The sequence below is a fragment of the Papio anubis genome, chromosome 11 (assembly GCF_008728515.1).
Source record: "Papio anubis isolate 15944 chromosome 11, Panubis1.0, whole genome shotgun sequence".
Taxonomy (NCBI): Eukaryota; Metazoa; Chordata; class Mammalia; order Primates; family Cercopithecidae; genus Papio; species Papio anubis.
Window position 1 is genome coordinate 37,315,757 of NC_044986.1, and position 269,938 is coordinate 37,585,694.

The following is a 269,938-nucleotide window of genomic DNA, read 5'->3' on the forward strand; positions in this document are numbered from 1 at the left end:
AATGCAGAAGATAACAAGTGTTGAGGATGTGGAGAAATTGGAACGCTTGAGCACTGTTGGTTAAGAATGTAATAGGGTGCAGTTGTTATAGAAAACAGTACAGTGGTTCCACAAAGAGTTAAACATGGTATAGAATAACCATTGAGTCCAGCAATTTTATTACTAGGTCCCTACCAAAAGGATTGAAAGCAGGGACTCAAACAGATACTTGTATGCCAAAGTTCATAGCAGCATTAGTCACAATAGCCAAAAGGTATTGTATCTCCCAACATTCTCTTCCCAGAGGGACTGGAAGGAAGGGAGAAGGGTCGTCATAGGCCTCCCAGCTCTTTAGCAGGCTGAAGACACGGAAGCAGCTGGAACAGATGGCCTGTTAATTCCCTTCAAGGCAAAGGGTCCATGCCTCCTGGAGGAGGCAGGAGGAAAGAACAGGTCTGGAGCCCGGGAATTCCAAAATTTCCCTGAGCCAGGGCTCCCTCCCTTCCCTTGGGTACCCCCAGATGAAGAAGCCAAGAGAGATTGACTTCCTGAGAGGGACTAAGCCATAAGGTGTAGACAGAAGCTCCAAGATGGAAAAAAGAGGGAGATATTTCTTTGGTGGTTGAGGACATTGTCTTTCCTTCAGCATGATGGCAGGGAGAATACATCCTTTACGTGGTGTTGTGCTGGGATGCTTAGGGATCCAGCTGTACACAGGCACTGAGCCGAGCTGAGCCAGTCCAGAGGCAGCACCCTTCCTCCACAAGCTCCAGAAGGGACCCAAATCCCCTCTGGAATCTCTGCATCTTCTAAGTAAGCCTGTTTGTCCCCTTAAGAGAAACTGTAAGCTCTTTATTCTTCCGCTTGGTTACACTTGTGTTTTAAAATAGTTTATAATATTTGAGTGAAGAAAAACAGATTCCATCATCTCGTTTCCTTCTGTTTTTATTAGAGATAGACAGTATTTCAGCTACACCGTGAACAACGTGGGCTTTGATGAGCTTCCCTGAATCAGCCACCAATGACAACATCGTTTCTCTTGAAAAATGCATTATGAATTCTACGCAACAGTCATAAACATGGCCTATTAGAACCTTACCCATTACCAGTGGCGCCTTCCCATGTTTCCAAAGCTATATATTTCTAGTAGCGATCTGCATTTCAGTAAGACCTAAATAACCCTGAACTTTCCTATGGCATCTTTTACTAATATGAAGCATAATTTATTTCACTTGAAAACAAAAGGGAAAAAAGGTTGACAACATTTTCCTAGGCATTTCTTTCCCATGGTTCAATATAATCCAATCCCAGATGCGCAAAAATTTCTTCTTCACTTTCTGCTTTGAGGAATATCCTCTGAAAACATAACAAGAAATATGTGCATTCAGATATTTTTCATAAGCACCATGGTGTGGACACAGTGAAAGTGCTACTTATAAAACTGCCTTGTCAGAATGAATTATAGCCCAAACAGGAGCCCTGCTTCTGAGTATAAAAAGTCATTTTAAATGACTTTCCAAAATATGGTACTAAATGAATTAAGGTAAAATCATAACAGCTTTAACATATTCAGCAAAAGCCATTTGTATATTTTTTCCTATGGGCTGTAGTTCTGAACCACAGCTGTTTATTAGAACAACCTGATGGAGTTTAAAAGATAAACATTGAAGCTTGAGCCATACCCCAGTCCAGCGAAATCAGAAGCTCAGGAGAGGTCTTGTAATCAATCTATTTGAACGCACTGGGTAATTCTAACATGCAGTCATAATTATGTACTGCTGGTAATTATAGGATACTTGTATGTGTTGGGTTTTCCTCTAGCTTTCCATCCTTGCCTCTAACCCCAGCAGGATCCCACCCTGTTATCTCTCTAAGATCAAGCAGCTCTTCTCCTCCGTCCCTTCTTGTACATAGCACAGTGCTAGGCACATAGAAGGTACTTGCTTACATTGAACTATTTAGAATGTATTAATTGGTAAGTGTTCCTTCATTGTACTATGTGAATCTGCCTTCACCCACATGCTTAGCATCCGAGGCTTTCCTGCCAGCATCCACAGCCCCCTCTTCTCTGAGCAGCACCTGGATTTTTCTATGGGAAACCGCTCCTCTTGACTCTCAGTCCAGGAGGGTTAGGTGGAGCTGCTCCCAATTCCAAGAAGAAGCACATGACCCAAGTCTGGCCAATCAGAGCCACAGTAATGGGTTCAGGGATCGGCGCATGACCCAGTCCTGGCCAATGAGCATCAGGTAGGATTCTTGGGGGAACTATTAGGAAACAGGCTCTTCTCTGTTGAAGTAACTGGAAGAGTGGGACTTATGGGAAAACCTGCCTGCAAATAAAGGCAATACTGAGGGAAGCCTGCCTGAGCACCCATATTCAGCTGCCCCTGAACCCTTAGATATTGTGGAATATAACCCAAGTTCCCTTTTTCGTTTATGTCACTTTAGATTTGATTTCTGACACTTGTAACTGAGACAACTCTGAGTACACCTCATTTAGTCTACAAGCTCCTAGAGGGAAAGGACATTACTTTTTTTTTTTTTTTCTGACACAGAGTCTCACTCTGTTGCCCAGGCTGGAGTGCAGTGGTGTGATCTCGGCTCACTGCAGCCTCCGCCTCCCGTGTTCAAATGATTCTCCTGCCTCAGCCTCCCAAGTAGCTGGGATTACTGGTGCGAGCCGCCACACTTGATTATTTTTTGTATTTTTAGTAGAGATGAGGTTTCACCATGTTGGCTGATCTTGAACTCCTGACCTCAAGTGATCCACCCTCCTCGGCCTCCCAAAGTGCTGGGATTACAGACGTGAGCCACCGTGCCTGGCCAGTACCATTACTTCTAGTTATTTTGAGTTTTCTTTCCCCTGGAGCCTATTTTGGTGTCCTTGATCACTGTAAGAAGAGTAGCCCTTAGTACTGTGTATTTAACAGTTGGATATTTAACTCTTCATAACTTCTCGAGCCATCTATCGTTTTGCTGAGAGCTGAATTGGATCATGACCACAGTAAGACTAACACGCCAAATGAGTGACATGGCTGGTGAGTGAGACTGGCTGGCTGCTCATTTATGTCTCAGGGCAGTTCCGTTGCTCTCTTTCTTGCAGCAGACTGTTGTTAATGGCCTACCTGGCCACTCAGAATGCCACTGCCCCCTGCATTTGAGGGGTACACAAGTAGTATTTGTGATTTCTGGGGATCCCTGGTTTACTTTGGAGTTACTCATTGCCAACACCAAGGATATACCAAACCCGTTAATATGCACTGCTGGACTGGTTCTGGAAGCCCAATTAGCTCATCATCTTTCAGCCAAAAGCTCTCGAAGTGCATTCTGGGCCAGGTGGAAACTGTGAGTCTGTGGAAATCTTTCCTGCTGCCCTCAACTCTGATCAACTGGAAATAGAACACGCATAACAAAGGAAACTGTACTTGGATACTAAAATCAGTTCCTGAAAAGAGCTCGGGGGCCAGCCTTGGGGATGAGGATCAAAGTAGCCCATTTTAGGAAGAGAACTGTACCTTGGTCTTGTCATATAAAGCATGGTTATCCAGAATCATCTTCCGTTCATGTGTGGCATAGCGCCGGAGGTCTCTCTCAAACTGCTGGACAGGAGATAGTTAAAATAAATTATTAACATGTCTAGAATGTCTTCAGTATTAGGTGGCTACATCCCTCTAGTGAAATATCTAACTCCACTAAACATTCTCAAAGTGATTTTCCTTCCCCAGGGCCAACTTCTCTGGTGACAGAGGTCTGTGCTCCCATGAGCACACTAGAATGTAAGCTCTGGTTTGTTCTGTCCATAACCATATTCCCTCAAATAGTGCCTCACATGTAGAAGATGTATAGCAAATGTTTTATTGAATGAATAAATGAATAGCGTGAGCATTGTACCGGAATAATGCCTGGTCCAGAGTGAATGCTGGATAAATACTAGTTTGGTGGATTTTAAATGATTTGGAATATTGTTATTGTAAAAGAGGATGGAGGAGTCAGGGAACCCATTCCAGCTTGGATGTTGTCCCTTCCTGGCTGTACATCTCCTGACAAGTCATCCAGACTCCCTGAATCTTGGTTGAGTGAATGAAAGGATGGAGGAAGGACATGATTAAGGCTCCCTCTGGCTTTAACATCCTTTCACACGGAGATGCCATGAAACTGATGTTCTAAGTCACCTGCTCTTGGATGACATCTCCCACATCAGGAATGGGCTCTGAGACTGAAGAGAGCAACACATGAAGCCTAAGACAGAGGACAGGAACACCTTGGCAAAAAGAGGGCAACAAATTGCCATGGAGACTAGTTTTCCTGAGAGAAACACAATCTAGAAATTTTGTCCTCATGTGGGATTAGGGAGCAAGCCTGGGATACTGGTGCCCTCTAGTGGTAAGGAACAATTTGCTATTTTAGGAAAGCTAACCTGGGATGGGTGAGGAGATGGACTTTGCAATCAGAAGTCCTTTATTCACCCAGCTAACAAGCAAAAGAGCTTAGTGCTCTGCCAGTGCCTTGCAGAAAGAACAGCAACAATTTCTGAGAACTCTGAGGAAAGAGACTAGAATGTGCTGAAAACATGTCCATATTAAAAATAAAATGGGCAAAGGTCAACCACTTCAGTCAGTGATGCTTAACTGGCATGACATTGCATAACCAAGCTGGAACTTTCCCCTTTCTCAATCAACTACGTGTTCCAAAAGATTTATGTCTATCACACAAATTGCTTTTATGGTATATTTTTTCTTTTCTTCCCCCTTTTTTAAGAATGAAAGGAGCATTTAGTTGTCAGTCAACATTTGTGATTAGAGTAAGAAATCCCACTGCTAAGATGCTGTGCTGAGTTAATTCCAGTCCAAAGCAAAGACACCTGACATTTAACCCAAGACTGAGAACAATTAATTTCTGTTGTGTCATTCATCTGTATAAAACCCTCTACGAACTCATTTCACTCAAAACAACAGCCAGCTACCTGGGAAAACAGGAGAAACAGTGTGAGGTATTTAGTTGGGAGGGTGGAACACATGCAAGTGGGACTCAGATCACAGGTGTCCTCTCCTGTGAGTGAGAGGAGATGGGAACTACTGCTTATCCAGTACTGGCCATGTGCTGGCTTAGTGCTGAGGCTTTGAGAACATCATGTCACCTAATGTCTCTGCAACCCAAGGAAGTAGCTAAGGTCATCGTCCTCATTTTCCTGATGGGAAAATTGAGTTTTACAGGATATAGGGCACTTGTCCAAGATCACCCAACAGTAAGAAGCAGAGCAGGAGCTTGCAACCAGGTCTGGGATCAACTGGTATTCTTTCAAAAAAATTTTATAGGTTGATTTTATTTTTAATTAACATATAATAATTGTATGCATTTGTGGGTTATAATATGATATTTTGATACGTGTATATACATTGCAGAATGATAAAATCAGACTAATTAGCATGACCATCACCTCAAACATCAACTATTTCTTTGTGGTAAGAACATTAAAAATCCTCTCTTTTAGCTACTTTGAAATATGCATTTTTATTAACTATAGTCACCATACTGTGCAATAGAACAGAGCTTCTTCCACCTACTGTGTACTTCTTGACCCTTTTCCCTGTCCATTTTCTGCCCTCAACCCCCAGCCTCTGCTAACCACCATTCTACATTCTATTCTCTACTTCTACGCATTTGACTGTTTTAGATTCTACATATACAGAAACGAGATCATACAGTATTTGTCTCTCTGTGCCTGACTTATTCCACTTAACATAATGTCCTCTAGGTTCAACCATCTTGTCTCAAATGACAGAATGTCCTGTTTTTGAAAGGCTGTGTCATACTCCACTGTGCATATACCATATTTTAAAAATCCATTCATCTGTTGTGGATGCTTAGGTTGTTTTCATATAATATCTTGGCTATTGTGTATCATGCTGCAGTGAACACAGGAGTGCAGACCTCTCTTTGACACACTGAGTTCGTTTCCTTTGGATATATACCCAGAAGTAAGATTGCTGGGTCATATGGTAGCCCTATTTTTAGTTTTTTGAGGAACTTCCATACTATTTTCCAAAATGTGTAATTTACAACACCACCAACAATATAAGAGGGTTCCCTTTTCTCCCCAGCCTCACCAACACTTGCTGTCTTTCATGTTTTTGGTAATAGCCAATCTGACAGATGTGAGATAACATCTTATTGTGGTTTTAATTTGCATTTCTCTGATGATTAGAGATGTTAAGCAAGATAGCAATATCTGCTTGCCATTTATATGTCTTCTTTCGAGAAATATCTATTCAAGTCCTTTGCCCATTTTACACAGGGCTATTTGTTTTCTTGTTATTGAGTCTTTTGGTTTCCTTGTATATTCTGGATAATGGCCCCTTGACCGATGTATGATATGCAGATATTTTTTCCCAATCTGTGAGTTGCCTCTTCACTTTATTAATTGCTTCCTATTTCAACCCCCTTGCTGGTTTCTGTACTTCAGTGGTTCTCCCACTTGAGCTGCATCAGAAACACCTGGAGGCCTTTTCCAAACACAAATTTCTGGGCTGAACTCTCCAGAGATGCTGATTGGATTCCATAGGTTTGGGGTAAAGAATTTCCATGTCTAACCTGTTCCTGGGGAAGGCTGCTGGTGCTGGTGTTGGGGACCACACACTGGGAATAACTGTTTTAAATTAATCTGTCATATTTGACCATGTGTGGACAGGATGCCTTGATTTAGAGGTTTCTGGGTACTGCCCCCTCCCCTGTCACCCGGCCCCTGTTGCCATCATCTCTCCCCTGGGCCCAGGTAGACTCGACCTACGTCTTTTGGAAAGCTGACATCGTATCATGGGTCCATGTAGCGCTTACCCGTGAGCCAGTCCATCCCAACAGGGCGAAGGCACGACGCTCGTAGGGGCACATGACTAAATCCACACGGATGGCCTTCCAGGTCTTTCCCTCCTGCCAGCTGGACTGGTGACTGTCCACTCTTTGAAGAGGCAATTTGAAAATCAAAAAGCACTTTTGAAAATGATCCAAAGCATCAACTTTCCTGCTAGGCAACCTGAGCTTTTCAAATGTTGACTCCACAAGGTCATAATATAAAAGTAATCCCTGAAAAGAAACAGAATGGCGTCAGGAAAAGGCCCTGACGAAGAGGAGCCATGATTTTATACTGGATTCTTAACGAAATCTTTACAGATCTGAGCAGAACATGAACTTGTGTTTGATCTTTCATTAAAGGTCTACCCGCAAACACTAGGAGAAAACACTAAGAAAGTGGTTGCATTATCTTCCCTTTACAGAAAAGGAATTTAGTGATGAGAGAGGCTGAGGCAAAGCCACTTAAGGGCAAAACTGCAAGAAAATCTCCATCTCCACTTCTGAACCTCAGCTAGTGCTCTGAGCTCTTCTTAGTCCTTTAAAAACAAACCAACCATAAACAAAAAGCCATGCTGCAGGAATTTCAGACCAGCCTGGGTGACATAATGAGACCTCATCTCTACATAAAATTTAAAAATTAGCCAGGTATGATGGCATGTGTCTGTAGTCCCAGCTACTCAGGAGGCTGAGGGGGAAGGATCCCTGGAGCCTGGAAGGTTGAGGCTTCAGTGAGCTATAATCACACCACTGCACACTAGCCTGGGAGACAGAGCAAAATCCTATCTCAAAAATAAATAAATAATAAAATAAAAATTCATATTGTTTCTGGGGAGGGCAGCTTTGAGTTAGTGTCTGCTATAGTTTGGATGTTTGTCCCTCTAAACCTTATGTAGAAATTTGATGCCTAGTGTTGGAGGTGGGGCCTAATGGGAGGTCTTTGGGTCATAGGGGAAGATCTCTCATGAATGACTCATCCTCATGGTAATGAGTGAGTTCTCACTTTGTCAGCTTCCATGAAAGCTGGGGGTTACAAAGAACCTGGCCCCTCCCCACTCTCTCTTGCTTTCTCATTCACCCTGTGACCTCTGCATCTGCCAGTTCCTCCTTGCCTTCTGCCATGACTTTAAGCCCCGTGAGGCCTCAGCAGAAGCAGATGCTTGGTGTCATGCTTCTTACACAGCCTGCAGAACCATAGGCCAAGTAAACGTCTTTTCTTTATAAATTACCCAGCCTCAGGTATTCCTTTATAGCAATGTAAATGGACAAAGACAGTGTCCCTTTATATTATACCAATGACTAGGTTTAACCCGCCCAAAGCGTTGTGGCTAGAGGCTGAGTCTAACTTTGGGGCAGGATGACTTGCTATTTCTAGGTAGCACTTCGGAGGCTCTTTCTCATGAGAGTGTTACTCCACCTGTCTTGGAGAAAGTGGGATAAAGTTAATGACACGTTTCATCTAAAGTTGCCTATCCAGAAAGTGGACAAGTGATTCTAAGATGTGACCAATCTAGTTGCCATTCTTGGTGGGAGCTCCTGATGGTACAGGGCAGATGTGGGAACAGGAGAGAGAAACATGCTGTCAAACGCTAAATCTGGCAACAAAAACAGCAAGTAACCCTCAAATAATGTCATCAAGTTACTGGGATGTGTGACTTGTTACCATGTACTCCTTAGGTTGGATATTTAAAAGCTCTATCATCAGAAGCATTTGGAAGGTTTGCTAAAGCGCAGTTTGCGGAGCTCTGTCCCCAGAGTGATGCAGGAGGGTGAGGGAGGCATTTCGGACAGATTCCCAGGCAATGCTGGTGTTCCCGGGCCGGGACTACACTTTGAGCATCATTGGTAAATTGATTATTGTTAGGAGTCATGCTTTGTCTTTCTTCTACAAACCTGCACAAGACATTATTTCAGTTCAAAAAGATACTTTTTATTTTGTTGACCTCAATAGAGGGAACTCTTCACCCTTCAATGCCTTGAAGAACAAACACCATTTGAAGGGGGAAGCACTAATGCTAGGGAGGCCCTCTGGAGGAGGTGGGAGATGTTGCCCTAGTTAACCTCTAATCACCAGCTCAGGAAAGCACATTTCTACTTTTTTAAGGAAACTTGCTAAAATTAGTACAGAAGAGCAGCCTTTTGTGTAAATTTCAATCATGTAAATTTGAAAAAGGAGATATAAAAAATATGAAGAAGTCTCACATGAAAGCCAAATTTGTAATAACACACCTTCCCTTAAAAAAAAAAAAAAAAAGGCCACAAAGCTGGATTCCTCACAGTAAACTGTGCTTGTCCTGTTGCCACATGGTGGAGTCATTTGGTGGGTGAGAGAAAAATGGGCCATTCTTTATTGGGCTTTTGTCTTGAATTTTGCAAGGTGTTTGAGAACGCATCCTTGAATGTAATGCTCCTGTCTGCGTGTTCAGAAGGTTGTCTGCAGCAGGCCACAGCTGTCAAACATGCACACAACCCCTGATGCCACCTCTAGAACTCCAGCCCCGGCTACCTACGGGGCAGCCCTCTGGGCTCTGGCTTCCCCATCAATACCCACTGGTTGACTGAATATTTACATCAGCATGTTCTTTTATTTTTCCTACCAGACACTGAGAAACTCCTGACTAGGAGGAGGCATTTCCCTGCCTCTCCGTCCCTCCCGTCCTCCCCAGGGAACAGAGCGGCCAGTTCTCAGGAAGAGAGCTGTAGGGCAGGACGGAGATGCACTCAGCTTGACCTCCCACAGGAAGGCTCCATCCAAATTTAGTCTCAGATGCCTTCCGAGGAGGGTCACAAGGCTGAGTGTGAGGCTCTCTAGCCAGGATCCCTTCCCTGCCCTTTGCTTCCAATTCCCTCCAACTCCTTCTGGGAAGGCTCAATGCCCAGTATTCAAACTCATGTCAGTTTCTCAAAGTGAACATATTCTTTACCCTCCAATGTCTGTCAATACCTTCCACCTCCCAGCAGTTCCATGAACTGGAGATGTGGCCACACGGAACAGTTACGGTCCCGTACACAAGGTCTCACCCACTGGGCAGGAACCAAAACCAAAGTCATTTAACCTCCCCTCTTTGGGTTGAACCACTGGTGCCATTGAGAACTCAGGCTAACGGAGTCTTTGGGGACTCCCCCCAAGATCAATATTTCCAAGATTTTTGCTTCCCTGTCTCCCACCTCTGACCAAGGGGTTTCCTACAAAGATCACATTTAGAGTCATCTGATGGGTGACTTGACCGGATACCATTGGTTATTCACTATGCTCCACAGGTGTTTTGAAACACTGGATGCGTATGTTGTGCATGTTGTGAGAGAATGTGCATGTGTATACCTGCACAGACTTTATAACCTGGAAAGCGCAGCTTTTGGTCGGCATGGCAGGGCATGGGAGTGAGGCAGAGGGGGAAATTAAATGTGAAGAAGTCATCTGCCGATTTCACAACCGAGGTGTTGTGGGCAGACCAGGAGCTGTAGGGGTCTAATCAGGGCTGAGACACCAAATTGCAAACTGCTCCACAGCTTCTCCCTGCTGTCAATGTTTGTCAGTGAGTGAAGGGGAAGAGTAAATCCCTACCCACTCCTGAGTCCCCTCGCCTGGCCCAGTGCCAGGCTTTAAGGCAGAGTTCAACAAATAATTGTGCATAAGAGATAATGATAACAGTCAGCACCATTTGTTAGGCTTTTACCATTCATCAGATACTGCACCAAGCGCTTTATCTAATTCTTTCATTTAATCTGCTCCTTTAATGAATGAGAGAAGCTTGTTACCCCTGTTTTATAGATGAGGAAAGTGAAACTTGGAAAGATTAAGTAACCGATCCCAAGTCATATAGCTAGTGAATGGCGGGGCTGTGCTTTTAAAATCCCAACTCTAAAACCCACATGCTTACATTAACATCAGCCTCTGCTGCAGCGCCTGCATATAAAATGCCCATCCCTGCTTGGGGACCAGCAGTAAGTGTGACTTCCTTGAAACTAAGGGAAGACCAATGGAAAGAGGACTCTCTGCTGCTATCTCCCTACTCCATTCCAGTCTTTAATAGTGTCGGCATGGGGAGGGGAGGGTGCCTGTAGGCCAAGGTCAGAGAGGTCCATTTTTGCAGGGCCTCCAGGTACGGAGCCACACAGCCCACTCTCCACCAGGCCTCAGCTAGCAGGGTCCACAAGCCATGCTCCCTTGTCTATCAATGAGAATCTTTCGTTGATAAGAAAGTTTATCAACAAAATCTTGAGCAGACCAGTGGGCCACTTCGCTGACTCTTCCTTGTGCTGCCATCCCCTGGCTTTGTCTATTATGTTCACTCTTAGGGCCACTGGCTGCCCTGTGTTCATTCCCCTGAGAGGGACAGAGGGGGTTGGGAACGGCTTCAGAGAAGAATTTGGATCTGGTTCTAAAGTTGAGTCTTCATTTCCAGTGCCCCTGGCCCTAGGGTTGTGTTTCTAGCTTTTATTTTCACTTTATCTGAGGTCTTCCTTTTCTGGGATATCAGTAAGCTTGGTCCACACCCAACAGAAGCAAACTACTCAGGAAGGATGAAGCTGTGAGGAGAAACACCAGCCCGTCCAGGCCTATCTACAAGTCCCAAGGGTAGGACCCTCTGGTCTCTCTAGGAAGTGAGGCCCTCACTAGCGTCAGACAGGAGTCAGGGCCTGCGTGTGGCTCTGGCTGCAGGGTTAGCTTAGCTTACTCCACCAGGCAATAGGCCTGTCACAAGTCTGATCTCTGCAATATATGGGGGCTTCTAGCCATGACCTCTGCAGGGCTCAGCTTGCCCTCATTAGTTTCCTTCATTCCATCTCAGTACAAAGTCAAGATGGTAATTGACCAGCATAGAATTCAAGGCACTATCAACACCTCTTAGACTGATTTTATCCCAGTCTTTGCAGTCCTGCCCCCTCACCCAAGCTTGCAGCTTTCTGGCTCACATTTCCCAGGTCTTTAGAGTGCATGCTTTTCACTTCGTTTGGATGCTTTAATGCCTCTGTGTGTCAAACACAAATGCATAGCCACCCTTGGCCCTGTTGGCAATAGGGTAAGTACAAATAAACAAGATACAGGACATATTCATAACATGTAATCTAGGACCCAAAACAGGAAAGTCTTATTGTAGGTCATATGGCTTTGTATAAGCTGCTGCAAATAAAAGGCAAGTAATGTGCAAAATTCAAGTGTTAACATAATGTAAGAGTGTGCATGTATTTTTCATCTTTCTTCTCACCTTCTTTTCCCATAAGTTCATCACTTTCTGTAAAAGTTGTTGCTCTTCATCCTCTGTTGATCCTGGGCTGGTAATTAAAAAATCTACATCATGCCCCATCTTCTTACCCCTAATTTTCAAAAGCAGTATAAAATGGAAATCAATTAGATTTTAGTCTTCATTTAAAAAAAAAAAATCACCTTTGTTTCTATGTCCTATGCTTAAGATTTGCAACATAGAAGGTTCTCGACATTTTTTTAAGAAACAAAATATCCTTGGTTACACCTCTCTATTCCTTACAAAATAAATTTATGACACAGAAAAAGTCATATGTAGCATGTATGTGATTATGTATATCTGGGCAAAAAATAACAAAAAATTATTTATTCTACACACTCACACAAACCTACATGCACCCACACATACACACATAGAGACAAGCATGACAACAAGCAAACCAATAATTGTGTTCACATACTACAAGGTAGAAGTCTTGGAATTATGACATGGAGTAAAGCCATTATCTTAGATTTGATCTTCTCTTACTTTCTCCCGTGCCCAAACCTATTTTGTTAGAATGGCCAGCAGCCACCAGGTAAGAGGGCTGGAGAAAGAGGTGGAGGAGGCTGTGGGAGGAAAGAAATCCCTTTCTGAAATGTAGGCCTCAATATCCAACAACCACATACATACCTGTGAAGTGTTTGCTCATTCATGAATTCATTCAGTCAGTCATTTATTGACTCAACCAAGATTTCTTGAGCACCTACTTTGTGCTAGGCATCATGCAATAGTCTTGCTGAGAACTAAGCTCTACAAACTTAGTGGAGAAACCACACACAGGAACAAATCACTGAAACTCTGTGGATCAAGGGCTTTGCAGGTATTCAGGGAGCATGGAAGAGGGGGCTCTAATCCAGCATGGAGAAGGAGGGAGTCAAGGAAGGCTTTCTGGAGGAGGTGCCATCTAAATTGAGTCTTAAAAAATGAGGGGAAGTCAGCCAAGTGACAATTTGAGGAACGGCCGTCAAAGCAGAAGTCTGAGTAAGCAAAGCAACAAGGCAAGAAACAGCTCTGAATGTGCAGGGGATGACAAGCCATTTGGGGTTGCTGAAATGAAATGTGAGGGGCACGAGACAAAGCTGCAGAAAGAAGCTGGCACTAGATAACAAAAGGCCTTTTGTGCCATTTCAGATGCCTGTCCGAGTCAGGGAGCCACTGAAGTATTAGGGCAGAGGAGGCAAAGCCACCCAAGTTATTTACCTCCGGAACCCTCCTGTCATGGTGACGAAAGCATCCGGAAGAAATGCCCGGACAGCCTCTTTAACCAGCACACTGACGGCCTCTGCTTCTGCCCTGGTCACACAGCTGACAAGGTCTTCATAATACAGAAATCCTGAGAGGCCATTTGACAGGTCAATGAAGAGAGTGATGCGCGTGTGAAACAACCAGCCCTCAGTGGAAGGGGATTCTGTCCCCACAATAGAGCTAACATGACTACAGGCATCAACACCAAACTCCATTTCCACAGAGACAGAACAATCTATGTGATTCTCCTGTTTGTGAATTTTGCAGGGTAACAATGGTTCTTTGCTTTCTAACCGAGAGGCTTACAATTTCCTAAGAAGGAGACAATATTTCACATCCCTCTGGAATCCAAATTGTTCAGACCTGACTTCCTACTGAAGAACCAGCCTTCTTGATCAATAAGCTGTGTCCTACTATTTTTTAAAAGGTAACGCATAAAGATTTGGGATGAGGAGATTTAGAGTTGGAAGGTGATGGATCCATTAAAAAATTAAAGTCAAGAATAGGAGCAGGGTAGATGTCTGTCTGAAGCAAGGCAGGAAATATCTTAGGTGGTTTAGCTTGTTGCTTCTTTGCCTGACCAACACGAATTAATGAAAGTTCAGAGTTGCTATGATGAAAAGCTGACAACTTGGTGGTTCCCACAGAGCGGTGTGGAGGGAGATTTGGAGGGGAAGAGCAAAGGAGAAGGGAGGCTTATCTCCAAGGATTGGGGTGAAGTATTGGTGAGATGAGCCCGGTGATTAGATCCATAGAGCCTGAGGGACATCAAATCATGCTTCCGTATCACTGCTCTCCTATCTAGGGTCTCCAAGAGGGGATCATTCAAACTCTGCTTGACTCTAATAATGGGGAACTCTGATACCTCCAGAGGAGCCCGTTTCCTAATTGTAAACTCTGTTGCGCCAGTTCTTTCTTTTGAAAAGCCTAAGTCTACTTCTTTGCAATTTCACCTACCACTGGCCCTCTGAAATGACAACAGTAAATCTATTGGTCCTTGTTTCTCACCCTGGGATTGTGGAAGGGAGGCAGCAACATGGCCATTTGGCTTGCACACCCTGCCAAACTTCCCATGTTATCTCTAATGGGGACAGTCACAGAAATATGCTGGCAAGACCAAGAGAAAATGGCATTCATATGAACACACCTGTAAACTGTGTCCAATACCAAACCACACCACTTGTGAAACACTACTTTCTTTATATCAATACTGATACTTCTTTTTTATTTTTTAAAAAAGCCACATTTCTAAAAATTATTGCAATATGGCCATTTTTATGAGCATGAGGAGTTTGATCTAAGAAGTAATGTTCTATTAGGCTCTAATACAGAAACTGTCATCATGACTAAGATTCAAAGCACAACTCACTGGGTAACCACAAACACCTGTGCTTATGCAGTGATATACATGATCCAAAAGTCATGATTCACAACTATTTCTTTAAGAAGATGTGCAGGTATCAGGAATGAACATGTAAGACTATGATGATTTGTTGACATCCATGAAAGTAATTGAATTGGCTTTCCTTTTTGGTATGGCAGGGTGACTAACTTATTACAGGAAACTTATCACACAGTACAAGGTTAAATATGTGCTGCTATAGTTCATAAATTGACTTTTCAAGGCAAATGTGGCATGTGCATGCTCAAGCCTCAGGGAACTGCAATCAAGTGCAAATATAAGTAAAACTTAATCAGGTTATCCATCTGACCCATGAATTGTCCTTTCAATGTGTTCAATTAGCTTACCCTTCACAGTATTCTAAGCTATTCCCATTGACAATTCCATTCAGTGTAGTGCTGCTCCAAGGGGTGCCTATAACCACTTGTGGGGGTATAAGTATAGTGGGAGGGCATTCCTTGATTTCTGCCTAGAACTGGTAGCATTAAACAGTTCGATGGAAATCACTGATTGACTAAATGAATAAAGCTGCTTCATTCAAAGGGTTGGAAAAGCTCAATAGGAAGAGCAAAAATCCAGTTTACAAAGCTGGGGAATTGGAAGCCCTTAGTTCCTGAGAACACTGGACGTCATTTGATAAGGGTTTCATCCAAGTGAAACACTGTATTGCCTCCCAATTTCTCTCTAAGCATTGAGAGTCTTTACTCATCATTCCAAACCACTTACTTGCTACTTATATTTAATACTTATTTAAATTTATTTTGAATGGCATCTTGAGAACTGGTGTAAATCATGCTTATTAAACGTGTGCTTTCAGGGTCCTAGAATATAAATACTGGATCTTTTTTTCTTAGACTCTTTTATTTCCTATGTGGCATTGTATTATCAGCAATCTTTCAAAGATGAGCAACTTTACAAAAAAATGAGCAGGGGTCTTCTGTAGTATCACTGATAGGACCCACCATGATTTGATTTGCTTCCTATACCATTGCTTGTTTTTGTTTATTTGTTTGTTTTTGTCGTTACTTAAACAGAAAATCTCTGTCTACCTTTTTCTCCTGGTCTTCTCTGGCAACAGATTTTCTTACTTTCACATCATTAAAAATCTGGGGCCAGGTGTGGTGGGTCACACCCGTAATCTGGGCACTTTGGGAGGCCAAGGCAGGTGGATGGCTTGAGCCCAGGAATTCAGGACCAGCCTGGGCAACATGGTGAAGCCCCATTTCTACAAAAAATTAGCTGGGTGTAGTGGTGCACACCTGTGGTCCTAGCTACTTGGGAGGCTGAGGTGGGAGGATCACTTGAGCCCAAGAGGCAGAGGTTGCAGTGAGCCTTGATAACACCACTGTACTTCAGCCTGGGCAAAAGAGTGGGAACCTGTCTCAAAAAAATAAAAATAAAAAAAAATTATGACTTTATTCTCTATAACTCTAGGAGCCATGGTGCTGGGGATTGTGGCTGTGACTCCTTTTGAATCACAACTGTGTTGTGTTTTTATTGCCTGTTAAAAGTAAACATTTTTTTTAAACACACAATTTTTTTGACACTGTATTGCCATCCCTTCATTTTTAAAAAACTCACTGGGAGCCTCATAAATGGAAGTGACCAGGCTACCTTCAACCTCTGAGAGGCCCTGCCAGGCTTTCAGGTGGGTGATGACAGCACTCATGTCCCACCATAGTCTTCTCTTAGGCTAAAGAGTCTTGGTTGGGTACATCAACCCTGTGCCTACATTTCCACCACTTCCCTTCTATTTTCCTGGTGTTTTACAGTCTCTAGAGCATCTTCACATTTGTGCCAGGCAACAGCTCTAGTTTGTTCAAGCAGCCAACCCTTCTGTCTTTGACTCTTCACCCACAACTCTTATCCAGGGAGACAGCCAGGACCCAATGTCCAGAAGAGTCAGTAAGGACCAGATCAGCAGCACAACCTGGCTTGACATTTGGATGAAGGACCACCAATAGCCACCGTGGAGGGTGCCTTTGCTCTGTGCCAGACACAGTGCTGAGGCATTGCCTGCATTATCTGATTGACTTCCCAGCTAAGTATCAATGTTATCTCCTTTTTATAGATTAGGTAACTAAGGTTCAAAGATTTTAACTAACTTGCTCAAGATCACACAACTGGAAACTGCTGGAGCTAGGATTTAGATCCAAGCATCAACAGACCTCAAAGAAGTGTCCCAGCTCTCCCAGATTGGAGTTGCAGTGTAACTGACTTAGAGCTCCACCACGACCCGACCAGCCCATAGCAACAATGACTTTTAGGAGAGAATTTACCTGCTCTCTGCATTCGTGTAAATTTCAGGCTTTCGTCCGACCTTACTTTACTCAGAGTTCTGAAACCCATCCTGAACCACTTCTCAGAAGTCTTCAACCCCACTCCAAATACAGAAGTAAAGAGCTAAAATGGAGGGAAAGGCATGCTATCAGTCTCTAAAATAATCATTATGACATCCGAGTCATGACCCTTTCTAGGTCTCAGGCAATGAAGAAAAAGTATAAGCAATATTTGACCTAGTTCCTCCTGAATATGACAAGCAGGTGGGTGATGGTCATTTTAAGGGCATTTTTGTTTCAGATGAGTCCTTTCTTGACATGTGGCATTACAAAATGAAACAAAAGTAACAGGCAGGTTCCGGCACTTGTGCAGAGCTTAGGTATAGTCTAATTGATGGCCTGCCTGTGCTGTCCATGAGTGATACAGTATCTCTATAGGGCTCTCCACTTTGCTGGGTCTCTTACCGACACTCATGCTCTGCATAGGTACCCTCACATTTTGAAAAGAGATGCTCCTATAGGTTATATAGTTTCTCCACCATCACACAGGTGAGAAGTGGCACAGCCCAAACTTAAACCCCGGTCTATTTACACTCCAAGCCTGTACTCCTGCTCATGGCCATATTTTAGGCCTGTACATCACTTTTGCAATGAAGGGACTGGTGGAAGTCCCTTCCACCTGCAGCTCTAAGGCAGGGAAAATTGAGAGGTAATAAACCCTGCTTCCAACTAAATGGAGAGGCAGTAAGGAGATTTTCAGACACAAATCTGCTCTTTAAGAGCAGTTCTGTCCTGTCCCCACCAACCCCCCGTGGTCCTCATGTCCCATGATGTTTGTACCCATGAGTAACAGACTCTTGGAGGGTAAGGCAATTTGTACATCACCATAGCATGGCAATTATCTCGGCACCTGAATTTATTTAGGCATTTTCTTCCTAGAGCAAAGCTATGGACTGAATTCCCCCTCCCAACTCAATTTGTAGGTTGAAGTCCTAATCCCCAGTATGATGGTATTTAAGACAGGGCCTTTGGGGTCATGAGAGTGGGGCTCTCATGATGGGATTAGTGTCTTTTTGTTTGTTTTGTTTTTGAGACAGTCTCACTCTTATCACACAGCCTGGAGTACAGTGGCGCGATCTCAGCTCTCTGCAACCTCTGCCTCCCAGACTCAAGTTTTTCTCATGTCTCAGTCTCCCAAGTAGCTGGAATTACAGGCATCCCCCACCACACCTGGCTAATTTTCATATTTTTTAGTAAAGATGGGGTTTCACCACGTTAGCCAAGCTGGTCTTAAATTCCTGGCTTCAAGTGCACCTGCCTGGGCCTCCCAAAATGCTTGGATTACAGGCATGAGCTATGGTGCCTGGCCCTGGATTAGTATCTTTATGACACCAGAAAGATTGCTTGTTCTTGCTCTCTCTCTTGCCATGTGAGCAGGGGAGCATGTGAGGACACAGGAAGAAGCCAGAAAGAGAACCCTCACCAGAAACTGACCCTGCTGACATCTTGATCCAGAACTTTCAGCCTCCAGAATGGTGAGAAAATAAATTCCTGTTGTTTAAGCCAACCCATCTCTGTACTTTGTTATTGTAGCCCAAGCTGACTAATACAACCAGCCAGAATAAGTAATAAGATTAACTGAAAAGCCATTTTCAATAAATATATGTAAAATCACTTACTTTGAAGGATTGATATCGTTCATCATTTAACACAGCTTTAACTTCAGAACTTTCTCCATCTTCAATAATCTCCTAGTGGACAGTTGAAAAATACTTTAAATTAGTGATGTTAGACAATTACTGTCTAAGACTCTCAAATTCATGGATCTAGTTGCTTGGTTTCTCATGAAATGTGCATGCATCGCATCCTGGGGTATTTCCTTAACTGATCTGGAGAAAACAAGACATTTCTCTATAATCTTGAAAATGCTAGCTCATCATATATCCAAGGACCCCTTTATGATCCTTAGGAACAAAGATACAAATGGTTAGGGTCCAGATCTACAGAATTCCAAACCAAAATCTTTGCTGAAAAATGTATGTCCAAATATTGGTGATAATTTTCTCTTCAATGAATATGACCACTGAAATAAGAAGACTTTTCCATTGAGAAGGTTAATTTTGGACCCACCAAAAAGCCAATCTACATTCAAGCCCTTGTGATATCTAGCTCAGAGCCCCCTCCTCTGAGTATAGTTGGGATAATTGTCCTTAAATAATATACCTTGCACTTGACTATATAGAAACTTACTACCAGATGACCGACTTGCTTTGCTGGGGAATCCCTAAACACCGTTCAATAAATAAGCACAACCTCCAGCACTCTCCCTGGAGAGATGTAGAACCAACTCCACTTGATGTCAAATGCACCGCTGCTCTAAGGTGGCGCCTCCAGGTGGAACTGAGGTCCTCCACGCAGCCACTGTTTGAAATCAGACCATTTCCCTGCTGTCAAGCTTGTAAGTCACTTGAGTCTTTCACTGTGATTAATAACAATATGGGAGAGTTCTGTTTCTACTAGCTGGCTCCATGTAACCCCAGCTATGATAATATTAGGGTATGGATTATACATAACATACCTCTATCTATATGTTATAGTAGGTAGCTAGTCGGGCATGAGCGGAGCAGGAGAGGGCTCCCCGCTCCCAACCAGGAATGTCAGGCGACCATCAGGTGATGGTCCAGCAGTTATCACGCTATGGCTCTAAAATGATAATTGGTTGCAGCTGGTGCTAGAGAGCGGTAATTCCCTGATAGTCTGGCAGTTATCACACTATAAAATGATAATTGGTCACAGCTGGTGCCAGGGAGAAGCAATTTCCCAATAGATAAAAACACTTGAAATTGGTAATCAGCAGCTTCCAGTAAAATCTCAGGAATTGGGTGAGTGGGCATGAGCATGCACATTAAGAGACAAAATGGCAGAGTATGATTTTCTGAGGCATTCCACTGGAAAAGGGAAGAATGCCTCAGGTGAGCATGCATACAACTCCGGCAGACACACTGTGCCTGCACCCCTCCCAAGCACGAGGAGGGCACTGTGCACGCGGGTGACTCACCCTAAGGGAAGAATCATGGGAAAAGGGATGCAGGACCCCGGAAGTATGCCAGTGTATAAAACCCCAAGTCAAAAGGTCAAATGCTGCACTTGCCCTCCAAGTTGCCTACTTGGGTCTCTTCCAAGTGTACTTTCCTTTCTTTCCTGCTCTAAAGCTTTTTAATGAACTTCCACTCCTGCTCTGAAACTTGCCTCAGTCTCTTTTTCTGCCTTATGCCCCTCAGTCGAATTCTTTCTTCTGCAGAAGCAATAACTGGGGTTGCTGCAGACCCGAACGGATTCACTATCAGTAACTCTGACACCTGCCACCACTAATGTATCTTGGTGCCATGTGACTAGGATATTCACTATATATATATATATATATATAAACACACACATACACACACACAGAAACAGGAGAGCGAGAGGAACGTGTATAAAGGAAAATTTGTGATGTACACCACATCTACATAGTTGACAGGAAAATCTGTTAGCTACATCTCTCTCCCCCCTCCCCACCTACCAATTGGGAAGTGGGACAAATCCCATTTCACCCTTACCTCTATGATACACTTCACCTTGGACCCCAGGCAGGGAATTCCTTCTGTGTCCTTCATACTGATGATTGTGAATGGCAGAGATTTCAATACAGAAGCTGCTCTCATAAATGTCACACAGGAGTCTTCATTTTCTCTAAACTCACAGTTTTCAGCCAGTATATCAAAGGCATCCTAAAGGATAAAACCAGATAAGCAAGAGATCTGCTTCCAAGCCCCTGAGTCAGTGGTCACTCACAAAGGCCTCTTGCTCTCCTTTAAATATTGGAATACCACTTGAGTGTTTCCTTCTAGGTCAGGATGGGGTTTCCCATACCCTTGTATTCCTCTATTGTGTCATGGAGTAAAGTTGAATTGAAAAGACAGGTACCAGAGTGCATTATACAGAAACTTGGAGTACACTGCCTTTAAACATTCACAGATGATTTAACTAAAGAGTGCTTTGGTGCTCACAGCATCTTGCTAGTCATGACTCAGCATAATCCCTCCTTCTGTACTATCTTCCCACTAGCCTGTGGCTAGAATTCTGCCTTGATCACTGAGCATCCCGGTAAAACACAGCGCTTAACACAGGCTTGTTGAATGAATGAGTTTAGTCATAGGCACACTGACCCAGAGCCAGGATTATTTAAGGTAGGGCATGTTTGCATTTCTAGCAGGGGAGGAAGCAGCTGCAGCTGTGTGATCTCATGCTCGGCATATCCATTAACTACAATTTCCTGGTCTTTCCAACACAGACATAGAGCTGGAAGTCTAGAAATGAAAAGCTCTGTATTGATCTACTACTACATGTTTCATCCAGCTAACCACTGACTCTAGGCTAACAGACAAGCAGTTGTGAGCTTTGAGGGCCAGGGCCGTTCAAAACACCATGACCAATCTGAGGGCTGAGTGGAGCTTTAGATATGATCTATCCAATTTCTTTTTGAATAGATGAGGAAACAGGCTCAGAGAGAGAAATTGACTTGCCCAAACTAGTGAATATCAGAAAGGCTGGAATCTAGGTTTGCTCAATTTTTTGGTTTCCCAGCAAAGGCTGTTGATGCATTGTTACCATTTCTATGTAATTTACTCTTACTATGTTTTGAACTAATTCCAATATTTGTTTTTTCAGAATATTTGCCTTTGACAAAGTGTTGTGCCCATTAATGACAACTCTCTGTAAATAGTGATCTGCTGTCTGTAAAGAATATAACCTAAATGTATTTGTCCATTTCCGGAAGGAAGGAGACCCATTCTTGATAGAAAGAAGGATAGAAGGATCAGAGATCAGGCTAGGGCTGTGGGTAGGTGGGAGGAAAACTTTCCCAAGTTTTCAGAAAAATTTATAATTTAATTTGTGGCTCCATGGAAAGAAGCTGCAAGCCCTTCGTTTGCCCTGGGTGTTGTTGTCAAGTCCTGTTACCGTGAATATCTGGTTACAGTTGTTTAAAGTGGTTCTTCTCTGACACGCATACTGGGAGATCTTTTGTACAGCAGTTGGTAGAGTCTTCGGGGGGCCTGGACTGGTGCTATCTGAATAGTCTCTTCTCACCTAAACAAATGCATAAGCATCCATTTTCAATAAAAATTAATAGTAATAATAGATATATATGGAAAAATTTGGAAGTAGTTGTCTGTGGTTGGAGGATAAAATTATAGGAGACTCAAAATTTATGTTATATACATCTCTAATATTTGAACTTGCTATTATCAACATGTATTTTTTTGAAATCTGAAAAAAAAACATGAAAAGACCTATCAAATATAACCTTCCTTTTCTATGAACTTATGTACTTATGGTCCAACCCCTCTTCCCAAAGATTCTAGCACAATTGCTCAAATATTTGGAATTGAGAGCTTAATTTTTTGTTTTGTTTTCTTTTGTTTTCTGAATGATCACAGTAAGAGAAAAAAAGGAATCTCCTGCTTTTCTGGCTGCCAGAATATCAAGGCTTAAATATTTTGAAATATTTGTGTATAAATGCGTTCAGGAAAATAGCTACCACTCATAAGGTGCCTACTATACTTAACACACTGTGTTAAGTGCTTTACATGTATATTATTCTAATCTTCATGACCATTTTGTGAGGCTGGCATTATTGTTATGTCATGTTATAAAGGAAGAAACTGAAGCTTTGTAAAGCTAAGTGACTTGCCCAAGGTCACACAGGAAGTAAGCAGAGAATCTAGGGTTTACCCCAACTCTGTTGATTCTAAGCTTATGTTCTTAACCATCAAGCAAAGAACAGTGAAAATCACACCCATGACACTTACAACAAGCTGGTGTTTTCCTGTCATCTCCACCGGTTTCCCTGCTCCTATACATTCTATCAGCCAGGAGACATCAAGGAGTTCTGGTTGTGAGCTAACTTGTATTTTCTGTACTTGAAGCCACTCCAGAACATCTGAACCCGAGTTGTTCTCTGCTACAATGTGGGTGACAGAATCACTGCAAAATGCAAGACAGAGTTACCAGTTGAAGCATCTTTCAAAAATCAGAAGCTCTCCTCTTTCCTCAAGGTTTCTGAGCATTCCATCTGCTGGAGAAAGACACATGCTAGACCTAACCATAGGTTGGAGAATTTAGGCCTGCATGCAGATGAATTCTTTCTACATTAATTAGTGTGGCAACAGTGGTCTGGATTACATGTCAGATGCATGAAAAATAAAGACAACATTAGCAGGACTGAGGTGTTGATGGAAAACCAAGGTCCAGAGAAGATGGAAGATGAAATTGCTCTTAAAGTAGCACCTATCATTCCACATGAGGTTTTGGCATGCTGCTCCGTTTTTACTAGTGGAGGACTTTAATAATCCAACGGCTTTCAAACTTGTTTGACTGTGACCCACAGTTAGAAATACGTTTTATATCATGATCCAAAGTAAACATAGAAATAGGTACAGATGTAGCTATTCTTACATGGATTAAGCAACTGTCTTAATCCACTTAGGCTGCTTTAACAAAATACCTTAGACTGAGTAATTTATAAACAACAGAAACTTATTGCTCACAGTTCTGGAGGCTGGGAAGTCCACGATCAAGGGGTCGGCAGATCTGGTGTCCAGTGAAGGGCCATTCTTCATAGATGGCACCTGCTATGTGTCCTCACATAGCAGAAGGGGAAGGCAGCTCTCTCGGGCCTCGTTTTTAAGGACATTAATCTCATCCACTAGGTGGAGCCCTCATAACCTACTCACCTCCCAAAGGCCCCACCTTCTAATATCATTGTCTTGGGGATTAGGCTTCAATTTATGAATTTTGGGGTGACACAAATATTGAGACCATAAAACACCCCATTAAATGTTCTCACAGTTTATTATTAATAATAAATTAATTATTTATAACCAGCCTTCAAGAAATTTTGCTTTACATGTTTTCAAAGCCTGGACAGGGATCTTCTTCTTAGCAGGTACTTAGCACTTACCATGTTTAAGGCATTGGCCAAGTGCTTTACCTACAGCATCTCATTTGGCTCCTCAATAAGCGTTACATCATTCACACTTCAAAAATGAGGAAACTGAGGAACAGAGAGGTCAAGTGACATTCTAAAGGTCACACAGCTGGCAAATGATGCTCATCTTTTTTATTGTTTTTTCTGGGCCAGATACGTTATTTCTAGTTTTTAATAAGTCTTCATGGTCACCCTTATATTATTGCACTCAGTGATTTTTAAGATCCTTTCAGTTCAAATAGTCTGTAAATCTGAGCAATAGCATGAGCACACAGCATACCCAGGCATCAAAGAGAAAACACAGCAATATTTTCTCTTTCTCCTCCTATTTTGTTTCCTTGATTTCCTCTTTCTCCATCTTCTTTTTTTGATAGAATCTGATTCATGAGGTATTTTTTTATTTACTATTATATGCACAACCCTAGATTCCTTGTGATAGTGGTGGTGGTGATGGTAGTAGGAGGAGGTTGGGTACCAAAGAAGACAAAGGAAGTTCCTGGACATTAGTATGTTATATGAAACAGACGGCTTATGGTGTGAATTATGACAGGACATGAGGCATGAAGATCTGCCATGTTCAGAGAAGGAAAAGAACATGGTGTGAGCTGGGAGAGGCAGCTGGTTGGTGGAAGAGCTGTTTTGTGTCTAGTCCTGAGTGACACACCTAACAGGCAGAACTTAGGGTTCTCCTGGAAGAAAAGGGTCAGGGGCCAGCCAGAAGGACAGGGAGGAGAATGGCCTGGGTTGGAGTGGAGAGTTTATATTGGGAAGTAATTGTAGATGCAGCTGAATTGGTAGGGACAACTACGTTCTAGAGGGTCTTAGAAGCCTGTTGAGGTTTGATCTTATTTTCTGGGGTTGTGGAGTCAGTGAAGGCTTTTGTGAGCAGAACATTGATGGCACTACAGTGTTATTTTAAAAGATCAGTCTGGTACATAACAGTGATTTGGAGGGGAGCATAATGGGGTAGGGAGGGTTGGGGAGCTACTTAGGAAGATGAAACGATAGTGTAAGTGTGAGATGATTTTAACCCAGTCTGGCACAGGGAGGCAGAGGAGAAATATGGTGGACATCTGCATCAGCTTACCTATGAAAGATGAAGTCGGGGAGGGAGTCAAATAGTACTCCAGCATATTCATCATAGTAAGGTAATGGCACTTTTGGTAGAAATCGAGATTTAGGAAGTTGCGTCTCTTTGGGGGAAGGGGTGGAGCAGTGGAATTGAGGTTTATTTCAGGCATGCTGCATTTGAAGGACAGCAGGAGATCCAAATTAAAATATCTGGTTGACAGTTGGGATCTGAGGTTGGTGCTCAGAGAGATGTGGGGGCTGGGGTCAGAGCTGAGACCATCTGGACGGCAGGATGTGCAGCAGGCCCAAGCAGAAATAAGTTGTGGCAAAGCAACGCTGTACAAGAATTAAAGGAAGATGGATAACTGCTTCCCTATTCTAGATCCACATTGTTCCAAAATTTATGTATAATAAAATTCCTGAAGGATTCTTTGGATCAAGGATTAATAGGAATTGTTATTCCATCTATATTTCTGCCCTTTGGAGGAAAACATTATTATTATATTATTATACTTATGATATATTCTTATTTATTATAATATTATTACAATAAATAGAGTTTTGCCTAACCCTGAGAGGGAGAAGTGTATGCCAAAGAGGACCCCTCACCGCCTACGCTCTTACCACTCCCCTCTACTGCATCTTCTTCTGGGATTCTCCGAGACAGTGTGGGAATGTCCGCGCTCACATTGTTGGGTGAGAACCACATGCATTTCTTAATTAATACAAGTAAATTTGCGGATGACAGGCTGTACATCATATGAAGGAAGACTCTGATTGAAACTCCCAATTCCTGTTCATTAAGCAACTAGCAAACAAAACAAAACGGCAACAATAATCTTAAGCACACACAAAAACCAAAAAGTCAGGCCAGGTGTGGTGGCTCACGCCTGTAATCCCAGCACTTTAGGAGGCCAAGGCGGGCGGATCATGAGGTCAGGAGATCAAGACCATGCTGGCTAACACAGTGAAACCCTGTCTCTACTAAAAATATAAAAAATTAGGCGGGTGTGCTGGAACATACCTGTAGTCCCAGCTACTCGGGAGGCTGAGGCAGAAGAATCACTTGAACCCGAGAGGCAGAGGTTGCAGTGAGCTGAGATCGTGCCACTGCACTCCAGCCTGGGTGACAGAGCAAAACTCCATCTCAGAAAAAAAAAAAAAAAAATGGGAAGAGATGAACTTGGAGACGTTAAAAATTTCTCCCAGTGAATAATTAGTTGGTGGAGCAGGGATTCGATCTTATAGCTGTTCTCATCAAAGTCTGTGCGTTTGGCCATCCATTGCTTTGTGTTATTTGGAAAAGGAGGGAGCTGCTCACTTCCTCCTGTTGCAGAGGCACAACATCTGGATGGGTATCATAATAATAAGAAAACTGATTTCCTCCCAAGGGCAGAAATACAGATGGAATAGCACCTCCTATATAACACCAGTAAATGTATCGCCTTGCTGCTGCCACATAGAATTTATGTTTTGCTATTTTATGTACAATATTATATGGACTAAACTAGACTACAGGACATGTAGCACTGCCCCAGAAAATCTGAAAGAACAGCTGCCATAGCCACACATCAAGACGGAGCAGCCACAGGGAAGCTGTCAGGCTCTCTGGGCTCTGGGTTTTCCCTAAACCTCCGAGGGAGTTGGATGAGCCAAGGGGGAGCCCTGGACTCATCGTCCAAATTCTGGCCTCTCATCATCCACTCCTACCCCCCTAGTCCATCGCCACCATCTCTTCACCTAGGATTCCTTTGGACACAGCCCTGCCTCTGATGGGGACATTAGAATGCTGGGGGGTACAGAGGGGAGGGGGCTCAAGGCACTATTAAGTAACCAACAATAAATACTGGCATATAAAGGGAATCAGACTAGAAAGAAATACTCCCCTGACTATTAGCAAAGATAATGGTAATGACATACACACGTGCAGATATTCCTACTTAATCCTCACAATAGCCTTGCACAGTAGGCAATATAGTCACAGAGGAGAAAACCAAGCCTGGGGGCGCTTACATTTAGCTGGGGTTCAAACCCAGGTGTGCCTGACTCAAGCAGCCTCTTAACGTTCTGCTAGACTGTGGTTAGATGCCTGAGGGGGGCTTTGTTTGCTTGTTTGAAATGCTTTTCTGTATTTTCTCATTTTCTGTAATGAACTATCTATGGTCACTTTTCTACTTGGGGGAAAATATACATGAATGTCATTTTCAAGGACAAATAAATCTGTGATTGGGGCTGACGTTGTTTCTACCTTGCCCATAGAGACCCTGTCTTCCTTCTTATAATAAAAGGTGACAGAAACCATCAGGTAGCCAACCTCAACCTCAGAGATCCCAAGGTTCTGCTGAGACGGCTATTCCTGAAATATCAGTGAATTCCATCTTCTCCTAATTTCTTGGCCATGACCAATTGTTAATGCATTGGACTGAGTTTGGGAGGTCTTGAACCAATTATAGCAGTTCTGAGGGAACTGGGATTGGTCCCTCAGCCTCCTACAGGGAAGAAGATTCAGGGTCTCCTCCTTCAACTAGTGCTTGACTGTCAGGTGCCCAGCTTGGTCCTTGGTGTCCCTGAGGGCAGAGAGAGTGGCATGGTCTCTGGGTTATCCCTGGAGCCCAGCACATGGCCAGATTTGTAGTAATGGTAAAAAGATGATGGTAGACTAGATAGATGAATGAATGAATTAATAGCTCTAAAGGAATGTCTCTCAAACTCTAGTGTCTACCAGAGACATCCAGGAAGCTAGGTTAAAATTGAGGTTACTGGGTCCCATTACCAGACTTCAGAATCCCTGGGGAATTGCACCTGGGGCCCAGGAATATGCATTTTGACAAGCTCCGTTGGTGATTCTGATAGAGTCAGTCTGTTTTCGTTATCTACTGTTGCATAACCAATGATCCCAAAATATAATGGCTTAAAAAGGCAACTATTTTATTATATCTCACAATTTTGTGGGTCAGGACTTCAGGCAGGCTTGGCTGGGTGAACCCTCTGTCCTGTATTGTTCTGCTGAGATGCTGATGTTCCCTGTGGTTCTACATTCTGCAACCTTGGTGAGGATGGCTGGAAAGGTGGGCTCAGTGCAACTAGGGACTGGGGATCCAAGCAACTTTATGCGGTCTAAGACGAGGCTCCAATGTCTTATATGAGGCTCTGGGGTCCCAGAGCTTGTGTTCCAGAGAAAGTCACGCAGTGTCACTTCCACTGTACCTTACTTTGAATCAGTCACCAGCCCTCTCAGATGCAAAGGACAGGGAAATCGCCCCTCTCTCTCCACGGGAGGACCTATGTTTTAAAACCAGCCTACAACTCCACTTTGAGAAATACCACTATAGAGAAAGATCTTTTCCATTGAACTGCCAGAGCCTAGATTTGATTCCCACTTGAGCCTTTGGCCTCAATGACAGCAATGTTTTCCAACATGGTACTCGTTTCTCTGCAGAGACATGACATAATTTTAGGAGGTACACAACTGAATATTTAAAAGGCCTATGTGTTCATTTATATCTATATTTTAAATTATGCATCTCAGATCATAGTTTTTATAGATATTATTCCTTAGAAAAAGGCTAATTTTATTTTAAATGAGTCAGTTTAGGAAACAATTAAAAGAAACACACTGGCCAGGCGTGGTGGCTTATGCCTGTAATCCTAGCACTCTGGGAGGCCCAACTGGGTGGATCACTTGAGGTCAAGAGTTCAAGACCAACCTGGCTAACATGGTGAAACCCCGTACCCACTAAAAATACAAAAATTAACTGGGTGTGGTGGCACGCGCCTGTAATCCTAGCTACTCGGGAGGCTGAGGCACGAGAATCGCTTGAACCCAGGAGGTGGAGGTTGTAGTGGGCTGAGATCGCACCATTGCACTCCAGCCTGAGTGACAGAGCAAGGCACTGTCTCCCCGCCAACAAAAAAAAACAAAGAAAAGAAACAGATTATGTATATATTATAATAATAGATGTGGTAAAAGATATTACAAGAATCGTGACTGTGGCACTCAGATGTCTGAAAGCCCTGGGTTATGGAATTGACTCACAGACTTCAGTTGTGCATTTTTTTCCTCAGGTAACCATTTTTCTGTTCTCCCCGTCTTTCTTTTCCTAGTTGGTCCTGCCTTTCACAAAGTATAATTAGAATAATCCTCCATGAGGAAAGTGGCAGCTATTTTTGTTTGCCTAGGCATAGACTCTTTCCCATCCTCTGTCTGACTTTCTGGATCCTCATGGATGGTCACCTGCTGTTTTCTTTCCAGGGAGAGGTCATTCCTGATTCTTCCCAAAGTAGGACTTACTTTGTAAACAATGACTTAAATAGTCATTTACAGTTAAACTGAACTGTTTACAGTTTAAAAACCCTTCTACCAATTTCACTTAGCAACTAATCTGTTTCAGGATCCTTGGAACAGAAAGATCAGGCAGTTATGTTTGGTTTTATGGCAAACTCTTACTAGCACCACAAAGGACAGGCTTCTGTTTCCAGTCCTGCTGTACTTATGACTGAGACGATCTTGCCTCGATTTTTTTTGGTCCACCTTAAATGGGATTAAGAAAATTTTTATTAATTTAAAGCCGCAAATTTTGAAATACAAAGTAATTTGGACTGGAGCAAGACTAAAGTTTACATCCCATGCTCATGCTCTTGAACTTATAAAAATAAAATATTTATTATGTTGCTGATTACAAAAGTAATACTCATGCATTGCAGAAAAAAAATTTCATTACAAAAATTACTCTTGGTAAACACAAGTTCCTTGGGCTGGTTTTATATTCACCAGATAAATCATTCTCTGAGCAAATATTTCTTGAGGCCTCCTATGTGAAAGAAAATTGTCTAAGTCTGTAGATGAAGTCTACACGTGGCCTCATGGAGTCAGAGAGGGGTAATTGGATGAGATTAAGAGCTTTTGCTCATCAAAAGGGAAAACTGGCAGCCCACCCTAGGCAGTGACTCCCACCAGCACTCTAGGGAGGAAATGTCAGGCCTTGAGCCCAAGCTAAGCCATCATATTCCCTGTGACCTGCATGTATACATCCAGATGGCCTGAGGCAACTGAAGATCCACAAAAGAAGTGAAAATAGCCTCAACCGATGACATTCCACCATTGTGATTTGTTCCCGCCCTACCCTAACTGATCAATTGACTTTGTGACAACACACCCTCCCCACCCTTAAGAAGATACTTTTTAATATTCTCCCCCACCATTAAGAAGGTACTTTGTAATATTCTCCCCACCCTCGAGAATGTACTTTGTAAGAAGATCTATGCTCTGCCCACAAAAAATTGCTCCTAACCCCACCGCCTATCCCAAACCTATAAGAACTAATGATAATCTTACCACCCTTTGCTGACTCCTTTTTCGGACTCAGCCTGCTTGCACCCTGGTGAAATAAACAGCCTTGTTGCTCATACAAAGCCTGTTAGTGGTGTCTTTGCACGGACACGCATGACAGGAAGGCTTCTCTCTGGGGGCTTTCAGGAGTCTAAGGTCTTGGAGGCAGAGAGGTAAAGGGAGAAGGCACTCAAGGTAGTGGGGAAAGAGCGAGAAAATCTGTAAAGAAAACCAGGTAAGCTGTGTTTGGATTCTGGACCTGGAAGAGGCCTGGAGAGTGGCCAGTTCAACTTTTATTTTCTAAAGCAGGTAACTGACCTCTTTCAACTGGTGTTCTGTTTATTTTGCAAACAATGACTTTGAATATTTTGATTTCAGACACCATAAATTTGAAGTGTAGAATAGAACATTGCTAAAGATAAACAAAGCTGGATACTAGTTAAAGTGGGAAGGATGGTTTTGTTCAGTTATAATGATGGCAATAGGAAAGAGGCTCCAGTGTGAAGTGAATTCAACTTTATGGGAACAAAAGGCATGAGACTTTTAAAAAACTGGGGTGTGCTGCTAGGGGAAAGCCCTGAGGGGTAGTAGGGGTGTTGGTCCCTGTGACTAGGCTATCTGGGTTTGTTCATTGGAGCTTATCTGGAGGAGAAGCTAACTTTTGTGGTGTAAATTAGAGCATGGTCCTCTGAAGTTAGGCCCTCACCCTCCCACAGGATCTGAAAGTCGGAGTTGTCTCTTTGAAGGGTTGCTTTTCTCAGATCCTTGGAAGACAGTTCTGGATGGTTAGAAGATTTACATCTCAAAGGGACAGAGAAAGGATTTATCATTGCAACTTTCTAAGTAACTGCTTTAAGAGAGGGTTCACGGGGCCAGCTGCCTATTGCCAGGGTTTGACTGGAATAAACAGGACATTGTCCTGGCAGTGATGAACCTTCTCAGGCAGGCATTTTAAAGGGGGCCATCCTGGGGACATGGATAACTGCTAGAAGCTGTGCTACAGTTTGGTCAAGGAGAGAGTCTTTACCAACACTGAGGTGGAAAAAAATCATGCATTTTACTACCATGAGATTGACAGGGACTTTTAGAGGCAATGGTTTTGGGATAATGAGTGAGACAGAATCCACACGTCAAACATTATATAGTGTCTGGATGGAAAGCGCAAGCAGCCAGTTTAGATAAAACTAGACCAAAATAATACTAGAAGACTAAAAGTAAAAAAATGAGTAGGCAAATGCTAGTTTTTTTTCCTAAAGAAAACTTGTTCAAACTTGGAATATGCTATGCTACTCTTCTAATTCCAGGTGGCAACAAAGGTACAATTCCTGACTTTCCTGTCTGACTGTAAGCTGCTTGTTTGCAGGACTCATGCCTTCCACTATTTTGTGTCTCCACAACCTGACAAATACTGCACAGAGTGGGCACTAACAAAGCCCTTTATTGGTGATGACATGATGCTGCATCTTGCTTTCATTGAAGACAATACCTTCCAGTGGCACTCTTGTAGATAAACTATGGAAGTCTACGAAGGATGACAGTATCTTCTGGTGGGTGTCAAGCTGCTTGAATAATGGAACTTGGCAAGTGTTAAACTGCTAGGTAGATGCAAAGATGGAGAACCAACCTTCCTGGCCGTGCATTTTCTTCCTCAACACCAATGATTTGGGTCAAGACACAGAGAGCTTAACTAATGTGTTTATGGAGGAGGATTGGTGACAGAATGAAATTTTAAAATAGCTCCATGTATTGGAACCCAGGATGAAATAAAGTGACAAGTAGTAGGTTCTGATCCTTCTCCAGCTTGACCAGGGTGACAAGTTGCTCTAAAATTTAGGAAGTTAGCCATGGAATAAAATTCAATATTCTTTTAATAAATATGCAAAAATATCTCAAGAGTTTTAATACTTTCCCTGATCTACGTTTTAAAACCAGCTTCCTATGGCACACTGAATGGCACATATTTTGCAATATAGCATAAATGTTAGCGAAACCCCAACCAAATATGTTGCATGCATGTTGGAGAATGAAATAGCTCCAGACAGTGCAACACTTTGAGGTACACCATTTCTGATTTGTGTGTTCAGGCCCAGGTAAAGCAGGAATCAGGTTTTTCCTCTAATTTAATCCTCCTGGCAGCAAAAAAAAAATGTGTTAGGAGCAATGAAATTGTTGCCTATCAGCTGAAAAAACAGCTTTCTTTGTTATTTTTATTTTTAAAATACATGCTTATTGTAGCCTGGGCATGGTGGCTCACACCTGTAATCCTTTGGGAGGCTAAGGCAAGAGGATCACTTGAGCCAGGAGTCCGAGACTAGCCTGGGCAACATGGCGGAACCCCATCTCTACAAAAATTAGCCGGGCACAGTGGCCTGCGTCTGTAGTCCCAGCTACTTGGGAGGCTGTGGTGGGAGGATCCCTTGAGCCTGGGAGATGGAGGTTGCAGTGAGCCGAGATGGCACCACTGCACTCCAGCCTGGGTGACAGAACAAGACCCTGTCTCAAAAATATATATATATGTGTGTATATATACACTTATAAATACATATGTTTATATATATGTGTATATATATACACTTATATATACATATGTTTATATATATGTATATGTGAACATATATATATATATGTGCATATATATATATGCTTATTGTAAAAAATATATTGGAGGCCAGGCACGGTGCTCCTGTAATCCCAGCATTTCGGGAGGCCAAGGTGGGAGGATCACGAGGTCAAGAGACCGAGACCATCCTGGCCAACATGGTGAAACCCCATCTCTATTAAATATAAAAAAAATTATCTGGGCATAGTGACGCATGCCTGTAGTCCCAGCTGTTTGGGAGGCTTAGGCAGGAGAATTGCTTGAACCTTGGGAGGCGGAGGTTACAGTGAGCTGAGATCGCGCCACTGTACTCCAGCCTGGGACAGAGCGAGACTCCATATCAAAAAAATAAATAAATATATCGGAAAACACAGAAAATAAAAACAGCCATAATCTCTCCGTACTAACCCCCACCCCCAAAAAACCACTTATAACATGTTGATGGGTTTCCTTCCTGTCTTTGTTCTATTTGTTTATATCATTTGACCTAGTTCATATTGTGGAGGGAGAGCCCTTTCCTTAGGGTTTTGCTGTAAAGGTCAATGGATCCAGCAATTCACAAGAAAATAATGACACTTTACATCTGTCTAACTGTTTTAGTTTATCAAAGCACATTGACATGCATTATCTTATTTGGTGATCACATCAGACAGGCCATTTATCAGGATACTAAGATCAATGGGGAGAGAGGGGACCATGACCCATACCCCATGGCTGGGGAGGCTCAGAGCCAGGATTTGAGGTTTCTAAATTTCTTATCTAGAGATTTTTACCCTATAATAATTTTTATTTTTCTATCCAATTAAAGTCTATATATCTATGTACAGAAATTCCGTTTGAGACCTAGAACTTCTACTTCCTGTGGTTTATTTTTGCGCCATAGAGCACATTTGTATTTAATGTGTCTTCTGGGCTACCAGCCTGGGAACTTTGCCATCATCACATGCACAGCAGCAGTTTGCTCACCATACACCAGTTAGCTTCCTCTGCCTCCTGAGCAGCTGGGCTTGGTCTCTGGCAGCAGGCATCTGGGGCATGTAGCTGCCTCTTCAGCTGTCCTGCCAACAGAAGAAACTTACCTCCCATCATCTTCCTGAGTGCCTGCCTCAGATGCCATGTATGTATTCATTGCCGTGTCTATAATAAATCAGTGGATTCTTGCTGGAAGCTTGGATGTTTCAATGGAGAGCTTTCCAGTAAGTGGCACTTCTGGCTCTTTCCTTCCTGCCTAACCCTTGCCAGATTTCTTTACCATGAAAAGCAGTTCCACATTTGCGAAGGCTTTTAATTTCTTTTTTAAAAAATCTATTTGTGGCCAGACATGGTGGCTCATGCCTGTAATCCCAGCACTTTGGGAGGCCAAGGCGGGCAGATCACGAAGTCAGGAGATAGAGACCATCCGGGTCAACATAGTGAAACCCCGCCTCTACTAAAAACACAAAAATTAGCCAGGTATGGTGGCACGTGCCTGTAGTCCCAGCTACTCGGGAGGCTGAGGCAGAAGAATTACTTGCACCTGGGAGGCGGAGGTTGCAGTGAGCCGAGATTGTGCCACTACACTCCAGCCTGGGCAACAGAGAGAGACTCCATCTCAAAAAAAAAAAAAAAGGAAATCTTTTTTTTTAGCTTCTTTACCTATATAATCTTCCTGTCTTCTCCAACTCTAACCTTCTATGTAAGTCTGTAAGATTAGGCAGGCTTAACAGTTAGATGAAATATAGGATTTTCTTGGAACGGATGTTAGAAAATGAGATTCACAGTGGCTGTAGGAGTTTAAAAAGAGGCAGCAAGAGAGAAAAGGAGACCTTGCAAAGAGAGAAATCAGGTGGAAGAAAGGCCATGGGAAACTCAGGAATTTCTGAATGGGGCATTTTAGCAAAAAATGAATGAAAAGTCAATGTCATATGAATCATGGTGTTGTGAACGTGAACATATCTAAAAATTGACTTTTGAAATATGTCTCCTCAACACTTGGAAGCTGACATTTCTTCTGCATGACATGGTTGTCAGTTTTATTTTCAAATATCAAAGACTATTTTTACAATCAAAATGTTTTTTCACATAAAATTTTTATAGTTTTTCTGAAAATTTGTGGTCAATTTATTCCCTGCACAGTCAAAGCAGTCAATTGCATAAACCATTATTCCTTCATTGCAAGCCCCTTAACGATTTAATCCAGAACCATCACTTACGTAAAGGTTCTAATACCATTTGTTTCTGGATTTTGTTTTGTTTTCTCTTCATCTATTTGAGACCAGTGAAAAGCTTATACAGCAGTTAGAAAAACAATAAGAATAATTGCTGTTCAAAGTGAGTGGATTAGTGAGTGAACCAATCTAGGTGGTCCAAATGCTTCCATTACCTCCTTGCCTGGGTTCTGATTACATCTAACTCAGTGTGCTGTCTGTCACCCCTGGACAGAGCTGTCTTAACAGTGAATACATCTTTACCCAGCATCTCTCTTTCTAAGAACCCCACTAGGACTGCTCTTTGGAAAAACATGATCAAGGCCACATCTGGGTGCCTGTGGTAAGCTGGCTAGTCATCCTAGCCCACCACAGATGCTAGTTGCCTTAGCACGCCCAGATGTGTAGGTAAGAGCCAAGCAACCAAATCATGCTTTCCGCATCAAAGTAGCCAAAACTTTTTTTATTGAACTCAGTGATACTTTGTTCAATTTGGTCAAGAATAAAATTGAGTAGTTCAGCATTCCATTTACCAATTAGTGTTCTGCTTATCATCCCTAAATAACGCATCGCATAGGAGTGAAGAGCAAAACATAAAAAATTTATCTCATTTTTCGGTGTCAACTAGTTTCAATATAATTGTATTCAGTCCCCACTTATCTCGTTTTCCTTAACTAGTTGTTCTTTGATTTCAAATCTGCTATTCTCCCAGTGGGAAGATCGCCTCTTCCACATGTGGAAGAAAAAACAGGTTCCTTGGGTTCCCAAGAAGCTGTTCACAAAGCCCCTGCTTATTTACAAAGCGAGATCGACGCTGTCCTACCTGAGCTCATTTTCAACCCTGAACCCTTTCCTGCGGGCCAGCTCCATGAGGAACGTTCTGCGGGTGGTTCCCATTTTCTTCTCCAAAATGAAGACGACCAAATCTTGAAATTTGATGTCTTGAGGAGAGGAGGCCATCAAGGCACCCGTCTGCCGCGGTCTCTTCTTCCGAGGGCTCAAGTGGGATGTTTGTGGTGGATCCATGGGAAGAGGCTGCTGCTGCCTCTGGCTGGCCCATCAGGTGGTGTCTCCAGAAGGGAGGGAGACTGCCACCCTCCTACATGAAGGGTTTTGATGTCATCTCACCAGCAGACTCTGAAGCCAGGGCAGGGCTTCACGGGTGCTGCCCTGGCAACAGCTTCCTGCCAAAGTATGATGGGGAATTTTTATCTCTGTTCAGTTCATTTGTCCAATATGGAGATCATAATGAAGACAGTCAATTAACCTTTGTTTTCATATGCACAATCTCATTAGCTCCTCAGAGTAACCTTGTGAGGAAGGCAGGGAAGCATCGTTTGCATGTTATTTGTTTCTAAATGTACTGAGGCCCCTCTGTGGTCTTTATTTATTGATCCCTTTTAAACCTCCCAACTCACTTGCATTCTCCTCCTTTTGTAGACAATCATGACACTGTACTAGATGTCTGTAATTTGCATGGGTGTTATATTCTGCTTGTGGTTGTTTTGATTTTACATAAATGACATTGTTACATTTCTCATTCTGCCAATCACCTTTTTATTTCACTTGGAACTATGTTTTCCAGGTCTGTGTTCTAATTGCTCTGTTGCTTCTAACTGCTCCATAGTATTTCATGGTGGGCATTTACCACCTGTTCACTTACATAGGTACATTTTATAAACAAGAGAACCAAGGCTCAGTTATTCAAGATCACAGAATAAGGGGCCAAACCAGATCCTGAATTCAGTTCTTTGGATTCCAAATGCTGTATACATTTATTAGTTTTTTTAAGTGGATTAAGTTTGTCCAGAGAGTAGTCTGTTATAAACCCTAACATAGGTCTTCTTCAGTGGGATGGTATGACTTTTAGATGAGAATCACTGCCATAAGGAGACATTTCGTAACTTTATGTGCAAAATTAAATTTGTCTTTCATTAATACACTCTATAGATCTCATTTCCTGAGCATCTGCTACATGGCCAAGGTAAGCACCTACCAGCCTTAGCTGACCGGATCCTCACAATACCACAGTCAGGTGGTCCTACCTTTCTCATTTGGCTAAACAATTTACCCAAGGTCACAGAGCTACTGAATTGTCACAACTGAGAAATGATTGAGCTAGGATGTGGACTCAGATCTGTCTGATTTTAAAGGCACACTCTTAACCACCAAGGAGCCTTCCTCTGTACTTGTCTTCTCCAATAACTAATCTTAACCACCAAGGAGCCTTCCTCTGTACTTGTCTTCTCCAATAACTAATCTGAGCTCTGCTCACCCTTTGTCCCTCTTTTTTTTTTTTTGAGATGGAGTTTCACTCTTGTTGCCCAGGCTAAAGTGCAGTGGCACAATCTCGGCTCACTGCAACCTTCGCCTCCTGGGTTCAAGCGATCCTCCTACTTCAGCCTCCTGAATAGCTGGGATTACAGGTGCATGCCACCACGCCTGGCTAATTTTTGTATTTTTAGTAGAGACAGGGTTTCACCATGTTGGTCAGGCTGGTCTCGAACTCCTGACCTCAGGTGATCATCCCACCTTGGCCTCCCAAAGTGCTGGGATTACAGGTGTGAGCCACCATGCCTGACTGTCTGTGCCATATTATTTGAGACTTTTGCTATCTCCAAAAGCATATGAGCACCTCACAACCCTACTAGGGGAAAAGTGACGTGACAGCTGCCTTAAGTCATGGGCAAAGCACTCTGTGTTGCTCAAGAAAGCAAAATCAGAAATCTTCAGGTGGAAATTGTAGAGTAATAGATTCCAGTTCTCCTCAAGTAAGGACTGTTTAGTAACTCAGCTGTCTAAAAATATACAGAGAGCAGCTTTATACAGTGGTATGTTACATGTCATGAAAAGTATTCAAACAGGTGCTGGATAACTGTTTATCGAGCTGTAACAGAAGGGAATTCAGACATCTGGTAAGGGCCTATAATGTAGCTCTGAAATTCCCAGATGCTATGACTCTTTGCTAGAGATCAACTGGGAGATGAGAGTCCATTTTGACCCTCACTATTAGGTGTTTGGTTACTGAAGAGCTGAATGCTTCATGTTAGAATGCAGTCGTAGCTGCCAAATGGTGCTGCAGCAGGGAGTATGTAAACCATTCTAGCAAGAATCTGGGATTGTTATGTTCATTCCCAAGGTATAGCCACCTAATGGTAAAGGCGCACCACCTAAGCAGTAAAGAGAATGGGGAGGTAGTACTGAGATGTGGCTAATAGCTCAGGCTTCGTCAGGCTGCCCATAGAAATTCTGTCTCTATTGCTTTGAAGCTTCAAAGCAAGTTGCTTAACTTCTTTAAGCCTCAGTTTTACCTCATCTGTAAAATGAGGACTGAGATAGCCCACATAACCTGCTGGGCAGAGTGCTTGACACAAAGGTAGCACTTTCAATAAATGTCAGTTCATAGTCATTTATGTTTTGTCTTCAGAGACATTCCAGTTCAATCTGAAATCAGATATATATGTTTTGTAAAACTATGAAATCATCCAATGTCATATTTAATTTGCTTTGGGTCGCTGGTATTGAATAGATTACCAACAAAAATTTCAAATGTACTGATGCCTGTCTGGTTATCAGGCTATCATCTCTCGGCTGCAAATCTACCTTTTTTTGTGGTGGATTCCATGAGGTTGAGGCCAGGACTTAGCAAATTCTCTTTCTCATTTGCCAGCTGACTTTATGTCAGGCTCTGCCAATGGCGATACCAGAGGGAGACCAAAAGTCTGGATAAGAGGAAAGAGTTGACCTTTTTTGTTTGCTTGCTGCTACTGTCAGGGTCTTCGCAGTAATGGTTCTCTACTCAGACAGCAGTGGTTGGTTCCAGTCTTTAGCTTTTTTCTTTTTCTTTTTGTCTTTTCTGCACAACAAGACCCAGCCTTACTGTACCCTTCAGAGGTATCAATACGAGCTAAGCGACATCTCCTCAAAGGTCTGAGTCCCAGCTCGGCAGAGGTTTCCCTATGAACTTCTATGGCACCAGGGCGACAAGCAGCACTTCCTTGTTAAAGATCTGTGTTCCAGCTCCATGGGAGCCCTGCTCCAAACTTCCAGTTTTCAGCAATCCCGGTTCCATCCCTTTGTTGCTCCAGCCCAGTGGTGTAGTGTGCTTCTTGCAGTTTCTTTTTCTGAGTTACCTCAGTGTCCTCTTTTTGCTTTTTCAGCCACCATTAACGTAGTGAAACCAATCCCCTGTGGTGAAGGGAGGTGTGAAATAAGGTCTGAGAACACAGATGTCTCATTGCCTTTTCAGGAACTCAGTTAAATCGTGCTCATGAAGTGCCTCGAAAATAACAAAACACTATACAGAGTTCCCTTATCCTCTTTGGCATTGCTGCCAATAGCAGGAATTGATTTCTTCTTACTATACAACAATTTTCCGAAGCTCTTTGCATCAGACGTTGAGCACTCTCCTTGATCTACTAGATTGGTCAGTAATCTCCAAATCTCAGTGTCTTAAGAAAAGTTTATTTGCTTATGCTACTTGGTGGAGAATTCTGCTCCATTCAAGACTCAGGCTGATGGAGGTTTCACATTTGTGTACCTGTACCACCTGAGCTATGAGCCCATCTCAGTCACCATGGCAGCGGGGAGAGCACTGAGATGAGGATGTCTTGCATCAGCAATTAAAAGCTTTGTCTCAGAAATGATAGACATTCTTGCTGGTCATAGCCCATAGGCCAGAACTAGTCACGCAGTCCCACCTAACTGCAGCAGGGCTTGGAAATGCAAGGGAGCACATGGGATTTGGAAGGAAGTATTCCTACTCTTGCCACACCCAGGATTACATGATGTGCTGGTTGATGGTTGTGGAGACTTCCAGTTAAAGGGTTGTTACTACATCTGCACAAAGCCTGAGACAGAGAACAGGGAGGCCCCAGAGCCCTGCACTTCCTGGAGAAGAACCTTCAAAAGGAGGACCACAGTGTACAGTGGTCAGGCCATTCTGGGGCCTTTCTACAATTCCAAGCTATTAGTGTGGATCTGTGGACAAGAAGGTGTGGTCCTTCTGAAACATCTCCATACCATCCATTCCTCCTTTGAGCAGCATCTAGAGTGAAAAATCCTTAATACAGCATCAAAGGGCTAACCTAAGTGTGAGTCAGGTGCCTTTCCTGATTCCACAGTCTTCTGTGCCTCTCTGCCCATGCAAGCATGTGCCATCCTATGTTGTAATGATTTAATCCCTTGTGTATACCCTACCCTGGACTATAAGTCTTGCTGTATTCACAGCTGAATCCCTAACACCATAGTACAGTACCTGGTAAGGTAGGCTGACTAGTAAGTGTTTGAAGAACAAATTCAAATTCAAATGTAGTTGATTTTGTTTATTTATTTATTTATTTATTTATTTATTTATTTTTGAGATGGAGTCTCACTCTTTCACCCAGGCTGAAGTGGCATGATCTTCGCTCACTGCAACCTCCACCCCCCAGGTTCAAGTGATTCTCCTGCCTCAGCCTCCTGAGTTGCTGGGATTACAGGTCCATGCCACCACACCTGACTAATTTTTGTATTTTTAGTAGAGACGGGGTTACTCCATGTTGGCCAGTCTGGTCTCGAACTCTCGACCTCAGGTGATCCACCTGCCTTGGCCTCTCAAAGTGCTAGGATTACAGACATGAGCCACTGCACCTGGCCGTTGATATTGTTATCAACTGTTTGGGCAACTGTGATATAAATCTTCTGCCATGACCACCTTTCTCCATCTTAAACATTCCCAATTAAATGTCCCTTCAATATGAGCAAGTAGAATATAGGTGTTAAGGAACCAGACGACCTGAAATCAAAACCCAGACATTTATGAGCTGTGTGACCTTGGACAAGTTACCAAACCTTTCTGTGCTTCATTTCCCTTATTTCTGCAATGGAGGTTAGAATGATTTCTATCTTACAGGTGCCTATGAAGACTAAAGCACTTCAAAGAGCACTGACATGCAAGTTCCCACAACTGTCCATTGCTATTGTAATAGCCCAGGTTTCTCCTTGTTCCCCCTTCCCTTCCCTGTGTTCCCATGTACTTTGTAGGTAACCCTGTCACAGTCCTTCCCAATGGCCTTTTGCTTTCCCTAGACTCTTCCAAAAGTGGTGCCAGGCCCGCTTAGGAACAGCTGACACAGGAGGATCACTTGAGCCCAGTAGGTCGAGGCTGTGGAGAGCCCTGTTCATGCCACTGAACTCCAGCGTGGGTAACAGAGTGAGACTCTGTCTCAAAAAAGAAAATAAAACAAGACAAAAAAATAAAACAGACCTAGGACTCTAATGAGACCAGAGGGGTGTCCTGCAATGATTCATGGGAACACTGGTCCCATGAAGTGTTCCAGGCAAAACAAAAATTCTGTAGTGAATTAAGTGTAGGGAAACCAGAGAAACTCTATACAATGTGTGTTAGAACATTAAAGGTTTGTAATAAACTGTGTTCACCCATTGTATTCTCAATGTGCTTACCTTTTGTTTGTTTGTTTTGTAGAACACCTATAGCACCCTTCTGAATGCAACTGGAAGTATTGGTGCCTAAGGAGCTACACAAGCCTGAACCTCCTGCTACTTGCCAGATGTGTGAGCTTGAGCCATTCCCTCACCCCGTGGGGGGATCACAGGTTCCACCATGTAAAATAGCAGTCATAGTGCCAACTTCTTCACATTATAAGTGATGAATAAGATAGCATGACAACTGCCTGCCTGGTCCACATGGGAGCTGGGCCACTGTTCTGTCCTCCCCTCCACGCTGCCAACACCATGATGCTGGCAGATGTGACCAGTGCTCCTGCCTATTCGGGTGATGATGGCTATAAGGAAACAAAGAACACAGCAGCTCAGTGGCCTCTGTGCTGATGCTGCCAGGTAGCCGCTGCTCCTCTTAGTTCAGGATTGTTTTTAAATTTTTTCCATTTTGGGTAATATTTAGTCTCCACATGATCATTCTTACAGATCTTTATTGAATACAAGTGTATGGGGCAAGAAACAATGGGGAGGATTTTAGGTTTTCTATGGTTCAGTGGAGAAGCAGTCCTCTCCCCATCAGCAAACATTATTTTTATTCTTAGGAGTCCTGTTGTTATTCTCTGTGCACAGTGGAGGAAGTCAGTTTGAGAGAGAAAACTTCTGTTTCCGGCACTTTGATTTTCTTTTATATCAAATATCTTGTATCGTCTATTCATTTCAAGGTGTAGATCTGGGACCTGTGCCATCCTCAAATGTGCGGGCAGGGTTTTGTTTTGGTTTGGTTTTTCACCGAGCACCAGCTTCCTCTGTTGCCTGAACAGCTGTGTTTGGTTCTTGGCAGCAAGTGTCTTCTGGAGCTTAGAACTTCCTTGCCAGGAACATGTGTAGAGTGTCTTGAATGAAAAATAAACCTTGGAAAATTTGTTTCTTGCCATTAAGAAGCATTTGGTAGCTATACATGTTGGGTGCCTAACAAGAACAAGAAATTTTAGTTATAACAGGGGTTCACCTTCATCTACAAGGTAAGAAGTGATAGTTAGAACAATGGAATTGATGTACAACAGCAGCTTATTTGTGACTTCTAGTCTTTATTCCAAAATGTTTATTAAACTTAGCTGTATACAAAATTATGGGTGACAGCATGAATATCAGGCATGGAGGGGAGAAAGTACAGGGATTTGCTTCAAGGACAAATTTGAATAGGAGAGTTGGGATTTTATTTGCAAAGAGTTAGGAGCTGTCGAAGGTGTTTAAGCAAACACTGAAGGTGACCAAAATGGTGCCTTAGGGAAATTAATCAGGCAATGATGAATGGGGTGAATTGGTGAGGGAGAAAGAAAGGAAGCAATCAGGAGACAATTATAATAAGATGTGACTTGGGGCCACTGCAGAGACTGAGACCAGAGCCTGGGCGAGATGATAGACCTTGTGCTGTGGATCAGTGGTTGGGGCCATGGCTCCTGGGTATCTGGGGGTAAAATCCTCTAGTCCTGCCAATATCCCATAACTTCCAAATCTTTATCTCTAGCCCATTTCTCTCTCTTGAGCACCAGACCCATTTACATTCCACTGAAAAATACTATTCAAAATTCCTAAACAGAACTACTCATCATCACTCCCCAAACTGCTCCTTCACTTCTCTCACCACATCCTTTTAATTCTTGTTCTTGACTGATAATGTCTCTAAGGTAAGCAGTTAAACACATCTTTCTCTCCTGGGGCTTATGAACTGAATGCGAAACAAGCATGGGTCTGTTGGCAGTGGGGTGCATGTGAATGTTTAGCAGCTGGCTCGCAAAGTTCCAGAACATTTGACCATGGGTTCTTGTGAGCTGGCATCAGCTGACTCCAGCACACCACTGTGACCAGAGTCACAAGATCAGCTTTATTACTGGTAAACTGGAGAATCTGGCTTGATGCTTTAGCTCCAACCTTCCAGACATATATAACTGAATTGAGAAGTTTATGATACAATAATATTATCATACATACTGGTAATAACAGTCATCTCTAAAGACGTTAGGCTTTGTGAAGTGCTTTACCATTTATCCTCACATTCCTCAGAAGGCCCTGGAAGATATTTAACTTGCCCCCTTATACTCATCTGCTGGAGGAATTCAGAGGAGGGCGGGAAAAGGTGGCAGGAAGGGCACTCACAGGGGAGGGAGCCTGTCACGGGCCAGGAGGGCTGGAAGGATTTGAGCAGATGGGGGAAACGGAGAGAAGCCAGGTTTGGAGCAGACCTCACAGACCGCCCAGAGCCTGAGTTGGCACTGAGAAGTCATGGGAGCTTCTGAGCAGGACAGTGGCAGGCCCGAGGCAGGGCCACAGAGGGGCAGCCCTGCAGTGATGTGTATGTACCATGGTCCAGAACGGGACTCCTTGAAGGTGCAGAGAGCTGAAGGTGCTACTCCAGCTGGGTCACTATTGCAAATGGCCAGAAGAGAACTGTGGAAGCCTCAACTGGTACCATTCATTCATTCAACGCATATTGACTACATGCCTACTATGTGCCAGGCACTTCTAGGCATTAGTAACACAGAGTGAATAAAACAACCCCTGCTTCATGAGATTTACATACTTGTCTGTTACTGGAAGGAAACAGACAATAAATAAAATTATTCAAGAATCTCAAGCAGGCCAGATGGTGACAAATGCTGTAGAGAGAAATAAAGGGGACAGAGCATGCCAGGATCGGGTTGGGGTGGCAGTCTAAGATTATCCAATTAGGCTTCATTGAGGATATGACATTTTAGCAAAGATCTGAAAGAAACCAATGATGGTAGTGATGGAAACAGGCATAAATGTGCCAGACCAAGGAGGCAGATCATAAAGAAATCATTTTAAAAGGAGAGAGGATGGGCACATCAAAATCTCAGAAATCACACTTAAAGAACTTATCTACATTACCAAACACCACTTGTTCCCCAAAAACTACTGGAAAAAAAAAAGTCTACCTTAAAAAAAAAATTGAGGCCAGGCTCATGCCTGTAATCCCAGCATTTTGGGAGGTTGAGGTAGGAGAATCATTTGAGACCAGGAGTTCAAGACCAACCTGGGCAACAAAGCAGGACCCTGTCTCTACAAAAATAAAAGTAAAAAAATTAGTTGAGTGTGGTGGTGCAGAAGGATTGCTTGAACCCAGAAGGTTGAGGCTATAGTGAGCCATGACTGTGCCACTGCACTCCAGCCTGGGCAACAGAGCCAGATCTTATTTCATAAATAAATAAATAAAGAGAGAGACAGAGAGAATCTCACAATTATTTAGGCAGTGAATTGGAAAACAATAGTTTTGGGTTATAAAACCAAAATTGTAAAATAGAATTAAACCAAACTTGAAATGTGTTTGACCTCTATGGTTTGAAAAGAGTCAGTTAAATATTTCAGTTATTGTTTACTGGATCTTACGGAGGGCATTTTATGCTATAGTAGTATTTGTAGTGTTTATAACACTAGGGGATTGAGACAGTCTTATCAGAGTGAAATGAATAGCAAATAGAGACTCATCAAAACAATATGCTTCAGATTCCCCAGTTACTCCCAGTGCCTTAGTAATGTACCTTTTTTACCTCTTGCTATAAACATTTATCCTTGGCCCAGGCACGGTGGCTCATGCCTGCAATCCCAGCACTTTGGGAGGCCGAGGAAGGAGGATCAGTTGAGGTCAGGAGTTTGAGACCAGCCTGGCCAAGATGATGAAACCCTGTCTCTACTAAAAATACAAAAATTAGCTGAGCATGGTGGCACACAACTGTAATCCCAGCTACTCAGGAGGCTGAGGCAGGAGAATCACTTGAACCCAGGAGGTGGAGTTGCACTGAGCCGAGATCACACTGCTGTACTCCAGCCTGAGCAACAGAGCAAGACTCCATCTTGTAACTGGTTTCTCTGGATGGAAGAGGAATGGTGTTCACAGTCTATAATTTGGGCCTGTCATCTATGTACAAAGACATGTGCCAAGTCCTCTAAGGCATACGAAGAAGGTTATACTCTAGAACAAAGAATAAAAAACAAAACGACAACAACAAAAAAAACCACATTTATCCTCAAGGTCACAGATCCCCCACTGTAGTGGGTGCTGTGGTGAGCTGCCCAGAGCCCCCTTCAGGAGGGAGGCACCATTCCTTCTGCCACTGACAATGGCAGAGCTGATGGCTTAGTGTTAGGAGGTGATAGCTCACTGACACAAAGAGACACCTGCCTAAGGACAGGCCCCTCCACTTAATGGTTAATGATCGGGGGAAGATTACAAAGGCCAGGTCATCTCGTTTCAAGGGGTGACAACTCTGAAAGACCAGCCTAACTCTAGAGCATCTTATTAGATTGGCTGAGATCTGTACTGTAACTAAATCGTGGTTCAACTCTTTCTCTGCCCAATCTACTCCTTCATGCCCCCATAGATGATGATCCCAAGGGCATCTCCAACAGACTTCTGCACACAAATTCCCATCTCAGGTCCGGTTTCCTGGGAACTCACCCTAAGAACACATTGTTGATACTTACCCTATTTTAGTTGCCTTCTGCCCCTGACCACCTTCCTTTATATACACAAGTATGGCTTGTCTTCCCATTTAGAGTGTAACCTTCTTTGTATGCCTTAGAGGGCTTAGCACATGTCTTTGTACATAGATGACAGGCCCAAATCATAGGCTGTGAACACCATTCCTCTTCCATCCAGAGAGACCAGTGACAATTCTGTCAATGACACACCCTTAATGCATAGAAGGGGAGAGCTCAGGCCCACAAGTATTTGTGCCAAACCATTTATCGAAAGCTGGTTTTGCTGGGGATGCAGCCAAAACCCTCTCTTATTCTTTGCCAGGAAGTGAAAGTCTTTCATCACCACCTGGGAGGAAAAAGGGGTTCAACGGCCCAGCAGAAACAATGTCACATTGTGAATTTGGTACCAAACTCAGCTCTCAATGCAACGAATTTGAGACATTTATTTTAAACATGTGTTTTTCAGTCAGAATAATTTGATGGGGGTAGGGGGAAGTGGGGACTCACTTTCAACATAGTAATCTTTTTTATAAAGGTCTGTGAGTAATTGTTTACCTTTTAAAAATAACAGAAAATCTCATATTCAATATTTTTAAGTTGTGGGGGTAATAGTTTATAATTAGGTGCTAAATGGTGTGATTATATTTAACCAAAATGTTTTAACTTGGTGAAAAAGAGCCTAGCTCCTTTCCAAAGCTTTCTGAGAGAGCAGGTTACTTAGTCTCAGAGGAAGTAAACCTATGTACTACTAGTAAATCTCAGCTCTATTAGAAAGGGCAGAAGAGTGTCCAACAGAAAAAACATCTACTGGAGGAAGAGGTTTGCCTCAGACAACTTAGGAAGGGGGGCATAGGGAGAGAAGGGGAAGAGTGCCAGGAAAATCCAAGAGGAGGCTGGCAGCTCTTACAGGAAAACTAGGTAAATTCCACACATTAGAACCTCCCAGATCACCAGGGTGTCTTAGTCACTTCGGGATGCTATAACAAAATTACCATAGAAACGTATTTCTCTCCATTGTAAAGTCTGGGAAATCCAATATCAAGGTGTCAGCTGATAAGTTTCCTGGTGAGGGCTCTCACTCTGGTTTGCAGATGGCCACCTTCTTGCTGTATCCTCACATGGTGGAGAAAGAGATCATCTCTCTTGTGTTTCTTCCTTTCAGGGCACTAATCCTGTTCAGGAGGGGTCCACACCCATGTCCTAATTACTCCCAAAGGCATAACTCCAAATACTCCTAATCTCACATGGGGGATTATGGCAACAACATGTGAATTTGTGGATGAAACAAACATTCAGTCCAGAGCAATGGATACAAAGCAAAAACAAACAAAAAACCAGTTTGCCTGTTACATGAATACACTGTTACATACATGTTTGTTCTCTACATAGAACTTTGGTTCACAACCCTGGCTACACAATAAACTACCTGAGTTTTTAAAATATCAGTAACCAGGCTCCACTGCACACTAATAGAATCTGAACCCCAAAGGGTGGGGGTGGGGGTGGGGGAGAGTATCCATGTTTTTTACAAACTCCAAAGTTATCCTCCTGTGCCATCAACCTTGAAAAACCACTGGTTTATAATATTTGTTGAGTATGGCTGAGATGGATAACTCCACTTGTCCTACTTCACGTAAAGCTAAAAAGATAGAGAGGCATAGACTCTTTCCCTACTCTCTACTGATATTTGGGTTTGTTAAATGAAATAACTACTTTTAATTGGTGGGGCATTTTCCTCTATAGTCTAGACAACTCAAACTTGTACCACTAAGCCCTTGCCAGGTGGCAGAAAGCAGGGCATTGGAAGGTATTGCCTTCCCATTGAGTACCAGCTCCACTTCACCAGCCAACCTACAAGACAGTGTTCCACAATGCCACAAGGACAAATAGCCACATGCTTCTCCCATATCCCGGGTACCATCTTGAAGGGAGGAGACAGAACTTTGAAAGATATTACATTTTCTGGAGTTATCCAAGCAGAGAAAACTGAGTTACCTGATGGGACAGTTACAATTATTGAATTGGACTGAAATGGCAAGATGGAACTAAGCTTTAGTTCTTTTCCCACATCCCAGCAAGAAGAAAGAAAATCAGCTCTTCTATAGACAAAATAACAAAGCTCACATTTTCTCTGTACACATAAGGAAAGGTAAGGGATTTTGGACCCTGAAACACGAGCTTATGAATATACACATGCATACATCCATTTGCCTGTGCATATGTGGATATGCACATCCACCCACTGTAGACCAAGGCAGAGAAAACTAGCACTTAGGGAGTGCAGCCAATAGTGGGCCGCACCTGGCATGTTCTGGGATTCTGGTGGCAGAGAAGGAATGCCGGCTTCTTGGGAGCAAATCCTGACATACACGTGTGGGAAATGTTGCAAAATGAAACTCGTTGGGCGCTGTTGACAAGACAATTTTTCTGGGAACAAGTGCAGCCATTCAGTGAGCTGGCCAGACACAGCAGTGTTCATTTCAGATGTTTCTATTGTCCCGGACATGGGAGTTCTACTTGCCACCATTTGGTGTCAGCATTTTCTATCCTAAAAGGCCTCTGGGTTCTAAAGCAAAGGCCCTGTTGGAGAAAGTCTGGAGTATTTTATTGTGAATAAATAACTTTATTTCAGAAGATTTTAATATTCCTTTTAGCCTTCACTGATTTCTTTTTTGCTTTGTAATTGTTTTTCTTTTTGCAGAAAGAAGGCAGCATTCTCTTCATCTGCAAAGGCGAACATCAGAATTACACCTTTCATTCATTGACCAACAAATCTTGAGGACCAGTATCTTGTAATGCAGGTCCCTCCTCCTACAGAGCTTTTCGGATTCTAGAGGGCAGCATGCACAGGGCAGAGGCAGCTGTTGGAGGCAGCAGTTCTGTAGAAAGAAAGGCTAACCCTGGCTTTGAGCCTGGTTTTACCACTTAGCAGCTATGTGGCTGTGGGCAATAAACTTAACCTCTCTGAGCTGCAGCCTCTTCACACATAAAACATACATAATAAACACTTTTCTTCCAATTTTAGCATGAAAATTAAAGATGTTGAGGGATGCATAGGCAGAGCGCAGAGGATGTTTAGGGCAGTGAAGCTATTCTGTATGACACTTATAATGGTCATTATATGTTTACCCAAACAGGTAGAGTATACAACACCAAAAGCGAACCCTCCTGCGTAAACTACGGACTTTGGGTGACAATGATGTATCAGTGTAGGTTCATCGATTGTAACAAATGTACCACTCTGGTGGGGGTGTTGAGAATAGAGGAGGCTATGCATTTGTGAGGGCACAAGGTGTATGAGATATCTCTTTACCTCTGCTAAATTTTGCTGTGAACCTAAAACTGCTCTAAAAAATAAATCTGTTTTAAAAAATTGAAGGTGTTACAATGGTATGTTTCTTGCAGAACTATTCACAATAGGAAAGATATGAAATCAACCTAAGTGTTCATCAATGGATGATTGGATAAAGAAAATGTGATATATATAATATATACAATGGAATACTACTCAGCCCTGAAAAAAAAGAATGAAATTATGTCTCTTGCAGCAACATGGATGGAACTGGAAGCCATTATCTTAAATGAATAACTCAGAAACAGAAAGTCAGATACTGCATGTTCTCACTTATATGTGGGAGTTGAATCATGTGTACACATGGACCTAAAGAATGGAATAATAGACACTGGAGACTAGGAGGGGTGTGGGACAGAGGGGGAGATATTATAAAATTACTGAATGAGTACAATGTGTACTATTCAGGTAAGGGCTACACTAAAAGCTTGGACTTTTTATAACTATGCATTAGACCCATGTAACAAAACAACACTTATACCCCCTAAGTCTATAAAAAATTTAAATATTAAAAATGGAAAATGTTACTTGCATTCATAGGTACAAATTAAATAGCTGTTTAATGTGTAGGTAGGGGCTGCTCTGGTTGTGTAGTCTTCCACCTCTGGGCTGTGCCAATAGCATGGGGTTTGGAGTCAAATCCAAGTTCCATCATTTACACTTAATGGCACTTTGCTGACAGATAATTTGCCTAAATCCTCTATATGTGCATTTAAATTTGAATAGCTATTGCCAATCTGCAAATTGTTCTCCATTGACAATATACCAGTTTGCACTCAGATTACACACCGGAGAGGTGATGGGCCCATTGTCTTATGTTCATCACACACGGTGTACTGTCAAACTTTGGGATGTTTGCAAATACGAAATGTAGAAGAAGCTATCCCAATGGAGTTTTCATTTGCTTTTTCTTCAATATGAGTGAGGTTGTGCATCTTTTTGTCTATTTAAGGGCTATGTGTATTTCTATAAATCATCCTTTCTGTCTTTTGCATATTTTTTATTGGGTGTATGGTGTTTCCTTATTGATTTGTGTGATTTGCTTATATATGACAAAATTAGTCTTCTTCCTGCGTATAAGTTTCAAATACTTCCCCCAGTTTGATTTCTGACTTCTGACTTGGTTAATGGTGGTGGCTTTTAAACGTGCAGATTTTTTAAGTGTAGTCAAATATATCAATCTTATTCTGTGTGGCTTCTCTGTTTGTGTCATACTTAGCCCTTTCCCACTCAGAGATTCTAAACCCTAGGCAGCAGCGGGTGGGATGGGGTGGAGTGGGATGGTGAGGGGTGGGAATAATGTTCTCTTCTAGGTTTTTTAGGGATTTATTTTCACATTTGAATCTTTAATCCACTGAAATTTATTTTTGTGTATCAAGTGAGGTATTGGATCCAAGTTTCTCTTCCCCCAAGTAGCTTCCTACTTGTCCTAGATTCTTTTATTAAATAATCCATATTTTCTCCACTTATTTAAAACCAAGTTCACTTTTGAAAGAATACACAAAGGCCCATGACTTCTAAATTTGGCAGCAGGAGGATGTCTAAGCTGCAGAATGTTAGACGAGGCTCTTAGCTCTTTCTGAATTGTATCTCTTGCTATTTGGAAAAAGAAGAAATAAAAGTGCATTGATCTGAAAATTTAATTCAACAAATAGCTGTGTGGGAGAGTGGAAAGAACACAGGCTCTTAAGTTAGAAAACCTGACTTCACTTCTCATATTGACTAATTGCAGGGAAGTTATGCAACTGCTGTGTGCCTCAGCTTTTGCCTTTGTAAAAATGGACCTAATAATGGCATCTATGCCATAATATGCTGTGCAGTTAAAGTGCATTAGTGCTTTATAAACTATACAGGACTACAGGCACATGAGTTGTTATTTGAATTTTTACAAGGTGGTACACCATTGCCAGTTAACTCATACAACACAATTCTAGATTTGTGAATGTTTCACCATTCTTGAAATCCTTTCACCTTCTTTGAAGATGGTTAGCTTATTTCTCCTTGCTGGAGAATATTCTGGATTTGCTATTTTTAGTTTGGTTAAATGTGTTTTCTGACAGCATCTGAGTGGCAGTCTGGGGTTGGTAGGAAAGAAAGAGGTGACTGGGAAGTTAGAATCATCCACTGGGTTGCCAGGGAGAGGGAGCTGAGGCCGCCCTTGGAATAATGATCTGGAAGGAGGTAGAAAACGGGAAACCACAGGGAGAATGAATGAGCTTATTTAGAATCTTGTATATATAATGATTACCTAGTTAAACTTTTGTTTTATGATTTACTTTATTGCAAAGTTTTGTGGACTGTACAGAACAATGGTGAGAGTCAGTTAATGCAGTGATCGAATCACAATCCCTCCTCTTATTAATAGTTATTTAACCTCTCCAAAGCCTTTTTCTCATCTGTGCCCAAGGCATTATAAAGACTGAATGAGACAACATTCATTTCTCATGCTCATGTGACTCTAGATAGGAGGTTGGAGTGGGCAATTGAGAACAAAGTGTAAATTCATGATGGTGACTTGTGTTTGCCCTTGGGAGATGCAGTAGAAACCATCTGCAATCAAGAGGTGCAACTGGAATCTGGACACTCGCTCTTCTCCATCCCATAGACAAATGCTCCAGCCCACTTTGAAGGCAACAGAAGCCTGGGAGGAAGAAGATGCCTCTAATACCCTGTCAAGTTTGCAAGAAAGGACATGGGATAATGACTCCATTATCACAGGGGAAGGAAAAATGTCCAGATAACAAGGGGTGGGGACAATGAGTAGGGGCTAAAGGGGGAGGGGGCATCCATGGGACCAGCAGAAGGTCCAGAAGAAAGTGAAAACAGATATGGGTCACTAATTGAAGAAAAATGTGACTGTGATTTAATTTGTTGGAACCAGAAAAACCTGCTCTTCAGAGTTCTCTTCTGCAAACCTGGCCTTATCAATCCATCAGTCTGGTCATCAGTCGATCACATGGTGGCTGCTGTCAATCATGTTTCCCAGCACTGGAACCCTCCACACACAGTATTACAAATGCTCACAGCCCTGAGGGAAAGGTGGCTCTAAAATTCCTTTTCTGTTCAGCACATTTTGCGTATGCTTGTTAAGTTTTAAAAATTTGTAAACAAGTTACCCAAAACACCCCACTCATCAGTTGGCCCAGGTGCTGTAACGAATTACAACAATATTTTCTCTCTGTCAGTGATGGTTAGTGAATTCTCAGGAAGTATACTGGAAACCAGCACAGGATACTTTGGCCTTTTTGGTGGGGGTCACGCGATTTAATTTTCACGGTGAATTTTGATTAATTCTATACTAGTCTAGAGAATTGTCTGTGTGTCCGTGTGTGTGTGCTCTCATGAATAAAAACCCACCCGCAGAGCTCACTCCATGGACCTGGACCTGTGCAGTCACACGGGACCCTACATTCAGAAGACTCTCACCTTGTCTCACAATTCGAAGAAGGGGACTCTCGTCTTCATTTTGCCCTGGATCTCACAACATATGTAGCCGGTCCTGCTCTCCATGAAATATTGGACATTGTTCAAAAGCACAAGCAGGTTTTTATGTTTTAATTAATCTAATTAATTAATTAATTTAGAGATGAAGTTTCACTGTGGAGTGAAGTGGCCTGATCTCGGCTCACTACAACCTCTGCCTCCCAGGTTTGAGTGATTCTCCTGCCTCAGCCTCCCGAGTAGCTGGGATTATAGGTGCCTGCCACCAGGCCCAGCTTATTTTTTGTATTTTTAGTAAAGATGGGGTTTCATCATGTTGGCCAGGCTGGTCTCAAACTCCTAACCTCAGGTGATCCACCCACCTTGGCCTCCCAAAGTGCTGGGATTACAGGCGTGAGCCACCACGCCTGGCCACAAGCAAGTTTTTAAAAGTTTGATAGTTATCAGTATGATTAAAATACCTACGATTCCAGGATATAGAAAAATCATATAACAGTGCATACAGGGAAAAACGCTTCATCACGCCAGTATACACAAAGGTCAAGAATCTTCAAAGAACAGCAGTAAAGAAGTGGTTTTGTTTTGAAAGGAAAAAAAACTATAGTTAATTTTTTTTTGGTTTGGGAGTACTAATCCTCACTATATCATACGCTGTTGTTAGAGGAAGTGAGAGAGAAATGAAAAGACTGAGAACAGAAGATCAGTCAAGGGTGTAGAAAAGAGATAGAGAGGAATCAAGGAGTGGGAGACTGAAATGAATCAAGCACTAAGCCCTGTCGTCTTCTTTCGATGCAAAAAGGCAATTTGCATGGTCACTCCTTCTGATGGGGTCACCCTGATACTGATTTATCAGGGACACAGTTCATGTACTATCTTCACTGCGCGCTTTTAAAATTTTTGTTCATCTGGGCTTGCTTTGAAAGGACTAGAAACTTCTTCGTGGAGATATATTTGGGTTGCTGGACTCAAAGTAAAACCAAGCTGTGCAAGAGGCTTTGATCTCTGAACTTTCCCTATGCTTGGAGGCTTGCCTTAATCTGTAATAATAAAGTTTTAAAAATAAGTTAACCTCTTTTCTTATATTGTGCAAATATATCTTTCAGTGTCGCTTTTCTTTTGTGGCCCCTGCCGTTTCTTTCACCTTTCCTTTTAAACAGATACATGTTCACTAAAAAAACGACTCTGTTGCTTTAAGAAGAAAAAAGTTAGACTCGGTCAGTCTGAAAATGCAACACCTGGCGCCCATATTTAGAAATGTTAAAACACACACACACACACATACACACACACATTAGCCTTTGGTACTGAACTGTGCAAAACATTACAGGAAGCTCATTGCTTAAGGGCAGTTGAGTTTAATCATTTATTTGTAAGTCAGTTGTTCGGTTGTTTGGTACTTAAAAGCACTTTTTCCCATAGAAGCAAAGCTATAAATGGTGCTTTGGTCCCCAGGCTCAAAAGACTGTTGGAGAAACGTCTGCCCTGGCGATGAAAATAGAAAATGATTCTGTGCTGATACAGTCATTGAGCCAAAAAGAAAAGCTAACAAAGCAAAGAATGGTTGGCCTTGAATGCTTATGCTCAAAGAGGAATGGATTTCACCTGATGTCGTGGTGGAGGCAGCTGGAGATTTCCAAGGTGCCTGTGGGTCTTTCCAATGGCCCAGGCTCTTTGTGTGTTCAATTTAAAGCCCGAGTGTGTTCTTCATCCTCCACGCCAGGCTGCATCCAGCGGTGCTTTTGTGTGACTCCCATGTTTGAGTTCTACTTTTGGCTCAGAGTGGTAAAGAGAGTGAGAGAGGAAGGGAAATCTTCCTGGGGTGTCTAGGGTGTTGGAAGAAAGGTGGCGTAAAGGAACGCAGGTGACCTTGTGGTACCTTAGCTCTCTGTGTTCCTTTGGAATGGAACATCTTTTCTAGCCGCACAGGAAACCTCCTATTTGGATGTAAAGGTCCAGTTCACACATGTCCTCTTCTCTAGGAGTCTGTCCTCAATTTTCTGAACTTCCCCACTAGCTGTCAGTGCAGCTTTTCCACATGTCTATGAAAGCACACTTTTCATCATGTGGTCATTATTTATTTGTATACGCCTCCTCCACTTGACTAGGAACCCCTCAAAAGGAAGAAATACATTTATTTTTCAAAAAATCTCAGGGCAGGAACCTACACAACCTATAAATGTATGCTCCATTCATCTAAGTTGGAGCCAAGCTGTGAGCATTAATAAAACAGGCCTGATCACACCTGTAATCCCTTTGGAAGGCCGAGGCGGGCGGATCACGAGGTCAGGAGATCGAGACCATCCTGGCAAACACGGTGAAACACCGTCTCTATTAAAAATACAAAAAATTAGCCGGGTGTGGTGGCGGGCGCCTGTAGTCCCAGCTACTCGGGAGGCTGAGGCAGGAGAAAGCCGTGAACTCGGGAGGCGGAGCTTACAGTGAGCCGAGATCGCGCCACTGCACTCCTGTCTGGGCGACAGAGCGAGACTCCGCCTCAAAAAAAAGAAGATGGAGCAAAGAAGAGAGGCCGGGCGCGGTGACTCAAGCCTGTAATCCCAGCACTTTGGGAGGCCGAGACGGGCAGATCACGAGGTCAGGAGATCGAGACCATCCTGGCTAACCTGGTGAAACTCCCTCTCTACTAAAAAATACAAAAAACTAGCCGGGCGAGGTGGCTGGCGCCTGTAGTCCCAGCTACTCGGGAGGCTGAGGCAGGAGAATGGCGTGAACCCGGGAGGCGGAGCTTGCAGCGAGCTGAGATCCAGCCACTGCACTCCAGCCTGGGCGACAGAGCGAGACTCCATCTCAAAAAAAAAAACCAAAAACAAAAAAAAAACAGGCCTGAGGGAGAAGAGAGTGGGGACATCATTCCACCAAAAAGAGAGGTTTGGGGGTTATCAAGAAGAGATCTTGCACCAGAACCTGCCCATCTCACCCCATTTACCAGAGCTTCATTGGTCCAGAACCATGTGCCTCTTATCAATGAGGAATGAAAGGAGGAGACATTGAAACCAGGTGTAAGCAACTGCTTGACAACTATGGCGGATATACTTTGACATTTCCCCAGCAGCCATTTTTCCCTTCTTCCAGTGACATCTCCTGATAGTCATGGAGTGATCACCCTAAATATATAGGCTTGGGTGTGTGCTAACCTAGCTCCAGGATGGGGGACAGGGTATCACTTTCCCTTTGGCTTTGGTCTTTGGCTCAGAGATGGAAAGACGGGCAAAATATCCAATCAGGGTGAATCTCATTACTTTTGAGGATGCCGTCTTTATCCTGCTGTACTTGAACCTGAGGGGCTGTGAGTCTGGGGCAGCTGGAATGGTGGTGTGGTGGTGAATGTTTAACAACTGGCTCTCAAAAAACGCTCTGATTTGTAGCATTTGCCAATTCCTGTGGTGGAAACACCTCCACCATGCTGATTTCAAGCTCTCACATAATGTTGCCGATGATTATAGTCTTTCCACCGTAGACATAAGTACAATAGATGAAACTCACCTCAAGAGCATAGACAATAGTAAAATGTAAAATAGGAAGACATGAATGTTAAGTACTTATTACATTTTGAAAATATAATTTATTGAATTGCAACCTTACATAATTTATTGTTTTCAAATAATGGCTGTGTTAGCAATAGATTCACAAAACTTCTGAAAATTTAACAATTTCCTCTGAATAGTTGATATGAGCTAGATCCAACAGCCCACTAGCCAGAGCCAGCTGGCCATCTTTAAGGAATAAATCTGCTAAGACTCACAGAGAGTGCAAAAAATGGTCCTAGCCATAGTGTTTGGTTCCTAGACTCTGCAGCCTGCTCAGATGCAGCATATTTGGATATACCAACAATTTCTTTTCTTTTTAAATCCAGCCTGAGTTGGGTTTTCTGTTACTTGCAGTTAAAAAAGTCTTAAATAAAACACAAATATTTTTTATGTATTTGACATTTGTAAGTAAAACCACCATCTTAGGGTATATAGTGGGTTTGATGCAAGACAGGCAAGCCCCCAAATTGGGACTTAGCCTGGGAGCCTTCTTGGCATCACCTAGGAAAGAATTCAAGGGTGAGCCAGTGGTGTTAAACTGCAACTTTTATTGAAGCAGTGGTGTACAGCAGCAGCAGAGGTTCTACCCCATGGGCAATGTGCCCAGAGCATCAGCTCAGAGAGAGTGAAGCATTCATATTTATGTCCACTTTTAGGGGTGGTTTATGCAGACATTTCTAAGATGAGGGAGGTAACTTCCAGGTTAGCAGGTCATTGCCATGGAAAGGGCAAGTAACCTCTGAGTGTTGCCATGGCAGTGATAAACTGACACAGCACACTGTTGGGCGTGCCTTAGGGGGAGGTGCTTCTGCCACAGACCTGTTTTTTGCTAGTCCCTCAATTTGGTCAGTGTCAGAGCCCCGCCTCCAGAGTCCAGTCCCACTTCCTACCCCAGGTTGAATGGTAGTCCTCCAAAAGATAAGTCTACTGCCTAACACTTAGAACCTGTGAATGTGACATTTTTTAGAAAGAGAGTCTTTGCAGATTTAATTATATTAAGGATGCCAATTTGAGATTATCCTGGATTAAGTGAGCGGGCCCTAGATTTAATAACAAGTGTCCCGATAAGCGACACAGAGGAGAGACTTGGAGAGAAGCGAGAAGACCATGGGAAGACAGAGGTGGGGATTTGAGGTATGCAGCCGCAAGCCAAGGACTGGCTGGAGTCACAAGGAGCTGGAAGAGACAAAGAAGGATTCTTCCTGAGAGCCTTTGGAGGAAGCATGGCCCTACTGGCACCTTGATTTCAGATTTCTGGTCTCCAGAACTTTGAGAAAATAAATTTCTGTTGTTTTAAGTCACCAAGTTTGTCGTCATTTGTTATGGCAGCTGTAAGGAACTTATACAAAGCAGTTATATTTTACCTGTACACAAAGTATGTTTCAAATTTTTACTGTAATTTAAAAATAAATCCAAAGATCTTAAGATTTTAAGATTCTTTAAATTTAGGAACATTTTTTAAGTGGATATGATAACCACTCAGAGAGAATCACACTTACACTTAATATATCAGTGTGTTTTTCTTTGTATTGGTGTGTGAGATTATAAAACCTGAATCAAACTATATGGACAGTTTCGGGCCCTGCCCTTTTTTTTTTTTGGTCCATTGTGAAGATTTTCCTATATAGTTATAGATTATTCGAAAACACTGTTTTTAATGGCTGCAGAGCATTCCACTCATGGCTATATCATAATTTATGAAGTTATATTATTGTTGAATGTTTACATCATTTCTAATTCTATATTGGTATAAATAATTCTACACTTAGGAAAAATTAATAAAATTTTATATTTTTCTTTTAAACATATGAACATTTTAAGAATCCTAATACCTAGAACCAAACTGCCTTCTAGGAAGTTTCTATCAATTTGTTGTCCTGTCAGTGGCAAGAGCACTCATTTAACAATGCCTTTGCCAAACCTGAATTTTATAACATTTTAAAGGCTTACTTTGGTAGGTTAAAAAATCAGTGGTATTTTATACTTGATTTAATTTGTGTTTCTTTGGTTTTGGGGATTGTGAGCTGGTTTATATTTTTATCAGCCATCTGGATGTCTTCTCTTGTGAATTAACCTTTTGTGTTCTTTGCACATTTTCCTATTGGAATATTAGCCAGTTATGTATTGATTTGAAAGACAGTAATGTTATAGAATATCTAAAAAAATTTCTTCCTAAAAAGTGGCTTTCTATAAATATTTGTTGCACTTTATATCCAGGGTCTTCTCATTTGTAAAAAAGTAGAATATTGAAATCACACAGATTGGCAGTCGTGGTCCGGAAGGATGGTAGTGACACATTCAGCTCCCTCAGTCCAGCTCCACACACATTCGTTGATATTTCCAGTCTGTCCAGTCTTTGGTTTGCCATTTGTTAAGGAGGAATTTGAATTATTCCACTCAGATAGTCTCAGGTTGGAGATCTAAGGATTTCCTTAAGCCATTTCACCCTAGGGGCCCAAATTATTTGGTTAAATAATTAATAGAAAAGCAAGTACAAATTTTTTTTTCATGAGAAATTTGCTTCCTTGTACTGATTCAACACATCTTGACCACAGACATTGTTGTTTTTATACACACACACACAAAAAAAACATTATACATGGGTCAGGAGTAAGGAGATCTTAGTTCTTTCTGCTCTTGTTTTTTTCTGGCTTGGAGTTTTTCTCTAAAATGGACTTTTGCAAGTCAGTTCACTCTCTAGGCCTCGGTTTCCTCATCTCCGATTTGCCAGATAAAAGACAGGACACCATGCAATATTTGGGATGTGCTCTTGCTGAAAAAGCATTGCTTATCTAAAGTGTAACTGGGCATCCTGTATTCTTATTTGCTAAATCTGGCAGCTTTCTCTCAAAGGCCTATTCCAGATCTGACAAATTATGACTAATGCAGGGCATAAAATGTAGTCCAATATCACAGCACTTTGAAGAAAAGGGAATCCAGGTCCCATACTGCAGGGGCTACCATCGTCCAGTGGAGACTGTTCCGAGGTTGATAGTAAAGGAAATGCTAATGAAGCCTGGAGAGTCCAGGGATTCCTTTAGACAGTTAGGGAACTAAAAGTAGAGTTGGGAGGTAGGTAAGACGTGCAGGTGGAATCAGAGAGACAATATGAAAGAGACTGTAGTACTGGCGTTAATGACAGATGGTGAATTCTAGGAGATGGAAGTTTGATTCCTTACTCTTCTCTTTGGACAGTCTGACATACACATTTCTACTGGACCGTCTGCTCTGAGTACTTAGCAGTGACTTCCTGAACACATTTTGAAAAGGACTCTTAGTTTATGACCAGGATCAGTTGAAAGAAATACTGTGACTGGAAAGCAGGGCTTCTATGGCCATGTAGTTTCCCATTTGGCATAGGTAAACAATTAGAATATCAATGACTTTCAACATCAATTCAGTTCCTGAGTTTGAAAAGTAGTTGCATCTCACAACCATTTTTTTGTCAATGTCTTTTAATAACTTCCACATTTAACTCAGAAAATATTTATTATGTACAAAGAATGTTCTAGTTTTTTGCTTGCCATAGAGAAAGGCCTAAGAAATAGAATATAGTCATTTTGCTGGGATGTTTATAATTTTATCATGGTAACAGGATATATACTTATGAAAAATAAGTCAAAACTATGGTCAAAAGACAGGAAGATAGAGGAGATCAGAGTAGAGGCCCAAGTGGACTAGAAGGAAATAGGACAAGCTTCCAAAAGAAAGTGGCCATTGATGGTGAGTGAGATTTGGACAGGCCCCCAGAAATAAGAAAATGGTCAAGATTGGAACAATATTTGGGAGATGAGATGACTATTCCAGGAGAGCCCCAGGTAGGATTTCTCCTTGATGGAGACAGTATTGATGAGGAGGCCTGGGACACCAGGCAGTTCCAATATCCCAGATGGCTCTCTAGAAAGGGTTGAGGGTTAGAGACATTTCAAGTCCTGCCATTTTAAAAATTCTTACATGAAATTTTCAAATATGTAGCAAAATTGAAAGACTGGTACAATGAATACCCATACACTCATCACCCAATTTTGATCATTGCTAACATTTTTTTGAACCAATTGAAAATAAGTTATAGACATCATGACATTTAAAACTTACATTCATCAGTGTACCTCCCAAAAATATCCGAATAAGGATCTTCCTCTACATTACCACAGTACCATTACCATACCTAAGAACATTAACAATTCCCTAACACCATCTAGCATCCTTTGTCTTCTAACATTAAGAAGACCAAGTGGTAGTCTTGTAGAATTTCTACATCTGGATTTTTAAATTATTATAATTGTTTTCTCTTAATGCTGTTCAGCCTGTTCCTGTATCCCCTTTATTTCCTCTAAACTTAGCAGGATCTCACATTCCAGTTTGCCTGGGAATGTCTTCCCTGATTACACCTGCAGTCCTGGCATAATTGTTAGTTGAGTCTTCTTTCCCTCCCAGAGATGCCCTACTTTGGATGATTCATTATGTGTTCACTCTGTATAAGCTGGAAGTTAGATTTAAAAGTTGATTAAATTGAGATATTTCATAGGTGAGATGTACTTCATCTTGCATCGGAAGCAAAATGGATAATGTTGAATTTGATCACGTGAGTAGCAGTCAGTTGTCAACTCTGTAAAGGTCAGCCTTGCAATCAGCCAGCAGCCTCGGGTGTGGGAATTTGATACCTTGTGATGTCATAGGGACATGACGCTCCCCAACAACATTTTACCTACCAGTTTTAGCATTAATTGATGACCCTTACCTAAATAAATTCTTCATTTGGGGTTGCAAAATGGTAGTTTTCTAATTCTACCATTCATTCTACATTTATTAGCTAGTATTCTGTGAAAATTGAGGATTTTGATTTCTCCTAAACACATCAGGGTAATTGCTTTATTCTTCTTTAATTTCCAACTGATTTAATTTTTTAAATTTTCAATTAAAAAGTTGATGGAATAGTTACCTTCAGTGTTGGCAAATGACTTTGTTTTTTGGTTATGTTTTTATGGACTGGTGGATTTTTATTTGTTTCATGTTTAAAATAAATTACAGTCATTTTTTTATAAATGCTCAAATTGTCCCAAAATTGTCTACTGGACCCTCTTTCAAGGATCTGCTCCTATGTGCCTCTTTCAATGATCTGTGCCACATTAGCTGGGCATGGTGGTGTGTGCCTGTGGTCCCAGCTACTCAGGTGCTGAGGTGGGAGGATTGCTTGAGCCTAGGAGATTGAGACTGAGGCTGCAGTGAGTCACGATGGCGCCACTGCACTCCAGCCAGAGTGACAAGTGAGAACTTGTCTTTAAAAAAAAAAAAAAAAAAATCCAGGGAATCTATCTAATCCCTATCACTTCTTCACCATTTTCAGCTCCCTTCTCCCTCCCATGAGTGTGTACTTTTATGGCACAAGGTAGTCCAGGTTCACCTTCTATTTTCCCTGAAATCAACCCTTTCTTCAAGGAGAACCTGGTTCCTTTTAGTGGAGGATTCTTTTCTTATTATATTTGTAATTGAGCATCTTTGATGTATGTAAAATTTGGACCATCATTGCTTCTAGGACTTTTCAGTGTCTACTGCTAGAAAAATCATGAGTTCAGATTGATATTTTCCATCAAATTTAAAATTATCAAGTTTTTTTCTTCTTTGATTTTATATCTTTACTTTTTTCTCCTATACTAAAAATCTTCATTCCTACTAATTTTTCATACAACATACAAAATTTCACTTCGAACAGCAAAACCCACAGTTTTACTACTAAAAATAAAAATACTGAGTAAAGTTCAAGATTTCTTTGCAATTATTTTTATTCTTAGAATAAGTTTCACAGAGAATGCTCAGAGGACTGTGTTAAAGAGTCACTTGAAATAATTCTCTCCTCTGTGATATGTTACCAGCTAAATTCATTTGTTTCTGTTTATTTTTGTCTTTAAGATTTGCCTTTTTTTGTTTGCCTTAATTTTGTTTTTTTGTTTTGTTTTGTTTTGTTTTGTTTTAGTTTATGTCAAATGGTTACCTAGTTTAAAAGTCAGAACTTCATAAAAAGATAGATCCAGGCCGGGCACGGTGGCTCACGCCTGTAATTACACCTTCGGGAGGCCAAGGCTGGCAGATCACTTGAGCTCAGGAATTTGAGACCAGCCTGGGCAGCATGGTGAGACCCAATCCCTACCAAAATCACAAACTATTAGCTGGGCATGGTGGTGTCTGCCTGTGGTCCCAGCTACTCAGGCACTGAGGTAGGAAGATCACTTAAACCCAGAAGGTTGAGGCTGCAGGGAGCCTGATGCACTGAGTGACAAATGGGACTCTATCTCAAAACAAACAAACAAAAAAAGATAGATCCAGATAGATCCAGAGAATCTATCTAATCCCTATCACTTTCCCACTATTTCCAGCTCCCTTCTGCCTCCCATGGGTGACTACTTTTATTAGCTTCTGATTTACCCTTCCAGTGTTTATTGTTGCAATTAACAAGTGCCTATGTATGTGTGTGTGTGAATACAGAAAATGTATTCAACCAGTTTCCCATTGATGGACATTTAGGTGTCTCTGATCTTTTGCTATTGCCAATAAAACTGCAATAAATGTGTGCAGATGTTGCATATGTACATATGTGAAGGTGTATCTTCAGGATAGGTTCCTAGAATTGAGGTTGCTTGGGTCATAAGGTAAATTCTAGTAATTTTATTAGGTACTGCTGATGTAGGATGGACAAGCCCCAAATTGGGGCTTAGCTCCAGAGGGTCCTTGGCTTTGTCCCGGAAAGAATTCAAGGGCCAGCAAGTGTTAAACAGCAACTTTTATTGTAGCGGCAGCCTACAGCAGCAGCAGAAGTACTGCTCCTTGCAGAGCAGGACTACTCATAGATGGAGTGCACAGAGTAGCAGCTGAGAGGCAGAGCTACACTCGTATTTATATCCACTTTTAATTATATGCAAATTAAGGGGGAGTTTATGCAGCAATTTCTAGGAAAAGGGTGGTAACTTACATGTTGTCAGGTCATTGCCACGGAAAAGGATGGTAACTTCTGGGTGTTGCCATGGCAATGGTAAACTGACATGGCACACTGGTGGGTGTGTCTTATGGGGAGGTGCTTCCAGCCTGACTTGTTTTAGATAGTCCTCAATTTGGTCTGGTGTCCAAGCCCCACCTCCTACCTCATTGCCATATCCCCTCCTAGGGGAGTATAACATTTTGCAAGCAAAGGATGTCTTTTCCTCAGAGCCTTAACAACAGACACCATCATCAGACTTTTAGGTTTTTGCTTATCTGAAATATTTCTTCAGCATGATTATAATAATCTTTCTCTTAATAGGAGTGTAGTTAAGCATACTTTTCATCCATTTAAAGGCCTCCTGCCTTTCATGTTCATGGTTTTGCCCACTTTTTATCTAGTTGGGTTTTTTTTTCAATCTCAAATTTTAGGATCTCTACCTATTAAGGAGATATTAGCCTTCGGTTCTGTGATATATGATGCAACTCTTGACTCCCAATTTATCTTTTATCTTTTGATACTGCTTATGGTGTTTTTTGCTATGAAAAATATTTTTATGTTTTTCCGGTTAAATTTATTAAGATTTTGTTTTATTAGTTCTAGATTTTAAATCGTGGATAAGGTTATAAAGAAATTTAACTCTGTTTTCTTCAGGTATATTATGGCTTCATGTCTTACATTTAGATTTTTGATCCATTGGGAGTTCACTCTGATTTGAGGTATGAATCTAAATTTTGTACTTTTCCCAATGGCTGTGCAATTGTATTGTTTATTGAAAAGCCTATTTTTCCCCATTAGATATGCCACATTCATAATATACTTAATTTGTTTACAATCTTCTATTTATCTACATGTTTTCTCATTACTTCCATTGGTCATGTAGCAATACCATGCTGTTTTTATTAGAGAGGCTTCATACTGTACTTTAATGTCTAGGAAGGCTAGTCCCTTTCCATTCCTTGATTTTCTTTTTCAAGGGTTTCTTGGCTATTCTTGCTTGTTTATTTTCATACAGAAATGTTAGAGTCAAGTTGTCTAGATCTGGCATGGGAGGAGGGAGAGGATTGTCTTGGTATTTTTATTGGGATCACATTAAATTTATACATTGAATTGGAGATAATGGAAATCTTTATGATATCTTTATGATGGGACTGGGATCACAAACATATATTGAATTGGAGACAAGGAAACCTTTAAGAACATAAAATATTTGCTCAAGTCTGCTCTGCTTTTGTTTGGGGACCCTTTGAATCCAGATGGACTGCCCAAGTAGAAAGACTGGGAGACTAGTCAAACTTCATCAGATAAAAGGTAACAGAAAATGATAATCAACAGCCACAGCATTTGCTACTGAGGACATAGGGCAGATAGAGTGTATTAGTCCATTTTTACACTGCTGACAAAGGCATACCCAGACTGGGAAGAAAAGAAAGTTTAATTTAACTTACAGTTCCACATGGCTGGGGAGGTCTCATAATAATGGTGGAGGGTGAAAGGCACTTCTTACATGGTAGCAGCAAGAGAAAATGAGGAAGAAGCAAAAGTGGAAACCCCTGATAAACCCATCAAATCTAATGAGACTTATTCCCTACCACAAGAATAGCATGGGAAAGACTAGCTCCCATGATTCAGTTACCTTCCCCTGGGTCCCACCCACAACACGTGGGAATTCTGGGAGATATAATTCAAGTTGAGATTTTGGTGGAGACACAGACAAACCGTATCGTAGACCCTCACCTCCTGGAGGTCATGAGTGTTATCTCAGCTTTCCACATCTCTGATACACCCATTCCTTGGATAGAAAACTGCCCCTCCACCCTTGCCTGCTCTTTGGCTCCATAATGGCCCTGACTGATGGAAACTACCTGGCCTCCTGATTTCCTAGGGCCTTGTGTATCTGCTTCTTCACTTCTGGGTGGTGGTTCTGACTAGTGGCTGGGCCATGTGACTGATGAGGAGAAAGGAGTGTTTGATGACCTGTCTGACTAAAAGGATGGTCACCTGCTGGGAATTAGTGAGGAATAAGATGCACCATTGAGGAGATTCAGTCACAGTGAGGCATGAATGACATTGGTACTTGGTTCTAGAAGAAAGGAAATTCCTCTGAGGTCCTTAAGAAGGGTCAGCAGCTGGAGGCATGGGGATGAGATTAGGGCTGGATCTTACTACCAAGAAATAGCAAGAGGCTGATCAGTGAACCAAGTGGGGGCCTGGGCTATAGTGAGAGCAGGGTAAATGTGGAAATACTTCCAAAGAGAATCTTGTTGGCAGATTGGCTCTGAGGACAGAAGGCAAAGGAGGAGATAAAGATGATGCACAGGCCAGGAGTTGTCCATCCCAATATTAGGCTATTGTAATGTTCTTGCCAATAGAGGCTTGGCTGGATGCAATGAGTAAATGGTGTTTTCATCTGAGCCATTCTCCTAATAAAACAGATACGCACTCCATGCCAATCTGATGTATAGAATGTTGAGTTTACTGAAAAGATAAAATAGGGAACCAATTTGTCTCACAGAAAGTAAAACCTTGAGCCTAAAAGGGCCTTTGCCCACTTGCTCAAGTCTCAGATGTCTTCTCTTCTTCCTTCTTTCTCCCTTCCTACCACTTGTCTCCACAAAAAAGAAGAACAGAAAAACCACTGCCAGCATCTGCCATGCTTCCTTGTCTGTCTTTGCCTTTCCCTAGTCTCTCCTGCTGTTTCCTCCACTGGTTTACCCAGGCTCCTTAGCTTCCTCCCAACCTTTTTCCCTCTGGCCCTTCACTGGCACCGGCTGAGAAAACCAGGCACGGGCCTGTCCATCCGCAAGCTCCTGCCACTTTGGCCCGCATGTATGAGAAAGCTACTGGGTCTGTGGTTGCTGCAGGATGCATCCCTGTCCCAACCCTGAGAAACGGTGCCAGCACAAGAAAGGAAAGGTGGGTGAATGGTTTGGGGGCTAAAGGCCCTAGCTCAGATGTCAAGAAGATGGGCGGCCTTGAGTAAGTTTTGTCACCCTTCTGAGGATCAGACTTCACATCATAAAATGGGAATGACCATAGTACCCTTTGCCCCCATGGAGTTGTTGTGAAGCTGAGCCTCTTGGAAATAGGTTATAGTTCTGCATAGAACCAGAGTGCATGGCACCAACATCACACCTTGCCAACTTCCTGCAGCAGTTTGCCTAAACTGGCCCTGGCAAGGGAAAAGCCATCAGTGAGTGGGGTAGCAGAGAAGATAGTGAACTGTGCCTGACTTTCCAGTTCCAGTGAGGACTTGGACTCCCTCCAAGGCACTGTAAACTGCCACAGCCACTAAGCCCTTCTTTGGGAAGCAGTCTAGTAAACAGAAGTCAAGACTCATCTTCTAAATATTCTGTGAATGTTTCCACTGGCACTAACCAGTTTCTATGCAGGTTGGCAGTGTCCAGATTCCAAGTCAGATGGAGCCCAAGCCCCTCTTTGAATCTCTTGCTCTAGAGGTAAGAAGCTGAGGTGAGGGAGACTAAAAGACTTGCCCAAGGTCATGGTTAAGTTGGTGCCTGATGCTAGAGCAGGGCTGTCTGCTGAATAACAGAAAATCTGTCTTGCAATGGCAGAGTCTATGATTAGTAGCTTAGACTATGGAAACAGACTGGGGTTTAAATCCCAGCTTTTCCGTTGATGAGTGGTGTAACTTTAGACTGGTTTACCTAGCCTCTCTCAGAATCAGTTTTTTCACATGTAAAATGAATGTTGTCATAGTACAGGAAACACAGAAAGCATTCAATAAACATGGTGTTGTAGTTGTCATCCACAGATGCAAGGCAAAGAGCCCAAGAAAAACCAGGGCTGGTTGGGTCTCAACCCCAAGAAGCAGTACAATCCGTCTTCTTGTTCTCAAGTCTCATCATCTCACAGAGATGGTGGATTATCACCATCTGACTTAGGTTTAGGCATGCTATCTTGCTTTTGCCCCATAATTCTAGACCAGATATTTTTCCTTTTTTTTCCTTTTTCTTTTTTTTTTTTTGTTATTACAACACAAGTTCAAAGATAGATCAGATCTTTTAAAATTTATTTGTGTTAAATATGTAATACCTACAATATTCATAAGCTATAAAGAATAACAATAAAATGAACGTTTATACCCACCATTCAACTTAAGAAATATACTACAATTGCTTGGAAACCCTGCATGTCCCTTCACTCCAATCCTGCTCCCTAGTGACTTATTCATTTTTCATTCCCTTCCTTCTTCGTTTTACCATAGATATATGTATCCTAAATAACATATTACTTAGTTTTACATGTCTTTAACCTTAATATAAATGGAATCATGCTGTATACACTTCTTTAGCTTGCCTTTATTGCTCAAGTTATTTTTGTTATTTATCCATACTGATGCAATTGGAGTTCACTCATTTTCATTGTTGAATACTATTCCATTATGAAAAGATGTCACAATTAATTTATTTGTTCTCCAGTTGATGGACAATTGGATTATTTCCAGGGCCTTTTTTTCCCCCTATTAGACACAGTGGCTGGGCACAGTGACTAGGCCGGACGCAGTGGCTCATGCCTATAATTCCAGCACTTTGGGAGGTTGAGGCGGGTGGATTACCTGAGGTCAGGAGTTCGAGACCAGCCTGACCAATATGGTGAAACCCCATTTCTACTAAAAATACAAAAAGTAGCCAGGCATGGTGGCATGCAACTGTATTCTCAGCTACTAGGGAGGCTGAGACAGGAGAATTGCTTGGACCTGGGAGGCAGAGGTTGCAGTGAGCCAAGATCACTCCATTGCACTCCAGCCTAGGCAACAGAGCGAGACTCCATCTTAAAAAAAAAAAAAAGAAGAAGAAGAAGAAAAGAAATGGTGCTTCAGTGAAAATTCTAGCACATGCCTTTGATATACACAGTTAGGAGTGCTCCGCAACATCTGTGATCCATGCTGGGTCATAGGTATATATGCCATCAAATTTATTGGAAAATACCAAACTGTTTCCAAAGTGATTGCACCTTATACTTTTAGCCACAGTGCATAGGCACTCCAAATTTTCTTTAAGGTTGGGATTGTCAATTTCTCATCTGTGAATCTAGTGATTCATTAATTTCTATGTCCGCTGTGCTATGTAGACCGATCTTGAAGGTTTATGATGGTATATTGTTCTGTGCGCGCTGTGGAACCACGTTGTGTGGTCTCATTCCTTTTATAAGTTACCAGCTAAGACTTGGTATCATCAGTTTCCATCTTTGCTTTAACCTTCTTGGTTATCCAGTTATGGGGGCCTGTCATTTGTATTTTAACTTTCATTTATGGTGCATTTGTCACATAAAAGCTTAAATTTATATATATCTAGATTTATCGCATTTTTCCTTTTTGTGTTTTGCTTAAAAAGGTTTTCCCTGGCCAGGCGCGGTGGCTCACGCCTGTAATCCCAGCACTTTGGGAGGCCGAGGCAGGTGGATCACGAAGTCAGGAGATTGAGACCATCCTGGCTAACACGGTGAAATCCCGTCTCTACTAAAAAATACAAAAAATTAGGCAGGCGTGGTAGTGGGTGTTTGTAGTCCCAGCTACTCGGGAGGCTGAGGCAGGAGAATGGCATGAACCAGGGAGGCGGAGCTTGCAGTGAGCCAAGATTGCACCATTGCACTCCAGCCTGGGTGACAGAGTGAGATTGCGTCTCAAAAAGAAAAAAAAAAGGTTTTCCCCACTTCAAAATTAGAGTCAAATAATCTAAAATTTTCATTTAGTCATGGAGCAACTTAGAAGCCAAAGCAGTTGTGGCAGGCCTGGAACATTAGGCTGTCACACTGCACTTCACATGGGGCAAAATGTCCAGTCTGGAAACACAGTCTCTCATTTTCATCATGTTAGACTAAATACAGTAAAAAGAAGAAAGACAAGTGGCTGTAAAAAGAAAAAGCAGAAGTGTAACCTTTGCCTCTGGTCTTTTTCTCTGGGGAAATATGAAGTTGTCAGCCAGGTGTTGAGCAAAGTTGTTGGTGGAGAGAAAAGTCAAGTGACTTATGGGGTGCATTTTACAATAATTCAGAAAGAACGAGCTGACTATTATCATCTTATTCAGTGAAGCCTGAATTTCCTGATCTTTGATGACATCGTCTGTGCCTCTACCATCCTAGTCTACTTGTTTCTTTCAGTTAGGAACTATGGGAGAGCAGGAGGCAGGGTCTAGAGCTCCTTCAGGATGCACTACAAGAAAATTGAGCAGCCAGATGGGGGAAAATGAATGATGGCAGGAGACAAACACTTGCATTTTTCTCATGCAACATTGTCTGCTCTCTTGCTGGCCTGGCCAAGTCAGTGGCCTGGCCAAGCAGAAGGGCCCCACCCTTCAACAGCTCTGAAGATTCTGCTCCTAAACATCTGGTCAAACCAGAAATTCATAGGCAGTGATGAATGTGAATAATCAAGGTTACCTGGAGAAAGACAGAACATCCATTTGTGCAAAGAAGAGGCACAGGAGGGAAGAAATCCATCCATGGTTTCCACCTCTGCCATTGCCACTGTTCCTTCTCCTCCTCCTCCTCTGTCTCCTCTTCCTCTGCTTCTTCCTCCTCCTCCTCTGTCTCCTCTTCCTCCACCTCCTTTCCCTTTTCTGTCTTCTCCTCTTTCCCCACTGTCTTCAGTCAGATCTTGGGTCTACAACAGGAGAGGTAACTGAGAGCCCTTTACTTTGTCCTGCTGTGTATTCTTCTGACCCAGGAGAAGACTGGTTCCCTTGATAAATGTTGGAAATGTGTACTTTATTCCACAAGAGTGAGCAGGGCATTCTCGATGGCTGCAAAAAAGTATGTCCAGGAACAAAAAGTTCCTCCCATTTTCTTCCTCCCTGACCCTAGACTGCGGGCTGCTCTTTAAACAACAGATAAATCAGCATGTTTCAGATTAGGCAGAAGGAAATGTCAAGTCTTCCAGGAGGGAAGTAGAGTTCTCTGAATACGTTCAGCCCCTACAGGTATGGTTCCCTCCTCCCAACCTCACCCCACCTGTCTGAGCTTGAGATGGCTTCGTGTCTGGCGTGTCACTGGCTGTGATGAGCAAGCGGTGGACAGGACAGGAAGAGGCAAATGCAAGGAGGGGAGTGGCATTCTGCTTTTAGGACTTCAGAATGGCCTGATGTAGGAATTGCACTGTTGTGAAACTGTTAGATTTGTTCTCATCTGACTTTTGGGTACATCCTGGTTTGTTTGAAAGCATCTGGCTATCGGCAAGGTAACTCCTGACTCTACCAGGCAATAAGGAGGCTGCACATCTTACGACAGAGTTCATCTCCCCTTTCCTGGGTCACCCATCCCTACCCGCAGATGAACAGAGAATTGCCCATCCCATTTTAAATAGAGCTCCAGAAAAAGAGAGACTCTAATTCTCTGAGTAAACTGTTACCACCATGTCACTGCCACCCTGACATTTATTTTTAAACATATTGCTCGCATCAGGGGCGGGGAGGGAAAAGCACAAAAATGCCATTTTTATATAATGGTTCTATAAGTAGAAAAAGCTTATCCATGACTTTATGCAAATAAGCAGAAAGTCTCCAAGAGAGGTTCAGATGGACTTGATTACTCTGCTTTTCCTTGAGCCCAGGAAGTTCCCAGTTATAGCATGCACCTGCTGGAAACAGACTAGATGTGTTTGGGACAAACAGGAAGTAGTGACCAGCCAGAAACTTGTCCCAACCTTGTTACAAATCTGATTGTAAAAGAAAGCAGCTGGAAAGAAATTTGCATGCCCAGTAGGTTTCACTATTAAAGTTTACAGAACGTGGAGTAATCATCAAGCTGGCTGGCTATCCAGATCACATGATTATGTAGAAACATGAAACTTGACTATGTGCTCGGGCAAGTTTTACTTCTCCCTAGAGCAGGGGTGTTTGCCAGCAGCCTGCACTCTCAGAAGTCAGACTTGAGTGGCCGGAACCCTTGAGACCAGAGGCTTACCATGCTGTTCCTTAGGAGGGCCAGGAACTGCTGACGTGACCACTGGACACTTATTCGTGTCTCTTACAATTACCAAACAGAATGGACAAGCTTAATAAAATAACCGTCCCCGCCAGTCAGAAGTTGAGGTAAGATTTTCCCCACCCAATACTTACCCTTCTTCATCTCCTTTTTTTTCCCCCAATGCTCTTATGGCATCTCAGAAATACTGAAATCCTGGAATGCTTTGCTAGTTTCCAGTGGGTGGCACTTACTATAGGGAAGTGGACTGAGCTTTTAGGGAAAGCATTGGGTGGCACTTGCTATAGGGAAGTGGACTGAGTTCTTAAAGAAATGTGTAGGAACAAGAGAGACTTGCTTTAGCTACCTCTTACAATAAAGTATGAAGCTCTGGAAAGATAATAAAACAGAAATACCAAGGGCTTAGATTCTACTGAAGGTCAACGTTCAGAGTCTGAGTGCAACCAACTTTTCTAAGGAAGGGTTTCTCTAAACTGAGTCCTCACCCATTTTATTGCAGGTTACTATTTAATTTTAAGGATAGCTGTAATCATTTGTTATTCATTGTTTTATTGTCTCATTTATTTTGTGGGTGTATATTACAAGTGTGTTTGGGGGGATTAGATCTGTCATTCCAACACCCTCATGTCAACGTAACAATGATCTATAACAAGCCTCTTAAAAAGGAATAAACCAGAAGCGGCCCCACGGGCATGAGTCAAGGAGCTATGGAAAAGACAACTTCCCCAAATTTTGCTTTTGAAGGTCGTCTTTTTGTCTCATTGTAATGGCATCATGGCTTTCAGAGACTGGAACTTTTAAAGTTCAGGGAGTGGGGTTTTTTCCCCACATTTTTTAACAGTTTTTTTTTAAAATTATTATTATACTTTTAAGTTCTGGGGTACATGTGCAGAAGGTGCAGGTTTATTACATAGGTATACATGTCCCATGGTGGTTTGCTGCACCCATCAACCCGTCATCTACATTCAGTATTTCTCAATACTCTCCCTCCCCTGGCCCCCAACTCCCTGACAGGCCCCGGTGTGTGATGTTCCCCTCCATTCAGGGAGTGTTTTCTATTCTGACTACATATCGGAACTTAGCCAAATGTTCAGGGGGTGATGTGACACGTGTAGCAGACAAGTAATCCCAGATAACAAGGAGCCAGAGAATTGAAGCTTTTGAGACAATATTTAAGAGAAAGTCTGGAATTGGCAGAGGGACAGCCCTTCACAGTAGAATACAGGTCTTATGCCTAGGAGGTGCTTGGTAAAAGGTAATGTGATATGCACCAATGATCTGGGATCAGTAGGCAGTATCAACTGCATTCAACCATTTCAAGAACATGCTGTTGAGTTCTGCTGTGTGATCAGCACTGACGGGACAGGAAGGCACCTCATTGTTGCCCTTGGTCTCAAATAGCTACACCCTCATGAGGGTCAGGGATGATACAATAGAAGCTGTAAGTGACTGAAGGAATGTAAGAAGAGAATTAGAGTAGCAGGAGGAGGTTTCATAGAGAAGATAATTTAAGAGGTAGGCTTTGAGAGGTGGGTAAAATTATAAAATACTGGAGAATTGGAGGAAACATGTATGTGCTGGGAGGGAGGAAATACAGAGGCTGTCACTCAAAGCTTAACACAAATACGGTCCATTTGTGGGATAGTGAGGAAAGTTTTCTGTCTAGCGGAAACTATAGAGTAGGGCATGTAGGACCTGAAGGTCCTGGTATAACTGGACACATAGGGCGGGTCCAGGTTGCAAAGGGTGGTGAGGGCCCTAACCATAGGGAGTGTTGGAGAACAGGTTATGCTGTTAGTGATGTCATGACAGCAGGCTTAAAGGAGTCTGGTAGGATGTGTTGGAGTGGGAAGGACATTGGAAGCAGGGATCTGGTGGGAGGGAGGAGCACTTAAGTAACCCAAGCATCCAGGGCTGTAGGCCTGGACTTGGGGCACAGCAGTGAGAAGGAAGAGGGAAAGAGAGGGAAGAAAGACGTGGCAAAGAAACTAACTAGGTACCCTCCTCTGAATGAACAGGAGGATTCCAAATGGGTTTTTCAGACATATAGCATAATGTAGAACTATACAGAGACATATTCTTTTCAGGGAATCCAGATGGGAATTTAAGTAAAGGTGCTAGAACTTAAATCATTTTATGATTCCTCCCTTTGGGACAAAGTCCAGCTTGATCACAGAGCAGTTGATGGGCAATATACAACCACAGATTATGAAATAGAAAACCAAAATTATACCACGGATAACCATATACTATACTCATCTGCTTACATAAAAGTAACTTTTTTCCCACTTGATTACTCAGTTGTCTTTATAGAATCATCACGTTGTGATAAAATGTACACTGTTGACGTGGAACTTTTCAAAGAAATGAAATTGTAGATTCAATGGGCTCGAAGCACCATCTTAACTCTTTTCCATAATTAGATAGCTGGGATGCTGAGCAGTTAATAGATGAAATACTTGTCTCCTGTGATTTGTGTCCTCTATCCTGACTGGTTGACATCAATTCTGGAGGTTGATTAATAACATAATTATTTGGCACCAGACGACAGCAAAAGTGTACAGTTATGTTTATACTCTTAGGCTTAGGTGAGAATTTGCTCAAATTCTTAGCCACAAAAATAGAAAGACAGTGAGTGTTCATCCAAGGAACTGAAAGGAATGACCTTGATCCAGGGAGTATATTGCCAGGACTGAAAAGAGAGTGGAGAAGAAGGAATTACTAGAAGGAGAGGGGAAGCAGAGTCATCCAAGGAAAGGAGGTCATGCAGGATTGGAAGGAGACAAGGAATTCTCAAAATGAAGGAGAAAGGGAATGTTCTGGATGAACCCATTTGGGGATGGGTCATCACCTTGAGAGTTTCTGCTGTATCGGAATAGAGATAGGCGAGATGGCTAAGTTGCTTGTGACCACAGAGAGGTGTGAACACAGATTCTCATGTTTTTGCTCCCACCGAGGCACTGCTAAAGTAGGCTTCTCTGTTAGCTGGAGTCCATAGACACTCAGAGTCTCTTAGTTGATTCCTAGCCATGATTTTCCCTTAATTGTATGAGGTAAAGATATCAGAAACCCGGCTAGACCTGGGTTCTCAATCGTTCCACAGTAAACATTCCTATGATCATAAAAATTTCACCTTTCTAGGGGAACATTTCAAAATTTACAATCCTGAATCACTTTGCAAATATCCCTTTTCAAATGAGTAAAACTAACTTGAAAATGAAATGTTTAGTTTTTAATAATCTCCCAATTGACTCATCATCTGTGCTTGTGTATTTTTCTTTGTAGCATAAACAAACACGTACCTGCCCATTTTTACAACTAGAAAAGGTCTTTGACACAAGTGTGGTCAAATCGGGTCTCCCCAGTTATCTTATTGGTTAAAGAGTATGGCAGTTTTCCGTTAGAAAAATCAAGGTTTATGTGATTTTAGGCAAGATTGCCTAATCTTCTTGGTTTCCTCACCTGTAAGATAAAGACAATAATAACAATACCAACGTCGTAGGGCTATTGTAAGGTTTAAACAAATTTTTCTGTGAAGCAACTGGCATATAGTGATTATTGGATTTTTAAAATAGTAGCTATTAATATCATTACTGTTGTTATTCTAATTCGATAGCTGTATAATTGATTTTCTGAAGATAAACAGGGACTTTCCATTGATCCCTGATAAGTTTCATGTTGGTTCCATTTCTTCTTTCTGGCTATGTTGACTATTTTGTCTATTGATTCTGACATCTGTGACACTTGGCTTTGCATGGACTGCAGATATGACAAACATTCCTCTCTGCCTTCATCTAAGTGACTAATAATGTTAAGCATGACAGAGCCCTACCGTGGGTGTCTGGGTCTTCCTGGTAGGGGTCTTACTGAGACCCTATTTGATGGATTCTGAGACATGCCTTCTCTTCTCAGGGCTTGGAGTTTTCAACTAGAATTTTTAGTTCTTTGATTTTTCTGGTTCAGTTCTTCAGAAACAAATTCACCTTCTTTTCACCTTTCCACAACTAGCTGCCTCTCAGATCCTCCCTGTTTTGGTCGATGGTATCCTCATCAGCACTCACACTGACTCACCCTTCCCTCTCCACTTCAACTGACACCCACTCACCTACCACACCCTGCAGGTTTTCTTTATGGCTCTTCCATATATGCCTTTTCTTTCCTTTTCTTCCACAACATCCAGGATAGGTTCTCAGCTCCCCCATGTACCCTACATTTGTTTGGTTCAAACTACAAAATGAGAACATTTCCCAAAGTCCCTCTCAGTTCTGATGCTATGATCCTTTAAGCACAGAGACCACGTTTGACATATGTTACATTCTCAAAGGCTACCATTTTATCTCAGGACTTTCAGGAAATATTTCTTGATATATTTAGAAGGACCATGTCATTGGGGCCCAACAGGGCTGATTCTAATGGCCAGTTACTAGCTATAAATCCTGAAGCCATTCAGTTTCTCTGCACCTCAGTTTTCCCAGCTGTCAAACGAAACTAGAGATGCCTTCCTCACAGGCTTGTGTGAAGACCAAGTGAGACAACATGGACTGAAGTTCCCAGAAGAGTATTTGCCACTTAGTCAGTACACCAAGTCAAGAAAAAGCAAACACAACCACCAGTACCTCAACCCACCCATGCTGAGTGGTCATCTGCTATCTCTCTTCTTCTTCATATATGTGGTTCCAACTCCTTTTAATTGGGGTGGCAAGTAGAGTGGGGAGCTGCAGTCAGGAGGCACAGCATCTAGTGGTGGAGATTAGATCCACTTCCTGGACAGTTCGGTTTCCCATCCTCCTCACACTGCCTACCTGCTTCCTGTTGGCTGAGAAGCCACTCAACTGGGCCATCTTGCACCATACCAATTGATGGACTACCCAGAGCAGCTGGAAAGGGTTCTTTCTTCCTGTGGGCAAGCCGCATGGGAGCCACGTTAGCAGAAACTGGCTTAGTGCAAGTGGACTTCAGAGTCATCAGTCAAGAAAATGCAAGGCAACTTCCTCACCCACTCCAGGCATGGCTATGTCAGGAAAACCCTAAACCAGAGTCCACATGTCCGAGGAACCTCTCTTCTGGACCCAATGATTGTGTACCATGGCTGAACAACACCTTTCTCTTCACATAACATGTTTCCAAATGGACTATGATACAATCAATTAGGTTTCCAAGGACCAAATCACAGTTATTTTCCAGCCCTGCCTCCTAGATTACTGGATTGAAGGGCACTGGGCTTGTGCCAAACTCTTCAGGCACATGTTTACAGATGAGCTCTTGTTTTCTCCCTACAGATGATTTAACCCCATCTGTTCTTTGGAGAATTTATCAGTTTGGTTCATTTTCAAATAAGGCCTTATATGAGTAAGAAAAAAAGGGAGACAGAAATTAAAGGATAGCTTGTTCTAGGGAAATGAAAACACTTGGCTTTCTTTGGCTTCTTAATAGACTCCACAGAAGCATTCTTCCCCAGCCTCCCGCAAGATACAGTTGGATCATTTCGATCTATGGTTCTCCATCAGGGACAATTTTGTCTCCTAGGGAACATTTGGTTGTCACAACTGGGGAGTGTTACAGACACTAATAGTTAGCCCCCAAGGATGCTGCTAAACATCCTACATTGTACAGGGCAGTCTCCACAACAAAGAATCAGCTGGCCCAAAATGTCCATAGTGCCACTGCTGAGAAACCCCGAGTCAGACTAAGTAGAATGTTCTCTTCAGAACAGTAAGCAAATATTAATTTCTATTTGCTTATAGTGACAATATGTATTTAAAGTTCAGAACAGGCAATACATATCTTTGCCATTGTTGTGGTCTTCGCTCACATCACACTGGGTTTCCTGTCTGGGATGGTTTGGGTGAGGGAATGCCTAGAGGAGGGGCAATAAATCCTTAGGCCTGCATTTCAATTTGTTGTTCCTTTTAAAAAGTTGTGTCAAACAAAACTAGATCCCATGAACTATATGCACCACTGAGGTATAAGTTGCTCTCTCCTGGGTAGAAAAGTGAGAGTAGGAAAAGATTTCCAGACATAAGATCATCTTGGAATAAATAGTCTGTTTCCACTTCTTCAAGTAGACTGAGCAAATCTTGAGTGGAAATTCTTAATGTTGAGGTAAAAAGCATATTATGTGATAACACAGCCATTAAGAAATTCAAGGGCTGGTGAGTCTGATCCAGTGGTCAAATTCTGGCTGGGTATAGTGAGTCATGCCTGTAATCCCAGCACCTTAGGAGGCTGAGGCAGGAGGATTGCTTGGAGCCAGAAGTTCAAGACCAGCCGGGTCAACATAACAAGACACCCATCTCTACCAAAAAAAAAAAAATTAACTTAGTCTGGTGTGGTGGCATGCGTCTGTAGTCCCAGCTACTTAGGAGGCTGAGATGGGAGGATGGCCCAAGAGGCTGAGGTTGCAATGAGCCAAGATCGTGCCACTGCACTACAGCCTGGTGAAAGAATGAGACCATGTCTCAATAACAATAATAATAATAAGGCCAAATTCTGGACAGAGGTGCACACACTGTGCTTGTCCTGTAGCAGAATACGTTGCCTGAAGACATTGGATAAAAGACAAAGCAGCTGGTGGAGGAGAGATGAAATCCGTTTGCTTGTCCATCCTTTAATCTTCCTGGTTATATATGAAAATTCGGTGGCAGTGTCCAAGAAGCATGTATTTGGAATAATTCTTCCATGAGCTGGGCGAGTTTCTGGAGCAGGATTCACCCTGTCTTGTCTGGTCTCCCTGTGGCCAGTGTGTATATATTTTTTTGAAACTGATGGGTAGGTTTTAAGGGTTCAGTCTTTTTCATTGAAGACTTTTTTTCCAGCTCTATTGAGCATTTCTATGTCTCCCCTGCCCCTCTCCAAAATAACTCTTTAAATTGGTTTTGATTGTATCTGGATCTCAGGAAATGCTTTGTGTGATTGTTCTGCATATTAGGAACGATGAGAGGAGGTCTATGTGAGGGACCCAGGGTCCTGTGCTCAGAAGAGCCTGTGCTCTCTGTTGTAATGTCAGATGCTCAAGGCTCTTGGGTAATCCTGCCTGCAGGCTTGCAGGGCTGCGGTGCTTTTGCCCACTGTAGATAGAGCCTCACTAAGGAAGCCTTTTAAGTCCACCTAACCAAGACTCCATCTCTGCAGAATGGAGGTCAGGGAGGTACCGCAACTGCCTCCCATTGGACACCCTGTGTCTCTGGATTGGTGATTACATTCCATCAGGTCCCCCTTAAATCTCATAGATTTGGGGACATTCTGCTTCTTTGGGGTGACCTTGCTTCTCTGTGTTTGCTCTGTCAGATGTTGAGGTTTAAACGCTCAAAGACAGCCTTAGGTTTTTCATTCCACGTTTATGCTGGGCTTCCTAGGCCCCTAGGAACCACGCACATTATTAGGAATTAAGAGTATGATTCACCTGTTGCTCCAGAAATGGGCCTCACCTGATGATGGGGTGGAATTCCAGCCTCCACCCAAGTCCCTGCTCCAGATCAAGGGAGCAGAGAACCCTGAAGTGTGACGCTGGCTGCCATCCTCTAGGTCCCACATGACCTCAGGGTTCCCCAGCACGGCTGTAGGGAAGCGGCTTTTATGTTGGGCTGACACTGGACACTGGGGTTGGCTGCTGCAGTGGAAACCCTCTCAGGAGGTTGCTCCTCTTGACTGTGTGTCGAGCCTCCTCATTACCGGCGTATTTGTCTCCATGTAGCAATGAGCAAGAAAGTCTGACTTCACCTCCTTCCTCCCTGTGCTTCGTTCCACAGCTGAGGGCTGTCTGTTCCTGCATAAAGAGCCCTCCCCACAAGCCCCTCCTCCTCCTTATCTCACCACCTTTTCCTACCTCTCCTGCCTTCACCTCCCTTCCGAAAGGGAGTCCACTGGAAGCTACACCTGCAGCCTTATTTTTTAACGTGATGTTTTCGTGACCCTTTTGCAGCACTATGGTTTAGGCCTCCAAACAGACCATTTCCCTCAGTCCAGCATGGCTATTTCAATGCTTATTTCAAAAGCAAGACGAAGAAGCCAGCCTGAGGGACATGTGGCGACTGCTTGCTGAGCTACACTTCTCTGTTGGCCAGTTTCCTAAGGAAGGCTCTCATTACCCCAGGAGCATCCCCACCTCCCACGCTGGCTGGGGGCCCCAGACCTACTCCAGATTCCCTTCCTTCACACATTGTAGGGAACACGCAGCACAGGCCCGCTAGGTTCCTAGGCGTGTGGCCGTACAGTTGCATAGGGTCCTGTGCTCAGAGCTTGTGCTTGGTTTAATGCTCTGCTGTTGCAGTCCTGAAATTCTTAACAATTTTGACCAAGGGGCCCTGCATTTTCATTTGACATTGGGCCCCAGAAATTATGTAGCCAGTGCTGGTCGGGGTTCCATGAGGACTCGGGCCTTGCCTGCTTCTACAATGTGCAGAGACACAGGCTTCCATGGAGAAGCACAGAGATTTGCCTTGCAAGGACTGAGAGGACACCTCTCCAGCCCCTTTATTCCACAGGTGAGAAACCTGAGGCCCAGAGAGGCCAGGTCACCTGTTCAAGCTCTAGAATGACCCCTCCATGTCTGCCTGTGTAATTTACTGGCCAATGTAACATTCAGGCTTTGTCTGTGTTCTTTGCTTTTCATAGACATTTGTTTTAAAATTAAAAAAAGCAGTCACTTACTAGTCAGAAAGCCTTCTGAGGATTCCTGCTGTCAGTATTTCAGGCAATTGTGTGTTTCAGGCCCAAACTTGAATTCCACACTGACTCAGGCATGTCTGATATCCTACTGCTATACATTTTGCAAAGAATGCTCATGTAATCTGAGAGTGAGTTATAATTATGAAGAGCAGAGCTGGTCTTATATGCAGACCAAGCACACAGCACCAACGTGGTATTTTAAGAGGTGCCCCTGGAAGCTGTTTTTGTCTTACTGAAAAGAAAGAATCAGGCAGACATGGATTTGAACATTTGCTCTGCACTTACCAGCTCGTGGTCTTTGAGAAGATCATTTAATCCCTTTTAGCCTCAGGTTTTTCATCTGAATAATGGGAATAATAATATCTCAATAATATATAACACAAAGCAGGATATTAGAACGGTACCTCTATATACTGGGGAGTAAGAGCTCAATGAATGCCCCCTCCCTCCTGGTCTGTGTTTCCCTGGTGCCCTGGATTGTGTTGTTAGAAAGGCATCTATGTGGGATACCGCAGTGTCTCAATGTTCTGTTCAAAATTAAACATCATTAAGTGCAATAGGCTCAGGCACTGAGTCATTATCTGTCACTAGCACTCACGCAGGACTCATTTATCTGATAACCAACTCAGACCAAGGGGGCAGAGAGCTCTCCTACCCACCCACAGAGGTGGTCCAATCAATAATCTAGTTGGATAAATGGAACGTTGTTCAGGAACATGGTGATAAGAAGCGGGGAAAGGCCAGAGGTGGGAGACCACACCTAAGTAAACGGGAGTTCCCCAGAGGGAGGCTATGACCAAGGGTGCTTGGAGTAGAAGACAAGAGAGTCTGAGCTCATACCTAGAGTGAAATGACCCCCAACCCCATTCTATTTTTTACCCCTTCATTTTACAACCTTACTTGGTTCAAAGTATAAAAAGCTTCAGTATGAAAAATAATTTTTTAAGCATAAAAAGTGTATTAATGTCCCTACTCAATATTGAACATACCAGGAGGGAAAGAGTATTTCATTTTAGTGTAAATAACTATGAGAATCACATACAAACATAAGAACTATAATTTCAAAAAAGAAAATGGCAAATGTAATATAAAATCATTGAAAAAAATGAACTCTCTACCTATATATATATATGATGATTTTGGCTTTTAGATGATCTTTACAGCATGTTCAGGGTCAAAGTTCCCTTTTCTACCGTGGCAGGACTTCTGATTTCACATCATCTTCACACTCAAAGATCGTCACAGTTGCCAAACCAATCTTAGATAACTGAGCTTAATATACCCAATGCTACCTATTAGGGTCAATTCTGTTAACAAGCTCTTAGCATAAGGAAAACAAATGCTTTCACGAAAATACCTCAAAAGTAAATTATTTCAAAAATCTGCTTTGAAATTGCTAATGACTGCTTCATGGGTCTGGGGTTTTATTTAGGGGTGATGAAAATATTCTGGAACTAGCTAGTGGTGGTGGTTGCACAATATTGTGAATTTACTAAATGCCACTGAGTTGTACACTTTGAAATGGGTGAAATGGTGAATTTTACATTATGTGTGTTTTACCACAATTTAAAATTTGATAATTAAACAATTTCCTATATTTACTATAAACGAGTGTATTTTGGGGATCTATGATTATATATTTTTTTGACCAATTAGATATTGTTGGCCGGGCATAGTAGCTCATGCCTGGAATCCCAGTACTCTGGGAGGCCGACGTGGGCAGAGCCCTTGAGCTCAGGAGTTTCAGACCAGTCTGGGCAACGTGGCAAAACCCTGTCTCTACAAAAAGTACAAAAAATTAGCCAGGCATGGTGGCACATGCCTGTAGTTCCAGCTACTCAGGAGGCTGAGGTGGGAGGATCACTTGAGCCAGGAAGGTTGAGGCTTTAGTGAGTCGAGATCATGCCACTGTACTCCAGCCTGGGTGACAGTGTGAGACCCTGTCTCAAAAAAAAAAAAAAGATATTGTTTCAAGGTTTTTATTTAAATGTATTATTGACAAACATTTTTAGATGCTTTTAATGAATTACAATGCTTCCTTTCACCCCTACCCTACATACAAGACATTTCCAATATCTTTGTTTTCTCAGAGCCAAGAAGAATTTAACTAGGTCAAACTTTTTCAGTGTATGAGAAATGCCATCCCTCAAAATCACTCTTTACTTCCTGAAAATAACTTTGCTTTTAGCTGCAGAAATGGATGCCAGGACAAGTAGATGACAATACTATATATATCATGCCATGTAGATATAGCCAAAGTTCCTTTTTCCCCCATTAAGTTAATTTTTAAAAGAACGTATTGAAATTCTTAAGACACTTTTATTTTTTGGAATTATGTAGAACTGCATTTTCAGAAACATGATTAGAACTACTTATCAGTCGCTTGGTTTTACAAACCTATTGGCAGCTGGTTTGATTTAAGAGACGTCAGTTTCACATTTTTATGTTGGTAGAGGAGAGACGGTGAACAGAGGCACAGTGCAGCTATCAGCACCTCGTCAGAACAATGAGCACATCAGAGTCAGACACAGTGAAGAGACTAAACGACATGACCTCTTGGCGTTCTTCCAAACCCAAGAGTCTGTGTCGTCTATGAACACAGGAGTCTCCCTTAACTTTTTGGTTTTTGCAGTCTGCTTTTATGTAGTTTTATGAGGAAGTTTCCCTTTACCCAAGACCTCGGCCAGGTGGGCGGTGAGGGCAGGGTTCAGCAAGCGTTCCAATGTGCTAAAGGAAAGGAAAGTGTTGTATCCCTGGAGGCCTCAAGGACCACTGGCCCCTAAAGTCAGAGAGAGGAAGAGCCATGCCAATTTCAGCTGTCACATCAAGTGACAAAGCTTCTAAGAACTTCTTAAGGCAGGTATAGCCTCATTTCCTTGCCACCTCATCAGTCTCAGGGTGGTGTGCCTGATGCCTAACTGCCTCCGATAGGGTAAATCCTACCGGAGTTTTTGAAGGACACAGGGTATTAGTGGAATCATCCCTACTCCTGCTTGTGCCAAGTCAGCCCAATTTCTGACTGCTTATAACCAAGCTCAGCTGTTCAGACATGTCAAAGACTACCACAAAATATTTGCAGATCTCAGTAGGAAAAAAAAAGAAACAAGAAAAAAAAAAAAAAAAAAAAAAAAAGGTAGGGTATGAACTGCCTGGGGAAACCTATAAATTACTTTATACAGTTAATAAGTAGATAGTAAGAAACAGCCCTGGCAGCAAGATACTGGTGTGTAAGGGAACGCAGCCCCTCCACTCCAGGACCCTCAGGTGGCCTTTCTGCCTCAGATGTTGAGAAAGGATGCATGGATTATGGTGGTGTCCTTCCAACTGCTCTGTTCAGCCACTCTACTTCTGAGCACATTCCAGACCCTAGAGGGCCGCTACCGCAGTCTCTCCTGCCTCCCACGTGCCCTACCCACTCTCCTTCCTGTTTCTCCTGCCATCTGTACCTTCCTCATTTTACTCTCCCTCTTCCTCCCAAAGTCTGAAACAGGCCCTTAAGAGCCAATGCTCCACTCTAGCAAAATGTCTAACCTTGGGGACCAATAGCCAGGGGTAGGGACACATGTGTCACAGTAAAGATTACTGGGCTGGTAGAGGGAATGGACGCTGTCTTCAGGGACGGAGAGGGAGGTATCCAGAGAGGCATGTAAGTGGTAAAGCCAGTCACCTGCCCTGGTGAGGGGCCAAGTTGAAACAAGTTAGCCTGTATCATCCAGAGTGGGTTGAGAGTATGGGCTCTGGAGTCAGACCTGATTTCGAATTCCAGCTCTGTCATTTATTTGCTGTAGGATCTGGGCAAATTATTTAACCTCTCTGAGTCTAATTTTCTCATCTAGAAAAATAGGGATAACCACAACTATGTGAATATATTAATGCTATTGAACTGGACACTTAAAAATAGTTAAGATGGTAAATTTTTTGTTATTATTATTTTTTCAGACGGAGTCTCGCTCTGTCACCCACGCTGGAGTGTAGTGGCGCTATCTCGGCTCACTGCAAGCTCTGCCACCCGGGTTCATGCCATTCTCTTGCCTCAGCCTCCTGAGTAGCTGGGACTACAGGTGCCTGCCACCACACCTGGCTAAGTTTTTGTATTTTTAGTAGAGACGCGATTTCATAGTGTTAGCCAGGATGGTCTTGATCTCCTGACCTCGTGATCCACCTGCCTCGGCCTCCCAAAGTGCTGGGATTACAGGCGTGAGCCACAGCGCCTGGCCAATGTGTTTTTTATCACAATATAAACATGGGACTAATAATAGAACCTCCCTCACAGGGTAGTTGTGAGGGTTAATGAGATAATGCACACAAAGTACCAAGAACATAGTACATGTTCAATAAATGCTGGCTTTTACCATTGTTGATTTTCCAAGTCTGATCACTGGCATGCATGACGCTTCTTTCAACAGTGGCTTACTGGGCTTGTACTATAATCACGGCTCTGAACTTTGGCATAAGAATGTAGGGGGTACCTCTGGCCATGGAAAAGTTTCTCCTCTAGCAGGGGGCTCAAGCCGTGTGTGGAAAGGGAAGGAAGAGTTATGACTAAAAGAGTTGGAGGAGTCCTCAACTACATTAACCTCGGGGCAATCACAAAATTTCCCTGGAATTTAATTTCCTCCCTTGGTATAAGAGGAGGTTGACCCAGGATATTCCCAAAGTCTCTCTCACTTACAAATTTCTGTGACTACCTTAATTATAGGGAAAATTCGGAGTCTGCTGTATAGTCTGAGACACTCATGATATCTGATCTCTCTGGGCTTCAGTATCTGCATATGTGAAATGGAGGAGAAGGGCACTAACTCGACCTTGAGGGGCTTGTTCACATTATCACACCATGGGACTGCCAAAGCTGTCAAAATTCTGCCAGCTCCACCATGAGCTCACTTTCCAGAAGGAAGCAGCCTCCAGTGCTGAATTCACAAATCTAAATATAATTGCTGTTATTTCATAGGAAGGCCAGGCTGGAGGAAGTGAGCATTAGGAAGCTGGGGCCAGAAATGGACAAGGCTTTAGAAAGAGTGGAGGGGGGGAAATTGTCATAGGAGTCCTGCTGCATGCAAATAACAGGATAGTCACTAAAAAGTATCATGCTGCTTCAAAACGATGGGTTGGTGGCCAAAGACTTCAGCTTTAAGACAGAAGTGACCTGAGAGGAGGATGTTTTTTGTGAATCAGAGAATTATCCAGTCTGCCTATATCTGTCCCCTGGCTTCACATAGGCCAGAAGGTTTCTGTCATGTTATAAGGTGGTGAAAGGGGCCCCTTTCCTGCATTACAAGAGGGAAGGGTTTGTGTTTAGGTTAGCTCTGTGGCCTGCATGTACCATGCCCAGTGTGCACACACTGAATATTTGTGGAATAAAACAAAATGAGTCTTGTATAAAACAGCAAATCATGACATTAAACTTTAAGGGGTAACCCCCATCAATAAATTGATACAAATAGTATTTAATATAATATTTTAAAAATCAAAATGAATGCCCACAAATCCATGATGAAGAAATTATTGGAATTTTAAACAAAGACAGAATCAGTCCTGCTGATTTATTTTGTCTCAGGCCCCAGTATGGCCAACATGGCACTCTGTCTCAGTAATGTCCTCTTGGAGAGTTGTTGGTCCTTTTGCACAGCTGAGGCCCACAGGGCACTCCTAGTGTTATTCCATTGCCTTTGGTACCACACTGTCATGAGCTTGAGGCTTGGGCCTGGCAGGGTTGCCTCTATACTGGTGTTCCAGCCACCACTGTTCCAGGCCAAGGTCCTCCTTCATTCTTCCACCCTCGTGATGACACACCCCGAGGAAAGGTCTCCAAGGGCTTCCAGGAGGAAGCCTGTAACCCCCATCTCCCTGGCCTAACAGATCCCTTGACTATCTGTCTCTGCTCCCTGCGGTCTCATCTTTGTCTTGTAAACATCCCCTCAACACCTACTTTCCTGCCACTCTCAGCTGCTCACTGAACCCCAAACATCTCAGACAGTTTCACCTCTGAGCCTTTGCACTTGCTGTTCCTGATACCTGGCTGCTGTTCCTCACCCTTTTGATGTGACTGGAGATGTGAGATGAAGAGTCAAAGACAGAGAGAAAGGGTTAAAGAACATTCAGAAGTTTCAAGCCTGAAGATCCAAGGATGCCAGCTTATAAACTCCATTTTCTTCTTCTTCTTCTTCTTCTTTTTTTTTTTTTTGAGATGGAGTCTCACTCTGTCACCCAGGCTGGAGTGCAGTGGTGTGATCTTGGCTCACTGCAATGTCTGCCTCCTGGGTTCAAGCAATTCTCAGGCCTCAGTCTCCCAAGTAGCTGGGATTAGAGGCACGCGCCATCATGCCCAGCTGATTTTTCTATTTTTAGTAGAGCCAGGGTTTCACTATGTTGGCCAGGCTGGTCTTGAACTCCTGACCTCAAGTGATCCACCCTCCTTGGCTTCCCAAAGTGCTGGGACTACAGGCATGAGCCACCATGCCTGGCCCTTTTTCTTTTTCTTATTGGCAATTTTCAATTTTTCTATCATAGAGCTGTTTTAAAATTTAGTCACAAAAATAAAATATACTATATGAGTAGCATCTTAAAAAGAAACCCAGAGTCAATTATATTAAACACCTAAAAAAGGAGGAAGTCAACTAGAGAATCAGCAGACCTAATGATGAACATTAATTTTTTTATTTTTAAATTAAATGCATTTAAATTTATTTGAATTTTAAGTTTAAAAAAGTGTTTTTAAAAATCCATTGATAGTAAAAAGTATTCATGGATACATTTTTGTTTCTATATATGCCAAGGAAAGCATTATAGAGATTTCTACTCCAAATTGATTTTAGAAACATATAAGTTGGAGATACCAGGTCAACTGTATTAGCACAGATGTTCTAAGGATATACCCAAGTTTATGTGGATAAAGCGAAGGGCTGAGCCAGCAGCCCCCAGGGGTGCTTGCAGTACTTGAACTCCTGACCTCAAGTGATCCACCCTCCTCAGCCTCCCAAAGTGTTGGGATTACAAGCATGAACCACCACGCCCGGCCCTTTTCCTTTTTCTTATTGGCAGTTTTCAATTTTCTATCATAGAGCTGTTTTAAAATTTAGTAACAAAAATAAAATTTCTATATGAGCATGGAGCTCAGGGTGAGACTGAGTGACTCTGAGCCATGACAAAAAGCTCAGGCTTGATTCAGTGGACACCAGGGAGCTGCTGCACTCTTGAGGAGGGAGTGATCTGTTGAAATCTGGGTTTTAGAAACACTTGCTCAAAGAGGCCCTAACAAGCCCTCACAGCATGGGTGGGAGGACCCCGCTGCCAGCTGCTGCATTTTCCTGTTGTAAAGGGGAAAGTGTAGGCTTAGATCTTGGCTCAGAGAGGAGGACCAGCCCTATGAACACTGAAAGGATGAAACTCAAGAACTGGACCTGAGGTTAAGATGTAGGGGATGAAGAAGGAAGGATTTATTTGTTCAGTTTGTTTACAAAGAGTCAGTTTCACCTGAGACACTCTTTAATCCATTCCTACATGCAGATTAAACAGGGATTTTCTCTGATTAGCAATGCTTTGCATTCCACCCTTTCTGAAAGACAAATGAAAAAAAAAAAAAAATCCTGAAACCTGCCTTTCATTGTCCTCTGTGACAGCACTAGAGTTACAAGGAAAACAAGATGTTTTCTGATCTTCTTATTTCTACTAAATTAAAAAAAAAAACTTCTTACAAATAATATCATCTGTTAAAGCATCTCCTGTATTTAATATAAATTATTGGAAAAGTGTTTTTGTAAAATACGTAATTTCTTGGACAACTTTGGTGATCTGGCCAAAATATCTGCGTGCAGCTGCCCTCCCCCTATGCCCTCTTGGCCGTGGAAGAGCTCGCTGTCCTTCAACTCCATCCTTCCTGAACTTGTTTATCCTTCTATGTGCCTGGGGCTGTTCTCAGCCTGCAGATACCTTTCTGTGGATTCTCTCTATGGATTCCTCTCCTTGTGCTCGCTCGGCCAGACGATCTTCCCTGGGGTATGTACAAAGTTCTCCTATCCTGATAACACTGCCAGTGGTTCTTAACCTTGGCTGCACATTGGATCCCCTGAGAGTCAATGATTCTGGTTTAAATGGTCAGGGGCAAGGCCTGGGTATCAGGATTATTTAAAGTCCCCTAAGTGATTCTAATGTACAGCCAAAGTCAAGACCATTTCTTTAACCTACCTTTTCATCCAAGAAGGAGATGTAGAAAGACTACCAGTTGATGTAAGGTCTAAACTTCGATTCATAAAAGACTCATTGAAGGGCTGGGTGAGTTGGCTCACGCCTGTGATCTCAGCACTTTGGTAGGCCGAGGCAGGCGGATTACCTGAGGTCAGAAGTTTGAGACCAGCCTGGACAACATGGTGAAACCCCGTCTCTACTAAAAATACAAAAATTAGCCAGGCGTGGTGGCATGCCCCTGTAATCCCAGCTACTCGAGAGGCTGAGGTAGGAGGCTCGCTTGAACTCAGGAGGCGGAGGTTGCAGTGAGCCGAGATCGCGCCATTGCATTCCAGCCTGAGGGACAACAGCGAGACTTTGTCTCAAAAAAAAAAAAAAAAAAAAAAAAAGACTCACTGAAGAAGGCTGGGCTGTATACATTCAGCTCCTGGGGTCAGAGTCCCTGCTCTGACACCAGGCTGCCTGGGAAGAGAAGGCAGGCAGGCTGGAAGCATCACTGTGCCCGACTTGTATTAATCTGAGTCCAGGTAAAGGTGAATGCCTGGCCATTGGCAACCACAGCCGATTCCTTCTGCTGTCTTCCCCTTGTTGAAAGCAGACATCATACCATTGACTAAGATTCCATTGCCAGTGTCTTTCCTTTCCTGGGGAGAATGCCTGGGTAAGCCTTTGGCCACTCATTATGGAGGAAACAGTAAGATTTGTTGTTAAAGCTATTCCAGGCTATGGTGGATGGGGGACGATACTCTGGAGGTTGGGAAGTCATCTCTTTTCCTCTTTCCATTTAAACCTAGCCTAGAAGAGGATAAACCTGGCCTAAGCCTTTTGTTGTTGTTGTTGTTGAGACGGTATCTCTCTCTGTCGCCCAGGCTGGAGTGCAGTGGCCAGATCTCGGCTCACTGCAAGCTCCCCCTCCTGGATTTACGCCATTCTCCTGCCTCAGCCTCCCGAGTAGCTGGGACTACAGGCGCCTGCCACCACGCCCAGCTAATTTTTTTTGTATTTTCAGTAGAGACGGGGTTTCACCGTGTTAGCCAGGATGGTCTCAATCTCCCGACCTCGTGATCCACCCACCTCGGCCTCCCAAAGTGCTGGGATTACAGGCGTGAGCCACCGCGCCTGGCCTGGCCTAATTCTTTTAAAAATGGCTCTCAACCTTCTGTGTGCATAAGAGTCACCAGGTCTAGGAAATTTGTCAAAATGTAGATTGCTGGGCCCTACCTGGAATTTTTATTCTATTGATACGGTTTAGGGTCCAGTAATCTGAATTTTTAATAAACAAATACAGGCAATCTTTAGACCTTACTCCAGAAAACACTGTTTCAGACGGTGATCTGGAAGAGAGGCTGGGTTTGAAGGCACAAAGGGGAACCAGAGATTGTTCCCTCCCTCTCTGCCCCTCAGGTCCAAGCCTCTTGATCCCAGGCTCCCAGAAACAAGACATTCGGCAATTATTCTCACACAGCCTTTGCTTCTCCTGGTCTCAGTTTGCCGTGTGGTCTGGTAATCTCTCTAATCCCTCAAGCTGAGGGGTCCTGATTCACTGCTTCTAGTCACACCTACTTAGATCAGAGTTTCAGCTATTTAAAAGCCTCTCAGTTTGCAGAGGAAGGAAAGATACAGATAAAGCCTAAGGATGCTGCTCACTTATGAAAATATTCACAATATATTAAGTGGAACATGCAGATTTCAAAATGTCAAGAGTGTCTTAGTTGTGTAAAATCTGTGCATCTTATGCATGGGTAGTAAAAATTGGAAGGCTATTCAATGGGAATCCTTCTAGAAGATTCCTCTATTCAACCTGCAGCACAGGGACCAACAACCAGGAGGGCCTGGGAAGACAGGAAACATCATAGTACCAAGCCTGAGGCCTGCCTGCTACATCCTCATTTTCTTATATCCTTTTTATAGGTTGGAGTTTTTGCAGGATGAGTGACAGCAAAGACAGTCCATCCCCCACCAACAGGGCAACAAGGGTGAGACCCTGTCTCATAATAATAATAATAATAATAATAATATGCAGATTTTCTGATGCACCACAGACAACCCAATGAGAATCTCCAGGCCCAGCCAGCTGTGGTTCAATAGCCCTCCTGAAGTCTATCGGATTCTAAAGCAAGGCACTTTAAAGGCAAAAAACTGCTGTAACTTTCAAATGGTGACTTTTCTACTCTCAGTGCATCCTGGAATTTAAATCTCTCGAGATTCAGACTTACCCAAGGTCACACTACTACAGTGTGACTCAGTTACGTGTCTTAATTCAAAAGCTTGAAAATGAAAAACAAAAGAGAGAACATAAAATTCGATTCAGTTTATACAAGTATTATAATTATTTTTATGACCTGCTCACCATTTTTAAATACCAAAATGCCCATACCACTTAAAATTACAATATTAATATATATTTTAAAACATGTATTAGATAAGCTTTGTTCTTCACTTTATTTTGTTACATGAGCATGGCTGTCTCTCTATGACTTTAGAAGATTAGGACATTGTGGCTGTATTATCCATCTTCCCACCATGGAAGGATATCTCTGAATGAGAGAATCAAAGGGAAGCTGTTTTATGCCTTACCTATCTTTACCTACACACAACTCATGTCAGCAAAAGGATTACTGTTTGAATCCAGAACAACCCCTCCTAGAATAGCCAGTTGTGCATTCTTTTGCTATGGCATGTGTTATAAGTTGTAATAAGGAGCAAAAAGCACTCCAAGATACAATGGCCAATACTAGAGAGCAGCAGAACTGTGCACCACCAGATGCATGCAGAGTTGACATAATGAGCTAAGAGCATCACAGCAAATCTTGGTTTGGGGTCACTATGTCTTCCCAGATCACAGAAGTTTGGCAGCTGTAACAAAGCAGTCTATAGACATCAGAATTTGTGTAAACGAGACACAGAGAGAGAAGAAAACTTTAAAATATAAAAAGTATAATTTATCTAGGGTGACTATAGTTAACAATAACTTATTGTATATTTCAAAATAGCTAGAAGAAAAGATTTGGAATGTGCTCAGCACAAAGAAATGATAAATGTTTGAGGTGATGGGTTTCCCAATTACCCTGATTTGATCATTACACATTGTATGCATGTATTGAAATATCACATGCATCCATAAATATCTACTGTTATTATGCATCCACTTTAAAAAGTATAGTTTATGTAACACTTCAGTAACTTACTATAATGATATAGTTACATAGTATAATTGTTATAGTTCTAATAATACACAATAAAAAGTAATTAGGAAATGCCAAGAAGCACCAAATGCCAAACTGAGCAAATAACAAAATTGCATCCAATTCTTTTGCAACATTTTGCATCTGTTTATTTACATCCACAGCAAAATCACTTATGCAAATTGGCCCCTGGTTCCCTATTACTCCGCCTGTGTCCCTACTGCTGGCTCATTTTGCTCCTCGACCTGGTTAAGCATTAACTTAGGTTAAAGATACTCTATTCAGTTATAGTCAGCTTACAACTAGAGCTGCCCTCTGCCCTCCATATAAAATTATTGAATTTCCTTGCAATCAATCCACTTCAACCTCCCTCTCTCTCTCTTTCTCTCCCCCCACCCCATCTGTCTCTCAATCTCTCTTTCTCCCCACTGCCAGACCCCTTATTTTCATTTCCTTCTTTCCTCTATCTCAAAGATTCTCTATAGTTCCTCAGGAAAAGGAGAAAGGGGTTTGGCATAGAGTATACATGAACAAATTCTAGAAAACTGTAGAGTTCTGAGGCAACTCAAGGGCCCATCTGAGGGACCCTCTGTGTGTCTCTCCACCATCCTTTCTCTCTGCTACTGAGCCCATAATATGTGCCTGGCTCTTCCCTGAGCTCTTACACTTGTATCATCAGTGTGCCTGGCCTCTGGCCTCCCTAGCTAGGGAGTATAAAATGTGGTCTCATTTCCTATGTGACCCAAATTACAATGACGTGGCACCAGACCCTGACACATACATTTGAACATGGGCCTCTCAGTGGGTCCCTCACTTATGCAGATAATTCTCCAAGATGCAGCCTTAAGGGTGTCCCCAAAGAAGTTTCTCTTAACCTTCTACTCCAACCTCCAGCCTGTCCTCCCTCCGCCCTTCCATGCCTGTGGAACACTCTCTTCCCCAAGGTCCAGCTGAGGCCGGGCTGAAGCTACTACAAGATCTTACTGAAGATTCAGGGACAGTGGAGAGGGATTATATGGTTGAAAAAGCTAGCGATGGCTCTGGCTGTGGCTTTTCTCAGAGCAGAGGCCCAGACCCAGCCTCAGATTCAGGACTACCACCCAACCCCGCCATCGCCCCAACCCCCACCACTGAAAATCCCTCAGGTTTGTCTGTGCTCTTCAGCACTCTAGTGCCTAACAGCCATTAGCCCTAGAAGGAGAGAGATCTCCCCAAAATCCGCACTCTAAGTTCCCATTTTACGTTTGAGCATCTCCCTTTTCCCAATTCCCTATCCAGTAAATCTCACTCCACTCCTTAAGTGCTAGAGGGCCTGCCCTCAGTAGAGCAGCCCTGGCAGACCACCAGCATCGCTGCAGTGTTTAGCCTTAAATTAACACTTGGTAGAGGACACCCACAGGCTTGCCCAGGCAGAGTTCTTCTGACAAGCTGTCCTCTTACCCTCTAAACTGCTCCACCACCACACCAAAAAGCAATTCTTCCACTGCATGGGCATTCTAAATTCACAAAGGGCCAAGGTAGTATTTCTCCCAGATGTCCTCAACCAACAGTTTCCTAGACCTACGCTAAATTATTTCTATTACCTATCCCAGGGCTTGGCTCCCAGAGTCAGAAAAATCTGCTTTCAGGATTATGGGGAAATCACCATTTCCTATAAGAACAATAGCTGTGTACAGCTCATTATCTAAAGGGTCCAGTCAAATAATTTTCTTGGAAGAAAGGAAGAGTTTACCTGAAAGGTGATTTACAACATCCTACTCTTTCAGGGAAGAGCCATGTGAAATTTTATTATACATTTTTTAAGTCATAAAATTATTATGAGGAAAACATAACATGGCCCTATCCTCTCATTATAACATTTTTCTCCATATTTTTATATAACACAGATAATATAAATGATATATACATATGCTATAAAAATTCAAATATTTTAAAACATCATAAAATAATAATCCCCTTTTTAGAAAGTAGAAGTTCCAGGCAGCAATATAGATGTATATTCCTCTTTTTTTTAGGGGTCTGTGGCATTCCATTGCATGGATCTATCAGAATTTCTTTAACTAGTTTCTTTTTAATGATTGATGAGCATTGGGTTGTTTTCAGAGTTATGGCTGTGGGGAGGGCAGGAGAAGCAGGGAGGATTAGAGAGTTCTTACACATCATGCTGCAATAAACATGCTTATATGTATATACTGACATCATGTTGTGACCATATTCTTAAGACAAATTCCTAGCAGTCCAATTGCTGAGTCAAAAGTCATGAACATTTTAAATCTTGACAGATATTTATTGTAACAATTTACCTTCTCAAAACTGGATATTATCATACTTGTTGTGTTTTGCCAGTCTGATAGGCGAAAAGACATCTCACTGTTGTTTTGATTTAGATTTGTTTAAATATAAGTGATGTTCAATATCTTTTCATTGGTCTATTGGCCACTTGTATTTGTTTTCTGTTAGCTGTGTGTTCATATCTTTCGCTCATTTTTTCTATTGAATTATTTCTCTTTTTCTTATTGAGTTGTAAGATTTCTTTGTAAATCAAGAAAGGCTGGTGCAAAAATAATCGTAGTTTTTGTCATTACTTTTAGTGGCAAAAACCGTGATTACTTTTGCAGCAACCTAATATGTAGTTCTTATTATTATTACTATATACTGCAAATATTTCTTCCAGCATGTCATTTATCTTTTGATTTTGTACATGTTGTTACCAGTGGAGGGTCTTGACTACCAGTCTTCCAAGTTCTTGGCATTTTGAACAAAGAATTGGACAAACTGCACAAACAAAGCAACAAAAGAATAAAGCAATGAAAGCAGAGATTTATGGAAATGAAAGTACACTCCACAGAGTGGGAACGGGCTTGACCAAGTGGCTCAAGAGCGCTGGTTACAGAATTTTCCAGGGTTTAAATACCTTTAGGGGTTTCCCATTAGTTACTTGGTTACATCCTATGTAAATGAAGGAGTGGTCCACGACCAGTCTGATTGGTTGCAGAAGGTGATCAATCAGAGGCTGAAGTGAAGGTATGAAGTTACACAGGAAGACTTGGCCTGGGACCAGTCTGATTGGTTACAGGAGAGGACCAATCAGAGGCACTTTCCATTTTTCATCTATAACACAGTGCAAAGGTAGTAGCCTCTGATCTTTTTGTTGCTTGGGCATGGAGAGGTGGGGTTTTCCTTTTGATTCAGTTCCAGGTAGTCAGTGCAAACTGGCCTTAGGTTTCCTGCCTCCAGACCCTATTCTCCTGCCTCAATATTACTTTTTGTTCTACAGAAGTTTCAAATATCAGCCAGATTTAATAGTCATTTTCTTTATGACTCCAGGTAGGAGTAACTTTTAAATGGAAGTTTTAATAGATGCTACCTACTAGCATTTAACAAAAAAGAATCTTGGGCCTGATTGAAGCCTCTCTGTGTCCACAGAGTAGCACCTATCTTCGTAATGTAGATGCTCTAAGACAATGAGCAAGGAATCAAAATATCTTTCTTCACAGCCTGAGACTGGCCCAGACATCCCAACGGAGGGGTACATAGCCCAGTGACCACAGTCCTTATAGAATCAGTCATGCTTCTCCTTTGCTAAAGTAGCAGATGGTCAATTTAATTAAATACAATATAATTCATCCTGGTTGGAGGTTGTTTTGGTAGAGTTCGTCCCCCTTCTTTTTTGTATTTGAGAAGAGTAGAAGACTTCTTTTAAAAAGTCAGGCTGGTTATTAGTATCTTATGTTTAATTTTGTTTTTTACAGGCAGCTTCAAAAGATGGTCCATGATATTAAAAACAATGAAGGTGGAATAATGAATAAAATCAAAAAGTAAGTTTGACTCTCTTTAAATACTTAGTTATATAAAATAAGTCAACATGTGCTACATGTAAGAAAACGAATTTCTCTGCTACCTGGATGAGAAGTTTCAACCTCTGTAGCACGTAACCCTTCTTTATTGTTGGCTGGAATCCATGGTGGCTGGGTCTACATTCTGGAACAGGACAAGTGAGTGCGGTGGTACTCAGTGGACTTTGATGTTCCTTCTCACTGCAGGGAAAGTGAGCTATGCCCATTCAAGGTGCCTAACAAATGTCAAAGCAGGAAAATCATTTCTATAACCATTTAGCTAAGGGCTATGAACACATGTATGGAGAAATCCAAATGAAAAGTTATAAAACACAGCCCTAGCTTCTTCAAGATGCCATGTGTTTTCCCTTTTTTTTTTTTCTTTTTTTTTGAGACGGAGTTTCACTCTTGTTGCCCAGGCTGAAGTGCAATGGCACAATATCAGCTCACCACAACCTCCACCTCTGGGTTCAAGAGATTCTCTTGCCTCGGCCTCCCAAGTAGCTGGGATTACAGGCACTCCCCACCATACCTGGCTAATTTGGTATCTTTAGTAGAGACAGGGTTTCTCCATGTTGGTCAGGCTGGTCTTGAACTCCCAACCTCAGGTGATTGGCTTGCCTCAGCCTCTCAAAGTGCTGGAATTACAGGCCTGAGCCGCAGCACTCAGCCAGTTTTCTATATTTTGATTTCTGCTTTTTGAATTATTACCTTAAAATGAACTTTTCAGTTGGCACTTGGAGAGGGAAAGCTAGCATCTCAAAACTCCTTGTACATCAAAAACTCTTAAGCTTTTTTCTTTAAAAAAGAATAAAAATTGTACATATCTGCATTTCCTACTCAAAATCTAAGGTAGACGTACGTACCTTAGTAGGTCTTATATGCCTTAGTAGATAAGTCTCTTTCAAGAGAAAATGGGAAATGGTATTCTGTTAAGTCTTTATATTTTTAAAATAAAACTAATACAGATTCACCAGGGAAAAATATTAAAGTGGCAAGAATTATATGAAGTCAAAATCTCCCATTTCCTTATATCTCCATCTTAACCCACTCCCCAGAAAGGGACATTGTCATGGTAAGTTCAATGTGTGTATATATATGTATGTATGTGTGTATAAGTATGTATATATGTATGTATGTGTGTGCTTAAACATACATACACTGCCATTGTACATAATATACACATACATTTTTGTCATAAATGGTATCATAGTGCATACGCCATTCTACCAACTTGCTTTGTTGGTTTTACTTAAGCTATTTCATGGACATTTTTATTTGTTAGTAAGTAAAAATTAACCACATTCTTTTCTGAACAGATGATTTAATAGTCTACCTTAAATGTATTACAATTCAATTAACTAGCTATATATTGGTGGTCATCTTTAAGGGGGGATTTGAATTTAAACTGGTATAACATTTATGGAGAGGAATTTGATAATAGCAATCAAAATTCTCTGGTTGTTTCTTCCAATTTAAAAGTCATGAATAATACTTTAATACATGTTCATTGCAGACCTTGAATATACCAGTAGGCTAAATTCCTAAAATGAAATTTCCAAATAGAAGGAGTTGTGTCCTTAAAGTTTTGATTGCTATTACCAAATTTTTCTCCCCAAATTTTGGACCAAAAAATAGTTTATAGAAGTTCATTTCTCTATACATTCAAAACAGCATCCTTATTCTTTTTAATCTATGCTGAAATTAAAAATAAGAAATGACTTTTGGTGGTATTTCCAGACTATGAAATGTAAATGAGTTTCTATGCAAAAGTGATCATCACAAAACATAAAACACAAGCCTTCTGCTTGTGAGGTGGTGGTCATCTTACAGAGGAGGAGAATTTGGCTTCATGTTCTGTCTGGTGACTGGGAGAGGTGTGTGATGATTTTCGCTTATTATTTCTGCTACAGATAGAATCTTATTCTTTTTGAGATAGTCCTTGTTACAATCACTAGCAATTCTGGTTGCCAGTTTTACAACACACCAGTTCTCAATAACATGAAGCCTCTACATAAAATGTTTCTCTATTCTGTGCCCCCAGTTGCCAGTTTTACAATACAGCAGTTCTCAATAACATGAAGCCTCTGCATAGAGTGTCTCTCTATTCCATGGCCAGTCATATTTATAGCAGCTGTGGAGCTCAAGTTTTTGCTAACAGCCTCTATTTCAAACATTCTGCCCATTGGATGACCAAAGCACTTTTATATATGACAAACCATGTTCTTCTCAGCCTAGAAATTATGGCCACCATAGTCATTACCCCGGGTGACATCAGGGGCCCTTTAGCTCAAAGTGACTTGCAGTTACACTTTTACTTGAAGCCAGGCCACAGGTGCTACCCTGAAAGGAGGAAGCATGCTTGAACACGCTGGTTCCCTAACACAAGACTGTGACAGAGTTTTCACTGGTCTATGGCCGCGTGAGAAAATAAGGACCATGAAGTGTTGGGGGGTGTGCGCAGCAGCCAGCTACAGAGTAAAGTTCAACTACGCCTTATTCCTAGTGTTGAGTGGCCAACAGTCCTTTAGTGAGTTTTTCCTTTATTCTGAGATGATTTGGGGGTGTTAAAATACCCTTCCTTTTCTTTTATGAAATGATAGTAATAACGGATAACAGGTGGTTTGTGCTTTTGGAAATTTTACTATTCCTTTTTTTTTTTTTTTTGAGACGGAGTCTTGCTCTGTCACCCAGGCTGGAGTGCAGTGGCACCCTCTAGGCTCACTGCAAGCTCCGCCTCCCGGGTTCACGCCATTCTTCCTCCTCAGCCTCCCGAGCAGCAGGGACCACAGACGCCCGCCAACGCAGCCGGCTAATTTTTTGTACTTTTAGTAAAGACGGGGTTTCACCATGGTCTCGATCTCTTGACCTTGTGATCCGCCCGCCTCGGCCTCCCAAAGTGCTGGGATTACAGGCATGAACCATCGCGCCGGGCCGTGAAATTTTACTATTCCTCGAACCAACCTGGGCACCAGACCCAGTTTTGTTTTTGTTTTTCTTCCTTGCAACATCTTGGACGATCGCTGTCTCTATACCTCATCATGGACTTCATGATAGTATCTTCCCAGCCCCCCCTGCTGGCTTGCGAGGAGAATTGAATGAAATAATAGATATTGAAAGCCTATGAAAAAAAGAAAACCAGAATTTCTATGTAAATATATGTACTGTTATTTTTGCAAATTACAATTTTGGTTCATAAATTCTTTTTGTGTGTGTGTTTTTAATCAAACACAAATTTCTATGCTCCTTTTTTTTCAAAACATGAAATGTTTGTATATAATAGCAGTTATACTGCTTCTATAGAAGATATGATATTTTAGTAAATAAAGGCTACTGGATATAAGTTTCATTTATGTATATTTTATATTTCATTAAACAAATAATTCTCAGTTAAAATAGGTAATAATTATTAAAAATAATTGACTGTAAACCTTACTCATTTCAAGTAGTGGAAAGGGAGGTATCAGAATTTACAAAACTTGGAATAGTTTTCTCAAATGTAATTTTAATTTTCTTCTTTTATTGAATGAGGAAGGATTGTGACTATTTAGCACATTTCATATGTGCATAAAGGTACTAAAGTAGTTTTGAGAGTGCTTAAAACAAGTTGAATACTAAATATGCTAAGTCTCATCATCTCCAATCCTGAGACACTCACGGTTCACTTGTTTGGCTTTTCTTCTTTTTAAAGACCGTCTCGCTCTGTCGCCCAAGCTGGAGTGCAGGGGAGTGATCATGGCTCACTACAGCTTTGACATCTGGGGCCCAAGTGATCCTCCCACCTTAGCCCCTCAAGTAGCTGGGAGCACAGGTGCATGCCACCATGCCTGGTTCATTTTGTTTGTTTTTTTTGTAGAGATGAAGTCTCACTATGTTACCCAGGCTGGTTTTGAACTCCTAGGTACAAGTGATCCTCCTGCCTTGGCCTCCCAAAGTGCTGGGATTACAGAAATGAGCCAGTGTGTCTGGCTTATCTGCGTTTTTTTAAACGGTGCAAAAATAATTTTAGCCCAACCTACAACCAAAATACTTATTGTAGCTGATTTTTTCCTGTTAAACATTTCTAAGTCATTAAAATATAGTTCATCTTATCTTACCTTCTTATCAACACTTAACTTACCAATCAATCAACACTTATCTTCCTTGAACCTCTGAACTCAGTGCTTACTATTATCATATTCTGACCTCTCTGAGCCCTTCTCCACCTGACTTCACCTTTGCCAAGTCATAGCCACATTGTGCATTCACTGGGGAGATTGGGAGAGGTGGAAAACCCCTGACTGATGGCTTCACTACATTTACAATACATCAAATCTGTCCATTGATGGGTCCAAGAGAAGCCATTATGCTATTAGTTGTCTATCTATTCTTTCTATATCAGCTTGTAGCATCGGCTTTGACCATCGTTGTTCTGCTCACTGACCTTTTGTCTCATGGTTGTTACCTCCAGGCTAAAAGTCAAAGCACCTCCAAGTGTTCCTCGAAGGGACTACGCTTCAGGTAAGGTATTTCTCAGATACTTTAACTGACTCTTGACTAATTTAATGTTCACATTTACGTTTACGCTTATGGAAAGGGAAATCTGCTATCCTCATTTGAAAACAAAAAGTATTATTTCCTAATTTCAAGAATGACTGAATCTATTAGGCATTTGACTACAGTGGAGATGTAGTTTTTTATCCATCCATCTACCCACCTATTTGTTGGTCACTTATTAAACATCTTCCATGTGCCAGGTACCCACACATCTGAGGCAGGAATACAGTGCTAAAAGTTAAAGATAGACTCTACATTTGAGGAATTTATAGTCTAGAAGGGAAGACAGATTATTGTTATTAGTCTGTTTTCACACTGCTGATAAAGACATACCTGAGACTGGGTAATTTATAAAGAAAAAGAGGTTTAATGGATTCACAGTTCCACATGGCTGGGGATGCCTCACAATCATAGTGGAAGGCAAAAGGCATGTCTTACATGGCGGCAGGCAAGGTAGAACGAGAGCCAAGAGAAAGGGAAACCCTGGATAAAATCATCAGATTTTGTGAGACTTATTCACTGCCACCAGAACGGTAGAGGGGAAACTGCACCCATGATTCAATTATCTCCTACAAGGTGCCTCCCACAACATGTGGGAATTATGGGAGCTACAACTCAAGATGAAATTTGGGGGGTACACAGCCAAACCATATCAATTATGTTAAAAGTAATTATAGGCCCAAGTGCAGTGGCTCACACCTGCAATCCTAGCATTTTGGGAGGCTGAGGAAGGCAGATTGCTTGAGCCCAGGAGTTTGAGATCAGCCTGGGCAACATGGCAAAACCCTGTCTCTACAAAAAATGAAAGTTATCCAGGTGTGGTGGCATATACTTGTAGTCCCAGCTACTCGGGAGGCTGAGGTAGGAGGATCACTGAGGTCAAGGCTGCAGTGCACTGTGATCATGCTACTGCAATCCAGCCAGGGTAACAGAGTGAGACCCTGTCTCAAATTAAAAAAAAAGAAAAGAAAAGAAAAGAAAAGTAATTACAATCCAGTGATATGGGAAGCACAAAGTTCTTTGGAATTCCACAGCAGCACTACTGAATCTAATCTGTGGCTGGGAGTGTGGGGGAAGTGGGGAAGAAACGACTTCCTCCATCAAAAGTTGTTTAAATTGATACTTGAGGATTGTTGAAGGGGTGAGTGTAATAAATTATTGCTGGCACATTGCTGACACTCAGTCCTCTCCAAGTTTATCCTGTAACCTCATTCCAGCCAAGATCAACTTTGGCAGGAAAGAAGGGTTAGTTTTGAGATTTGTAGTGTTTCTGGCAGTGGTGAGCCAAGTAAAATATTCAACACGCTTTTCTTTATTAGAACAAATACCTTGGAGGATAGTTTTAAAATATCTTTCTATAGCATTAAATATAAAGATTTCCTGAATATCCCTCAGTGAAAACCACAGAGCTACAGACATCATTGATGATTCTCAACAGGGAAACAGCCTAAAACCAAACCATAACCTTAAATGATGCTTACTATTTTATTTTTTTGCCACTGATCAAGATAGTAATAAGTTAGACAGTGCAGTTCCTCCAAAGCGAATCTTATCACACTGAAAAATGCTGACCAACCTGCCCAAGTCTGGTTACAGGCCTGTTGGACCACTCATTAATTCACAGAGTATTTATTGGCATCACCCTGCCAATCAGTCAGCAAGTTTACACAGTTGTTCAGGGGATGCCAGTACAGTTTGGCACTAAAAGAGGGACCCTGTTCTGGGCTTTAATATCTACCTAATCAATAAGTCAAGGAAGCTTCCTAGTTACATGAGAACAAACACATTCTTCTTTCCAAGTTCTAAATAAATAAAAGAAACCAAAACAGACTAAACCTGTTAAAGAACTAAAGAAGTTTGATGGGAAAATGATAAAATCATGGAGTCTTGGGTTTAAAAGGAACCTCAGAGGTCATGTACACCAATATCTGATCCAGGGCTTAACCCCTATCCCACCACCATGCTCCTCCATGCACAAGGCCCAGCTTCTGCTTGGACCCTTTCTGTGGTGGTTTCCCATGGTCTGGCAAGGGACAGATGGCCTTGGCTGGATATAAATACAATCCATTTCCTTGTGGCTGCCTATGTCTATCCTGATGGCCACACAGTTCAAGCCTTTAAATATTAAGAAAAGTAGAGCCAGGCACAGTGGCTCACACCTGTAATTCCAGCACTTTGGGAGGCCAAGATGGGAGGGTCGCTTGAGGTCAGGAGTTTAAGACCAGCTTGGTCAATATAGCGAGATCCCATTTCTTAAAATATGAGAAAAAAATTAAGAAAAATAGAAATAGAATTGTCTTGTGCAACTTCAAAGGACAGAATTAAGAAGTTAGGTCATTTGAGTGGTTTCTTCTCTGGGATAAACATCTCCAGGTGCTTCAGCTGTTTCACACATTTTCTGATTCATTCAACACGTGTTTCATGAGTGTGTCCTATGTGACTCTCACTGTGCTAGATCTGAAGTGGGGAACAAAATGCCATCCCTGACCTTACAGTACTGAATGACTAGTACGGAGTCAGATAAGAAACAAGAAAGCAAACAGGTAAATATAAATTAGCAAACATGGTACCTGATGTGAGGGAAAATGGAAGGGTGCAATGATGGGGAATCAGTCTGGGGTAGGAGAAGAGCTTAGGTGGTCTGGGAAGGTCTGTCTGAGAAGGTGACATTTAATTCGAGGATTCGGGGACAAATGTGCGGAATATTTGCCACTTTTAGATGAACCAACAGCATCAGAGATGCTGGACACAGATGCCAGGAGTTCCGAGTCAATTGTTGGAAACCTAAGTGGACTGACATATCTGATTTCAGGGTGGACATCTCTCCTGATTGTCCCCTCACACTCACCTGTCTGCCTGCTCATCTACTCACCCAGGCCCTCTCCTCTCCCTCTATTTCTGCTTGGGGAAAAGGGAGGTGGAATCCATCTATTATTCATCCTTTTGCCTAACCCACACACCTTGGGCTCAACCTTGATGCCTCCTTTTCCCTCACCCTCTACAAAAATTCATCTCCAAATCTCATGGATTTGCTCTTAAATGCCTCTTAAATATTTTTTCCCTCTCTATTCCCATTGCTACAGCTAAGGCCTTCAACATCTCTTGTTTGTCCTAGGGTAGAAGGCTCTAAGCAATCTGCTTAATTCCTGATTGCATGTGGTCTTCTCAACTTCCACCAGAAAATTGTTCTGAAATAAAATTCTCTTTAAATCTTTTCATGGCTCTACATCGCCAACAAGAGGAACTGCAAACCACTGAGCCCCCACACAAGGTCTTTCAGTGTCTAGCCACTAACTGGCTGTGTAACCTTGGGCAACTCATGCTCCTTTCCTCATCTATATTATGCAGGCCTGAACTAGAAGATCTGTCAGGTCCCCTCTAATACTAATTGTTCTGCACTCCTGCAGAAACACAGATCTCTGGGGCTCAGGGCCCAGTGATGAAGTGAGCCTCTCCTGACATTCCCTGGCTTTAGGAATTCACATCTTCCAATCTCCCTGATGCTCTGAAGTGTTCTCTTTTTTGTCCTCAGACACCTGCTCCCTTTCCTGGAACCCTTCCAAATAGTCTTGATGTCAGAACATTTAATCTCTCCTGGAATGCAGAAGGGTGGCCCAACATGGTCTTCTAAGCCTTTGCAACACAAAGTTTGATTCCCAGCCTGACAGCATCAACCTCATGTGGACCTTGTTAGAAATGCAGATTCTTGGCTCCAACCTAGAACTACTGCATCAGAATTTACATTTTAGCAAAATCTCCAGGGGATTTGAATGTAAATCACACTTAAGAAACCCTGCTATAAACCACCATCTCTGTCCCTATTGCCTTTCCTGAACTGAAAGACAAGTAGATTTTACTCCCTCAGCCCCTGACCCCTGCAAATCCATTGATTTCCAGGGTCTCAGAAATGCATCTTATTGCTTTGCCAGATGACTGGGGCCTTGCGCAGTTTCCCCTGCTCTTACACTCAATCCCCGGAAATGGTCCAAAACCACCATCACCACCTGCAGTTAGCATCCTCCCTTGCCGTTCTCTCCCCAACCCCAACTCATGTCCCAGGAGCATTTCCAGCTGCTTCCCCTGAGCCTTGAGGTTTCTGCACAGCTGCATGACCAGGGCCTCAGAAATCAGCCCTGAGAGCTCCTCCTGAACCTGGGGAATCTTCAGGACCTTGGAAACCCTAGTGTGTGGAGGCCAGAGCCTACCAGACCTCCTGAGCCTGGGAGGCTAATCATGTGCCCTTTGGAGCACTTGATCCACCACAGGCTCCTGAAATGCTCCAGCCATTTTCCCCCCACACGCTGGATTTATGTCCTCTTTCCGGTTCTGGAAACAAATGGCTCCCCCAAACCGTCTAAGCCAAGAGTGTGTTGATCTTGGTGATGCTGACCTTCAGAGAGCAGAGGATAGAAAGGACCAGCCACTGTCCCTGCAGGAGGTCAGTAGAAGAGTCACCATAGCCCCTTCCCTAGTTAAGAGTACAGAAGGACAAAGCTTGAATTACACAAAGAATGGAGACCTGGGTCTCCTCCAGGGATTCAGGTCACGCCGGTGTGGAGCCTGCTGCCTTCAGTTCAGACCCAGCAATCCCAATTCAGTCTTTCCCTGAGGAAGAAACATCGCCCTTAAGGAATTGCTGGCCCACTGGGCAGAGTGCATTGCTCCAAGCAGCTGGCATTGCTGTGGGAAAGGAAGATTCAAAATCTGTTGAGTATTGACTCTGTTCTGGGCATTAAGCTAAGCTCTTCACAGACATACCTCATTTAATCTTCTCATTAGCACCGTTACATAGAAATTACAATCTCTGTTTTGCAGATGAGGAAAACGTGTCTCAGGGACATTAAGTACCCTGTCCAAGGTGACTGCAGCCACTAAGAGGAAAACCCATCCCCGACTCCCATTTTGCCGCTCCTTGCTTTGACCCATGCTCAAGTGTTTACGTATTTGGGGGATACTTTTTCTTATTCTGAAGGCACTAGAGTTCCTGACATTAACATAAGAACTTGCTTCCCAGTTCCTGCGCTTTCACAGTTGAACAGCCTTCTGTATCTTTGAAGTCTGAGGTCTGGCTGGGGATGGAGATCAGAGGGAGACCAGTCGTGGTGCCCAAGAGTCTGCTGGGATCAGTGCAGATGCCTCATTGGTTATCCCACAAGGCCTTGAGGAGTCAGAACTGAACAGAGCCCCTCTCTTGCACTCTTGGGCTCTGATTGCCACTCTTGGGCTCTGATGGGGTGGCATCCCTGGGAGGTCCACCTGTGACTCTTCCTCTGGCTCTGCTATCATGCAGGGAGGAGATCAGAGCAAATATGGGGTGGAGGGGCGGCAAACTCACTTACGTGGAAAAAATTAAAATCCAGAGCAAAGAAGGTGCTTGGACAGGGATTCTTGGGTAAATGCCCACACAGAAGTATGGGGCATGCATAACGATCCTTTGTCCACTAAAGAAGTGAGATTTAACATTGCTTTTGTCATGGCCCTGGTGCTCCCAGTGGAGCCAGCATTTACCTGGTTTTCTGTCTCCCTGTTCACATTCCCCTGGAGGTACTGGTCTTACACTGACATGGGAGAGTTATATCCAACATCAGTCCTGCCACAGGGAACTAAGAATAGAGGGATGACACTTAGGCTCAAAGGTATTTTAAAGCTTAGAAAGTCCTGAAAGATTGCCCAATTCAAGCTTCTCATTTTAGGAATAGCTGGAGACCAGAGAGGCAAAGTGACTCCTGAGGTCATGTAGTGAGGTGATGGCTGAGCCAGGACTATAGCCCCCATTGCTGTACCCCCACCCCTCTGTTAACGGTCCTGTGAAGGAATGAATAGACATACAGATGAAGGGAGTTTCTATAATAAGTATTTCTTTTTTCTTTTTTTGAGATGGGGCCTCGCCCTGTCACCCAGGCTGGGGTGCAGGGGTGCAGTCATGGCTCACTGCAGCCTCAACCTCCTGGGCTCAAATGATTCTCCTGCCTCAGCCTCCTGAGTAGCTGGGACCACAGGCATGTGCCACCATGCCTGGCTAATTTTCTAAAATATTTTTTGTAGAGACAGTGTCTCACTATGTTGTCCAGGGTGTTCTCAAATTCCTGGGCTCAAACGATCCTCCTGCCCTGGCCTCCCAAAGTGATGGGATTACAGGTATGAGCTCACCATGACAAGCCTAAGATGTTAAGTATTTAGACTCAGAACACCTCTCCCAGCCAGTCTGAATCTGGGTCTTGTCCTCAGTTCCTCACATTAAATCATGTCCCTTTCTCCTCTTAGGGCAGCACTGGTGGGGCTGGCCACCCACCGCCTCCCCTGCAGCCTCTGTAGTTCTGCTTTCTGTTCCTTTTTGGTGTCTGTACCCACCACCACAACCGGCCCACCCTCCCTTTTTCCTTCCTTCTGTGTCCCGCTGCGGTCTTCCCGCTGGCTCCCTGCGTGCCACCACCTGCTCTGTCAGGGGAGCAATGGGCAGGGTCTGGCGGCCAGGTAGCCTCCAGAGCAGGATCAGGACTGCAGCTGAGGCAGAATGTCAGACATGCTGTGAAGCCCCCAGCATCTGCCCCAGGGGCTCTGGTGCTCCTATTGACTCAGAACTGAGAGGCTGGATTCACACTCCCTTTGCCCCAGCCACCACCACGGAGTTCTGTACTGTCCTTCCGGTCATCCCCTCCCATTCCCAAGACCCCCTGGTCTGGATCAGCTTTCATCTCTCTATGCCTGAGTTCCAAAATGCCATCCTCATCAGCTCCCCATCTCAGCTTGTCACTGGAGCCTGCAGTGTCCACTATGGCTGGAGCCCCCATTGGCTGGCAGCACATCAGGTTTGTGTGAGCGCTCAGCAGAATCTCCTGTCCCTCTCCAGCCCAGCGCAGTCATTCTGCACACATCTGCCTCTAAGCCCTGCTTCTGGGGCTGACACATAAGCCCCTCTCTCAGATGATGGAGGAGGACATACTCCTTTATCCTTACTCTCTCCTCCAAATCCTGCTCATCCTTCAAGGCCCCATTTGGCCCCACCTCGGGCACATGGCCTCATGCAAGTTTCTGGCTGTCACTGGGCACACTTTTCTCTGAACTTTCCCCGCTCCTGGTAATGATTCCAGGTGTGGAGACATTTCTCAGAAAACTACATGGCCCTGAGTTGTCCTCAGTCTCATGCGGTCATTCTTCTGGTCCTTAAATCTTTATTTGTATTACGCAGCGTGGCTTGGTGAGAAGACCCTGGACTTTGAGGTCCTTTAGGCCTGGGTTGGAATCCTGGCTTTGCTCCCTAAGCACTGTGTGAACTTGGAACAGTTTTGTAACTTGAGGAGCCTCCAATTTCTGACCTGGGGATAAGAATACCAATCCTTTAGATTGTTCTGAGAACTGCAGAGACTGTAAGTGCATTGAAATAGCTAATATTCATCGAGCCCTTTACTCTATGTCAGATACTCTTCTAAGCACGATGAATAATGTCCATTTTAGCAAAGGGGAAGCTGAGGCCCAGAGGTGAAGCAATTCAGCTAAGATCTCACTCCTAGAAGATGGCAGAATAAGGATTCTAAGTTAGGCAGTCGGACCGCAGAGCCTAAGCCCAAATGGGGGCTGCTGTGGCCATTCTCACATCTCCTCATGCCTGGTGCTGTACCCACAGGCCGGGGAGAGCTACATGAATCTTAAAACCTGGGTCAGGCAAAAGGAGGAGTCATTGTGTGGCATGGGATTATGACATGGTAAATGGAGTATAAGCCCCAAACCAGGTAAACCACACCAGAGGAAGGGCTTTCGCTGACAAGAGGGCCCTCTCAGGATCTCAGCTTCCTGGCAGAGACCATGGAATCACACACACAAAATCAAACCACCTGGCCCATGTGAAGCTCGAACTTCTCCTCCTTCAAATTTTACTCACTACAATAGAGGCTTTCTTGGATCCATTTCTTTGTGGTAGCCATAGTGTGTGATTGACATGGGAGTGAATTAAAATCAGTGGTGCTTTGAGTGTCAATTGAGGCATTCTTTGCAATGCTCAAGATGACGGTAACATTACTAAAGCATTACTGTGTGCCAGGCTTTGCTAAGAGCTTCACATGTATTCTGTTATTTGATTCTCACAAAAATAGGATGCAGGCACTGTTCTTATCCTTGCTTTACAGGTGAGGAAATGAAGCTTTAAACAATGTTAAATTATTGGTTCAAGACCAAGCAGCTTGTAAAGGGCAGAGCCAGGATTTGAACCTAGAAAGCCTGGCTCTAAAACCGACACCTGTGCACTTTGGGAAGCTCCCCGAGATACTGGAAAACTGACTACTGTTTTGGACCTAATACCCTGGACTCCCATGCTTTTTAGTCTTGGCAATTGCCTGCAAGGCTGTAACTTTATGAATACGATGCTGTGAGTTGCACTTGGGACCGGAAGTAGATAGGTCTCTCTAAGGATCGATGCGGCACCAACAAACAACCTCCATCCCATACCATATGATGCTTTTCTCTCTTTTCTGTCTCCATGTGCCGAGATGTCTGGATTGGGTCATTCTCGTTTCGCCAAGGTTTTATCTAAGTGCTCAGCAGAGGGCTAGGTGGCTCACATGAGATTTCAGCTGCAGAAGCCAACACAGCCTGGCTTCCAACCCAGCTCCCAGACTCACCAGCCATGTAGCCTCAGGCAGGTTTTACAACCTCTTTCAAAACCAAGTCTCCCCACTGTAAAATAAAGATAAAAATAACACCTACCACATAGTGCTGTTTTAAGAATATACTTTTAGAACACTTAGCCTGGCACCCAGCACATAGGAAGTGTTCAGTAAATGGAATCTATTGTTGCTGTCCTAATGCTCCTTTATTTAAGTCATGTATTAGTTCACACTTTTATTAATACACTAATTACAAATGCAAAATTCTGCCCAGATGCAAAGTTAAATTAGATAGGCCTTACTTTCCAGTACAGCGAGACATGAACAACTTAATCACAGCACAGGACAGAACGAAATACGTGTGACATCACGGTGCCACCAGCTTCCAAGAGGGCCCAGAAAAAGAAGCAATTGATTACGACAAGAGACTGGGGTAGACTTTGTGGAGGAGGAGTGATAGGGATTTCCATGGAAGAAGGAAGATGGGCTGGAGGAATGGCACGAGCAGAGCAGAGAATCAGCAAAGTGCACGACGGGAGGAGGAGGCTGTCTGGTGTTACTGTCAGTGAGCGTGGGAGCCTGCCACAAGAAGTCGGTGGTGGGACAGAAGGTGGAGGCATTGAAATGTGTTGACGCAGAACCTGGACTTGATTCCATAGGGAGTCACTGATGACTCTTTTTTTTTTTTTTTTTTTTTTTTTGAGACGGAGTCTCACTCTGTCACCCAGGCTGGAGTGTAGTGGCCGGATCTCAGCTCACTGCAAGCTCCGCCTCCCGGGTTTACGCCATTCTCCTTTCTCAGCCTCCCGAGTAGCTGGGACTACAGGCGCCCGCCACCTCGCCCGGCTAGTTTTTTGTATTTTTTAGTAGAGACGGGGTTTCACCATGTTAGCCAGGATGGTCTCGATCTCCTGACCTCGTGATCCGCCCGTCTCGGCCTCCCAAAGTGCTGGGATTACAGGGTTGAGCCACCGCGCCCGGCCCACTGATGACCCTTAAGGAAAGGAACAGTGTAATTCAACCTTTATTTTAATAAAACAACTACGAACAGTAGGATGGATGGATTGGAGAATAAAGACAATGGAGACAGGGACACTAGTTAGATGGCTAATGCAGCTACTTGCACCAGGGACTGATCATAAAGTAGACCCCCACTCACTGAGAAAGGGTGGATCAAATGCAGTTATCCAGGCAGGGAAGTCGGTTTCATAAAGGCATTTTATAAAGGTTTCTATTTAAATGGTTGTTACAAAAACTCTTGCCATCTTAAGTGTTGATCTTCAGTGATCCCCAGACTTAAGGTGTTAGAAACATATTGACCAGAGGTGGTGGCCTACGCCTGTAATCCCAGCACTTTTGGAGGCAGAGGCGGGCGAGTCATTTGAACCCACGAGTTCAAGACTAGCCTGGGCAACATGGCAAAACCCCATCTCTACAAAAAATACAGAAGTTAGCTGGGCATGGTGGCATGTGCCAGCTACTCAGGAGGCTGAGGAAGCAGGATTGCTTGCACCAAGGAGATTGAAGCTGCAGTGAGCCATGATCATGCCACTGCACTCCCACCTGGGCCACAGAGTGAGACTATCTCAAAAAAGAAAAAAGAAGTAAAAATAAACGTACTCCCCCATTGTGCCAGGTAATCATATTGAGAAGAGGATTTATTCACCCAGTCTTCTAGAGTTTCTTGCCCAACCCCAATGATTGCAGTACACTCTAATTCGGCATTAGTCAACCCAAAGAATAATGTGTTAAGAATTCTTTTCTGTTCACGTCAAAGTGTGACCCATGTTTGGCTTGTACAGTAAGGCTCCTTCTATCATGTTTTTCCCAAAAGAGGGTGCTGCTGCTGCTGCCATTGCTTAAAATGTGGCCACTCCGATCCCACAGTCTCCTTCCTGACCCCATTTCCCCTCTGCAATTCCTTTGCTGGTGCCTCTGGAGAACCCAAATGTTTGACTCTCTGGAGGCTGGTGGTCTGCTGTGGCAGGGGTAGAAATAGCAAAAACATAAAAATAAAACTAGAAAAGGTTCTGTTGAGGTTCTGGGGAATTTAGGAGCATCCCCTGGGTCCTCTGTGGCAGTGGCTGCTCAGCGGGGCAGGAGGGAGCTGGGACCCTCTGTGGTGCTGTCATGGAGCCACTTGCCACATGGCCTGTGTCTGGTTCATTCCTACACAGCAGAGTGAATCCCGTTTAACCTCGAAGGTCAGTTTATGTGATAGGCTAGATGCTAAGTTTCTCATACTCTAAATGTGTTTTGGAGGGAAAGGGGTCAAATATTCGCCTGGGCTGTCAAAATTCAGACTTATTTTATTCTACAAGCTGATAAACTACTTAAAGACCACAACCTGTCATATCCATTTCTATATGCCTGTGCAGAGCCCAGGACGGCACCTCCTGCCCCTGGAGCGAGGTAGCACTATGTAGGGGCTCAGCGCATGCCCGTGGAAGGCAACCTGTGGGGTTCAACTCCTGGTTCTGCCATTTATTATACTATCTGACCTTGGGCACGTGACTTATCTGCTCTAGGCCTCAGTTTCCTCACAAAGTTTAGGTGATTTTTTTTTTCTTTTGAGACAGGGTCTTACTCTGTCACCCCAGCTAGAGTGCAATGGCACAATCACAGTTCACTGCAGCCTCGACCCCCTGGCCTCAAGCAATCCTCCCGTCTCAGTCTGCCAAGTAGCTGGAACTACAGATGTGGACCACCACACCCAGCTAATCATTTTATTTTTTTGTAGAGATGGGGCCTTGCCACGTTGCCCAGACTGGTCTTGAACTCCTGGGCTTAAGCGACCCCCCTGCCTTGGCCTCTCAAAGTGCTGGGACTACAGTGCTGGGATTACAGGCATAAGTCCAATGCCCAGCCCCTCACAGGGTCTTTGAGAGGGTTAAAAGAGGACAGAGCTCTGATAACATTGCCTGGCACATAGTAAACCATTGGATAATTTTTTTTTTTTTTTTTGAGACGGAGTCTCGCTCTGTCGCCCAGGCTGGAGTGCAGTGGCCGGATCTCAGCTCACTGCAAGCTCCGCCTCCCGGGTTTACGCCATTCTCCTGCCTCAGCCTCCCGAGTAGCTGGGACTACAGGCGCCCGCCACCTTGCCCGGCTAGTTTTTTGTAGTTTTAGTAGAGACGGGGTTTCACTGTGTTCGCCAGGATGGTCTCGATCTCCTGACTTCGTGATCCACCCGTCTCGGCCTCCCAAAGTGCTGGGATTACAGGCTTGAGCCACCGCACCCGGCCTAATTTTTTTTTTTTTAACAAGAAAAGTCAAAGTTAGAGCCAGAGAGGATCATAGAAATGCTCCCCTCATTGTATGGATCTGGAAACAGGCTCAGAGATGTTAGAGGTCTTGCCCACACTCCAACACATTTGAAACAGAACCTGGATAAGAACTTAGGTCTGTCTGATTCCCTGTCCAGTGCTCTTCCTATGACACAATCCTCTGAAGTCCTTAGAAGCCATGTAGTATAAATTGTAAGTCTCTACTGGGGGACCCAGAAATGTCCCTTAATAAAGCCCGCACATGGATCAGATGCACACTGCTCTGCCCAGTGGGACGTCTCTCTATGCTTGGAGAATTAACATTTTTTAAAAAGTCAAAAGTAAGTGAACATATGATTGTAGTAATGAACCCAAGGTCAAGTATATGGCACCAGAAAGCCCAAAGGGAAGGGAAGGCAGGTGCAAAGTATGTGTGGATGGGCTGGGGCTGGCCAGCTGAGGCTCACGCTTGTGCCTTCTGCTTCTCCCCTGCTGTTGCAGAGAGCCCCGCTGACGAAGAGGAGCAGTGGTCCGATGACTTTGTAAGTATTTGCTCCTGGAATCAGGAGGGCATCAAGGTCCCATGGGAGGCCTTTTGAAGGTCTTATTTCTGAATTACATGCTGGTGGTCAGCCGCACGTCCCAAGAGGGCAGACTTGGGAAGGTCACCTACAGGCGAGGCATACTGCATACCAGCTGACTTGACTGGCACTCACTGTGTGCCTGGCTAAGAGTTTTCCACACATAACCCCATTTAAACCTCACCACAGCCCTTTGAGGCTTACGCCCACCTTCAGTGCTGGTGTTCAGAGTACTCACTAGCACAGCCAAAACAGGTGTAAAAATGTTTAAATGTTTCCATATCAGTTGGCAAATGCCTTTGCCCTAAACTCCCCAGTGCCCCATCACTGCCTGACCCCCGGCCAGGAGCCCTAAACGAACCAGCAACTAAAGAATAAGTGTCTGGCACATGAGGGAGCCTCCAGGACCAAGACAGAGAAAGTTTCAGTCACTTGCAGTTCCACAATTCAAACCCAGGCCCTCAGATCTCAGGACCAGGCTCTTTGCCACCAAGGTGCTTGCTGTGATCAAGAGAACATTAGCAGAGCTCGGGAGCCCACAGAGAGAGAGAGAGAGGGACCTAGTCATGATGACACTGGGGATGTTGTATTGGAATTACCTCTTTGAGGTAGCTCTGAAATCTGCAAGCCCCTGTACTCGCTTCTCTCTTGGGCTGAGTGTTATAGGGACAAGACATCCTAAAAACTTTTCTTCACAATAATTATTCCTCACTTATATCAAATTCATCCAGAATGTTAGCCTGCTCCAACCTGTGAGTTTTAGATCTGGAAGGGTCCAAGAAGCCTTCCGTATAACCACATACCCATTTCACAGATAAGAAAACTGAGGCCAGGAGAATGAAACTCACCCAGTTCAGTGGAATGAGAACCCAGGACTCAGACCTCCAGTCCTGTGCCCAGCTGTGCACACTATCTGGAGTTTATACAGAGTCTCAGGAGACAGGAGTTCGTCCTCCTCCAACTGCAGAAAAAGAAAAGAAAAGTGAGGGTAAGGGAGGGTTGACTTTTCTGCCCATCTCTTGGTCATGGAGCTCCTCCTGGGGCCCAGCCGCGGCAGCTCCCTGAGACGCACTGCCGCTGCGCCCCCTGCTGGCTGCACACACACAGGGCCACATGTAAAGCAAAGAAATTGGTTGGTCCACATTCAGAAGTAAGAGAAGAAAACTGAGCAAGCTGGCTGGTTGAAAAAGAGCACACAATGGGGACTTAGAAAGCACAAAATAAAATCAGCCTGGAGAGGAGGCAATGACTTTCCCCAAAATCAAACGACCAAAATGAAGATACCAGCCATACTAAGGACTGAGTAAGCATTCACTCACAGCTCTTTTGATGTCAGTAGATGGATCCCCCCTGCATGCAGAATGAAATCCGGGCTTGTTAATAAAGCCTCCAGGCTTTCTTGATTAAAAAAAAAATCCTGTTATAAGTTCTCATTCATTTGTAGGAGCTAAAAATTAAAACACTTGAACTCATAAAGACGGACAGTAGAATGACGTTTACCGGAGGCTGAGAAGGGTGGTCGAAGGGGCAGCAGGTTGGGGAGGGAAATGGGGACGGTTAATGGGTGCAAAAATATAGTTAGGATGAATAAGACCTGGTGTTTGACAACAGGGTGACTACAGTCAACAATAACTTATTGTACATTTAAAAATAACTAAAAGAATATAACTGGAATGCTTATAACACACAAAAAAGATGAATGCTTGAGAGATGGATACCCCATTTACCCAGATGTGATTACTACATATGGTATGCCTCTTTCAAAATATCTCATATACCCCATATATATATATATATATATATATACCTACTATGTACCCCTACAATTCTTTTTTTAAAAGATCAACAGGAAAAAAAAATCCTGCTATATAAAATTGCTCATGAAAGGCTACAGGCCAAAAAGCAAGTGGAAAGTCATGTACAGATCATGCAATGTGATAGGCAGAGTGTGGGGGCGGTGGACTTAGAGGCCAGAGGACCTCTTATGTCCTGAGTCAAATATTTCCTCCACATTAATGTATGTACAAACGGTATATACATAAAACACCTCTGAAAAACATGCACAAGAAGCCTAGTAACTCTTTTTGCCTCTGTGGTGAGAAGAAGAGAGGCTGAAAAGGAGATTGCACCTTATATCCTTCTGAGCCATTTGGACTTTAGACCATGAGAATGTATTTTCAATGTGGACTTAAATAAAATGTGGATTTGAAAAAAACAGGCTGGGTGCGGTGGTTCATGCCTGTAATGTCAGCACTTTGGGAGGCCAAGGTGGGCGGATCACCTGAGGTCAGGAGTTTGAGACCAGCCTGGCCAACATGGTGAAACCCATCTTTACTAAAAATACAAAAATTAGCCGGGCTTGGTGGTGCAATTTGTAATCCCAGCTACTCGAGAGTGAGACAGGAGAATAGCTTGAACCCAGGAAGTGGAGGTTGCAGTGAACTGAGATTGTGCCACTGCACTCTAGCCTGGGTGACAAAGCACAACTCAGTTTCAAAAAAAAAAAAAAAAAATAGCCAGGCATGGTGGTGCATGCTTGTAATCCCAGCTACTTGGGAGACTGAGGCAGGAGAATTGCTGGAACCCAGGAGGCAGAGGTTGCAGTGAGCTGAGATTGCGCCACTGCACTCCAGCCTGGGCAACAGAGCGAGACTCCATCTCAAAAAAAGAAAAAAACAAAAATAAAGAGAGTGAACTCTGAGTCCATTTGAAGCCTTGACCCTGCAGCTTACCAACTCTGCTTGGAATTTTTAAAAAATCTCATCTGAAAGATATCTAGCTGGTCCTGTGTGTCTCCTCACCCTCTTCGTGTTAAAACTACTCTCTCTTCAGTGATCAGCATTCATAATAGATAAAACCCATTGGTTATTCTGTTTTATTGGGTCCTTTTTCTATCTTTTAAAAACATATTTTATTATCTCCTATTGTTATTCTTTGTGGATCTACAGAGTGTCAGCTCCTGTTAGCGTTAAGTAGTTCCTGTGTCCCCCCAGGACAGTGCAGTGGTGGGGAGGATAAACTTTGGAGGCAGAAAGGCCTGCTTCAAACCCCAGCTTTGCCTCTTACTAACTGCCTATCCTTGTGAAGTCAATCTCTCCAAGCCTTGTCTCCTGTCACTGCTCCGGCCTCCCAAGGCAGGAATGGTCCTGATGGCCAGGCAGCACAGACAGGGACGCTGAGCACAGTGTCTGCATCTGCGCTTGCAGGACAGCGACTATGAAAATCCAGACGAGCACTCCGACTCAGAGATGTACGTGATGCCCGCCGAGGAGAATGCTGATGACAGCTACGAGCCGCCTCCGGTAGAGCAGGAGACCAGGCCGGTTCACCCAGCCCTGCCCTTCGCCAGGGGCGAGTACGTAGGTGAGGTCCCCCGCAGACCTGGGCACTCTGCCTTCCAGGCCCATGGGGAGGTGGGATGGCCAAGATTGCAAGGTGGGGACAAACCCGGCTGCTGCCTGAGGGCCTCTGCCTGCCTCCCACTCCCACCACCTCCAAGCAGGGGATCTGGGCTCCCAGGTAAAGGATCCCAAGCTGTAGGGTTTTCCCATTCCAGGGGAAGGGACATCTTTCTTAGATCTGAACTTTGAAAGCAGGCATAAATAAATAAATAAACAAACCCAGCATACCCCGATGGTTCCACCCCTGCCCAACACTCCCAGGGAAAGCAACCCTGAGATGAGTCCCCACTTTTAGGGCTTCGTGTGCTAAAGGCTCTGGGATTTCTCTTAAGAAGTCTGTACAGAACAATGAGCTTCGAGTATCCCAGTGTCTGCCTCACCTTCCTCCCATGTCTAGTCCAGACTGTGGGGTTTTACCAGCGGGTACAGGTGCTCAGGAGCCCCAAACCTGGAATGAGCCTCATGGGTTAAACGGACACAGCTTGGGTCTGGCCGAGTATTTTTTTTTTTTTTTTTTTTTTTGAGACAGAGTCTCACTCTGTCACCTAGGTTGGAGTGCAGTGGCACGAACTCGTCTCACTGCAACCTCTGCCTCCTGGGTTCAACCTCCTGCCTCAGCCTCCCGAGTAGCTGGGACCACAGGCACCCACCACAACACCCGGCTAACTTTTGTATTTTTAGTAGAGACAGGATTTCCTCACGTTGGCCAGGCTGGTCTCGAACTCCTGACCTCAAGTGATCCAACTGCCTCAGCCTCCCAAAGTGCTGGGATTACAGGCGTGAGCCACTGCACCTGGCCCCAAGTATGTATTTTAACGCCCATCTTTGTTCTAGTCTTGGCAGATGACTAAGTTCCCCAAAGGTTCAGAGAGCAAGTATGTCCATGATGGTCATGGCGATGCCAGCATTTGTGTGGACTGGCTCTACATTTAACATCTCACTGCCATTAACCCCTTCCTTACAGTATACCAGGCACTGCTCCTTGCTTCACTGAATGAAAGTAAAGTGAAGGCCAGCTGGGCTTACTGGGTTGCCACAGTTGATCTGTTGAGCACCTGCCATGCACCAGAACTGTGCTAAGCACTGAGCATTTAGCTGCACGCAAGAGGCACATACTCTCAGAGATCTTCTAATTTACAGTTTAGTGCTTTCCCCCGGGGGTCTACCTAACCCCCTTGATAATCCCGTGAAAGAGGTCAGAGGAGTGAACTGACTGGGCCAAGATTCTCTAAGTGATGGAGCTGGGATGCAAGATAGGGCTCCCAGCTTCCAAAGCCCAGCTCTTCACAACTCTGCTCTATGCACCACCCAGCATACTTGGTGAATGACCTTTTTCAATCATCACAACAACCCTGGGGAGGAAAGGGCTACTGCAATTCAGGGTGGTTAAGTGGCTCATTCAAGAACACGCTCTTGGCTGAGTGCGGTGGCTCACACCTGTAATCCCAGCACTTTGGGAAGCCAAAGTGGGTGGATCACCTGACATCAGGAGTTCAAAACCAGCCTGGCCAACATGGCGAAACCCCATCTCTATTAAAAATACAAAAAAATTAGCCGGGCATGGTGGTGCATACCAGTAATCCCAGTTACTAGGGAGGCTGAGGCAGTAGAATCGCTTGAACCCAGGAGGCGGAGGTTGCGGTGAGCCAAGATGGTGCCACCGCACTCCAGCCTGGGCAACAAGAGTGAAACTGTCTCAAAAAAATAAAAAATCACACTCTTCAAAGCCTGTCTCCTGTGTTTTGCTACTTCTGATGGGCTTAAATATTACATTAAATATTTTTTGACTCAGAAATCTGAGTAAACTCCAGGAGCTGCAAATAAAACTGACAAGAGTTAAGGCACAGAAGGAAGGATGCCCTCGTGGCTGAGTACAGCCACACCACCAGAAAGAGGCTTCTGAGGAGGCAGCAGAGGTGAAGTTAACCACATACCTTCAACAAAGAGTGAGGGCCGAGGGCAGGGGCAGGCACCAGAAGGTGAGCATAGAGGCAGGGGCCTAATAGGCAAGGACAGCCGCACCAGGCGAGCTGGGGCTGTCACAGGAGGAAGCAGCAAGCCAGTGATGCAATCCAGAGGCCAGTGCTAGCACCTGTGCTGTTCCCAGTATGAAGAATACGCCAGGTTATTCCTATGCTAAGATTTTCCTAAAACACATCAGTCTGAATCTTTGCTCAGCTCACTGAATCGCTGGGGTAGACTTGAGGCCGCCTAAGGCCTTGCTCACATGGCACAGGTGATATGAATTCTACTTATTAGGCAGACACACTGCACCTACTGCCTTCACTGCCGTCTTCCTAATCCCCGCAAGATCTCTAAGGTCGATATTATGATCCTCATTTTAAAAATGAAGAATGTTGGCCGGGCATGGTGGCTCACGCCTGTAATCCTAACACTTCAGGAAGCTGAGGTGGGTGAATCACTTGAGGTAAGGAGTTCAAAACCAGCCTGGCCAACATGGTAAAGCCCCATCTCTACTAAAAATACAAAAATTAGCCAGGCATGGTGGCGGCATGCCTGTAATCCCAGCTACTCGGGAGGCTGAGGCAGGAGAATTGCTTGAACCTGGGAGGCGGAGGTTGCAGTGACCAGAGATCACGCCACTGCACTCTAGCCTGGGCAACAGAGCGAGACTTTGTCTCAAAAAAATAAAAAATTAAAAATAACAGTGAAGAATGTGAGTCCCAGAGAGGTTGAATAACCAGCCCCAAAGAGCACAGCTAGTGAGTGGCTGAGCAAGGGGCAGAACTCAGACCCAGTTGGCCTTAGAGCCTGACTCCTTTTCTGATACCTGCTGAGAAGGACAGTCCTGGACCAAAGGGATCCCACAGATTCCCTGTGAATGGAGCGAAATCGCTGAGGGAAGGAGCATGGAGGTTGACCCACATGAATAATCACCACCTGGATACGCTTTAGCATAACCTGGGGAACTTTTCCAACCCGTAATGCCAGACTCCTCCTGAGAAGTTCAGACATTGCCAGGCTGGGGTGGAACCTAGACCTTGGCATTTTTAAAAGCCAGGAGCACCTCACCCCCACCCCGCACCCACCAGTGCTGCTTCCATGCCCTCTGTGTGGCCAAGTGTTGGGTTGTTGGCTCTCCTGAACCTCTGGGTGACCATCACTGCCCTGGAAGGATATTTTTAATGAGGACATTCTTCCAGTTTTTGTCGTTTAAGTCAATAGGCAGTTGAAATTTTTGGCCTAACATTTCACTTTACTCTTTCAAGGAATGTCCGTGGATCATCTGTGGCTACATAGACACCTGTGGTTTTATACTTTCTAGATCTCAATGGCTTCCACCCAGGAAATGATCCGGAGCCTCTTTCATGTTATGTTTTTGGTTTGTTCCTTTCAAGACAATCGATCAAGCCAGAGGCATTCCCCACCCTTCAGCAAGACACTTCCCAGTAAGCCCAGCTGGCCTTCAGAGAAAGCAAGGCTCACCTCCACCCTGCCGGCCCTGACTGCTCTGCAGAAACCTCGAGTCCCACCCAAACCCAAAGGCCTCCTTGAGGATGAGGTAAAGTAAATCTGTCCCAAAGGCTTCCCAGGACACAGAGAGGGGGCGGGGCAAGTGACCAGGACAGCCTGCCCGCTGGCTGTCCTCCTTCTTTACAACCTGCTATTGACTGTCCCCTCTCACTCTCCACTATTGTACCAAAGGGACTTGGTTTTCTCCAAAATGGCTTATTGTAAGCATGTCAGTTTACTAGAGGTGTATGGTAAAATATCAATACTGAGTCTGTGCCCCTCATATCATTCCCTCCTTCTTCGCTGTGGTTTCCTGTGAATCTCTTCTTTCCTCCCTAAGTTGTTCTTCCCCTCTCTTTGTTCTCCTTTGCTTCTCTGTCCTGTTGTTACCGACAGCAAATCCATATGGGTCTGCAGCAACTTCAATTCTTGCCTCCTGGGCATAAGGCAGAAGGAGAGACCAAGGCAAGTTTCAGAGCAGGAATGAAAAGAAGTCAAGTACACTTAGAAGAGGGCCAAGTGGATGACTTGAGAGATCCAGTGCGCTGTTTGACCTTTGACTTGGGGTTTTAAACACTGGCACCCTTCTGGGGTCTTGTGTCCCTTCTCCCTGATTCTTCCTTTGTGTGAGCTGTCTGCTTGTGCAGTGGCCTGCTAGCATTTGGGAGGTGAGCATGTGCAGTGTGCTTACCGGAGTTGTATGCACACTCCCTTGAGGCACTCTTGCCTTACCAGCTGAATGTTTCTAGAAGGTCAAATACCAATTAAACTCTGCCATTTTGCCTCTTAATTCGCATGCTTGAGCCCACTTGCCCAACTCCTGAGATCTTATTGGGAAACTGCTCATCACTAGTTTCAGGTTTTTTCTATCTATTGGGAGACTGCCTTTCTCTGGTGCTGGCTGTGACCAATTATTATTTTAGAGAGACAATTAACAACCACCTGACAATCAACTGATAGTCTCCTGACATTCCTGGGGTGGGGGAGCCCTCTCTTGTCCTGCTCATGCCTGACTAGCTATTATACCCACTGTAACACTGTCTCCACCTTACTTTCTTTCCTCCACCTTCTTTTCTCTCTGCTCCTCCACTTTCCTCTTCTCAGATGCAGAGGGTGACATGGGCCAGGATGTACAATGGAGATCGCTAGTCTGTAAGGTACCCCGCACAACCTGTGGAGGAACTGACCCCTGACTTCCCTTTGACAGCTCTTGCTTCTCACTCCCTCCCTCCCCACAGCTGCCCCATCCCCACTGCCACCAGGTGTCCAGAGACCCACCTTTTCAGATGGCCCAGCATCCAACTCTGGGTTTACCTCCTCAATCTCCCCTCTCTCAGCTCTTAGAGCTTGTGTGTCATTTTCCCTATGGAACTGCTCCTATTTGAAAATGAATACATAAACTCATCAAAACTGTTGTAATAACTCATAAAGCCTAATGTGTTATGGCTCCCAGAGGTCCTTGCATTTTAAATAAGGACAGAGACCAGCCGGCAGCTTCTCTAAGAAGTAACTTGCCTCTAGAGGATAAAACTTATGGCTTACACACATGTTGTGAAATGATCTTCATTCCACCTTTATAAAATTTGCAGCCCAGCAGGAGATGGAAAAGATGGACTTTTAAATCAAAATAGAGGCAGCATCTAGGCCCAAATTCCTGCTTTGGCCCTTCTAGGTGTATAATTTGGGGCAAGCTAGACAACTTCTTTTTGTCTGTTTTTCATCTCATCTCTGTTATTTTGAGAATTTAATAAGAGAACATATGTATAGCACTAAATAAGTGCCTCACACACAGAGGGGTTTAATATATGTTGGATTCCTTTCTACCATATTCTAAATTCCTGACAAAATCCAGTTTTCTAGTTTCTTCTGAAAACTGAAATCTGGCAACACCAGGCCAGCAGTGGCCTCAAAGCAACTGTGCCCCAGGGCATCCCCCACCCTCGGCTGTGAATCCCTGGTCTCTTTTTTGATTTGTCATAGCTCCCACGACACATACAGTGCAAGTACACACCCTCACCCTGTGCACACTCCTCCCACCTGAGAGGCGACGTTGTCCTTTCAAGGGTGTGAATAGGGTGGCAAGGAGAAGCTGAGCAGGGGAGGGGACAGAATGGGGAGACCAGCTGTTAGGGTCTCACTGTAAATTATTTCAGCATTTGGCAAATCCCTATGAAGACACAAATTCAGATACAGAATGCGAATGAATACTGTGGGATATGTAAGGCTCTTCATTTCTGTAAATAACTGAGAATGGACCCCAGGGAGGCAAGGCAGAGGTTTGCTAATAGCAGCCTCGTGGAGATGGCTCAGACAAGTCTTCACCAGTGGGAAAAAGAGAAGTATGAAGGTAGGGGCGTTCTGGAATGGGCAGATGGAGAGCCAATATAAGAAAGAGGTGTAAAAACAAATACACAAACAAACAGAGGCCAACATTAAGATATGGCTGAACCATTAGTTGGGAAAAGAAGAAGTCAAGTACCAGAATAAATAAAAATGTTTAACCCTGTTCTGCAGGTTATAGGCAAAATATAGAGATACAGGCTAAACAGAAAGCTGGAGGTGGGGCAAAGACATTTAGGGGGAAGAAGCATTTGTGCTATAATGAGAGTGGCTAACACTTGGTGAATGCTGTGTATCCACTGGTGTTCTGAGCACTTTGTGTGCATTATCTCATTAAATCCTCACACCAACCGCATGAAGTCTATCATCAGCCCCGCTTTACAGATGAGGAAACAAAGGTGTAAAGGGGCTAAAAATAAACTTGTCCAAGGTCACAGAGGGAATATGCTTAGCTTAAAGGGTATTTTTATAAGAATTCAATAAAATAATGTACGTAAAGCTTTTACATGCTCATATGAGTGGTAATGAGGATGCAGCTCATGTGGGCATTTAACAGCTAATCAAAATGACTCCTGCTAAGTAATAGGGTATGAGCCAATGGGAAAGTGAAAATAAGATAAATTCATGTTACTCCTATTTTTCAAATCTGTAGTCCTAGGGGGAGGCAAACATGTAAACACTTATGACAAGTGTCTTCTTAATACTGAAACATCTAAACATTGGAGTTGATCTAAGATGATTTTTAATCTATTTTTAATTTGGAATCATGTCATTGTAATAACTGAAGAAGGATTTCTAATACCTGTAGGTGATGGTAGTAGAATAATCTACTTGGATTCGAAAGACCAATCACGGATTCACTAAAGTCAAGTTTTTGTGTTTTGTTCATGAAATAAGGGGGCTGATATTAAAACACTGCAGCAATGTCAAAGCGGTCAATAAGACCACATGATATCCTAAGAAAGGATATAAAATACGATGGTTCTTCGTCATTTACTTATTTCAGCAATAACAACATTAAAGCATTGAATTGCAATGTTGGGAATATACATTGTACATACCTTCTCCTAAAACCCTATAAAGATGAGAGAGTTGGGCAGACACTACAAATAGAATTTGTTGAGACTGGATCAAGTCTTTTTTTCCTATCATTCTTTGTGAATACAAATGTCTGCATTCCAGAAATATCACTGAAGTGGCATCGTTGTCTGGGGTACGTATCTGGGATTCATCGTCTCGCACTGAGATTAATGACATAGACACGTGTGGGTGGATTAGGGAGCGGAAAGTTTAATAGACAGGAGAGAGGAGAGCATCTCTCTCTCTCTTGCAAGACAGTAGAATCCTAAAAGGAAAACCGGGCCTGTGGTGGACCACAGCAGATTTTATAGGCAGGCTTCAGGAGGAGATACCTGATTTACATAGGGCCCATAGATTGGTTTGATCAGGAGTGACATTTACATGGTGCAGAAAAGGCTGATCGCCCCACCCTAATCTTATTATACAAATGGGTTTTCTACTTGGCCAGTGCCGTCTTGTCTGCTCCTTAGTGTACAGGTGGCTGGCAAAGAGAAGGGAAGACAGAGCCACCATTTTGATCACGCCTAGGCACAGGTAGCATTTTCCTATTGGCACAACTGCCAACATTCACCCATGCAAGCTTCCAGCTTGCTCGTCTCTATCAGCAGCCTGATTTTACAGGCTGCTCTGTGTTAGAAAAGAAAATGATTTGGGGCTGCTTTTTATTAAAAGGAAAACCTTACCAAGGACATCTTACTCTCACTATCTGCCTAAGTAATTTTTTCTTAACTCCTATATCATCATGACTCTAAACAGCTCAGATTCTAAACACTGCAGATAAAAACATTTTCTGTAATCAAGCCCTGCAGAACAAAACAAGTACAAAATTGAGAATACAGAAGAAAGAATAAATTTTGAAGTGGTTAAGTAGGACTAGGTCAGGGCCTGGAGCTTCCAACTTCCCTATATCCATTCAGGCATCATTGCCGAGTGTCAATACCAATATTCTGTGTTCAGATACAGGATGTTTAAGGATTTTGTTGACTACAGGGTTTAAGAGGGTGGTATGCCTCCTGGGGGCTCAACCTCTCCTTTTATAGGAACTAACCCCTAGAAGAGAAGTTGGGTTCTGATAAAGCATGTCACTCTGGCTACTAATGAATCCAAAAAGGTGGACCCACGGACTTAAAAAGGTCCTGCAGGGATACTGCAGCCACTCAACATCCCGTTATTCAAAGCTGCTAAGTCAGCCCATCCCAGCTTTGGCTATTGGGTTAGTCAATTTCAATTCAATTCAGTGAGGCATTTGGCCAGATACTGGAAACACAAATACAGAGAAAGAGAAGGCCCTGTCCTTCAGGAGTTGACACTGTGGGGCCAGAGATGAAGCAGAGATGAGGACCAGGTTTCCTGTGCCACAGAGAAGCAAGTGCCCACTTCTGAATGGCAGAATCCAGGAGAACTTCCGATGATTCAGCAATTAACTCCCCAACAGGTCATACATCTAGAAAAGACCCAAGCACAGATTTCCTCCCAGGTCTGTATGATTCCAAAGCCTCACCTCCCTCAGCCAGATAGTCTCTAAACACAACTGCAGATTGAGATATGTGAGTAGAACTCTCTGGTGCCTCTTGGTCAGCTTCAGAGGTGAAGAAAGAGATAAGAAATAGCAATTAAATGAAGAGAGGATAGATAAGACAGAAAGAGGAGGGGGAGGATGGAACGTACTAGAATGTGGTGGATAGAAGTATGGGTGCTAAATTATTGAACTGCTTGAGTTCAAATGCTGGATCTACCACTTTTTTTTTGAGACAAGGTCTCACTCTGTTGCCAAGTGCGATCACAACTCACTGCAGCCTCAGCTTCCTGGGCTCAAGCAACCTTCCCACCTCAGCCTCCAGAGTAGCATGTTTGGCTAATTTTTCTATACTTTTTGTAAAGACAAGGTTTCACCATGTTTCCCGGGCTGGTTTTGAACTCCTAGACTCTATCTATCCACCTGCCTCAGCCTCCCAAAGATCTGGGATTACAGGCACGAGCCACTGTGCCTGTCTGGTTCTACCACTTTTAAACTTGACAACCTGAGCAAAGTACTTAATTTTTCTGTGCCTCAGGTTCTTCATCTCGAAATGGAGCCAATGGTGGTACCTCTCTTATTATAGAAGGATTACATGAGAAAAAAACATGTACAGTACTTAGAAGAACACCTGGCAATAACTTTTTGATTTTGTTTCTCCCAGTACCCTTCTTGGCTGCCCACCAGGGCAGGTGGTAAAAACCACTTTTGAAATCTGGTTACCTCATTTGTGTCTTGTCAATATAAAATCCCTCCCTGCCTCCATTTATGGTCATTTAATTATCGACAAAAGTGCTAAGACGATTCAATGGAGAAATATTTTTTTAAAACAAATGGTGCTAGGTAAATGGTGCTAGATGTATCCACAGGCAAAAGAATGAAATTGGATTCTAACCTCACACCATACACAAAAATTAACTGAAAATGTAGCATAGACCTAACTGTAAGAGCTAAAACTCTAAAACTCTTAGAGGAAACACAGGTATGAGTCTTTATGGCTTTGGGTTGTGCAATAGTTTCTTAGATTTGATACCAAAAGTACAAGCAATAAAAGAAAAAATAAATAAAACTGACTTCAAAGTTTAAACATTTTATGCCACCTATGAAACCAATAAGAAAGTAAAAAAGCCGGCAGGGCGCGGTGGCTCATGCCTGTAATCCCAGCACTTTGGGAGGCCGAGGCAGGCGGATCATGAGGTCAGGAGATTGAGACCATCCTGGCTAACACGGTGAAACCCCGTCTCTACTAAAAATACAAAAAATTAGCCGGGTATGATGGCGGGCGCCTGTAGTCCCAGCTACTCAGGAGGCTGAGGCAGGAGAATGGCGGGAACCCGGGAGGCGGAGCTTGCAATGAGCAGAGATCATGCCACTGCACTCCAGGCTGGGAGACAGAGCGAGACTCAGTCTCAAAAAAAAAAAAAAAAAAAAAGAAGGAAAGAAAGTAAAAAAGCAACCTACAGAATAGAAGAAAAGTTTTGCAAATTGTATATCTGATGAAGAAGTTGTAACTAGAATATATAGAGAACTCTTGTAACTCAATAAAAAGATAAACAACCCAATTAAAAATGGGCAAAGATTTGAATAGACATGTCTCCAAGGAATATACAAAAAATGACAATAAATATATAAAAAGATACTCAACATCATTAGTCATCAGGGAAATGCAAATCAAAACTATAACGAGATACCATTTTGCACACACAAGGATGGCTGTCATAAAAAGGATGATTACAAGTGTTGGTAAGGATATGGAAAAACTGGAGCCCTCATACATTGCTGGCAGGAATGAAAAATGGTGCAGCGTCTTTGGAAAACAGTTTGGCAGTTTCTCTGACTGTTTAACATAGAGCTACCATATGACTCAACAATTTCACCTCTAGGATATTCCCAAGAGAAACGCATGTCTACACAAAAACTTGTACATGGATAGTCATGACACCATTATTCATTACAGCCAAAAAGTGGAAAAAAGCTCAAATGTCCATCAGCTGATGAATGGATAAACAAATGTGGGATACTCATAAAATAGAATATTATTTGGCCATAAAAAAGGCTGGAGTTGTCACACATACTATACCACAGGAAAACCTTGAAAACATTATACTAAGTGAAAGAAGTCTCAAAAGACTACAGATGGTGTGATTCCATGTATATTCAATGTCCAGAATGGGCAAAATCTATAGAGAAAGAAAGCAGATTTGTGGTTGAGTAGGTCAAGGGAGTGGTGGATGGGGAGTGACTAATGGATGCAAGGTTTCTTTTTGGGGTGATAAAAATGTCCTAAAATTAGATTGTGGTGATGGTTGCATACGTCTGTGAATATACTAAAAGTCACCAAATTGTACAATTTACATAGTAGAATTTTATGGTATGTGAATTGCATCTCAGTAATGCTTTTTTAAAAAATCACTCTCTCCCATACCGTCAACTATGAATGTACAGCATTCTTTTTATTCAGTTTTATATTTCTTTTAGGCTGATTATGTGGTCCCTGTAGAAGATAATGATGAAAACTATATTCATCCCACAGAAAGCAGTTCACCTCCACCTGAAAGAGGTAAGAGTTTGTCACCTTAAGCACCTGAAAATTTTTAGCAGTTGATGGGGATGTACAAGAGTATTTGGTAGTAAGTACTAAGAGGCTCAGAAATGACAGTGTCCAGGCCTTTCTCCCCTGGGCCACGGTGTGTTCTTCTTTGGCTGGTTGGGCAGACACCATCAGTGACAACCCATTTCTGTGTCATAGCCCTTCCCCGCCTTCTCTTTCCTCTTCCATGATTTAATCCTCCCATCTCAAATTATGAAAGCACCTGGGTAGTTCTCTTCAGCTGCCCTCGCTTTAAATGGATTTCTCATAAAACCTAATACAATGTTGCAAGCCACCATGTTGGCCTTGTAAACACTGCACCAAGAACAGTTTCTGCAGAAGAGCAAAAAAATGAAAGAGTGAAATATGCCCTGAGTCCTGGCTCTTTAAATTTAGTAGTATGTTAGGCCTACGAGAAACATTTCATCTGTTAACCCTTCACAGGACAACAAATGCTATGACAAATGAATTATCTTAAAAAGCCAGTGCTACATAAGATTAGGCATGAAAACAAGCTATGTTTACTCTGAATATAGTTACTATGGAGAATATGATCCAGTACAAGTGATACCTCTTCAGGTAACATTGCTCATCTGCTACTGTCAACTCCATGGTAGCCATATTCAGGTTTTAGTCCGCCATCACGTAGCATCCCTCTCCCATACTCCGTACCTATCACCAACAGCTTCAAGACCTACCTGAATTCCCAAGCTATCGATTACCACAAGACAACAAATACCCATTCCCTCCTTCCAACCCCTCTTAAAAAAAAACAGAAAAGAAAAGAAAAGAAAAAACCCCTGAAATCCCAGAGCAATGGTGTGTATTGCATCTGGTAGGGGAGGTGGAGCTATTAATTGGGCCCCTCCAGGAAGGGGTTCAATACACTCTTGATGAAAAACAAAAACAATAAAACTCCTTTCTCTCTTAGACTTCCCATTTGGCAAATGAAATTCCAAGCCATTATTCACTTTAACAAGATCTCTATCATCAAATAATCAAATAATAATATATCAAATTATGAATCTGTCATTGATATTTCCATTCTAAAGATGTTTCTTCTGAGAAGACTTCTTTTATTGGTTTGTGTGTCTAATAAGTGTGTCTCCCATTCTTTGCAAATTCTCTGGTCTGGTCATCATTTTTCCCTGAGTGTGACTTTCCCTCAATGGCATGTATCTGTAATGGTTTTATATATATGTATATGTATATTTCTGTGTTTAAGCTCCCATGGTGAATAGATCAACCAAGCCAAATTCCTCAACGCCCGCCTCTCCTCCAGGAACAGCTTCAGGTAAAGTGTATATGTGTTTTGGTTTGGTTTTATGTCTATTTCAAATAAGAAAAACAACTCAGATGAACTATGAAGAAGTAATCACTTGTATTTGCAAATGTCTTAATAATGGGAACAGAAGGCCAGTCCTCACCCTCATGCACTGTCTAGTGGCACGTGTGTGGAAGCGGCCATTTTCCCAGGCATTTTGGCATCTGCTAGACAAGTTCTGGTTTTCACTCTACCTTCCTGGGCACCTTGCTGGCTTCTCCGTGTCCCCTCCCTTGACTGAGGGGGTCCCAGAGTTTAGCCCTCAGCCCTCAACCCTCAGTTCTTTCAGAACATCATGATGGTTACAAGCTTGGTTTTGAGCCAGACAGCCCTCGGTTGGAACCCCAGTGTGCCCCGTCACCAGCTATGCCACCTTGAGCTTGTACTCCGCCTCTCCAAGTATCAGATTTTCTTGTCTGTAAATGGTGCTCATAGCCCCTACTCTGTGACAGGAGAATTCTGCTGCATGTGAAACTCTTAATGAGTGCCTGGCACACACTGAGTGCTGAGGAGAGAGAATGATTTTTCACTTCTGTAGGGTTCATCGAGTAATCTGGCTTCATGTCTCAAGTCTACACTGGTAACTCCCTGGCATCCAACCCGACCTGACTTCCCTTCGGAACACCTTGATGCTCCCACGCAGGACTCTAAACTCACTCCTCCCTTCCCTGTGGGCACCCCTGTTTCTCAATGTGTACAGCCTCCAGGCCACATACTCCAAATCCTGCTTTTATTTCTCCTGAATTTGCTGTTCCATTTTAGCTGTGACCACCCTAGTCCGGGCTTTCTTTACTCGGCCACCTTGTACCTTCTCATCTGCAGCAGTCCACCGGCCACACCCCTGCCTCTCAACTCTCTCCTCAGTGACAAGGACTGGGCTGCTGAACTCCTCCAGATGTTACCAGTTTCATCTCACCACAAAGCTAGTTTTTGCCACGTCACCTCTACCACCAAACCATAAATGTTCCTGGTTGCTCCTACAGGTTTTGGCAACCCCCAAGGCTGAGCCCAAGACACTGAGGGGTACCCATGACCCCCATGAACAGCACAGAGAGGTATAGGAGCCTGCTCTCCAGCATTCTCACGGGCATTTCCTCTCTCTGTCTCCCCTCGTCCATCTCCCCTAGGCATACATATGCGCACGCGCGTGTGCACACACACGTATTCGTACACACACACTTTCTTCTCTCACAGAGCTGAACACAAGTCATTGAGAGGCTGAGCTCTGCTTCCAGAGACAGGCTCCTTAATAGAAAATGAAAGAAGAGTCGAGTTATTTTAAAAACCTTTTCCTGGACTCATTTCTTATGAAATTATTCACTTTCTTCACAAGTTCTGGTTTTTCTTATCCTCTCCTCAGAACCCACAAGCGCTTTATATATGGGGAGTGGAGCTCAGAGCCATCTTAGCCAGCTCATCTTACCCTCTCAGGAGGCAAAGGTCAACATGCCAATCTAAAATATCGTGACCAGGTTGCTTAGGCCCCAGCCGAAATGGAGACTCCTAACTCCCGATAACTCAGGATGAGGGCTGTTGTTACTGGAACAGAAAACCCTTTAACAAATAAATAAATGAAGACTTCAACCCTCCTTTAGAGAAATAGATTACTAATATCTGGTGTTTGCCTCTTACAAAGCTCTACTTGCCTTACAAGGACCTCCTGTTCCTAAAACACTCCCAGTACTCCAATCAGCCTGTATTTCATGGGTCTTGCTTCTTGGTCTTTGTGTTCTCACTTTTAGGACACCTAATCCTACCCATCCTTCAAGGCCCAGCTTGAGGCCTCCACCTCCAGCAAGCCTCCTCTGATTTCTGTAGCCCTCAGAGAGCTCTCCTTTGCAGGAAGTCTCTTCCCCCTTACACTTAGCCCATACTTATTCCCTAATTACTTTGTGTCTCTGTCTAATCGCTTCCTAAGTACACTGCAAGCTCCTTGAAGACCTTGCCTTCAATGTCATTGCTCAGGAGGCTTTACCTGGCCCCATGCTGGGGCAGATCCCTGTAGTGCCCTGCACATGCCCTGAGATTTCTGTCTTTCTTTGCTCACAGCTGTTTCCAGGGCCTACCCCAGGATCTGGCTCAGGGGAGGTGCCGAGACTGAGGAGGGGTCAGTTGGTTGAGAGGGTGAATGAGTCCTCAAACACTGGTTGTATTAAATATTTAAAGAATCACCAAGGGGGCATTAACCAGCTGGATTTATTATGCATAAGTTTGCTATTAACCTGGTATAGCTGTATTTTAATACTAGAGACATCAGATGAAGAAAGGAAATCTAAACAAGAAAATAATGTCCTGGTTATGTGATTGTCACATACAGGTGGGAGCACCTACGGGGGGTGGGGGGAAGAAATGAAATAGTTGAGGTCCTGGCTCTGACATTTGCTAGGTGCCAGACTTTGAACAGGCGAAGTCATCTCTGTTTCTTAGTTTCTTCCTCTGATAAAATGGCACCTATACCTAGGGGTATCATGAGTAGAAGAATTAAGTGACTCACTATAGATAACTTGCACTCATAAAATGCTAGTGCTTTGTTATTATTATTGTTATTATTCAGAATCCCTTGTTCAACCTGCCTTGATCCATGACCATTCTGGCAGATATTCTCAGGGAACGATATTGTTTCATGGGTCACTGGCCCATGAAACAGAGGAGACATGCTCCATCCTTCCTTAGAACTCTGTCATCCTGAGGCAAGACCATAGGCTTTCCACCAGTGCTCATGCTGTCCTCTTATCACCAGAAGTTATTTATAGGGAGGGAAAAGGAAAGGAAGGTTTTGGCAGACCATTCTGAGATATGCAAGAAAGGAAAGCATAGTAGAAAAGCCAGGCGGGAGGTCTGACAAAGATAATATAGTGGTCAAATGAGCCCTCAGCATTTCAGAAGCGAGAAATTCAGACTCAGACCTTCTTTCTACTTCCTTATTTTTCAGACAAGATTTTGTTCCGCTTCCCCGAGATCTTCCATCAAATTCTATGAGTAGTCAAGGGTACTTTAACAGTGTCAGTCTTAAGTATTCAATTTGATACACCAGCCACTTAAACACAGTGAGACTCCTGCTACACATTCCGGTGACATTTCAGTTTATTGTTTTCATGTTGTCACACGAAATGTAAACATTCCAAATGCAATCTCTTTTCCAAAATGTTTCAAAAAATCAGACCCAGTTCAGGTGCCGTGGAAGACAGAGCTGTCATGGAGGGGGCACTGCTTCCCGGGGTGCTGGGGAAGGCCACCGGGTACAATCCACACCACCCACTTTTTGCTGTTGTTCCCACCCATGAGGGTTTAGGAAAAGAGTCAGTGGGCTCTGAGTGGAAGCCTGGGGGCCTCTCTCCAGTGACACACATGGGAAGGAACTTCCTGGTCTCTATTTCAATACTTTTTGAGGCCTTTTCTTTTTCTTGTTTGTGTTTGGATGAGATGATACGGGGGTGCACATATCTTCCCTGTTATAAATTCTGAGAGGGCAGAGTCCTATGTCTGCTTCTTCACCTCTTCCTCTGCCCCTAACACGGTACCTTCAAGGGCTTTACATGTACCAAGTCCTCGCTAATCCTTGGTAATGGATTATTACTTCAATGTGTGCTTATCTGTGCTCTATCTCACAAACTAAGAAAGTACAGACTGAGGGCAGCAGGTCCAGCCTGTACTTGCAGAGTATGCCCTGTAAGTCCATTAGGAATTGAAGGTTGGGCACCCTGGCTCACGCCTGTAATCCCAGCACTTTGGGACACCAAGGCAGGTAGATGGTTTGAGTCCAGGAGTTCAAGGCCAGCTTGGGCAACATGGCAAAACCTCATCTTGATAAAAAATTAGCCAGGTGTGGTTGTGCACGCCTGTAGTCCCAGCTACTCAGGAGGCTTAGTGGGGAGGATCACTTGAGTCCAGGAGTTTGAAGCCTCCAATAATCTGTGATCACCTCACTGCACTCCAGCCTGGGTGACAGAACAAGACCCAGAAAAAAAAAAGTGGGGGGAATTGTGGACTTATATGTGTAGTAAGTTCTTAACAAAACATTTATTCAGTTAAATTAATGAAGAGCCTCATGAAAAGCCCCCTTGGTCTCACTGAGCAATGGTGTCCAAGCAGGTGAGCATCATGTCTGAGGCAGCCAGGGTATGCTGAGGGGACTGGCTCAGTTCTGGCCTCTCCCCTCCTGGCCTGCCCTCTGTCCCACGGTAAAGATCCATCCTGCCTCTCTCTTACTTCCTCCCCCATAACGATTGTCTGGCATCTATCTTCAGGTACAGGAAGGGAGGTTGGGTGCAGGGGACAAGACCCTTCAGGTCCCTTCTATGACTTGAGAAGATGAGATTTGGGCAGCAGACTGCACTTGTCTCAATTTGTCCATTAAGGAAAACCTGTGGGCAAAGGCCCTGAGAACTCAGAGATGAATGAGTAAATATCCTCCAAATGTGAAGTTAGAGGCATTTACTGTATTTAAGTGTGCTTATAAGGGAGCAGTGTCTGAGGTCTGTGTCAGGAGTGGTGGGTTGGAGCCTCTGTCTCTGGGTGCCTCTGCCGTGCACATTTGTGCAGTGTGCACAGATGCAGGTGTGAGCTGTTGGCTCCCTTCCTCAAGGACCTCTGTGGGAGTCCTCACTGAGTTCTCAGAATCAGTGGGCTCAGGACTTGCCCCATGGGGCAGGGGGTGGGGGGTGGTGCGGGTAAGGGGAAGGTCTTTTAGAAATGTTAAGGTGGAGTCCCTAATCCCCATCCCAGTTCTGAGTTTATACACTGACACTTTTAAAATGTGTCATCACCTTTGCCCACAGGTTTTCCTTAATAGCTTCAATATAACTACCTATATGTGCTTACCTGAAAGCAACACAATGTGTGCGAATATTTCTGAGCCTGCCAGAAAGGCCAGCCTCACTGTGACCATCAGCCCCTGGTTCAGGACTTGGGGACTGAGTAGTGTATATGTTTGTGCAGGTCGAAACAGTGGGGCCTGGGAAACCAAGTCACTCTCACCAGCTGCGCCATCCCCGTTGCCACGGGCTGGGTAAGTACCTGTTGCAGGAAGCAGCTTTTGAGGTCTGGGGAATGAGGATGGCGATACCCCACTGCCCTGTTGACTTCATTAGAAGTTCTCCCCATGGCAGGCTGCAACTTGGACCAAGAGTAAGGAGCCCTGCTAACATTGAACGAGCCAGGTGCGGTGGCTCAGGCCTTTCATCCCAGCACTTTGGGAGGCCGAGGCGGGCAGCTCACTTGAGGCCAGGAGTTCAAGACTGGCCTGGCCAACGTGGCAAAACCCCGTCTCTACTAAAAATACAAAAATCAGCCAGGCATGGTGGCACACACCTGTAATCCCAGCTACTTGGGAGGCTAAGGTGGGAGGATCACTTGAACCTCTGCAGGTTGCAGTGAGCTGAGATTGTAGCACCACACTCCAGCCTGGGCAACAGAGCAAGACTCCATCTCAAATAAATAAATAAATAAATACAGGAGTATTTCCTCCTGTGAAGTTTTAGTTAAGTCTTGAGTTCACTAACTTACAGTGTTCCACAAGACACCCCGACTTTCAGAAGCTTCAGCACCTGAATCATTTTCAGAATCTCTAGCAGATTTTGTCTTTACTTTCTACTCCTCAGTTTTACGGTCTACAAATAAGTGTGCAGATATATACCATGTGCTGGTCAGACCAGGGCGCTCCATCAAAGCCATACCACTGAGGTTCCTCTCGAAAGTGACAGTCATTCTTTCTTATTGAATTTAGAAGGGCTTTGTAAACAGTCAGGTGAGGATTGTCATGTGTTAATATTACAAACATCACCCCATAAAATTATGTTGGCTCAACAGGTTATTTGGAAAGCAAATTTAAATATGTCTAAATCTGGCCTGCATGGCTCTAATCTTATTTCTGCCTCTGTGTAAACCAAAGAAAGCCTCCATGTTGAAAGTTTGTTAACCAAAACTCTGCACACGTCTCTCTTAGTTCAGCTGTATCACTTTGTGCGAGTTACTTAGTCTCTCTGAGCCTCAGTTTCCTCACCTTAAAATGTCACTGTAAGGTTTAAATAACAAGTGAGGAGCCTAACCCAGTGCCAGGCATCTTACAGGTGCTCAGGAATTCTCGTGTTCTTCCCCCACACTTCAACTCTCAGCCAAAAACAAAGCAAGAGAGAGACATGGTGAGGGTTTTTAAATTAAGAAATTTCACACAGAGAAAGGAGCATACAACCTTATCAATATTAGACTCCAGTCTCTATTGGAATCTTGAGTTCATTGACTTACAGTGTTCCATAAGACACCCCGACTTTCAGAAGCTCCAGAACCTGAATCATTTTGCAAACTAGAATGTTAGTGCAGGCAAGTACCTTCAGGACCACACATCAGTGGTTTTCAAACTTGTTTTGGTCTTGGATCTCTCTGAGAGAAAGCCTGCACAGAAGACCAGTGGAGAACAGCCCCTAGAGACAGGGAGGAAGCTGGAGCGGGCAAGCGCGGCTGCAACCTCACCTGCTGGACCACTCTCTTACCTCTACCCTCTGTCCTGGACAGTAACCCCTACAGGGAGCTGTTGGGGAAGAGGGGGCTCCACAGAAACACTGAAAATACTGATCCCGGTCCTCAGTTGACAGGTGAGGAATCTAACCTCACACCCAAGACAAAGAGGCCCAAGGTCACCCGCCGAGTAATTAGTGCAACTGGTGCAAGAGTCCAGTTCTGCCGATTCCCTGGCAACTGGTGCCCTACTTTATCCCCAGTTGACCCCTTCCCCATCTGTCAGCAGACTCTGTCTGAGCCTAGGAGGATCATAACTAAATCCCACTTCCATCCCTCTCCACCTTGCAAGGATAGTCTTCTACACACTCGTATCGCTTTCATAATTCTAGCTTACATTTGAGACTAAAATAATGGTAAATAGCTCCATTTTGTCTTCGTTATGTTTTAACAAAGCTCATCTCTTTTTATTCCCCAGGAAAAAACCAATGACACCACTGAAGACAGTAAGTTAATTTTGCATTTAAAAGTGCTTCATATTTCCTGCAGTGTTTATTCTTATCCATTTATTTAAAGTTGAAAATGCTTCCAGCTATGGTGCACACAGCAATCTTAGCAACTGAAGTTGCTGCCCAAGCAGTCCAAGAGAAGCTTCAGATCCTCAGGTAGCCAGGGAGGATGCCCCTCCCTGGGGCATAGAAGGAGCTCATCCTCACTTGATCCCGGCAGCTTCACTGAGTGTGTGCAGCAGATCAGAGGGGCAGCCAGGTTCCCTGCCCTCCCCACAGGAAGCCCCTGTGTCCACTCCCCACCACAGTTAATGGTAGACCTTTGTGCTAGGCACACATAGGCCTCACTAAACTCAGATTCTGGCCAGAACATGGTGAACCTGGGCCACGACACTATGTAAGGGGAGCCCACCTGGACCTAGCCCCTACTGTGAAGCCTGACCTTTACAATCATTTAGCAAACACACGGAAGGTGGGGTCATGAGACCAAAGCAGATGTCAGATGCCTGCTGTACATGGGCTACTATGTGGCAGCTGCTGGGGGGTCATGATTTCCATCAACCCTGTTGACAAAGCAGGGAGGTTTCTGCACCGCAGTGACATTGCTCCTTCCAGCTGTTTGTTGCTTAACGCAAAGGTTGGGCTAGGGACTGTGGGTTTGTAATTATTGTTGGGATTGAAAGAATAGCAATGCATCAAAGAAAAGTGCTCCCAAAATATTTATTTTAATAATATTGCTCTGACATTTATTTCCACATTCTGCTATATTGAATATCCTTGCCTTTTTGTCTTTTACATAGACTCCAGTTGCCTCTCAACAGAATACTTCAAGTGTTTGTGAAGGTAAAATCTATTATTTTGAAGGATGAGCACATCTTCTAAAAGTTATTTTAATTAAGGATTTGTATATACACATTTATTACATTATTTTGGGGGCAATTGTAACATGAAACTCAATTTTCTAAACAAAATAGTTTTCGTAATGAGCAATGAACAGCAAAACTAGCTCAGAACCTTAGCATCTTTAGAGTAGGCTAAAGAATGCATGCAAAAACCTGCCTCTTGGCAGACAGATATGACTTGCCAGGAAATAGTGCTAGGACCTTACATAGATTTGAAAACTAATGTAGAGCTATTCACATGTTTTAGAACTAATAGCTTACTTAAAGTAATGAAAATTTTAAAAATCTGTTTATTTGAACAAATTCTTTTGCTAAGTTTTCAAGATAATGTTTTCAAAGTTCAAATGTCTGTCTTCTTAGTATATCTTCAATCGCTTTTCTTCTCTTCCTTTTTTTTTTGAGTTAGGGTCTCGCTTTGTAGCCCAGACTGGAGTGCAGTGGTGCATAATTATAGCTCACTGCAGTCTCAAATTCCTGGGCTCAAGCTGTCTTTCTGCCTCAGCCTCCTGAGTAATTTAGAATTTCTTCCTTTATCATCACTCAAAAATCTTATATATATTTTTAGAAACTGCCCATGTTTTAAAAAATTGTGTTTGGAAATTATCGTGAAAAAATAGAAGAATCATCTATAATATCAACACTTAAAACATTATATAGAAGTTCCTGCCCTGTACCCATTTAATTCCATACTTGAAGATCCCCTGTTAAAAATGTAGTGAGTATTCTCCCCTTCCCTGAGTTAATGTGTGTACATCTACATAAAGCGCTCTCATTTCTCTGATGATGGACAGTGGATCTTTTCTGAGCGTGCACTACAACTCACCTCTCTGCTTTAATGATGCCATTAGGTTTTTTCATCCTGTCTCCCACATCTTGCTTCCCTAGGCTATTTCTGAGGCATCACCCCTTTCCTGCCATATTGCTTTCTTCTGCCTTCCCTTTGAGGCTTTTGTCTTTTCTGTCCTTCCATTCCTTGCAGCCTCTCAGACCTGCTGAGTCCGGGTTGTGGAGTGATAGTGACCTCAGGGGCTCTGAGCATCTGTAGGAAGTAAGTACGACCCTGTGCAGACTTCTTGGCTACAAGAGCCTCCAAAACCCAGGAGAGAAGCGGGGCCCATGGCATGTCCCCTGCTGCTTAGGTGTCCTCATTCTCAAAGGGCTCCCAGTACAGGAGCCTGCCAGGCATGCCCCCTCCTTTGTTATTTATTTCAAGAGCATAGGCAATTGCCATCCAAATGCAAAGCGAGGGACTGGCCTCTACTAGTCTAGGAAGGATTCAGGATGGCGGAGGCAAAGCAGGTGTGGTCAAAGCTTACAGGCTGGCAAGACCTAAGGTGTTCATTGTTTCTCCTTCTGAAATTACCAAGTTTTAACGTCATGAGCAAAACCTCTAACATAGAGGTTTAAAGTAAGTTGCCACAAATTCAAAATACAATCTTCAGAGGTTCAAGGTTTCCAAGCTTTAGTGCACCACTGAATGGTAAGAAACCCTGACGTCTTTTTTACCATTTATTTGAATCTTTGAGTTCTTACTACTTTTATTTCTTTGAGGTTTCTGTAGTTCTCAGACTTTTCTTCCATGCAGAGACTCACACATGAACATACCAAGATTTTTTTTTTTTTTTTTTTTTTTTAAATTTATTTATTATTATTATACTGTAAGTTGTAGGGGAACATACCAAGATTTTAACACAACCTACTCCCCAAGGGCAAATTTGAGGGAGAGTAAAGTATTAAAATAATTTATGATCACATTTATGAATGGTTCAGCAGTAGAGTTCACCATGGGCTTCAACATAAATTTCTTACACTTCAGGTTTATGCCCATTTCCCACCCTTTCCTCTTCTGCTCAGGAAAACACAGTGAAATGCAAGTGAGATTTACATTATTATAGGGATAACCTTGAATTTGATCCAATTAATTTTGCAAAAAGAGATCATTTGTGAACTCAGTAGTGTGCCTCTTATCAGTAACACACTGCTTATACCATGTCTTATGACTAATCAAGACCCACCAGGGTGTTATCTCCACCTGTGTGGAGGCCACATGGAAAGTAGAGGGTGAGTTGTTTAGAGGGTGGCTAAAATGTTCTCATCTTCTGGCTTCCACCTATACTCACACACTTAAAGTTTCAGGGCCTGTGGGTTCAGTCTGTATGTACATTGCCAGTGGATGAACGCAGAGGTGGTAGGATGTACCTGTAACACTGCTGGGAGTGAGTCCTGGTCCTAGAAGCACAAGTACCTCAGCAAACTGGCAAGTGCACAGATCCATGGCATCCCAGTAAAAGACATGTTCCTGAGAAGACTTCTGATCAAATTTGGTTCTTCTCAGCTGATGTTGCTGGGTTTTGGGATGAGGATAGACATTTCACTCTAATCCTAATATGATAATTTTCCTGATTCAGAAAAACCTATACCTGCTGAACGCCACCGAGGGTCAAGTCACAGACAAGAAGCTATGCAGTCACCAGTGTTTCCTCCCGCCCAGAAGTAAGAATGCTTTCCTTTAAAGATCGGTTTCCTCTTGTTGCTGCAGGAATTAACATGTGCATTGTTTCACTGCACAGTGACACTGACTTGTCATGCTAGGTAAAAATCCAACATTTCATTGTTTTGCAATTACATGTTAAAAGGTGTTAAGCAACTTTAAAATAACAGTGTAGAGTTGCAGAGACCTACTAATTGGGTTAATTATTGAACTTGACTAAAATACAATACTTTAGTCATGATTTCCTCCTTTTTCAAAACTAAGAGTCTTAATTACCTTTAAGGTTCTGGTGCCTCTTCTATCTTTAGATATATTTTATTGGCCATTTGTATTGATTTATTTGTGATGTGCCTGTTCACAGCATCATCAGTGTAAACAAAAAGTCAAACTTACTCATATTGTGCTTTGTCCTTTAATTATCTGAAATTCTTCCTTGCAGACAACTCCACCAAAAACCCATACCTCTGCCAAGTAAGTACAACGAAGCCATGTAGTGTATCAGGGAGTGGTCGAGGCTGGATCTTAGAGTCCGATAGGCCTGGTTCCAACACAGCACTGTCACTTCCAGCTGTGTTATCCTGGCATCTTCTCCCACTTGTTTCCTTTCCTGTAAAATGGGGCCAAGAATGTTTATTTCACAGAGTTGTTTTGAAAAGTAAATATATTTGGGGCAATTTTTACTTTTCTTAGTAGCGATTTAATATTTTACTGGTCATGCATCCTTTTTTAACTTTTTTTTTTTTTTTACAAAAACAATACAGCTGTTTTCAGAATAAGAAGATCAAGTAAAATAACGTATGGGAAGCACCAGCTATAGTGTTTGGTTCTAAACAAATAATACCCATTTGAATTAAGTCTAAAATATATTTTAAAGATCACAAAACATATCTACAAAAGGTACCCTAAAAAGAGGATATGGCAAATATCTGGATAATTTTTCTCAGGCAAACATCACCCTAAAAATATATGAATTGGATAAGTCAGGCTCACAGAATGTAACTGCCCAAACCTTAATTTGCCTTCAACTCAATGTGGGAAAAAAGGAAGAAAAAAGCTCTGCTTTACGTAGATAATTTGGCATATATTCCAAAATAATCAAGCTTAAATCCATTTAAATAAACAGTAACTGTCCACATGCAAAAAATTTATATGCATTTTTTACTAAACATAAATTGGCTTTTTAGATTTTTAATAATATTCATCTTAAATAAATGAAACCTTTACTAGTTTTTTTTTTAATTCTGACAACACAAAGTGAAAATGATTCGACTACAGAAATTTATTTTCATTATTTAAAAATCTTTATTATACCTTTTACTGTTTTTCAACCCTAGTCATTCATTCAGTTGTTAGTGACCATATGCCACGTGCTAGGCACAGGAGATGCAAAGATGAACGAAACAAATAAAGACCCTGTTCTCATGAAGCTTATATTCTATTGAAGGAGACAGATAGTAAAAATAAACACACAAATAATATCATATCAGGTAAATGCTAAAAGTGCTATAAAGAAAAATACAGCACAGCAGCAGGGGTGGGTGGCAGAGAGTAATGGAGGCAGGGGGCGCTGCTGCTGCAGACAGGGTGGTCTGAGAAGGCCTCTTCTGTAAAATGGGCATAATAGCTCCTTCCACCAAGAGCTGGTGAAAGGACGAGGTGCGCACATGCTGAAAACAGAATAGGCCTGGCACATTCGGGTGTGAGAGAATACTAGCCATGGGTACTCTTCCAACTGCCAGAACTGCGGAAACCACCAACCGCCCTGCACTGTGCACCTAGGGAAAGTCTGTTCACTCACTCACCTTTGCTGCTCTCAGCTGGGAGTACTGTTCCCCTCCTATTAGAATACACCCTTCCTTTTGGCCCATCTTTGTTGGGCCTGCCAAGCCCTCACTGCCCCCTCCTCTTACAATGTTGGCTGCCTTCTCTGAACATCCAGGGCACTATTATCTGAAGCACTTAGTTCATCCAGAACTCTTTCTCCTGCAGACTTCCCCATCTTAATAAAGGACAACTCTGGTTGCTCTTGTCAAAAACCTTGAGAGTCACCCTTGACTTCTCATTTGCCTTCTTCACACGCCTTCCAGCTATTTCTTCAAAATAGATCCAGAATCCAACCACTCTCACTACTTCCACCATGTGATCTGTCCAAGCCACTGTCATCTCCTGCAAGAACACCGAACTGGCCTCCCCCACTCTGCTCTTGCCACCCTCTGTTTCCAGCCCAGCAGCCGGAATGACCCTGTTAAAAGACAGGCGGATCATGTTACTCCCCTGTTCAAAACCCTCCGAAAGCTTCCTTTATCATGTTCATTACAGCTCTGGACTCACGTTAAGGGTCCACCAAGTCCAACAAATCTGGTCCCTTCACTGCCTCCAGTCTGACTGTATCTCTTATTCTTCTCCCTTTTTCTTACTGTACTGCAGGCACAGTGGCACTCTTGCTATTCCTCAGATATGCCAGGCCTTGCGTTCACAGCTCCCTCTACCTGGGACATTCTTTTCTGGGATGTCCACTGCCTCCTCCCTCTCCACCTGCAGATCTCACCCAACTATTCCCTCAGTGAGATCTTCCTTTCCTGATTTTTCTTCATAGCATTTATGACCCTCTAATATTATATATATACACACACATATATATTTATTTATTTATGTCTTTATTGCCCATCTCAATCCATTAAAATTTAAGTTCCAGGAGAGCAGGGCATTTTGCTGTTTTGTTAACTGCTGTATATCCCCAATGCCTTTGATTCATGGCAGAGAAACAAGAGTGAATGAATGAACGAATGAATGCAGATAAGTTTTCTGTATTTCACATGTTTCCACATTTAGACTGTACACTCTCTGCGGGAGCTGATGCCTGAAGACAGCAATTCTCAAACATTTTGGTCTCGGAACCACTTTAACACTCTCAAAATAATTGTAGACCCACAGAGCTTTGGTTTACATGTTTCTGTTGATACCTAGTATTTTAAGAATTAAAACTGAGACATTTAAAATATTTATTAATCCATTTAAAAATAATATTAAACTCATTACATGTTAACATAAATAACATATTTTTATGAAAATAACTATATTTTATAAACAAAAACAATTTAGAGAAAAGAGTGGCATTAGTTTATGTTTTGTAAATCTCTTTAATGTATATTACTGCAACGTAACAGAGACTGCGGATTCTCATCTCTGTTTCTACATTTAATCTGTTGCAATGTTTTTCTGGTGGAACTACATGAAGAAAATTGGGCTTCATAGTGATAGGTAATCGGAAAAGAAAAGACCTCTTAAACCCCCTGAAAGGATTGTCAGGATTTCCAGGGGTCCTTGGGCCACACATTTGGAACCACTGCCTTAAGAATTTTTTTTTTGGTACATGTGTCCCCAGCAGCACCTAGCACAGTGTTAGGGTGTAGGCATAGAAAGAGTTCAATAAATATGAAGATTAATTGAAGGACTCTTCTGATCCCTTTCAGGATTTACAGAAGGGGGAAACCCAACTGTGGATGGGCCCGTACCCAGTTTTTCATCTAACTCCACTATTTCAGAACAGGTATGAAATGAACTCTTGATCTCAGTAAATTGTTACCAGGAAACTGCAGGAAAGAGCATGTCTTCTGAGAAGAGGGCATTTGGAGTGAACCTTGAGAGCAGAGACTGTATTTTACATCATTATGTGAACTGTCATTTGGTAACAGGGACAGAATACCCAGTTGTTTTTTTTTCAGTGACTAAGACATTGCTCCAGTTAATGTTTCCTCAAAACTAGCAAGGAAATGTGTTGTTTTCATTGTCCTTCCTCTGACATAGATTTTATTTAAACTTTGTAATTTCCTCCAAATAGATCTGTAGAGGCTGATGATATTAAATCACATATAAGACAGCACAGTTTAAAAAGGGACAGAGAAAGGACTCTGTGTGCCCTTGGGCAAGTCTTTCTACGTTTCCATAAAAATATATGTAAAAATGTAAAATATGGATGATAGCATGTGTCCTTCTTGCCTTCAAAGAAGGCATATATCCTTTCTTGCAAGAATCAAATACGATGATATTTATGCTTTGGAAATTACAAAGCACTCCACAAAGTAAGAGCAATAAGAACACAATGGAAAGGGGGATTATTACTTATTTAGGAGAAAGAAAGAAGTAATTCAGGAACCTAGCTAAGGCCAAATGAAAAAACAAAAAATACAAAAAACAAGTTAATGGTATAATCCTTGTGTTTGATCAAAGGAAAAATAAAACTCGTCTTAAAATTACTGGTCTAAATATAGAGGCCTGTCTTCATAATGCAAATGGGTCTTTGTTTCTAGTACACAGAAATTAGAGTTAAGTAGGCACCAGCCCATGCTGATCTGTGCCCTCCATTTCACAGGAAGCTGGCGTTCTCTGTAAGCCATGGTATGCTGGTGACTGTGACCGAAAGTCTGCTGAAGAGGCATTGCACAGATCAAACAAGGTCTGATCATTTTTACTATTTATTATTATTATTATTATTATTATTATTATTTTTTTTTTTTTTTTTTTTTTTTGGAGAGGGAGTCTGGCTCTGTCGCCCAGGCTGGAGTGCAGTGGCCGGATCTCAGCTCACTGCAAGCTCCGCCTCCCGGCTTTACGCCATTCTCCTGCCTCAGCCTCCCGAGTAGCTGGGACTACAGGCGCCGGCCACCTCGCCCGGCTAGTTTTTTTTGTATTTTTTAGTAGAGATGGGGTTTCACCGTGTTAGCCAGGATGGTCTTGATCTCCTGACCTCGTGATCCGCCCGTCTCGGCCTCCCAAAGTGCTGGGATTACAGGCTTGAGCCACCGCGCCCGGCCTATTTATTATTTTTATTTTATTTATTTATTTGTTTTGAGACACAGTTTCACTGAAGTGCAGTGGCTCGATCTTGGCTCACTGCAACCTCCGCCTCCCGGGTTCAAGCGATTCTCATGCCTCAGCCTCCCAAGTAGCTGGGATTACATGTGAGTGCCCCCACGCCCGGCTAATTTTTATATTTTTAGTAGAGATGGGGTTTCACCATGTTGGCCAGGCTGCTCTCGAACTCCTGACCTCAGGTGATCCGCCCGGTGGCCTAGGCCTCCCAAAGTGCTGGGATTACAGGCGTGAGCCACCGTGCCCGGCCAAGGTCTGATCATTTTTAAATCATACGTTTTGCCCTCAGCCTGTAATAGACACAGTTGTTATCCTTATGATATGCTAATTAAATAATTGCAACAAGTATAGATACAAGGATCTTTTTCCTTTACTCACTCAAGAGAAACTGCTATCCCCTCCTCTCTTTCAAGTTCCTTCATCTCATTTCTACTTGTCCTTTCATCTCTGCAAGGACCCACAGCCTCCACTGCCCTCCAAACAGTGGGAGAGAAGAAAGCTCCAGAGGAGGTCTGTGGAAGGCTTGGTGCTGCATGAGCTCCACTGAGGAGTGAACAGTGACAGGCTATTTTGGATCAATGTGCAGGATTTAAAATTTGAGTCAAGATGGCAAACAAACAAACAAACAACAAACAAAAAATACCTGGAAGTAAATGTTTGGAGAGCCCAACTTCAGTCATGTAGGAACACCAGGGACAGCTTGGACAATTCAAGATTAAAGTGCCACTTTTTCTTTCTCTCTTCTCCTCCCATCTGTTTTTGTTTTCTTGCACCCTACTTTGTCAGAATATATAGCATTTACATACTGTTCTTCCTCACCCTTGTTTTAGTCCTAGCTCTACAAGTAAATATATCAGTGTGTTCCATCAGTCCTTTGGTTGACTTCCACCATCGTCTCTTTCCTTTGATAAAGTGTACCTGTAGTAGATTCTAAGGAAAATCCGTGTTTACATTATTCCCTGAGTTCTTGCACATTCAAAACTGTTTTCTCAGCCAGGCATGGTGGCTCATGCCCGTAATCCTAGCACTTTGGGAGGCCGAGGTGGGTGGATCACTTGAGGTCAGGAGTTGGAGACCAGCCTGGCCAAGATGGCAAAACGTCATCTCTACTGAAAATATAAAAATTAGCCAGGCATGATGGCGGGTGCCTGTAATCTCAGCTCCTCGGGAGGCGGAAGCAGGAGAATCCGTTGAGCCTAGGAGGCGGAAGTTGCAATGAGCCGAGATCGTGCCTCTGCTCTCCAGCCTCAGCAACAAGAGTGAGACTGCTGTGGGGGAATAAAAAGAGAAAGAGAGTTAAAAAACTCTTTTCTCATATCCTAGTAGTTGGAAGAAATCTTGGTTGGCTATAGAATCCTTAATTTGAGTTTGAAAAGTGTTGCTCCACTAGATTGTGTTGTTCTGTATGAAGCTCTTGAGAAGTCTGATACCAGTGTGACTTTCTTGCCTGTCTGTGTAATTTGATACTTTAGTCTGGTGGCTCTGCAGACTTTTTAAAGTCTAATCATTTTACCAGAATATATCTCTGATTGATAATTCCAAATCAATTTTCTCAAGTAGACAGAAGCCCTTTCAATATGGAGATTTAAGTTTTCTCTTATATCCAATAAGTTTTCTTAGATCATAGTCTTAAAGGATAGTTCTGTTCCCTTGTTTTGTTTTTCTTCTGCAAGCACTCAATTTACATGCGTTTTGGATCTTTTTTGTCACTTTTTCATTCCCATCACTGTCTTTCATTCTACGGTACTTATTTTAATAAATCCCATTTTCTCTTCTGGTTGTTTCCACACCTTCCTTCAAGTGTCATTTCTTAAATCTTCATTTGAAGCTCTCGTCCCTTGGACATCTTATTTTTTCTTTGTTGAGATAGGTTTGTCTTTTTCTTCAATTTCTTTCCTGAGTTTGATCAACTCTTGTTGCATTTCATTCTGCTTTTTGTCCATCTTTGTTCATAATTTTTTATTTTATGATTCTAAATATTTTTATAAAATGTTTAACAAAATTTGAATTACTGTGTTACAGTTTTGGGATTTTTTTTTTTTTTTTTTTTTATGGAGTCTCGCTCTGTTGCCCAGGCTGGAGTGCAGTAACGTGATCTCGGCTCATTGCAAACTCTGCCTCCCGGGTTTATGCCATTCTTCTGCCTCAGCCTCCCGAGTAACTGGGACTACAGGCACCTGCCACCATGCCCGGCTAGGGATTTTTTTCTTATATAAATTCTTTGAGGAGAGAATTTTCATCAGCTGAAAGTTTTGTTTCCCAACTTCTGTTTTCTTCTTACAGTACTTATGAATGGAATTTGATACATTTTTTTCATAGACAACTGGTGGCTATGGTTCCCAGTTCAAGACAGTCCTCTAGATTTTATCTTAATGTGTCCCTTCACATATTTCTAAATTTTATAAACATAAAACCTTATTTAGCACATTAAAAAGCTAGCATTTAGCTGGGCAAGGTGGTGCATACCAGTAGTCCCAGGTACTCAGGAGGCTGAGGTGGGAGGATCGCTTGAACTTAGGAGTTCCAGGCTGCAGTAAGCTGTGATTGCACCACTGCACACCAGCCTGGGCAACAAACTGAGACTGTTTCTAAAAATAATTATTATTACCTTTTTTTAAAAAAAGGCAAGCATTGATCTCACTCAGGATTTTCTATGAGTATATATTTTCCTGGACTATTTTCTTAGAAAATAAGAGGACAAGCACTAATCCATAGTAAAAATAATGTAGCTAAATAATTTACCTTTGGAATGTAATATAGGTGTTCTTCACAAAATGATTTTTTGAACCTGTAGAAATGTAAATAATACTAACCATAATTATGCTTTTATAAAAAAATTAAACAGGATGGATCATTTCTTATTCGGAAAAGCTCTGGCCATGATTCCAAACAACCATATACACTAGTTGTATTCTTTAACAAGCGAGTATATAATATTCCTGTGCGGTTTATTGAAGCAACGAAACAATATGCCTTGGGCAGAAAGAAAAATGGTGAAGAGGTCAGTGATTTCTTTTTAAATTCAATTCTATAACTATGCATTGAGTATAATGACATCAAATACTGTATTAGATGCTAGAGATCAGGAGAAAGCATACAAAAATACTTGTTCTTATGCTTGCACAAATGTCATAGAGAACAAGATAAAATACTATATTTAGGCAGTATATCCTATAGGAACACAGAAAAGGAAGAAGTCGTGTGATATACATCCTAGTTCTTTCATTCAGTTATTTAATGAGGTCAGTCTGACCTGAGAGTTTAGTCCAGGGGCAAATATAAATCAAGGTTGAAATGTCAAGTTGAATTAAGGTTGTAAGAATTAAGGTCAAGGTCCAGACCTCCAAAGTCAAGACCTAAAATCTCAACTAAAGTACCAAGGTAGGTTATCAGGGAAGGATCCAGAAGAGATGCAGAAACTTGAGTTAAAACATTAGACTATAGCCCTTGTACCAGAATGAGCTTATGGGCCTGCAGCAAGAAAAAAAATCACATGGGTCTTAAATATTAACCAGACATTAACTTTAATGCCTCTTTAATCTGGACCAAACTCAATGCTTACCATATCTCAGTTTAGCCAGCCTGCTCCTATAAATGAACCCTGAAATCTGAGCTGGAGTAACCCATGAATGGTCTAGAAATGGAGAGATACTTATTCTGGTTCTGAATTCTGGGTTGAATTTGAATGGGTAGAATGTAAGTTGGAGGGAAGGAGGAGAAAAATGGGAAGAACAATCTATGCAGAGAAAATAGCATAAACAAAATTCAAGGTAAGAAATATTTACTTTCAAGATTCCTTCAGAAAAAAGGTACACCATTCCAAACCCAGCACCTGTTAGAAAATATTTGAATTGTTGGAAAGTGTCTTGACTGCTGAAGTGTCTGTCTTCTCCACTACATGAAGCCAAGGACAATGTCTTTTCATCTCTGTATTTCCAGAATCAGAGCACAGTATCTGGCTTCAGCGTACACTTGATAAATAATTACTAAGCGACTGAATTGATTTGATTGAGTGATTACAGGCAGGAGAATAGCATTTGCAAAACAAACTGAAAAAAGTCATGTGTATTCTTTATTTTGGTTTTTAGACAATTGTGGTTAAAAAACCACATATAAAATTTACCATCTTAATCATTTTAAGTGTACAGCTCAGTAGTGTTAAGTATATTTATACTGTTGTGAAACAGATCTCCAGAACTTGTTCATCTTATAGAACTAAAACCCTATACCCACTAAGCAACAACTTCCCTTTTCCCCCTCCCTCCAGCCCCTAGCAACCACGTTCTATTTTTATGAATTCAAATACTTAAGATACCTCAAAAAAGTGGAATCACACACATAATAAGCTTGTCCTTTATGACCAGCTTATTTAACTTAGCATGATGTCCTTGAGACTCATCCACGTTGTAGCATGTGTCAGGATTTCCTTCCTTTTTAAGGCTGCATAGTATCTCATTGTATCTATATACCACATTTTGTGTGTCTAACATCCATCAGTGGACATTTGTGTTGCTTCTATCTCTTGGCTATTGTGAATAGTGCTGCTATAAACATGGGTGTGCAAATCTCTTCAAGACACTGCTTTCAATTATTTGGGGGTATATACCCAGAAGTGGGATTGCTAGATGATATGGGTATTCTATTTTTAATTCTTTGAGAGCCTCCCATACTTCTTTCCATAGTAGTTGCACCGTTTTACAATTTCACCAACAGCACACGAGGGTTTAACTTCTTCACATCCCCACTAGCACTTGTTATATTCTGAATTTTGTTGTTGTGGCTTTATAGTAGCCGTCCAAATGGGTGAGAGGTGATAGCTCATTGTGGTTTTAATTTGCATTTCTCTGATGATTAGTGATGTTGAACATTTTTCATATGCTTTTTTGGCCACTTGTATGTCATCTTCAGAGAAATGCCTATTCCATTTTATAATAAGGTTATTTGACTTTTGTTGTTGCTGAGTTTTAGAAGTTCTTTATATTTCTAGATATTAGCCCTTATCAGATAAATAATTTACAAATATTTTTCCCACTCCATAGGTTACCTTTTCACTCTGTTGATTGTGTTATTTGCTGAGCAAAAGGTTTTAAGCTTCATATTGTCTTGTCTATTTTTGCTTTTTTTGCCTATGCGCTTAGTGTCATATCCAAAAAATCATTGCCAAATCCAGTGTCATGGTGTTTCCCCCCTACATTTTCTTCTAGAATTTTTATATTAGGGAATTTTATTTTGCTTTTAACAAAGTCTCAGATAATTTTATAATGCAAAACTCTTGAATCTGAGAGCACTAATCAAGACCAGTCTTTGGTTTTAAAATGTAGATTGCATTATCATTTAACATCCTAAAGCTTCTCCAGCAGTCTAACTTTTCTATAAGAGGCTTAAGGGTGGGTGAAGAAGCTGTCCTATTTCGAGGTCCTGAAATTCTCTCACAAATTTTGAACTCCCTGAGGGGCTCTGGATTTTGTTGTCCTACTAGGAAACTGGTAAACAGGAATTCCTCTTGGCCTAATGAATCTTCATCTCTACTTTAGAATGAATAGACTAGAGCTTCACCTCACTTCCAACATATTCAGCCTATGTATTCCAAAATAAGTAGTATATTACCATAATAGCATCTGGAGGTACTGACAGTCAATTAATACTCTTACTTCAAGTATCTATAATAAAAGGATTATGTCCCCTATACACTGAACATCTGAATGGAGAATTAAAGTGTTGGTTACGTGATGTCAATCATGTGGATGTTTTTCTAAAAGTCTGTGTATTTGTGTGTATATGCCTAGAAAAAGTAACCAATTCATTAACTGTTTAACTTTTTATGCAGCTATTTTGGCATTGTGTGATACAGCATTGAGTAATTTTACAGTTTTGACAACGGTCTGCTTTATCTTATTGGCCATGAGATTTTGAGTTATCAAATGAGTTGTTTTTCTGTCCACAAATATGCTGAATGTATCTCTCAAATACACTGAATTAATAAAAACAGAAAAAAAGGAGAGTGAGGGGAAGCTGTAACTATGTTATGCCCAATTCTTTTTAAAATTAAATAACAAATATTGGCCGGGCGCGGTGGCTCAAGCCTGTAATCCCAGCACTTTGGGAGGCCGAGGCGGGCGGATCACGAGGTCAGGAGATCGAGACCATCCTGGCTAACATGGTGAAACCCCGTCTCTACTAAAAATACAAAAAACTAGCCGGGCGTGGTGGCGGGCGCCTGTAGTCCCAGCTACTCGGAGGCTGAGGCAGGAGAATGGCCTGAACCTGGGAGGCGGAGCTTGCAGTGAGCCAAGATCGCGCCACTGCACTCCAGCCTGGGTGACACAGCGCGAGACTCCATCTCAAAAAAAAAAAAAAAAACAAAAAAAAACAAAAACAAAACAAAAAAAAAAAACAAATATTCTTCAACTTCATTCCCTACTTCAAATGTTTCAACTCAGCTCAACTCTCTACTGTAAACACTTCAATCCCCAAACACCACAACAAAGCAATACTTACAAATATTCAGGGACTAGAGGGACAGAATGAGATATTTGTTTGTGTAAGTATAGCAATCCTCTCCTATGCTTCCTAGGTTCAGGACACACTTTTTCCCTTGTAATCTACTTCAAAGAGATTGTGCTATTTCATTTTCTGGCCCTTTAGTCCATACATTTAACTTTCAGCTGCATTTGGTTTAGCAACATATTATGCCAAACAATCAAACAAGCAGAATGAATGTTTTATGGGATTTATAATGAAAGAATTTCATTGGCAATTGCAAGATGGCTGAATGATTGAATAGGAAGTAAAGAATAAAGACTAAAGGTATTTGAAAGTCCCTGTCTCTTACCTCTCTGCCTGACTGAATATTCAGCTAGCCAATTATCTAAAAGACAACTGATATTTCGTTTGAAAATGTTGGCCAATATTCTGAATATTTTACTTTAGTCGATATGTAGATACTTGGAAGTCATCCAAACAATTAATAAATGCTTAAAATTTTTACTCCAGATGTTTGTCTTTATCTAAAACATCGAGAAAATAAAATCAATTGATGGTAACTGCTAAACTCATGGCACTGTTGTAAAACAATCACCACTTTTTAAAAGTGATTCTAAATACATTTTTTTTTTTTTTTTTTTTTTTTTTGAGACGGAGTCTCGCTCTGTCACCTGGGCTGGAGTGCAGTGGCCAGATCTCAGCTCACTGCAAGCTCCGTCTCCCGGGTTTACGCCATTCTCCTGCCTCAGCCTCCCGAGTAGCTGGGACTACAGGCGCCCGCCACCTCGCCCGGCTAGTTTTTTGTATTTTTTTAGTAGAGACGGGGTTTCACCGTGTTAGCCAGGATGGTCTCGATCTCCTGACCTCGTGATCCGCCCGCCTCGGCCTCCCAAAGTGCTGGGATTACAGGCTTGAGCCACCGCGCCCGGCCTCTAAATACATTTAATGAGTGTGAACTTGTAGCACTTTTGTATACTCAATGCATTTCATTTCATGATCTGTGTTACATTTGTTTTTATCTTTCCTTCAAAACTTTAATTATTTTTCAGAACAAAATTTGTGATAATTTTAAATTAAAACCCATAGACAGCAAGGATCAAAATTTGGAAAAATAAGTATGTAAGGAGAGAGCCTAGCATGAAATTTCATTATTTATTAGGCACTAAGTTAAATCTAAGCTTACCAGGAACCAAGTAAAAATGGAAATATGAAGGTTTCTAAAGCTTTATTTGTTTAAAAAAGAAAACAAGACATAAATTTGTTTAGGAAATGACTGTTCCCTTGTACTAAATTCTAAGGTTAATTTATTACATCAGTTCTTGTATCTGAGACTTGTGCAAAGTAAGAGATGATCTATGTTTTGTGAAGAATGTAGAAAAATGCATTGTATGATAGTTTTACATTTAACAGTAAATGAAAAGCAATATACTATGATATTTTATCATAACTCAGTTAAGTAATCTAAGTAGCTGTGCTAATTGAGGCTGTCAGTGTGTTTTTCTTCATACTTAATACAGCAAAGTCCAAAGTCTGCCACCTTGAAGGTTATAGTCTTTGTTAAACTAGATTTTTTTGTGCAGAATGTCAGCTGGGGCGTAATAACTTTTACTAACTTGAGAATGAGAGAAGATGGGAGGAGTGGAGCTCAAAGTTAACACAAATTCCAATGTATAATTCATCTGTGTTTTCTTCCTCTAGTACTTTGGAAGTGTTGCTGAAATCATCAAGAATCATCAACATAGTCCTTTGGTTCTTATTGACAGTCAGAATAACACAAAAGATTCCACCAGACTGAAGTATGCAGTTAAAGTTTCATAAAGGAAAAAAAAAAAGATCAATAACATTGCTTCAGACATTTTCCCCAAGTTTCTGCTTTTGAGAAAAAGTCCCAAAACTTCATATTTTGGATTAGTAAAATGGAAGATGGAGTCAGCTACTGAGTGGTCATCCATTTCTTTTTAAGAAGCTCACATGGACTTGTTCTACCTATTGCCTGACCTGATGAACTGTTAGTATCTGGTGAGGTTGAGTTATCATGCTACCAATATGTTCCAAATAAATATCTTTATTTTAAAAAATAAATGTAAAGTATATTATCAAAATAAGAAAATAATGCTCTTGCACAGAACAAAGTGGCTGGAAATTTAAACCTCCACAATGATTATTGGTACACTAATGTAGCTGGGCTCACCACTGCCAATGCTTGATAATTAAATCTTGGTTAAAATTTTAATTTGTAGAAAATAAGGTATTACAGGTAATGTATAATATCTGTAAGTATAGGTAAGAAGGATGTAATGGTTCCTTTTTGTGAGCACTCTCAACCATGGGAGATACATATGGATATGAACTTTCTATAAGTTCTTGTCTAGGATTATGCTGTTAGTTTTGCTTACTAAAGATAATTACACCCTCTTTGATTTGCATATCTATCAGATAGAACCTAAACTTGATATGAGGTTTATATTAGTCCATTCTCATGCTACTAATAAAGACATACTCGAGACTGGGTGATTTACAAAAAAAAAAAAAAAAAGAGGTTTAATGGACTCACAGTTCCACATGGCTTGGGAGGCCTCACAATCATGGCAGAAGGCAAAGAAGGAGCAAAGGCATGTTTGACATGGTGGCTGCACAAGAGAGCATGTGCAGGGGAACTGCCCTTTATAAAACCATCAGATCTCATGAGACTTATTCACTATCACAACAACATGGGAAAACCCGCCCCTATGATTCAGTTACCTCCCACCAGGTCCCTCCCACTGTATTTAAGGATTATGGGAGCTACAATTCAAGATGAGATTTGGGTGAGGACACAGCCAAACCATATCAAGTTTCAAAGTGGAGTGACAGCAAAGCTAGACTAAAAGCCAGTTCCTAGAGAAATATCCCACAAAACCAGGGCAGAAAAGCAGACATTGGTGAACACCAAGGAATAAAAGATACCATCATGGAGAATCAGGTCCGAGGTCTTAGATCATCCCAGAAATGTATCATACTTTGTCATATATTTCTACTGTGTACTTCAGATAGCACTGAAATGATAAAGCAGCTAATTAAGCCTAATAATTAATTGGGGAACACACTTGGCCACTGCATAAGATAGCAATCTATGGACGTATTTTGAAAGGCTAGAAGGTAATAATTTCAGAGTAACTCATGACTCAATCGTAAAGATAATTGTATATTTAAATGTCATACACTTTCATAATTACCACCTATGTTATGGATTGAATTGTGGTTCCCCCAAAAAGATATGTTGAAGTCCTAATCCATAAGGCCACATATCTCAGAATGTGACCTTATTTGGGAATGAGGTCTTTACAGATGTAGTCAAGATAAGATGAGGTCAGTAGGGTGGGCCTTAATACAATGGTTGGTATAAAAATAGGAAATTTGGATGCAGGCACAGAGAGAAGACTATATGAAGAGACACACAGGAAGAATACTACTGGTGATTCCATCCTGTATGGCTGTTCTCTTGAGCAGTGGTCATTTATCTCTGTCTTCTTTCTCTCCCATCTAAACGTGTGCCGCCACCCAGTGGAAGATTCGATGGACATGGACATGAGCCCCACAAGGCTCAGAACTATCTTTTCAGTTTTGAACTAAAGGCTGACAACGATTATCACTTTAAGATGGATAATGATGAAAATGAACACCAGTTATCTTTAAGGACGGTCAGTTTAGGGGCTGGTGCAAAGGATGAATTGCACATTGTTGAAGCAGAGGCAATGAATTATGAAGGCAGTCCAATTAAAGTAACACTGGCAACTTTGAAAATGTCTGTACAGCCAACAGTTTCCCTTGGGGGCTTTGAAGTCACACCACCAGTGCTCTTACCATTGAAGTGTGGTTCAGGGCCAGCGCACATTAGCGGACAGCACTTAGTAGCTGTGGAGGAAGATGCAGAGTCAGAAGATGAAGAGGAGGAGGATGTGAAACTCTTTAAGGATATCTGGAAAGCAGTCTGCCCCTAGAGGTGGTAGCAAGGTTCCAGAGAATAAAAGTAAAACTTGCTGCTGATGAAGATAATGATGATGAGGAAATTGAAGAAAAGCACCAGTGAAGAAATCTATATGAGATACTCCAACCAAAAATGCACAAAAGTCAAATCAGAATGGAAAACACTCAAACCCATCGTAAACACCAAGATCAAAAGGACAAGAATCCTTCAAAAAACAGGAAAAAAACTCCTAAAATACCAAAAGGGTCTAGTTCTGTAGAATACATTAAAGCAAAAATGCAAGCAAGTATAGAAAAAGGTGGTTCTCTTCCCAAAGTGGAAGCCAAGTTCATCAATTATGTGAAGAACTGCTTCTGGACAACTGACCAGGAGGCTATTCAAGATCTCTGGAGTGGAGGAAGTCCCTTTGAGAAAGCAGTTTAAACAATTTGTTAAAAATTTTCCATCTTATTTCATTTCTGTAACAGTCGATATCTGGTTGTCCTTTCTATAATGCAGAGTGAGAACTCTCCCTAACGTGTTTAATAAATGTTGTCTGGGTTCCATTGCTAAGAATGTGTTGTCCAAAATGCCTGTTTAGTTTTTAAAGATGGAACTCCACCCTTTGCTTTGTTTTAAATACACATGGAACGTTATGATGGGACGTAGTGGTAGCAGTGGTCAGACATGGAAATGGTGGGGAGTCAAAAATACACATGTGAACTAAAACTCAGTATTTTAATAAAGTAGCACAGTTTCTATTGAAAAAAAATTACTACATGAAGATGAGGGACTGGAGTGATGCATCTGTAGGCCTGGGAGCTGCAAAGATTGCCTGCAAACCATCAGAAGCTAGGAAGAGGCAAGAACAGACTTCCTTTCAGGTTTTAGAGGGAGCATGGCCCTGATGGCACCTTGATTTTGGATTTCAAGTGTCCGGTACCTGAAGACAATAAATTTCTGGCTTTTTAAGCCACCCAGTTTATTATGGTGGCCATATAAATTAATAAAATTTATATGCATTTTTTACATTCAGGTATATAGGGGTTTGGGAAATTTTGTATGGAAAGGTTTTTTTTTTCTCCTTTTAGGAAAACCATTGAATCATTTAGAATGTACTAGAAAGGATGACTCATAATTTAAACTGGGAAACTGGGGTAATTTTTTGGTAAAGCAGAGCATCTGTTTGTAGTATGTGGTATCAGCTCTCTAGTTTCAGTTTTCCTCAGTGTTACATGGAATTATTTTCTATTTAAGTAAATCCTCATTAATTCCCGCTGCTACCACAGCAACCCTGGCTCCATAACAACCTCTTCTGCCTCATTCCTCCTCTCCTCCTCCAAGTGTCCTACTACAGCTAGGTGATCAGCATAGCCGTTAAGATTATACTAATCCTCAGTTGGTTGATATTCAGTACTGTGTGGTGGACTTCTTGGAGCAGAGGCTGGGAGAACTTCTGAGAGATAGGCCATTCTCTGCTAAGGGCTCTACTCCTCCCCAGCTGGGAGAAATACCCAATCCAACATACCAGTCTTTTCCCTCATCTTGCAGAAGAGTCCACTGAGGGTGATCCTACCTGCTTCTCTAAAGCCCACCTCTGCAGGTGATATTCTTGATGAGATTAGAAAAATCTTTAAGACGCTGGGCATGGTGACTCATACTGATAATCCCAGCAGTTTGGCAGGCCGAAGCAGGTGGATCACTTGAGGCCAGGAGTTCAAGACCAGCCTGGTCAACACAGTGAAACCCTGTCTCTACTAAAACTAGAAAAAATTAACTGGGCATGGTGGCACTCACCTATAATTCCAGCTACTACTCAGGAGGCTGAGGCATGAGAATCACTTGAACCCGGGAGGCAGAGGTTGTAGTGAGCCAAGATCATGCCACTGCACTCTGGTCTGGGTCACAAAGTGAGACTCTGTCTCAAAATAAATAAATAAGAAATTTCAAAACACCTGTCTGTGATCTCAATGTCTCAATGGCTGACAAATAAATGGTTTTGCATAAAGAAATTTTCAGGCAAGCTAGGTGGTGGAATAGGAGACACTAGTCAAGAAGTACATGTGTAGCAGCTGAAGAAGGAAAAAACAAAACAAAACAGTTCTTGTTCTCCGTTGCAAAGTAGATTGCAGCTATAGTAGTAGGAAGGCTGTTCAAGGTTGTTCAAAAGGACAATAGACATGAAGAAGCTAGGTCTGTGACCAGCACAAGCCTAAACTGTGTTATCATGAGTTAGCCAGAGCAATGGTTTGGAGACTTTGCACTCTGGGAGCTAAACTACTGTTACCATAGTAGCTGGGACAGTCTTGCCTAAAAGTAAGTCCCAAAGAACAGAATTCAGTGATGTGAGACAAAACCAGCACCACATGAGACATGTTCTTAAAACAGGGCTGAATTCCTCTCCTTCAAAATGGTCTTAAGACACCATATAACTCAGCTTCTATTTCTAGGTAAGGGTAAACAATATCTTTCCAGTGATGACTCAAGAGCTAAAGTAAGCTAGTTGTGCGTGATAAACATTACCTCCTAGTCCCCTAACCAAAATCTTCTGTGCAGACATAAAAAGTGATCTGTGGATAACTCTTCAAATGAACCCATCTATAAATATTTTAGAACATGTAGTAATTATAATTGTGTATTAGGAAGATCTCAAATATTCTTTCTACATCTATGGTTCTTAATCTTTTAGTAGTTACAACATTCTTTGAGAATCTGATGAGAACTATGGGTCTTTGGCCTGAGGAAAAATTCATTTATGTATATACACAGAAACTCACATCAAATATCATGAGATTCCTGGACCTCTGGGGGCCTATCCATGGACAAAAGGTCCAAACATCCAAGACTAAGGACTCAACATTTTTCTTAAGCTTTGATGCATCAAGATAGACATATTATTCTACTAAACATGTGAATGAGCCTAAAAGTAACTCCTCCATTAGACAAGAAGGAGGATACTGCTGTGGTCTAGGGCAAGTTATTTGGTGTGAGTTGCAATAATTCGAATCCCAGCTTTACCAATAACAGACTGTGTGAACTTGAGAAAGTTATTTGTCTTGTTTCTCCATTTGTAAAATGAAGATAATAATGCAACCTAGGCCAGGTGCAGTGGCTCACGCCTGTAATCCCAGCACTTTGGGAGGCTGAGGCAGGTGAATCACGAGGTCAAGAGATCAAGACCATCTTGACCGACATGGTGAAACCCCATCTCTACTACAAATATAAAAATTAGCTGGGTATGGTGGCATGTTACCTGTAGTCCCAGCTACTCAGGAGGCTGAGGCAGAAGAATCACTTGAATCCAGGAGGCGAAGGTTGCAGTGAGCCAAGATTGTGCCACTGCACTCCAGCCTGGCAACAGAGAGAGACTCCGTCAAAAACAAACAAAAAAAAAGCAACCTACATTATGTTATTGTTCAATGAGGATATTAAGAATTGTAAAAGCTGCTCCATTCCAAGATGGCAATAGGAACAGCTCCGGTCTGCAGCTCCCAGTGTGATCGATGCAGAAGAAGACAGGTGATTTCTGCATTTCCAACTGAGGTACCTGGCTCATCTCACTGGGACTGGTTGGACAGTGGGTGCGGCCCATGGAGGGTGAGCCGAAGCAGGATGGGGCGTCATCTCACCCAGGAAGTGCAAGGGGTCAGGGAATTTCCCTTTCCTAGCCAAGGGAAGCTGTGACAGACTGTACCAGGAAAATCGGGACACTGCCACCCAAAAACTGCACTTTTCCAATGGTCTTAGCAAACAGAACACCAGGAAATTATATCCAGCGCCTAGCTCAGCGGGTCCCATGCCCACAGAGCCTTGCTCACCGCTAGCACAGTAGTCCGAGAGCTAACTGTGAGGCGGCAGCCTGGCTGGGGGAGGGGCATCTGCCATTGCTGAGGCTTGAGTTGGTAAACAAAGTGGTTGGGAAGCTCAAACTGGGAGAAGCCCACCGCAGCTCAACAAGGCCTGCCTGCCTCTGTAGACTCCACCCCTGGGGGCAGGGCATAGCTGAACAAAAGGCAGTAGAAACTTCTGCAGACTTAAACGTCCCTGTCTGACATCTATGAAGAGAGCGGTTGTTCTCCCAGCATGGCGTTTGAGCTCTGAGAACGGACAGACTGCCTCCTCAAGTGGGTCCCTGACCCCTGTGTAGCCTAACTGGGAGACGCCTCCCATTAGGGGCCAACTGACACCTCATACAGCTGGGTGCCCCTCCAAGATGAAGCTTCCAGAGGAAGGATCAGGCAGCAATATTCGCTGTTCTGCAATATTTGCTGTTTTGCAGCCTCTGCTGGTGATACCCAGGCAAACAGGGTCTGGAGTGGACCTCCAGCAAATACCAGCAGACCTGCAACTGAGGTATTGGAAGAACCCACTCCCAATGTTTAACGTGGGTTCTTTTCTATTTCCTAAGTGTCTCGGCTGGTTTGAGAAATAAAGGGAAAGAGTACAAGAGAGAGAAATTTAAAGCTGGGTGTCCGGGGGAGACATCACGTGTCGGCAGGATCTGCGATGTTCCCCAAGCCGAAAAACCAGCAAGTTTTTATTAGTGATTTTCAAAAGGGGAGGAAGTGTACGAATAGGGTGTGGGTCACAGAGATCACATACTTCACAAGGTAATAAAATATCACAAAGCAAGTGGAGGCAGGGCGAGATCACAGGACCACAGGATGGGGCGAAATTAAAATTGCTAATGAAGTTTTGGGCATGCACTGTCATTGATAACATCTTATCAGGAAACAGGGTTTGAGAGCAGACAACCTGTCTGACCAAAATTTATTAGGCGGGAATTTCCTCATCCTAATAAGCCTGGGAGCACTACAGGAGACCGGGGCTTATTTCATCCCTTCGGCTTCGACCATAAAAGGTGGCACGCCTTAAAGGGGCTGTCTATAAGCCTACCTTCAGGGCGCATTCTCTTTCTCAGGGATGTTCTTTGCTGAGAAAAAGAATTCAGTGATATTTCTCCTATTTGCTTTTGAAAGAGGAGAAATATAGCTCTGTTCCATCCAGCTCACCGGTGGCCAGTTCGAAGTTACCTCTCTTGTTCCCTGAACATCGCTGGTATCCTGTTCTTTTTTTAAGATGCCCAGATTTCGTATTGTTCAAACACAAATGCTCTACAAACAATTTGTGCAGCTGACACAATCACAGGGTCCTGAGGCGACATTCATCCTCCTCAGCTTACGAAGATGATGGGATTAAGAGATTAAAGTAAAGACAAGCATAGGAAATCACAAGGGTATTGATTGGGGAAGGGATAAGTGTCCATGAAATCTTCACAACTTATGTTCAGAGATTGCAGTACATACAGGCATAAGAAACTATAGAAGTATTAATTTGGGGAACTAATAAATGTCCATGAAATCTTCACAATTTATGTTGTTCTGCTACGGCTTCAGCTGGTCCCTCTGTTCGGGGTCCCTGACTTCCCGCAACATGACGGGCCTGACTGTTCAAGGAAAACTAACAAACAGAAAAGAATAGCATCAGCATCAACAAAAAGGACATCCAAACCAAAATCCCATCTGTAGGTCACCATCATCAAAGACCAAAGGTAGATAAAACCACAAAGATGGGGAGAAACCAGAGCAGAAAAGCTGAAAATTCTAAAAGCCAGAGTGCCTCTTCTCCTCCAAAGGATTGCAGCTTCTCTCTTTGCCAGCAATGGAACAAAGCTGGATGGATAATGACTTTGATGAATTGACAGAAGTAAGCTTCAGAAGGTCAGTAATAACAAACTTCTCTGAGCTAAAGGAGGATGTTCAAACCCATTTCAAGGAAGCTAAAAACCTTGAAAAAAGATTAGACAAATGGTTAACTAGAATAAACAGTGTAGAGAAGACCTTTAAGGACTTGATGGAGCTGAAAACCATGGCATGAGAACTATGTGACGCATGCACAATCTTCAGTAGCCAATTTGATCAAGTGGAAGAATGGGTATCAGTGATTGAAGATGAAATTAATGAAATGAAGTGAGAAGCTTAGGGAAAAAAGAGTAAAAAGAAACAAACAAAGTCTCCAAGAAATATGGGACTATGTGAGAAGACCAAATCTACATCTGATTGGTGTACCTGAAAGTGATGGGGAGAATGGAACCAAGCTGGAAAACACTCTTCAGGATATTATCCAGGAGAACTTGCCCAACCTAGCAAGGCAGGCCAACATTCAAATTCAGGAAATACAGAGAACACCACAAAGATATTCCTCAAGAAGAGCAACCCCAAGACACATAATTGTAAGATTCACCAAGGCTGAAATGAAGGAAAAAATGTTAAAGGCAGTCAAAGAGAAAGGTCGGGTTACTCACAAAGGGAAGCCCATCAGACTAACAGCAGATCTCTCAGCAGGAACTCTACGAGCCAGAAGAGAGTGGGGGCTGATATTCAACATTCTTAAAGAAAAGAATTTTCAACCCAGAATTTCATATCCAGCAAAACTAAGCTTCATAAGAGAAGGAGAAATAAAATCCTTTACAGACGAGCAAATGCTGAGAGATTTTGTCACCCCTGGCCTGCCTTACAAGAGCTCCTGAAGGAAGCACTAAACATGGAAGGGAACAACCGGTACCAGCCACTGCAAAGACATGCCAAAGTGTAAAGACCATCAATGCTAGGAAGAAACTGCATCAATTAATGGGCAAAATAACCAGCTAATATCATAATGACAGGTTCAAATTCATACATAACAATATTAACCCTAAATGTAAGTGGGCTAAATGCCCCAATTAAAAGACACAGACTGGCAAATTAGATGAAGAGTCAAGAGCCATCAGTGTGCTGTATTCAAGAGACCCATCTCAAGTGCAGAGATACATATAGCCTCAAAATAAAGGGATGGAGGAAGATCTACCAAGTAAATGGAAAGCAAAAAGAAGCAGGGGTTGCAATCCTAATCTCTGATAAAACAGACTTTAAACCAACAAAGATCAAAAGAGACAAAGAAGGCCATTATATAACAGTAAAGGGATCAATTCAATAAGAAGAGCTAACTCTCCTAAATATATATGCACCCAATACAGGAGCACCCAGATTCATAAAGAAAGTCCTTAAAGACCTACAAAGAGACTTAGGCTCCCACAAAATAATAATGGGATATTTTAACGCCCCACTGTCTATATTAGAAAGATCAACGAGACAGAAGGTTAACAAGGATATCGAGGACTTGAACTCAGCTCTGCACCAAGCAGACCTAATAGACATCTACAGAACTCTCCACCCCAAATCCACAGAATATACATTATTCTCATCACCACATTGCACTTAGTCCAAAATTGACCACGTAGTTGGAAGTAAAGCACTCCTCAGCAAATGTAAAAGAACAGAAATCACAACAAACTGTCTCAGACCACAGTGCAATCAAATTAGAACTCAGGATTAAGGAACCCACTCAAAACTGCTCAACTACATGGAAACTGAAGAACCTGCTCCTGAATGACTATTGGGTAAATAACGAAATGAAGTCAGAAATAAAGATGTTCTTTGAAACCAGTGACAACAAAGACACAACATACCAGAATCTCTGGGACACATTTAAAGCAGTGTGTAGAGGGAAATTTATAGTACTAAATGCCCATAAGAGAAAGTACAAAAGACCTAAAATTGACACCCTAACATCACAATTAAAAGAACTAGAGAAGCAAGAGCAAACACATTCAAAAGCTAGCAGAAGGCAAAAAGTAACTAAAATCAGAGCAGAATTGAAGGAAATAGAGACACAAAAAACCCTTCAAAAAATCAATGAATCCAGGAGTTGGTGTTTTAAAAAGATCAACAAAATTGATAGAACACTAGCAAGACTAATAAACAAGAAAAGAGAGAAGAATCAAATAGATGCAATAAAAAATGATAAATGGGATATCACCACTGATCCCACAGAAATACAAACTACCATCAGAGAATACTATAAACACTTCTATGCAAATAAACTAGAAAATCTAGAAGAAATGGATAAATTCCTGGACACATACACCCTCCCAAGACTAAACCAGGAAGAAGTTGAACCCCTGAATAGACCAATAACAGGCTCTGAAATTGAGGCAATAATTAGTAGCCTACCAACCAAAAAAAAAAAAAAATTTCAGGAGCAGATGGATTCACAGCTGAATACTACCAGAGGTACAAAGAGGAAGTGGTACCATTCCTTCTGAAACTATTCCAGTCAATAGAAAAAGAGGGAATCCTCCCTAACACATTTTATGAGGTCAGCATCATCCTGATACCAAAGCCTGGAAGAGACACTGATGAACATCGAGGCAAAAATCCTCAATAAAATACTGGCAAACCAAATCCAGCAGCATATCAAAAAGCTTATCCACCATGATCAAGTGGGCTTCATCCCTGGGATGCAAGGCTGCTTCAACATACACAAATCAATAAATGTAATCCATCATATAAACAGAACCAAAGACAAAAACCACATGATTATCTCAATAGATGCAGAAAAGGCCTTTGACAAAATTTAACAGCCCTTCATGCTAAAAACTCTCAATAAACTAGGTATTGAGGGAATGTATCTCAAAATAATAAGAGCTATTTATGACAAACCCACAGCCACCATCATACTGAATGGGCAAAAATTAGAAGCATTCCCTTTGAAAACTGGCACAAGACAGGGATGCCCTCTCTCACCACTCCTATTCAACACAGTGTTGGAAGTTCTGGCCAGGTCAATCAGGCAAGAGAAAGAAATAAAGGGTATTCAGTTAGGAAAAGAGGAAGTCAAATTGTCCCTGTTTGTAGATGACATGATTGTGTATTTAGAAAACCCATTGTCTCAGCCCAAAATCTCCTTAAGCTGGTAAGAAATTTCAGCAAAGTCTCAGGATACAAAATCAATGTGTAAAAATCACAAGCATTCCTATACACCAATAACAGACAAACAGAGAGCCAAATCATGAGTGAACTCCCATTCAGAATAGCTTCAAAGAGAATACCTAGGAATCCACCTTACAAGGGATGTTAAGGACCTCTTCAAGGAGAACTACAAACCACTGCTCAACGAAATAAAAGAGGACACAAACAAACAGAAGAACATTCCATGCTCATGGACAGGAAGAATCAATATCGTGAATTGGAAAAAACTACTTTAAAGTTCATATGGAACCAAAAAAGAGCCCACATTGCCAAGACAATCCTAAGCCAAAAGAACAAAGCTGAAGGCATCACGCTACCTGACTTCAAACTATACTACAAGGCTACAGTAACCAAAACAGCATGGTACTGATACCAAAACAGAGATATAAACCAATGGAACAGAACAGAGGCCTTAGAAATAACACCACACATCTACGACCATCTGATCTTTGACAAACCTGAGAAAAACAAGAAATGGGGAAAGGATTCCCTATTTAATAAATGGTGCTGGGAAAACTGGCTAGCCATATGTAGAAAGCTGAAACTGGATCCCTTCCTTACACCTTATACAAAAATTAATTCAAGATGGATTAAACACTTAAATGTTAGACCTAAAACCATAAAAGCCCTAGAAGAAAACCTAGGCAATACCATTCAGGACATAGGCATGGGCAAGGACTTCATGACTAAATCACCAAAAAGCAATGGTGACAAAGCCAAAATAGACAAATGAGATCTAATTAAACTAAAGAGCTTCTGCACAGCAAAAGAAACTACCATCCGAGTGAACAGGCAACCTACAGAATGGGAGAAAATTTTTGCAATCTACCCATCTGACAAAGGGCTAATATCCAGAATCTACAAGAACTTCAACAAATTTACAAGAAAAAATCAAACAACCCCATCAAAAAGTGGGCAAAGGATATGAACAGACACTTTTCAAAAGAAGACATTTATGCAGCCAACAGACACATGACAAAAATGCTCATCATCACTGGTCATCAGAGAAATACAAATCAAAACCACAGTGAGATACCATCTCACACCAGTGAGAATGGTGATCATTAAAAAGTCAGGAAACAGGCTGGGTGCAGTGGCTCTTGCCTGAAATCCCAGCACTTTGGGAGGCCGAGATGGGCGGATCACGAGGTCAGGATATCGAGACCATCCTGGCTAACACAGTGAAACCCCATCTCTACTAAAAATACAAACAACAATTAGCCGGACGTGGTGGCAGGCGCCTGTAGTCCCAGCTACTCAGGAAGTTGAGGCAGGAGAATGGCGTAAGCCCAGGAGGTGGACCTTGCAGTGAGCTGAGATTGCGCCACTGCACTCCAGCCTGGGCGACTGAGACTCCAACTCAAAAAAAAAAAAAAAAAAAAAAAGTCAGGAAACAACAGGTGCTGGAGAGGATGTGGAGAAATAGGAACACTTTTCAACCATTGTGGAAGACAGTGTGGCAATTCCTCAAGGATCTAGAACTAGAAATAGCATTTGACCCCACAATCCCATTACTGGGTATATGCCCAAAGGATTATAAATCATGCTACTCTAAAGACACATGCACACGTATGTTTACTGCAGCACTATTCACAATAGCAAAGACTTGGAACCAACCCAAATGTCCATCAATGATAGACTGGATTAAGAAAATGTGGCACATATACACCATGGAATACTATGCAGCCATAAAAAGGATGAGTTCATGTCCTTTGTAGGGACATGGATGAAGATGGAAACCATCATTCTGAGCAAACTATTGCAAGGACAGAAATTCTAACACCGCATGTTCTCACTCATAGGTGGGAAGTGAACAATGAGAATACTTGGACACAAGCAGGGAACATCACACACTGGGGCCTATTATGGGGGAGGGATAGCATTAGGAGAAATACCTAATGCTAATGATGAGTTAATGGGTGCAGCAAACCAACATGGCACACGTATATATATGTAACAAACTGCGTGTTGTGCACACATACCCTAGAACTTAAAGTATAAAAGAGAAAAGAAAGAAAGAAAGAAAGAAAAAAAGCTCAAGGCTGGGTGCAGTGGCTCACATCTGTAATTCTAGCACTTTGGGAGGCCAAGGCAGAGGATCACTTGAATTCAGGAATTTGAGACCAGACTGGGCAACATAGCAACACCTCATCTCTACTGAAAAAAAAAAAAAAAAAAAAAAAAAGCAGGTGCTGTGGTTCATGCCTGTATCCCCAGCACTTTGGGAAGCCAAGGCAGGCAGATCACCTGAGATCAGGAGTACGAGACCAACCTGGTCAACATGGTGAAACTCTCTCTACTAAAAATACAAAAAATCAGCCAGGCATGATGGCAGGTGCCCGTAATCTCAGCTACTCAGGAAGCCAAGTCAGGAGAATTGCTTGAATCCAGGAGGCAGAGGTTGCAGTGAGCCGAGATTGTGCCACTGCACTCCAGCCTGAGCTACAGAGCAAGACTCCATGTCAAAAAAAAAAAGAAAGAAAAAGAAAAAGAAATGAAAGAAAGAAAGAAGAAAAAGAAGGGAGGAGGAGGAGGAGGAGGAGGAGGAGGAGGAGAAGAAGAAGAAGAAGAAGAAGAAGAGGAGGAGGAGGAGGAGGAGGAGGAGGAGGAGGAGGAGGAGGAGGAGGAGGAGGAGGAGGAGGAGAAAGAATTGTAAAAAATTCAAAAGTGTTATTTTTTCATTCAACCAGTGAACACTTATTGAGCCTGCTGTATGTCTGTCAGTATGTATGTTAGCTTCTGTGTGGAAGTGTTTGTGTTTTCATTCCTCTTAGAAAAAAATATCTAGGAGTATAATCCTGGGTCAAATAGAAAGTACATGTTTATAAGAAACTGCCAAAATGTTTACAAAGTGGATGTACTTTGCATAAACTCTATGGGGACATCAGCAACGTATGAGAGTTCAGTTGCTTCATACCCTTATCAGTACTTGATATTGTCAGTTTAATTTTAGCCATTCTACGAGCTGTGTAGTAGTATCTTACCATGGCTTTAATTAGCATTTTTTGATGATTAATGATATTGATTATCTTTTCATGTGCCCATATATCCTCTTTTTTGAGGAATCTGTTCAAATCCTTTGTCTATTTTAAAAATTAGGTTGTCTTTTTATTAAATGGTAAAAATGTTATATTTTCTAGATACAAGTCCCTTGACAGACATATGTATTGTGAATATTTTATTTTTCTTGCCTGGAGTAAACCCTACTTAACATACAGCATCCATTTTATATATTGCTGGGTTTTTAATGCTAATATATTAAGAATTTTTACATAGACATCCATAGAGAACACTGGTCTGTAGTTTTCTTTACTTACAATGTCTTCATCAAATTTTAGTATCAGGATAATGCTGGACTCACAAAATGACATAAAAATGTTCCCCTCTCTATTTTTTGAAAGAATTTGTACAGCACTGATATTATTTCTTCCTAATACATTTGATAGAGTTCACCAATGAAGCCATCTGGGCTGGAGGTTTCTTTGTGTGAAGGTTTTCAATTATGATTTCAATTTTTTAATAGTTATAGGCTATTGCGATTTTCTATTTCTTGTTTTGTCAATTTGTCTTTCAAGGAATTTGTCTATTTCAACTAGGATACCAAATTTATTTGTATAACATAGTCTAATGTATATTCTAATATAATGCTTTTAAGATATGTCAGATCTGTAGTAATGTCCCCTTTTTAACTTTTTTCTCTTGATTCATCTAGCTAAAGGTTTATCAATTTTATTGACATTTGCAAAGAACTAACTTTTCATTTCATTAATTTTCCCTATTGTTTGTCTGTTTTCTACTCATTGATTACCTTAAATAATGTTATTATTTCCTTTCTTCTGCTCATATTGGGTTTAATTTGCTTTTCTTTACATACTTTCTTAAGACGGAAGCTTGCACAATTGACTATAAACCTTTATTGTTTTCTAATATAAGTATTTGAAGCTTAAAATATCCCTCCAAACACAGGTTTAGTAACATTCAATGAATGGTGATATAGATTTCTCAATTTCATTCACTAACTATAATTGTAGATTTGTCAATTTCTCTCTATAGTTCTGTCACTTTTACTTCATGTATTTAGAAGCTTTGGTATTATATGCATAGACCTTTAGGATTGTTATATCTTCTTAATGAATGGAACTCTTTATCATTGAGGTATTTCTTTTTATCCCTAGTATCATTTTTTTTTTCTGAAGTCTACATTTTTTTATCCTGACAAATTTCTGCCTTTTAAATGGAGTGTTTATAACATTGCTATAATTGGGTTTAAAGCTGCCATCTCTGTTTTCTATATTTTCCCACCAGTTTTTCTTTTCCCTTTTTGTGCCTTCTGTTGGCATGAGGTTTTAAAATCTATTTTATCTTCAATATTCTCTTAGTAATTACATGTTTTTTTACAATGGTTCCTCAAGGCTGTACAATACACATGTGACTTATCACAGTCTATCTTCAAATACAACAGTACTCCTCCATTTCCCTTCCCTGCCTTTGTGCTACTGTTGTTATACATTTTACTTCTACATGTAATAAACCCTGTAATATGTTATTATTTTTGCTTTCAATGATTTTCTTTAAAAGAAATTAAACAATGAGGGAAAAGTCCAGTGCTCTTAATTCCTTTGTGTAGACAAGATATCCATTTTTCTTCTACCTAAAAAATTTCTCTTAATATTTAAGGTAGCATAGTTGTGCTGAATTATCTCAGATTTCTCTTATGTTAAACTGTCTTTGGTTTGTCTTCATTCTTAAAACATGATTTCACTAGACATAGAATTCTAGGATGACTTATTTTTCCCTTCAATATTTTAAAAATATCATTCCACTATCTTCTGGATTGCATAGTTTCTGATGTAAGTCTGCAGTAACTCTTATCTTTGTTTCTCAATACATATGTGTACTTTCTTCCTCTGGCTTCTGTTAAATTTTTATCACTTGCTTTCAGAAATGTGATTTTTTTTTTTTTTTTTTTGAGACAGAGACTCACTCTGTTGCCCAGGCTGGAGTGCAGTGCGGCATGATCATGGCTCACTGCAGCCTCAACCTCGTGGGCTCAAGTATTCTCTCACTGAAGCCACTGAAGTAGCTGGGACTACAGGCATGCACAACTACACCCAGCTAAGTTGTTTTTATTGTTTTTTGTTTGTTTTGAGACAGAGTCTTGCTCTGTTGCCCAGGCTGGAGTGCAGTGACACAATCTCAGCTCACTGCAACCTCTGCCTCCTGGGTTCAAGTGATTCTCCTGCCTCAGCCGCCTGAGTAGCTGGGATTACAGGTGCCTGCCACCATGCCCAGCTAGTTTTTGTATTTTTAGTAGAGATGGAGTTTCACCATGTTGATCAGGCTGGTCTCAAACTCCTGACCTCAGGTGATCTGCCTGACTTGGCTTCCCAGTGTTGGGATTACAGGCATGAGCCATTGTGCCCACCCTTGTTTTGTTTTTTGTAGAGCCAAGGTCTCACTATGTTTCCCAGGTAGTCTGAAACTCCTGGCTCAAGTGATCCTCCCATCTCAGCCTCTCAAAATGCTGGGATTATAGGCACTCAGCCAGAAATATGATTATGATGTGTTTGGGATGGTTTTCTTTATGCTTTTCCTGCTTGGGCTTCAGGTAGCTTCCTGGACCTTTAGGTTTATTATTTTCATAAAATTTAGGGAAAAATTTGTTAGTATTGCTTCAAATTTTTTTTCTCCGTTTTCTCCTTCTTTTCTGGGACTCCAATTACATAAATGTTGTACTACTTGATATTGCCCTATAGTGTGGCATTCATGGAAGTGTACAGCTTGGATCTCCCTTCAAGAAAAAATTTATAGGCTGAGTGTAGTGGCTCACATCTATAACAGTGCTTTGGGAAGCCAAGGCCAGGAGGATCACTTGAAGCCAGGAGTCTGAGACCAGCCTGGGCAACATAGACCCTGTCTCTACAAAAACTTAAAAAATAATAATAACCAGGCAGGGTGCCATGCACCTGAAGTCCTAGCTGCTCAGAAGGCAGAAGGATTGCTTGAGCCCAGGAATTTGAGGTTACAATGATTACACTGCACTCCAGCCTGAGAGACAGAGTAAGACCTATCTCTAAAAAACAAAAGAAAGGAAGGAGGAAGGAAGGAAGGAAGGAAGGAAGGAAGGAAGGAAGGAAGGAAGGGCTGGCTTGTAATTCAGCTGCAAGGAGTGCAATTAGGTTGACAGCCTCTAGCTATTAGGGCTTTCAGAATCTGTCTCAGGATTCAAGCCAAATATAAGGTCTTCCTGAGTACCCTTCAGTCTACATTTTTGATCAACATGGAATTCTTCTAAAAGACTTTGACCTGAAGTACCCATTGGGTTGGCTGACTGTATATGAGATGCATGACAATCTGAGACTCTCTATAACCAATGCAGTTTCCACTCACCAACCCCTTTCTTTCCCCAGTTATCAGACCTGTCTTATGGTTTGCAGGCTTTTCTTACTCAATTCTCCTCCCTCCCCTTTAAATTTTCCCAAGCATTACTGTCCAATAAACCTCTTGCATTCCAAACTCCATGTCAGCATCTTATCCAGAAGACTCAATTGACAGAGTTAGTACCTAAAGTAGTCCAAGAAAGCAAGAAGTAAAGACAAGGTTTTGGGACCAGATTACTCATTACCCAGCAGACAATGAGAACCCATCCTGTGGGTATGTAAGGCATGAATTGCCCCAAGTACAAAGTGGTGGCCCAGATACTAATGTCTTGCAGTGATTTATTTTTATCTGTCCCCAGGCTTGATTTACTAGTTTTCATTGCATCTACATTCATAAGGAAGCTTTCTTTAGATGTCTTTGTCTTGCCTCATAGAATGAGTTGTGAAGTGTACATTTCTTAGTTAGCTCTGCGTGCTATAACAAAATATTGTAGACTGAGTGGCTCAAACAACAGGCATTTATTTCCCACAGTTATGGAAGCTGGGAAGTTTGAGACCAGGTGGCCAGGATAGATGGGTTCTAGTCAGGCCCCTCTTCCTGCCTTACAAATGGTGACTTCCTGTTGTATCCTCGTGGCAGAGAAAAAAAATTTTGGTCTCTTACTCTTCTTATAAGGGCAATAATTCCACTGTGAGGGCTCTATCTTCATGACCTCATCTAAACTTAAGTATCTCCCTAAGGTCCCACATCCTAATACCTTAATTGGAGGTTAAGGCACCAGTATATGCATTTGGGATCTATCTATCTATCTATCTATCTATCTATCTATCTATCTATCTATCTATCTATCTATCTATCTATCATCTATCATCTTTCTTTCTTCTATCTATCATCTATCCATCTATCTATGATTTTTTTTGGTAGAGTTTACTAATGAATTCTGAAGTCATCTAAACCTGGCTTTTTCTTACAATTTTGGGGGAATAATTTCAATACCTTACTTGCCATAGGTTTCTTCTGATTTTATATTTCCTCTTGAGCCATTTTTGTAATAGTTTTTGTATCTTTCTAGGGATTTGTCAATTTCATCTAGGTCATCTAATTACTGGGCATTCAATTGTTCATAGTATTCCCTTAGATTCATTTTCACTTTTCACGGGCAGCAGTATTGTCCACTCTTTCATTCTGATTTTAGTAATTTGAGTCTTCTCTCTTTATTTTTTCAGCCAGTCCAGCTAAACCTTGTCAATTTTGTTGATCTTTGATAAGAACCAAATTTTGGTTTCCTTCATGTTCTCTATTATCTATTCTCAATGCAATTTCCTTCCACCTCATTTTTATGGTTCTCTTCCTTTTGCTTGCTTTGGGTTTAATTTGCTCTTTTTTTCTTGTTCCTTAAGGTATAAAGTTATGTTATTAATTTTAAATCTTTCTTCTTGTTTATTGTGGTAAATATTCATAAAACTTACCATTTTAGCCATTTTTAAGTGTACAGTTCTGTGGCACTAAGTTTTTTTATTTTTTAAATGTACTCACAGATACCAATTTCCCTCTAAGCACTGCTTTAGTCACATCTCACAAGGTTTTGTAGGTTTTTTCTTTTATTAACCTCAAGAGAGTTTGTTATTTGACTCATTGATTATTTATGAGTATTGTTCAATTGCCACATATTTATGAATTTTCAAAATTTCCTTTAAGTTCTAATTTAATTCTATTGTGGTTGGAGAACACACTTTGTATCATTCCCATCCTCTCAAATTCATTGAGACTTGTTTTATATGGTATATCCTGGAGAATGTTCCATGTACTTTGGAAAAGAATATCTATTCTGCTGTTTTGGAGTGGATTTCACAGATATAGTAGCTCTAGTTGCTTTGTAGTGCTGTTCAAGCTTTCTATTTCCTTGCCAATCTTTTGTTGTTATTTTATTCATTTATGCAAAGTGGAGTATCAAAGTCTCCAACTATTATTCTTTATTTGTCTACTTCTCCCTTCAATTGTCAGTTTTTGCTTCATGGATTTTGTGGTTCTGTTATTTGATGCATATGTGTTTAAAACTGTTATAGCTTCCTGATAAGTTGACACTTTTATTATAAAATTTCCCTCTTTATATCTAGTAATGTTTTTTGAAAATAAATTTTTGTTGTTTCATCCCCTCAGTCTATGGTATTTTGTTATGGCAGCCCAAAATGACTGAGACAACATGTTTTTCCATTTTTAAAATTTCAACCTATTAATATCTTTGAGTCTAAAGTGTAACTCCTGTAGACAGAATGATTTGTTCAGATTCAAGGGACAAAAACTAGAACTGTGATCTCCACAGAGGGTGCTGGTGAAATCAGCTTTCTTGGTCAGGGGTTGTAAAAAGCCCTGGTTTGTATCTGCTGCCAATTTCCATAATATAAACAGTTCTCTCTTAGCCTCCATGGGGGCTAGCCACCAAGAGGTTCTAGGACCTCTTGTGGAAACCAAAATTACGGATGTTCAAGTCCCTTATGTAAAAATGGCATAGTATTCACATATAACCTACAAATATCCTCCTCTATACTTTAATCTCCAGATTACTTATAATATCTAACACAATGCAAACGTTATCTAAATAGTTGCTATACTGTATTGTTTAGGGAATAAGAAAAAAAGTCTGCACATGTTCAGACACAACCATCATATGCCTAACTACATTTTTGATCCATGATTGATTGAATCTGCAGATGTAGACCCTACAGACATGGAGAGTTTACTGCATATGAATGTTATTTATCCAGTCTGAAAATTTCTGTCTTTTGATTGGACTGCTTAATCCATTCACATTTAATGTTATATTAATATGGTTGGATTTATGTCTACCAGTGTGCTTTTGTTTTTTATAGGTCTCATTCTTTTTTTGTTAATTGGTTTCTCCTTTACTGTCTTCTTTGGCTATTTTAAAATAAATTTTAATTCCTTTAATGATGTTTTGAGGAATTTTCTTAGTGGTTGCTCTAGGGCTTCTAATATACATCTTTATCAGAATCTACTTCAGATAAATACAAACTTAATTCCAGTGAAATATCAAAACTTTACTACTATATGGTTCTATTCCCTCCCCCACCCTATTATTGTTATACACAATAGGTTTACATGTTACACACCCAAGAATAAATTGTTATACTTATTATATAATTTTTTGTCTTTTAAAGGTAATTTAAAAAGAACAAGTACATGTTTATAGTTTTTCATATGAGCCTTCTTATTTACTATTATGACTTTTTTCACTTCTTCCTGTGGATTTGAGATACTATCTGGTGTCATTTCCTTACTGCAAAATAGCTTTGTTCCCATCTACTTTCCTTGTATTGTTACAACATTTCCATTATTGGCCCCAAAATACAATGATATGCATAATGCTTTATTTGATTGCCTTTTAAATAAGAGAAAGGAAAATGAAGATGCAATTATATTCTCTTTTATACTTAATTACTATTATGTAATGTCTTTCTTTTTTCCTGTGAATTCAAATTATTGTCTGGTGTCATTTGCTTTCAGTTTTACGAACTTTTAGTATTTGCTGAAAGGTAGGTTTGCAACCAATGCATTCTCATTTTGCTTATTTGAAATACCCATTTTGCTTTCAATTTTGAAAGACAGTTTTGTTTCTCTTTCAAAACTTTGAATATATTATCCACTTCCCTTTAGCCTCCTTGGTTTTGCTGAGAAGTCAACTATTAATCTTATTGGGGATTCCATGCATCATTTTTCTCCTGATAATTTCAGGATTTTTTTTCTGTCTTTCAACATTCTGACAATAACATGTCTACTTATGAATCTCTGCATTTATCCTACTTGGAGTACGTTGAGCTTCTGGAAATATGTTTTTCACCAAACTTGGGAAGTCTCTAGTCATTATTTCTTTGACTACTTAAAAAAATTTTCATTACACGTATGTTGCCCTTAATAGTGTCCCACATTATACATGTCTCTGTGTGAGTTACTAAGATATCATTTGCATACCATATAATTCACACATATAAAATGTACACTTCAATGGTTTCTTAGTAAATTCCCAGAATTACATAACTATCACAATTTTAGAACATTTTTATCACTCCTTGTCCTTTAGCAGTCCCCTATGTATTTCCTTTAAACGCTTTTAGCTCTAAGCAACCACTACTAATCTACTTTCATTCTTTGTAAATGTGCCTATTGTTGACATTTCATATGAATGAACTCATATGTTTTTGTTACTGGCTTCCTTCACTTAACCTAATGTTTCCAACATTCATCCAAGTTGTAGCATAAATTACTACTTCATTTATTTTTATGATTGAATAATATTCAATTGTACATATATATCGCATTTATTTATATATTCATCAGTTGATGGACTTTGGGTTGTTTCCACTTTACGCCACTATGAATAATACTGCTATGAACATCCTTGTATAAATTTTTGTGTGAACACCTGTTTTAAATTATTTGGGGTATACACTTAGGAGAAGCAGCTCTGGGCCACAGGGTAACATTACATTTAACCTATTGAGAAAGTCCCATACTGTTTTCTGAGATGACTGTACCATTTTGCTTTCCCAACAGTGTATGAGGGTTCCAAACTCTTCCTGGCCTCATCACCTGGGTTTTTATTTTTTCAACACCCATCCAAGAGGGTATAAAGTGGTATCTCACGTGATCTTGGTTTTCATTTCCCTAATGACTAATGATGTTGAGCATCTTTTCAGGTGTTTTTTGGCTATTTGCATATCCTCTTTAGAGAAATTTATTCAGATCTTTTGCCCACTTTAAATTGGGTTACATGTCTTCTAAGTTGTAAGGGTTCATTATTCTAAATTAAAATGCATAATCAGATGTATGATATACAACATTTCTTCCCAATCTGTGGGTTGTCTTCACTTTCTTGATGATATCCATTGAAGCAATAATTTTTTTCAAATTTCAATGAAGTTAAATTTATCTATAATGTGGTGTCAGTGAAAAGAGCAGAGTAAAGACTTTGAAACTCTGCCCTAACATAAAAGCAATTAAAAGTCTGGCAAAGAAACTGTCAGAATCAACTTTTTTGGAACTTTAGAAACTAATCAAAAGCTTTCAGCATCCCAGGAAGTGCTTACCCAAGAAAAATGGCTGAATCTCAGAACAACAGCTTTGTGGTATTTTAAGTCACTCTCGTCTCATTCTCCACTCCTTACCTCAGCAACAGCCCTGAAAATAACAGCCGTCATTCCCAGTATTAGAGGAAAAACAGACTTCAGTCACAAAATACTTTAACTATTTATACTGACCTGTCTGTGGCTCCCTGGAAGACCACCTCAGAAGGCCTGTCTTTATTTTGCCTAACTTGGAGTTGGTCCAGAGCTAAAGTTGCTAACTAGGGGGGTAATGTTTAAAATATTAGCAGGCAAATGCTTTAATTGCTGCTGCCTGGGCTGACAGACAACAACTGGGACAGGCAATAGAATAACCAAAAAGCTTGGAAGAAAAGCCTGGGAAATGAGATGTCCACAGGGACTTTGGAAAGCTTTAACATATTCCTGAGAATTTAGAAGGTCACACTCATGCCCAGGGCCGTATGTGTGCTAAGAAAAGATGTGAGAAGGCCCTAAACTCTCACAATGGCCACCCTGGAGGCTGAAGGTGAAGGTAGAGTTGTAAGCCACCTGGCTGAATGTTGAAGATGTGTCATGAAAACACACAAGTCCCTTAGCAAACACTGGAAGATTTATTCATTCCAAGAGTTTATCTCTGTCTACTTATTAGTTGACCATTAAACTCACAGAACAAAGACTTTCATGGCCACAAGTGGCAAAGAATACAAGCATTACAAAATCAGTTCAGAAAAGTCACTAGACAACAAGAATAAAACACGGTAAGAATAACAAACCTGAGAGATCGGAGGGGAGAATCTGATTTTCAGTTGCCACATTACAAAATTCACACTTTTAAATTCTTCAACAACAAAAAAATGAGACATGCAAAGAGGAAAGTATGACCCATACATAGAGAAAAAAAGCAATCAACAGAAATTATCCCTAAGGTATTGTACATTTTGAACAAAGACTTCAACTCAGTTATCTTAAATATGTTCAACGAACTAAAACAAACCATGTTTAAAGAACTAAAGAGAAATACAGCTCAACCAGATAGAGAACATCAACAAAAGGATAGAAATTATTAAAAGAATCAAATTGAAATTCTACAGGTGAAAAGCACAGTAACTGAAATAAAAATTCACTAAAAGGGCTCAACAGTAGATGTAAGCAGGCAAAACAAAGAATCTGTGAACTCTAAGACTGATCAGTTGGCATACAGTTTGAGAAACAGAAAGAAAACCAAAAAATGAACAGAGCCTGAAAGACCTGTAAGATATCATCAAGAATACCAGCATATGACCAAACACAGTGGCTCACACCTGTAATCACAGTGTTTTGGGAGACCAAGGTAGGAGGATCCCTGGAGACCAAGAGTTCAAGACCAGACTGGGCAACATGCAAGATTCTATCTGTACAAAAAATTTTTTAAAAGTTAGCTGGGCTATTTGGGAGGTTGTGGTGGAAGGAATGCTTGAGCCTAGGAGTTCAATGTTGCAGTGAGCTATGACTGTACCACTACACTCCAGCCTGGACAACAGAGCAAGAACCTGCCTTTCTAAAATAAACAGTAACAATACCAGCATATGCATAAGATGAGTCTCAGAGAGAAAAAAGATAATTCATCAGGAAGAATATTTGAATAACTGAAAACCTCCCAAATTTAATGAAATAAAAAAGAAATTTAATGAAAAACATTAATCTACCATTCTACAAAGCTCCAGAACCTCCAAGTAACATAAACTCAAAGATATGGATACTGGCACGTTATAATCAAACTGTTGAAAGACAAGGACAAAAAGAGAATCTTGAAAGCAGCAAGAGAGAAAGAAGTGAGTCATCACATCCAAAGGACATCAGGAGAATTAACAGCTGATTTCTCATTAGAAATCACGGATGCCAGAAGGCAATGGGATGACATACTAAAAGTGTTGAATGGAAAATTTAAAAAAAAACAAAAAATCTGTCAACCAAAAATTCTATATCCAGCAAAGCTATTCTTTTAAAAAGAAAAATTAAGATATTCATAGACAGACAAAAACTGAGTTTGTTGCTAGCGGAATTGCTCTACAAGAAAAAAAAAAGCTAAAGGGAGTATCAAGTTAAAATGAAAGAACCCTAGACAGTAACTCGAACCCACACGAAGGAAAAAAAACAAAAACAAAACAAAACAAAAAACACTGGAAAGATAAATATATTCACCAGCACAAATAAACATAAAAGAGTTTTTTAACTTGGAACACAAATGCTTTATTTAAGGGTGCATCTCAATTCCTATGTGGTGAGCAAAAAATAAAATAAAGGAGCAGATCCTGGCACACCATTCCCATTGGCCAAGTGGTTGAACCCTGCATCCAAGACCCAGTGAGCAGCCAAGTGAGGTGCAACCTCTGGGCCTCTCACTCTGACTCCAACAGAATAAGCACGTTGCCCTTGTGCATGGGGCCTTTTGGAGCAGCAAGACAATGTATATCTGTTTGTAACTCTTGTTCTTCCCTCCTATCTGATTTTTAAAACTGCATAATTATAAAACTATGTTGATGACACATAATTGTTATAAAGATGTAGTTTGTGACAATAACAGCATGGGCAGAATGAAAGTATACAGAGCAAATTTTTCACTATTGAAATTAACTTGAAATTAATCTGAAACAGATAAAACAGACTAGTTTTACAATCTCCTGTAATAAAAATGCTGTCTTTTAAAACAAATTATCTATTGCATTTTTATTTTTGTTTTTGGTGTAATAGCTAAGAAAGCTTTGCCTAGAGAATGATTACAAATATTTGTTTATATTTTTTGTAAGAGTTTTACAGTTTTTGCTTGTATTTAGGTCTATGGTCCATTTTAAGTTCATTTTTGTGTACATAGTGTGAGGAACATTTTTTCTTCAAATTTATTTTTCTGTTTCACATTGCGTGTCTTCTACCAATCTATCTGCAGGTTTGCTGATTCTGTCTTCTACCAGCTCAAATCTAGTATTGAGCCTTTCTAGTAACTTTTTAAATTGTAGTTATCATACTTTTCAACTCCAGAATTTTCATTTAGTTCTTAAAAAAAAAAAATTCTCTATGTTCTCTACTTGGTGAGACATTAGAATACTTTCCTTAATTCTTTACACCTGGCTTCCTTTAGTTCTTTGGGTTTATTTATTTATTTATTTTGAGGTGGAGTCTCACTGTCTACCAGGCTGGAGAGCAATGGCACGATCTCGGCTCACTGCAACCTCTGCCTCCTGGATTCAAGCGATTCTCCTGCCTCAGCTTCCTGAGTAGCTGGGACTACAGGCACCCAACAGCATGCCTGGCTGATTTATTTTTAGTAGAGACGGGGTTTCATCATTTTGGCCAGGCTGGTCTCAAATTCCTGGCCTCAAGCGATCCACCCACCTCAGCCCCCCAAACTGCTGGCATTACAGGCATGAACCACTGCACCAAGCCTCTGAACATATAACAGCTGTTTAGCATTTATCCTACATTTGGTATCCCTCAGAACAACTTTATATTTCCTACATTTGTCTGTCATATGGGACACATACTTTTCTGTTTCTTTGCATATCTCAATTTTTGTGTTGAAACTGGACATTTTAGGTAACATAGGATCTCTGCACACTGATCATCTTCCCTTTAGTGACTTGGCTTGACTAATTAATGTATGGCTTGAAGACTGCTTTCACTACTTAGGGAGTTTACAAGTTTTCCCTGCATTTGGCCAGGAACTTGCAGTTTAGAAGTTCTCTCTGGTCACTCTTCTGAGTTGACAGCCTTCAGTATGCACACAGTCTTCCTGATCACAAGGGATGTCCGTAGTTTTATCTAGGTTGTCTCTTTCCCTGATTTTTTTTTTTTTTTTTTTTTTTTTTTGAGACAGTCTCACTCTGTTGCCCAGGCTGGAGTGCAGTGATGCAACCTCAGCTCACTGCAAGCTCCGCCTCCCGGGTTCACGCCATCCTCCTGCCTCAGCCTCCCGAGTAGCTGGGACTGCAGGTGCACGCTGCCACGCCCAGCTAATTTTTTGTATTTTTAGTAGAGATGGGGTTTCACTGTGTTAGCCAGGATGGTCTCCATCTCCTGACTTTGTGAGCCGCCCGCCTCGGACTCCCAAAGTGCTGGGATCACGGGCGTGAGCCACGGTGCCTGGCCTCCCTGATCCGTTCTTGAAGCTTCTGGTTATCTATTGGAATGACCTGGCAACTGTTTAACCTCCACTGTTACTGACTGCTCAACCTCCACTGTTACTGACTGCTCTACTGTTTTCTACAATACTCTGAAGTCTGTTACAAATAAAGTCAGGTTCTGTGAGAGTTAATTTTCACTGTCAACTTGAATGGATTAAGCTAGAGAACTGGTAAACCATTATTTCTGGGTGTGTCTGAGAGTGTTTTCAGAGACTGGCATGTGAGTCATCAGACTGAATGGGGAATATGTGCCCTCAATGTGACTGAGGCACAATCCAAACAGCTAGAAGCCTGGACAGAAGGAAAAGAGAAAAGGCTAATTCTCTTTCCCTGAATCTTCTCCCCTCAACCCCAACCGCACACCCTAGGAGCTGAGACAGCTTTATTCTCATGCCCTTGGACATCAGAACTCCAGGCTTTCAGGCACTTGGATTCAGGGACTTACACCCATGGCCCCTTGGTTCTCAGGACTTCTACCTCAGTCTGAGAGTTACGCCATCAGTTTTCCTGGTTCTGAAGCTTCTGGACTTGGACTGAGTCATGCTACCACCATCACTAGGTCTCTAGCTAGCAGACAGCCTAGTGTGGGACTTCTCAGCCTCCATAATTACATAACCCAATTCCCTCAAGACAAGACTTCTTACATTGGTTCTGTATCTCTGAAAAACCCTACTTCAGGCCTCTTATAATGGTGTGTAGTAAGTTTTTGAAGCTCACTCCAACCCTCCACTGAACAGAACCTCTGTACCTTTACGCTATGGAACAGTTGGAGAGAATGGGAAATCAGCTCCTCAATGAATGCCCAAACCACAATCCTCCCTGTAGAACAGTTCTGTTGGAGGAAGAGGGGAATAGGGGTACGGGTGGGGGACAAAGCTGTAAAAATGTAATCTGCCAAGTGGGTATATTTAGTCTTCCACTCAGAAATACTATGTATCTCCCAGTTACATCTTACAGGTTTGGTTTGGTGTCTGGTTTTTGTTTTTTTGTTTTTGTTTTTTGCTTGCTGTTGTTTTTTGGCAGGCTCGTATTATTTTGTGCCTCTTATTATACACAGGTCTTATCAGCTGGGTGTGGTGGCTCACGCCTATAATCCCAGCACTTTGGGAGGCCAAGGCAGGTGGATCACTTGAGGTCAGGAGTTCGACACCAGCCTAGCCAACATGGTGAAACCCCATCTCTGCTAAAAATATGAAAATTAGCTGGGCATCGTCGTGGGCACCTGTAATCCCAGCTACAGGAGCGGCACTTGAACCTGAGAGGCAGAGTCTGCAGTGAGCCAAGACTGCGCCACTGCACTCCAGCCTGGGCAAGAGTGAGACTCCAGCTCAAAAAACAAATAAATGGGTCTTCTTTTATTGTTTCCCAGTTGATTACTGTTAATTGTTCAGGAACGGTAACTAATTTTCAGTGTACTCCTTTAAACTTTCAAGATATTAAAAGCATATCATCTACAATTATGTTGGTCTCTCTCCCAAATTTTTCATTTTGCTTTCCTATTCTTTGACATTAGCAATAGCTTATCATGTAACTGATGATAGCAGGCAACATTTCACTCCTTAATTGAAAGATTTATTTCAAGAGCTGCCACAAAAACATAACCCTCACTTGTGGTTTAAGCACTTTAAAGTATATGGAAAAATTCTTATTCTAACACGTTAGAAATGTCTTCACTAGGAATAAGTATTTAAATTAAGCACATTCTTGGCATCTCCTAAAATCATGACTTCTAAAATTGATGTACGTTATATTTTTTCCACACTATTTACTTGAAAGTTTCCACTCTTGTAACAATTATTCTCTTTTTAAACAGAAAAGATTCCTAAATTTGGAGGCATTAACAGAAGCTTTGTTAAACTAGTCAAAAAGCACCTCAAAGATGACTTCATGAAATACTTCCTCCAAGATACTAATTACTTCTCAATTCTCCACTTATTGAGCAAGGCATACATAAATTAATAAACATCAAACTCAACCATTTCAACTCTCCATTATAGGGGAAATTTTTCACTAATGCCATACTCTGCTAACTAGCAACAACCACCACCATGAAAAATCCCCCCAGTAAGTTTTGCTGGATGAGATCCCCAATGGGTCAAGGTAAGTATGCTGACACCAAGGATCCTAAGAAGATGCTAAGGCAAAGAACAGAGCGAATGTCCCAAATGGCTCTGTTAAGAAAGTTAAGGAAGGAAGTAGATGTCAATGGTGAAAAGGAAACTTATTTTTTAAAAATCAAGATAAGTTGTATGGAATTAATATATAATATTCTGTTTTTAATTCACCTCCATTTTCTCCCATCCCAAGAATGTCTATTACTTTTTCTTAACAGCTATTTCAAATCACTATACCTAAGTCCTTTTCCCATCGAACCTGGACATAATTTCTCACAGCATTTCTGCTCTATCTCATTTTTAATCCCTTCATAAGTTGCATTATTCTTAGCACACAAATGACCTATTTTACCCACTAACCACTGTCATTACATTTACAGTCTCTTCATTTTTATACAAATACATCTACACTAGAAACTTTATACACATACATTTTAGTTCGTACACTTTGTAGCTCTTTTACACAGGTGAAGTACATCACCAAACTTATCAAGCTTGTGTTTTTTAATAAAAATCCCACTCTGAAAGCAGACTTTAGGGAATTCAAGCAACAGTTGGTAAACTATGCCTGGTAGCCCAAATTCAGCCCACTTCCTTTTTGTAAATTGTTTATTAAAACATAGCCACACGAATTCATTTATATATTGTCTATGGTTGTTTCTGCATTGTGAGAATTGAGTAGTTAGGACAGAAACTAGAAGGCCTACGAAGTTTAAGTTATTTATCTGACCCTTTATTGAAAAAATTTGCTAGCCTCTCCATGAAAACATTTTTCATTAAAAAACCTATTACATTTCAATTCGTATTACTGAATACTTAGCAAGATAAATTCTTTGAAAAGTGAATTTTTTTAAGTAGATGCCAAATAGTGAGAGACGCATTTCAGTGGAGATGGACAAATTGGAAAAAATAAAACCAATTCCTGACCCAGAATTTCAACTGCAAAACTAAAACTAACTCTTCAATTGTAATAAGAACCTTGAACTACTGAATATATTTTGGAAAGTCCTCTTTGAAAAACCACACACAAAAAAAGGATACAGGATTTTGTTTTGGATTTTCTGCGATGGCAATAATGAAGCTCAAAGCAGGTTTGCCTCCCTCAGAATAACCCTAAGTTAACAAAATCAGAAAAAGTTCCAACTAGAATATCTGCAGCACGAAGCTTAAATGGCTGTTAAAACTTTAAGGCAAGAAGTACATATCTTGACATTATTTTCCTGATAGGGCTATTCTGAAATGTAATTTTATAGTGTGAATATTAGCAGGAAAGTTCCTTCTCTCTCCTCTCTATTTACAGCAAATGATGCCTCTGTAACAAACAGAGCGTTTTATGTATGTAACAAACAGAGCATTTTATTTTTATTGCCGTTAGGGCACTGAAGACTATAAGCCTCTCTATGGCTTACCTTGCCAGCGTAACCACAGTAAAATTATGGTATCTGTTACCTTTCTTAAACAATATATCATCTATGATTTTGGGAAGAAAAAAAATCCCACACTTTATCTTGTACAGTTAACTAGCATTGAAAAAACACATACACTTTAAAATCTGTATTTCCTAGTTAGGGAATAAAATGTCCATTAGATTTTAGCACAGTAAAAAAATTATTGTGTAAACACAAACTTAAGATAAATTTAATTGAAAATGCTCATTACAGAAATTAACAATGCTTACCATTCTTTAAACACCATATACATTAATATATACTGTATATTTCCAATTAACTCCATTCTTAGGCTCAATTTAAGAAACACAATTGTAACATTTTATACAAAAAATACTTCACTAAGAAAGTAGACAAACTGCACAAAACAGTACAAGTATAATGTGCATAGCAAGATAGCTTGAAGCATTCTATGTATGGCTTTCTTTAAAATAAAACTATTAGGGGAATGGGCCCATTTGGGACCTACTGTTACAGTTGACATATGTAAACTGTTTCACATCTTTTTTAGGCACTTGCTAACAATAGTGTTCAATCCCTGAAAAACGAATTTACCTCAAAAACAAAATCTACATCTGAAATAAAAACCAAGAAAATAATATGGGTAAAGTCTTATATATTCCTTTTAAAGTAAACAACCAGTTTTATTAGTGCATGCACAGAACTAAACTGAAAGAAAATAAACTTATGCCAAAAATTTCTGTGCAAAATTTACATAACTAAAAGGTACAAAAATATGTACAGATTTGTTATATACAGAAAAGAAGCCCTGAAGTTTTCATCAATCAATGAAAATGTCATTAACACTTGTAACAATGTAACAAAAAATCATATAGCACGTAATTTTGTAATACAAGAACTCCATCATCCAAAGATCCACAAAATTTGATCCAAACTTACAAGGTGAAAAATCTAAATCTATGATTCTGTTGTCATCATGAAAACATCCATTTTAAAACTCTGTTGGGCATGTCCCTTAGGAATCTATCCTAAGGTTTTATGTACTGCCTCTGGGTCCACTGTTGATGCTTCCTTTTTCAAATGCCAACAATCTGTATATATGTTTTGGGTTGTCAGTCACACTAAGCAGCAGCTAACCGAAATGGTTTGTCCTAATTTGGACATGTTCAAATAATGAAGTGAATACAGACAAAAATATGATCTTGCTTCAGAACATTGTTTTGGTAAAAAATTTTAACTTTCAAGAAAAGCCACTTCCTTGGAAGTGCTCCTATGTTCCATTCTTTTTAAAGGGATGGGAACCAAGAAGAAAAAATGGCCATTTGTTTATGGTGGACAAACAACTTAAATGAGATAAGCATAGTTCTGTGCAAGGGGATCATCAGAGAATATAATCAAATTCACAACTATGTTCAAATTCTTTAACCAAACTTTCAATGAGACAAAAAGTTTAAATTCTTCTCTTGAAGCTGCCCATCTACTGCAACGTTTGACGTCATTTAGAAAAAGAAAATCATCAGAGAGTGTTCCCAATCTCTAACATGTGACAGAGTTCAACTGGAAAACAAATTTACTTGCCAAAAACTCTTCAAGCATTATATGAGGTGTAACTGTAGTGAGTTAAATGTACTTTCAAGGAGCCTAATATCCTTCAAAATAACTATATTTAGCAGACATAGACTAACTTCTTTACCCAAATTCTCTCAAAGTATCTTCACAAATGTGAGAAACTCCTTCAGTTCTATGATGAAAGAGCTCTCCATCTCCAGAGGAGCTACACTTAGATGCATAAGGCTGGTGGAAGAAGAGAGGGAATGGGGGTGTCAGCCATTACCCTCTACTAAGAGTCACTAAAGAACTAAAGTGGGAAAATTGTTTTATCAAAATTTTCTTTAGCCCTAACTTCCCAAGAACACATGTTTAAAAAATTAAATCAAGGTACTTCTGTGCTGTGATTAGTTTCTTTCAAAACTTCTGAGTGCAGGAATAGCAGTTTCAAATATCATACATACAACTTTTACTCTTCCACAGAAAGATAATCAACTTTTTAAGTGTTCAATTTCAGGTCCTATACTGAAGTAGAAAATGTCTGCATTACAGTAATTCAACCCATTGTTTTCTTCTAAGGTAATTTTACTTTTCTTTTCCTTGGTAATTATGGTAAACTATTCTAACATGTTCCAATCCCGAGTAGCTTCCATTAAATGTCTCTGCCCATGACCAGCCCAAGTATCCTGATTGTCAAATACTCTACCACAAAACCAACAGTTAAATTTAGCCTTCAAAATATTTTCAGAGGTAGTCTTCACAATCTGGTAATTGTTTTTGCTTGTCTTTTTCAGTGTTAATTTTAGCACAAATCTTTCTTTCACAGAACTAACAGGTTTAAATGTTTTGTGCCTCTTGGAAAAATCATCGTAAGTTGTTTTAGGAGGGTTATAACAAACTGGTTTCAGTAAAGCATTTATAGTTCTTTTTGACAATGAAACCTTAAGTACACGTCCATTAAATTTAGCAATAGTTTTCATTACACTTACTACTTCTGGTGCATCTGCATCAGGATGATTCAAAACTACAACTGGTTGGTTTCTCCTAGGACATTTCACAAGCTGTTTAGAACTAAAAGGGAAAAGCCGCAAAGTTCTGACGGAATCTTTTGAAAGCCTAGGTCTGCTAAATCCAAATGTTTCACGGACATCTTCAGGTTTTGCCTTTTCTTTACACTTTCTATGCAATGTTACTTTTCTTCTTGGAGGTTCTTGGTAACTATCCCTACACTTTCGTTTACAGTTTCTGTTTCTAGATACAAAGGCAGTTTCAGAGTCTTGACTTCCATGAGTTTTTGTTTTTGAAAAAATTTTTTTGGAAGTCTTTTTTCTATTGAAGTTCCTCTCAACTGTACAATTTGTTTTACACCTTAATACTCTGGACTCTGAACAGTCACTGACACATATTGGTTCCTCAGAAGATTCTGGGCATGTTGCAGTAGAAGTTATCACAATTTCATTTGCTGGCATTAAGTCATCTAGTAAGAAGGGTAAGGCATCTCTAGAAGATTCTGGCTCTTTCTGCTCTCCTCCTATAATCTGATTAGATGGTACATTGTCTTTTTGCAATGAGGATGCAGAGTTGCTTACTGACAGATTATTAGCAGCAGTCACATTTAAAACAGGGTTAAAAATTTTCAGCAATATTCTTTGTGGTGTTCCTTCAGGTTTCTTTGGCTGTATATTTTGATAAGTACTATTTTGGACTAATTTGGGCTTAAGCAGCTCAGTTTTATTTGGCATCACACACTTTAAAAAAACAGCTTGTTTGCCATCAGGCAAGAAGGTATAAAGAGGTGGTTTTGGAAAAATCTCATTCTGCTGTTTTACTGAATCAGAGATATTCAACTTAGTGCTCTGTTGCTCGGATAGCATGTTAGGAATAAGAACAGCTTTCACAGAACTTGTTGGTTTCAAAACGTAAGGGCCTTTTAATGGCAAAGTATTTTCTGAGCTACTTTTCATGCTCAAACAACTGCCAATGCTGGAACAAAGTCCAGGTGTAAGACAATTATTGTTTGGTTCTACCTTCAAAATAGGTGTTTTGCAAGGCTCCTTAGTCATAGTTCCATGAGCTTGGGCACCCTCGGTTTTGACAGCGGAAACACCTTCAAGTTTCCCATTATTAAGTGTTAAAATCATCCCAGGTTTCTTGTTGACAACAAGAGAAGCAGGGATACCTTGTGAATTAACCAATGGAAGTGCATTTCCGGGAATAACTGGTAGCCCAGGCTTGTTAGTAATGTTCAGTGGTATTAAAAATCCTTTCGAAGTCTGAACAATTATAGTTTTTTTTTGTTCTGAATTTAAAACCGGACTCTGCACATAAAAAGAACCTAAATTTTGTGTGGTGGCTCGTAGTTTGTCTTTTACAAGCTGCTGTGTTATTATTGCATCTGACTGAGTCTTAAGTAATGTGCCAAAACCTGAAATTCTAGGCATCTTCTCTGAATCTCTCACATCTTGTGGCATTGATGGCACTTGTTTTTCTTTTCCAAATTTCAAATTCAAATCATTTGTAGGCACATTAATACCCACACTGCCAGGTGGAACTGGGAACATGCCTTGCACTTTGAAATCTTTCGAAGATTCAACAATTTTGCTTTCTCCCTCATGTTTTTGAAATGACTGGTCACAATGAAGTGGTAGGCCTTTATTTGGAGTGTTACTAGAGTCTTGTTTTACATCAGGTTTTATTTTCAATACATCCTGAAGCAATTGGTTTACTTCAGGTGGCAGAAATTCTGATGCCTGTTGGCTCTGGAGAGAGAAAACAGATGTGATTCTAGGCATCATAGGTGAATCGACATTAGAAAAGTCATCCCATTTAGATTTTTCAGTCGCACACTCTAAATTTTGATTTTCATTACTGTACAGGTTTTGTCCATCAATGTTTTGTCCTTTTTCTAAAACATACTGTTCTTCAATTTCAGATTTTGCTTTTAAAGTTCCATCTTTATCATTTAAAAGGCTAATAGATGCTAACAGACTATCTGGTTTTGAGGTCTCCTGCCTCACTAGTGATAAAAATGATTCACTAATTGGTTGTTGGACAACTGTTTTGCTGGATGAACATTCTCTTTGAGGGTTTTCATACACTGCTGTTCCTGAAAACCTACGACGTTTATTAGAATTATTCACTTTTGAGTAATTATGAAAAGGTAATGATCCTTGGTTGGAGGACTCAACAGGTAGCTCAGAGTTGACATAATTAATGCAATAATTATGCATATCTCCACTGCTGTATGCATTTGGTTTGGCAACACAGTTGACTTTATCTGGACTTTTAATGGTGGTACCTAATACCTCGGGGTGACTCTGAGTGAGATTATTTCCCCAGAAGTCAACATTATCTCTCGTTTCAAATTTTGTGGTCAAATTCACTGATGATGTAACCAATTCTGACGTTGTTGACAAAGAAGATACACTTTTCTCATTATCCATTGTTTGAAGCTTATTATTCCTTTGAGATATCAAAGTCATTTCCTTTTCTGAACTTGCTTTCCCTGAAAGTATAGAAGATGAACACGAAAATGGAGTAGCTGCTTTCATATAAACTGTATCATTTAACTCAGTTGTTACTCCTGTCAAAAATCCATTAGTGTCCAAAGTCTGGGGCTGCAAATTAGCAGTACTGTCCTTTGCAGCACCTGAGTGTGAGTCTGGTGAACATACATTTTGTTTGATAGGCACCAATTTTAATACAATATGCTGTTTTCCATCCATCATCTTGAAGCCCATAAACTTAGCACTATAGTTAGGGGGAACTGTTATTTTATTGTTTTTCAGCATTAACAGTGTAGGTCCTAGTACAGCAGTCTTCATGAAACCTGAACTAGCATTTGGTCCCTCTTCAGCTTTATTACCTTGCCCAGTGGACACAGGAGTTGGCTTCTCTGACTCTGATTCAGGGGCTTTATCATTATTCTCACAGTGTAGTCCTTCACCCTTTTCTTCACTTAAATGCTCTTGAACAACATGGCTCTGGTCTTCAGATTTAGTCTGTGTTTTGTTCATTTTTTGAAGCACTTGTGTGTTCTTTTCTATAATTCTATCACTTCCACTGTTAATTTTCTTACGTTTCCAGAATGTCTTCCTTGATGCACCTATTTTATATCTTTTCAGTATTAGCTTAAGTCCTGCTGAAGTCTTTGCCATTCTTTTTTCATATTTGTCTTTTTCCAGTTTTTCTTTTGCATATAAATGTTCTTTGTGCAAAGTTATAACATGTCTTACAAGGTGTTCTCTCTTGGTGGCACCATAGCTACAATATTGACAAGTGAAGGGAAAAGTACCAGAATGAATATGAAGGTGCTTCTGAAGCTCTCCTTTGGTAAAACATACATGATGACATTTACCACACTTATAATGAATTTCGTTATGTCTATGAATGTGCTGAACAAATGTGCCAACATCCTGGGTGGAGAACTTACACTTTTCACATTGAAAATTACCATTAACACAATGTGTGGATGTGAAATGCTTTGTCAAGTTCAGTAAAGTATATACACTCTCATTGTTACAAATGTCACATTTTACTAAAGTGCTTCTATGGGTTCGTCTGTGTTGTTTAAATACCTGAAAGTCATTTGCTGAAAAGCTACACATTTCACAAGGATATGAAGGTAATTCACCATGGTGCCACATTTGAAAGTGTTTCTGCAAATCATTTGGGCTGTATCGAGTGTTGTCTCGGCATTTTAAACAGCTGAAATTGAGTATTTTTGCAGACATTTTTATACCCTCTTCTTCAGCTCTCTCAGACTTATGAAGCAATGTACACTCCTCTACACAGCTTACAGTCTTTATACTGATAGATTTTCTTGCAGTCTGCTGTTTACTCTGAAATAATTTTCTGTATTTGTCAACTTCATGTTTCAATAGGACTTCATTTGGAATATTTATTTTTGGCAAATGAATTTTCACATTTTTTAGTTCATAATGAATACTTTCTGAAATTTTTGGTTTAAGTACTGATCTATCAACTATCTCATTTTTCACATCATAATCTTTTTTTAAAGTTGTTTGTTTTTCATCACAAAATAACTCTTTCTGTTCAGATGGCATGATTTAACCAAAAAAGTCCCAATTTCTTTTTTTCTGAAAACTCTTGAAGTTATCTGTAATTTAAACAGGAAACGATACTGTGTAGAGACATCTTCAAAATACAGGATTTTTCCCACAATAACTCACCTAAAATTAAACAAAGAATTGAAACTCTCATCACAAAAAATAATAGTAAATTTTGTATCTGTAAGTTCATTTTGGCACAAAGTAGGAATGTTAATCAAAAACACAAATTAAATATACAAAAGACTTGTTAAGTATTTTAAGAACAGCTTACCAAGAAGTAACAGTTTGAAGTAAAAATAACACTAATCTGGAAGTCAGGAAATGCAAGCTCTAGTTCCAGCTCTGCTGTGTGACCTTGGAAAAGCTTCAACTTCTCTGGACCTCAGTTTCCTCATCTAAAGAAAACCACAGTTGGATAAGTACGCTCAAGCACTAAGATTTTTATATTAAGGTGATAACACAGTTTTTAAATAAGACTTTAAAAATCTCAGAATCCTAAAAAGTTCCAATTACTCACATGTGGTTTATCCATATACTATTAACTTTTTCATTTGCTTAGTTGATCTAATAGTTATTCCCTGTGAGAATCCCAACAGACTTCTCTCCAGATTTTCTACTTCCTTAGCTCCTCAGAGACAATCTACACTTAAATTAACAAAAGCTTCATTCATCTAACAGAAACAACCAAAGACAGTATCTGCTTATCATTACTAACAGGTTAGCAAACAAACAAACAAAAAGAACAAAAAGGAAGAAATTTAAAAGAACAGCAGCACCATTTTCCTGGTGTAGTCCTAAAGTTCATCTACTTACTACCTTTCTGGTTCCCTACCATTTTGCTATGTGGATTTATATCCCTAGAACTCTAGCCAGATGACAGCAAGGAAAAGCCCTTGGCAGATTAGAACATACCCATCACTACCTACCTGCATTAATTCAAGCACTTACTGGTCATGTTACTTTAGACAAGTCTCAACCTCTGTGTCTTAGTTCCTTCATCTGTAAAATGGGGGAAAAAATTAGTACTTCCCCTATGTCTTTCACAATGTTGTTGTGAATATAAAATGAGAAAATATATGTAAAAATATCCTTAAAAGTGCTATATAAATCATAGCTACCACTATTACTCTATGTGATTATCATATATGGGACATAACAATATATTGTTGAAACAGGAATCTGAATACTGAAGGTTCAGTCATTAAAATATCAAACTGCATTATTAGAAAAATTACATGTTTTTAATTTTGTGCTATATATATATGAACAGACAAAATCAGATAAGCTAAACAAAATATAGTATAAATCACATTAAGCTCCCCATCCATAAATGTCTAGCCAAAGGTCTCAGCTTTAAACTTCAATTAATCTAAATGCCTATGAACTTTAGTGTTTTAGAAATCCTTTACTGAGGGAATGATTAAAAGTTGAGTTACTTACATATTAAGAGATCTACAATAAATTAATCAGAAGGATACCAATTACTGAACTGTTTTACATGCCATGACTAATACAGTAAAATGTGAATCTAGAATGGGATGTTTAATACAAGATGAAGGCCTTATGAAGGGTTTTTAGGGCCCTAAAACAAGAAAAGCTGAAAAAGTAACTGGAACTGTCAGGAAACCAGGAGAAAACGCTGAGAAGAATTATCTGACTGCTATTCTTAAACAAAGATGGGGCTTACAGATGATTTCAGAATGACTAGCAAAGCAGAGCACTTGCCTTTCTAGGAGAATGAACTAGACGCTAATTACCAATAAGAGAAGGGCTCTACAATCCAACAGTCAGGTTTTAACTCACTGCTTTGTTAAGAGAAAAGAAAAGAAAAAAAAGAAAAGAAAGAAGAAAGGAAGGAAGAAAAAAAAGAAAAGAAAGGAAGGAAGGAGGGAGGGAGGGAGGAGAAAGAAAGGAAGGAAAGAAGGAAGGGAAAGGAAGAGAGACAGACAAAGAGAAAGAAAAGATTGATGATAGGGGCTCACTCTGTCACTCAGGCTGCAGTGCAGTGGCACCATCACGGCTCACTGCAGGCTTGACCTCCCAGGCTCAGGTGATCCTCCCACCTCAGCCTCCCGACGTGCAGCAGGGATTACAGGCATGTGCCACCATACCCAACTAATGTTCTGCATTTTTTGTAGAGATGAGGTTTCACCATGTTGCCCAGGCTGGGTGTAGAAAGAATTATATGAGTTTATTAAAAAGAAAATAGTATTACTAAATCACGTGTTCAGTTCTCCTTCAGGGACTAGGGCAAGAGTGGGGAAATGGAATATATGTAGAGGGAGGAAATCAAACTGTCTAATCTTGTAAGATACTCTAATATGTAACTCAGGAGTCAAAATGGTTGTGAAATAAAACATAACAGACAGCTTTGGCTTCTTTCTCTAATAATGTCTCACTTAGACCTTGAGAATAGGATTATTAAAATGTAATACACACTTTTTCTGTTTGAGTATCAAAAAATTTTAGATGCCTAGCAGATGGAAACTCAGTATTTACACTGCTTATGTCCTATTTCACATTTGACACCTCTTCTGTACTACTCGAGTTTTCATGTGTTTTCACTAGTTTCAACTTCAAATACAAGAGGTTCAAAAGTTTCACTGGGAACATTTTTGTAAGTCAAAAAAATGGCATAACAATAAGGATAAAAGAGACCATCTTATTAGGAAATCCACTTAGCTCTTACTTAAGCTTGGTAACTGTTAAAGTTGAATGTCAATCTTCTTCATATTTAATGGCATATACAATATAGCACTAGAGGAGTATGTGTATTTTTAGCTAGTTTGGGGTTTGTTATTTGCCCTCAAATTTTAAGTTTCTCTAGAGAGTCTATTATATGTCTTCAATTCTGTTCAACTTGTTGCATGGAGAAGCGATCTGTGATGGTTAATTTTAGGTATCAACTTGACTGGATTAAGGAACACCTAGAAAACCGATAAAACATTACTTCTGGGTTTGTCTGTGAGGGTGTTTCCAGAGACCAGGATGTGAGTCAGTAGATTGAGTGTGGCAGATTTGCCTCAGTGTGGGTGGGCACCATCCAATCGGCCAGGGGCCTTGGCAGAACAAAAAAGGAGAGAAAAGGATTTCCCCTGCCTCTCTCTTGGAGCAAGGACACTCTCTTCCTCCTGCCCTTGGACATCAGAACTCCAGGCTCTCTAGCCTTAGGACTCCAGGACTCAGACCAGCAGCCCCGCTTTGGTTAGGCCTTTAGCCTCAGACTGAGAATTGGACCATCGGCTTCCCTGGTTCTGAGGCGTTTGGACTTGGACTGAATCACACGACCAGCATCCCAGGGTCTCTAGTTTGCAGACAACCTGTTACAGGACTTCTCAGCCTCCATAACCACACGAGTCAATTCCCTTAATAAATCTCCTCTCATGTATTTATATATCTATCAATCTATATACAGTCCATGTTGCATAATTATGTTTTAGTCAACAATGAACCAAATAAACAAACGTGGTCTCAAGAGATTGTAATACTGTAATATTGTAATTTTGCTGCATCTTTTCTACATTTAGATACACAAATACTCATCATTGTGTTACATTTGCATACACTATTCAGTACAGTAACATGCTATACAGGTAGCCTAGAAGCAATAGGCTATACCACATAGCCTAAGTGTGACAGGTTCACCATCTAGGTTTTTGTAAGTACACTCTGATGTTCACACAATGACAAAATAACCTCATGACTCATTTCTCAGAACTTATTCCCATTGTTAAACAAGGTATGACTGTGTATGTATCTTATTGGTTCTGTGTCTCTGGAGAACTCTGACTAATACACAAACCCGATATCTGACAGCAATTTATACAAAGGTTGCCACATATGGACAAAACATGTTGGCATGTTGCGAACATCTCAACATAAAAAAAGAAAAATTTTATTACAATTGTAATCCTCCAACCTATGAGCTAATGTTCTTTTTACCACAGTCCAATCTCTACCCACCAACAAAGATTGCTGGTTTTATTTATTTATTTATTTATTTAGAGACAGCGTCTCACTGTCGCCTAGGCCAGAGTGCAGTGGCATGATCTCAGCTCACGGCAGCCTCAATCTCCCGGTCTCAAGTAATCCTCCCACCTCAGCCTCCCAGGTAATAGGGACTATAGGTATATACCATCACAGTATGCTAATTTTTGTATTTTTCTGCACAGATGAGGTTTTGCCATGTTGCCCAGGGTGGTCTTGAACTTCTGAGCTCAAGTGATCCACTTGCCTTGGCCTCCCAAAGTGCTGAGACTATAGGTGTGTGCCACGACGTCCAGCCCAGATTACTGGTTTTAAATGTGCTATTTAAACTACTGCCTTCTATATATGTATTATTACAGCATAAGACTTGACTAACATCTCAATAGGTCTTGAAATAATACAACTTTGTAAAAGTATTAAAATAATCTGTAGTTTCCTATAAGAACACGGCAACTGAAAACATCTGCCTCCTCCTCCTAACTGCCTACTGAAACAACCAAACAATATAACTTAAAAACTCCTACAAGCCAGGCGCGGTGGCTCAAGCCTGTAATCCCAGCACTTTGGGAGGCCGAGACGGGTGGATCACGAGGTCAGGAGATCGAGACCATCCCGGCTAACACGGTGAAACCCCGTCTCTACTAAAAAATACAAAAAAAAAACCTAGCCAGGCGAGGTGGCAGGCGCCTGTAGTCCCGGCTACTCGGGAGGCTGAGGCAGGAGAATGGCGGGAACCCAGGAGGTGGAGCTTGCAGTGAGCTGAGATCCAGCCACAGCACTCCAGCCTGGGTGACAGAGCGAGACTCCGTCTCAAAAAAAAAAAAAAAAAAAAAAAAAAAAACAAAACTCCTACAAAATGGCTAGGAACTAGAAAAACATTCCATATACATATAGCAAGGTGTCTGACAGGAAATGGTCTGGTGAGAGGGGAGTAAAAACAAACGCCGACCCACTGCCAACCACCATTTTTAAAGAGGGAGTTCACTAGGAACATTCATCCAATCAATATTTAATGAGGATCTGCCCATTATATCCCAAGTAAGGAAGTGAGAGACATAATTCTGACTACTCCTACCCCTAAACATACCTTGGAAGATAAAGTGAGGCCTGAGTGAAAAAAAGCTGGAGCCCTTTGGGTGACAGAAGGCTCAGGCTGAGGTACAAGGAAGAAGGAAATTAATCCAGAACTTCAAGCTAGGTCCAGAGGCCAGAGTAGGGGATTGTTAGCACCAACTGTCAGGAGAGATGCAAAGAGGACATTATTTCTGAACAAAGATGAATCTTCCTACACCCACGGCTATCTTCCTCTGCTCAAGAGCCCTGTCCTTTCGCCACATAACGGAATTATCTCTACACTGTCAGAAAAATAAATGAGGTTAAATCTCAACTTCCCCTTCTCCTAACAAAAACACTGAGAAAATCTTGGTGTATTCTCTAGGAATTCATCTTAACCACCAATGCCAACAAAAAAAGATAAGTAGGCAGAAACATCACTGGATACAGCAGCTCTAAAAAGAGAAAATAATCTGAACCTTCTGAGAAACCTCTCCCCTGTTCTCCCACCCAGCTGTGACCACAATGAAAGTTACTGCAGTAAGGCCGGGAGTAGTGGCTCACGCCTGTAATCCCAACACTTTGGGAGGCCGAGGAGGGCACATCACCTGAGGTCAGGAGTTTGAGACTAGCCTGGCCAACATGGTGAAACCCTATCTCTACTAAAAACACAAAAATTAGTCAGGCATGGTGATGGGTGCCTGTAATCCCAGCTTCTCAGGAGGCTGAGGCTCAAGAATCACTTGAACCTAGGAGGTAGAGGTGGAGACTGCAGTGAGCCGAGATCATGCCACTGCACTCCAAGCTGGGTGACAGAATGAGACTCTGTCACAAAACAAAAACAAAAACAAAAAACAAAAAGAAAGTTACTGCAATTAAAACAAAAAGAAAACTTAAAAAAAAATCAGATAATAACTAGCATATTGAAAAAAAGAGCATATTGAGGGCCGGGCGCGGTGGCTCAAGCCTGTAATCCCAGCACTTTGGGAGGCCGAGATGGGCGGATCACAAGGTCAGGAGATCAAGACCATCCTGGCTAACCCGGTGAAACCCCGTCTCTACTAAAAAAAATACAAAAAACTAGCCGGGGGAGGTGGCGGGCGACTGCAGTCCCAGCCACTTGGGAGGCTGAGGCAGGAGAATGGCGTAAACCTGGGAGGCGGAGCTTGCAGTGAGCTGAGATCCGGCCACTGCACTCCAGTCTGGGCGACAGAGCGAGACTCCGTCTCAAAAATAAAATAAAATAAAATAAAAAAGAGCATATTGACTATCATATAAGAGTGAACAAAGTAGATGTAGAAGCAATAATGATTTTGAAAATGAGAAAAAATTGTACCTAGGTTTTTGTTTGTTTCCAATAAGACCTAAATTTTTAAAATCAAAGGCTCTCCAAATAACCAGGCAAGATTACAAGGTAGAAGGAGAATATAAAGCTCAGTATCTACAACTAATTCTTGTAAAAATCTTTAGCTTAAAAGATAAAAATGAAATGCTATCCAAAAAGGTGGTCATAGTTACCTTAAAAAAAGGGATTTTTCATCAGCAACACTACCTTTAATCAGATATCAATTTTTTTATTTTTATTTTTATTTTTCTTTTTGAGACTGAGCCTTGCTCTGTGGCCCAGGCTGGAGTGCAGTGGCACAGTCTCAGCTCACTGCAAGCTCCGCCTCCCAGGTTCAAGCCATTCTCCTGCCTCAGCCTCCCAAATAGCTGGGACTACAGACACCCACCACCATGCCCGGCTAATTTTTTTTTGTATTTTTAGTAGAGATGGGGTTTCACCGTGTTAGCCAGGATGGTCTCGATCTCCTGACCTCGTGATCCACTTGCCTTGGACTCCCAAGGTGCTGGGATCACAGGTGTGAGCCGCCACACCCAGCCCAAACACCAATATTAATCAGACATTTTATTCATAACTCTAAACTCGAGAAGAAAATGGAATAATATTTATATAGAGTTCTGAGATAATCCAAGATTAATTTCACATCCAGAAAAGTTCCCATATGTGAGGGAAAAGCACAATTTTAGATATGCAAAGATTCAGAAAATATACTACATATGTACTCTTTAAAGAAAAAAGTTTTGAGTAAATACTTCAGCAAATTCAAATTTAAATCACAAAGAACTCAAAAAAAGTAATATAGAACAAATATCTGTACACAATATAACCTACAACACAGAAATGAATATAAACATTGTTATTAGTATAGTTAAGAAAGCAGAAAAGACTGGATGGAGAAAAAGAACACTTGCGACAACAAATATTTAGAATCGCTTACAGCAAAATTCACAACGGAAAACAGCAGAGGAAACAACAGCAACAAAATTTTGGATACTGAAAAGCACATAAATGACCTTGCAGACAGTTGGGAAAGCTAGCAACTAACACATTTTACATTCTGAATCTTTACGAGGCCTAAGAACTGGCAGCACCAAGCAACTCCGAAATGGGAGGAAGGAGTGAGGGGGAAGCTAAAACAGAAATTTGGAGAAAGCAGGTTGACTTTTAGTTAGATGCTAAGATTCTCTTCCTCACTCTATCAAGCTATCGGTTACTGTTGTTTCCCCACTACAGAAGTCTACAGGCTTACTCTCTACAGTGGGTAAAACAGAATCTTTGTTTTCGGGGAGACCAGGCACAGGTGAGAGAGTAGGTACTACACCAAAACCAAGAGGATTAAATCACCACATACATGAGACACAAACCCTCACCTCATATCCCTTTTTTTTTTTCTGCTTCTAGGTTGGCTCCTAGGTGACAACAATCCTCCTTAAACTATGGTCTGCTGATGGTCCATAAGCCATCTGTCACCAGTCCATGACAAGGTAAGTACCGAAACCGAAAATAAACATTTATAAACTAATACAGAAATTTTCAGAGTTAGGGTTATTATCTGTTAAATCTAATAATAAAAATACATACTTGTGTTTTATATGTCTTCATTTTTAAAATTTCATTATTCTGGCAATTTATTTTTATTATGCTTTAAAACTATCAGCTGTAATAGACTGAGAGGTAAAAGGGAAAAAAAAAATCAGGCCAGGCGCGGTGGCTCATGCCTGTAATCCCAGCACTTTGGGAGGCCAAGACAGACAGATCACAAGGTCAGGAGATTGAGACCATCCTGGCTAACACGGTGAAACTCCGTCTCTATTAAAAATACAAAAAATTAGCCAGGCGTGGTGGTGGGCTCCTGTAGTCCTAGCTACTTGGGAGGCTGAGGCAGGAGAATGGTGTGAACCCGGGAGGCGGAGCTTGCAGTGAGCCGAGACTGAGCCACCACACTCCAGCCTGGGCGACAGAGCGAGACTCCGTCTCAAAAAGAAAAAAAAGGAAAAAAAATCCTAGAGCTTCACCAGTTGGAGAAGCACTGGGCCAGATTCTGGTGCCTGGCCCAGTCCAAAGAGCTCCCCACAGTGGGAGTCAAAACTTTGTGTTACAAACCCTTCTATGGGTTCAGACTGGGCTTTCCAGGAGCTTCTGAGACACAAGCAGACAGCCAAGGATTACCGGATATCTGAGAAAACCCTCTAATATTAGTTCAAGATCCAGACCAAATAAATAAAAAAAAAGTAATTTGTTAGAAACTGAGACTATGTATTAAGACAATTTTTTTTTTTTAGACGGAGTTTCACTCTTGTTGCCCAGGCTGCAGTGCAATGGCACGATCTTGGCTCACTGAAACCTCTGCCTCCCAGGTTCAAGCAATTCTCCTGCCTCAGCCTCCCTAGTAGCTGGGATTATAGGCATGGGCCACCACACTCAGCTAATTTTGTATTTTTAGTAGAGACGGGGTTTCTCCATGTTGGTCAGGCTGGTCTCGAACTCCCGACATCAGGTGATCCGCCTGCCTCACCCTCCCAAAGTGCTGGGATTACACGTGTGAGCCACCGTGCCTGGCCAAGACAATACATTTTTAAAAATTCACTGATTTCCAGGGATATAAGAAGTAAGAACAGGATGCCACAAAAAGGGAACATCAAAAGAACAAAAAGAACTCTAAGAAATAAGAAAACATAAAGAAGCAAAAACGGGCAATGGAAGGGCTGTAAGGTAAAGGTGAAATAACTTCTCAGAAAAAAACAAAACACAGAGATGAAAAACAGGAGAAACAAGGTAAGAAAGTTAGAGGAGCAACCTAGGAGGTCTAACATTTGACTAACAGGAGGGCAGGAAGAGAGTACAAAGAAAAAGAGGAAGGAAATCATCAATAAAATAACTTTTTAAAGTACTGAGCTGTAGGAAAGCAGTTTCAAGGATGAAAACGTCCACCAAGTGGACATTTTCAAGTGCTCAGTGTAAAGTACGAAGGCATATCATTGCAAAGATTCATAACAGTAGAAGCAAAATCCAGTTTCTAAAAAGAAACAAAAAAGGTCAGAAAACAAATTAGAAATCAAATAACAACAATAACAACAATAACAGATGGACAAAGACAAAGGGGCAATATCTTCGAATTCTGGCATAAAGTTTCAACCGAGAATTTTACATTTAGCCAAAGGTCTAAGTATAAGGGTAAAATGAAGACATGCAAAATCTCAAAATTTACCTGCCAGACATCCTCCCCCAAGTTGTTACTATAAGATATACTCCACCAAAATGAAAGAATAAACCAAGAGAGAGAAAGACATGAAATATATGCATTGTGAGATCAAATGGAATAGAGAGAAGTAAATAACATCCCCAAGATGATGGTAAAGGGAAATACCAGGATAACAAACAGTTGGACCACAGATCACATGCTCCTGTCAGTCCAAAGACAAGACATCTTGGACATCAAAAGACACATTGAGGACTTCCATCGCCAAAAACATCACTGACACTGTACCATCTTTTCAACCACTGGACAGAATCCCCAGGTGAGCCTGACCCAGATTCTTATCTGTATTTGGCTTGTATTGGCATAAACTCATCATATTCCTGCTTTTCCCTCCATACCTTTATATCCAGATCAACTGCATGGTGAGCTTAGAAACCAAGATTACAGAGCAGCCTCTCTCAGACATCCACTATTTGGTCTATACTCTGGGCCTGCCAGATTCTCTGATTACAGTGAGCCCTAAGGTTGCTAGGATTCACTCATGACTTACCTAGACTTCCCCAAAAGCGGCTCTGGTAAATTCTAGGGAAGCTAAAACCAGACTGTGATCTAGGTATGCTATTACCTTAACTTCTCCTGGGAGCCTTCATCTACTAGTGCCACTGTTACCCTTTCACTGTACAGCTAGATTTAGGCTTGCTACCAAATTTTCAAAACTAAACAATTTGGTGTTTATAGTCATCAAAATACCAAAAGTTAGAACGGTAGTTTCATATTGGTTAGGAGCAGAGAGGAGGATATGACCAGAGAGAACACAATGAGGGTAGAGGAAAGGAGCTTCTGTTTCTCAAACAGTTGGTATGCAGATATTTATCTTTAAACCGTACACACAGTGTGCATTTGGTACATAAACACACTTCATAATAAAAGTAAAAACAAGTTACAAACTGGGCAAAAGACCCAAAGAAGAAAGTCACAGAGGAATATAAGTGAAAACACGCCCAACTTCACTAGAATTCAAAACAAACAAAAATGAGAAAACTTCTGCCAATCAGACTGCAAAAGATGTTACATATTTGTAATACCCAGTGTTGGTCAGTGAGGGAAAAAAGGCACAATGATATACTAATGATGGAGATAAAACTGGCGTGACTTTTATAAAGAACAGTTTGCAATACATACATAAAAAGTCTGGGGGAAAAGGCATACAACTTCTGATTCACTTCTAGAAATGCATCCTAAAGCTAATAATCAGAAATATTATTTGTGCCATTGTTTATAAAATCACAAAATTAAAAATAAGTGTCCACCAATAAATAATGATTAAATCAAGCATGGTATTTTAAGGGAATATTATGCAATCTAAAAATCAATACTGTAAACTCACATTTATTAACACAATGATATGTAACATACCTTAAGTGAAGAAAAAATTAACAGTAGACATAATAGAGTTTAATTTGTTCAAATACTGATAGATGGATACAGAATGGATAAACAAATGTGTAAAAAGTAAAAAGTCAAGAACACACATACAAAAATGTTCCTAGTGATCACTGGTTACTCTTAGGTCAGTGTTTCATAAAATGCTGTCTTAGATCACCAGGGCCTCCACACTGGCATACTACCTTATGATAGCACAAGCAAACAACTTACATTTGGATGTTGTGAAAACAGCAATCTTTTTGCCTCTAGACTGCAATTTTATGAAACTTTATGAAATAAAGTGGCATGAAGCCATGATAATTTTGAAATTCTCAAACAAAGCAAGTGACTTCTGTGGTAAACCAACTGAGTTTTTCTTACACAAACTCAAAATAATATACTTGCTGCCAGTATAAAATAGGAGAATGTTGACACTAAAGGTGAAGAAGAAATCAAAACAATATAGCTATCATTCAATTCTGTGTTCCCCATATCAACACACACATACCCACTCATACCAGTGCAGAGAACGCTTTAACACCAGCGTCAAAGTTAATGGTAAACACTCAAGAGAATGATGAATTATGTTACTAAATTTCACTCATGTTATATAAATTCATGCTGTAAGTGTTTTTAGGTTGTTTAACAATTAATTTGTGAGGAATGAGGCTACCTAAAAAGTAATGGGAATTAATACAACCAGAATAGCAATTATGTATGCAGTGTTGTTACATAAATAAAAAGATGTGGTTGGGAGCGGTGGCTTACACCTGTAATCCCAACACTTTGGGAGGCCAAGGTGGGAAGATCACCTGAGATCAGGAGTTCAAGACCAGCCTGACCAACATGGTGAAACCCCATCTCTACTAAAAATACAAAAATCAGCCAGGGGTGGTGGCCCATGCCTGTAATCCCAGCTACTTGGGAGGCTGAGGCAGGAGAATCACTTGAACCCAGGAGATGGAGGTTGCTGAGATCATGCCACTGCACTCCAGCCTGGGCAACAGAGCGGGACTCCATCTCAACAATAAAATAAAAAGATACATGTATTTTATACAAAAACAAATGGTATTGAACTAACAATATGGTTCCTGATCTTGATATTGTTAAAAGAAATACTAAAAATGTTAACACCCATTTAATTTTGCCTATATATTTCTTTCTATATGCTATACAAAGAAATGAACAGCAACTATAATGTTGAACTATTTTTGCAATATGCAGCATATTATTATTTAATAAAGTGCTGAATTTCATCTGACAAAATGTTATTTAGATTTTTTTTTTTTTTTTTTTTTTTTTTTTGCTATCTATAACAGTTTTGGCAGTGGTATTACAGAGGGTTTGTAAAATGGATTGCAGTACTTACCACTATTTCATCTGCTCTGAAATAGTTCACTAACCAAACTACTGACCGTAGTTTAATTTTTGTTCTTTCCTTAAAATTATACAGACTGCACCAAGAACACCATATGGAACTAGTAACACTTCAGCTTTTTAGACCTTACAACTTTTGCAAGTCCTTCTGTGGTTTCTGGGCTCTTTAGATTTTCTACTGCTTGAGTCACTTTGGTAATTTATATTTTCCTTGATAATACTCAATTTTGTATACTCACAATAACCTCACTTTTAAGAATACCCTACCCCCTAAAAAGCGTAACATATAAATATATATATCAGTATCACTTAAATGCCCAGGAATAGGAAAATTATAAAATAACGGAACATCCACATGAAATTATACAGAAAGAAGTATGTGTACTAAATTGACTTCAAACAATATTTATTCTACCTAATATATATCTTTTTATTTTGAAAAGAAGATGTAGGCTGGGCATGGTGACTCATGCCTATAATCCTAGCACTTTGGGAAGCCAAGGTGGGTGGATGGTTTGAGTTCAGGAGTTCAAGACCAGCCTGGGAAACATGGCGAAACCCCATTTCTACAAAAAATACAAAAATTAGCTAAGCGTGGTGGCGTGCGCCTGTAGTCCCAGCTACTCGGAAGGCTGAGGTGGAAGCATTGCTTGAGCTTGGGAGGTCAAGGCTGCAGTGAGCCATGATCATGCCACTGCACTCCAGCCTAGGTGACAGAGCGAGACCCTGTCTAAAAAAACAACAACGAAGGATGCTGCAGACTGAGGCACAGAATACATTTTTAAAGTAGGAGAAATGATCCTCATTTTCATGTCATTTTCATGCTAAGAGGAAAGATCTTATAAGCATACATGTATACAAGCAAGATCTGCAGAAGGGTATCCTCCAAACTACTGACGATAGTTTAATTTTTTTTTTTAAAAAATGACAGCATGGCATAGCAAAAAACAAACCAGAAAACCAAATCAATAGGAGAAAAATAATCAGCTCTCCTAAGAACTCTGACTGAAACCAAGAGGGCAATGTCACCACCACAAGCCTTTATGAGGTCTGCCTATATATTCCTACTCCTGAATTCCAGGAAATTCTGTATCCTTAAAGTAATTTCTGCTTTCAACATAAGCTAGCTCACATTGGTTTCTACTGCTTGTAATCAGAGGCTTCTTAATACAAAAAGTTGACAAATCAATGATGACTGTGTTTACTTCACAGAAAGGTAGGTTTTGTGAGGACCCTTTAAAGAGTAGCAGGACTTAAACATGTAAGAAAGGAGCAAAGGCAATCTAAACCAGAAGAACAGAAGAAAGAAACAATGAAAGAAAACTATTTTTCTCCCAAGGTACCACAGGGTCTAGATCAAAAAGAGAATGCACGATGGGGAGGTTAAGTGAGAACAGACTACAGAGGACAGATCTGAATTGGAAATGAAAGATTAACAGAAGCAACTGTCAATTTATGAACAGAAAAAAGTTATAAAAGATGTACATTAGAAATATTAGAAGGGTACTAGAAAGCAAGATAAACTGGAGAAAGAGTAAAAATAGAAAGGAGGAAATTAAATGACTAGAGTGACAATCCAAATAAAAAGTGAGGAGCCAAGGAACTAGTAATGTTAACATACACAGGTCAGAAATCACAGGTGGGCGCAGTGGCTCACCCCTGTAATCCCAGCACTTTGCAGGGCCAAGGCGGGCGGATCACCTGAGGTCAGGAGTTCAAAAACAGCCTGGCCAACATGGTGAAACCCCATCTGTACTAAAAATACAGCCGGGCATGGTTGTGGGTACCTGTAACCCTACAGGAGGCTGAGACATGAGAATCACTTGAACCTAGGCGGCAGAGGTTGGCAGTGAGCCAACTGCCAACTGCACTCCAGCCCAAGTGACAGTGAGATTCTGTTGCAATAAAAAAAAAAAAGAAAAAAAAATAGAAATCACACATTGGGTCCAGAAAGACTTCTAAAAGATAATTCCCAAAGTACAATGCCAAAGATAAGGAAGATTTGAAGAGTTCATCAAAAGGCAACATTCCTAGACAGTTATATTTGCTTTCTACGATAATTAAAAGTCAAAGGCATTCTACAGAGTCTAAAAACGAAGAATCTATGTGCTATTTAACTATATTCAAGTTGCTTAAAAACCAAAGAAAACTAGAAAACTCTAGTTTTAGCTTAGCTATATTCGTGACTCAGCATGTAGCTCTGTAAGTTGTCTCATCACATAGAAAACTACTGCATTCCTTAAGTCATTCAATCCTTTTTCTGTAGATAAATACAGGCAAAACAGTCATACGAATGAATACATTACTGGTGATAAAACCAAAGCAGCATGTACAGTAAAAGCTTACTGAAAAATATAAGGTTCTGCTAAAAAGAGTCTAGAAACACCACACACACACACACACACACACACACACACACACACACACACCCCCTAAGAATATTACTTTCAAAGCAGAATCTATTTCAGTGCCCTCAAAATAACTATTACCTATTCATTACTTGAAACAAACATTTTGGGCTTACTTTTTTTTGTACCTGTTTTAAGTTTTCCGAAAGTTTACCTGCAAAACTAATATCTATCACATTTTAAGAGAGTGCAAGAAATGGTTTTATACCAGTTTACATACATAACCAAATCCAGCTCTTTCCAAATCACTGTGGTTTAATGAACAACTTAAACATGGAAAAAGAAATGTAGGCCAGGCACAGTGGCTCAGGCCTATAATCCGAGCACATTGGGAGGCAGAGGCGGGAGAACTGCTTGAGCCCAGGAGTTCAAGACCAGCCTGAGCAATACAGTGAGACCTCATCTCTACAAAAGCATTTTAAAAATTAAGCAAGTGTGGTGGCATGTGCCTGTATTCCCAGCTACTCAGGAGGCTGAGGTAGGAGGATCACTTAAACCTGCGTGGCAGAGGTTGCAGCAAGCCAAGCACCACTGCATTCCAGCCCAACAGAGCTAGACCATGTCTCAAAAAAAAAAAAAAAAAAAAAAAAAGAAATGTAGGGTTAAATATGCAAAACTAATTAAATACAGATCTGGAAATGTTCAAAATTCTAGTGTATCTGTGGGTCACATACTATTCTGGTATGCAGCTGATATTGGTACACAATTATAAAGGAGTTTAAAATTAAAAATTAAAATACAGAAGCAGTTCTAGGTTCAGGTAAACCTTACTCTTTATTACTCCCTGAAACTATGACTTCTCACTGTGCCCAATATAAAAGATGCTTACCCACACATACACCTTTATTGACCTTTGTTCTGTTCATATAATTTTCGGTCACCAGGCATGGCATCTCTTTCCCTCTATCTAAATTCAATACTATTCAAACCTCCTTTCAAATTCTGCTTCCTATAGGGACATGTAACCTTCTACAATACACACTAAATCTCTCCTTTCTCTGAATATCCACTGAAAGAGTAGCCAGTGCTCACCATTTATTACAAACTGCTTTATACTATTCCATAATTTCATTAAAGTTTTACCTCCCCAGATAATGTATAAGCTTCCTAAATGCAAGTTTTACTTAATATTTCTCGCTTTTTCCTCACAAAAACCAGAAGACTCGGTAAACAGGTACCTAACCCATATATTTTTAAGCGATTCATTCTCTCATTTTCAAATCAAATATGACTATGATTTTAGATTAAATCAATTCATAGCGAACTTCAAAGAGCATGTAAACTTTTTTTGCTGCAATAATTTGGAACTTGGTTTAAAACACACTGAGTCAGAAACCACTCCCACAACCCCCCATCTTTTTTTTCACTCTGTCTCCCAGGCTGAAGTGCAATGGCATAATTATGGCTCACTACAGCCTCGCCTGGGCTCAATTGATTCTTCCACCTCAGTCTCCTAAGTAGCTGGGACTACAGGTGTGCACCACCATGCCAAGCTAATTTGCCCAATTTTTTCTTTTTTTTTAGAGATGGGGTTTCACCATGTTGCCCAGGTTGGTCTTGAACTCCTGGTCTCAAGCAATTTGCCCACCTCAGCCTCCCAAAGTGCTGAGACTACAGACATGAGCCACCACACTCTGACAGAAATCACCTTTTTAATAGGTAGGAATTGGGAGAAAAATCTGAATTAATTTGTCCAAAGTGACATAAGCACCATTGAATTCAGTATAGGAAAGGGATTATTTTCATCTCTTGCTCTTTTCTTCTGTTTGTCATTTCGCTGTGACAGTGATTTAGAATAGGCAGATTTTGATTTGGAATACACGAGGGGAGGGAAGAAAATCAAAAGATGTACTGCTGCTTGCTGGGAGAACATGTTATCACGTGATCCATTCCTGCTCAGCTTCACTAAATAATATAAATGGTTTAAGTTTTCTCTAGGTCTATACAGCACCTGCCTCCATGATTAGAAATTGTATGTCCACATCTTAGTATGTGGCACTAAAATCCATACACTTTCACGAGCCAGAAATCAAGATTCATCCTTGATTCCTCCATCCCTTACTTCCCACATTAACCCATAAGCAAGCCTGGTCAACTCTATCTCAAAACCAGATCTTGAGCCGGGTGAGGTGGCTCATGCCTACCCCAGCACTTTGTGAGGCTGAGACAGGTGGATCAACTGAGGTTGCAAGTTTGAGACCAGCCTGACCAACATGGAGAAACCCCGCCTCTACTAAAAACACAAAAGTAGCCGGGTGTGGTGGCGCATGCCTGTAATCCCAGCTACTCGGGAGGATGAGGCAGGACAATCACTTGAACCCAGGAGGTGGAGGTTGTGGTGAGCCAAGATCGTGCCATTGCACTCCAGCCTGGGCAATAAGAGCAAAACTCCGTCTCGGAAACAAAAACCAAAATAGAAACAACAGATCTTGTATTTCCCTTCTTCTCTTCCTGTCCACTGTCATCATCTTAGTCCAGGCCACCATCATTTCTAACATGAATGAAAATAGTCCTCCCAGGCCGGGCGCGGTGGCTCAAGCCTGTAATCCCAGCACTTTGGGAGGCCGAGACGGGTGGATCATGAGGTCAGGAGATCGAGACCATCCTGGCTAACACGGTGAAACTCCCTCTTTACTAAAAAATACAAAAAACTAGCGGGGCGAGGTGGCGGGCGCCTGTAGTCCCAGCTACTCGGGAGGCTGAGGCAGGAGAATGGCGTGAACCCGGGAGGCGGAGCTTGCAGTGAGCTAAGATCCGGCCGCTGCACTCCAGCCTGGGCGACAGAGCGAGACTCCGTCTCAAAAAAAAAGAGAAAATAGTCCTCCCAACTGGCATCCATGCTTCCACCTTGTCCACCACCCTCCTCTGAGTCCACTCTCCACACAGGAGCTAATGCTCTTCTTAAAATAAAATAGATCACAAAGCTCCCCTGCTTAAAGCTCCTTGGTGGTTTCCCAAGTGTCTTACTCTGTTCTGGCTGCTGTAACACAGTACCATAGACTGGGTGACTTATTTCTCACAATTCTGAAGGCTAGAAAGTCTAAGATCAAGGCACTGGCGATTTGGTGTCTGAGGAGGGCCTACTTCCTGGTTCACAGAGGGCCATCTTCTCACTGTGTCCTCACATGACAAACTAGAGCTCTCTGGGGTCTCTTTTATAAGGGTACTAATTCCATTCTTAAGGGCTCTGCCCTCATGACCTAATCACCTCTTAAAAAGGCCCCACTTCCAAATGCCATCACAATGAAGAATAGGTTTCAATATATCAATACGAGGATGGCGAAGGGGGACACAAACATTCAGTCTATAGCGGCAAGGCACTTAAAATTTAATCTCTTTACAAAGGCCTGCAAGAAACAGCAGTATCTGGTCTTGGGCCTTTTTCTTCAACTTCATCTCACACCACTCTCCCCACTGTACATATACTCCAACAAGCTGCCACAGATTCTCAGCTCCTCAAATATTCTTCCTATCCTTCCTATCTCAGGCCTTTGCATCAGCTGTTCCCTACTTGAAATGTGCTTTCTTCCATTCTTCAAAAGGCTAGATCCTTCTCATCTTTTAGGTCTCAGCTCAAATGTCACCACCTCAGAAGGGCCCTTCCCTATAAACCATCCCCTCCTCAAAAAATAAATAAATAAATAAATAAATTATTCGCCACTTTATCCTTTTGTATTTCTTTTTTGTAACACATCTTACATCTCTGGCAATATTTTATTTGCCAATTTATTTTCTATCTATCTCTACCACTGGAATATAAGCTGCATAAGGATGAGAACTACATCTGTAATGTTCTTTACTGTATCACCAGCATGTGGGATGGTGCCAGGCTTATAGCTAGCACCACATCTATGTTCTAAGCATTGGGAATATGGCAGTAAACAAAACAGACAAAAATCTCTCCCCTCACGGAGATAACATTTTACTGATTATTCAGGTAATAAGCAAAGCAAGTAAATTATAATGTATATTCAAAGGCAACAAGTGCTACAGACAAAAATAAAGCAAAGATGGAAAGGCAGAATCAGAGTGCTATAATTTTAATTATGAAGTCAGGGAGCCCTCACTTGAAAAGGTCTTATTGGAGTCCAGATCTTAAGGAGCTGAGGAAGCCAACAATCCAAGAAGAGAAAACAGTAAGTGCCATGACCCTGAGTGTGCAATGTGCCTAACACATTTGGGGAACAGCAAGAAAATCAGTATGACCACAACAGAAAGCATTAGAGGGAAAGCTAGAAGATGAGGTCAGAGAAGTAACAAGGGGACAGAAACGGCCCTGATAGAAACTATAAAGGCTTTGGTTTTATTCTGAATCAGAGAGGAAGCTACTGGAGCATTGCGGGCAGAGAATTACCATGAGTTGAATTACTTCTATCACTTGGGCTGCCATGCTAAGAACAGAGTATTCAGGAGGGATTAAGAGTAAAGACAAAGAATACACAGTGCAATTATCCGAGTAAGAGTTGATGGTGGTTTGGTTGGGATAATGAGGCATGGTAAGATTGAATATATTTTGAAGTTAGCACCTACAAGATATCCTGACATGCTTTCTCTGAAAGCGACATGTCAAGGATAACTCTAGAAGTTCTGACAGCAATGGAAAGAACTGAATTGCTATTTACCGAGATACAAAAGATTGTTAAAGTAGTAGGAAATATACCAAAAGTTCCATTTTAGGCATGTAACATTTGAGATGTCTATTTGACATTCAAGAGGAAAGGTGGACTATGTGGCTGGATATAGACTATACAGGGCTAGGTGGATGATGAAATTTGGGGAGTTATCGGTGTGCGTATATGTACATATGTACTTTCAAGTACTTGGAGCAGGATGAAATCACCAGGGGGAATAAACAAAAAGAGCAGTCCAAGGCCTGAGCCTTAAGATTCTATAACACATTCAACAGAAAGAGATTAAAAAGAACCAGCAAGTGAGACAGGAAAGAAAAGACCAATAAGACTTAAGGTAAATCAAGAAATGTGGTAACCTCAAAGCAAAATGAAGAAAATGTTTCCTGGATAAGGGATTGAACAACTCTGTCAAGTAAGATGACGACTAACTAGACTTAATGTGAAGATCACTGGTAAAATGGATTAGAAGAGTTTCAGTGGAGTTATAGAGGACATAGGCTGACAAGCTTGGATGTAAGGCAAAATGGGAACAGAGGAAGTAGTGATGTAGTGCAGACAACTCTTTCAAGGAGTTTTACGATAAAGGAGTTGTTTTGTTTTGTTTAATTTTATTTCTTGTGTCTTAAAGGTGGGAGAAATTACAGTATGACTGCATGCTTATTAAAATAATCTAGTAAAAATAAAAAAAATTGACGATGGAGGATAGGAAAGAAATGCAGCAGCAAAGTCTTTCAGGTTAGAAGGGACAGAATCTAGTGAACAAGTTGAAGAGGTGAGCTTAGAAAGGAGCAAACATGATCCATCTATAGTAACTAGAAGGGAGGATAAATAAAGATGCTAGCAGGTGCGCAGATGTGACTGAGAGAGTTTGTGGAATGAAATGACAGCCTGCCGGCCAAATCTGGCCTGCTGCCTGTTTCTGTAAATTAAGTTTCATTGGAATACAGCCACACTCACTCATTTACATATTGCCTATGGCTTCTTTTGTGTTACAATAGTTGCACCAGAAACCATATGGCCCACAAAGCCTAAAATATTTACTATCTGGCCATTTACAGAAAAAGCTTGCCAACCTTGGAATAATCCAACTGGATTAATCCAAATGTTACTCTCTGAGTTGAGAGTCAGATGGGAGGCTATGAGGAAAGAAGGTAGGCAAGGACATAGGAAACTACAGCATTTAATGAGACAATGACCCAACAATAAGTTTTACATCATTCCTAGTTTCTGGAGCCCAAAATGAACATTCTATGAGCAATCAATCATCACTTTAATTTTGTTCCTTATCTTTAAAAACATTTTTTTAAAAATAGAGATGGGGGTCTCACTATGTTGCCCTGGCTGGTCTCGAACTCCTGGGTTCAAGCGATCCTCCCAGCTCAGCTGCTCAATGTGCTGGGACTACAGCCATGAGCCACCTCCCCAGCCTTTAAATGTTTTTACATCTATTGCTACATTCATTTCAAACGGGCTTTATTGATAAGGAATAGGGTATGGTTTTGACTATTACTAAGAGATCTCTCAAAAACGGAAAGGTAAGAAGAAATGTTATATATATTTATTTCTTCTTACCTTTCCCTTTTTGAGAAAAGTTATACATACATATTTATAAATCGGCATTTCAAGTTATTTGCTATTTTTAAAAAATCTTCAAGACAGATGACTATAATAAAGGTTTTCGCCATAATGAATAATTTTACAGTATTCCATCATACTTTATATTTCAGCATACAAAAATGAAATTATATGAAAAGAAATATACACATTTTTTCAAAGAAATCTCCATCTTAGTAGAAAGCCAAAATTTCTGCTTTGTTTTCCAAAGGCCTCATACAAAGATTTACCTTAAACAGTCACCTTATTTTCTACTACCTCATTTCCAAAGAACACATACTGTTACAGTGAAACCAATCTCCACTCCAACCTGGATCAGCCTATAATCATTTTTAACTCCATCCTTTCTTCAGTTATTCTCTGTGCCTATCAAAGCCACATTCATAACTAAAAATACATTTAAAGTTATATATTCTTCACGAAATCTTCCTAAATGGTTCAACCTGCTCACTTCCTTCCCATCAAAATTGACTTAAAATACAATTGTGCATTCATTTATCTGTTTTTTCTGTTGTGTTTGCTGTGTATTAATATGAACTCTTTAACTAGAAGCACTTCCAAGACAAGGAATTCTTATTCTCACGTTATTACTTAGATGCCAAGCACCACAGTCATTATTCTCAACACATGCTTGTTGATCTGTGTACCAGAAATAAAAAAAAAAAGTCATATATCCACCATCCACTCAGTCTAGTACATATAATCCTTGCATATCCATGCAGTTGCACATACTCGTACATAATGGACACTCAAAAAATGTTTGTAGGTTGAATGAAAGCGGATTGAATGCATGCACAAATGATGAATAAATAAAGGGAACCTTTTATAAGGTATAGGAAAGTGGCAAACTACAGAAGGATGTGAATGATCAATCTGAAACTTTAGACCTTAAATTCATAAGGGCCATATATTCATCAGAACACTTTCTGCTCCAATTCAAACCAATTTATGCATAGAATTCTGGCACAAGGACTGAGAAGAACACCAGGATAGCTCACAAAATCAAAAGTAGGTACCACTTACCATGTTCCCTGAGATTGAAAGTGGCACTACCACCATCCATCTCCCATCTCCTTATGGCATCACTTTCTCCCACTACACAGATGTGCTTTTCATACACGTGGTAAAGAATGTCACCAGCACTTTCCCAGATTAACAATTTCAGAGAAAAGGTACTACACCTTTGTCCTAGCATTCGCCCATAAATTTTGAAAAAGGATTCTGACTGGTTCTGCATGAGTAACAGCAATCACTGTTGCAATAGGGATGACCAAGCTCAGGTTATAAGACAGTAAGACTGACGGAGAGCCCACCAACCACTCAGAATAGGGGAGGAGTGGTTCCCTAAATGAAGAGATACTGAGTTGACAAAAACAATATATGATATGTCTTCTACCAGCCACAGCCTTCAACAAACCAATTTTAATCAGGAGTTGACGATAAGCTTACTACATTTTGAAATTATTTGACTTTCCTCATGAAATGAGACCTATGTGAAGTCCACTTAATTTTCTGAAACTTCACATCATGTACCTTCATTCTAATATTCTGACACTTGTTTCATGCAGTCATACCAGTCACAGCTTTAAATTTTTAGTCAGACTTTGCTCACAACTTTTCAAGATAAATTAATAAAAATCATTTTGGTCAGTCATCACATAGCAGTCTCTTATTTACTTCACTACAACTAAAGCTTTCATTCTTCATTACATTACTTTTTCTGGGTAGTTTGGCTCAAATAGTACAAACTGAATATTCCTTAACCAAAATGCTTGGAAGTAAGCCGGGAGCAGTGGTTCATGCCTGTAATACAGTGGCTCGCCCCTGTAATCCCAGTGCTTTGGGAGGCCGAGGCAGACAGATCACTTGAGGTCAGGAGTTTGAGACCAGCCTGTCCAACATGGCGAAGCCTCGTCTCTACTAAAAATACAAACAAACAAACAAAAAAATTAGCTAGGCATAGTGGTATGCTCCTGTAGTCCCAGCTACTCGGGAGGCTGAGGCAGAAGAACTGCTTGCACCCGGGAGGCAGAGGTTGCCGTCAGCCGAGAAAATCACGCCACTGCACTCCAGCCTGGGTGGCAGAGTGAGACTCCATCTCAAAAAAACAAAACAAAACAAAACAAAACAGCTTGGAACTAGAAGTGTTTCAGATTTTAGATTTTTGAGGATTTTGGAATATTCGCACTACTTACTGGCTGAATATCCAAAATCCAAAATGTTCCAATGATGATTTCCTTTGAGCTTCATGTCAGCACTAAAAAAGTTTCAGATTTTGGAGTATTTTGGATTTCAGGTTTTCAGATTTGGGATGCTCAACCTTTAGGAAAATTCTTAGCATTCAGAATTACTTTATCTCCTCAGGAATAACATAGTACGCATGTGAACCTCATGGTAGGAAGTCAAACAAATGTTACATAGGAAAAAGTTACTTAATGACATAAATGATAACGTGGTATCCTCAACTCAGCTCTACTGCTCTCTACTCAATGTACATTATTTTCTGACAAAATAAAAATTCATGCCTTTGTTAAAAAATGGCCCTGAACAGAAATCCATTTGCTGGTGAAGTTCAGAGAAGAACACAGTTATGATAATTAAACCAATAATGTAAGGTGGTATACTATACGACAGCTATTTCAGCAGTTACATAAATAATCTTATTCCTAATTTATGGTTATACTTGTGTGTATACTTACTGCATTTAGAGGAATTTTATGATACTGTGGTATCCAAGAATCTTAGGATTTCAAAGATCCCAGGACCTATCCAACACAAACAGTAAGAGACATCTGTGTTTCGAGGGTAGAAAAAACATGTTTTTTTACACGGGTACAATATTTTCCACTATATTTCCAAAGCTTTCCTTATAATACCATAGATTTGTTGGCATATTTTTCCTCCTTTTTTGTCTACACCCAGACATTCACGATTGTCTTCAAGAAACTAATCATAACACGATAGTGATTCCCAAGTCCCGCTCCTGATTCATAATGAAGATGCTATTAGTCATAATATAAACACATACGAGATAACTTTTCTTTAGGTACATTGCTTTGCACTTACTAGACCACAACCACACTCTTCTGGCCATTCATACAGCTTTGAAACATCTATCTGCCACCTTTATCTCCACTGTTCATTACCCAGAAGTCTTTAATGCCACCTTCTATTTAGAAGGATGATACAGTTAAAGTTGTATTTGGATCTCTAACAAAACGTTAAGCAATAAACTATGAAACCAAAAATTACTTTTTTTGCTTAGATTAAAATGAAAATCCATGTTTAAGTATTTTATTTTGGCCAAAAAATAAAATACAACTGTAACTTACATAACTTATGAAAACTCATGTATATGTAAACTACAGGTTGGGGGTCTATTATCCGAAATGCTTGGGAACAGAAAGGTTTCATTCTTTTTTTCTTTTTCTTTTTTAGGATTTTAGAATATTTGCATTATACCAGTTGAGCACCTCAAATCCAAAAGTTCAAAATCCAAAATGTTCCAAAGAGCATTTCCTTTGACCATCATGTCAGCGCTCAAAGAATTTTGCATTTTGGATTTTTGGGTTTGGGATACTTAACCTGTATTTTATTTTATTTAGTCCAATATTAAAACATACTAACTTACTACTTAATAGACTATATACTCCAGTATTTCAATCTTTACCATACCTCTTTCTTCAGGAACAAAAGGCACACAATTTAACACTTGCACAATGTCACAATCAGGAACAGTGATCAAAAGAAGAGATGATATCTGGAAATGAAGACCAAGATTTTAAAACTTTTGACTACAAAAACTGTTCAAGTACACGTCAGATTCAACTTAAGGTGTATAAAGAAACATAAAAAAAACCACACACACACACACAAAACTAAGAAAACCTCTCTACCCTTAAGCATATATCATTGATGCCCAGTGATAACATGTCATAAATTTGCAAAAGTCACAATCTGAAGCCTAGAATCAATCTGACTCAGTATCTTCATTTATTACAAGAAAAAGAAATAGAGCCTTGCCCAAAGTCACAAAACTAGAACTAATATCTGGATCTGATTCCAACTCAGTTATCCTACAACCACAATAGTAACCCTTAATACTTATTTCTGGTATCTAATATGCCATGAAAACTGCTCACCATGAGACGCCAATACCCCATATAGAATTGAAATACTCACAGCCTACACACCTGGGACCAGATAATAAACAAAAATTTCAAGACTGTATTAAAACCCTTTTCTTCTGCTTATGGCACTTTGCCACAAAACCTTCAGTAGCATACCTGAAGGAATGTCGGCAAGATTAAAGTCTCCTATCATTAAAAAAAAAAAAAAAGTTGTATTAAGTACTCTAAAGTATGCAATGTCAGAACGCCTCAATGAGAACAATTCTAAACAACTATATACAGAAAAGCAAACAATAAAAATAAACTTAAAGGGCATTTAAAGTATATCTCGAAGTCAAATTACAGATTTAGGCTAAAGTACAGTCCCTCTGTAATGTTTCAAAATATAGAAACCTCTGGGATTACAGCATACTATTACCAGAGAGGCTAGAACAGAATCCGAAGTGTGACCATGGCAAAAAACTGACATTTAAAAGTTCATACATTATCAATGCACATAGTGGGTGTTCATTGTGGTTACTGTCTTTTGTCCTTCCATAAAACCAGATATAAAACGTTTTAAGTGGTCATTATGCTTATTTTCACTGCAACAAACAGGAAACATTTGGTTGTGTAACATACCTACATTTTATTCTCTTCCCCCTTTTGTTGGCAATTTTCTGTATCTAAGGATGATCTAATTTATAGTTTTTACAGCAAAAATCAACATTGTTTACTATGCTTACCTTCCCCAGGAAATCCCAACACCCTCAAAGTGTTAAAAGAATGCAATGTCTCTTTATAAATTTCAGAAAAGAGAATTTTGCTGAAAGGTAGTGAATGCATTTCTATAAATTTGCAGTTAAACTCTGAAAATGTTAGGAAATTTCACTGAATCAATTTAAATGTTTTAAATTAAATCTGAGGATACCAACCTTAGAGTATACTCAAATCAGACCCCTTGCTGCAGAAAAAGCAATTCAATAATTACCAGTAACTAGATCTAACATGCACATTTTCAAGTTAATAGAATTCCTATCCTGACAGTTTGGTGTCTTCATGTTTTATCACTGTGACAACTGTACAAATTCCAACATTCTTATGAATTCCTTGAACATTGACTTATTTTATTTTTCTAGGGTTTTTTAGACGTTTGACAACATACTCAACAATGTTTGCACTCAAACAGCTCACATACACTACTTGCTATCAAATTTAAACCTAAAAAGAAAACTGAGTCTTAACTGTTGTATTCTAAACTCTAAAGCTACATCTGTTTGATCGGTCCGCTTAAGAGTTAAAACATTTTTCCTTATATACATTCACTCCATATACTTTTCAATTACCACAGCCACCTAGGAAGAGACTGTCTACTTGACAAAGAGGACACCATGTAAAGAATAGAGTCAAAATGAACCCTACATGTGAGAAAGCCAGTTACAAAGAAATCCATCTGCCACTGGGTGTGGTTAGGGTCTGCGGGGAAGAGCACCTTTGGCCAACTTTGGAGAAGAGCGAGCGCTTCAGGGAGCTGGGCATCTCTGCAAGAAATGGCCCCCAATGACCATAGGCTGGGCCAGCAATAGGGACGCCGTCGAGTCGGGCCTGCGAACCTATAGCTCGAGGGGTGCGGTCTGCGGGGTGCCCTTGCTGTCTCCACCAACCACGAAACCCGCCGAGTGAGTGCTTCGAGCGCCGCGCGCCCAGCTTCGCCCCAAACACCGCGCCCGATCCGCCCCTTCCTCCGGGGTTCGGCTGCCCCGCGGGGAGCGCGGAGGCACACCGTGCCCTACTCCCACCCAGCTCCTAGAATGTAGGAGAGTGTAGAGTTCAAAAAGCCCGGACGTAAAACAACCCAAGGTTTAGAAAGTAAGGGTTAGCTCCAGCAGCCTGCAAAAGCGCTCGGCAAAAAAACCCCGACTTCTCCAGAAAAACTTTGCGGCAAGTTAGGCGGAAGCGCTGAATGGCCGGGACTATTTAACTTGCGCTTCCTCTCACAAGAGGCGGATCCCTAGCCCTGTTTGGGGGACCCTGACGGTCCACAAACTCGCCGTTTGCCTGCTGGCCGGCCCTCTAGAAGTTCCGGCATCCTAAAAGGTCTGGGCAGTCCCGCTCACGGGGAGTACCTGTCGTAGTCCCCATTGCCTGCGAGTCCCTGATGGCGGCCATTACACTTCCATCCGGGTATTGCCGAAAAACTGATCGCAGCGCTACCGGGAGCGCACGCTACGGCGGAGGGATCTGCGCTGCACCTGAGACAAGCGGAAGAGAACGGAAGCCGGCAGGGTCCGCGCTCGGTCTGACGAGACTAGGCCATGGAGCTGGGTTCGCCGCTGACCTTTCCACGTAGGGCGCTGCCCCGGCGCCCACCACTCCAGTGACTCACTACTACCTCTTTGCTCACCAGCAGCTGCTGATCCTACTGCCAGTGAAATGGCAGACAAACGTCCACTTTGTGCTCTTCAGAGTAGACACCAGGAGCAGGAACTGTATGCACTTCGCAAGCCTTTGCTGACTGGGAATGGTCTCCACCCTGAGATTTTAACCAGTTCCGGTTTAGCAAATGGCGTCTCCCCACCCCTTGCTTCTGGCACACAGGTTTTAGCAACCATTGTAGCCCATGTCAACGAAAGAAGCTTTCGCCAGTAGCTCTGAAAGACGTACTGAACTCCAAACATGTACATATTGAATATTTGATCAAAAACTGTCTTTACAATGAGAGAGGCTCGCATCCCCCTCAAACGAATACTTCCTCTACCTCACAACAGGGCTGGACAGTTAATATGGTTGGCTTTACCCCAAAGGCCAGTATGGCTCCTCTTCTGTTCTTTATAAATCCAACCTATTAATTGATATCTCACTTTCTACATAATTCTACATAAATTATCTTTTAAAATGTGGGAGGGAATAAGTAGCGGCAAACGTTCAAGCAACAACAAAATACCTTGGTGCAGAAGGATATATCAATAAATTAAAAGCGAAACTACGATCGGATTTTTCACTTCTTTTTTTTTTTTTATTCCATGTTTTCTTAAGTAGCATGTACAGCATTGACAATTTTCTAAAAACTTTAAAAATGTGTATGATACATAATTGTCTCAGAGTAGGCTTTTGAAAATGTCAACCTGTAGCCAAATGCAAGATTTTCTCCATCCTTTAATAAAAAGCACACTGAGAAATCCTCACTTTGTCTTTAGGAAGCCTTCTTTATTATTGTGTTTATTGGGCTACACAATTCCACCTAGAAAAGGCAAATGAGCGGAAATTCACGTTAGTCATACTCACGTTTGTGTAAAACACACAAGGAGAAATCTTCTGTAAATACCAAAGGGGATGCCATTATGGAATGATGAACATGTTTACAAAGTGGATTTTATGCCCGCATCGTACATCCCCCATCTCTCTTCAGGTCCTCATTTCCGTGCAAGCCAGACATGCACACACATCACAGCAGAAAGAGAGAACAAGATTTTTCTTTTAATGACAAAAAACGATGTTAGTTTGGAAAAATGGGCAGAGCTGTTCTGTGTTTTCATGTAGTTTTTGTTTTTCAGATTAGGATATTGCATCCCCCCAACAGTATTCACATTATAACTTTATTTTACCTCTACGTATACATTCACCTACAAAATCTTGCAAACCTGCATTTATGTTATAGAGGAATTGGAGAAAGTTAAAATAAATTGTTAGTCAGACTTACCTTATCTCTTCCCCTTTCTCCTCCACCATTCATCTCACCTCTTCCACCATTCATATGACCTTTTTTTCTTGCTAACCTCTATGTTCAAAACCTGAAAGTTACCTCTTGATCTCCTTTCAGTTTTGAACATATTGGTTAGCAAGAAAAAAAAAAAAAAAAAAACGGTGAGGGAGGAGAGGAGAGAGGAGAGTGAATCAAGAAGGAAGGGAAGATGATTAAAAGGGAGAAAAACAAAAGGAGAGGGCTAAATCATAGCTTAGGAAAGGATTCTGGAATACTTTTTTACTTGAGAAGGATAGTTAGTGGGGATAGGGCATTTAGATTAATGCTTTAAATAGTTGATCCCTCCGAAGACCTTACTACTGTTTACTAGCTGATAGCATTTGACCTCTGAGTTTCTCAGAGCTGTGCAATGTATAACTAATATGTTATATATTGTTTGATAGATTGGAGAGAGTACTCAACGCCATTGCACCAAGAGGGTAATGGAAATGATAAAAGTGACGATGGTGGTGATAGTAATGAAGTTTCCATCTTGATTACAAACCTCTTTCTGCTTTTCAATATACAATTGATGCCAGGTGCAGTGGCTTGTGCCTAAAATCCCAGCGATTCAGGAGACTGAGGTGGAAGGATAAAAAAATATATACATACAATTCATGGACACTGTGTCATAAAGCAGCTCATTTTAAGACAGTGAAATTTTCTCCTAAAAATAATATATAAATGGAAATACATCTCTCTCTAAGGATTCTCACCCGTAAATCATACCAACAAACTTGTATTTGTTCTTACAACAATGTAAACATATTTTTAAGACATAGATAAGTTGGCACCTCATAAGCACTGTGATAACAAAAGATTAAATGATATTAATTTGGATAATAAGAGTCTCTTAAAAATGCCTCTTTTCTTTTTGCTGATCTATGAACTCAAGCCCAGGTTCTCTACCCTCAACAATATAATCAAGTGCAAGCAGAATTGGGGGGGAAAAAAAAAAAGATAGGAAGAGTCTGGGTGATACAATATAAAGTGGTTACACATCTTGGTCAAAGATATTATGGCTTAATTACTTGTGGCAATCTATCATACAAGTGTTAGTTGGTCTTTAAGTATTATTCTTCTCAATGTTCTTTTCAATTTTGTTATTTAATATTTATTCAGCAGACATTTTCTTGACTACCTATTACGTGCCAGAAACTGCTAGCAATAAATAAGACATGATTCCTCGTGGAGGACCATCAGTTCGATGGAATTTTCTTGAATATTTAAAAGATTTTATGATCCAACAAAGCAATTCTAAAGATGAGATTTCAGATCCTGTAACACAGGATGACAAAGATTTTTCTTTAGGTTGGCATCCTGACAGTTTCCTCTCAATTCACACTTCTTAGATGACCAAGACATTTTTATTAAGTTTTTATGAGTCCCTCTTTCTTAGTTCTTTTCATGGATACTATATTCACCATAAAGAACATTAAAATGAACTGTATAAACTATATTGGTCTTACCTAAGTATTTTAGGGTACCTTTCCCCACCTCCAATCACATCAAATTCTTCCTAAGACTCTCTGCATCCTGAGGAAAAGATAATAGATAGTACAGTTAATTCAAGTCTTAGAAAAAGAAAAAATAATTCAGTGGAATACTTGTTAATTACATTTAAGAACAAACCTGGTACATATATATGTTATATATACTCCTTTATTTCTCTTGTATATGCATAGAACATTTCATTATTTAAAGTTTTAAAAGAAAAATAGTATAGGGTTTTTCTTTTCTTTTTTGTTAGTGGAAATTAATTGGTTTTTTGTCTAAAGTGGCTTAAAAGATAAATCTGATTTTTGTGAGATCAATGCCATATGGACTATGCTAATACCAATAAATTATACTTGAGAACTTGTAAAAGTAGATAATTATGGTTCATTACATTTTAAAGAAAACTTTTAATAAAAGTTTGATGGTTCATGAGGTGTCCAGCAAGAGATGTAATGAAAAAACAAAAAACAAAAAACCCAACCCTGATACATTATAATGAAGTTGAAGAATATCAAAGACAAAGTGGAACTTCTAAAAGTTTCCAGAGATAAAAAGATCACTTATACAGAATAAGAATCAGATTGAGATCATGTAGCTATTACAGCAGCAGGCATTGTATCCTCCCTCAGCAGTAAGAAGTAAGAAAAAGAAAAAAAAAAAAGATCTTTCTTCTCACACTTTTCCAAATTTTACAGAAGAGAAAAACCTTTTCTAATGAACTTGTTATATTTCATTTGCCAACATGGAATCACATACTCATCTCTAGAACAAATTGATAGTGAAGAAAAACAGTATTGCTGTGATTGACTCAAACCAATCATGACTTATACCCTGAGACTGGGCAAATTGACAACTGAGCAAAATAGTGGTTCTAACTAGCATGGAGGAAGGATGAATAACTTTTGGTTAGCATATAAAAATGTTTGACTTCTGTCAATATCACAAAAAAAAAAAAATGGGAGAAAACCAGTCATTGTGGAAAAGCAAGAGTGCCTATAGCATTACCAAGTCACAGGAATTACAGAGGTCAGAGGAACATACTAAACTACACAATGAGCAAAACCAACAATAAACTTTGTGAAACTGTGTAAGACAAATGACCTGTTTTCTCAACCAAACAAAAAATTGCACAGAAAAAAGAGATGAAAGAGAAAACCTATAGATTAAAAGAGACTTAAATTATATATCAATTAATCATTATGTGTGGAAGTTACTTGGATTCTGATTCAAGCAAACAGACAAAAACACATTTATGACATGTATGAGACAATTGGAAATTTGAAAACAGGATATTTGATTGTATTAAATTGTTTTGTTAATTTTTAGATGTAATATATTTGTTGTTATGTCTTTAAAGTTTATCATTTGGAGACACATGCTGAAATATTTACAGATAAAATGTAAGACCACATTTCATGTATGTCCACAAGTCATAGGTCTTCACTTTAACTGATCCTGGCACCAAGATGACCAATGTTCTTTAAACACAAGAAAGCAGAGATATGGCAAAAGGAACTGACCCTCTGGACAAAATGCAGAGATTCAACAGATTTAAATGAAAAATGCCCCTATGTAGACAGAAATTACCTCACTCTCTTTTTTTTTCCATCTCCCCAACCTCCTCAGACAGCTGAGTAACTGAAAAATAGAAACTATCAACATCCAGCTCCTAGCTTAAAGTCTGACAGAAGAATTAATACAGTTTCTAGATAAACAGGAAAGGGAGTTAAGAGGACTGGACATATACAATTATTGACACAGAAAGATTAATTTAAAAGTTAATAATGAAAATCACTAATAAAACTCATGGGGTACACATAAAATTTCTTCCCCTCCAAAAAACAAAACCAAACCAAAAAGACTTAAGAAAAAAAGTTTTTAAGAGAGGATTCTGGGAAGATGGCAACATAGGAAGCAGCAGGAATCTGTCAACAAGTGGTACTGGCAGGATATGTCTGATGTAACTATTTTGGAACTCTGGCATCTATAGAAGGCTTGCAAGGTAAATTGCAGTTTCTGTCAATTTCAGCTCTTAGCTCCGCAATAGCTACCATCCCCCACCCTGTAGCCTCCAGCAAGGCAGCTGTGCACTTGTTCCTGGAGTCCCTTGCTTGCAGTTTGCTGGGCTTGGGTGGCAATAAGGAGCAAGTACTCATCCTCCAAATACTGGGGATCTGTGTTCTGACTGCTGATTGCTACTTCTGATCCTAAGAGTGTCCGCACAGAGTTGGACAGCCATTGTTGCACCACCACCACCCAACCCCTCCTCCAAGGTGGCAAGTCCCTCCCCCTCAGGCTGAAGCAACTGCCAGGAGACTTAAAGGGCCAGCGCCTTTTTCCTCTCCTTATTTTTCTTTTTTGCCCTTTTGGAAGCCAAACATTAAAGACTAGGACATTCAAAGGCATTTGCATATCCAGGAGAAATAAGAAAGTCACCGCACATGCCCAGGAAAAGACACAGGCTCAGAAAACACCTGAGGAGACTGGTTTACACCTTAGATTGATCCTTGGCTTGGCATGAGTACAGCCTACAACAACCAAAACCCAAACAACAAAAAACAGCAAACCCTGCGGGAATGGGGAGGACTCTGATTACCAGCTGCCACATTATTAGATTCCAGTGGCCAACTTTCAACAAAGAAATCACAAGACATACAAAGATACAGGAAAGCATGGCACAATCACAGGGAAAAAATAAACAAAACAAAAATTGCTCTGCAAGAAATGCTAAAGATAGTTCCTGCAGCTTGAAATAAAAGGACACTAGACAGTAACTCAAAGTTATATGAAAACATAAAGGTCTTAATAAAGAAAAATACATGAGCAATTATTAAAACTAGTTTTATGGTGACAATAACTTGGTTTTTTGTTGGTTTGTTTTTTAAGACTAGGGTGTCACTCTGTGGCCCAAGCTGGAATGCAGTGGCATGATCTCAGCTCACTGCAGCCTTGACCTCAGGCTCAGGTGATCCTCCCACCTCAGCCTCCAGAGTAGCTGGGACTGCAGGCATGTGCCACCATGCCTGGCTAATTTTTTGTATTTTTCATAGAGATGGAGTTTCGTCATGTTGCCCAGGCCGGTCCCAAATTCCTGGGCTCAAGCTACCCGCCTCAGCCTCCTAAAGTACAGGGATTATAGCCATGAGTCACCATGCTAGGCCAACAGTGACTTGTAATTCGACTATTTTTTTTTTTTTTTTTGAGACCAAGTCTCACTGTATTGCGCAGGCTGGAATGCAGTGGCATGATCTCTGCTCACCGTAACCTCCGCCTCCCGGGTTCAAGCGATTCTCCTGCCTCAGCCTCCCAAGTAGCTGGGAGTACAGGCACCCGCCACTATGCCTGGCTAATTTTTGTATTTTTAGTAGAGAAGGGGTTTCATCATATTGGCCAGGCTGGTCTCGAACTCTTGACCTTGTGATCCACCCGCCTTGGCATCCCAGAATGCTGGGATTACAGGTGTGAGCCACTGCGCCCGGCATAACTCCACTTTTTGTTTTATATGTGATTTAAGAGACCAATAAATTAAAAAACAATTATTGGTCTAAAAGCTAGTATTCTTATAACTTTGGTTTGTAAATCCATATTTCATTTTCTACATAATTTAAGAGACTAATGAATTTTAAAAACCAGTGACTAGTTTATGTTTTTGGATGCACAATATATAAAGATGTAATTCTGTGACTTCAATAATAAAAAGAGGTAGACATGGAGCTGTAAAGGAGCAGACTTTTTGTACGCTATTGGAAGTTAATCTGGTAAAAATTCACATTAGAGTGTTATAACTTTAAGATGTTAAATATAATCCCCATGGTAACCACAAAAATAATTATAGAATATACACAAAAAGAAATGAGAAGGGAATTAAAACATTTCACTATAAAAAGTCAACTAAAGATAAAAGAAAACTGTAAGGCAGGAAATGAGAGACAAGAAAGTTATGAGTCATATAGAAAACAAAGCAAAATGACATAACAAAGTCCCTCCTTTTCAGTAATTACTTTAAATATAAATAAATTAAACTCTCTAATTAAAAGACAGAAATTGGAAGAATAGATGAAAATACATGATCCAACTGAATGCTGTCCACAAGAGACTCAGTTTAGATTCAAAGACACAAATAAGTTGAATGTGAAAAGATGGAAAAATACATTTCATGCAAATAGTAAAAATAGGTTGCCATATGATCCAGCAATTTCACTTCTGAGTATGTACCTAAAAGAATTAACAACAGAATACTGAGGAGATATTTGTATACCGTGTTCATAGCAGAATTATTCACTACAACTAATAGAAAACATAAAAAATTAAAACCTAACATCCAGATAATAGGAGCTCCTCTTTTCCGTGAAGAGAAATGAGAAGAAATTATTAAACAAATACAATAAAATGCCCTAGAACTGGAGGATGTCACTTTCTATACTGAATTTCACACTGAATGTCACCAAAATGACCATGCTAAGATACATCACTGTAGATTTTAGAACATCAGGATACAAAGAGCCTAAAATCTTACAAAGAGAAAAGAGAGGTCACATGCAAAAGATAGTAAATAAAAATAAAATCAGATTTCTCAATAATTACACAAATAACTAGACAACAATGGAGTAATACCTTTAAATTCTAAGGCAAAATAAACAATTAAACATAAGAGTAGAATCAAGACATTTTTAGGAAGGGAAATGCTCTAAAACTTACCTCCCTTGCACTTTTTCCCAAAAAGGTAATACTTCACTAAAATTCAGGGAGTAAATTAAGAAAGAGTAAAACTCAGAAATCAGATAATAGGAAGTGTAAGTCAGAAGAAAGTGTAAGAAAATCTCAGAATAATAGAAAAAGGAAGTACCAGGAACGAAACAAAATTATCCACTGGCTCTCTGGGGAACCGTGTTAGCCTCAATTTACTCTAAAACAGAGGCCTGTCATCTGTAATATAAAATCTCGTTCCAGCCTGACAGACTGGGGTAGGCTTAGAAAGACAACTTCAAAATAACTAAATGAGGAAGAGTGAGCAGAGAGCAAGATCAAGAGTGACAGAAAGAGAAAAGGAAAGAATGGCCGGGCGCGGTGGCTCATGCCTGTAATCCTAACACTTTGGGAGGCCGAGGCAAGTGGATCACAAGGTCAGGAGTTCAAGACCAGCCTAGCCAAGATGGTGAAACCTCATCTCTACTAATAAATACAAAAAAATTAGCAGGGCGTGGTGGCAGGCACCTATAATCCCAGCTACTCGGGAGGCTGAGACAGAGAACTGCTTGAACCCTGGAGGCAGAGGTTGCAGTGAACCAAGATGGCACCACTGCACTCCAGACTAGGTGACAGAGCGAGACTCTGTGCCCCCCCCCAAAAAAAAAAAGAAAATGAAGGAAGGAAGGAAGGAAGGATAAAATTCCTATTCAAATTGACTCTGCAAATTCAACTCCAAACCCCATAAAGTAATCTAATGCTATGAAAGTAGCCAATAAATCAAACTTTAGAATGTAAGTTCACTCCTGAAGAAACTAAACTGTCTTACAAAAAGGTAAATGAAAAAATGATGTTATTAAAAACAGTAAGCAATGAATTAATAAGCAGGCAGAAATGAAGCACAAGTAGAGTGATATTTTAAAAGAATGTATTAGAATTATAATTAGATATCTCAGAAATAAAAAAATATAGCCATTGAAATATTGTAAGTTAACAGATGGAATAAAGCCTACAGTGGTTATAATAAAGAGAATCAATGTGAAAATGACCCTGAGGAATTTCTCTGAAATGCAATAAGGAGAAACAAATACTTTGAAATACATGAAAGAGCTTTTAATAGAAATGGAGAAAGATTGAGTGTTTTCAACATACACCTGTTATAGGAGTGCATGCAAGTGTGTTAATGGGAGAAAAGCAGTATTGGAAAAGATAAAGGCTAAGCATGTTTCTGAATTGGAGAAAACACAAGATTCCTCCGGGGTGGGTGGCAGGGATAGCAGGGAGGTGGGGATGGTTAATGGGTACAAAAATAATTGTAAGAAAGAATGAATAAGACCTAGTATTTGATAGTACAACAGGAGGACTATAGTCAATAATAACTTAACTGTACATTTTAAAATAACTAAAAGAGTATAATTGGATTGGTTGTAACACAAAGGAAAATGCTTGAGGGAATGGATACCCCAATTTCCATGATGTAATTATGAATTGCATGCCTGTATCAAAATATATACATGTACTATGTACCCACAAAAACTAAAAAAATAAAATAAATTGTAACTAAAAACATAGTTTTTAGAAATCCCCATTTGAAAATGTGGGGATTTTCAAAGAAAAGAATCCCCATTTGAAAATGTGCTACAAACACTTGATAGAATAAATTAAAACATACCTGGACACACCATAGTAAAATTACAAAAATAAAAGAAAGAAACAGAATTCTTTTTTAAGTCGCCAGAAAGAAAAGACGATTAAATATAAAAGAATTAGACTAAAACCAGAATTTTTCAATACCTCATAGATACTATAAAACAACATCATAATTTTTTTAAGTGGTGAGAGAAAATGACTGTATATAGGATTTCATACCTAGCTGAACTATTGTTATGAGGGAAATTTTAAAGATATTTGCCATCATTTAAAGATTAAATTTACCTCCACATATTGTCTGCAAAGGAATATTAAATAATGAACTTCAGCCAGAAGGTAAGTAAATCAAGAGGAAAAGTATAAAATAAAGCAAAAATGTTGAGCTCTGAAACTTACAAAATATGTGAGAAAATTAATGGACTCTTCAAGAAAACATTTTCTAATCTTCGAAAAAAGTTGAAGCCAAAATGCTATGCAACAATTACAAGGTTTGGAGTTGGTCTTGATGCTCAATGGATAAAAGTCATGTGGTATTCAGAAGAAAGATACAAATATTGGGTTAATCACAAGCTGGGTGTGGTGGCTCATGCCTGTAATCCCAGCACTTAGGGAGGCCGAGGAGGGTGAATTACCTGAGGTTAGGAGTTCAACCAGCCTGGCCCACATGGTGAAACCCTGTCTCTACTAAAAATACAAAAATTAGCCAAGTGTGGTGGTACACATCTATAATCCCAGTTACTCCGGAGGCTGAGGCAGTAGAATCACTTAACCCAGGAGGCAGAGGTTGCAGTGAACCGAGATCGAGCCACTGTATTCCAGCCTGGGCAACAGAGCAAGACTCTGTTTCAAAAAATAATAAAATAAAAATTGAATAATTACAGACATTGTTAAAAAATTTATATGGAGTTATGTACCTCAAATATTAAGGGTTCCTATTAAAAGAAGAGAAATATATTCTATAGCTTCTAAGCCAAGAGAGGAATCAAAAGGCAATACATTTGTTTTTCAATCCAACCTAAGAAAGGAAAAATAAAGACACAGTGATAAAAGATGGTAAACAGAAAATATAAATGTAAATATTATGATAAACATAAGTTCATCAATCATTTTAACAGAGTAAGCTTACATATTGAGACAGATAGATCCTCAGAATATATCTCAAAAACAAATTCCATCACTGTGTTGCTTACAAGAGAAAATAACAAACCTATAAAGTTTGAAAGTAAAAGTTAGGTAGATACACCAAGAAAATATTAAACTAATGGAAGATGGCTTTACCAAACCAAACCGGGCCAGTTTGCCTGCGCAACACAAAGCCAAACACGGAAGCACCAGGTTTTTGCAACGTGAAAGGGTTATTGTGACTGCACTGGCAAGTAGACCAGAGGAGGAAACACTCAAACCTGTTTCCCCAAGCTGGGGGTTGGGCCAGGTTTTTGTTTTGTTTTTTTGTTTTTGTTTTTTGTTTTGTTGTTGTTGTTCAGACGGGGTCCTCACTCTGTCACCCAGGCTGAAGTGCCACTCCCAAGTAGCTGGGATTACAGGAGCATGCCACCATGCCCGGCTAATTTTTGTATTTTTTTGTGGAGCTAGGTTTCGCCACATTGTCCAGGTTGGTCTAGAACTCCAGGGTTCCAGCGATCCACCTACCGTGGCTTCCCAAAGTGCTGAGATTACACGCATGAGTCACCAGCGCCCAGCCTGGGTCAGGTTTCTTAAGTATAGGATAATGAGGGGTGATCTGATTGGAGCTTGCAATGAGTTGCTGCTGGGAGTCATGATGTCAGTGGTGTCTGCTTCTTAATTCAGTCCCTGTTCCTTGGTCTGAGCACTTAGGTTCCACCAGTGGTTGCACATTTGGTTCATCTGGGCATGCGCAGGTTACATGACCTTGAACCTGGGAGGTCCATAGCAACTGAAAAGCAATTCACAACTTTGTTACATAGAAGTTGAACCCGATTGGTCTGGTTCAGTTACAATAGGTTAAAAATATTAACATGAGTCCAAAATATCATTTAAAGACAAAAGCTTTAATAAGGATTAAAAATAGTCACTACATAGTAATTATAAAAGGAACTATTCATGAATAAGGTGTCATAATCCTCAACTTATAATTAACAACATAAGATTGGAATTTATAAAGTAAAATATAACAATCAATAGAAAAAAATTGAGACATCTACAATCATGGAGGAAGATTTTAATACACCTTTTTTAGAAACTGATAGGGCAAACAGATTAAAAAATTTGTGAGGATATAGAAGATTTCAACAACAAAATCAGTAAGCTTAAACTAATTTATATACTCCTGCACTTAAGCTGACAATAAATAAATGGAATATTTACAAAACTTGAACACTTTTTTTCAACACCTTTCCTAGAATCAACACCATGCAAACTAGAGATTGTAAAACTAGGACAAAATAACAATATAGATAGAGTTGTGTCTTATTTCATATAGTGTTGAAATATGAGTGAAGATGAGTATTTTCTTTAAAATTTCCAAGATTAATAAAATTTTTAAAATAGAAAAGCTAAATATTAAGCACATTTCAAATATAACTTAAAAACATATAAAATAGCATGCAAAACACATTTTTAAACATGCCTATCGCTCAAATAAAATTTTTAAAGCAATAACTAAAAATAACGCATTAAAAATACTGAAGCACTACCCCAAAATGGATAAAAGTTTATTTAAAATGAAAGATAAAAAATAAAGTAATATTTGATGATTTTTAGAAAATGCAATCTTCAAAACAAAGTGTGTGTCAATGATGTGTCAACGGTGACATCCTTGAGTTGCAAATGCATTTTGCGTACATTTATTCCGGCTGTTTCTTCTCTTTTTTTTTTTTTTAAACCCTTCTCTCCTAGGACCAGTTATTTCTTCTTGTGTCTATTTTATTGTTATATTTTCCAAGATTTTGTCCGGTTTTTCTTAAATGGCAAATTACTGACAATACAATTTACTCGTTTTCCCATCTGTAGGATATGTTTTGATATCCACTTATACATTGCTGATATTATTTGATTTCTCTGTCTTTCAAAATCATTATCTCAGAGATTTTTCCTTTTCTTTTTTTTTAAGTCATTTTAAAGAATCAAGCTTTTGGGTAAGTTGATCTTCTATATTTAATATTTGTTTTCTATTTTATTCACTTCTGCTATTTATATTATTTCTTCTTTGTATATTCTTTGGTTTAATTTGTTACTCTGTACCTAACTTCTTGAGAGGAATCCCTAACTGATTTCAGTCATTCTCCTTTCTTATGTATGCAAAGTTATAAATTTCCCACCAACACTACTTTAGCTATATCCTACAGTTTTTGATTTGCAGTATTTTCATTAACATTGAATTCAAACTATTTTTAAATTTCCATCGTGATTTCTTTTTAATCCATGCGATATTTTGACATGTATCGTTTAATTTCTAAATACATGGTGTTTCTTTCCTTTTTCTCTTTTACTGTTTACTTGTGTGTGTTGTTTTTGTATTGATTTCAAACTCAGTTCCCTTGTGATCAGGAAACATGTATTCCACGATTTCAATCCTTTGAACTGTATTCAGATTTGTTTTATAGCCTTCGATATGGTCAACATTTATAAATATTTCATGTGCTCTTGAAAAGAATGTGTATTCCATGGTAATGGGTGTAGTGTTCTGTGCATGTCTCTCAGGTGCATTTAAATCATTGTTTTTACTCCTATGTCTTCACTGGTTTTCAAATTTTGTTTTGTCTGTTTATTTTTTCACTTACTGAGAGAAGTATCTTTAAAAATCCCAGTATGATTGTTGATGTGTCTGTTTTTCCTTGTTGTTCTGTTATTTTGCTTTATGTGTTTTGAGACAATGTTATTTATGTACATATAATTTTAAAATTATATCTTCCTGATAAATTAGTTTTATCTTTATGAAATAGGACTGTATTTCTAGTCAGACATTTTTTCTTGAATTATACTTTATCTGAGAGTGATATATATCTATACCAGGTCTCTTTAAGTTGGTGTTTACATGACATGACCTTTTATCTTTAAGCTTTTCTTTCATTACAGTTTGTCTCTTATAAACAGCAGATCATAGTTTCTCTTACTAAGAAAATGGTTTGCTCCTAGCTGGACAATACAGTCATTTATCCTTAATATAATTAGATAGGAATGTATGTGAACTTAAATCTACTATCTTTTTTTTGGTTTGTTTTTTTCTACCTCTTCCACTATCATTTTTCTCCTTTTCTTTCTTCTTTTGGATTGATTGGTGGTTTTATTATTCCTTTTATCAGTTTTGTAGTAATCTATTCTTTACTTGTCTTTAAGTGCTTTATTATAGTTTATATTATTTACCCATGGCTTATTAATGTCTAATGTATATCAGTACTTTTTCCTTTTTCTTGTCAATTAAGAGAACATTTTAACTCAGTTTAATCCCATCTTTCTTAGTTTATGTGCTATTGTTTATAGATTTTAATTTTCTATCGTAAGCCCCAATAGACATTGTTATCACTGCTTTACATAGACATAATTGCATAATTGATTCAGATTTACTTTTACATGCTTTCATAATATCTTGCAACTCCAAATTTCTGTCTGGGATCCTTTCTCTTCTGCTTGCAGGGGTGATGGGGGAAACACTTAATCTTTTAGTGTGGGTTTGCTGGTGATAAAGCTTTTTGTTTTTGTTCTCTTGAAAATGTACTTATTTCACCTTCATTACTGAAAGACGGTGTCGTTTGTTATGGAATTCTAGGTTGGCAGTTGTTTTCTTGTACCACATTGACGATAACTTTATGGTGCCTCTGACTTTCATTGTTTCTGTTGAGGAGTCACAGTTATCTATTCAATTTTTATTCTGTTGAAGATAATATGTGTTTTTTATCTTTCTATGAACAGAATTTTGCTTTTAAAAATTTCCCTGTCTTTGATTTTAGCAGTTTGGTTCTTATGTCATTTCATATATTTATCCTTCGTGTTTTTCTTTGGGGAAAAACCCCCTCAGTTTTGGAAAAAATTATGTTATTAGCTATCTATGGCTGCATTTAAAAATTACCTTCAAATCTTAGCAGGTAAAACCAATAAACATTTATTATCAAGCTGGGCACTGTGATGTATGCCTGTAGTCCCAGCTGCTCAGGAGGCTGAGGCAGCAAGATCACTGAGCCCAGGAGTTCAAGGCCTGCCTGGGCAACATATACTCCGTCTCTTAACAGAACAAAAATATATTTATTATCTCATAGTGTTTATGTTGGAGGGATCTGGAAGCAGCTTAACTAGGTGTTTCTGACACAGGGTCTCACATGAGATAGCAGTCAAGATGCTTGCTAAGACTACACTCATTTAAAGGCTTGACTAAGGTTGAAGATCCACTGCCAGGGTGTCTGATTACATGCATGGCAAATCAGTGCTGACTATTAGCAGGTGGTCTCAATGCAGTGTTACATGGACTTCTCCATTGGGCTGGTTGAGTATACTAGCACGGCAGTTGATTTCTACCAAAGCAAGTGATCTAAAAGAACACATGATAGAAGCCACATTGTCTTTTATTATATTGTCTCAGAAGTATCAGTTACAGAGGCCAACTGTATTCAGAATGAGAGGGGACTACCCAAGAGTTTAATACCAAGAAACAAAAATCACTGGAGTTCATCTTGGTGGGTAACTACCATATTCCACCTTCTGTAACCCAATTATTCATGTCCCTCTCATATGAAAAAAAGTCACCCTCAAAAGTTTTAATCCATTACAGCATGAGCTCAAAGTACAAAACTTTATATCAGGTCCAGATATAGGTAAGTCTTCTTGGGTGTAGTTCTTTCATAAAAGCTCAAGTATTGTTCCTTTCAATCTGAAGGCATGTGAACTAAAGTGACAAGTTGTTAGTGTCTCCCATGTCAAACAGTATGGTGGCACAGGCAAAGGATAACTGCTATAGATGCTCCTGTTTAAAAGAATGGGGGAATGAATACAACACACAGTCCACAGCAATTCTGAACTTCACCTGGACAAATTTTCAAAGTCCTTGATCGGAATTCATTGCTAATCCTGCAGAGGAACAATTCTCCATATCTCTTGGCTCTACCATCTGGGCTTTTGATTCTCTTCTTTGAGTTATTCTTCCTTTTTCATAAAACACTATCATTGGTTTTGGTTGCATGATTTTCTTGGCCTAGTTCATGCCTATAAATGTTTCCAAATCCAAGAACTTATTTTCCTTTTTGCTATTTCTGACCCATTAAGTCCAAGCTAGTGGTGTTTCCACCAATAAAAGTATCTTTAAAACTGTGGGTATTCTGTGAGAGTTCTTGGATTTACTCTATTAAGCAAAAGCCACACCCACAAATCTCATTGAAGTGATCCCTTTTCTACACTGGACTTCCACTGATGTGCTGGGGACAGCACACCTAAGAGTCACATAACCTTTATGTGGATCACTTCATGAGCTCTTTAAAAGGATTTTATAGGCACACCCTCAGCTTCATCTTTAGACCAAGTTTTTCTTAAAGTGCCTTAAATTTGACCTTTGTCTGGAAGCCATTTGTTAATTTCAGCATTCTGTGTCATTTGGAGAGGCTAAGAATGTTCAAATCTAATGATTTCTGGCTTCCCTTACTCAACTTTTTAAAAGCAGTTCTATTTTTTGCTTCTCCTAGCCTTTCACATTTTACTATAAGCAAAATGAAGAATCAAGGAGGCACGCAATACTTTGCCTGAAAATTGTTTTCAGCTAGATCACATAGCTCATCAGATATGTTTGCTACTTTCCATGTTACTGCAGGTACTAGTTTTGCTAAACTTTGTTTTTACATAAGGAATATTTCCTTTCCTCCAATATTCAGTAAAATTTACCTCCCTTTCACTTTAAGTCCTCACCTGCAGTCTCCTAAAATGCCATCAGGTTTCTACTAACAAACACCTAAAGGCTCTTCAAGGTTTTCACCATTCTGTGTTTTGTATACTGCCTAGTTCCAAAGCCATTACATTTTAGGTTTTGGTTACAGCAGCACTCCAACTCCAGGCCTCAAAAATCTGTATTTGTTATTTGTCACTGCATGCAAATTAGCCCAGATTTAGTGGCATAAGACAATAAACAGTTACTATCTCCTACAGTTTATTTAGGGTGAAAAACCTGGGAGCGGCTTAACGATTATGGCTGTGACTCAGGGTCTCTCTTAAGGTTAACAGAAGACAGCTAAGAATGCAGTTATCTGAAAGTTTGACTGGGCCTAGAAGATCTGCTTCCAACATAGCTTACTCAATTGGCTGCCAAGTTAGTACTGTTTTTTGACAATAGGCCTCAATTCCTGCCACATGGATCTCTCCATTGGGCTACCTAAATGTCTTCATGGCATGGCAGTTAGCTTCTCTCAGAAAGTGATCGGAGAGAGCAAGATGGAAGGTGAAATGTCCTTTATGCCTGGCCTTGGAAAGCACACTCCATCCTTTCTGCACTCTTTTATTGGTTATACAGATTAGCCCTCTGCAATGTGGGAGAAAACTATATAGGAGCGGAGAATACCAGGAGGCAAAAATCACTGGAAATCTCTAAGCCTGGAGATCACTTTTCAGTTTTGGGAAAATCTCAGCTATTATGTCTTCAAACATTATTTCTGTACCATTCTCTTGCTCCTCCTTTTTTGGGACTCCAATACAAACAGGTTATACAATATGCAATGCCTTATCATTTTATTCCCTAGTGTCTTAAACTTTTCTAAATATTTTCTTTTTTCTCTTGGTATCTTATTCTTCTGATGTTTTTCTCTGACATATCTTAAAGTTTACCAGTTAATTTACTAATTATTTTCTTCTTTTGGATGACTCAAGTATTTTTATTTTATTTTCCCCTTATTAGTTTATTATACAGTCCTTAATCAATAATTTAGCATTTACATTATATATTCTTGACTTGTTAGAGTCCCTATGAAATTAGTAATTTTATCTCTTCACAAACAATGAAAGAGCTTTACAAATTTTAAATCCATTTACCTGCCCCCCAATTTGTCCTATTGTTGTCATAGATTTCATTTTATAAATATTTTAAGCCCAAGGCATTATTTTTGTCATTTGATAAAGTCAATATTCACTCTAATATACCCACATATTTACTTTTCCCAGCACTCTTTATTTCTTTTTGTATTCTATACTTCCACCTGGGACCATTTCTTTTCTCTCTGAACAACTCCCTTTAATATTTCCCTTAGTGAAAATCTGCTGGCAAAACATTCTTTCAACGTTTTTGCCTGAAAATATGGTTATTTGCTTTTCAATTTTTTTAATTGTGAAGAATTTTTTTGCCAGTTGTAGAATTATAGCTTTATGGATAGTTTGTTTCAACAACTTAAATATATTGCTCTATTGTTTTCTGACTTTCATTGATCCTATTGAAAAGTCATTTATCTGGCTTTCCTCACTCAACTGCCCATTTGAAAGAAACATCTCATTTTTCTCAGGTTGCTTTTATAATTTGCTTGTCTTTGACTATGCTGATCCCAAGTATGATAATCTGTATTTATCTTACCTATGGTTCTTAGAGAGCTTTTCAAATCTGTGGTTTGATATCTTTCACCACTAGAAAAATATTCTCAGCCAACATATTCTGAAATACTGCCACTGTTCTATTCTCTCTCCTCCTATTTTGAGATTTATACACAAGTCAGAAGATGTCACCATGTTCTATATATTCTTATCTTTGTTATGTATTTTCCATCCTTTTTTCTCTGTGCTTTAATCTTGATAATTTCTACTCATATGTCTTCCAGTTAAAATATCCTGTTTCGATGTGTCAGATCTATTAAACACATCAACTTACTTCTTAATTTTAGTTACAGATTATTTTCAATTCTAAAATTTCCATTTGACCTTTTAAATAGATTCCTAGCATCAGCTGAAATTCTGTCTTTCCCTTTGTTCTATTGGCTATCTTAATCATTGTTTTTAGAAACAATTTTTTCTTTTTTCTTTTTGGTCAGCAATTAAACATGGATCATCATTATTTTAAAGTCTCTGTCTGCTAACTTCAATATCTGAATCACTGTGAGGCTATTTCTCCATCTGTTTTAAATTTGTTTTTTCGTTATGTGGTTCTTCTTATAGCATGCCTCATAATTTTTACTGAATACCAGATTTTGTGTATTAAAACTGTAAAAGGTTTAACTAATGTTTTCTCCTTCCTAAGTCAGTTTTCTTCTGACAGATGGGACAGATTATCTTAATTCTATATAGGCCTGGTTTTAGGCCTTATAAAAGATGATTCAGTTTTTTGTTTTGTTTTGTTTTTTGCCCTTACTCCTAGGATATGGCTTTCTGTGGTATCTTCTAAAAGTCTGTGGTATTTATATAGTTTTTCCACCTTTGCCGATCTTTTTAACTTGAACCTCTGTGTCCCTACCACCCCAAAGCTGCTGAAATCCCTGTTCAGCTCTTTAGCCTCAAAGATGCTTCTTTATCCTAGATTTCTTGAACTTTCATCTTGTGCATGTAAAGCTTAGCAACTGGCAAATGTCTTGAGGGAAGATGACATGCAAGTTTTCGATTTACTTTCCTTGATTTTCTCTGCTCTGATATTTTGTCTCTCAATTTCTATTTGTTTGTCTCCTCAGCCCAGTGGCACTAGTGCTTTCTGTTTGAATCTATCTTATTTAATCATCTATGTTAAAAATTGCAAATTTCCCTCAGGTAAAAATCCAAGAGTCTATCAAAACTGGCCAGAGAAGTTAACAAAGTACCAGGTAGAATTTCCAAAAAGCAAAAATATAGTAATTGAAAATTAAAACTCTGGAACTGGATTAAACTAAATATTAAAAACACATGAAAAAGTAAGTGAAAGACAGATCTGAAAACATTTCCTGAGTGCAGCATTGAAAGTCGAAGGGATGAGAATAATGAAAAGGATGTAAAATACACAGAAGAAAGACTGGGAATTTCAACACCTGTCTAATCAGAGTTCTAGTAGGAAAAAAAAATGCTGGAGAGGCAGTATTTGAAGAAATAATCACTAAAAATCTCTATAATTGATGAAAAGACACCATGACCAAGTGGGATTTATACAAACTATGTGAGGCTGATTCAGTATTTGAAAATCAATTAATGTTATATCCATCAAATCAATAGGTTAAAAAAGAAAAATTACATAGTCATATCAATAGATGCAGAAAAAGCATCTGACAAAATCCAATACCTATTCATTATAAAAACTCTCAGCAAACTAGGATAGAGGGGAACTTCTCAACTTGATAAAGAATATCTACAAATGCCATAGCTGACATCATACTTAATAATGGTAAAGTAGATGCTTTTCACTAAAATTAGGAATGAAGCAAAATTGCTTCCTCTCTCCACTTCTGTTCAATATTATATTGAAAATCCTAGGTAATTCAGTAGGACAAAGAAAGAAAAGAAAAAATATACAGATTGAAAAGGAAGTAATAAAGTTTTCTTTGCTTACAGATAACATACTTATCTATGTATAAAATCTCAAATAATTGACCAAAAAATGCTAGAACTAATAAGTGATTACAGCAAGGTTACAGGATACAATGTTAATTTACAAAAGTCAATTGCTTTCCTATCTACCAGCAGTGAACAACTGAAATGTGAAATTAATAACACAATACTAACTTATATCAACCGCACTCTTGGACCACAGCACAATGAAAATAGAAATCAACACTGAAAAAAATCACTCAAAACCACATAGTTACATAGAAATTAAACAACCTTACGACTGTTCTAAGAAATTTCCAAAAACATGTAGCACTTAAAGGAATGGCCATTTTCTCTGAAAGAAACTGCTTTGATAGCCATGATCTTATTGCTAGCTGTTTTTACCAAAAGTCTTTTGTTGAAACTACCACCTACACTCTTTAAACAAGTAAAAACTGAAATCTCTTGCAAAAAAAAAAAAAAAAAAAAAAAAGAAAGAAAGAAAGAAAAAGAGGAGAAATTAAACTATCTGCTCCTGAATGACTTTGGGGCAAATAATGAAGCTAAAGCAGAAATAAAGAAATTCTTCAAAACTAATGAGAACAAAGATACAACATACACAAATCTCTGAGACACAGCTGAGGCAGTGTTAAGAGGGAATTTTATAGGAAGCACTAAACACCCACATCAAACTGTTGGAAAGATTTCAAATTAACTACCTGACATCAAAATTAGAAGAACTAGAGAAAAAAGAGCAAACAAACCCCAAAGCTAGCAGAAGATGAGAAACAACCAAAATCAGAACTGAACTGAAGGAAACTGAAATGCGAAAAACCATACAAAAGATCAACAAATTCAGGAGTTGGCTTTTTGAAAAAAAAAAAGATGAGATAGATAGACTGCTATCTAGACTAATAAAGAAAAAAGAGAGAAGATCCAAATAAACACAATTGGAAATGATGAAGGGGATGTTACCACTGACCCCACAGAAATACAAAAACCTTCAGAGACAACTATGAACAACTCTATGAACACAAACTAGAAAACCTAGAAGAAACTGATAAATTCCTGGATGCATACAACCTCTCAAGACTGAACCAGGAAGAAACTGAATCCCTGAACAGACCAATAATGAGTTCCAAAATTGAATCAGTACTGAAAAGCCTGCCAACCAAAGAAAATATCTAGGACCAGGTGCATTCATAGCTGGATTCTGTCAGATGTATAAAGAAGAATTTGTACCACTCCTACTGAAACTATTCCCAAAAATTGAAGAGGAGGAACTCCTCGCTAACTCATTCTATGATGCCACCATCATCCTGATACTAAAACCTAGCAGAGATACAACAAAAAAAGAAAACTTCAGGACAATATCCTTGATGAACATAGACACAAAAATCCTCAACAAAATACTAGCAAACCAAAACCAGCCGTACATCAAAACCAGCTTTATTACTGTGATCCAAGGTTAGTACAATACATGCAAATCAATAAATGTGATTCATCAAATAAATAGAACTAAAAACAAAATCCACATGATTATCTCAATAGATGCAGAATAGGCTTTTGATAAAATTCAACATCCCTTTGTCAGAGGCATTCAAACCAGACTGACTCCATCTTGAATAGGGGCTGGGTAAAATAAGGCTGAAACCTACTGGGCTGCATTCCCAGGAGGTTAGGCATTTTAAGTCACAGGATGAGATAGGAGGTCCACACAACATACAGGTCATTAAGTCCTTGCTGATAAAACAGGTTGCAGTAAAGAAGCTAGCTAAAACCCACCAAAACAAAGATAGTGACTAGAGTGACCTCTGGTTGTCCTTACTGCTCATTATATGCTAATTATAATGCATTAGCATGCTAAATGACACTCCCAGTAGTGCAGTGACAGTTTACAAATGCAATGGCAACATCAGGAAGTTACTCTAGATTGTCTAAAAAGGAAAGGAATCCTCAGTTCCCAGAATTGCCCACCCCATTCCCAGAAAACTCATAAATAATACACCCCTTGTTTAGCATATAATCAAGAAGTAACAATAAGTATCCTTAGTTGAGCAGCTCAAGCACTGCTCTGCCTGTGGAGTAGCCATTCTTTATTTCTTTACTTTCTTAACAAACTTGCTTTCACTTTACTCTATGGACTTGCCCCGAATTCTTTCTTGCGTGAAATCCAAGATCCCTCTCTTGGAGTCTGGATCAGGACCCTTTCTGCTAACATTTTCGTATTGAAAAAAACCCTCAACAAACTAGGCATTGAAGGAACATACTTCAAAAGAATAAGAGCCATCTATTACAAACCCACAGCCAACATCACACTGAATGGGCAAAAGCTGGAAGCATTCCCCTTGCAAACCAGAACAAGACAAGGATGCCCTCTCTCACCACTCCTATTCAACATAGTACTGGAAGTCCTGGCCACAGTAATCAGGCAAGATAAAGAAATAAAAGGCATCCAAATAGGAAAAGAGGAAACCAAACTATTCCTGTTTGCAGACAACATGATTCTATACCTAAAAATTCCCATAGTCTCTGCCCAAAAGCTCCATAAGCTAATAAACAACTTCAAAGTTTCAGGATACAAAATCAATGCACAATAATCAATAGCATTCTTTTTTTTTTTTTTTTTTTTGAGACAGAGTCTCGCTTAGTCGCCCAGGCTGGAGTGCAGTGGCGCGATCTCGGCTCACTGCAAGCTCCGCCTCCCGGGTTCACGCCATTCTCCTGCCTCAGCCTCCCGAGTAGCTGGGACTACAGGCGCCCGCCGCCTCGCCCGGCTAATTTTTTGCATTTTTAGTAGAGAGGGGGTTTCACCATGTTAGCCAGGATGGTCTCGATCTCCTGACCTCGTGATCCGCCCGCCTCGGCCTCCCAAAGTGCTGGGATTACAGGCGTGAGCCACCGCGCCCGGCCAATAGCATTCTTATACACCAAAAATATTCAAGCTAAGAACCAAATCAGTAATGCAATCCCATTCACAATAGCAACAAAAAAGAATAAAATACCTAGGAATACAGCTAACTGAGAGGTGAAAGATCTCTACAAGGAGAATTTCAAAATGTTGCTCAAATAAATCAGAAATGACACAAACAAATGGAAAAACATTCCATGCTCATGGATAAGAAGAATCAATATATTGTTAAAATGGCCATACGGCCCAAAGCAATTTACAGATTCAATGCTATCCTTGTCAAACATTCTTCACAGAATTAGCACAAACTATTTTAAAATCCATATGGAACCAAAAAGGAGCCCAAATAGCCAAAGCAATCCTAGGCAAAAAAAAAAAAACACCCAGAAAACCAAAAAATAAAGCTGGAGGCATCATGCTACCCAACTTCAAAACAATCCTACAAGGCTACAGTAACCAAAACAGCAAGGTACTGGTACAAAAACAGACACATAGGCCAATGGAACAGAATAAAGAACCCAGAAATAATGCTGCACACCCACAACCATCTGATCTTTGACAAAGTTGACAAAAACAAGCAATGGGGAAAGGACTCTGTATTCAATAAATGGTGCTGGGATAACTGGCTAGCTATTTACAGAAGATTGAAACTGGACCTCTTCCTTACACCATACACAAAAATCAACTCAAGATGGATTAAAGACTAAATGCAAAACCTAAAATTACAAAAACCTCAGAAGATAACCTAGGAAATACTATTCTGGAGGTAGGCCTTGGCAAAGATTTCATGACGAAGATGCCAAAAGCAATGACAACAAAAACACAAATTAATAAATGGGACCTAATTAAACTAAAGAGCTTCTGCACAGCCAAAGAAACTATCAACAGAGTAAACAGACAACTTACAGAATGAGAGCAAATATTTGCACACTATGCATCTGACAAAGGTCTAATATCCAGAATCTATAAAGAACTTAAACGTAAAAGAAAAATCAACTCCATTAACAAGTGGACAAAGGATGGCCAGGCGCGGTGGCTCAAGCCTGTAATCCCAGCACTTTGGGAGGCTGAGACGGGTGGATCACGAGGTCAGAAGATCGAGACCATCCTGGCTAACATGGTGAAACCCCGTCTCTACTAAAAAATACAAAAAACTAGCCGGGCGAGGTGGCTGGCGCCTGTAGTCCCAGCTACTCGGGAGGCTGAGGCAGGAGAATGGCGTAAACACGGGAGGCGGAGCTTGCAGTGAGCTGAGATCCGGCCACTGCACTCCAGCCCGGGGACAGAGCGAGACTCCATCTCAAAAAAAAAAAAAAGTGGACAAAGGACAGGAACAGACACTTTTCAATAGCAGACATACACATGGCTAACAAGCATATGAAAAAATACTCAACATCACTAATCATTAGAGAAATGTGAATCAAAACTACAATGAGATACCATCTCACACCAGTCAGAATTGCCATTATTAAAAAGTCAAAAAATAACAGATGCTGGTGAGATTGTGGTAAAAAGGGAACACTTATACACTGCTGGTGGGAATGTAAAATAGTTCAGCCCTTGTAGAAAGCAGTGTGGTGATTCCTCAAAAAACCTAATTACCATTTGACTCATAGATCCCATTATTAGGTATTGCCCAAAGGAATATAAATCATTATGTTATAAAGACACATTCATGTCTATGTTTGATGCTGCACTATTCACAATAGTAAATACATGGAATCAGCCTAACTGCCCATCAACAGTAGTTTGGATAAAGAAAATGTGGTACGTATAACCATGGAATACTATGCAGCCATTAAAAAGAACAACCTCATGCCTTTTTCAGCAAGATGAATGGAGCTGGAGGCCATTATCTTAAGCAAACTAATCCAGGAACAGAAAACCAAATACTGCGTGCTCACATTTATGGACACAGAGAGGGGAAAAACAGACACTGGGGCCTACTTGAGCATGGAGGGTAGGAAGAGGGAAAGAATAAAAAACTACCTATTGGGGACTATGCTTATTACCTGGATGACGAAATAATATGTACACCAAATCCCGTGACACACAGTTTACCTATAGAACAAACCCACACATGTACCCCGAACCTAAAACAGGAATAAAAGAAAACATAATACAATACTATTAGCATGAAGAAATGAAGTACTTCGGAATAAATCTAACAAAATATGTACAAAATCTATATGAGGAAAACTGCAAACTCCAATGAAAGAAACCAAAGAATATTTAAAAGAATGTAGAGACTATGTTCATGGATAAAAATACTCAATATTGTTAAGATGTTTGGTTTTCCCAACTTTATAGATTCAATGTAATTCAAATAAAAAACCCAGCAAGCTATTTTGTGGATATCAACAAATTCAAATTTATATGGACAGTCAAGAGACCCAAAGTAGCCAATACAATACCGAGGAGGCAGAATAAACTGGGAGAATTAATATTACCTGACTTCAAGGCTTAGCATAAATGTATAGTAATCAAGACAGTGTAGTATTGGTAAAAGAACAGACAAACTGATCAATGGAATAGAATAGGGAGCCCAGAAACAGATCCACACAAATATTCTCACCTGACCTTTGACAAAGGAGCAAAGGAGATTCAATGGAGAAAGGCTAGTCTTCTCAACAATTGTTCCTGGAACAACTGGCCATCCACATGTTAAAACAATATATATACTGACTTCACACATTTCACAACTCATAATTCAAAACAGATCTTATACCTAAATGTAAAATGCAAAACTAAAACTTTTAGAAGATAACACAAGAGAAAATCTAGGTGACCTTGTGTTTGGTGATAACTTTTTTTTTTTTTTTTTTTTTTTTAGAAACTGATGTTTATTTTCTATCAACCATTTTTCCATGTTGCTTAAGAGCCCGTGCAAGAACAGCTTAAGACCATTCAGTGGTTGCTCCTACCCATTCAGTGGCCTGAGCAGTGGGAGCTGCAGACCAGTCTTCCGTGGCAGGCTGAGCACTCCAGTCTTCAGTAGGGAACTGCTGAATAGGCACAGAGGGCACCTGCACACCTTCAGACCAGTCTGCAACCTCAGGCTGAGTAGCAGTGAACTCAGGAGCTGGAGCAGTCCATTCACCCTGAAATTCCTCCTTGGTCACTGCCTTTTCAGCAGCAGCCTGCTCTTCTTTTTCAATCTCTTCAGGATCTCTGTAGAAGTAGAGATCAGGCATGACCTCCCACGGGTGTTCACGGGAAATGGTGCCACGCATGCGCAGAACTTCCCGAGCCAGCATCCACCACATCAAACCCACTGAGTGAGCTCCCTTGTTGTTGCATGGGATGGCAATGTCCACATAGCGCAGAGGAGAATCTGTGTTACACAGAGCAATGGTAGGTAGGTTAACATAAGATGCCTCCGTGAGAGGCTGGTGATCAGCCCTGGGGTCAGTAACCACAAGAAGCCGTGGCTCCCGGAAGGCTGCCTGGATCTGGTTAGTGAAGGTTCCAGGAGTGAAGCGGCCAGCAATTGGAGTGGCTCCAGTGGCAGCAGCAAACTTCAGCACGGCCCTCTGGCCAGTATTCCTGGAGGATATAACACTGACATCAGCAGGGTTTTCAATGGCAACAATGGCACGAGCCGCCAACAGAAGCTTCTCCCAGGTCCTCTTCAGATTTATGATGTAGATGCCATCACTTTTCCTTTTATAGATGTACTGCTCCATCTGGAAGTCAAGATTGGTGCCACCTAAGTGGGTTCCTGCTGCAAGGAACTTAAGGACATCCTCCTCCTTCATTTGCAGGACATCAAGGGCTCCGGACATTGTGAAAGTTTCCCTTTAAGTTACGACGGGAATCCAGAACAACGCCGTATGGACCTCTCTGTAGGTAGCGCGGAAAAGCGATAACTTTTTAGATACTACACCAAAAGCACAATTCATGAAAGAAAAAATTGATAATCTGGACTTCACTTAAAGTTAAAACTTTTGCTCTGTGAAATACACTGTTAAGAACATTAAAAGACAAGCCACAGACTGGGAGAAAATATTTGCAGAATACATATCTGACAAAGAACTTGTATTCAAATATATAAAGAAGTCTTAACACTCAACAATAAGAAAACTAAGAACTCAATTTAAAAAATAAGCTAAAGATCTGAAAAACACCTCACCAGAGGAAATACACAGATGGCAAATAAACATATGAGACCACATATACCATACACCATATGCCTAATGACATAATAACACCTTATGTCATTAGGGAAATGAAAATTAAAACAACAAGATACCACCTCACGCCTATTAGAATGCCTCAAATCCAAAAACTGACAATACCAAATACTGGGGAGAATGTGGAGCAATGCAAACTCTCATTTATCACTGGTGGAAATGCACAGTGGTATAGCCACTTTAAAATACTGTTTGGCAGTTTCTTACAAAGTTAAATATAGTCTTACCATAGAGCTCAGGAATTGCACTTGTAGGTATTTGCCCCAATGAGTTGAAAATTTACTTTCACACAAAATCTGCTAGGAATGTTTATTACAGCTTTGTTCATAATTGCCAAAAACTGGAAGCAACCAAGATGTCCTTCCAAAAGGTGAATGGATAAACAAATTGTAGTATATCTATCCATGCAATGAAATATTATTTAGTATTTAGCCATTAAAGGAAATGAACTATCAAGCCGCAAGACCTGGAACAAACTTAAGTACATATTGCTTGATAAAAAAAAAGCCAATCTGGGCTGGGTGAGGTGGCTCACGCCTGTAATCCTAGCACTTTGAGAGGCTGAGGTGGGTGGATTGCCTGAGTTCAGGAGTTTGAGACCAACCCAGGGAACAGGGTGAAACCCCATCTCTACTAAAACACAAAAATTTGGCCGCGCATGGAGGCTGAGGCAGGAAAATTGCTTTAACTCAGGAGGCGGAGGTTGCAGTGAGCCGAGATCACGCCACTGCACTCCAGCCAAAAAATAAAACAAAATAAGAAGCCAATCTGAACATGCCTAAGGTCTCCAATGTAATCTTGAGTAGTAATGGTAACAGAAAATATCTATGCATCTATATAACGTCCTAACTTTTATAAAAATGCTTCTAAATGTAAACATTAAGTGGTAATGGTGTTAAGTGAAAGTGTTTATGGGTTTTGCACTGATGTCAATCACGACATTAAGAGGTGTCTTTCTTTTCCTCTTTTGCTAAGAAGTTTTTGTTTGTTGTTGTTGTTTTTTAAGAATCTTGAATAGATTTTAAATATCATCAAACAGATTTTCCTCATCCACTGACCATTAAAATGGCCACATTTTAAAATTTGATTCCTTAATATTGTGAGTTACAATGATGTAATTTTAGTTGTTGAACCACTGTTGTATTTCTGATGTAAAGTTGTCATGGTCTATTTTTTAATACGTTTGATTCAACGTGTTGATATATTTAATGTGTTTACATCCATGTGCATAAGAGAAATGTGGCTATAATTTTCTTTCCTTGCTCTTGTATGTCTCAAAAAAATTAATAGGTCATGCTTCCTCTTTTTTTTTTTCTTTTTTTTGAGACAGAGTCTTGCTCTGTCGCCCAGGTTGGAGTAGGAGTGCAGTGGCACGATCTTGGTTCCCTGGAACCTCCACCTCCCAGGTTCCAGTGATTCTTTTGCCTCAGCCTCCTGAGTAGCTGGGATTACAGGCACCCACCACCATGCCTGGCTAATTTTTGTATTTTTAGTAGAGATGGGGTTTCACCATGTTGGCCAGGCTGGTCTCAAACTCCTGGTCTCAAGTGATCCACCCACCTTGGCCTCCCAAAGTGCTGGGATTACAAGTGTGAGCCACCATGCCTGGTCATGTTTCCTTTTAAAATAATTTTTAAAAATAATCTTGTAGCAGTTTGTGTAAGATAGGATTCAGTTGTTTCTTGAACATTTGTTAAGACTGCCTATAAATCTATATACAGATAACATCTTTATTGTAGAAGGTAGACATTTTAATATTATTGTTTTTGAATGATTATTTATTTGCTCAGATTTTCTAAGCTTTATTGGTGACTTATATTTTCATAGAAAATAATCTATTTCATCTAGGTTTTACAAATTTATTGAACATGGCTATTCAAATTATCCTTCTAAGGCTTTTTAAGTCTCTACAATAGCTGTTTTTCTTGTTTTGATTCTTTATGTTTTCCTTCTTTTTGTCTCTATCTTTATATTGGTCTGTTTATTATTCTTTCAAAATAAAAAAAATCTTTTGGAGGTATTATGTTTTTCTGTTATTTTGTTTTCTAAATAATTAAATTCTCCTGTGTTTATTTTCTTCTATATTATCTGAGTTCATTCTATCTTATTTTTAACTTCATGAATTAAATACTTGGTTTATTTATAGTTTTTTTATTTATTGTATTCTAAAATGTAAAGCCTATCAAGTTCCCTCTAAGTTCCATTTTAGCTGCACTGCACCAGTTGTTTATCTGGAGTGATTTCACTATCTTCTGATTTCTTAGTTGGACCTTGAGTTGTTTGGAAGTAAGGTTTTGTTTTCACAACTAATTTTTAACTGTTTGTATTGATTTTTAATTTTATTTCATGTTTTTCAGAGAACATTGTTCCTATATAATATCAGCTTTAAAAAATAAAAATAAAGACAGATTCTCACTCTGTCACCCAGGCTGAAGTACAGCGGCGCGATCACAGCTCGCTGCAGCCTTGAACTCCTAGGATCAAGCCATCCTCTGCTTTAACCTCCTGGGTAGCTGGGACAACAGTCACGTGTTACCATGCCCTGCCAATTTCTTACTTTTTTTTTTTTTTTAAGAGATGGGGGTCTCTCTATGTTGCCCAGGCTGGCCTTGAACTCCTGGCCTCAAGTGACCCTCCTGGAGGTTTGTTTCATGGTTATATTGTGTGATGCTGAGGTTTGGGATATGATTGAAGCCGTCACTCAGATAGTGAGCATAGTAACCAATAGGTAGCTTTTCAACCTTTTCTGTCTCCTTCCCTTCCCACTTCTGTAGTTCCCAGTGTCAATTGTTCCCATCTTTATGTCTAATCTTTTTTTTTTTAAATAAGCATCCTTTTATTTGCTGACGCCATTACAAAAACCGACTACATTAGCAATAAAAAAAGTGTTTTCTTGAGTTGAAGTCAGAGGCAGTTACTTCCCAAAATGTTGAGTAAAACAGTGTAGGTACCCATTGTTTAGCTTCCATGTATAAGTGAAAACATGGTATTTGGTTTTCTGTTTCTACATAAATTTGCTTAGGATAATGGTCTCCAACTGTATCCATGTTACTGCAAAGAACATAATTTCATTCTTTCTTATGGCTGTATAGTATTCTACAGTGTATGTGTACCACATTTTCCATTTTAAATTGAATCTAAAAAATTTTTTAAATGCTTTCAATTAAATTGTGAGATGCTTTCTTATCAGGATGTTTATTGTGTGCTTATTGAAATATACCTTTTTGATTTAGACATGTACTCAACTATATATAATTTTTGTATATATAAAAAGAAATATGTAAGCAAAACAAATCAGTTAAGGTATTTCTAAAATTCCTTCACATTTACATTTGTGTTCAATCACTTTAACTCAGTGGCACAAGTATCTGTTTTTCTATCCAGTATCATCCCATGTACCATAAAGAAACTTTGTGATGCAGCATTTTTTTAAAAGTGCTCTGGGCTTTTCTTACAAATTGCTGACACTGGCTCAACAGGCTTTAGTGATGGCTATGACTAAGGGAAAAGAGTAAATTAGTACTGATTCTGCATAGGTATGGATCTAGATAAAATTTGGGGCTCTGTGTGTATCGAAGGGGAAAGAGGATACTGGGGGACAAGTGGCAGTCTCAGAAACATGGTAGTCATTTTCATATTATATACACAAGGTAAATGAAGCACAGAGAAGTAGACTAATTTGCCCAATGATGCACAATTACTGCCATGGAGCCAAGATGAAATCCAAATATATGCAGCTCTGCAATCCTACCCTAAAACATAAATCTAGAGTTAATAAGTAATACCAAGTGTTGGGTAACCCCAACACTTTTGCAGACTAAGGAGGATTGCTTGAACTCAGGAGTTCAAGACTAGCCTGGGCAACACAGGGAGACCCCGCCTTTACAAAAAATTAAAAATTATCTGGGCATGGTGGTGCATGCCTGCAGTTCCAACTACTTGGGAGCCTGAGGTGGGAGGATCACTTGAGCCTGGGAGGTAGAGGCTATAGTGAGCCATGATTGCACCACTGCACTCTAGCCTGGGCAACAGAGTGAGACCCTGTCTGAAAAAAATATGTAAATGTGCTTCTCCTTAAACTCAACAGTTCCTTTAGGAATTTAGTCTAAAAATACCAGTACAAATGTGCAAACACATATAGGATCTACATGAGTGAGTCACTTCTCCAGACTTTAAATTGGAAACTAGTGTTGTAAATAAGGGTGGAGGGTAAGGTGGCAGATACACTGAAATTTAAGAGTCAGAAGTAGCAGTATCATTATTGGTGCAAGCAATAGCATCCATAACCAGCAAGCACAGTAGTGATGTTCCCACTAGACCAGTTCCGCAGTGTGATTCTGGGAATTTGTCTTGGCAGGCCAGTCTCCAAGATGGTTCTTTGGCATCCCAGAGATTCTGTGAGCTGCTAAGTATCTTTCAATAAATTCTCTTCCTGCTTAAACTGTTATATTGGTTTCCACTGATTGCAAGGAGAAGTCTAACTGATACACTGGCCACCTCTCTTTTCCTCCAAACTGCCAAGTTGTTACCGCCTTAGGATCTTTGCTTTCCATGTTCATCTGCCTTGATCACACAGGGCCCATTCCTTTGTATTATTCAGGATATAGGCCAAATATCACCCACCTTGCAGCAGAAATGACCCAGATCCTCCTCCTTTTTTTTTTTTTTTTTTTTTTTTTTTAAGTGATAGGGTTTCCTTCTGTAGCTCAAGCTGGGGTGGCACGATCACGGTTCACTATAGTCTCCATCTCCTGGGCCGGGCCTCAAACAATTCTCCCACCTCAGCCTCCTGAACTCCTGTATATCTGGGACTAGAGGAGCATGCCACCATGCCCAGCTAACTTTTTTATTTTTAACTTTTTGTAGAGACAGAGTCTTGCTATGTTGTCCAGGTTGTTCTCAAACTCCTGTACTCAAGTGATCCTCTCACCTTGGCTCTTCAAGCACTGGGACTCCATTGGTATGAGCCACTGCTTACCTCCCCAGATCCCCCTTCTGAAGAAGTTCTACACCCACATCTTTCCCTTTGTATGAAATCTCCCTGTTTTATTTGTCTTCACAGAACTTATCACTAGATGCAATTATTTAGTTCACACATATTTGTTTTCTTGTTTATTTCTTCCCCCCTCTACCAGTAGAAGCTTGAAAAATTACTTGCCAAGAAAATTGTCTGGCATGTAATATGGGCAATATATTTCTGTTGAATTAACAAATGAAGCAAATAATTATATACCTTTGTTTTGTAACACCAATTAAATTGGGAACATCTTTTGAATATCTATCAATAGGAAATTAGTTAGACATATAGGGGCATAACCATACAACACGTCTACTAAAAAGACAAAAGTGTATTTTCTGTATCCTGACACAGAATTCTGCAATATAACACTGAGTGAAATAGTGATGAAAGTAGTTTATAAAGCTATAATTTCACATGTGTAATAGGCATAGAATGAACATGGAAAGATATTAAGAAAACTGTTGTGAGTAGTTCATACCATAATGAGAACAGTAAGGTAGAAGGAGAGGAGAAAATCCTTGCTTTTTGCTTGATAATTTTTTGTACGTTTTTGCAACAATCATGTATGCAATGAGACTTCCTTATGGTTGCAAACAAACTAGGCTGAAAATACAAATTTATTGAAAAAATATCAAGGTATGATATTCTTCATAATGAAATGAAGGGTTGAATACACAACTACTGAAAGGGTACACCATAATACTGGGTCTCAGGAGATCCCAGAAACAGTGATATAAAAATTTTCAGATCTCTTCCCATCAATCTCCTATCTCAGCTTCTCTTTACATATCAGCTTTATCTCACTGCAAAAAAAAATTTTGTCCTGGTAGTAAAGAATGTTATTGTTTCTAAGTCTTTCATGGCATCTCATCTACCCTCATATCTCTATCAGTTGAGAAAGACTAATCTGTCTTTTCCAGGCCCAGACTGAAAAATTCCAAACTTTTGTCTGGGCGCGATGGCTCAAGCCTGTAACCTCAGCACTTTGGGAAGCTGAGGTGGGCAGATTTCTTGAGCCTAGAAGTTTGAGGCCAGCCTGGGCAATATGGCAAAACCCCATCTCTACAAAAAATAAAAAAAAATGAGCTGGATGTCTAGTTACTCAGGAAGCTGAGATGGGAGAATCATCTGAGTTTGAGAGTTTGAGGCTGCAGCAATTGTACCATTGCACTCCAGCCTGGGTGACAAAGTAAGACCCTATCTGGAAAAAGAAAGAAAAGAAAGAAAAAGAAAAGAGAAGGGTTCAAGAGATTCTCCTGCCTCAGGCTTCCGAGTAGCTGGGACTACAGGCACGTGCCACCACACCCTGCTAAATTTTTTTTGTATTTTTATAGTGACTGGGTTTCACTATATTGGCCAGGCTGGTCTCGAACTCCTGACCTCGGGATCTGCCCGCCTCGGCCTCCCAAAGTGCTGGGATTATAGGCGTGAGCCACTATGCCCGGCAGACATTAACACCATTTCTTTTCAACATTATATTTTGTGTCTTCACTGGTACATAAAACAAGAAAAATAAATAAAACCATAAAGATTAGAAAAGAAGAATTCACATATGATACAATTTGGGATATAGAAAATTAAACAGAACCTACATATAGATGATTAAAATTAACATGAAAGTTTGGCCGGGCGCGGTGGCTCAAGCCTGTAATCCCAGCACTTTGGGAGGCCGAGGTGGGTGGATCACGAGGTCAGGAGATCGAGACTATCCTGGCTAACATGGTGAAACCCCGTCTCTACTAAAAATACAAAAAACTAGCCGGGCGTGGTGGCGGGCGCCTGTAGTCTCAGCTACTTGGGAGGCTGAGGCAGGAGAATGGCGTGAACCCGGGAGGCGGAGCTTGCAGTGAGCCGAGATCACGCCACTGCACTCCAGCCTGGGAGCGAGACTCCGTCTCAAAAAAAAAAAAAAAAGAAAGTTTAGCAAAGTTGCTGGATATACAAAATCAACATATACACACTTGTTGCATTCCAAGCAGTCAAAAATTAAAAACTTAAAGATGATGCCATTTATTATAGCATTAAAATGTGAAATACTAGGAATAGATGTTTAAACAATAAGTAAAATATTTGTAGAGAAAACTATAATACTTCAGTAAAAGACACCAAAGAACAATGAAATAAATGGAGAAATATACAATGTTCATGAATTGGAAGATGCAAAGTTGCAAAGATGTATTTATGCCTAGTTGTTGGGTAAGCCAGAGGGTACAGGCAAGCTCAAACTGGTAGGTGGGTGTTAGGCAGGAAGTCAAGTGCACAGAACAAGACAGAGCACCACTGTGGATGCTGCTGGAACTGGGAGCTACAGGAAACTAGTGCTTCTGTGTGTGGCTTGGACAAGGGCAGCTCTGAGCAGCTGCATAGGCAAAGCTTGGGTGGCTGGCTCACTAGAGCCAGGGTTAGGGTTGCTTGCAGGGCTCCTCACAGCCAGCTTACAGGGCTCCGGGCATGTACACACTGTGGGTCTGAGGAGTGGGCAAAGAGAGCAGTGACCTGGGAAGGCACAAATTCATGCCATTCTCCTGGCTATGCCTCTGTCACCCAAGTCTAGAAATTGACACAGTAGCCACTAGAGAAATCTGCCTCCTTTAGGTACCTCATACCGGAGAAAACTACACAAGCCAAGCTATAGAAAATAAAAGCAATAGAGAATAGAGGTCAAGTAATAGAGAATAAAAGCCACTAGGACCAGGAAGGAAAAATTCCTCCTCCTACAATGTCTCTCCAGCTCCCAGTTCTTTAGAAGATTAACATCATGCCCACTGGCTAAGGAGAAATATTTCAAGAACCCAGGTCCATTTTTACTGATGAGGCAAAAGGCAAATTTGGGGCTGAGAGGCAATCAGTTGATAACTGGCATAGCTGCTTGATAAATAATGCCTAACAATGAGTCATCTTATAGTAGAAGGTATATCTCAATAAAACATTTAGAAAAGCAATGAGAAGTAGAACATCTGGATGCCTAATGCTTTTACAGTATGTCACTCACGGTAGGAGAAAAAGACTAATACTCAGGGGGCCTTCTTCAGGACAGGTAGCATTTAATCTACCAGAGGGGAGCCAAATACGCTCTTAGGGTCATCACTGAAGACTTCTTAGAACCATTTACAGAGCCTGTGCAGTTATCTGTGATGTGATTTGTCCTAGGTGAAGGAAGAAGTGATTTCTTTTTTTTTTTTTTTTTTTTTTTTGAGACGGAGTCTCGCTCTGCCGCCCAGGCTGGAGTGCAGTGGCCGGATCTCAGCTCACTGCAAGCTCCGCCTCCCGGGTTCACGCCATTCTCCTGCCTCAGCCTCCCGAGTAGCTGGGACTACAGGCGCCCGCCATCTCGCCCGGCTAGTTTTTTGTATTTTTTAGTAGAGACGGGGTTTCACCGTGTTCGCCAGGATGGTCTTGATCTCCTGACCTCGTGATCCACCCGTCTCGGCCTCCCAAAGTGCTGGGATTACAGGCTTGAGCCACCGCGCCCGGCGGAAGAAGTGATTTCTAAAGGAGGAGGGAAATGATTTCTAAAGAACCAGTATGTGGCATTTAAATTAATACCATGAGTTCTTTTGCATCAATGGACAGACATTTGAGACTCTGTCTCAAAAAAAAAAAAAAAAAAAAAAAAAGAGGTTAAACGTACATTTACCATAAGACCCAGTAATTTTACTCCTAGGAATATACCCAAGAGAAATGAAAACATAGGTCCACAAAAAAATGTGTACATGAATGTTTATAGAAGCATTATTCACAATAGCTAAAAGAAAGAGACAACCCAAATGCCCATCAACTGATGAATGAATAAACACCCTGTGGTATATCCATATAATGGAATATTTGGCCACAGAAAGAAATGGAGTACTGATACATGCTACAATATGGATGAATCTTGAGAACATTATGCTAAGTGAAAGAAGCCAGTCACAAAAGACCCATATTATTGTATGATTCCACTTACATGAAAAGTCCAAAGTAGACAAATCTATAGAGACAGAAAGATTGGGGTGGTGGATATGGGGGACTGGAGAGATACCTAAAGGTTGTGGCATTTCTCAGGACAATGGAAATGTTTTAGAATTGATTGTGGTGATAGATGCATAATTCTGTGAATGCTAATAGCCACTGAATTTTACACTTTAAGTGGGTGAATTGTATAATGTGAATTATGTCAATAAAATAGTTTAAAAGAACATGTAGACATGGACGACAGGTAAAATGGGCATGACTGTGTTCCAATATTTTATTTACAAATACAGGCAACTGACCAATTGGCCATCATTTGCTGACCCTTGTTATAGAGTAATAAAAACTAATTTTTCAGCTGGGCACTGGCTTACCAGAAAATAAAATATTACCCTTTCCACATGTCTTGCAGAAGCTTGTGTGTAACATTTGGGAACCATCCTTAAATGAAACAACGGTGCTTTTCTTTGAATCCCCTAGTCTTTCCTGTTCACTGGAATGGCTACAGCTCTACCAGCCATCTTAGATCATGAAATGACCTTGGAAAATGGACACCACAGATAGTGGAGCAACAAGATAGGAGCCTGGAATCCTCACACCATGAATAACTGTACTAACTCTAAATTGATTTCATCTAGACTTCTTAAAAGAAAAAAATTAGTTTATGTCATGTTTAAATAAATTTATTTTGGAAATTTATATTACTTCATCATAGCTGAACATAATTCCAACTATTATACCCCTTAAGGAATTAAAAAAACAGCTATGCCTTCTGGAAGGATCAAGTGGATGCTAAGGGAGGCTCAAATCTATGTCTGTCTTTTGTTTTGTTTTGTTTAACAGCAATTCATTCTTAACATACTGGCCTTTTAAGCTGGGGTCCTACAACTACTTGAGTTCATATTTGTAAGAAAGATGTAAGAGGATATACTCCCTGATTAACCAATCCTGTGTTAACTTTAAAAAAAATCAAATTTCATAAATAGAAGCAGAACCATATCTCTTATCAGAACAGTTCCACTGTTTACTAAGTCCCTGTAGCTAAATACAAGCCCCAGGGCTTAGACCAAGTCCTGATCACTATGTACACAGAGTCTGTTGTGGGTTTCCTCATGAGTTCAGTAGTGTGAATATTAGTGTGTGATATCTTCTGCTTTGCAGAATGCAAAAATAACAGGGTCCTCTGGGTATCCAACTTTCCTTGACAAGATTAATGTCTAAAAAGCTCTAAAAGTGTCACAAATGATCTCTAGAGATCATATTTACATTTGTTCATAAAGATACAGGGCTGCAAAGTCACCATAGCGCAACTCCTCCTTAAGAGTGTGAGACATAAACACAGACCTAATGTTCTCATGACCCCTCTTCCCCCAAAAAGGTATCTCTGTGTTGCAGAGTCACACTCTGTGATGGATTGAATGTTTGTGTGCCCTTCAAATTCATATGTTAAAGCCCTAACCCCCACTGTGGCTATATTTGGAGATGGGGCCTCTAAGGAAGTAATTAAGATGAAATGAGGTCATAAGGGTGGATCCCTGATCTGACAGAATTAGTGTCTTATAAGAAGATACACCAGAAAGTTCTCCGTTTCTCTCCCATGTCTCCTCATCTTGAGTATGTATCGGGGAAAGGCCATATGAGGATATTGTGAGAAGGCAGCCAGCTGCAACCCAGAAAGAATGCCCCTCACCAGAAAGCAAATTGGTCAAAACCTTGATTTTGGACTTTGAACTTCCAGAACGATGAGAAAATAAATCTCTGCGTGTAAGCCATTCAGTCTATGGTATTTTGGCTGTGTCAAAAGACTGATCCAAAAAAACAGTGTGAAGAAGTTTTTCCTTTAGCATCATTTTCCAATTATCCTCTGATAAAATCTACTTTAACACTGGCATGGTCATAAACTGGGTTTACACTCTAGACCTGCTTGAAACTTAAACTTGACCCACTCTCACAGATGATTTTTAGGTTTGTTGGATGCTGCAACTCCTATGACATGTAGCATGATCAAACATGGATTCCTGAGACTTGGGACTTTTGGTACTAAAGCAGGGAAAGTCCAAGGCACACTGGACAAGTTGGTCACTCTAGATAGGCAATGCATTCTATTCCTCCAGCTATTGCTCCATCTGCAGCTATGGTTTCTCTAATAATCCATACCATACAGATTCTCTCCATACACAAGAGTCAAAAAAGTCTCAGGCAAACTTCCTCTTTTTTTCATGTGGCCCACATCTGCTGCACAAGAAACACTCAGGCATCATTTGCCTTGACAAACTATGGCAGTGACTATCGATCCCAACATAGCAACTCTCCTTCACTCCTATGCCAAAATTCTCACTGGCCCATCTCTCCTGCCCCTGGGGTTTCCCAGATGTGACTCACAATACTACTGTAACTCTCAAAACGCAGGGAATGCATATCAAGTTCTCTGAGTATTGCTATTGAAGCTCCCTTCACTAGACTTGAAGGTGAGTGGGGAAGCATAACAATGGCTCTCCCCAAAACTTCACCTCATAAACTCATCTCTTTCAACATCTTTTAACCCATGAAACTGGTGAAAGGTCCAAGAGTGGCAAAATCAGTTCTTGGACAGTGGCTGCCAATACAGGGAGCAAAACCGATCAAGGGCCCCAGATGCTTGCTGCACTCTGAATTCCCTGGCCACATTTTCACCCATGGGTTGCTCCAGCTGGTGACTGAGAGCAGCACAGATAATAATGCAAGCTGGTTCCCGAAAGAAGGACTCCTCTGGCAGGTGATTTTGGCTTGAGAATTTCCAATAGCCTTTCTAAATCTTGCTTAGACTATTTGGCAGTCTAGGAAACTTCCACCACCCTTCTCTCCCTTTCTCCTTCACTTAGTTTCAGACTTGCATCCTCTCCCAGCCTTGCTTGGCTCCCTCCCATTCTCTCTCACAGGCGTTTCCTCTAATAAAATTGTTGCACATTTAATCCCATCACAACAACTTCTCATCAAAGTCAGACTAACGTAAAGACATTTCTTTGGAAAATATGCATCTTGTCAGCACCTCACTTTGGTGTTTCATAGTTATTGCTTTATAATAATGCAGGCAAAACTTCCAGTTTATAGTTATGCTACTAACCACAGGATGAATGAATGACATGGTAAGAGAAAAAAACAGGAAAAGTGATGAGATATTACTTTACATTTCTTTTTGTTCAACCACTCCATTTTTGTTAAAATATATGTCTAATTTGAATGAGCATCAAGATGAATTTTTAGTAAGAGTTATCACCGTGGGTGCTGAGTATGTGAGCGGGAACATCATAGATGCTAACTTACCTTTTAGTAGGTAACCAGGCCTGTGCCAGGACTTGGATAAGAAGGCTGTTACATGCCACCCTGGAGTTCCAAAGTAACTCCAACCCCAATATCACCATGTGTCTTTGTTCCTCCACATTTTCTTCTTCCCGTGATCACTTCTCATTTTTCCCTTCTATCTTCTTTTTCTTGTTTTGTCACTGCTTTAGAAGTCACTAATAAGCAATAGTGGGAAGCAGAGTATGTGCATAAAGAATGAAGCTTTCTTTGGCAGTCTGAAATAAATTGCTTAAAACTGTACCCCAAAGCAGCCAGAATAAAAATAGCTTTTTATACTTGTTCTCCAGCATTTTAAGTACCCAAAGGCCCCACATTCCATGCCCTCTGAAACTTTGTTTTAGATATGACTTTTGGTTGTGGCATATTCTCATACGAAAGTGTGTGAAAAACATCAATTTGCTTTTTTACTTTTCCTGTGAGGATTATAGAACCAAAACAAAACATCAAAAATTTTGAGAATACACCGACTCACAAAAATCCAATGCTTTTCTAGTCAAACAGGATTTCCCTATGTGATTTGTATCAAGGACGGTCATTTGTCAAAATATGACAACATGCCTTTGCCTTCATTACAACGGCAGGCAATTAAAAATGTTTTTACCACAGCCAGTTTGCTTATTTTTCTATTTTAAAAAGGTATTATAGCAGATATGCAACCGAGAAAGCAGAGAGAAAAAAATCACCTGCTATTCAAACACTATCACTGTTAATTTTGATGTATTTCCTGTGTTTTTTCTATGCATAATTTGTTTTTACAAAAACATAGCCTTAGTGGCTATTCACACTTTGAGTACTGGTTAACGCAGAAAGAAGATTAAACAATAGATTGGTTTTCAGTCATATTCTAAAGAAACAGAAGCCAAACAAACACTTGATCTGGTGGAAAGTCCAAGATTATGATCCTTGGCCCCCTGTTAAGGCCAGCAAGAGTATCTGATGATAGAGGCCTCCAACTATCTTAGTCCTGGATTTAAAAGGGCCTAATCAGAGTTAAAATGCTCCCCAGAGCCTAGCAATCATTGACAGTTTCCTCAGCTACCCAGCGCTGCAAACACAGGGAGAGTGCTGCAAAGGTGAGGTGTCAGAGACCAAGTGAAGTCTGAGGTTCAGCCAAGGGGACCCAGGCACACCATTCGGCCTTGTGTTCACCATAAAAAGCACACTGGCTACAGGTTGGCCCCTCTCCGGGCCACAGAGTGCCTAACTTAAAGGAGCTTACCAGGATGCCAAGGGCCAGCAGCTCTGGTTTTACAAGAGGGAGTCACCACAGAGAATGTGGTGTCTGAGTTACACCACGTCCACCAAGTACCAGCTATACGATCTCGGACAAATTTACTCGCCCTCTCTTAGCCTTAGTTTCCCCATATGTAAAATGGAAGTAATAAATTCCTGACTGCTGGGATTGTAGTAAGGAAGGGATTAAATGGCTTGCCAATCAGGTGTTCAGCACAATGCCCGCCCGACACGTAAAACGCGTTGGGGTTGGTTGTAAGACCCACAACCTCTCTCCCCAACCTTCCTCCGCCCCGCCACCAGCTGCCCAGCTGCAGCCGCTTCCGGGAATCAGTTCACTTCGGTCTCCCTCGGCCGAACGCGGATCCCTCCGCGTTGCGTCACTTCCGGGAGACTCTGGCCGCTGCTATTCGATATTTCCGATGCAACTGTCATGGCTGCCGTCAGTGAGGGCCCGAAATGGAGATCGGGTTAAGGGTTGCCCAGGGGCACTTAGAGCCTTCGGCTTCAAGGAGGCCTCTCAAAGGACAAAGGATGAGATTTTCTGGCGGCAGGGTGCCCCCCACAATCCTAGGAACTCTGTTGTCGCGCTTCCCGTTAACTTGCCGCTAAGTTTTTCTAGAAAACTCGTCCTTCTTGGCAGGGTGGGGCCTCACTTCTGACCCAGCCCTTCTTTGTGTACCAAGTTTTTGTTTCCGTCACTTCCCGCGGCCCGGGAGCTCGGCGGGCCATACCGTGGTAGCCTGGGAGGAAGGGGCGGGCCGGATGCTGGAACCTAGAGAGGTGGGGCTCGTCGAGGAGTCACGGGCGGCTGAGGCTGGAGTCTTCTAAATGGAACCTTGAGTTACCCCACCCTTTGGTGCCTGGTCTCTCTTAATTCTGGGTGCTCCTCACCGTGGAGGCGCTCAGAGCTGATCATAAGGCTCTTACCTGCTGACCCAACCACCCTCAACCACAGCCTGCCCTGCTCCAGATAGACTTTGATCCTAGAAAATATCTAGGATGGGCATAGTGCAGTATGTTGTTTTGTTTTTTTTTAAGTCTCAAACATAAGCAAACTGTTATTAAAAGTATTAGAATTAATAGGCAGAGTTCGCATATTGGGTCATGTGATCGTTTTAAGGTTTAAATTTAGACAACATGTTAGCAAAAGCATTAGAAAAAAAACCAGTATGAGAAAATAGACTAATCTTTAGAATATTTTAACTTTGCTACTGTGCGGTGGTAACATGAAGACACCTCATAATAAAGTTTTCATTACCAGAAGCTTCTGAAAATAAAATTCTGGATATATTAATGTGAGTTTTCCTCTCTGCAGGGTGTCCTGTAGGTTTTGTCATGGAGTGAAACAGAAACAAATGTGAGTTAATCATTAACATTTCCTAGTGGTTAAAATTACTTTTTAAGCGCGTAACTGTATTTTTTACATTGAAGATTTCAACTGAAATTTTGATTTAACTGAAATATTTAATATGTGATGAGTTGATATTAAAAGACAGAAGATTACTATTTTTATAGAAACAATGTAGAAGCTAATATTTAAAGCAAGTTTACTCCACATACTGTGTTATAATTTAGATTTTCACTGAAACTCTCAAAATTAGAAGAGCTGAGCTAGTAAGGCTTAAACCTCTAAAACTTGTGGTTTTAACCAGGCTTAATATACGTAGTTATAATAGTTTTTAAAAAAATTTTTATCAAGTTCCTCGGGTGATTCTGATATAGTATTTTAAATAAAGCAAAAAGAAATGATCTGTTTATACATTAAATATTTTGCTCCCTGTTTATGTATTGAGATTGTGCTTATAAATGCATTCACACATATTGAAGTACGTAATTTGATCATCATGCCAGTGTGGAATCTTGCTTTTTGTTTGGTTTCTTGCAGGTAGGTCTACTGGGTTCTTGGCACAGTACCTGGACAAAACATTGTTAAGGTGGAAATTTTCGTTGTATTTATCACTTCAAACATTTGACCAGTTTATTTAGTTTTCTAGTGCTTTAGACAAACAACTATATGTGGGCTTGACTTAGTGTATAATAAATGTAAAGTCTGATCTCAAATAATTGACATTTATGGAGTACTTAACATATGCCAATCTTTGTGACAATTGCCAGACATATCTTATTTAATGCTTACAACAGTACTGTGAGTTAGGTTTGTTAAATCCCTGTTTTAATAGATGGAGAAACTGAGGCAAGGACGGATTAAGTTCCTTGCTTATGGTTACAAAACTAGAGCCATCTTCTTACCTACTTATTTTGTATGACACCCCTTTTCCTCCATATAACTGTACACTGGTAGAAGAGTGAATGACTGTAGAAAACCAACCTGGACTCTATTCTACCTCTCCAGCTTTGTGAATTAGGGCAAGTCATGTGACCACTCTAAATTTCATTTTCCTCACCTATAATAAATGAAAACTTTCAACTGTTATGTTTTATTGAACCTTGAATCATCAAAAATCCTTAAGGCTGGGTGTGGTGCCTCACGCCTGTAATCCCACCACTTTGGGAGGCCCAGATGGGAGGATTGCTTGAGGCCAGGAGTTTGAGACCAGCCTGGTCAGTCAGCATAGCAATATCTCATCTCTACTCAAAAAAAAAAAAAAAAAAAAAAAAAATCCTTACAATGGTGCCTTTACTATTGAACCTGGGATTTTCTTCCAAGCCCCTTGTGCTCATTCTGAGTTTTGAAGTTTTGATGCACATATAGGCAGTGCCAACTCCATCTCCATTGCTGTCTAGTCTGATCACATTGTAAGATGTGACTGATTTTAGAGATGTCAAAATGTAAAATAATGTGCATCTTGGAATTGATGAGCTCATTTTCAACCCTAACTCTGTAACATCTGTGACTTTTTAACATTTTATTGCAGGATTAAGTATTTTTGAATGTAAATGATTCAAGATAAAGCATAGATTTCATTTGATCACATCTGCAAAATAAATTTTTAAAAAATTTAGTCTTCATAATAATGGAAAAGTAGGAACCATGTTTGTCTTTATCACCTGTGAATCCCCCATACTGAGAACATGCTTGGCACATAGTGAGTTTTCAGTGAACATTTACTCAATGAAGTAAACAAGACTTCATTTCTTTTTTCTTTGTTTGAGACAGAATCTCACTCTGTTGCTCAGGCTGGAGTGCAGTGATGTAATCTTGGCTTACTGCAGCCTCTGCCTCCAAGGCTCAAGTGATCCTCCCACTTCAGCCTCCCAAGTAGCTAGGACTAGGGGCACACACCACCACACACGGGTAATTTTTTAATTTTTTTGTAGAGACAGGGTCTTACCATTTTTCCCAGGCTGGTGTTGAACTTCTGGGCTCAAGTGATCTGCCTACCTCAGTCTCCCAAAGTTATAGGATTACAGGCATGAGCCACAGTGCCCCGCCACGTCTTCATTTCACATTACAAATACAACATTAAAAAATTGTATTTGGCTTGAATTAGACATAAAATACACAGTCATGCATCGCTTAATGACAGAGATACATTCTGAGAAATGTGTTGAGTGAGTTTGTTATTATGCATGTACTTACATAAATCTACATGGTACGGCCTACTACATACCTGTATGGTATGGCCTATTGCTCCTAGGTTACAAACCTGTATAGCATATTACTGTACTGGCTACCATAGGCGGTTGTAACACAATGGTATTTGCATATGTAAACATGTCTAGACGTAGAAAGGGTACAGTAAAAATATTATAACTTTATGGGACCATCAGTGAAATGTCATGCAGCACATGACTGCAGTAGTATTAATAGAGCAAAAATATGTTGCACTGAAATTTTTTGCATTCAAAAGTTCACCGTTACAAACTGTCTTTCTTTCCAGATATCTTTTCTTCTGCTTGTTATTGTTGGTTGTCATCAAGTATGGGGTATATTTTGTTCGTTGAAGAGGTATAGTAAAAATTGAAGTGTTGGCATATAGACTTTCCAACAAGGAATCTAACTGATTTATTTTTAAACTGGCCAAAGTATAGGAACATTATTTAATTTTTAGCAATCTTCATTGTAAGAAAAGTTCAAAAAATGTTGATAGCTTATTTAATTTTTGTGAGTATTCTGGAGGTGATTAGGCGTACTGTCTTTCCCAAATATTATTCCAAATAATGTTGAATATTTCTGAGTTATGAATAATAAACTACAATTGGAAGATGTATTGAAATGGGCAGAAAAGTGTTCAAGTTTTGGGGTGGGCAAGTGTGAGAATAATGTAACAGGAGAAATTATTCCAACCATAAGTATGGCTGTCTGATAGTCTGTACTTTCAGTTAGAACCAGGAAGGTGGCACAGGAATAATTATAGAGTTGTAGACTGTTTTCTGTAGATAATCAGCTGAGTATTGTGCTGTGGCCAGAAAAGCCAGTGTGTGACATATCATCTGGCAGGGATTTGGGAAAATTAACAAAAAAAATTTTTACCCTCAAATAACACAGTGTTTTAACTAAACATGAGATACAGGAAATTATTTTATATTAATAATCCAGATGTTAAAAATAATTTCAATTGTTAAATGTGATTATGGCTATAATTTTACTTACATAATTCTGTAAAGAATATATGCCTGTATATTCAATTTTTAAAGACCAAATACAGGAGTAAAGTCATTTACGTAATTACAAAAATTCCTGCCACTAAAATAAAACTCTGTACCACGTGATAGCACTTCATTACTGAGTGAACATTAACCATGAACATCTTGGAATTTTCACTATGAATTTCCTTTTCTCAGAGCCCCCTTTTTTTTTTTTTACAGAAAACACAGTTTTTATTCTTTAGTTATGCCTGTGCAGTAATGAGGGAATAGTATTCACTTCTGTTAGTACTTACTTCCTTGCACAGACTTTGTAATGTATACTTTACTGAGTTCCCCAAACCCAAAGGAGAATAAAGCCAAGGGCCTACAAAAAATTATTTTATTAGTCCAAAAAAGTAATTCATTTTATGAAGTTTTCACAGAAGTTTATGCTTATTAATCAAAGACCTTCAAGTTTGAAGAACTGAAGGAGAAGTGATATCACTACATTTGGAGCAAATAGTTTCTTTGAATAATTTTTTAAGTACCTAAGGATTGCTTTGTATTACCCTGAAAATTGTTTTCCTTTAAAATTTTTATTATTTCCACACCGTTTTTCTCCATCTTTCTGTTTTCCTGTAAATGAGTAACAGTAAACCCCCCACCCCAACAAAATGTGAATTCACCTAGGCTGAAATCGTAAGATATATTCACTTTGTTTTCCCTACTTTTTCTGCATCTTCAAGAATTTATATCAAATACGGATGAATTTGAACATTTGACATTTGGAGATATTCTGTGACTCAAAAGAATAAAACAGAAAGACATGGGACACTTGAAAGGAGGACCAGAAACAAAATTCTAAAACCTTCTCATTACTTACCTACAGCAAAGATGAATTTATAAGCATCTCATGTAAACTCTAGGGTAAATAAATTTTTAAAAAGTTTAAAAATTTTAAACTTTTAAACAAGTAAATTTTTAAAAAGTTTAAAATTTTTAAACTTTTAAACAAGGAATACAAATGGATTTTGCTAATTTAAGACATCATTGTTTTTCATTTAGTGTACTGGTTAAAGGATTTTCCAAGTTAACTAACAAATTTATTTTCCAAATCCTGAGTTTTTCCTTTTAGGTGTCAGCCATGATTTCTCATCAGGAGTGTTTAAAAATGTTATCCTACCAGTTGGTGAAAAAATATCATACCTCCTTTCTAATCTTTATTGGAAAATCATTTTTCTTTTCTTTTCTTTTTTCTTTCCTTTTCTTTTCTTCCCCTCCCCTCCCCTTCCTTCCCCTCTCCTGCCCTCCCCTTCCCTTCTCTTTTTTTTTGAGGCCTGATCTCACTCTTGCCCAGGCTGGAGTGCAGTGTTGCAGTCTCTGCTCACTGTAACCTCCGCCTCCCAGGTTCAAGCAATTCTCCTTCCTCAGCCTCCCAGGTAGAGGGGATTACAGGCACCCGTCACCACGCCCAGCTAATTTTTGTATTTTTCTTCAGTAGAGACAGAGTTTAACAATGTTGACCAGGCTGGTCTCGAACTCCTGACTTCAAGTGATCCCCCCCCCCCCCCCCCGCCCGCCAAGCCTCCCAAAGTGCTGGGATTACAGACATGAGTCACCACGCCCACCCAGAAAAAAATCATTCTTTATAGTCAAAGCTTAAATGCTTCATGACCCATCTTCATAGGAGAGTATTCTTTTTATGCTCTGTTCCCTGATTTGGTGACTGTGAGAACTCTTTTATAACATTTATGAAGTGTTTGCACAGCATTAAGAGATAGGCATTAAAAGATGACTATATCTTGCCTCAGCCCTGGAAGTTTACCTATGGGAGAGTGACATTTAAATATATTCATGTGGCCAGATGTCGTGGCTTATGCCTATAATCCTAGTACTTTGTGAGGCTGAGACAGGAGGATTGCTTGAGGCCAGGAGTTCAAGACCACTGTGAACAACATAGGGATCCCATCACTGCAAAAAATAAGAAAACATTAGCCAGGTATAGTGGTTTGCACCTGTAGTCCTGGCTATTCAGGAGGCTGAGGTGGGAAGATCGCTTGAGCTTAGGAGGTCAAGGCTTCAGTGAGCTGTGATTATGCCACTGCATTCCAGCCTTGTGACAGAGTGAGACCTTGTCTCCAATCGTTCAATCAATAAAAAAATACATAAAGTATGCGCCATACTGTGGCGGACATATGTGTGGGGGTAGAGAGAGGACACAAATGATCCTTCGAAAGGGCTTCAGAGATACCATGACACCCGGAATAGCCAGGCTTCTTTGAGAAGGCGCTCTAAACAGTTTGATGGCTGTGTTTCTCAGCAGGAACAGTAACATTTTGGATAGGTCAGTTTGCTGTACTGTCATTATACTCTCTTAAGCATTGCAAGCAGCTTTGGGTCTATGGTCTTTTCCCACCAGCTAGCATCAGTTGGAATTGGGAAGAGCAGTTGGCATCCTTCTTTAGCTGTGCTCATACAATATGACTATTATTTTCTGAGTTTCCTGTCCCTGCCATTCTCATTCATTTCCTTTCATTCACTGAAGACTTTGGCACCTGGCTTATAGTTACTCTCTTCTCCCCAAGTCCCACCTTTATGATGGTCACTTCAAATTCCATGTGGTTAACTAAACCAACATCCTGGTTCTCAACTGCTTGACCTCAAATTTAGTGACCTTTTACCTTTTCACGAAGCCACCCAGTCTCTGAATCTTATAATTATTTATATCAGCAGCTACACGCTTAAAAACTTAAAAATTTCTTCTGCTGTCTGCCCATTTTTCCAGCTTTTTAGCTGAATGACTTCCAGTGCATCTGTATTCAGCTTCAAGAACTCCAATCCTTTGGCTGTGCTGTTTTCTCTCCCAGTCAGCTTTTACTTTTTACTTCCCATCACTTCAACCATTACAATCTTGCACCCTTTTCCCTGTTAGACCTACCCAGTAAAACACAACCCTAGGTCAGATATTATGGTAATAGCTAATACATACTGAGTGCTTATTGTATTCTAGTCTTTTAAGTTTACCTGGATTGTCTCCTTTAATATTCTCAATGGCGCTGTTATCTCCATTTTGTGCATGAGGAAAATAAAGCTCAATTTCTGTCTACTGTCACTAGGATATAAACCATAGAAGTTTGCCCTTAGAAAATGTGCATTTAACCACTTATTTAGACTGTGTTTCAAAGCAGCTCTCTTCTCTGCTTCCACACTTGGACTGCTGTACTGTTTTCAAGACAGAGTAGGTTTTGCTAGGTGGAGAGTGTTGAAAACACTCATCTTAAACCTTGGCTCTGTAACCAGCCCTCTTGGTAGGTCTCCAGCCAAGCCAGAAAACAGATAAGGAGGGAAGTAACAGTGATGAGGTATTTAATGTCACCAGCTGCTTCTGGGTGTCTGTAGCCAGAGGAAGAAAAAAAGCTAAAGAGAATAGGCATCAGTTTGAAGATTGAGTGTGATGTCACCTTTGCCTGATGACCTACTGAACATTAGAGACTGAACTGACTTAAAATTGGTAGAATAGGCATGAGAGAGTCCTCCATTTGTTTGTTTGTTTCTTGTTTTTAATTTTAGGTGAGTCTGAGTGATTATGTCATGTATATGTATGTCATGGCTGATGGGCTGAGGACCTCCATTGCCCTCTCTGAGGCTTGGCTCAGCTGGCCTGAAGAGATGTGCTGGGGATCATGCACCCTCTTGTTGCCTTCCATCTCTATCTGTTTTGAGAAAACCACTCTAACTAGTCTTTGCTCTGGATTTCTCTCTCTAGATGTCCTTCCTTTTGTTCTGGATTTGTTGATGCTGACATTGTGAAGTGACAGGGTAAAGCTTTTGAGAGCTGATTGCTTCAGTTATTAGGTCACCTGTGGGACTCTCTAAGTACCATCATGCATCACTTGACTGTGGGAATATGTTCTGAGAAATGTGTCATTAGGCGAATTCACCATCATGCTTATTTACACACACATAGCTGGTGTAGCCTACTACACACCTAGATTACATGTTATAGCCTGTTGCTCCTAAGCTACAACCCTGTGCAGCATGTTACTGTGCTAAATACTAGAGACAGTTGTAGCACAATAGTAAATATTTGCATTTCTAAATATATCTAAACATAGAAAGGGTACAGTAAAAATACAATATGAAAGTTGTTTTTGTTTTTTAATACACCTATATAGTGCAGCTCCATTTTAATCTTATGGGACCAGCGGTGCATATGCTGTTCATTGTTGACTGAAACATTGTTATGTAGTGCATGATGACTGTACTTAATTTAGGGATTTGCTTTGACAATGGTTTTTTTTATTTGTTTGTTTGTTTTTGAGACAGGGTCTGGCTCTGTTGTCCTGGCTGGAGTGCAATGGCATGATCTTGGCTAATTGCAACCTCCACCTCCCGTGTTCAAGCGATTCTCCTGCCTCAGCCTCCTGAGTAGCTGGGGCCACAGGTGTGCACCACCACATTGGGCTAATTTTTGTATTTTTGGTAGAGACGGGGTTTCACCACATTGCCCAGGCTGGTCTCGAACTCCTGTTTTCAGGTGATCCGCCTGCCTCAGCCTCCCAAAGTGCTGGGATTACAGGCATTAGCCACTGTGCTGGCCTCGACAATGGTTTTCATTTCCCTGTACAAAAAAACTTTCCTGTCACCATTCTTAGTCCCTTAAAGAGGCAAACTTTTATTTTCTAGATATTTAAAATAATACCAATAACTTCCTACCTTAATTTCAGATTCACCATAATTTCTGCATGTGATACTCACATAAATGTATTTCCACCACAATTTTGAACCTGAATTTAAGTCACTTGACTTAATTCTCACTCACAAGAGATAAGGTAGCCTCTGGTGGCAGGGATTTTTCTTAGAAACCCCTTTCTGCTCAAAAGACTTCTTAGAGAAAAATCACACATTGGTGAAAACTAGTACTATGACATTTATGTTCATGACTTTGCCTGGCAATTCTTCTGTTTCCCATTCTCCACAGGAGCTGTTTTAAACTTCTGCTGACCTTAGACCCTTTCCTGTGTGCTCACTAGATCTCCTACCCTTTCATTCTCAGCAGGTTATTTTACCTCCCATTTTCTCAGAGAAAATAGAAAACATAAGATGGAAACTTTAGCAAATTAGTGTGACCACATCTTCAAACTTACTTCATTGATAACCCATTTTTTTTTTGTCTTTTTTTTTTTGTCCTTTCCTCCTTGCACAGTGGAAAAGGTGATCCTCTTCCGGTCTGAGGCTCTGGATCTCTTCCCATTCATTCCTACTCTTTAGGATTTTTCTCGTTTTACTTAGCTATGGCTGCTTCCCACTTGCATTTAGCCTTTCTCACATCTTTTCTATCTTAGAAGAAAAAAATAAAACCATCCTATGCCAGTTTGCCCTTCTCTCTTCTGTTTCATACCTCTCTATCACAGACAAGTGTTCATGAAAAAGTTATCTGGCCGGGCGCGGTGGCTCAAGCCTGTAATCCCAGCACTTTGGGAGGCCGAGACGGGCGGATCATGAGGTCAGGAGATCGAGACCATCCTGGCTAACCCAGTGAAACCCCGTCTCTACTAAAAAATACAAAAAATTAGCCGGGCGCGGTGGTGGGCGCCTGTAGTCCCAGCTACGCGGGAGGCTGAGGCAGGAGAATGGCGTGAACCCGGGAGGCGGAGCTTGCAGTGAGCTGAGATCTGGCCACTGCACTTCCAGCCTGGCGAGCAGAGCGTAGACCAGCCCCGTGCAATAGCCAACAAGGCCGGGCGCCGTGGCTCAAGCCTGTAATCCCAGCACTTTGGGAGGCCGAGGCGGGTGGGATCAAGGAGGGGTCAGGAGATCGAGACCATCCTGGCTACCATGGTGAAAACCCCGCCTCTACTAAAAATACAAAAGCCGGGCTGCAGTGGCTGGGCGCCTGCAGTCCCAGCCACTGGAGGCTGGGAGGCAGGAGAATGGCGTGAACCTGGGAGGCGGAGCTTGTGGGGTGAGCCGAGATCAAAGGGCCACTGGCAATTCCAGCAGCCTGCATAGCGCCAGACTGCCTCAAAAAAAAAAAATAAATAAATAAATAAATAAATAAATAAAAGAAAGTAAGTTATCTGTACTCACTGTTTCTTTCCTTGAACTTCCTATTTATTCTTCAACCAACTGCAATATTTTACCTCAACTGAAATTACCAGTTTTAAAGGTCACCAACTACCACTTCATTTCTAAATCCACTGGGTATTTCTCAGACCTTGTCTGACTTGACCTCTGCTCAACATGTGACAGTCTATCCACTTTCTTCTTGAAATCTTCTTTTCCTTGGACTTCACTGACACCAATGTTTCCTGGTGTTAGATAATTTACTTCTGTGGTCATTCCTTTGAATGTCTTTAGGGCTTTGCCTTCATTCATTCTCTCATCCTTTTGTTTGTGTATTTATAAAGCATTTATTACATGCCAGGCAGTATATTAAGTACTAGAGACTGAGAATCTGAAGCAATATTGGGACTGTTTCTTCAGAAAAATACACTCCCAAACATACACTGAAAATGTGGCATACATTTTCAAGCCTCTCACACAGTGTTAAATACATGCATATCACTGTGAATCTTGCTTCAGGGCCTCTAATTTATCTTCGCAGAAAGTTTTTTGGGATGGAGTCTCCCTCTGTCACCCAGGCTGGAGTGCAGTGGCACAGTCTTGGCTCACTGCAACCTCCGCCTCCCAGGCTCAAACAATTCTGCTGCCTCAGCCTCCCAAGTAGCTGGGATTATAGGCTCGTGCCATCACGCCCAGTTAATTTTTGTATTTTTAGTAGAGACAGGGTTTCACCATGTTGCCCAGGCTGGTCTTGAACTCCTGACGTCAGGTAATCCACCCGCCTCAGCCTCTCAAAGTGCTGGGATTACAGGTATGAGCCACTGCGGCCAGCAAGAACTTTTATAAAAATATTTTTTGAAACTGCCCCAAGAGGCTTAAGTATTTTTTAAAAGCCCATGGAAAGTGAAAATGAAAACAGTTTTTCCCAGAAAAAGATTTTGCTACCATTGGAAATTTTCTTCAAGGCATTAAGAATAAAGAAGTTCTTTAAACCTAACATTTGTGAACAATCTGCTTTTCCCCTTCTCCCTCCAACCCCAACTCCCATATGCTTTGATTGGTGTCATAAGAATACAATTCAGGAAAGAGACTTAACCCATCCATGAAAAGGAGAAAATGGAATGATAAGAGCTGATATCTTTACTTGAGAGTAGCTTGAATAGGGTTCTAGCATGTACCAGGGTTCAAATGTTGGATGGGATACCAACTTCAGAGAAGGGGTGCAGATGAGAAGTTGAGTAATTCCTCATTTGATGAAGTTATTTTTAGTGTCAAGAGAAGGAAATGGTCCTGGTGTTGATATCTTGTGGTTACAAGTAATAGAGTATCTGCATTCTGGGCACTATCCCTTTATGCTGTCTATGCTTTACAACCCTCTTCCAAAATGGGTGGGTGCTAAGAAGATCCAGCCCCATCTTCCTCATGTAACAGATATTTTAAAAAAGAATCTTCTAGCCAAAGATTTGTTATTGGGGTTCTTTCGATCACTGGAAACAACTAGGGGAAAAAGATGGTGAAATTCATGTTGCTTTGGGGGCTGTTTTGTAGGAGATAAAACATTTGCCAATGTTTTCACCCAGTGAATACATACTGAGTATCTACTCCAACAGAGGGCTTGTAAATGGTGAGTAAAAGCAGGTAAAACCCTTGCCCATAAAGCTGATGGTTTAGTGTTATAGATCATCAGTAGCCAGATAATCACAAACACAAAAATGCAAATGTAACAGGTGTTAGGAAGAAGCAGAAGTTTCTATAGACCACCAGTAACCAGATAATCACAAATATAAAAATGTAAATATAAGAAGTCTATAACAAGAGAATTTGACTTTCTTAGATTAGGGAAGTCTCCCTAAAGTGATGCTGAAGCAGAAATCTGAAGACATGAGTAAATGTTAACAAATGAAGAGGGAAGGAATGTGTGCCCCTGATAAAAGGGCTAATATATGCAAAGGACCTGTGATAGGAAAGAACTTTCAAATATAGGTACTAGAAGAAAGGCCGGTGGTCGGAGGGGAGAGAAGGAGGAGGAGATGACACTTGAGACCAGATTCGAATTTTGAGAAGATCTCCTTGGCTGCGATTGGAGCAAGGATTAGAGTGGGGCAGAGTAGATATAAAACCAGTCATCCAAGCATGAGATAATGGTAACTAGGACCCAGGTAGTGGGGATGGAAATTTAAGACATTGATCGTATTTAATACTTGGTCATTGGTTTTGAATATGAGTATTAGATTAGACTGTATATAATTGTTTGCTAGTATTTTAGCAGAAACAATTTGACGGTTTCTTTTGGTATTGAAATAAGAATTACTAGTTTAAAAAAGTGTGTGTGTGTGTGTGTGTATGTATAGAAGTATATTTTTTTACCTTTTGAAAATTACTATATATTTATTACTCATTCAAAACATTCTTAGTTCTAAAGCCTTTTTAAATATTAATTCAGGGATTCTCATTGAATTGGTTGAGAGCAGAGACAAATGTTAAGCAAATAAATCAATTCATAATTTCCAAGTAGAATTTTACCAAACCATAGATCTAATTGGTCACTGCAGCAAAGTTTCTTCTTTTTATTTGGGAAGAGCCTAAATATATTCTTCCCATATACCGCAGGACAAGGGGCAGTCAGTCCACTCCCCTCTACACAATCTTCAAAAGTGCCTAGAGAAGGATTCTGTTGTACAATAAGAATCAGAAACCAGAAAACATGGTGTGTCGAAGTCTCAACCCCCATTCTGCTCTCATGAAGGTTTAGAGGAAAGGGGTTGACTTAAGAGAGGCAGGGCAGGCCTCCAACTCTCCGGGTTAAGGAAAAGTGTTGTAGGTTGAGGTTGCTGTGAAAGAGACTGTGAGACAGTGATTTGGCTATAGGTGCCTTAATGGGGATGATTCTTGAGTGTAATGTGAGTGAGGGAGTAAAGGAAGCAGAATTAGGCAAAAGAAGGAGTTAGTTGAGCTGTGATGCAGTCACAACAAAGATGTCAGGAGATCCTGTAAGGGCACTCCGGAGCTGGGATGGCCCTTCAGAGTTGTTGCAAGTTGGGGCAAGGGCACAAAAGTATACGTACTTTTTTTTTTTTTTTGAGACGGAGTCTCGCTGTGTCGCCCAGGCTGGAGTGCAGTGGCCGGATCTCAGCTCATTGCAAGCTCCGCCTCCCGGGTTTTTACGCCATTCTCCTGCCTCAGCCTCCCGAGTAGCTGGGACTACAGGCGCCCACCACCTCGCCCGGCTAGTTTTTTGTATTTTTTAGTAGAGACGGGGTTTCACCGTGTT

General features: G+C 40.8%; 4 protein-coding genes, 2 long non-coding RNA genes and 1 pseudogene across 19 annotated transcripts; 3 read left to right on the forward strand and 4 right to left on the reverse strand.

The window, feature by feature from the left end:
* Nucleotides 1–906: 906 nt before the first annotated feature.
* DNTT (DNA nucleotidylexotransferase) lies at nucleotides 907–36,523 on the reverse strand. 2 transcript variants are annotated; one of them, XM_009215063.4, is made up of 11 exons: nucleotides 36,039–36,523; nucleotides 22,853–23,027; nucleotides 22,002–22,130; nucleotides 20,600–20,770; nucleotides 18,680–18,751; nucleotides 17,001–17,124; nucleotides 13,275–13,407; nucleotides 12,036–12,144; nucleotides 6,814–7,059; nucleotides 3,495–3,575; nucleotides 907–1,335 (listed from the first exon to the last, which is right to left on the reverse strand). In XM_009215063.4, the coding sequence occupies exons 1-11, from the start codon at nucleotides 36,239–36,241 to the stop codon at nucleotides 1,249–1,251; spliced, it is 1,530 nt and encodes a 509-aa protein (XP_009213327.1). In that variant the 5' UTR covers nucleotides 36,242–36,523; the 3' UTR covers nucleotides 907–1,248. The 2 variants fall into 2 exon arrangements, with proteins under 2 accessions (XP_009213327.1, XP_003904103.1); XM_003904054.5 differs by having other exon boundaries at nucleotides 3,495–3,578; nucleotides 36,039–36,513.
* LOC103887666 lies at nucleotides 33,411–49,531 on the forward strand. Its single transcript, XR_001891488.2, has 3 exons — nucleotides 33,411–34,225; nucleotides 41,682–42,055; nucleotides 48,858–49,531. It is a non-coding gene; the product is annotated as an uncharacterized LOC103887666 (long non-coding RNA).
* Nucleotides 49,532–71,270: 21,739 nt separating this feature from the next.
* On the forward strand, nucleotides 71,271–151,779 carry BLNK (B cell linker). Of its 3 annotated transcripts, XM_009215068.4 has the most exons (18): nucleotides 71,271–71,518; nucleotides 90,174–90,238; nucleotides 95,200–95,265; nucleotides 99,734–99,783; nucleotides 112,187–112,227; nucleotides 115,473–115,629; nucleotides 119,027–119,190; nucleotides 126,556–126,637; nucleotides 127,893–127,961; nucleotides 132,930–132,999; nucleotides 134,923–134,950; nucleotides 135,754–135,796; nucleotides 138,264–138,348; nucleotides 138,786–138,817; nucleotides 141,820–141,896; nucleotides 142,719–142,802; nucleotides 146,064–146,219; nucleotides 151,400–151,779. In XM_009215068.4, exons 3-18 carry the CDS (start codon nucleotides 95,213–95,215, stop codon nucleotides 151,517–151,519), a joined length of 1,311 nt encoding a protein of 436 aa, XP_009213332.2. In that variant the 5' UTR covers nucleotides 71,271–71,518; nucleotides 90,174–90,238; nucleotides 95,200–95,212; the 3' UTR covers nucleotides 151,520–151,779. The 3 variants fall into 3 exon arrangements, with proteins under 3 accessions (XP_009213332.2, XP_003904110.3, XP_009213331.2); XM_003904061.5 differs by lacking the exon at nucleotides 90,174–90,238; XM_009215067.4 differs by lacking the exons at nucleotides 71,271–71,518; nucleotides 90,174–90,238 and adding an exon at nucleotides 87,842–88,073.
* Nucleotides 72,378–114,554, reverse strand: LOC116269523. The gene is made up of 3 exons (XR_004177141.1): nucleotides 113,115–114,554; nucleotides 80,364–80,418; nucleotides 72,378–74,873 (listed from the first exon to the last, which is right to left on the reverse strand). It is a non-coding gene; the product is annotated as an uncharacterized LOC116269523 (long non-coding RNA).
* Nucleotides 151,780–152,434: 655 nt separating the features above from the next.
* LOC101004117 lies at nucleotides 152,435–154,223 on the forward strand (annotated as a pseudogene).
* Nucleotides 154,224–179,686: 25,463 nt separating this feature from the next.
* On the reverse strand, nucleotides 179,687–256,473 carry ZNF518A (zinc finger protein 518A). 11 transcript variants are annotated; one of them, XM_031652609.1, is made up of 10 exons: nucleotides 220,728–220,947; nucleotides 218,639–218,705; nucleotides 215,832–216,668; nucleotides 212,994–213,078; nucleotides 212,018–212,083; nucleotides 193,354–193,499; nucleotides 188,551–189,278; nucleotides 184,197–188,399; nucleotides 181,292–181,363; nucleotides 179,687–180,307 (listed from the first exon to the last, which is right to left on the reverse strand). In XM_031652609.1, the coding sequence occupies exons 8-10, from the start codon at nucleotides 188,271–188,273 to the stop codon at nucleotides 180,272–180,274; spliced, it is 4,185 nt and encodes a 1,394-aa protein (XP_031508469.1). In that variant the 5' UTR covers nucleotides 188,274–188,399; nucleotides 188,551–189,278; nucleotides 193,354–193,499; nucleotides 212,018–212,083; nucleotides 212,994–213,078; nucleotides 215,832–216,668; nucleotides 218,639–218,705; nucleotides 220,728–220,947; the 3' UTR covers nucleotides 179,687–180,271. The 11 variants fall into 11 exon arrangements, with proteins under 11 accessions (XP_031508469.1, XP_031508460.1, XP_031508462.1 ...); XM_031652600.1 differs by lacking the exons at nucleotides 179,687–180,307; nucleotides 220,728–220,947 and adding exons at nucleotides 226,653–226,917; nucleotides 254,797–254,990; nucleotides 256,055–256,473 and having other exon boundaries at nucleotides 180,962–188,399; XM_031652602.1 differs by lacking the exons at nucleotides 179,687–180,307; nucleotides 220,728–220,947 and adding exons at nucleotides 217,675–217,748; nucleotides 226,653–226,917; nucleotides 254,797–256,473 and having other exon boundaries at nucleotides 180,962–188,399.
* On the reverse strand, nucleotides 241,137–242,195 carry LOC101001328 (40S ribosomal protein SA). Its single transcript, XM_003904050.5, has one exon. It carries the CDS (start codon nucleotides 242,112–242,114, stop codon nucleotides 241,227–241,229), a length of 888 nt encoding a protein of 295 aa, XP_003904099.1. The 5' UTR covers nucleotides 242,115–242,195; the 3' UTR covers nucleotides 241,137–241,226.
* Nucleotides 256,474–269,938: the final 13,465 nt, after the last annotated feature.

What these genes read in the sequence shown, in the direction of transcription:
- DNTT (XM_003904054.5), bottom strand. Translation starts at nt 36,241, where the DNA reads ATGGATCCACCACAAACATCCCACTTGAGCCCTCGGAAGAAGAGACCG. An exon ending in AGGGTTGAAAATGAGCTCAG is followed by an intron (nt 23,028 to 36,038) that starts GTAGGACAGCGT and finishes TGCATTTTGCAG; the next exon opens with TGATTCTGTCACCCACATTG. An exon ending in TACACGAATGCAGAGAGCAG is followed by an intron (nt 13,408 to 17,000) that starts GTAAATTCTCTC and finishes ATGGCCTCTCAG; the next exon opens with GATTTCTGTATTATGAAGAC.
- ZNF518A (XM_031652600.1), bottom strand. Translation starts at nt 188,273, where the DNA reads ATGCCATCTGAACAGAAAGAGTTATTTTGTGATGAAAAACAAACAACT.
- LOC101001328 (XM_003904050.5), bottom strand. Translation starts at nt 242,114, where the DNA reads ATGTCCGGAGCCCTTGATGTCCTGCAAATGAAGGAGGAGGATGTCCTT.
- BLNK (XM_003904061.5), top strand. Translation starts at nt 71,472, where the DNA reads ATGGACAAGCTTAATAAAATAACCGTCCCCGCCAGTCAGAAGTTGAG. An exon ending in TCCTCCAGGAACAGCTTCAG is followed by an intron (nt 127,962 to 132,929) that starts GTAAAGTGTATA and finishes ATGTTTGTGCAG; the next exon opens with GTCGAAACAGTGGGGCCTGG. An exon ending in CAATGACACCACTGAAGACA is followed by an intron (nt 134,951 to 135,753) that starts GTAAGTTAATTT and finishes TCTTTTACATAG; the next exon opens with ACTCCAGTTGCCTCTCAACA.